Genomic DNA, 262,749 nt, shown 5'->3' with positions numbered 1-262,749 from the left:
CCAGTGCCGGGGAGGGTCAAAGCTTAGACTGAATTTTTTTTCCATCGGAATGATAATTCTCCTGTGAAAGTAATCTATATTGTTGAAGGGGGGATATGAACATGTATATATATATTTTTTACAGTGGTTCTCTAAAGTATTTTTCACAATATCTTTAACAATCAGCACTTAAGAAGCAGTGATATTCCGTCAAGTGGAAATGTCGGCTATGGAGCTTTGGATGGTAGTTTACGTCATGGCATGTTCTCAGAGGTTCACCTTCTAGGAGTAGTCTGTGGGCAAGAGTTGTGGGAGACAGAGGGATTGCAAACCTGGCACACAGCAGGGCGCAGGAGGCACACGAGTCAGAAACACAGAAAGATCAGCATCTGAGCTGGGCCAATGGGTTTTCATTTCAAATGGGATACAGTGTTTTTAAAATAAGGAGCTGTAATTTTTTTTTAAAAAGTTTGTGATTTGAATATGATTTCTAATTGTATCAGAAGTTAATGTTTTAAAGCTATAACGAAGTTTAAAATTTCTACTTTTTTCCATTTATTTTAACTGTTCTGTTATCTATGAAATGGCTGTATGTGGGTTGCCATATGAGAGGCCCTGGGTTCGCGTCCCAGGGCCTCCTTGTGAAGGCAGGCTCGCCCGCACACCGTGGAGTGCCACCCGGGCCGTGGAGAGCCGACTCAGCAAGCTGACGCAACAAAAAGGGAGACGAGCAAAAACACAGAAGAGCGCACAGCGAATGGACACAGAGAGCAGACAGCAAGCAAGCCACGGGGGGGAGGGGAGGGAATAACCAAACCAAAACAAAAGAATAGCTGGTAACACTGATCCGTGACACGGGACCAGGCAGCACTGCCATCTTTGTCGATGATGCCAGTCATATGGGCAAGCTCCATTTGTGCACCTTGACCCACTGTGGGAAAATGCCTGACCCCACGCCTTTAAGTGAAGAACACAGCAATGTTTGTCCAGTGTGGAAGGAAAGTTTTTGAGATTCTCATCTGTGTTTTGCTCTCTCTTTCCCTCCTGTGAGTTGAAGCTCATACCTAAGGCTTTTTGTAATTCCTTCCCTCAGGGATATTTACAAGGCAGAAAGCTGAGTCTCAGGCTCCTGAAATCTCTCCCCCTGTAAAGATTTCTGTATCCCACACATGGCATCACTGAAGAGAACTAAGGCTTGAATCATGAAGAAATAGGCAGTGACCGACTTCTCTAACCATAGGCATTTAATGCCAGTTTCTAGGCACCAGAGAGGTCTGCCATACAAGGAGGCATCAGCTTTTTAAATTCATTTAGCTCTTAGTTATTGAGCACCCACTGTGAACAGACTATATGCCAATTATTAGAGGTAAAGTAATGAACAAACAGACAAGGCTCTTCCCATCACATAATGTTCATTCCCGAGATATTTTGTAATTTCCCACCCATTCAATGAGATAATGACACTCTAAGTGATTAAAATGATTAAAAATGAGAAAACTTTTCTCTTTGAGCATCTGAGTGTGTAGACTGACACCAATCCACAGCACTGAGTCTGGCCGCATCACACAGTTTGTTCCTAACGCAAAGGGGTAGAGTCAAAGCAGCTTCATAAAAAACAAACAAACAAACAAAAAAAACCAGGGCAGGGGGAAGGGATAAAAACCTTTTGAAGAAAGTTCTGAGAGGCAGGGAATATTGCTCAAGTGGTTGGGAGTTTCGGTGCCTCCTGATAAAACAAACAAGAAACAAAACAAATGAAAAACCAACTCAGGGAAGCCTATGTGACTCAGTGGTTGAGCACCAGCTTCCCACATATGAGGTCCCAGGTTCAATGCCCGGCCCCAGTACCTCAAAAAAAAAAAAAAGTTATGAGACACAATAGAGATAAGTGTATTAAATGGGAATTCTGAGATTCGATCGGCTAGTCAATCTCAAACATCCCCTCACTTTTCTGTGTGCTTTCAAATGCTTCACTTACATATTCAAACATGAACTAAGAGTTTCCAACACCCTCTTCCCACTAGCTGGAAATATTTAATCAGGAGGCTGGAGAGGGAAATTAACAGTCCCTTTACAGATCTAAGCAGCAACAGAAGGAACTGACCAAATGGCAGGAAAGTTTTAGAAGAACCGTGATTGTCCTGAGCCGCTTGGCTTCATCTAGAATCTGTTAACTTCCTCCTCAGTACTTGCCTTCCTCACCACACTTCACAAGTCTAAAATCCAGCCATCCTCAAACATGCTAGTATAAAATTTGGATTTCCTCTTTGGAAGGATAAAACAATATTTTCAGAGGGGGTGAGGGGCTGAACAAGGGCTGGGGATAGCTGAGTGGGAAAGCAGCCAGGAGAGTCAGGAAAGACTTTCCCCAAATAAATAGTAACTCTTGAGTCCCTCACTCTGCAGAAATGTCTCCGTCCCAAACTCCATATTCACATCATTGGCCGGGAAATTCTTATACATTACACAGTGATATTCCCTGCACACGTACTAGACAAGCTGAAAACATGAAGCATGTGGAAACCGTTGCTTGTGTTGTCTTATGCATAAAGCCTTTGAGCCCTAAGATATTTCCAGTCCTGAAAGCAAAAGTCAGAAAAATATTATCTATTGAAATAATCCCTGGGCACACATCTTTAGTTCTAAACAAAACCCTCATCTTTATTGATTTCCTTTCATTAAAACTAATTATTTCAGGTTAAGAAGAGGGAAGCCTCTTCTCTCTCTCAATTCTCTAAAACATCATTCCTCCTGAAATTAGGATTTAAATTTCTGAAAGTAATATCATCTGAATTTACGTTAGATGGTATCATTCTTTGGGAAATCCTTGCCTGTCTCTTAGAATTTAAATTGCTTATCCACACAGGCTTAAGGTAGCAGACAAGATTGCTCTTTCTAATTCGCCTCACAGAGAGGAGTTGCAGATGTCATCGCGACAGTTCCATCCAACGTCCAGCTTTAGAGCGCTCACATTCCCCTCCACCTCTGCCCAACTCACACCAGAGACTGTGTAGTTATATATTTTAAAAATAGACTCTTCAAAGGAAAAGCCTGGAAACTTGCTCAAAACAACCAGTAAACTTTTTGCCAAACTTGCTTTTCACAAAAATTGTATCAGCTACTTTTCTGATTTTCCCAAAATTTGGGGATGACAATTTCCAAAAAGGCAGGCATTTTGACCAAGTGTAAGGAGGATTCTGAGAGGTAAAGTGGCAAGGAGATCTGCGTTCAGGACTCATATCGCAGAGTCATGCTTATTTCCTTCACCCATCCTGCCTTTACTGAGTGCTTGCTATGTGCTAAGCATGAAACCAGGCTCCCGGGAAAAATAAATGTTTGGCACGTCCCTGCCCTTGAGGTTTTCATTGTGTAGCAAGGAAGGCTGACTGGCAAACAGATAAAGTGATACATTTTAAAAGAGGTGTTTAGAGAAAGGGCTCTAGGAACTGTAATGAAGGAGAGATAAGTATCTTTTTGGGAATAGCTGTAGGTGGGAATGGGGAAACCTACAGAAACAGTACCATTTCAGCTGAGCTCTCAGGGTGGCAAGGAGGAGTTTACCAGATGAACAAGGAAGAAAGGTATACCTAGTAGTGGGTAAAGCATGTGTAAAAAGAAGGAGAGAAAGAGAGATTTCTCTAGAATGTAGAACAACTGACAGCTTCTTTCCAAATACCACCCCCATACATATTTTGTTTGGCTTACACTTAATTAGGAAATTTCAAATAAAAATCAGAGTTTCCAGATTCTTTGGGAAAAAAACAGATCTGGCAAAACTGTTCCCACAGTCCCACATGGAAAAATTGACAGGAGCCCTGTCAAGGCTGTCCCTTTTAGGAGAACATGCTTTCTCTAGTTTTTCTCCCTATTTATTTCCTACCTACCTGGCTCTTTAGGTGCTTGGGTGCATGACGAGCAGTGACAGAAGATGAGTGGAGAAGGGTCAAAGGCCAGCTAGTTATGAAAAGTAGACTGTGATGCTTACCTGAGAAGTGTATTTTTAGCTCAAAGTTTCTAAATCTCTGCTCTCACAGAAATGGTTGTCCATAAGCTGGATAAAATAATTGTGTATTCCCTTATAAATCTTGTTTTCAAAGTTAAGACTGGTTGTCATTTGTCTATGTGTATTGGTGCACTAGGAAAAAATATTAGTTATTTATAATCACAACTCCCTGCTAAGGAAGCCAGTTTCTACTAAACAGAAAGCCCTCAGGGGAAGCAAAGATGGCTCAGGCGACCGGGCTCCCGCATTCCACATGGGAGGTCACTGGTTTGGATCCCGGTGCCTCCTAAAGAAGACAGAGAGCGGGCACAATGGCCCGGCATGGAGAGCTGACACAACAAGATGACACAACAAGAGATGCGGGGAGAAGAACATACTGAGAGACACAACAAAACAGGGAGCAGAGGCACCTCCCTCCCACATCAGAGGTCCCAGGTTCAGCTCCAGGTGCCTCCTAAAGAAGCAAGGAAGACAGACACAGCAAGTGAAAAACAACAAGGAGGTGGGGAGAAATAAATAGCTAAAATAAATCTTAAAAAAAAAAAAGCCATCAGTTTGACTGAGACTTAATGGTTTTTGGGCTTGCAGACTTTGGAGGAGAAGAATTTGGAGTCTCCAAGAGGGAGAGAGTATAAGAAGAAACATGGGCAGGAGACACCAAGAAAGGAGCCAATAAGTTATGAAATTCAGGCACTGATGGATCAAAGGGCCAATGAGAATCTCTTATTGGCAGGATGACACAATGGATTTATTTATATATATATATATATATATATATATATATATATATATATATATATATTTTATTAAAGAAGTTTTAGGTTACAGAACAGTCAGGCATAATTTGCAGAATTCCCCCACATCACCCCTCCACCAACACCTTACATGGTTGTGGAATATTTGTTACAGATTATGAAAGAACATGGTCAGACTCTTACCACTAACTGGTCCATAGCTTCCATTTGGTTTATTTTTTCCATACACCCCCTATTATTAGCACCATGTATTAGTACTATCCATTTGAACATTTGTACTGTTAACCACAGTCCATCTTGCACCACATGGTTGGCTGTGTCATGCCTTGTACAATCTATCTAAAATGTACACTCAGTGGCTGTCACTTTCATCACTGAGTGGCACAGTGGATTTTAAAAACTAAGATGGGTTATGTATAATTTTAGGTTGTTTCTTGCTCACTGGAAAATATGGCATACCAACACACCACCTACCACGTGCCCTTATTTTCACAAAAGACACTACCAAAATCCTTTACATCACCTTGAGAATGTAAATGCCCAGCAGCTCACAGAAATCTTTAGGAGAGGTTTAGATTTCCATGGTGATGGAAAGTAGATTTCATAGGGCAAAAAAGGCCTGACCAATATTAGATTCTTACCAGAATTTAAAAACAGATGCCATACGATTTAAAACCAAATAATGTGTTAATTTATTCCATGATTAATATTTGGATAATACTTTATTCTTTTTCCATTAAGAGCCACACGATTCCCAGGAGCTCTGACATCGAGCACATTTGGGGACCACCAGGCAGGAGATGTTCTAGACTCTCCAGTTCTCTACTTGGGAAGTGGTTCAGGGACCTCAGCCGAGGCGTTCCAAGAGGAACTCTGCTTGCCTCGTGGCAAGACAGTGCCCTTGTAGGCAGAGACCCCAACAAGGGCTAGGCTGGTCTGCCCGATTGCACCTTATTAATGAGTGCAGCTCCACTTTCACTGAAATTGAAATGTGACGTGTCACCAGCTGGTAAATCAGCTTCGGTCTATAATTCATTTCTCCTCCCAACTCCTGGTCCTTGCACCTGATACATGCAAAGCCCCAAGTTTCCTGTTCCCACTGGTTCCTGTAGTAAACCTTGGGTCTCACTGTGAATCAATTCATAATCCTGCCTTCAGCTGGAATGAAAATGGGTTCCTCTGATTTCCCAGTCTGGGAGCTTTTGCCAAGACAGCAGTGGCCTGCTAATTGGTGGGGTCTCGAGCAAGAGTCTGCTCAGCCTAGTATTTGACCAGTATGACCACTGGGTAGTAGAATATCAATGAAAACAGGCCCCAAAGTCTGCTTTTAGAAATGTTGTATCTCATTTCTAAGTAATTTCCATATATCTGCTGCATCCCTGGATGCAGAATCTCAAACCCCTTTTGGAAAAGTCATAGATAACTAGAAGAGAAAATGTGTGGTAAGAGTAACCAAGTTAAGTATCAAATCAAAGGAACACATATTGAGTGCCAGGTTTAACAGTTATTAGCCGTTACAGAGTTCTTTGCACCTTCCTATGTCTTCTACCTACATTCTTTCACTTGAGCATCATAACACTCCACACAACATATAGGGGATGACAGACTAATAATGTAAACCATAATGTAAAACATAGGATAACTAAAAGTTTAGAAAACTGTATATCCTAAAGTATGGACCACAATGTAAGTGCGGATGTTGCCTTGTTTGAAAGCTATTGTCTCAGAGTCTGTACATCACTTTAAGTAAATATGATATGAATAAGTTATAAGAATATCACTGTGGAAGGGAAAAGGTTCTATGGTGGATGTGTGGGAGTACTGTATATTGTATATATGAATTGCTGTGGTCTAGGGCTCTTGTGAAGAGAAGTTCAATAATTAGGAAAAAAAAGAAAAAGAGAAAGATAGGATGTAGAATTTTTCCAAGTCAACACGTATTCTGTACCTGACCTTTAAACCCATCACCTTATCCCATTTTGCTAGTAAGGGATCCTGACATTATATTGGGCTTCAATTTTCGGGAGGTTTTGGATCACAGAGTGGTTCGGCAGTGGCGGCGGAGGAATACTGGTATAGGACACTATTGACAGGTGATATAGGGTTGACAGGGAGCTATACAGGGCATATGTCCAGGGTGCATGGTATTGTTTGGATATACTCATAGTGGCAACAATTAAAAACTAAAGCTGGGGAGGTACTCAGTTCCTGGCCAGGGGTGCTCAGTCGTGGCCCCTAGGGGAGCAGCGGCAGTCCCCCAGCTGCAACGGTAAGGACCAGGAAGGAATGAGGGTCCAACAGTGAGCCCCTGATACTAATGACTAGGCTTGTGAGACTATATGCCTGAAATAAGAACAAGGCCTAGAGCAGCACTGTGCCTGGGAATTTCCTCCTGACAGCCTTCATGTTACTCAAATGTGGCCAGTCTCGAAGCCAAACTCAGTATGTAAATGCAATGCCTTCCCCCCAGCGTGGGACATGACACCCAGGGATGAGCCTCCCTGGCACCGAGGGATCACTACCAAGTACCAACTGATGATGCAACTGGAAAATGACCTTGAATTGAAGGTTCAATGTGGATCAGCAGAATATCACTGTCTACATATAATAACATGACTTTAAATTGCTGTTTGACCTAATGTAAGGGGGAAATGGAAAGGAGAAATGAGTTTATATGGCTACGAGTCTCTAAAAAAGAGTCTGGAGGCTTTCAGAAGGATTGCCCTTAAGCACAACTGAGCAGAGTCTAAGAGACAGATAAAGTAGATACAACCCCAGGTATTCGTTCCTTTGAGGGCTAAAGAGACCCACGGGTTCTATGGTCATGGCAGATGGGGTTTACTGCCATGGCAGATGGCCCTTCTTTGGAGCCGGTGTTTCTGCGTGATGGAGCTGGACTCAGATGGGATCTCTTTGCACAAGACTTTCATGCTACTTTACTGGAATTGTAGTTGGTGTTGGGGTTTAAGATATATTTAGGGGATTTGAATCTCTGGACTGACAATATGATAGCCAGGCCCTGAGCCCCAACAGACTTCAGCTCCTACAATCTGATTTATTGGACTCACCTCACTCAGCTAAGATGGAGTTGAAGAAGGACAACCACCACACCATGGAGTCTAGAGGGCCTACAACTGAAAGCAAGAGGATTGCATCCAGTATACATGTGGAATCTGAGCCTCCTCTTGACATTGAGGTGCAACGGACATAACCAATCCAAGGTCCACAGAGAAAAGGTGGCATTGGAGTGGGAAAAGTGGACATGGTGGCTGATGGGTATGGGGAATGGCAGGAAGAGATGAGAGGTGGAGGCGCCTTTGGGACTTAGAGTTGCCCTGGATGGTGCTTCAGGGGCAATCACCGGACATTGTAAATCCTCCCAGGGCCCACTGGATGGAATGTGGGAGAGTATGGGCCATGATGTAGACCATTGACCATGGGGTGCAGAGATGCCCAGAGATGTACTTACCAGGTGCAATGGATGAGTCATGATGATGGGAGTGAGGGTTGCTGGGGGGGGAGTGGTGGGGTGGGAGTGGTAGGGTTGAATGGGACCTCATATTTTTTTTTAATGTAATATTTTTACAAAATCAATTAAAAACAAACAAACAAACAAACAAAAATAACACTCCACAATGGGAACAGTGAATATTACAGAAGATCATCAGTATTTGTAAGAGATACAATTTTCCACCAGAAAATGAAGTAAAGTATAACTGAGAAATATAAGGAATCCCTTCAGATTTTAATGTTTCCATAAATTCAAGATTAAGGCCACTTATGAAGGTATTAAAATAAATTCTCCCACTATACCACATTACCTTATTTCTATAGTAATATCACCCCTTTCTGGCCTCCAACTGCAGTGCCAAAAGCTGTGAACTAATCTTCCTACCTAACAAGTTTGGGTTTAAATAAGTGTTGCACAAGGATAGATTAAAAGAGAAAAAATTATATTTTTATTAATAGATGCCAAAAAGACATTTCTAATAACAATTCTAAGTAATATATAAATAGAAGAAAACACTGATAAAGAATATAACATCATCAGTATAAATATTAGGAAAAAATAAACAAAATAATCTTTATATTTTTTATAATAGGAGTGTATATCCAGAAAATCCAAAGGATTACTTTTCTAAAAATCTATTCAAATTTAAAAGCACAATTTCTTTAGATGGCTGAATGGATAAATATGCAAAAATCTACATTTTAAAATACAATATCAATGAAAAATGAAATGAAAAAAATCTCATTTGCTGTTGTAAAAAAAAGTATAAAATACAGTTAAGTAAATTTATCAATGAAAGTAAAGAACCTATATGAACAAAAGTATAAACTCACTGTGGATCATAAAAAAGACTCGGTACTTGGAGGAACATAGCATATTGATGGAGGGAAAAAGAGAAAAAATATAATATAATATAAATATATATAAATAAAAGCATAATATATGGAAACTATATTAAATGACACAAAAATACACATTTTATAGTAGATGTGTTAATTCCCTTTTTTAAAGACAGTTATAAATCATATTTCTTAAATCTAATTATGTAATGTTTTAAAAGAGCACTAAAACAAAATGACAAAAGAATGTTAAAACTAAATAAATGGAAAAAGATGCCCTAGATAAATGTAATAAAAGTATTTTTAAAGGTTGTAGAAATAGAAAATTATAGTATAATACTAAGTAGCCCTTAGTATTCTAAAAATTACAAATCCACCAAGAAGTTTCAGTAGTCACCTACTGTTTTATGTACCTAACAACACGGTTTTGAAATATATAAAGCACAACCTGTTAACAGTTCCAAGGAAGAATTGAGAAAGTCACAGTGGACAAATATCACACAGTTCACAGACCCTAGAAGAGCAAATAGATTTCTTTCTCTCAAGAAAATGTAAAGAAGATTTTAATAGCACAGTTAACGAATTTGATCTAATAGAAAAATATTTAACCCCAAACCCAATAAATAAAGAACGTGCATTGTTTTCAAACACATGAAGCATTCATAAAAATTGACTGTGTATTATGTCACCAAGAAAATATCAATAAATTCCAAAAAGAACTTACAACAGTGGCATAAAATTAGAAGTTAACAACAAAATAAAGACACCCCACCACCACCACCCATAAAAGCAACTTAGAAATTTTAAAGTAAAGTTCTAAGTAATCGCTGGGTTAAAAAGGAAATCAAAAGTAAAATTACAAATGATTTTGAAACAAAAATAATACAGTTCTAAATATTAATACTTACGGGATGTAGCATAAGTGGACCTTAATGGAAAATGTATGTAAGTTCATAAGTTTTAGAAAACAATAAATATTTAAATTGAACTAAGCATTGAGCTCAGGAAATTGAAATAATAAATAAAATAAGTAAAAAAGAAAGAAAGAAATGATGTAGATAAATGCAGAAATTCATCAAAACTAAGTAGAGCTGATCAATAAAACAAAAAGCTGATTCTTTGAGAAAAGCTATAAAACAGACAAGCTTCTGACAAGTCCAGTTATGGGGATGAGAGGGACGGGTAAGAACAAAGGATCATCAGCAGTTGCTATGAGAATTTACAGATGCATCTGTGCTGTCGTATTTACCAATTTCTTACTCTTTGGCTTCTAAGTAGCACAACTCTTTAAATGATTCATCTGTCTTTCCTACCTATTGCCCTGTTTCTGCAGACCTTGCTCGCTAGAGCTGGGACTGCTTGAACCCTGCTTGCTGGGGTTTACCAAGCAGGTGAAGTAGCACCTTTTTCAGGTGAGAGTCAACACCACTGGCGGCTAGGCCAGCACTACCCTGCGGTCCCTTCTGCCAGAATCTCTAGGCCAGAGCGTCCCCGCTCACGGAAGGCTGGGGTCCTATGCAGCATTTGCTCCTCTCCCTCTGTACACGCCTACCACAAAAATTGGATGACCCTGACTTAGAAGGAATCACTACTAGCCCTAAGTGCCAAGCTCAGAACTGCAGAAATTCAGATCCCTGGTTAATTAAACAAAAAAGAAAGAGAGAGAGAGAAACCTAAGAAACACTTAGGAAATGCATGAAAGGAAGGTTAGGTTGTTTGCTTTCTGCTTGTTCACCCCTCGCCCTCCATTACCCAGCCTCCACTGGCCAGCACTGAGATCCAGTGAGCACCTCTGTTAATTAAAATTTAAATCAATGGCTTTCAAACCCTTTCAAACTCTTTTCACATAACATGGCAACCACACATGCACACACACTCATGCAAACATGCACTCACGCACATGTACACACATATCTGAAAAATGTTTCATGAAACTTATGCTTAACAGGTGTAATTCTTTGAAACTTCCTATTATACTTTATCCTATTTCTTTTCCTTTTTCCTTTTGTTTTTCTTTTAAATCCTATTTCCAAGCAACTTAACTGATTTCATGGCTCACTAATAGGCCAAACCTATAGCTTGAAAATCATTGGTTTATTTAAAGGAAAAATAAACCAATATACATAGTTAAGACATTTAACACTATTAGAGAACAGTGAAATGCAAATTTATCTTCAACGAGATATGATCATATACAATATTCTTACCTAGGAATAAAAAGGCATGAACTACTGATACAATAACAAGTAAATCTCAAAAACCTCTTGAGCAAAAAAGTCAGATGCAAAAAAAAAAAGTTTGTCCTCTGTGATTCCATTTAAATCAAGTTCAAGTACAGGCAAAAGTAATCTATGATAATAGAGAACTGAATAGTGGTAGGGGTTGGGGATTGACTGGAAAGAAGCCTGAGAAAACTTTCTGGGTCGAGGAGATGTTCTCTGTCTTGGTCTGGATGATGGTTACAAGAGTGGATACTGTCAAAATGCATCCATCTGTGTGCTGAAGAAGTATGCATCTCACTGTGTATAAATTACACATTAATAAAGTAGCATTAGCATTTAGAAAAATAAGATTAAGTTACCAAAGATGGGGTAGGGCAAGGGAATTCCAGGCAGAAGGCAAAGGCAGAAGAAAGGAAGCATAAGGCAGGAAATAGGGTGACACGCATCTGGAGAGGTAAAGAGGCCTTGAAAGCTGTGCCAAGAAGTTTAGACATTGTTACAAGAGCCGGAGAAATGATGGCAACAACATTGTCAGATTTGCATATCCCATAAATCAATCTGGTATCCATGTGGAAGATGGGAGACCAATGGGGTAGCTACTGCAGTTGTCCAGGTGAGTAATCATGAGGCTTAAAACAGGGATGGTGGCAGTAGGGAGAGAGAGAGGAGCAGAGTTGAAGAACAGAAGTGAGCCGAGGCCAGCAGCACTCGCTGATGGCTTTCAACAGTTGCCTTGAATAAAGAAAAGACTTAACTCCCACTTCCCTACTAGGAAGCAATCATTTTTCAATGCTTTTTCACTTCTCTTTCTTGTTCCACCGCACATGTATTTACATTAAAAGATGTTGAAGGAAGTAACTTTTAGAATAACCACCAACACATTGAAAGGAGGCTGATAATGAGCACCTCAAACTAAAAGTATTAGGGGAGAGCATGGGTCTCAGAATGATTTTGGTCTGAATGCAAGTTTGGAAGTGATTTTCATGCATTTATTTATTATAAATACCTCCTTTCTGAAAGAATTTGGGGTGCCTTACAAAAATTCATAGAGTAACCCAAAATTTAAAAAGAGTAAAGAAAAACAGAAGGGAAAGCAAAGGCAGGAAAAGTGAAAGAACGCCAAGAAAGAGCAAATACCCCAAAATGCATATCCCGTCATCTTGTACATCTGCTTGTCATTGGCCATAGCTTTTGACTCTAGCTCCCTAGCAGTTAATACAGAAAGGAGAATCTAAGGCAATCTATGACTGGTCAAGTTGCTTATTATATACATTAAAGTTGTGTTAAAATTGACATATAAAGTGCCTAACTACTTGAATATATTTTCTTTCTTCTCACCTCTTTCAATTTTCCTAAGACAGGAATGTCTGGGGTACTTGAAAGCCTCTGGCTCTGGACACCCCCCTCTAGTCACGAAAACCTGCCATTGTACCTCTGAAGTAGGTCTCAAGTCTCCCTTCTTGAATCCTTGCCCTAGCCAAGTCCTCCTTAGGCTACCCTAAGAATATTCCAACAACTTTCTATCTCTGCTTGGAGCACACCAGCCCATCTCCAACAATGTTGCCAAATTCCTTCTTAAAAACAAGATTTTCAAAGTCTAATCATATTACTCATTAGTGGAAAGTTTTCTTTGGTTCCCCTGACTTACTTAACTCCTGGATAAAGTCCAACTCTGTGCCATTGCATACAAAGACCTTTAAAACCTAGACTCCTGGTACCTCTGTGGTTGCCTGTCTTCCACATGTCCACTAAAGGGTAGTTAAGAGAGTGGGCTCTAAAATCAGACTGTTCATACTGTGTGACCTCGGGTGGTACTCTTATCCTATGAGGACCTCAGTTTTCTCATCAATAAGTAAAAATAACAGCTCTATCTCATAGAATTATTGCTTAAATCTATGTGCTTAGGTATGAACCTGGAATTTATTAAGACCTCAATAACATTTGAAAATATTATTATTGCCCAACATTCCAGCTATTGTGACCTAAACATTTGTCCCCAGACATGCCAAATCCTTTCAGGTCCCTAGCAGCCTTTGAGCAGGCTGCTTCCACTGCCTGCAGTGCCCTTTTGCTTTTTTCCCAAAGGCATGGTGGTGTGACAGGTGAGTTCCAGGAAGGATGGGCTGTTAACATTAGCTGAAATGAGGAGTAACAGTGAGGAGGCAGAGTCTAAAAAAGTCAAGTCTAAAAAAGCTGGTGAAATTGCAAAGGACTTGTATGCAAAATGAAAGTTTGATATTATCCCATTTGAATGAATGAGTGTGTGAGTGAGTGAATGAATGCATAACTAAATGACCATATCCTTTGTAATTATATGCTTAGAAATCTGTCTTCCACATCCTACTGTTAATATTTCAAAGCTAAGAACTGCATCTAATTCACTTCTGTACCCACATTGCTGCAGGTACTTAACATGTTAGGTGCTGAGGAAATGTCATTTGGACCAAATTGTCAGAACAGAGATGAAGGGTTTACATTCTAAGTGTTCTACTTTCCATCTAGTCCTTGTTTATATTTATTAGTCTTCAAAGCAGGTTATTTTAATGTTCCAAAACAAGAGATTGCAACCCATGTCAATCCAGTAATGTATTATGTTGTGTATTCATTTCCACGGCATCTTTCCCAGAGTGCCTTAAGCATGTGTTCGTGGAGGAGATGGACAGGTTGTGTTTGCTCTTTACTGTAACTAAAGTGACCTATACAATGTGAAGCATAGAGGGGCCAAGCCTAAAGAGGCTCAGTCACCATTTTCATGAAGGGCTTATATGCCATGGGAAGTATGTGACATTATCTCAGTTGAATGAATGAAAGGAGCAAGGGAACTCACATTTCCTGACACCAGCTATGTGCCAGACTGTTACTAGTTACTTTGTGTGAATTATCTTAATCTTCACAAGAGCACCAGGGGTAAATATTATTAGCCCCCATTTCAGAGATGAAGAAACCAAGAAACTCAGAATATAAAAGTGAATTTTCAAAGGTCACCCAGCTAGTTACCATCAGAACTAGGATTTGAACCCCAACCTATCTGGTTCTAAATGTCTAATCTTTCAAAGTCATCTCAGGGCCACCATAATTTTGAAGGACAGAGCATACAACAATTGTAAAACGTATGGTTTCATCAAAAATGCATGTAAGGGGCAGGGAGAACAAAGTGGAGGTTATTGCAATAGTCCAGAAGAACAATGATGCGCTGGGGATGGCGGGTGACCATCTTCTGAATACATTTTGCAGGTAGAGCTGAGAGGATTTGTGAATAAATTGAATATGGATATAAAGAACAAGCAGAATTGGGATGAGTGCCATTTTTTGGCCTCAGCAACCAAAAGGAAGGATTGCATTAATTGAGAGGGGGGAGACTGTGGGAGAAGTATATTTGGAAGAATATCATCTGAGATGTCTTTTAGAATTCAATTGGAAATGTCAATCAGGCGTTTAGACATAGGGTTCTGATATTCCAGAGATTTTTTGTTTAAATATGCACATGTGTGTTGAATGAAGATGTTTCCTTTTATATAAATGGAATCATATTTTCCACACTGTTGAAACATTTAGATTTTCAGATTATATATGCTGTTGAAGAAATGAAGCTATCAATCCATCAAAGTGCATATGCAAAGAAAGGGCGCTGACAAATGTTCAACAATAGTGGTCTCTGGGTGATGAGATAGTGGGTGATTTTTTTATATTCTTCTTGGTTCTTCACTTTACTGTTCAAAATTTTTACAGAAACCATTGGATTTTTTTCTCAAATGTGAGGGTGCTATTTATAAAGGATTTTAGAGAAAATTCATTTTGCATATAATGAATATTGAATGTAAATACATTCCCTGACCCAGAAAGTATAAAACAGAGAAAGCTTAGTACTAGTCCTCAGTTTCATACAAAGAGCTAGAATATGTATCTGCTGACTTAGATTTTAAACATTACAAAATACCTGTTTTCTGCTTATGTCTGGACCTGGTGCCCTTTGTACATTTGTAACACTAATTGACCCCAACCCAGTCTGTAGAGTAGATGTCTATGTATATTACATATGTAAGTTCATACGGGTGTGATCTGTATCAGGACTTGGCAGGTACCTTCAGCACCATGCTCTAAGACTCTTTGCGAAAGAACCCTGCCTTTTAATGAGTTTACCATTAAAAAAAAAAAAAATTGGGACACTGCCTGGTTCCACAGTGTTAAATGAAAATAACGTTCAGAGTTGAGTTAATCTGATTGCATGGGATCTATTTTCCCCCTTGCTGCAAATCAGAACAGTTTTCAACTAACAAGAATGGGTGCCCCACTTGAACGGGCAGCAGGCATCGCTGCTAGTCAGAGCGGCACTTAGCATGGCTTTGCCATCGTTACATCCCCAGGTTCGAGGCAATGAAACTCCAGGAGTGGCAAAGTCAAATCAGTTCAATTGTCTGATTGTTCATACTCATAAAGTGGGTAAGCTGGCGGGGGTCCGGCATAAAACTTGGAGTTCTGCACTGGAGCTCCTTTAAGGTAATTCATTGCCCTCTGCAGTAGCTTAAATCAGAGGGGCCAGCATGGTCACAGTAAATGCAGCTCCCTACACTGCTTAAGAGCAATATCGCAGATAGCCGGCTGCTATGCCAGATGTCAAAGGTGCACTAAAAGCACTTGTTTTTGATCTACCCCATTCGCAAGAAGTACAATGGATGGGCCTTTAAGCACTGCCATAAAAAAAAGATTGTGATTAATGAAGCAGCACAACTTAATAAACCAAGTTGACTCCCGCTTCCTTCTCCTAGGCATTTTCACTGTCCACAAAGCAGTTCTTTTACTTAGCAGCAGGGACATGTAAAATGTTAATCATCAATCTGTGGGCCATTAAAGAAGTTGCTTTCCCTTTCTCAACTTGAAAACCAAGGGGGAAAGATAATAGGTTTGGTTAACAGAGCTGTTCACATAATGGAGATGTGCCCAGTAAAGCTTTGATGGAGTCAGCGTGGGAGCCCTGAGCACTAATCCATCCTGCTCTTGAGACCACAAGTTCAAATCCTAGCTGGGGCTGGGAGGCTCGTGATGGTGGCTGGAGCAAGCGTCTTGATCACGGCCAGGACCAAGGGGAGGTTGCTGTACCTGAGCGAGGCCAAAAATAAGGTGAGAAGGTTACAGACAAATTCTGTGTCAGCAGAGAAGAGCCGGGGCTGCTGGCCTCCTTCCTCACAAAAGCACCAAAATGTCCTTCCCAGGAAAGCCAGTGGCCATGAGGGCAGCTCTGAGCAGTAGACTCCTCCCTCACCCAGAAACCAACACACACAGTTTTTAGCTAGTTCTCCAAAGCCAAATGAAATACTTTCTCAAAGGTACCTCAGTCAATGCACAATTCAAAAATCTGCTTGCAACTTAGAAATTGTTTTTGGCAGGGACAAGGGTCAGGAGTCAGAAGCCCGAGGACCAGGCACATGGCCAGCAAATGTTTTATAGAGTCCGTCAGTTAATACCGGCAGGAAAAGAGAAACTATTGGAAGACGGTGTCCGCTTAGGACATTCCCAATGTTCACGGTGAGGAGAAGTGATGCTAAGAAGAACAGGTCACTGTGCTTCTTTTCACCCCATTCGTTAAGCTCATGGTCTTGTGCTGCCTTCGGAAAGAAAGCATACACTGCGCAGCAACCAAAGTATGAGGAGACGCCTCACACGCCTAGAAGTAGAGAGAGTGTGCGTTTGGCGACTCCAGTGAGAGAAGTCCTATCTGGTAAGCTCAAATACCACTTCTCTGCAGAGTCTTTTCCCTTCAGTTACTAATCTACCTGATTTTGCTTTGGTTTCTCTATAAATTAAATGGGGGCAAGGCTACTTTCCATCTTTTAAAATCATGCATTAATAATCTTTGCCATTTCTGTGTTTTTTTGTTTTTTTTGTTTTTTTCCTTCCTCAACATGCTTCTCCTGAGTCTCCAAGTTCAGACCCTAGGATTCATTGAAAATCAGTCTCTTACTAGCCAAAGTAGTCCACTTGGTCTGAGGGAAACCTATGCAACACTCAACTTCTCAGACCTGGACACAGGTGAAAAAAGATTCCAACAACCTTGAAAAATAGACCATGGCAGCTTCAAGAAATTTATAAAATTTCTTGGAGTAAGAGCATGAACTTTTGGAAGATCTATGCTGAGTCAATACAAGTGGGTTTTCTTTCTCTCTCTTCACGTCTTACTTGAATCCACTGGCTGCTTAGAAAGGAACAGAGGTTGGTCAAATGAGCCCAAACACTTTCTTCAAAACCTTTTATTCATCAAGGTGACTATATAGCGATCCCATTCAGCCTCCAATCTTTCCTCCACAGAGAGGTCAGGGTGATTATTGCTAAATTCTAGATACTTTAGTCAAGCCAAACCACTGTTTGTTCCCTGGCATCCCCTCTATTGAAATGCCCTCCCCACCTCACCCCAACTCCCCTCTGTACTGTCTTTTCTCACTTCCCATGACTCAGCTCAGGTTTGAGCTCCTCCAGGAAGCCTCCCCTCACCACATAGCCCAGTCTGCAGAACAAGTGCCCACAGGAGCGCTTCTGCATGTACCTTCCATCACTCAGCACTTACCACCTTATGATAAGTCTGGTTTGCATCTGGGTGTCCCTCAATACACACATAGCAGGCCACCTTATCTCAGTGTACAGTAAAGCCTCTAGTTCCTGGGAGTTCCTGAATTCCTATAGAGGGCAAGCATGAGGAGGGGACAATCTGGTTGAAAGGATAGACTAGGAAATTTTCTTGCTTGTACATTAGGTTCATCCATTTTACATGGGTTTTTTGTTATAGATTAGTAAAATCATTTTCTGAAGATGCACTTGACATAAGATTGAGAAAATTTGCATTAGCCACACCAAAGATAATGATGATGTTGATAATGATATGAATGAATTTGGAAGGAGTTGATGATACAAGCAATCAAAACCCTTCCAAAAAAAAAAACCTTAGTGCCATCTCTACTAGTTGAATTCATTCACTAAATTGTAAGTTCCTTCTAGGCAGGATCTGTATCATACACAGAGGAACATACATACATACACAGAGCTCTAGAAATAGTTTCAATTTTAAATTTTTATAAGTAGAAAAACTTCACTAAAATGTTTTAATTCTCCACCCACTTCCCTTCAAGAAATGACCTAAGATGACTCTTAAATATCATTTTCAGGCTTATGAATCCAAGCTTTAAATTCAGAGTACCTTTTAAAGTCTACTGCTTTGTGGAAAAGGTACATGATTATTAACCTTCTTCATAAAATTTAGTCCAGTCCCATCTCTTGTGTATATCTGAGTTCCCCATCTCCATCTTAGTTCTTACCAGAGTGAAAATGTACAGTGATCATGCCCACTCAGTGTAGGAAATGAATTAACATTCTCCACAGGACCCTCATTTGTAGAGTATATTAATAGGCTCCTTATGTAAATTTTTACTCTTACCCACTTATTTGCCTGCTAGCTGGTCATATGCAATTTAGGAAGGAGGGCAAGAAACGTCTGATTTCACATGTTGTTGCCTAAAGGGATGATGGGAGAGCAAGGGGGAAGGGGTCAAGCAGTGAGAAGAGAGTTAAAATGGACATATTTATAGCTGTCACCAAAATAACAGTGCTCAGTAAAGCCAACTTGCATTTCTTTTTGTCCAATACGCTTTGCCATTATGAAAGAACTATGGAAAAATGAAGGAAAATATGACAAGATTTTGAAGATGTCTGGGGCAAGAAGATATGGAGTGTTACTCAAACCTGTACCATGTCCTAAATAAAGGGAATTTTTTGTTAAGTATTTCTGTACAAAGGAAAAAAAAAAACTCTCCAAAGCCATACCAAAGAACATTCCACTGTCCAGACCCACACTCAGTTAAATGAGGAATTGGACCAGAATAGATAATCCCTAAATCCTTCTGACAGTGATTGCTAGCCCTTCATCCAAACCCTTTTTCTCTTTTTCTTGGATACAAGAATGTGTTCAAGAAAAACACTAGTCTACATTTCCTCACCTCCTTCGCAGATGAGTTTGGCCTTGAGATTGAACGGTATGTGAAGATTCAATGGTATGTCAAGTAAGTGACGTGTGCCACTTTTAGGGCTGGCCCATAGAACCTCCCAGGTGTTCTTTTCCATGTTCTTTTCCCCTTCTGGTGACTGAGGTGTGGAATCCCCTAGGAAACCTTGACATCCACTTGACAAAGATGGCAGAACCGCTGTCTGGGACCACTGCTGTGTGCCAGAAAGACCGTGTGGCTCAGAGAACCCCACCATTGGTCATGCACTGCCCTGAACTATTAAGTAAGAGATCAGCATCTATTGTGTGGTCATCACATTTATTTTTAAAGGTTTTGTATTGTATTGCAACTTTCTGTAAGACTGTGTTTCTTCTTTTTTTTTAAATTCGCCCCCCCCCCCCACCCGTTGTCTGTTCTCCGTGTCTATTTGCTGCGTGTTCTTTGTCCGCATCTGTTGTAGTCAGTGGCATGGAAATCTGTGTTTCTTTTTGTTGCGTCATCTTGCTGTGTTGGCTCTCCGTGTGTGCAGCACCATTCCTGGGCAGGCTGCACTTTCTTTCATGCTGGGTGGCTCTCTTTATGGGGCGCATTCCTTGCACATGGGGCTCCCCTACACGGGGACACCCCTGCGTGGCAGGGCACTCCTTGCGCGCATCAGCACTGCACATGGGCCAGCTCCACACGGGTCAAGGAGGCCCAGGGTTTGAACCGCTGACCTCCCATGTGGTAGACGGACGCCCTAACCTCTGGGCCAAGTCCGCTTCCCTGGTCATCACATTTTGGTGACTATTTGTTATTACCCTACCCTAACTAATAAAAGATCATTTCAATTTAGGTATTGGAGGAAGGATCTATGTCATTAACTATTGGTCTTTCATATGAAAAGGGAAGCAACTCCAGCTCCACCAGTCTTGGGTTGGAGATCCTTTTGGTGATAAAACAAAATTAGGTATTGGAGGAAGGATCTATGTCATTAACTATTGGTCTTTCATATGAAAAGGGAAGCAATTCCAGCTCCACCAGTCTTGGGTTGGAGATCCTTTTGGTGATGAAACAAAAATCTTAGTAATTGGTAATAAATTCCCAGCATACCTATTGTGTGACCAACACTGTTATAAGTGTTTACATGCATTAGCTCTAATTTTCACAACAATCCTGCTTGGGAGACATCATTTTACAGAGGTGAAATTTTTCTATAACACTCAGGTCCAAGAAATGGCACATTACCTTATTTCTCTGAATCAAGACTCAGGTCCTCTAAAATGATAAAAGAATCAATGTCAATCATGTTTTGGGGTTCTAAATCATGTGACAACAAAGGTAGCAGACTGGGGCCCAGAAAGCAGGAATGCGTTTATAATCCTCAGTCCCTCAGGCCCATGCTCCAGACCTATGTGGTCCATCCACAGACAGGTGGCTCTGGTTGCTCCATGGCTACAGTGGAGCTAAATTGCTCCTGTGACTCCCTAGGCTACAAGTTTTGGTTCAGTCCTCCTGCTGTCCATAAACTAGCCCTTCACAAGCCCCATCACCTCTTCCCAAAACATCCTCAGCTCCCTGTCCTCAAGATTCTCCCTTCATTTTCCCAGGATAAGCTTCCTTTGCCTCATCAGCTCCCATTCCCAATCCCACCCATTTTCCAGAAGTCTGGGTGGGAGGTTGTCCTATGGGTACCTTGCAACTTCGGCAGTAAGCCAGGAATGTTCTGAGGCAAGGCCATCCACACACCTTCTTGGGATGGAGAATAGCAAGAAGAAACACAAAATAGTGTCTTAATAGATTATTCTGCCATGTCCAGATAACAAACTGAAGTTCTGAGAGGATAAACAAGTTGCCTAAGGTCATACACTGTTAGCAGCAGGGTTTCAATTCAAACCCATACCATCTAGTTTCAAGGCCTAGAGAATTTTTTACTATGCTATGCCGCCCCTTCTGGGAAAATTCAAAATACATCACAGGCCTATGAGGCTTTTTATTAATACAAAATTCTAAATCATTCTAAATGAAATGAAATATTAGAAACATCCGTTGAAATCCAAGATTTGCACAGTCTTTTCACTTGGAATTTTACATGGTTATCCCAAGCTTGCTATTCAAATATCTATTTTCCTCTTACACGAACATACATATACACATGTGCACACACAAACAAGCAAAAAGAGTTGTTAAAGTTATTAATTTGTACTATCACCTTGCAACTAGAGTTCTAAAGTCACCTAATGAATTATCCACATTGAAAAGCATAGACAATTTAATCTCATTTGACCCATTTTAATGATGGCATTATAAAGAGTTCCAAGTTAAAATTTAGTCATATAAACATCTGAATATTTTTTAAGAAAATAAAAGTTTTAATTAAGCAAGAGAACATTATTTGCTTTAATACACAGATTTGGTTATTGTTAGGTTAGATGATGGTGAGTTGGGGGGTCTGAGTTCTAGTCCCTACTCTGCCAATGAATAAATTAACTTTGAGCGAAGCACAATCTCTTTGGACCATCGACCCTCTTCTACCTTTTTAGCAATAACATTTTCTAATTCTAAATTTCTGGAAAATTATGTACCTCACTTATAATATCAATGATTGTTCTTGGTGCATATTTGAGAACCAGAGTAGTGTAATGACATGTCAACATGTAACAGAAAAAAAGGGGATCAGAAAAAGGAAAATGAAGGAAGAAAGAAAGATAGGGGTGGGGACAGAAGGAAGGAGGGAAGAAGGAAAACAGAAGAAAAGAAAGAAAGAGGAAGAAAAGAAAATAGGGAGGAGTGGAAGGAGGGAGGGAAGAAGAGAGGAAAAAGGAAGAAAAAGGAAGGAAGAGAGGGAAGGAGGATAAAGAGAAAAGAAACGTTTTCTCCTCATAAACCGTTTTTTTCTTCAAGGCTGATCAGTCACTTGAAATTCTGTTGCATATTTGGAATCTGGAGTGTCGCAGACTTTGGGTATTCCACTCCCACTGGCAGGCCAACCCCTCTGGAGATGACGGGATGCGGGAATTGTCTTAGCCTGACATTACTAAATATCTGATTTGTCTCTCTCTGTTCTGATTCCAGGTACTTCAAGCAACCTTCTGATCATAATCCAGCTTCCAAGGCCTCCTGGAACACAGTGTGATGGTTGGCCTGATAAAGCATCGAAGTTTGCTTAGATTCTGTTTTTCACTATAAATCAATAAACTGGCATATCACTAGATGCTGTCAAAGAGTACATATTGTTGTGTTGACCAACAACTATCTAATCATCTGGGAAGACAGAAAGGCAAGGGGAGCAGAAAAAGTCGCAGGCAGACATAGTGCCAGACTCAAAAGAACCCATTCTCCACCGTGCGCTATTAATGCTATCGATGAGCTCACAGGGTCTAAAAATGGCCACTAACTGTGCCTCTTGGAGGAAAAATTTCCTGGACCCGACAGTCTCAGAGAGTATACAAGGCCCCAGTTTGGATGTTCTCTCTAGTGGCCAAAGCTAGGTCCTGATGTTCAATTCTGACTGTGTTTCCAACCATCACAGGGATTCCTGACTATGTTGCTGATCAGCATTACGTAGCCGTTTGTGTCCTGATTTGCTCTATCTTCAAACCCCAGTTCTCCCCCAGGGAGCCAACTCTAGGCAAGTTACCTAACTTATAAGCAGCATTTTCGAATCCTTATAATGGGACTAGCTCATCAGATTAAAGGAAATGATGTTTAGTGCGCACTTACTACAAGACCTAGAACATAATAGTGCTCAACATGTGTTATCCTATAATTTAGAAAAGGTTAGTAATAATATAATTATTATAGTTGGCTGATGCTGGGTCAGTATATTGTAAATTCCTTATTTTTCTTGGAGATACTTGAAAGCAGAAATGGGCTTTTTCGAATAACTCTAACCCTAGTGCCAGTGCATGACCCATAGTCAGGCTCAATAAATATTTCTCAAACAGGGTATTCAGTGATTACAAAGATGAAGGAGTGAACTATGAACCACCATCACACCTCCCCTCCCACCCATCCCTTAAGTTATCCCAAGGAGCTCTTTACCGACCAGCAGCCTTGCCATCCCATGTTTGTTTTCATCTGCAGTATACATGTGATCTTCCAGAAAACACCACTCTCTTCACCCTCAATAAAATAATTCACCAATCCTGTCACCATCCCATACAGGTACAAGGGCATGATGGCCTTCTTTTTCTTTTCTTTGTTTTACCAGACCTCTGCTCCCCAAGCTTCTAGCTACAAAATTTCAAGGGCAAGTAGGGAATTCCAAAACATGGCAACACAGCAAGGATTTCTTTTGATTACCAAAACATCCTGAAGCTCCACGATCTCTTACTTGGTGACCAATAGGATACAGAACAAAAGATTCATTAGAAACTCAAGTGCAACCATTTGACGTCAATGATGAATTCCCAAAAGCTTCCAGCAAAAGGCAATTGTTATGTCTATGTTTGGACACTCATTAGCAAAAGGGTTTCTACTCTAATATTTATGAGGACTTTGTGGCTAATTTGGCATAGGGAATTTCTAAAGACTCACCATGAAAAAAAATCAACAGAAGAAGAGAACTCTAAATGAAGTAAGTTGCTAAAGATTTTGGCAAGCTATATGCCAGAAATTCCTTATTACTAACAGTACTATATTGTCAAACTTTAAATTACCATTAATTCAAATTTTTATGAAACATCAATATTTATAAACATCAAGATTCTAAACCTACTCCCTTTTCATCACTAACGATGGCTTTACTTCTCCTGGAAGGCTTTATTTGAGCAGAAGCCAGCAAAAGAAATTTTCTGGGTAAACCTAAATCCATCAAAAAGCAAAATAAATAGGAGACGCTGTGAAATGGTGAATTTTCTGATTCTAAAGGATTTAATTAAGCTTCAAAATGAAAAGGGAGCAATGAGCTTTTCCCTTTGGAAAAAGAAATAGCAGAAATCACCCTTTTGTGTTTATACGAAAACAGGTCCGCTGAGTACCCTCTGTAAACATTAAATAATGATCATAAAATACCAAAAATGAAAACCCCTTATTATTTATTGAAGTGGATCCCGTGTTTACAAGAAGAGTTTTAAATGAAATTCTCAAAGGACTCTATAAATGCTCTCTCATTATCGCTCACCTTCATTTGAAGAGGTAAGTGTCCTCACCTTCATGCTGAGTTAGGGTTAACAAAAAGGTAGAACGAATTATATAAAGTTGCATCAAAAGTCTAAGAAAACTAAAGAAAGGCTAATGTTTGTTTCAAAATTAAGCAACCTATCTAATTATTTTTGTGAGGGTTTTTCACAAATTTACAACATTTTATCTGTACATCATGATCCAGAAAGAAAAGTCACAAAATAACAACTGTGCTAAATAAAAAATCAGTGTGGCTCCCAGATCATTTTCTATTCTGTGTACCCACCCATGTGGCTGGAGATTGAAATGCTATTTAAGTCTCGATTTCCTTCAGAAGCAAACCTCTGTGGAATAAAATGTTGTTAAGGGGGAAAAAAATCTTTCCGTCATTTGACTTTAACTTATGATAAATTAGCTTCAACTAGTTTCTTAGAAAATTGCCCAAGAAATGACTACAGAAAATTAAATACCAAGACTTCAAAGAGGCAAACACACAGCTTTCCAATTCCGACCTCAGAGAATAATCCTCCCTTTCTCATGCTTTGGAGAGATGTGAGTAAAGAAATCGTACTAGGGCATGGTAATGAACCATCTTTCAAATGACTTTTCTATCAATCTTCTTTTCAAAGGGTAATAAAGTGATGATTATTTCTAGGCAGTTTCTGGGAAGTTATCATCTCATTTCAATAGTCACCAGTGAAGAAGGACTGTACTCTGGCATTATCGCTGATGATGATAAGGGCAAGAACTGGTCGAGAATTCAATAGACAAGGTATAGGTTGTTAAAAGCTATTTCCGAGGAAATTAAATAGGAGAGAGATCAAAAGAATTGTGTTGGGTCTTAAGGAATTGGTAATCATTTTCTTCTAGATTAAAAATGCAAATCTGATTTATTACTTAGTGAATGAGAACCACTATCATTTGAAGGTTATATTATTTTTGAGTTTATGATGTGTCATTGCTTTGTGTTAGATGCTGGTGATATTGAGACAACAAGACACAATGGGCATCTATGCCATCATTTCTAGGCCATCTCCTCTAAAACTACAACAGTAACAAACAACAATAACAACAAACTTTTTTTTTTTTTTAAAGCATTGAATAAATGGGTTGTTGGAAAGTCTTAGTTACACAATACTTATTTTGCAATGCCACAGATAATTACAACAGGGCAAGAACACCCAGAGCTGTAAGAAGCTTTAAGACAGATGGGGCAAAATTCACTCCAGAAACACACAGATTGGTGAAGAGAAACTCCTGTGTGCAGTACGCCTTCAGGACATAGGTCCTGGAATCGGATTGTCTCTCTGATGCCCAGGATCACCTCCCGTTTGTGATATGGGCTTGGTGTCCATATAAGAATTTTGGTCTGTTTTTCCTCAGTGGTTCCTAAAACCAGCGCTATCCATGGCCTCTTATTTGGCCCAGTTCTCATATCCCAGTCAAAACTTACTGTCCACTGGTAGAAAGGGTGATGGGATACACCCCTAGATTTAGCATTTGTTCACAAGTTAAGTTTTTTTAGCACTAACTAGAAATCCAAACTTTGAATAAAAACAAATATAAAAAGAAACATGAGACATTAAGCTTTTTGAGGGCAAAAAAATGCTATTTTCTCCACTTACACCTGGCTAACACAATACAGAAATGGCAGTTAATGTTAATAAAACTGAATGAAAGAATGAATGAATTTCCCCCATCCTTTTGTATGCATGAGTCCTCAAAGTCAAGACTGTCACATAGATATTTGCACGGAAGCAATCCTGCAGTGACCTTCACCCACCAGTTAATCTTGTTTTTAAAATGTTATTCTGTTGATTTTTCTTAAAATAATAACAACAAACACAACACAGTAGTTTGAAATCAAAATGTATTTCCTTTCAAGTTCCATTCCAGGTAACAAATATTTGACCAATGAATTAACGCCTCTTTCCATAGCTGAATACAGCACTGAAGTGAATACCAGTAGATTCCTTATTATTCACAGAAGGATAAAGCAGTTAAGCCCCTAAACAAGCATTAACGCTTTATTCTCATTGCCAATCAAGAAGTCACCCAAATTTCCTGCCCTCGCCCACCTCCAAGAGGAAAGTAAAAGGGGCATAAATTAGTCCTTGTGCAACTCAAACTTACAAGAATCAGTCACAATCATTGGCATAATAAATCCTTGACTTTCCATCCCCTTTTGTCTGGGCAACATTTTCCCTGAAGTATAATCAAGAACGCAGAGTTGTCTATTTAAAAAAACAGGCTCAGAAGCAAGTCAGCTAATGAAAGGGCTAAAGATAAAAAGGTAAGCTGAGTATTTCCAAACCCAAGAGGTTTGTTGCTGGCAGATGGGAACACTTTATAATAAAGAAAGGAGATGCTACCCTTGCTTATTTGGAGGTAGGGCAATCTGGCCCAGTGCGAAAGCCTTCCCTGGATCTCCTGTTCTCAGGCTGTGCTTAAAAATATAAACAGTGTTGTAACCATTGAAGCATCACAGGAATGAAACAAATACCTTTGAGACACGTTTTCAGTCGGAAACCACATCATTCCCCACAGGTCCTGACAGAGTAATTTAGCCTAAAATATTATGGACACAGCTTTAGAAAAGGGAATGTTATTTATTTTAGAGGTCAGCTTAATCAATTCTCTAACTGCTAGTACCCCTAAGCTTAAGGGAAGGGAAAATATCTCTTAATAATTTCCAGTCTTATATGTACTGTTCTCTTGTTGGAAAAAAGAGAGAAAGAAAAAAGAGGCAAGGTATTTGTTGTAGATTTCCTTTCTTTCAAAGATGATGTGCATCCTATGATTTCCTGACAATACCTCAAACCCACCGAGATTTCACCAGGACACTAAGTTTTTACTGGTCAGTTTGTGCAGGAGTATGCTATGTCTAGGCGAATACACCTTGTGCCATTTTCCCACCGTGTTATAGCTATTCAAAGGTCTATGCTACTGGAGAGACAAGGAAGTCAAATAACTTTTTAATGTACATATCTATAAATATATATATCTAAATAAAATACGTGGGAGCGGGGATGAATAGCATTGGGGGTAGGATCTGCACAGAGTGAGAAAATAAATTAGTTAAATTCCTCTCACCAGTTCTTTTTTTCCCCCCTAAATGTTTGCATTTATTATAAAGAAGTGTAGAGACCACAGACTTCCTCAGAAACACATCAACAGGTACGAAGCTAAGACTCCTCTGGTGGAGCAGTGACACAGGGATGTGGACGCCGAGGTATTCATGCCTGGAGCTGCCTCCCGAGGGCACTGCCCACCTTCGCTCCAAGCAGCCCCTTGGCCCAGGTGTCCCACTACCCGGATGGACTGCAGACTGGGGTTCAAGGAGCTGGATAATGTGTGTGTGTTGGGGGTGTCAGCAGAAGCAGGAGCCACGAGGCGACAGATTTCCCTCTCCTGTGAGTCAACTTCCCCTCAGGACGCAGAGGTTTCAGCCTCACAGCAAATATCACACACCTTTGGAAACAGAACATGGGGGAGGGGAGGGTAATATCTGGACTAAAAGTAAAACAGCAGTGCAGGAAGGAGACCAGAGTCTGTTGGTGGACAGAGGCCACCCCGCCCACCCATGCAGGAGTTTGGGTCAGTAAGGGCAGGAAAGCTTTCCCAAGGACGGCCAGAACCATGGGTGGACATGGCCCTCCGGGGGGCCCCAGGGGGGATGCAGGGCACAGGGAGGGTCCAGGCAGACAGCATCAGGTGCTGAAACTGGCCCAGGGTGGGCGGGGCTCTGCCAGAGGTGTTTTGATATCAAGAAGCTGTCCAACCCCCTGGTATGGCACAGGCACAGGCTCCATGTGATATCTACCCAAAGACTTGAAACCCAACTTAGCCAGATCCTAAACTTCACCCACTGGCCTGCATCTTGGCTCTGGCACTGAGAAAGGCACCACACACCCTGGAGCCAAGCCCTGGCTTCAAGCAGTGGCTGGCCACTCTGCCAAATCCAGGATCCATGTATCTTTCCCTCAAAATGTTGAGCATTCCCAATGAGACCAGCCCCACTGGATCTCCCTACATGGTTCTAGAAAAGAACCCCCCTTCAATTCTATGGGTTTTGCTTGAGATTTCAGGAAGCAGAATTTTAAATGCATAAGGGGGAAAAAGTTTAGTCCCAGTCCATTCTGGCAAGGATTGTTCCCAAACTCAGCGGCACTGAAGGAAGCCATGTGTAGAGAAGACAGAACTCACACACGGCACTCACAGGGCAGGAAAGAACTGTGCCCACCTATCCACTCATACACACGACACAAGTACAGCAGCAGCCAGACTGTGCAGGGGGCTGCCTTTGGGGGATCCACGTAGGCTGGGTTATAAGGGTGCTGGCTGGTGGGGTAGGGCATGCTGCATCTCCACACAAAGTCTCCTGGTGGGCAGGCGGGCCCAAGGGCTGGGCTGGGTAGTGCAGTGGGTACATGTCGGGTAAGATGCTACCAGCATCCCAGGCTGGGGAGCATGGGGTGGGAGCCCTGGTATGTCAGTCCAGGGTAGCTGGCTGGCACGTTTGGAGCCTGTGGGTCCGGGCTGTGCACCACGTGATAGTGTCACAAGCAGATGGGGGTCAGAGGCACATCTCACACAATCAGCAGCAGGAACAAGCGAAGCAGGTGATGATGGTGACAAAGAGAGCACAGACATGGTCAGGTCGATGGCCCTAGTCACCCTGAACCCTGACATGAGTCCACTGTCCAGAAGGACAGAGATCTCAGTCCCGAGTCCAGCAGCTCGATGTCAATGGCCACACTGGCCCCAGGCACAACAGTTTTCCTCTTTCCACCCAAACTGCTTTAGCACATCAGAGCAGCAGTACTGGTACCACAGTGTAAAACTGGAAAAGGGACGTGTTCACAGGCAGCCACACACATCTTGCCGTGGGCACCCCAAGGCAGCGGGAGCAGCAGCAGCTGCAACAGAATCCATGGCGCAGGGGCTGGCGCAGCCACAGCTGGGCAGCCTTTCACCAGTTCTTTAGTATCCAAGGGTTCCAAGTGACCAGCTGAAGTCACTAGGTATGGAGGAGCAATATTCCCAGCTGACTTGTCCAAGCGTCTTCATGTAGGACCCAGCAAAGAACCCTGCACAGAGGCCAGGATCTAGAAGAACCCAGCATCATCCACCGAGGCCTTCAGGAAGTGGTGGCAAGAGGTCCAGAAGGTACAGCCCAAGGAGACCACAGGAGGACGGCTCTCCTGCAGAGGCTCCGAGGCAATCAGTGCTGAGCTACCAGACTGCTCAGGGGAGAGAGGTCAATGGCCATCATCTTCTTACAGTCTGGTCAGGTCTTCTGGGGAATTATTCTTCCTTTCCCTTGCTGAAGGTCCTTCGGCTGGCTCTAATTTTGTCTCAAGTCCAAGCGGCGAATTTATCCTTCCAGGGGTATAGTCATTTCTTTTTAAATCTGCAAAGACAATTCAGATGGTTATAGAGGGTGCTCAAGAGTATACAGCTTACACAGGTAGATCAGGCTTGGTCAAGTGCCAGGAGAGAACTCATCTTCCTCGAGCCACAGACTTATGGAACTCAGACACTTGACCGTGTTCAAACCAAGTCCTCTCTCACAAATACCCACGAGTGACTCTCATTCTCTAACACTGTTGATTCAATACACAGTGCCCTTTAAGGCATGACCTGGCCAGAGCTAAGTGACGTCAAATTGCAAACAGGGCATTTTCACTTCTGAATGACAGGCAGGGCCAGGGATGGAGGCCAAAATGATAGACTTTAGATTTCAGTGGTCAGTTTTCTGCAAAAGCTCTATACCTCAAGTGTGATGGTTAGATTCATGTGTCAACTCAGCCAGGTAATTGTGCCCAGTTGTTTGGTCAAGTAAGCACTGGACTAACTGTAATACAAGAGCATTTATGGACTTTAGTCATCAGTGACTTCACTGCATAGATGGCTGGCTACATCTACATCAACCAGGGAGACTGCCATCAGCAATGAGTGACCCTTTTATCCAATCAGTTGAATGCCTTAAAAGGGGTAGTGATTTCAACATTCAGAGAGAACTTTCCAGCAGTCTTTGACAGCCACTGTCTCCCAGGAACTCATCAAGGACTTTCATTGGACTTCCATCCAAGCCCCTGGTTGCAGCCTGCCTGCTGAACCTGGACTTGTGCATTCCCATGGCCACATGAGAGAAGAGACTCTTATAAAATCTCACACTACACATACCTCCTATTGATTCTGTTTCCCGAGAGAACCCTGACTAATGCATCAAGTTCGATGACACCCACCTATAAAATCTTCATCCAATTTTTGGATCCTATTCTTCCTAAAACCTCCTTTTGTCATTTGAAGAAGGAAATCATCAAAGGAAACTGAAAGTAGGGGTAGCCTTTGGGGAGACAAGGATTGGCGGGGAGCAAGCTTTACATTTGTATGTATCAGTTTGTGCTGTGCTGATTAAATTTTCTAACCTTAAATGTGTATTCCTTGTATTATTGTTTTAATGTTAAATGGGAACTGGATTTTCTGGGCAGAAACCTAACACATTTTTACATTTTAGTAATAGCCCACATATATTGATTGCTCATTATGTGGTTTACATATATTACTTCGTTCAATCCTCACACCAACTTTATGCGATAGGTGCTATTATTGCCCCCAGTTTACAGATGAGGAAACCAGGCCCAAGATCACATCTAGTAAATAGCAGAACTGGGATATGACATCTACTCAACCTCAACCTGTCTGGCTCTAAATCCCAAGTTCTTATTCACTCTCCAAAGCTGACTCTTTTTTTCAAAAGAAGAAAGAAAAGAAAACAGGTAAGTTAACACATAATCAAATGAAAAAAAAAACAAACACCCCAATCCTGTTTTCCAAGCTAAACTCTAATGTCTGAGAAATGAGGTTGTTTGTTTTAACTTAAAGGTGCTAAGATTTTGAAAAGAAACATGTCTTATGTGTAGAAATGGAGGAATTATTGAATTACTGACTCAAAACCCTCCAGCGTCGGTAAAAAACATTATTTCAACTTTAATCATATAAAACAGCTAACCTAGCACAAGGACTGGAAGCAGTGAGTTATGCCTCAAGTGTCCCTTTCTCCTGGCTGATCAGATGCAGCCCCTCTGCCTCTCTGAAGGAGAGCCGCCCTTCCCAGGCACAAACAGTCAGACCTGGGAAGGGGCCAGCACCTGGGACATTGAGCTGCTGGGTCCCACTCCAGCCTGGAGGCCTTTGCATGGCTCAGGACATTTGTCAGCTCCCACCGAGCTGTCAGCCAGAGGCCTGATACCACTCAACTCTGCCCTATTCCCTTCCCAGGCTCCTCCCAATGTACTGTGACAGGTCCCTTTGCCCAGCTCTGGTGTGTGGCTTGCTCAGAGCAAGTCCTGGGGTAGCTATAAGCAGAGAGCAACAGTGCTCCTTTCCAACGCACATGCTCACCACCGCATCGTCCCGCCCCAGCTTTCTATTTCCCCCTGGAAATAGAGGCCTGCCCCCAACCCCAGCCTTTTTCTATGTCTTGCCCACAAGCGCGCCTCCTTCCTCTAACCGCAACGAGATAGAAATTGCCCTGCTTTGTCATAAATTTACACTTGCTCCAACCCAGGTTACAAAAGATGATTATCTTTTTACTAATTACAAATTCAGGGTATGATATCTACTCTAAGACAGGAAGGGTCACTCAGCTTAAACTGGGCAAGAGTCCATTTTAAGGGCAAGTCTGGCATAAGCTAAGAAAAACAGTGAGCGAGCTGAGGCAGACATAAAGCCTCCCTTCTGAAACAAAAGAAAAGGATGCAACCAGGGATCACAGGGCTGGGAATGCCAACTAGGGGGTGGGGAACAGACCTTGGACTGCTTGCTTTTCTGGTAGGAATACTTTCTCTGCTGACTGAACTGGTTTCCAAGAAAGTATGCCATATATCAAAGCAGGAAAACATAGTAACGATGCTGTTCAAGTGGCAGGTTTTGTACTGAAAACAGACTACTTGAATGACAGCTGCTGCTTCCCTCTGTCACCCATCCTCCCAGCGTCCAATGGGTAAGTAAGAATATAGTAGAAACACTGTGGGCACCACTTTGCAGTCATCAGCTAGGGGTGGGCAGGATGCAAAGGGGAGGGGCAGAGGCTGCCTCAGTCCAATTTTACCCCATTTAAGTCAGTAGAACTTTTCTCTTGGAGTGGCTGTGACAAGTATCGGACCCAACGTTGTTTTATCACATTTTGGCAGAACCTGAAGTAAATCCCTGTCCTTTTAATCTCTTTACAGACTTCAAAATTTTGCAGTCAGAAAGTCAGGCCTCAACTGCAAATGAGATAAAAATGTGATTAAGACTTTCTTTTCCATCCCACGTTAAGCATGTTGTTCTGAGAGATTTACTTTGAGAAAAATAGACTTTTGGGGGCATACCCGGGAGTTTGAGCTTCCGGCAGCAGGAGTTGCAGCGATGTTTTGCAATGAAGTTTCTAATTGCATCTTCCCCTAAATTGGCTGGTCCAAACACCATTCCTCTTGATCTAGAGGAAATATCAGAATATCAATTAGATCACAGCTAAGAAAAAGGAGCTCAACTAGGATTCCCTGAGATAACGAACAGTATCCCATAGTAACCCAGTAAACTTGAAGGAGCCAACAAAGAACAGAGCACTTGGGGGAAGCAACAATGGTAGATTTGAGAATTTAAAATTCAAATGCACTTAAATCTTTGTGCCCAACTCCAAGACCTACTGTGAAACTCATTTCAACGCTAATCTGATAAAAGAGAGAACTTTCTATGTACCATATTTAAAAAAAAATACAGTGAGATCCTTTTTAATGCATATGGGGTGAGAGAATGACATTCACTACCAAATGTTCTACTAGAATACCCAAAAGATAAGGTTTAAAGTAAATTGGCCACTGGGTCATACCTTCTAAAAAGACTCATGTGCATTGTTTCAAACCCAAGTGCGTTTCTAAAAATAACCAGTGTCCTCAAAAACAAACGTCTGACAAAACCTTAGATCCAGTGTTCAAGACTCTTCCAATAGCTGCCTTCCACCATGCATCTGCTATAGCAGTGCTCTCTCATGGAACGTGCTTGTGGAAGTCAACCACATATGCTAAATGTAGGTGACAAAATTGCAAATTAAATCAATACATATTAGGCACATTTTGGATACTGTCTAATTATAATAGTATCTTAGCGCATTCTAGGGTTGATGTTCATTCATTATCATATCATGCACAGCCATTATTCTTCAGACTTCGACACTCTCCACACCATGGAAGAAAGCACACCAGAAACACTTCCAAAGAAACTTTATGAAAGCTAATATTTAATTTTAATGACATGCAGAGTGGAAACAGCACATTTTAAAATCTGAACTCAATTACGGCTCTTAAATACCAAGTCTAAAGAAAAAAGAAAAGCAAACTATCACAAAAGGAAACAATAAACTTTGCTTCTAAGGAATGCGGTTTTTCAAAAGGGACGTGGTGTAAAAATGGACTTTTTTCCATCCGAGTATTGAAACATTTATCTCAATTTCCACTTCCTTTTGGCAGAATAACAGTAGCTGCTCTGAAGATGTGCCAAGCTCAGAATGAGGGCTGATGTCAGTTTGCTCTCAGATTGCCTCTTTGCTCCGAGGCGAGTAGGTGGAGAAAATCCCTTGGGAAGACAAAGTGAACAGACACCCAGGATTAACTTTCCTGGTCTCTCAATCGCTCTTACAAAGTACAGCTCTGGTGGTATTTACTCGGCTGCATAAGCTGGCTCTTGTTAATTTTTCCTGTCTTTCAGTCCATCTGGTAAGAAACCACTGCAATAAGGTAAAAATTGAAGGTGGCAAAAAAGTAGAAGCACTCCGTATTTAAGACCAGGACACTATGATGCTGATAAAGTACAAAATGAAGGTGTTATTTTAGTGACCAAAATTGAAGAATTCCTTTTTGTAGTATGCCCAGTACGACCCTGTTGGACCATTTCACTCTTTTGCATTCCACGCCTGCCATTTCTTTTCTCCAAGTAAAGCATGAAAACCCCAACTTAGAGCGGTAACTGATTTTCAAGAGAAAAGCTGAAAGCTAAATCAGTTCCCTCTGTGAGCATTGGGAAATTTAAGGAAAAGGAACCAAGTTACTCTAAAGTGTCTATATATGACCCTTTTCTGTGCAGGGAGAGTTGAAGGAGGGCTGGAGACATACTCATTTGCATTTATGCCCTACAGCATGCTTAGAACCTTGTAGTCTCATAACCAAGTTTAGAAAAATACAATTAGCTGCTTTCCAGATTTTTCACAACACAGGAAAAGCAGGTGGTAGTCTGGTTCCACATGCAAGGAAACGCTAATTAGTGCTATCTATACATAGATTTACTAAAGAAGGTCTCATCATCGTTTCACACTTGTCAAATGCCCAAAATGATCAAGGCAGTGAGCTAAAAGATTCAATCCCAAACAACCAAACCAAAGCTCAGGGACCTGGGGAACCAAGTCAAGTGGCCAGATAGGATTCGGGGGAGAAGGCCCAATGACTTTGTCTTCACAAGCAAAAGGTTAAAGAAAATTAAGAGACAATAGGCATTAGACACAATATTAGAAATTACACCACAAAAGCTCATTCTCTTGTAATAAAGAATGCTTTCTCTTTCATTGACCTCTTCTCCTCATAGGCAAGTTATAAACTTCACTGAGCCTCAGTTTTCGCATTTGTGAACTGGGACTGAAAATGCTTACTTCCAATGTCGCTGTTAAAATTAAATCCACAACATCTGTAAAAACATGTGTTTAAATTGGTGCTTCCCACATGTTAACTCACACCAAATCACCGGAAAAGACTGTCTAAATTCAGATTCTCTTTCAGTAGGTCCAGGGAGGGTCTTGGGATTCTGCAATTCTAACTATCTCCCAGGCGATGCCAAAGCTGCTGTTCCATGGGCCACACTTTGGACGGCTAGAGCCTAACACACAGAAGGCCTTGTTCAACTGAAAAGAGATCATTCCTCACCACTGTGAGTATATAATACCTCCTGCCTCCACCGTGAAGAGTAATAGCACCCAAAATTGGGAGGCCTTACAAAATCCAGGCAAGCCACAATGATGCCATCCTATCAGTCTCCAGAACACCTACTTCAAACCTTCAAAAATAAAATTTGCCATGAGACAGAGGTTCCCAAACCTGGTTGCCCATTAAAATCACATGGGGAACTTTTTAAAAAAAATATTCTTCAGGGACCTAGCCTCAGATTCTGGTTTGATGCCAATCCTGAGAATCTTTTTTAAAAAGTTTCCCCTGGTTGCCTTAATAGAAATTGAGACCCAAGGCACTATAGATGGCAATTAAATACTCAATTGTCAAGTGAAAAAATATAATCTTCTTAGAATTCTAAAAGATGGGAAGATTCAGGTCATGTTACACGACATCTGCCAAGGTCAGAGTTTAATAAATGATAGCCACAGTATACACGAACTTGGTTCATTATATATGCAAAAAATTTTTTTACTATAAAATTATAAAGGAAATACTGGTAGCACAGTTTCCTATTACAAACCCTTGGGCACACAGGACTATTGCAGAAATAATACTTTTAGCTAAAAACACTTTAACTCTGCTAAGGTGAAAAATAATAAAACTTTTATGTGTACCCTCAGGGTTGCAACATTGACTCCATAATGAAATATCATAGGAATCGGATGCATTATGAGCAAAACAGATGACTTTTATGTTCTGTAGCTCATCTAGTCCAATTAAATAGCAAATACACTTTTAGATGGACCCTCTGCATAGACGCCTACAGATGGGACCATATTTAGATTAAATATCTCAATGAAAACAGAGAATTAAAGCAGTGAATACTTACCATGAGTCCTGTGGGGGGGGGGGGTGTAAAAATTTCAAATTTTATTGCATTGGATTTGCCCATTGGTTTGTATACTTTTTTCTATAGCCCATGGGCTAAGCATAAACACTTAAGGACAACTAAGAAGTAAAAATCTTGTATGATAGCAGTTCTCAGGGTGTGATCTCCAGACCTGGAGCATCACCATCACGGAAACTTGTCAGAAGTGCAGATTATCGAGCACCGCTCCAAACCTACTGAAGCAGAAAATGGGGGGCGAGGGGGGCAGGGAAACCCAGCCATCTGTGTTTCAACAAGCCCTTCTGGTCCTGCTAACCTGTGTGCTCATGTTTGAGAACTATTATTTTCTGCCATGTTGATCAGTCCTTAATCAACACCATCAGGCTCTCTGCTCCACCTTTAACAGAAGAACACAAGTTCAGATTCTCTCCTGCCAAGTCTTCCCAATGGACTGGTTATGAGATAAAATGCTCATGAGATTTCAAAAAACATGCAGATCACTTATCCATCTATAGAATTTAAACTTCAGCCCGGAATTAAGTCAGATAATCTGAGGCTTCTTATTTAAGCCACATGTTTTTGGCCCTATGTAAATCTGCTCTTGCTGAAGAGCACGCTTCATGTCCTCAGCTTTCGCTATGTAGGCATGGGATGCGGTGATGCCACTGTGAGGACCACAAAGGAAATTGTGCTTCTCCCAAGACACTAAATGTTTTCATGTCTTGAAGACTGCAGATGCTGCATTTACCCATGTTTCTCTTTTGTTTGGGCCACGAGAAAACTAAGAGGCAAATCTGCAACAAAATTCTGGCAAACGCATTGGACATGACCAATGCGATAAATGAAATTTTCTAAATGACAGCATCATAAATCCACTTACTGTTTGTCTTCAGGTTTTATAACAGATGGATCTGTCAAATTTTCTCCAACACCTCAAAAGAAGAAACAAAATTTATTTAGCAAATGGGGATTTCATTTTCTCAGAAATTCATGAAAACAATAATCAAATTTTTATTTCTTTTTTTAAGCTTACACTCACTCTGTAGTAAATTAAATATCATATGGATGAAATGCACTATAAAAATCTCCCAGGAGCATTTGAAAATTTTAGTTAATGCACCATTTCCCACCATCCTCTCTATTCTGCTATAATAAACTTCTAGGCCACAGATGAGTGTGTAACTGGAGGATGCACAATTACTGATGGAGGCCTTGTCACTCATTTACCACTTGTATACACAAGACACTTTCATTTTTTCTTTCATTCTCAGCAATCATTAAAGAAATGCATTCTTATCCTCTTGTCCTCATTTTACTGATGAGTACTTTGATGTTCAAGGAGATGAAGCAATTTGTCAGAGGTTGCATGGTTCATAAATACCACAACAGGATTAAAACTCAGGTCTGACTGAGCCAAAGCTGTGTTGCTCCCAGTATTTTGCAGTCTCCTTAGATGAGCTCCATCAGGGCTTAGAAAGGCACGAGGTGCTGTGAGGTTTTATTTTATTTATTTATTTATTTAAAGATTTATTTATTTTATTTATTTCTCTGCCCTTCCCCCCCACCCCAGTTGTCTGTTCTCTGTGTCTATTTGCTGCGTCTTCTTCTTTGTCCACTTCTGTTGTTGTCAGTGGCACGGGAATCTATGTTTCTTTTTGTTGCGTCACCTTGTTGTGTCAGCTCCCCGTGTATGCGGCACCATTCCTGGGCAGGCTGCACTTTCTTTCGCTCTGGGCGGCTTTCCTTATGGGGCGCACTCCTTGCGCATGGGGCTCCCCTATGCAGGGGACACCCCTGCCTGGTACTGCACTCCTTGCGCGCATCAGCACTGCGCATGGGCCAGCTGCACACGGGTCAGGGAGGCCTGGGGTTTGAACTGTGGATCTCCCATGTGGTAGACGGACACCCTAACCACTGGGCCAAGTCTGCTTCCCTGTGAGGTTTTAAAGGTACACCCTTTGCTGCATCAGACACAAACATCAAATTATATATAGATAGCATTTATAAGAGGAGAATTAAAAAAACAGAAATAAACAAAACCCCACCAAATTCTTGATCTGGGTGCTGGTTACAAAAATGCATAATTTAAAGACATTAATACAGGATTATTAAGTTAATATAGGATTACATAGGAACCAATGATACTGAAATATAGTTATCAAAATATTAAATTGTTGTATTGCAAATATGTGCTTCTTTATTAAACACATTGAATAACAGGATCTGGCAAAGGTCAAATAACTACAACTTTCGAGAAGGGATAAATATAAACAGTACTTTGAGATATCTACCACAACCATAATGTGCTATATTAATATTTGTAACTTCTACTGCTACTAGTCACAGGTACTGCTAGTACCATGATGGCTTGTTGTCTACATTCATAATTGAAGGAAATGATTAATCTCCAGTTATAGGTTAATGAAAATAAAGATGTCATTTCTTTTCCTGTCCAAGTCCATAGACCTTCTGAATTCTATTCAGGAACGCCTTATGAATCCTTGGCTTAGAGTTTCTCTTTGTAACTGATTTTGAATTGGGAAAGGACAAGGAAGGGCTGAAGCATAGTAGTGGAGGAAGAGGACACAAAATTTGCTTTGCTCCGCCCTTATTCCTTCTAAAGAAAAAGTTACAGGAAGACACAGGGCCCTTTATGCTTTTGTCTTTATACATATAAGAAGGAACAGCCTAGAGAGACCCTGCTTTTCCAACCATGGAGTAAATAAACAGAACAACAAGGAGAAAGCTATTCCGAGTATCATCAATAGAGAGACGAAAGCCCACAAATCCTTAATGTGCTTCAGCTCAGACCCAACTCTTAAGCCTGAAGTTTCCAGCAAAATCGAAAGCTTTAGGCTGATGTCTGAGTAAACTGTAAATTTAAGCTGGGAAGAAGCACAGTTTCTTAAGAGGGACTATTGAAAGGGAAAAAGTTTGGGAGGGGAAAAAGAGGTCTGTCAAAATCACATCAGCTATCTTCTACTTAGATACCTCAGTGTTGTGGAACCTCAGTTTCCTCATGTAAGAGTGTGGATAATAATAGGCCTCATCTCATAGTATTACTGAGAGGATTAAATGAAGTATTGTATACAAAATGCTTAGCAAAGCGTCTGACCCTTGCGAAGCTAAAATGGTAAATGTTATTATTATCACCAATCTATCAGGAATCTCTTCGGAAGTAAAACTGTACTTTCCCACCATTGGTAAAAATTACATTTCTGGTTATCTCATTTCCCTCAAGTCCTATGTTTCCTAATGAACAGAACCCCATATGGGAATGAGAGTTAAACAGTAACCACAAACTGTTATAGAGTGCTGCGAACAGTATCCCCAACCCTAATCTGGCCATTCAAAGATTAACATATTTTGGGACCCTCAAATGGCAGACAGACAATCCAACAAAAGAAAAATACAGCAGCCCAAAGAATTAGCAGGGCCCTCAGCTTCACGCAGTCATGCCACCCGCCTCTGCCCCCCATCACCCAGCTGCACAGGAATCACCCAGATGGCAAATTTCCACATCAGGGCCCATTCTACCCACATATTCTCCTAGATATTTGGAACATATGGAAGAATATCCAGCATTTTAACATCTAAAAGTCCCAACAATATCTCTGCACAGACTTTAACAGAGTAAATACCTATGCACAGGTGACGTATATCATGCCCTTGCGAGAAACTTGGAGTCTTGGGTTCTGATTCCAACGACTTGGGCTATATCAATGAACTTCTACTTCCGTGGAAAGAAATGACCTCCTCTGTAGCAGCAGGATTGATGATGAGGATGTGGCTGCTAAAGCTGACATTATGGAAACTACTTTGTTGAATAAAAAATTAATATTTCTCAAACTTCTTTGAAAAATATAATGAGCTAAAAAAAATGTTATGATTACTGCCATTTTGAAATGCAATTGTTTTTAATTCCCATTGCTGGGAATGAAATGTTGGATTTCAACGGCAATGATGATGTTTCAGGCCCTCATGTGTAGGATCTTTAAATGGAAAGAGATTTAAAGTTACAGTATAATTACATGTGATTGGAAATTGGTCAAGCCTGGCCTGATATTCACTGGCACTCTTTTGGAAGAAAGTTTGGAGGAGAAGGAAAAAAAAAAAAAGAAGGAATCAACTGCCTGAGTGTGTGCCTCTTCTTTCCATCAAAGCAGGAAGGAGCCACAGAAAGCTCACCAGGGCCTCACGATTCAGGGGCAGAAGCTGGGGTCCCCCTGCAGTAGCCCCTGGGCCACATGGCTAAGGGGAGAATCCCCACAACTAAAGATCAACCTGTGTTTTGAAGATCCTCACAGAGATTAATAATAACAGTAATGAAAACTTAATTAATACACAGTTAAGGGCTTAACTGCATATCATGAACTTGTCTCATTTCAGCCCCTTAATACTCCTATGAGGTAAGTGTTTAATATAATTTTCCCATTTACAAATGAGGGAAGAGGGACCAATGGTGGTGGCCCAGTCACACAGCTAAGTCGTGGAACCAGGAGTCAGTCCCCAGGGCACTGGCTCCTAACTGCTACTTCTTAGCCTGTCAATCTCCACTCCCCACCTGCCAGCAATGCACATCCTCTCCCCAAGGACTAGAAATGTAAATACATTACAAACAACACAACACCAAACCAAAAACCATTCAGAGATTTAAAAAATACTAATTACATCTTTCCCCTTTTCCGTTTCCTACCTGGTATGAACAAAACAAGATAATGCACATAAACCTTTAGCCAAATGCCGGGCACAAAATAAGCACTCAGTGAATGTTAACTATTGTTAGTAGTAATAGTAGCATTATAACAGTTTAAAATCACTATTACAGGATTCAAATTTCCCATATATTCAAGCTAACCAATACTCTCTGATAAGTATCTCAATTTCTTCAAGTCCATTCTATAATGTCCTCTCTTCCCTTCTTTGAAGGTCAATGTGTTGACAAAGTCTATTTGGAGTGGCCTATTTCTGCAATTGACATAATTGCCCAGTAAAAGAATAAAACTAATTCTCTTTCTCTCCCAAGACTATCTAGGCAGATTTGTTCTGTTTAATGTCACTTTGGATTACTAAGAGACATAAAAAGCCCCAAACATAAACATCATTAAACAAAAACCTATTCAAGTGGAATACAAAACACACTAAAGAGTCATCATTACTTCCTTAAAGTTTTTCTTTGTTGGGTTTTTTTTTTCTGTTTTTGCTTTTTAAACAACTCCACCCAAAACTCAAAGCACTAACACTGAAGTACTGATGAAAACAATCAGCCTCTCCCCAACTTGAGCTACAAAAACAGATGCCTGGGCATCAGTGCTCTGGGTTTCCATGGATCAAGTACTTGCTGATTTAAAAGCTGAATAAATCTTGGGTTTTTGTGGGTTTTTTCCCTAACTTTGTTTATATTGCTCCCTAAAACACTGTGTTTGAGAGTTAGAATTATAAATCAGCCTTGTGAACAACAGCCATCTGAAATGACAAAAAGTACTTTTACATAGTTTCTTAAAAGTGCGTAAGTGCGTGTACATCCTTAAGCTCACGGCACCCATTTCCTTCAAAATGACTTTGCTGTCTCACTGTGCCTTGTTAACAACTTCCCCGGGATTGCCTGCTTCTCTCCGCTGTCCCCAGCCTCCAAACCTTACTTTTAGCATAGGATCCCAGGACTGGATTGTTGGGACAGTCAGAAAGAACGAGAAAGAGGCCTGAGCTGTTTACCTGAGCCACAGCATGCAGATGTCCTAGAGGTACGAAACTTTTCAAGAAAGAGGAGACAGCATGGCAAAGAGCAAAGAACATGGATGGTCAAACCAGCTTAAGCCTGCATTCTGGCTGCCCCTTAAGTAGCTGTGCAACCTTGGGCAAGTTATTTAAACTTCCTGGGCCTAAATTCCCCATAATATCTACCTTGAGGTGCCGCTTCTGGGATTAAATGAGATAACTTATATGAAAGTTCCTGGGCTAAATCCCTTATTTAAAACCAAAGCCCCAGTCAGTGAGCCCAAGGACTAAACTTTGACCTTAATACATATTTCGTTCTGTCCCTGCAAGGAAAGCCTGCTAGAGAGACTCTGTTTTGTGCCGCAGGATTATAAATCACATGGCAGTGTTGATAGCGGAGAGATGCAATGATCAAAGGCTTCCATTAAATAAGAGTGCACTGCGCTGCCTCTCCCAGACTGAGTGTGTACTTTCATGAACTGTCATATCAAGGAACACAGCAGAAAGAGCAAGCTAAATTATAAATTGCTAAAGCAACGAGCTCAAAATCTGGAAAAATGTCCAGAATTTAAACTTTCTTCGGTGTGTAAACTCATGCCTAAATTTTATTTTTTGAACATAAGAGCAAGATAAAGACACCAAACTGGAAAATTTGGTACAAAAATCATTCCCCATTTAATCCCAAGTTTTAGATGACTTTAAATATTAAAGTCATTTTCCAATATTTTTTTCCCTTGATCTAAATAGAAAACAATGTAGTGGGTGCCCATGATCATCACTATACAATGTCTCTGAAATAAACAACCCTACCTTGCTTCAAAGCTAGATAGAGCAATGCCAAACATTATCCGGATTCTTGCGAGATCCCTCAGGACATCTGTCTACTCTCACTTAGGACAGTTTCAAAAATAATGAATACGTTAAAAAACCTGTTAAGGGCAGCGTCCGCCTACCACATGGGAGGGTCCACAGTTCAAACCCTGAGCCTCCTTGACCCATGTGGAGCTGGCCCATGCGCAGTGCTGATGCGCGCAAGGAGTGCCGCGCCACGCAGGGGTGTCCCCCGCGTAGGGGAGCCCCACGCGCAAGGAGTGCGCCCAGTAAGGAGAGCCACCCAGTGTGAAAGAAAGTGCAGCCTGCCCAGGAATGGCGCTGCACACACAGAGAGCTGACACAACAAGATGACGCAACCGAAAGAAACACAGATTCCCGTGCCAATGGCAACAACCGAAGCAGCCAAAGAAGATGCAGCAAATAGACACAGAGAACAGACAACCGGGGTGGGGAGGGTGGGGGAGGGAAATAAATAAATTTAATTTAATTAAATTTAAAAATTAAAAAAAAAAACAAAACAAAAACCTGTTAACACCTTTCAGTTATTTTAATGGAAAATATTAATAATAATTAGCACACACTGTCAAGGACTGTCTCCACTGAAAGGCCTTAACCATGGCACTGAGCAAAGAAAGCACCACCAGTGTTTTGTGGAGCTAAATGTATATGACAAGGGCATGGAGAAAGTGATCCCTGCTCAGTGCTTCCTAAACTCTGCCTTGGCAGGCTGTCTCAAGCCCTAACCATCAGTCACCTTGCAAATCTAAAACCAGCAGCTCTCCCCGGGTATACTCATAGGTCCAGTGTGAGAAAGCCAACATCAGCTCCTCCAAGGTATTGCCAGGAACAATCTCATCACCATTGTTATTGTTGTATTTCCGGAAGTCCCCAGTCATATACTTCTCAATGGTCAACCACTGGTTGGCCGAATGGCAATAGATTAAGAAAACTTCTAAGAACCTGTGAGAGAAAAAGAAGTCATTGATCCTCTCCAGGCAGCAAAAGTGGAATGTCCATTACTGGTCAGCCAGGAACAGGTAAGCTCACCTAACTCTGATGCAGCCTTAAAACACATGCCCTTGCCCTTTCTATGGAAGAAATGGAAGGCAAAGAATGGGAGTTTTGTTTTTTTTCACCGTGCTTAAACTCCCACCTCACCCCCTTTCCAGCTCTTTTAGGAGTACTGGACCCAACTTTGCCATGCTCTATAAAGTTCCTTGTAAATGGAATGATAAAGCTTTACTGCCAATTTCTCAGCACCAAATTATCATCTGTCTTGAAAAATGAAAACAGACATACAGAAACAGTCAAGTGAAAGTAACAATAATTCATCCTTATAAAGGTCTTAATTTCCATAAGACATTGGGGGAAAGAAACTATGCTTAAAATAGCAATGTTTTCCTCCCATAATATTCCATATACACCCAAGATCTGCTTGTTTGGCATAATTGAGATGCTAATCTCAACCTTTCTCTGAGTTTCTCTTTTCATTCAATGAATTAAGCCAAGGTATTCCTGGGACATCTAATTCTCTTTTTCACCAGTCTCCATGACTATAAAGAATTAAAATGTTATAGAGAACTTCCTCAGACGTCTGGACATTTCCCACTACTAATGGAGCTCAGAAAAGCTTGATGGAAATTCCTTCTTAAAATGCAGGGCCAAGATTTCCTCACCTTGGTGTGTAGGGTATTGTCTGTGGTTTCACTTGGTTGAAGGTATAGATCAGTTTCTGAGCAGCTCTTTGTTGCTGAATTTCCTACAAAATAGGAAGCATTGATAAAAATATTGGCTTACTGTCACACTTGCTAATTAATGATCACAGAATTATCAGAGGCTTCCCAAATGACATTTTTAGCCATATTCAGCTCCCATTACTCTCTACTATTAAAATCAAAGCCCTGCAAAACAAGAAGCCAGCACCTCCAAAAATGATAGGTTGGTTGCCCTTTGGGTTGGAGATAGTGGCCTGAGATCAGGAAGTAGCCATCTCTCCTTTTGTTCCCAGCCTCTGAGTTTCAGGCTTACCCTGAGACAAAGATGGAGCACAGTTCTCTCCTGGAATATTTTATGCCATGTCTGTACGACCTCAGGAAGAAAGGACTTCACAATGAAAACATGACCTGGCTTGAGAACATCATCCTCAGACCAGGTGCTGATGACTTTCATGGCTTTGCGGAGGCCACCGTCCATCTCCTCTCGAGACAACACTTGGATCATTGCCGCTCGTCCACGCTGGGACCAAGAGGACATGCTTTTGTCAAGGTTCAAAGGGGAACTCTCCTCCAGCCTGTAGACACTTACTTCTTCTCCTGCTGCAGAAAGAGGTGAAGGTCAAGAGTTAAATGAGATCATGGCGTCTGTGACATAGAGGGCATCCTAATATCACATGAGAATCAGTTCAGTTGCCCAAATGATCAGAAGAGAAAGGGAATTCTACCTTGGCAGGAATGAGAGCAGAATAAGGATATGGAACTGGTGGCAAAGCATCAGAGGATATACAAAAATTAAGTTGTTCTTATCGTTGTCGAAGACAAAAATCGAAGTGTGGAAGACAGTCCCTCTTTTGTGAAAGGGAAATATTTCTAACAATACAGTTTATCATCATTTCCTTAACAATCCTTTTAGACACATTTTTTCTAATTGTCCTCATGGCAGTTTGAGATTATTTCATGAGTCCCAAAGAGAAAAAATCATGTTTTTAAATAAAATCTACTCCTGTGGGTGTGATACACTTTGATTGCATTAAATTCAGTTGAGAGGCCTTTGATTAGATTACCTGATACAATTGCTTTAGGGCTTTTGACTGGACTACATCAGTGAGGTGTGACTCAGATTGAATCTCTGCCGCTTGCTGGGTCTCACATAAACAGGAACAAAGAGAGACAGACAGACAGACACAGGAAAATGAAGCTGCCATGTCTGATCCTGCCGTGTAAGAGAGAGGACTAGAGGATCACATAAGCACAAAGTCCCAAGAGGCTGGGCCCACAGAGCAGCTCAAGAGGAGACCTCCCCTGAGGGAAAGGCTGAAATCTCCGCAGAAATTGGCAGCCATCTTGCTTCAACACATGGCAGTTCACTTTGGGAGAAAGTACTTTTTGTGATGCCTCAGTTTGGACTTTTCTGTGCTTTTTACATGAAAAATATTTTTTTCACCCTCTTGGGGGTGATATCACCCTCACTGAGAATGTATGGTTTAAACCAGACAGCAGAATAGGGGCTTAGAGTCAGACAATATGAAGGCCACATCCCAGGGCTTCTGCCTTTGTGCATTTGAACAAGTAACTTAAAGCCCCCATTTCTTCATTAATAAAATGGAGGTGAAAATGACATTTACTTCATTGGGTTTTTGTGAAAGTTAAATATGTTAATATGACCAAAGTAAACTAGAACCTAGATGCAAACTCAAACCCCCTTAAAGTATTTTAGACACAAAACGCTCTTTGACTCCTATATAGCTTCCACTTTTAGGCTGGTGAACAGGGAGCAAGTCTTATTCTGCCTAGATTCCATGTAATACAGTGTTTAATGCTTCATAACAGAAGTAACAGATTCTATACACAGCTTCTGTCAAGCCTGTGTTTAATTTTCTCCTTATGCATCTGCTTCTTTTTTGCAAACACTACTCTGGTTTACCAAAAAAAAAAAGAATCCATTCACTCACTTTTGCACTTAACTCCTTACCAAAAAAACAGAAAATGTCCAGTTAATGCTTAGCAGCATAGTTTCTATTATTTCTTCTTGGTGCCCAGATAAATACCACAAAATTTCTAAATACCCTAATGGATTTGGAGCAGGCTCACTGATTACCAAGCCAGCCATTGAGCAAAATGGAAGAAGGAATCTGCATTAATGACCAAAAACCAGCCTGGTCTGTCCTCATATAAATGATATGAGGAGACTGAAGAAGCTGAGGAGAGGGTGAGGACATTGTTACAGTGTCAGTCATCTCATCCCTTACCCTGCCAGACAGAGACTCTGGTGACCTTAGCTCATGTGAGCTTGTTTTTCTTTACTATCCCAATCTTTAAAAAACAATTGCTTTCTGAGTTAAGAGTGATTAGTGGACACAAAACAAAACAAATAAAAAGCAATATACAATGCCTTTTTCTTCAGATGCCTATTGGCTTTCACCAAGTTGACATTTCTCTCTTTCTTCTGTATTTATTATGCAAGGTCCGTTTGTTCTTTTCTTTCCTATTTACTTCCAGCCTTGAATCAGTGAATGCCAGGTACAACACCATTGCCTTCTTCTCAAATCAATATATTCCCCATTCCCTTGGTATTAGATTTTGACCATAGATGCTGACCACAGCAGTTAACATTTTAAGAAATTAATCTCATTGAATTATAACAGTCAGCAAAACTAATATTTCAAATAAAATAATGTAAAGTGGTTTCTCCTTTGACTTGCTTAGATGTTATATCTCTGCCCCATCATAGCCTCAAGAAGGTAGAAATGGCACTCACCAAACAACTGGATTGGTGTAAATGGTATGGTCTGAGAAAGCCTCATTAAATTGTTCCTTTCAATGGCTGCAAACAAAACCAGATTTATTATTTTAAGTATGCATCAGTGGGTTGAAATTACAGAACTCCTCTCCCACATCAATAAATTCAGACAACGCTAAAATTGTAATTTCAAAGACTCCATATTTTTGCCTTTATCAAAAATATTATCCATGAAACAGTTTTAAAATTAACTATTCCTAAAATATGGCAAAATGTTAAAATTGGTGGATCTGGCTTTCTGAGGGGTGGGAGTAGAAGAGGGGTATATTGGAATTCTCTATATGAGGTTTGTATTATTTTTGTACAGTCCCATAAGTTTGAAAATATTTCAAAATAAGCAGTTAATACTGTATGATTGCACTACTATGAATCAAATATATTGTGCAACATATTGAATGATTCAAAAATAAAATTTATATGTATCTGGTACATTTAATTGAGAAATGTACGTTTTTATTCAACTGTATTTTCTTTTTATTTTTAAATTCTTGTTTATATTATCCATTATTCAATGCACAAAACAAAATTTTTTAAAAATTAAAAAATTTACACCTTGCTTTTTATATACTTTAACAAGCTTGCAAACAATAATAGTATACTATATGAATATAGTACAAATATGCAATAATAAATGGATTTTCAAATTTTAAAAAAAGCATGCTTAAAAAAAGCAAACAAACTCTGCCTTAAACAGAGAGGGTATCACAGTGTTAGACACAGATTATATGAAATTATATGACATTGACTGAAGTAGGGCTATCAACTCCGCTGTCCTAATACCAAATCACATACTAAATCCATATATACACAGAACTTGCTTTCATCTATAATCTTCTTTCTCTGGTTTCCCTTTTCCATGGCAAAGCTAACGCACAGTGGACTGTGGGGACATCTACTGTTGACTTTGCACAGTTCACCTTTTCCCAGCAAAAGCTGAAGACCAGTTTTAATTAGGAGCAAGATATCTGCGTTTTCCTGTTAAGTGCCATATTGTAACAGATCAGAGCCCGTATGAGTTTACAGCATTCCTCACCAGGGACTCTCTTAGGTTGACAGATGAAGTCAAAATAATAGATTAGTGTGGAGCTGAAAGACCAGTTACAAAAGGCTGAGGTGTGGAGCAGGGAATCCACTGAAGCACTATTCACTACAGCGGGGAATTCAGCATAAGGCAATCTATTACTGGGCCCTGACCAAATGACCCTAATATAATAATAATGGTAATTCTAATATCCATAAGCTCTTACACATGTTCCAAGCTTTAATTGTATGAAAGGCTTGTCCATGTATTATCTCCTCCAAAGCTGAGAGGAATGACTCCCAAGAGACGACCCAATGGCATGAGTCTAGTTGGTTGTTATATTACTTTGTATTTCTAAGTGTTTTCCTCTGAATTTTCAACTAGTCCTTTGGCAGACTGTTCTTTAGGAAAGGCAAGCACAATTGCTCCCACTTCGAAAGAAAGGCACTGAAGCACTGTGAAGTGGTGTTGTTTGAAAGAGTCAAGACCCTTGACATCTTTGTTTAATAACATCTTTGTAAGGCATCTTTGTTGGACTCATTCTGTGGAGCTGGCATTTATTCAGTGATCACGTTTCCTGAGGGCCTGCTGACAGCATAAACCCTCCCTCAAAGCCTTGTTTTCAGGCCTGCCTCTTCTCCAACCCAAAATACCGAGATCTCTGGCTTTGCATGTGCAAAGAAGTTTCAGATCTCAAGGTCATCTTTCCTCTTCACAATTTAAACCTTGCCAATATTAACAAACATTTGTTAAAAATCCAAACTCTCTTAAATCATAACAACTTGTTTACCCAAGCCAACGGCAAGGTAAGAAATCTGAAAGCTCTTCTCATCAGGGTGAACAATGACTCTTCAAGTTGGGAGCCATATCAAGGTAACGGGATTCATCAATGCTTCTGTTTCCAAATGCAGATTCACAGATGTTTAGCTCAGTTGGCATGCCTATGTGCACATGCATCCTACCTGAATAATGATGGTGAGGCTCTTGAGGACTTTTTAAGGAGGTTGAGATTTCTGAAATTATAAAGAAGATTGGCATTTTAATTACTTGACTAGAGATAAATACATGCTTATGAATATATTGCCTTCAAAGTGATACTGAACAGGTTAATCAGAATGGTTTTTCAATATTGGAAAAAGATTGCCTAATATCCTTTAACCACATTATTGTGCCTGGTATTCTGACAGCTTCCAATCATCAATGTAATATCTCCAAACATATTTATATAGGGAATTGAAGAAAGACAGGTAATATTAGCCTCAGAGATGTATTTCCTCTGAACCAATTACACCTCTGGGTTACAGAAGGCTCTCAGCTGCCCATCACACTTCACAATATCCCAGGGCACAATTCTCTGAGCTCCCAACCAAGATACAGTGCCCATATAAAGACATTATTAATACCAAATTATTAGCAGACTACTTCACTGACCTAAAATAACAACAATATGATGAAAACACATTACACATTAAGAGGGATACTGCAGGAACAAAGAAAGGAAGGGCAAGTATGACACCAAGGGATTTGTTTGGTTACAGAGGACAGTGTGTTGCGAACACTGCCTCCAAATTTAACTGGTTCTCTTCTTTCTGCTCAAGTGCTAAATTACAAGGGTCCAAAGAAACCCATTGCAACAGTCTCGCTATTTCATAAAAGTAAAATTAAAATGGAGAATTTCAGTCTCATGGTGGCACTTGCTTTTTAGCTGGTAGAATGAACAGCATAATGAGCCCATTTTCACAGACCTCTTAGGCTTCTAGTTGCTGGATAAAGAAAGAAACAAGAATCCCTCCGTTGGGGGTGCCTGGTAAAAAGTAAAATTAGCAGCAAAGATTGTTTCTTTCTGAAATCATTCAATTAAAAAAAAACAAAAACAATGCCCACTATGGGTCATGCTAGGTATGAAAGAATGAGGGATATGAATAAGACATGGTTCTTACCCTAGAGAGGAGAAAATATACTCTTATAGTTTACAATAAACAATAATCACAATAGTCACAATAATAATCATAATATTATCTTAAGTTTTTAGATGCTGCCTTTCAAAAATTCAAAAGGTCATACAATAATCACAATACAGTTTGCTAAGTAATACAGTAGAGGTGTATCCAAAAGTTTATGGCACACATTAATTCCACCTCGAAGATAAGGCCTTCATAGATGAAGAGTGTGGAATACTTAAAGGGTAAGGGCATCTGAGATTGATAAAGCTGAGTGTCAATTCTACCTTCATCACTTAAGGAGCTGTGAGGCCCCCCTGTTCACATTCACTCAACAAATATGTATTGAGCATCTACTATGTGCCAGACATTGGTCTATGCTCGAGGGGAAAAGAATTATAAAAACAGATAACTTCTCTGCCTATATTCTTGTACAGGGAAACAGAAAATAAAGATTAAACAAGTAAATATATAGTATAAAGAACAGTGTGTGTGTGTGTATATATGTATATATATATATATCAGGTTAAGAGGGACTGGGGAAGACAGGGAGGTTGCCATTTTATATAGGCCAGTTGGGTTAGGCCTCTCTGATAAAGTGAAATTAAAGAAAATAGGGTAAACCACATGGATGAATGAAGAGTATTCCAAAAGAATACTTTTCCAAATCACTGAGGCAGGACAATGCTTGACATGTTTAAGCAGGACAGTGTGGCAAACGTGGAGTGGGCAGAGAGGAAATACGGCTGGAATGTTGGGGGAAGCATATCAGTAGGGTGAGAAAGAAAGCCTTTTGAGCAGGGGCATGATTCAATTTGACTTACAGTTTAGAAGGATTATTTTGACTGCTCTCTGGAAACAGACTGTTAGAGAGCAATAGATTGGAAGCTTTGTTACAGTCCTGGGGAGAAATGTTGGTGGCTTTAATCACAGTGGGAATGGTTGAGGTGGCAAGTGATCAGATTCTTGATATATTTTGAAGGACTTACTAGGACTTACTGATAAATTGGTTGTGGGGATGTGAGAAAAGAAAATCAAGTATGATCTGGATGATCCTGGATAGGAGTCTGGAAATTTGGACTGGGGCCTTTCAAGCGCATTGAGAAAATCTCAGGGGGTTGAGTTTCTCCTGCGAGTAATTGGGAGCCATTGAACATTTCTATGTCAATGATGATTTATCATTCAGGAAGATAATTCCAAAAGGAACATGGGAAAATGTTAAGAGATAGAAACCAACCAGGATGATATCACAAAATCAAGGACAAAGAGAGTATACACTTTTTTCTTAGGAAAATAAATGTTGGAGAATTTAAGGCAGGAGCAGTGGTATGAAGCAAAACAGTTTTCAGAGATACCTGGGGATAAATGGAGTTAGAAAGTAAGGTTGAAAGCTGAGGGGTGGGGTGGACGCGAGATTGCAAATGACTAAGATTTCCAGCTTGGGTGAAGAAAGAGTTGGCTATCAGAGGGACCAAGAGTGAGTCAACAAAATAGGACAAGCACAAAAGAGCTTAAGGGAAACTTTTAAAGGAGAGATTGTCCAGAAGGATAAAATGATCAGCCTCAAATGCCACAAGTTAGATGGGACTGAATAGTTGGAGTGGAGCTTCAGTAGAGTCCTGGGGACAGAAACCATGGATGGTGGGCTGAAGAGCAAATGTTAGTACTGTTTTATTTCATTTGAAGGTGAGGGATAGGAGTGTCAGAAGCTAGACAAGATCAAGAAAAAGGTGATTTTTGCCTTGGGTATGACGTAAATATGTTTGTGAGTACAGGAGAAGGACTCAATGTGAGGGAGGTACTGACCCAATACAGTTAGAGGGAACAAGATCCTAGCAGAGGAAGGTGTCCAGCCTGCATCAGAAGGGTCAGGGATATGGAAAGGAGTTTGTAAACCATGGTGAAGTAGCTAATGAAAATGGCTTTGCCAGGGAGCTGTCTCGCACGGCTCAGGCACCTCCTAAGCCATTTTGGCATGGAGTCCTACTGAAAAACTCTACAGGTAAAGGAATGCACAAACAATCTCATAAATGGTTCTTAATGAACAATATCTACAAGAGTGGCAATAAGAGTTGTTGAACAGTCAAAATGAGCTCAGTGGTTATGGCATCACTCACAGGAAAAACTAGAGAATCACAGTAAAAAAAATTAATTTTGAAAATTTTAAACTGGGTATCAGTTTCCTCATTTATCTGGAGAAAGACATTCAATTTTCTACTTCTCTATTGAACTTCTACTTTGTATAGTAGACAAAAAAAACATAAATAGAATTTTAAAAACCACAAAAATCTCAGGACAGGGAACCTTACCACTAATAAGATGCAAAAATAAAAGGTTTTAATGTGAAAAAACTTACTGTCAACTCCATTTGAACTGCTCAACCTGTTTGAAAAAAAGTTGTTTAGATAATGCTTTAACTCTCCCAATGTTCAAAGAATGTGAAACAGTAACAACAAAAGAAAATGACCAGTTACACTTGACCAATATCCTCATCAATAGAGAAATAGTTTATAGTTCTACAATTATTTTCATAGAAAAATGAGCACTAGGTATGCATGTAAGTCAGTTACTGGATTCCCTAAGCTAACTAAAAGCAATTGTTTGTTTGTTTGTTTGTTTGTTAATTGGCTATCACACAACATAGACAAGATTTAACTGTGTTTATGTTGCTCTGGATCAATTAAAGCAAAGGGTTCCTGAACTATGCAAAGCAGATGCCTACAAATGAATCTGTGAATGTCTCTGGACAAGCCTACAAATCAGTTTCATTAGCCCACGTGGCCCCTGAATGTTCAAAAGCTGAAATTAGCTCTCTTTAAATTGTTATTTGCCCTGCTCAAGCGCACAACTGGCCACGGGCAAGTCTGAATAAATGCAAGCAAAGAATATCGCCAGTATTTCAGGTCCTTAGGGAAGAAAGTACAATCACAATTATTGTTTAATTTCATGCTGCAATAACCCACTACTCCACATGAACACAAACTACTGAACCTTTTGGTGAAGAAAGTGACGTGCTCACATGGGTCTGGAGGCAGGTTGCACAGAGGCGCAGTGATGGGAGCCCTAGAGAAAAGCCTACCTCAAATGAGCTAAATGCAAGCTGAAAGGCCCCTGCTACCTGCTTGGGGTCACCTGGCCCTTCTGTAGAATAAGAAGCTTTTGAATTCTCTCTCCTACAGAGGGACAGCTAATTTGATGATGTAAATGGGAAAAATATAGAAAACACTACACATAAAACAATAATTCTTGCTCGCTTGATTTTCAAATTTATTCTCAGATTAAATAAAATTCCAAGAGCTGCTCAAGTCCATGAGCATGTGAGTTCTCTCTCTGTCTCAATCATTCTCAGAGGTATTGTTTTGACAAACAATTAGGATGCTACTGAAAAATCAAAGGCAAAAATTTTAAAAGATCAATCCCATAAACTAAACGGAAAAGCTTGGGAAAAAAGAATTACTTTTAAAACTAAAGAATAAACATACCAATTCTTCAATCTACCTACATCTTTTTCTTTAAGCAAGACAGATTTATTTCTACTCTTTAATATAAATACACAATCCTATCTATAAAGAAAATATAGTAATCATTACTCTGTTGGTGATTTTTGACATTGAAAAGGCAAATGTTTAAGTTGTTGTAGGAGTAAACGTCTCATTGTATTTTCAAAAGGCACAGAGGTGAAATCTTGTACTCAGAAACAGGGAAATATGGAGAATAAATTATTTTCATTCTAGTTAACAAAAGACAAATATTGTCATTTGACAGTACTCTTCTCCTTCTAACCTCTGCTCCCAATCAAGTTAAAGCACAGAAGATAGAGACACGTAAAGAGAGACATTTAGGAATACTCACAGAAAGTTCCTGTTGAGGTTAGTGCATCCGGAATTCCACAGAGAGTTTTTGCTAAGATCCTGAGCAGAAGGGAAAGATCATTACATGTGCACTCAACAAACTCTCATCCCAGCCTCCAGCAATACATCTGCAAAGCACGCTTGGTAGAGGATAGGTTTCTTTTTTCTTTTCTCTAGCTCAGTATTTCTTCTTTTATTAACATATGAAACCCAAGGTAGAAAGGTACATAGTGATAGCACAATTGAAGCATAATTCAAAATGCTGATGGACTTAGAATGAAAATACTTTTACGGGGATAGCTAAGAAAATGTAACAGATAAAAGTTTTTACAGAAATGGGATGAAAGTGCAAAATCCATTAATGACAAGAAAAAAGAGGTGAAGGTCACAGTTGCTAGGCAACATCTCTCATTTCATCCCATGTCCTACCATCAATAAATTATTGTTTCAGTTGATGATTGTAATTTAAGTGGTGATAAACTCTCTACTATCCTAGCTATTTAAAAAAAAAATGCTACCATGCATTTATTTTGTTCTTTTTCTTATTCAGATTTAACAGCCATATCCCAGACATTACTCCAAGACATTCACAGTTTTTTCTGTTCACCACTATCAATAATCAGTGCAAGGGTGTTGTTAGCCCCATTTTAGAGATATGACCTGTGAATCTCCTTGGTTAAATGATGCATATAGTCTTGTAATGAAGTGGCATCCTTGGTTAATTGATGTACATAGTTCTGTAATGAAGTGACAGAGTCAGGATTTGAATACAGGCTCCTGTCCCTAATTACCCTCAAGTAGCCTTATATTTTATGTTCAAAGCCTTTCATGGATTAGATTCCCACAAGAACATCTGAGGTTGTTAGTATATGTATAGTTTTCAAATTCATACAGATTATGTTCAAACGAAGAGGAAAATCAGTTTTCTTGGGTTACTCTAACTAGATCATGCTCCCCACATGAAGGATGGCACTAAAACCAACCAGATATCTGTAGACGGTAAGAAAACAAAGTGCAAAATCAGAGACTCTCAGAGAGGAGAAACGACGAGGGCCCTTTAACCTGTGAAGCCTGAATCTCCTCCATCACTGAGACAAAGGGGTTAACTCAGCCTATGTTTGATTAACTACAGGACTAAGGAGCTTACTACCTCTGGAAATAACCAATTCTATCCTGAGGAAGCACCAGTTATAAAAGTTCCTCTCCAAATTGGGCTGAAATCTGTCTCCCAGTAGTTTCTGTAACTTGATTCTAGATCTATTTAAAAAAAAAAAAGCTAAAATAAAATAAAAATAAAGTGGGGTATTAAAAAATGAAAAATACCATAAAATTTTTTTTTGACTTTTTGCCTTTCATCACTGTCAAAGGTCTTGCCCTGATGTACAGTGGCATGGTAATCTCTTCCATTTCTTCCTCGGTGTTTACATCCTTATTTTTTATTATTATTATGTCTTCGAAAAAGTTTTAGGTCACAGTAAAGTCAATATTGAATATAGGGGACTCCTATATACCCAACATCAAAATCTTTTCCCCCTTCCCAGCACTGATCTTTTTACATGTGGATGTTACATTTGCTACAACGATGTACAGATATTGAAACATAGCTACTAACCATGGTTCCATTATGGTTTACATTCTAAACTGTACACTTTTATAAATTTTTGGTTATATTATGGTTTACATTTTAGACTATACATTTTTATAAATTTTTGGTGAAATAGGCCTGTATCCATCACTGTAGATCTATTTTTAAATTCTATTGACAATATCTTGTTTTTCTTCAAACCGAAAACTTCGATATATTCCAAAATAGTTTCAAAAATCTTTCTTTCTTCTTCATGTTAAACACCTGCAGGATAAATTATTGTTTGGCTAGGTAGATTTCATAAAGTAGAATAATAAGGAAAAAATTAAATGGGGGAGTTGAAAAATTAGAGCAAAGATCCAATTGATTGCTTCAAAACAAAATTTTAATTTAATGCTGATAAAGAGTAGAAGCCAAATAAGGGACATAAAGGTAAAACAGACACAGTCAAGAGTTAGAGAAGAGTTGCGTACCTGAGTGCTATCACAAAAATGATTGAAATGTTTTTACCTCTTGAGAATGCTTTAGATGATCATTGGCTTGAGCAGTGTGTCGTGTGATTTCTTTAGTTTTCATTTTCTGATAGATGTAAGGTTCTAGACCTTGTAAAAAGGAAGAGAAATTAAAGAATACGTGAAAATGTTTTACATTCAAATCATAGGTCCCAAGTAGAAAAATCTGAACAAAGTACATTCACCTAAACTTGGATGTAGTTTCCTCTTTATGTTTTGTTTTATTTTTTTTTAGGAGGTACCAGAGATTGAACCCAGGAGCTCATACATGAGAAGCAGGTTCTCAAACACTGAGCTACATCCATTCCCCATCCTCCTTATGTTTTTACCAAGTTTTATCAAATTTCTTTTATTCTTTTATTTCTCTACTGGTTGAAAGTTACATATTCTATTTCTATTCTTCACAGTTATAACAAACATATTTCTCTATCAAATTCAAGAATTAAATTATCCATAATCTCTCCTCCAATAAAACAAGACCTTTAGTATTTTACTTTTTACATTTACCTTCCTCTCCACCCCTTCTCCCAAGCTTTATTGAAGTGCATGAAATTCTAATTCAAAATTATTAGGGATCCTTCCTTAACAACTGCATTACGCATCACAGAAGGTGGGAGGGAGGGAGGAAAGGAGAGAGAGAGGAAAGGAGAGAGGAAGAGAAGGAGGCCATCAAATAAGTTTAATTTTTAGCCTCTTCTTTAAAAGGTTAATTATTGAGCGGCAGACTTGGCCCAGTGGTTAGGGCGTCCATCTACCACATGGGAGGTCCGCGGTTCAAACCCAGGGCCTCCTTGACCTGTGTGGAGCTGGCACTTGTGCAGTGCTGATGCGCGCAAGTAGTGCTGAGCCATGCAGGGGTGTCCCCGCATAGGGAAGCCCCACGCGCAAGGAGTGTGCCCTATTAGGAGAGCCGCCCAGCACGAAAGAAAGTGCAGCTTGCCCAGGAAAGACGCTGCACACACGGAGAGATGACACAACAAGATGACGCAACAAAGAGAAACACAGATTCCCATGCCGCTCACAACAACAGAAGCAGACAAACAAGTCGCAGCAAACAGACACAGAGAGCAGACAACCAGGGTGGGGGAGGGAAGGGGAGAGAAATAAATTTTAAAAAATAATACCTTATAAAATAAATAAATAAAAGGCTAATTATTATTATTTTTTAAACAAGTTTCTTTTTTAAGATTTATTTACTTCTCCCCCCTTCCCCTCCCCACCCCCAGTTGTCTGCTCTCTGTGTCCATTCACTGTGTGTTCTTCTGTGACGGCTTCTATCCTTATCAGCGGCACCAGAATCCGTGTTTCTTTTTGTTGTGTCATCTTGTTGCGTCAGCTCTCCGTTTGTGTGGCACCATTCCTAGGCAGGCTGCCCTTTCTTTCGCGCTGGGCGGCTCTCCTTATGGGGTGCACTCCTTGCGTTTGGGGCTCCCCTACACGGGGGACACCCCTGCGTGGCACGGCACTCCTTACGCATATCAGCACTGCACGTGGGCCAGCTCCACACGGGTCAAGGAGGCCCGGGGTTTGAACTGCGGACCTCCCATGTGGTAGGCAGATGCCCTATCCATTGGGCCAAGTCCACTTCCTGCTAATTATTATTAATTTTTATACTTGGTACTGACAGAATTCCTGGCATATAAAAGATGCCCAATAATTCCTTAATAAATGGCTGGATGGACTATTTCTGAGAATAATGCTTATTAAGAGTCACTGACTGAATGTAGGAGGTAACAGTTGCATTTTTTTCCTTTGGTAAGTGCTTGAAAATATATATAAGAAGTGCACAAAGCCTATTAGAAAATAAAAAAATTTTATATATGCTATTATTTATAATATTGGAATATCATAAAATTATGATAAATATGAAGTATTATAATTCAAATAAAATACCTGTAGATACCTGTAGGAAAAGCTAAAAATATACTAAGCCTTTTTATAAAACCATATTTTTGTGTACAAAGAGAACAGAGCATTTGCCTCCCCCCAACTTTTATTTTTTAATTCTTTTTCAATTAATATTTTACTTGGATGCATTTCAATTCTCAACTCAGGGCATGTTTCAAGGAAGATATTGGGCCTTATCACTTCCTCAGACTAGCAAGGCCTTTGGGGTCAGCCTGTAACTTAGGTCATCTGTCCCCTTCTGATTGTTTGATTTAATGAGATTCTTTATCAAAACTCTCCTGTCACCCTCACCTTTCACTACTTGAACATCACTGGAAAGAAATAATGTAAATAAGAACCATATGCAATAAACTAAATAGGGATTATGTTATTTATAAAAAATAAAAATACATGATATATAGTATATAGTATCTATAAGTAAAACGAATAAATCTATAATTAATCCCAAACCATTTCTTCAAGCACAGGATTTAAATATTCAAAATTATGATCTCTAGGAGACTGTGTGATGTGGGGCAAGACAAGCTCTTGAGCCATATGTATAAATTGGTGGGTGCTGAATTACTTAATTTCTAATATCTCTTTCAGCTCCAAATCTACTTGATTCTCAGTGACTTAAGTGAAAATTAAGCATTTTAAAAATATAAATCAGGGTATCTCAACCTCTGTATTGGCATTTTTAGCCGAATAATTCTTTTTTTGGGGGGGGGGAGGTGCTGTCCTATGCTTCATAGGATGTTTGGTAGCATACCTGGCCTCTACCCATTAGATGCCAATAGTAATGTCCCCCAGCTTGTAACAACCAAAATAGTGCCAAATGTTGCAGGGCAGAGGGGAGCAAAAGTACCCCTGGTTGAGAAACAATGATATAAACATACATCATGAAAAAACAAGCAGGGTTTTAAAAAGACATAACACACATTCTCTACTGGGACAGTACGAATCCCCTGAGTACAGACTGTGACTAGTGAAGGAGGTTGGACCATTGATGGGCCCTTGATATTGACGGCAGTACTTACGAACCTCTTCTTTTGAAATTGAAACTTAGCCTAGTATTACAGATTGCCTAAGAGTTACCTCCTGAAAGCCCCCCTGTTGCTCAAATGTGACCTCTTTCTAAGCCAAACTTAGCATTACCTCTCTCCTCTCCCCCCGCCCCCATCATGGGACTTGACTCCTGGGGATGACCCTCTCTGGCCCCAAGGGATTACTACCAAGCACCAGATAACAATGCAACTAGAAAAAGACCTTGACCAAAAGGAGGAAAGTGTAATGACAAATGAATTTATATGGCTAAGAGACTTCAAAGTGAGTCAGGAGTTCATTCCAGAGGTTATGCCTATGCATGTCTCAGCAGGATCTCATTGACTGCCACAGTAAATATTGCCTCAAATAGTGGGACTCCTGAGGGCTCTGGAGACATCCAGACACTACAGGCAGGGCTCACAGTTCAGGAGTTTGGTGCCCTGCCAGTGGGCTCTACTTTGGACTCTATGCTCCCCAGTACAACAGAGTTGGACTCAGCCGTGGTTTCCCTACATATGGCTCCTCTGCCCCTTTTATTTTCACTGATAGTTACTACTTGAGTAGACAGGTTTATGTCCGAGATACTTAAATCTTTGGGCTGTCCATGTGCCAGAAGGGCCCAAAATCTTAACAGAGTTGTAACACCTACTCTAAAGTTCACTGGACTCGCCCAGGACAACTAACAAGGAAATGATGATGGAAAATGACCATCCCAAGGAAAAGAGTAAGTCATGCAACTGCAAGCAAGGTAGTCCCATCCATCTGCCCCATAGGATCTTAGCCTCTCTCAATTAGGGATGGAGTGGGCATTACCAGCCCAGAATCCTAAGGACTGGGAAATGAATGATGGACTAGAATAGATTTACTGTCATTCTACTACAGACTTACTGTTATTCTAGCAATGGAAGAACTTTTATCATTGATGTGGAGGCAGTAGTCACAAGAGGTTCTGAGGGGAGGGAGGGGGAAAACAGGTGCAATATGGACATTTTTGGGACATTGGAATTGTCCTAAATGACATTACAATGACAGATATAGGTCATTATATATTTGTTATAACTTAAAACATTGTGCAGGTGAGAGTTTAAACTATAATGTAACTTATAAACCACACTTAGAGGCAATGCTCCAACATGTCTTGATCAATTGTAACAAATGTACCACACTAATGAAGGATGTTGTGAATATGGGATAGTGGGAAGGGGTAGGAAGTAGGGAATATGGGAATCCCCTACATTTTTTATGTAACATTTATGTAATCTAAATATCTTTTAAAAATTAAATTAAAAATAAAAAGGCGTAACAACATAAATTTCAATACAATGTCTATTTGTATCTTAAGTTTAGTACTTCAAATCATTTTAAATCTTTATGAATCCTTAATCAAATAGTCCCCTCAGTTTAAAAATCAATAAAGGTCCCCTACAATCTAATGCAAGAAGTTCAAAGTTCACATCATTGCTTTCAATACTATTCGCAATGTGCCCTCACCTCACTTGTCTGGGATTATTTCAAATTCTACACCAAGTCATAATCTTTGTTCCTGTGGTCAATACATCATCTCTCCTCTATGAACACCATTCTTATTAAGCTTAAGTTATATTGCCCAAAAAATAAGCACTGTGTGTAGACCACACTAAATAACCAACTATACCTCTGTGCATCAAGTTCTGAGTAGCATTCAGAGGAATCTTAAGAATTTATCAAATTAGGCACATCCCTACTTTCCCTGTCTCCCATCAATAAGACCAAATGAATGCTCTCTGGGAAAAACATTCTGAGTCAGGCTCAACAGCTCTGATATAAGAGACTTTCTAAATCTTAATTTTTTCTCTCTGGATCCCTATAACTACACAATTAAACAAACGAAAATTTTGTTCTTTTCGTAAAATTTAAAAACATGAAAATTAAAGAATACCAGGGACCATCAGTGGTCAAAAGATGAAATATTGAGAAAACTGTAAAAGGGAACTATTCTTGGAATCCAAGACATAGACTGTTACTTACTTATCTGACTAAATTTGGACACTGTGAGCCAGTTTTTGCTGCACTCCTCTTCTCCAGAGATGTTATTTTCTCCTGCCTCTGAATTTAATTGGTCGCTTTGAGAGCATGTGTTGACTGTTATGACCTGGAGAGAAAGACACACATTGGAACACAGTGACCATAATCTGAAAACCTTTTGAATAACGTTGGTGGAAGCACCAAGGCAAAGAGCAGTGGGAAGCTCTGAAAAAACTCCCATCTCTCTGGCTGTCAGGAGGCAGGCATCAATATGATTTCTCTTTACAGTCATGATTGAGAACCACTGTGTGGGGTTCAGGGGGTTCTCAAACTTGCATGCCTATCAGCATTACCCAACCCCAAGATTATTGATTCAGTAGGTCGGGGCGGGGGGGCAGGTGCTATATTTCTAAGTTTCCTGGCGAATGCTCATGCTGCTGAGAAGGGACCACAATGAGAACCATCAGAATAGGGAGGAAAAAACAAGGTTTGCAGCCAAAAGAACCTGTAATGGAATTCTAGTTCTGTCACTTAGAAGCTACCTGAACCTTGGCAAGTTGCTTAATGTCTCTGAGCTTCATTCCGTTCAACTTAAAATAATAAAGACGCAAAAATAATGGCTGTCTTATGTCCTTCTCAGGGACAGAGAGCAAATGGGCAAAGTGCTTGGTAAAATACAAAGCATGGGAAACGGACTTTGGCCCAGTGGTTAGGGCGTCCGTCTACCACATGGGAGGCCCGCGGTTCAAGCCCCGGGCCTCCTTGACCCATGTGGGAGCTGGCCCATGCGCAGTGCTGATGCGCACAAGGAGTGCCCTGCCACGCAGGGGTGTCCCCCGCGTAGGGGAGCCCCACGCGCAAGGAGTGCACCCATAAGGAGAGCCGCCCAGCACGAAGGAGGGAGCAGCCTGCCCAGGAATGGCGCCGCCCACGCTTCCCGTGCTGCTGACGACAACAGCAGCGGACAAAGAAACAAGACGCAGCAAAAAAAAGACACAGAAAACAGACAACCAGGGGAGGGGAGGGGAATTAAATAAATAAAAATAAATCTTTAAAAAAAAAAAAAGAAAATACAAAGCAATACGTAAGTGTAGGTTATTAGTACCTGAGTTCGGTTGCAATTTCTAGTTGAACTCCAGCCATTTGAGCTATTAAAAAAAATTTATTTAATTTCATATTGCATGGTATTCCAGCAGTGCAAGGAATTTCCCCTGAAAGAAGAGTCTTTCTTACAGAGAAAAATCTCTCCTCCAAAAGGTGATTTTACATCACTGTCTCAATACTTACCTCTGTTTCCACTTATTATAAAAAGAGCTGAAGTGATTTTTAAAGATGCACCCAAAGATGCACATGAAGATATAAAGGTAGAATAGAAAAATGAAGCAGGGAGTTAAGACCATGAAAAGTGAAATCCTGTAGCATTACTAATTCAGATTTAAGGCTTCCCAAAAATAAATAAAGGAATTCACAGAATGAAAATATAACATATTAGAATTTGTAGTATACAGCTGAAACCATGCTTAGAAAATTTTATGGCACTAAATACAAGCTGGGCCCTGAGCCTCAGAAGAGTTGCAGCTCCTAGTCTCCAGTTTGTTGGTCTTGCACAGGTCAGCTAACAGGGAGGTGAAGATGGTCAATCACCAAACCAGGGAACCTAGAGTGCCTACAACTCGAAGCAGAAGAATCACATTCATCAACCATGTGGGATCTAAGCCCCCTCTCAATATAGAGGTGGAATGGACATCGCCATCCCAGGGTCCACAGGATGGAGAAGTAAAATATGGATTAGAGTGGACTTACTGCTATTCTACTATAGAACTACTGTGACTAGTAATAGAAGAAACTGTAGCATTGATCTGGAAAAAATGGTCACGGTAGTTGTTGAGGACAGGGCGAGGGAAGAAGAGGTGAGATGTGGGAGCATTTTTGGGACTTGGAGTTGTCCTAAATGATATTGCAGGGACAGATGCTGGACATTATATATCCTGCCATAACCCACTGAATATACTGAGGGAGAGTGTAAACTACAATGTAAACTATAATCCATGCGGTGCAGCAGTGTTCCAAAATGAATTCACAAAATGCAATGAATGTGCCACAATGATGAAGGAGGTTGTTGATGTGGAAGGAGTGGGGGCGGGGTATGTGGGTATGCGGGAATGTCTTATATTTTTTAATGTAACATTTTTTGTGATCTATGTATCTTTAAAAAAAAAAGGACAATTTAATAAAATAAAGTAAAAAAAAGAATAGAAGAAAGCATCAAATCAATGACTGAAGATTCCATTTTAAAAAATTAGAAAAAGACAAGCAAATTAAACTCAAAGAACCAGAACAAGGAATATGCAAAGAGCAGAAATCAAAGAAATAGAAAACAGAGAAAAAAGATCAATGAAACCAAGTGCTGTTTTTTTGAAAAGATGAATAAAACATAAACCTCTAGCCAGAATGATCAGGAAACAAAAAGAGAAAATATAAATTTAAAATATTAGAATGATAGAGGTAATGTCTCTCTACAGATTCCACAAACAATAAAAGGAACAATAAGAGAATATTAGTATGAACAACTTTATGACAATAACTTTAACAACTTAGATGGAATAGGAAAATTCCTTAGAAGACACAAAACTCACTAAAAAAAAATCAGACAACCTGAAGAGCTCTATGTCTATTGGAGAAACTGAATTTTAGTTAAAAGCTTTCCCACAAAGATGGTTTCACTGGTTAATTATATTGGCTATTTAAGATACAACTCTACACAAAACCATCCAGAAAACTGAAGAGGAAGGAGCACTTCCCAACTTAGTCCATAAGGCCAATATCATCCTATACCAAAAACAGATAAAGATAAGAAGAAATAACTAATGACCTATATCTTTCAAGAATATAGAGGGGAAAAGGAAGTATACAGGAACTCTGTACTCTGCGCAATTTTTCTATAAACCTACATCTGCTCTAAAAATAACGTTTCTCATTTTTCAAAACAGAATACAAATGCAAAACCTCTTAACAAAATTTTAGCAAAGCAAATACAACTATATATTATAAAAGATAATAAATCATGACCAAGTAGGGTTCATGCCAAAAAGGTTGATTTAACATTTTAAACACTAATTGCAACATTCTAAAATTAATTAATGTAACTATTCATATTGATACAATAAAAAGGAAAAGCCATAATCATTTAAGTAGATGCAGAAAAAGCATTTGACAAATGCCAACGTCCATTACTAAAATTTTTCAGAAAACTAGGAAGAGAGGAGAAGTTCTTCGACCTGATAAGGAGCATCTACATAAAATTCTACAGTTAACATCAAACTTAATGGTAGAAGACAATGTTTTTCCCCTATGGACAGAAACAAGGACAGCATGCTTGCTTTCACTATTTCTACTGAAAGTCTTACTAGAGGATCTAGCCAGTGTAATCAGGCAAGAAAAGAAATAAAACATAACCAGACTGGAAAGAAAGACACATCAAGATCATAAAGGAAAAAGTAAAACTATCTTTATTTGTATATAACATGTGATCATTTGTATTAAAAAATCTAAGGAACTACATAAAACCCACTCAAACAAGTGAGTTTAGCAAGTTTGTAGATGTTAGGTCAATATAAAAATATATTCCTACATACTGCTAACAAATAATCAGAAATTAAAAATTTTAAGGGAAGTGGATCTGGCTCAAGTGATAGAGCTTTTACCTACCATATGGGAGGACCTGGATTCAATCCCTGGGACCTCCTGCTGAAAAAGAAGAGAAAGCATGCCTGCATGGCAAGCCAGTACCCACACAAGTGCCTGCATGGTGAGCCAGTGCCCCACACAAGTGAGTCATGCAGTAAGGTGATAACACATCAAAAGAGAGATAAGAGGAGAGTCAGTGTGAAGCCAGCAGAAACCAGGGACTGAGGTGGCACAATTGACAGGGAACCTCTCTCCCCAGCAGAGATCTCCAGGATCAAATCCTGGTGAATCCTAGAGGAGAGAAAATAAGAAGAGAAGACAACACAGACGCAAAAAGAGCAGGGTGGGAGAAGGGGAAGTGGAGAAAATAAATAAATAAATCTTTAAAAAATAGCATTTACACTAACATCAAAAGTATGAAATATTTAGGAATATATCTGATGAAAAATTTTAAGACTTGTACATTGAAAACTGCAACATATTGCTGAGGGAAATTAAAGAAGACCTAATAGATAGATATATCATTTTTTTGGACCAGAAGACTTGCTATTGTTAAAATATTAGTTCCCCCCAAATTGAAATGTAGATTCATAGCAATTTTGATACATAGTCCCAATAGGCTTTTCTGTAGAAATTGACAAGCTGGTTCTAAATTTATATGGAAATTCAAAGGACCTAATGTAGCCACAAAAACTGGAAAAGAATAAAGTTGGCAGACCTACAATACATGACATCAATACTTATTATAAAATTATGTAAAGTATTCAATATAGTGTGGTATTGGCATATAGACATATAAACAAGTGGAATAGACTCAAGAGCCAGAAATAGATCCACACATATATTGATCTGCTTTATACAGTCAATTAATTTTCAACAAAGTTGCCAAGACAATTCAATAGGGAAAAGATTATCTTTTTATCAAGTGATGGTAAAATAATTTGGTATCCATGTGTAAAAACAACAAAAAAGGAAAAGGAAGAAAGGAAGGGAGGGAAGGAATGAGAGAGAGAAGGAGGGACGGAGGAAAAAATATCAACACTTACCTATCACCATACAAAAAAATTAACTCAAAATGGCTTCTAGACTTAAATATAAGAACTAAAACTATAATACTCCTGGAAGAACATAGGGAAAAATCTTTGTGATCTTGGGTTTGGCAAAACTTTGTTAAATATGATGCCAAAAGCATAAATTATAAAAGAAAAAATCAAATATTGAACATCATCGAAATAAAATTTATGCTCTTCAAAGAACATTTACAAAAATGAAAAGACAAGCCATAGGCTCAGAAAATATTTGCAAAACATGTACCCAAGAAAGGACTTGTCTACAAAATATAAAGATCTCTTATAAATTAATAAGACAAGCAACCCAGTTTTTTAAAATGGGCAAAAGATTTGAACAAACATGTTACCTAATACGATATATGGTGGCAATATGAAAAAATGTTTAACAGCATTAGTCACTACAGAAATGCCAATTAAAACCACCATGAAATACCACTAGACACCCACTAGAATGCTTAAAATGTAAAAGATTGAGCATACTAAGGACTGATGAGGATGTGGAACAAATGGAACTCTTATACACTGCTGGTGGGAATGCAAGAAAGCCCCTTTGAAAAATATTTTAGTACTTTCATCAATAGTTAAACATATGCACTTACCATGCAACCCTGACATGGCATTCCTTGGTATTTACCAAGAGAAATGGGAAACACAAGTCCATGCAAAGACTTGTACACAAATGTTCACAGCAGCTTTGTTCAGAATAACCAAAAACTGGCAACAATCCAAATGTACTTCAACATGTGAGTAGATAAATAGTGATCTATCCACTCTGAAGAGTTTCAAATGTATATCTTCACTCCTTCCAGGACAATGCTATTTCATGTACATGCACTTTATTTAAAAAGAGAGAGGGGGAAAAAAGAGAAAACAAGCCAAGATAGGCCACTACCTCGATTGTGAAAAATCTGAAAGACAGATTATGGGTATACTTACTGGCACCTGTAGTCTTTGTGTTTTCTTTTTCTTCGACAATTTCTTGTCCTTGGTTAGCAATTTTGCTCTGACCCATGGTGACTGCTCTATCTCTGAGGACGGTGAAAGCTCTGTAAGGCAAATGGTTTAAGAGACAGAAAGTTTAAGACTGTATGGGAGAATGATTTTGTTTTATAGAAAAAATTGAGAGAATGGGAAGAATGGGAATGCAGTCAAAAGTCACAGATTTTTTAAAAGCTGGTAGCAATACAAAAGATTTAACAGAAATGGTTTTAAATCCAAAAAATTTACTTCTTACTTTTAATCTTACAGGTCTTCATCAATTTCTCCTCTTTATGGAATCTAAAACTATGACTTCTAACAAACGGCTTGGTTCTGTGCAGAGGATTGATCCAGAAGGATGTGTTTGGCTGGAGCCCCGGTTCCTCCTCTGAGCAATCACTACTCTGGGCTGATCTTGTTGAGTTATTGGATAGGGATCTGGCCCGGATCTGCATCTGGCATTGTCCACTCTGGGTGGAGTCACTGTTACAAGTGGAGGGTAAGCAGGTTTGCCATTTTTTCTTGATGCTAAACACGCCAGTTTCATCATCTTCGGAAAATGCCCAGTTCACGTATCCACCACCAGTTCTCATGCTCTCGGTTTGAGAAGGAAGGGAGGTCACTTTCATGGGGGCAGGTGTGGAACTCAAAGTGGATTGGAATTGCTCCCCCTTGTCTTGTTTGGCTGGTATTTGAGTAAAGGGCCTGTACTGCTCCCTGTGGTTGGCTACTGATGCCAGGTCTGAGACAATTGGTGTCTGCCAAGTCAGATGAATGGGGACCTCACTCTGGGTAGCCTGTTCAGTTGCCAGGGCATCTGCCCCTGCTTCCACAAAGGGTCTGGAGCAAGACAAAGCAGTTTCTGCTGTATAAGGAACTTGCTTTGGACAAGAAGGAACTGGGAAGAATTGGCCATACTTTGAGTGTGCTTGCCTGTTAGGGGACATCCTAGAAGCAACTATACCATTTTTTGTTTCTTGCTTTTTCTGGCCATTTCTTACTTTGGGAGCCTCTCTCTGACTATCTTCAATCTCAAGAAGTGGCCTCTTCTGCCCTCTTGGGGGATGCTGGCCTCTGGCCAAGGTCTGCAGCAAAGAAGGGGGCATGCTATAGTACTGGTATGTCTTCTCCTCAGAGATCTCCATGCTTCCCAGAACCTCTGCACAGATGATATTGCTCCAGCTGTGAGGAAGTTTTCTGCAAACAGAATGCTTTCTATTGGCCAGGAGAGCCTCCTCCTCTTGCAAGGTGTCAACAGCTGAAAGGACCTTTAAAGTATCCACAGTCAGGGCAGAGAGGTCCTGCAAGTGTCCCACCTGGCTGTCCAAAGACAGTAAGGAGTTCTTTATAAAAGATACCTTTTCATTCATTTCTTTCAGTTGGAAGTATATCTCTGAGACTCTGGAGATGAGCGAAGAGAAAAAAACAATAAATATATTAAGTTAGTGGAAATTTGCCTTGTTTTCTTCCCATCTTACTTCCATCCTCAGGTGACTCCTCAGCACAAAGCTAGGACTGTTTCCAGCCTTCTTCACTCTCTGATATATATTTTAATCTCAGGTGATCCTGTCCACCCCTATAATGTCCACTATCAATGAGGAAAAAAATTATAAATCTACATTTATAGCCTAATTTTTTCTAATATTTCAGAACCACAAGTCCAACTTTCTGGTAGTTATCTCTTTAGTCATCTGATCAATCATCCTATTTTTGTTTATAAACATATTCCTTCATTTAGATGACAAACATTCAAATACCACCTATTGGAAAGTATTATGCTGTTTTGGTGAGAAAAGAGATCCTGAGAAAAAACTAGGATGATAGGAAAAGAATCGATAATCAAATGTGTAATTAGAAAAAAAAAAGAAAAATCTTTCCAGAAATTAAACAACATAAAACAAAACAAACAACACCAAATATACAGTTCAAGTAGGCTCCCCAGGTTCCAAATAAAATCCATTTTAAGATACACATAGAGTTCCAGGAAGATGGTATTGAGGTAGGTCAGTAGGGCTCAACCCACTTACAAAAGCCAGTGAAGAAAGGGCAGAATCTGACTGAAGCAGCTGCATTGGGGATTTGCAGACCAGGGAAAACCACACATCGTCCTGGAAGGGAGTGGGACAGAGACATGAAGAAGCTGAAACGAAAACTGTAAATTACTCACTCACATGGCAAGGAGTGATAGCATTGGTAAAGCCTATCACTGAGAAAGAAGCAGGTGTTTTCCTCTCTGGGAAGAGGGAAGGTGTGGAAGAGGTCTGGTTGTGGTTTATGCTCAGCAAGAATAAACATCAGGTCCAGCTTTGAACTGTGGATCTAACTGGCACAGAAATACCAACCAAAAGAAGTTGCAGACACCCCCGTGGAAAGGTTTGCCAAAGAGTGCCATCTGTTTACAGATCTGGAAAGTGGAGGAGAAAAAAGGCTTTCTGAAGAATCTCTCGTCCCTATCCCAGGTTGCCTTGGATCTGGTCTGTGCACCATTAGTAGGTCCTTCACTCTATTTTGATAACTTAAACAGGACAACTTTATAGATTTAGAGTAAGTCCAAAAGTCAAAGAAGAGCTGTGAAACAAAATCACTCAACAGTATAATCCTAGGCAAGAGAGAGAAACTGACCATCAGTGTAAACTCACCAACATAATCAGAGATACCTAGACATCAGCAAAAAATTACAAGTCATACTAAGAAATAGGAAGAGATGGCTCAGCCAAAAGAACAAATTAAAAATCCTGATGAGACACAGGATTTAAAACAACTAGTCAATGATATTCATAAAACATCCTAAATCAATTCAAGGAGCTGAAGGAAAATATGTATAAAAAGATAAAGGATATTAACATTGGGTGAGACAAAGAAGAATTTGAAAGCATGCAAGGAAAAGTAATGGATCTTATGAGAAAGAAGGACACATGGATAAAATTTTTAAAATCATTAGAGGCATACAACAGCAGATTTGAAATGTCAGAAGAACAGACAGGCAAATTAGATGACAGAACATCTGAACTTGAAGGAGAGAAGAACAGACAGAAAAAAGAATGGAAAAAAATTGGACAGGGACTAAGGAATTGAGTGTCAGTGTGAAATGCACAAGCATATGCATTATCAGTGCCCCAGAAAGAGAAGAGAAGGGAAAAGGGGCAGAAAGAAAATTTGAAAATATAATGGCTGAAAATTCCCCAACCCTAAAAAAGATATAAATATTAATATACAAGAAGGACAATGTACAACAAACAGAATAAACCAAGTAGATCTACTCTGAAACAGACACTATGTCTCAAATGTCAGAGATAAAGAGAGAATTATGAAAGCAGCAAGAGAAAAGCAATTCATCACAAACAAGAAACACTCAATAAGACGAAGTGCAGATTTCTCATCAGAAACCATGGAGGTGTGAAGGCAATGGCATAATATATTTAAGATACTGAAAGAAAAAACAAAACAAAATACCAGCCAATAATTCTCTATCCAACAAAACTGTCCTTCAAAAATGAAGGTGGGATTAACGTTTCACAGATAAACAGAAACTGAGAGAGTTCATCACCAAGAGACCAGCTTTATAAGAAATAGTAAAGGGATTGCTGCAGCCTGAAAAGAAAGGACAGAGAGAGAGAAAGACTTGGAGAAGAGTGTAGAAATGCATATTATTAGTTAGGGTAACTAAAAGGGTAAAAAGACAGACTATAGTAAGACATAACTTATGAAAACCAAAGGACAAGATGGTCAAAGTAAGTAGTGCCTTTAGAGCAATAACACTGAATTGCAGAAAAAGAGAACACAACATATCAAAACCTATAGGATGCAGGGAAGGCAGTGTTGAGAGGGAAATTTATAGTCCTAAATGCTTACATTAAAAATCAGTAATGTTTCTATACACTAAAAATGAGAAATCTGAGAAGGAAATCAGGAAACAAATTCCATTCACAACAGGAACTGAAAGAATAAAATATCTAGGAATAAATTTAGCCAGGGATGTAAAGGATCTGTGCTCAGAAAACTATAAAACATTGCCAAAAGAAATTAAAGAAGACCTAAATAAATGGAAGGACATTCCATGTTCATGATTTGGAAGACTAAATATCATTAAGATGTCATGGAGTGCTGGCCTGTGTGGAGTACTGCCCCACATAGGAGTGCTGCTCCATGCAGGGGTGCTGGCCCATGCAGAGAGCTGGGGCAGCAAGATGATGCAAGAAAAAGAGACACAGCAGATCAGGGAGTTGAGGTGGTACAGAGAATGATTGCCTGTCTCCCACTCTGGAAGGTCCCAGCATTGGTTCCAGGAGCCACCTAATGAGAACATAAGAAGACACAGAAGAACACACAGCAAATGGACACAGAGAGCAAACAACAGGGGGGTGGGGTGGAAATAAATAAACAAATCTTTTTTTAAAAAAAAAAAAAAGGTAAATAAGAGAGGGTTTTTCAAGCCTTTATAGATTCCATCCCTAAGGTCCTGGAAGCAGTCTGCAACTCATTACTGGGTCCAGAGCTTAGTTTTGATCAACTAACAGGGACAATCCTAAAGACCCAGCTTGAGCCTAAATTGAAGAACAGCAGTAACACAGAGACCGCCACCACTAAAACCCTATGAAAGAGAAAGAAATTGAACATTTGGGTAAACCCTCCATCCTAATCAGATGCCTAGGTGTCAGCAAAAAATTACAAGCCATACTAAGAAAATGGAAGACCTGGCCAAAGAAAAGGAATATATCAAAGCCCCAGAAGAGAAACAGGATTTAGACAGCTAATTAATTAAATGCACATAAATTTACAAAACCAAATTAGTGAGTTGAAAGAAAACATGGCTTAAAAAAATAAAGGACATCAGGAAGACATTGAGTTAGCACAAAGAAGAATATGAAATCCTGAATAGAAAAGTAACAGAATACATGGGAATGAAAGACACAATAGGTGAGATCAAAGACACATTAGAGGCATACGACAGCAGACTTGAAATGAAAGAAGAAAGAATAGGTGATACTGAACAGCTGAAATTGAAGAGAGAAAAGAATGGAAAACTTGACCAGGGCTCAGGAAGTTGAATAAAAACATGAAATGCAGCAACATGCGTATCATGGGAGTTCTAGGAGAAGAGAAGGGAAAATGGGCAGAAAGAGTATTTGAGGAAATAATAGCTGAAAATTTCTCAATTCTCATGAAAGGAATAAGCTTACCTATCCAAAAAGCACAGCATACCCCAATCAGAAAAAATCCAAACAGACCTACTCCAAGACACATACTACTCAGAATGCCAAACATCAAAAATAAAGAGAAAATTCTGAGAGCAGCAAGAGAGGCAGACCATCACATACAAGGGATGCCCTGTAAGACATAGTGCAGATTCCTCATCAGAAACCATGGCAGCAAAAAGACAGTAATATAATACAATTAAGATACTGAAAGAGAAAAACTGCCAGCCAAGAATTCTTTTTCCAGCAAAATATCCTTCACATACGAAGGTGAGTATAAAATATTCACAAATAAACAGAAACTAAGACAGTTCATAAAAAAGAATCCACTTTGCAGGAAATATTAAAGGAAGCTTCAGAGCCTGAAAAAAGAAACAGGAGAGAAAGGACTTGAGGAGAGTATAGAAAGAAAGAATAGTAGAAAGGATAACCAAAAGAGTTAAATGAGAGAAGAAAATAAGGTATGACCAAAGAATAAAACAGTGGAAGTAAATAATGCATTTACAATAACACCATTGAATGTGAATGGATTAAACTCTCCAATCAAAAGATATGGGCTGACATAATGAATTTTAAAAACTTGAGCCATCCATATGCTGCTTACAAGAGACTCACCTTAGATGCAGGCATTCAAACCAGCTGAAAGTAAAAGATTAGAAAAAGATACTCCACACAAATAGTAACCAAAAGAAAGCAGGGGTAGCTATACTAATATTGGAAAAAAATTTTTAATGCAAAAAAGTTATGAGATACAGAGGCTCTCATATACTAAGAAAAAGGACAACCCACCAAGAAGATATAACAGCCATAAATATCTATGCATCTAACCAGGGTGCCCCAGAATATATCAGACAAACTTTGGCAAAACTGAAGAGAGAAACAGGTATCTCTATAATCATCGTTGGAGATTTCAACACACCACTCACATCATTAGGGAAAAAAACTAGGCAGAAGATCCACAAGGAAATGGAAAACTTGAACAATATGATTGTGATGGTTAGGCTATTGTGTCAACTCAGCTAGGTAATTGTATCCAGCTGTTTGGTCAAGCAAGCACTGGGCTAATTGTAATACAAGGGCATTTATGGACTTTAGTCACCATTGATTTTACTGCAGTGGTAAATCATAGATAGCTAGTTACAATTACATCAGTCAGGAAGATTGCCATCAGCAAGAGTGATGCTTAACCCAATCGGTTGAATGCCCTAAAAGGGGAAGAGATTTCAGCATTGGGAGAGAATTTCCTAGCTCATCTTTGGACAGCCAACATCTTCCAGAACTTGTCAAGAACCTTCACTGGACTTTCATTGCAGCCCCTGGTTGCAACCTGCCTGTGGAACCTGGACTTGAGCATCCCCACGGCTGCATGAGAGACTCTTATAGCATTGCATATATTGACAGATATCTCTTGTTAATACTGTTTCCCTAGAGAACCCTGACTAATAAAATGATAAACAAGTTAGACCTAACAGACATATACAGAACACTGCATCCAAACTTAGTGGGTTATACATTCTTCTCAAGTGCCCATGGATCTTTCTCCTGGATATACCACATGTTAGGTCACAATGCAATTCTCAATAAATATAAAAAGATTGAAATTATCTTCGCAGATCATAAAGGAATGAAAATGGAAATTGTAATAGGAAAGATGTAAATTTGCAAATGTGTGAATGTATGGAAGCTAAATAACATACTCATAAACATCTGTGGGTCAAAAAAAATTGCAAGTGAAATATATTGTGCCATATGAAAATAAGAAAACAACTTATCAAAACTTATGGGATACAGCAAAGATGGTCTTGAAAGAGAAATGTACCAGCCCTAAACGTCTATATTAAAAAAGAAGAAAGAGCTAAAATCAAAGATCTAACTGAAAAACTGAAGAAACTAGAAAAAGACCACCATACTAATCCCAAAGCAAGCAGAAAGAAAAAAATAATTAAGATTAGAGGAGAAATAAATGAAATTGAGAACATAAAAATAGAGGAAATCACAAAACCAAATGCTGTTTCTTTGAGAAGATCAATACAATTGGAAAACCCCTAGCTAGAAAAACAAAGAAAAAGAGAAGGTGCAATAAATACAATCAGAAATGAAAGGGGGGAAGTTATGACTCACCCCAAAGAAATAAAAAAAGATCATGAGAGGATATTATGAGAAACTGTATGTCAACAAACTAGACAACCTAGATGAAATGTACAAATTCTTAGAAATGCACAACCAATCTACACTGACACTACAAGAAATACAAGAACTTAGCTAACCAATCTCATTTAAAGAGATTGAATCAGTCATCAAAAATCTCCCAACAAAAAAAAGTCCAGGACCAGATGACTTCACAGATGAATTCTACCAAGCACTTTGAAAAGAATTAACATCAATCCTGTTTAAAATCATCCAAAAAACTGAAGAGGAGGGAAAACTACCAACATATTTTATGATGACAACATCATCCTAATACTAAAGCCAGATAAAGACCCTACAAGAAAAGAAAATTACAGACCAATCTCTCTAATGAACATAGATGCAAAAATTCTCAACAAAATACTTGTAAATACAATCCAACAGCACATCAAAAGACATATCACTACCAAGCAGGATTTATTCCTGGTATGCAAGGCTGGTTCAACATAAGAAAATCAATCAACCTAATTCACTACATTAACAAATTGAAGGGAAAAAAAAATATGATCATCTCAATCGACACAGAACAGCTGTCGACAAAATCCAGCATCTTTCTTGATAAAAAAAAACTTCAAAAGATAGAACTAGAAGGAAAATTCCTCAATATGATAAAAGGTATATATGAAAAACCCACAGCCAACATTGTACTCAATGGGGAAAGGTTGAAACCTTTCCCTCTAAGATCAGGAACAAGCCAAGGATGCCCACTGTCAACATTGTTTTTCAACATTGTACTAGAAGTTCTAGCAAGAGCAATTAGACAAGGAAAAAAAAAAAGAAAGGCATCCAAATAGAAAAAGAGGAAGTAAAACTCCCACTATTTGCTGATGACATGATCTTATACTTAGAAAATTCTGAAATTTTATGACACAGCTACTTGAGATATTAAGTGAGTTCAGTAAAGTTGCAGGATACAAGAACAACATGGAAAAATCAGCAATGTTTTTGTACACTAGTATTGAACAACCTAAGGAGGAAATAAGGGGAAAATTCATTTACAAAAGCAACAAAAAGATTCAAATATCTAGGAATCAATTTAGTTAAAAAAGTATAGGACCTATATGCAGGAAACTACAAAACAATGCTAAAAGAAATCAATGAGGGAAGTGGATATGGCTGAAGGGGTTGATTGACTGCTTCCCACATAGGAGGTCCTGGCCTTGGCTTCTGGAGCATCCTTAAAAAAAAAAAATCAAACAAATGAAAGAACCAACTCAGGGGGCACTGAAGTGGCTTGGTGGTTGAGAGCTGGCTTCCCACGCACAAGGTCCTGAGTAAATCCTCAACCGAAGGGGAGGGGAGGGGAGGGGAAGGGGGAGGGGGTGGGGAAGGGGAGGGAACGGAAGGGAAGGGAAGGGAATCAGTGAAGACCTAAACAAATGGAAAGACATTCCATGTTCATAGAATGAAGACTAAATATCATGAAGATGTCAATCCTACCTAAACGGATTTATAAATTCAAATGCAAACCAATCAAAATTCCAAAAGCCTACTTCACAGAAATAGAAAATTCCCTTCCATATGAATTTGGAAGGGAAAGTACATCTGAATAGCTCAAAGCATTCTAAAAAAAAAATTGTGACATGGGAGGAATTTCACTGCCTGACCTTGAAACATATTACAGGGAAGTGGACATGACTCAACTGATAAAGTGTCCACCTACCATATGGAGGGTCCAGGGTTTGATCCCCAGGGCCTCCTGACCCATGTGGTAAGCTGGCCCATGTGCAGTGCTGCTGTGTGCAAGGAGTGCTGTGCCATGCAGGGGCACCCCCACATAGGGGTGTCCCATGCTAAAGGTGTGCATGCCGCAAGGAGAGCCGCCCCACGTGAAAAACGCGCAGCTCACTCAGGAGTAGTGCAGCACACATGGAGAGCTAACACAGCAAGATGATGCAACAAAAAGGAGACGCAGATTCCCAGTGCCACCTGATAGTGCAAGCAGACATAGAAGAACACACAGTGAATGGACACAGAGAGCAGACAATGGTGGGCAGGGAAGGTGAGAGAAATAAATAAAATAAATCTTTAAAAAAAAAGAAAGAAACATATTACAAAGGTACAGTGGTCAAAACAGCACAGTACAGGAAGCAGATGTGGCTCAAGTTACTGGGCTCCCATCTACCACACGGGAGGTCCGTGCTTTGGTTCCTGGTGTCTCCTAAAGAAGATAGTGAGCTGGCATGATGGGCAGGCATGGGAAACTGACACAACAAGGTGATGCAACATGAGACACAAGAAGTAAAACATAATGAGAAACACAACAAAGCAGGGAGCAGAGGTTCCCAGTGCCTTCTAAAGAGGATAGTGAGCTGGCATGATGGGCAAGCACAGTGAGCTGATGCAACAAGATGACTCAACAAGAGACACAAGAGGAAAGACACAATGAGAAACACAACAAAGCAGAGAACAGAAGTGGCTTAAATGATTAGGTGCCTCCCTCCCACATCGGAGGTCCCAGGTCCAATGCCCAGTGCTTCCTAAAGAAATGAAGAAGATGAACAGACCCAGCAAGTGCAAACAATGAGGGGATAGGGAGAGATAAATAAAATAAATCTTTCAAAACAACAACAACAACAAAAAACCCCAGCATGGCACTGGCATAAAGATAGACACATCAGGGAAACGGACTTTGGCCCAGTGGTTAGGGCGTCCGTCTACCATATGGGAGGTCCGCGGTTCAAACCCTGGGCCTCCTTGACCCGTGTGGAGCTGGCCCATGCGCAGTGCTGATGCGCGCAAGGAGTGCCGTGCCACGCAAGAGTGTCCCCCGCGTGGGGAGCCCCACGCGCAAGGAGTGCGCCCGTGAGGAGAGCTGCCCAGCGCGAAAGAAAGTGCAGCCTGCCCAGGAATGGCGCCGCCCACACTTCCCGTGCCGCTGACGACAACAGAAGCGGACAAAGAAACAAGACGCAGCAAAAAGACACCGAAAACAGACAACCAGGGGAGGGGGGGAAATTAAATAAATAAATAAATCTTTAAAAAAAAAAAAAAAAAGATAGACACATCATTCAATGGGATAGAATTGAGAGTCCAGAAAAAACCCTCACCTCCACAGCCAACTGGGTTTTAACAAACACACCAAGTCCATGTTAACAGGACAAAACAGTCTCTTCAACAAATGGTGCTGGGACAACTGGATATCCATTACCAAAAGAATGAAAGAGGACCCCTATCTCATTCCCTCTACAAGAATCAACTCAAAATGGATCAAAGACCTAAATATAAAAGCCAGGACATAAAACTACTAGAAGAAAATGTAGGGAAACATCTTAAAGATTTTGTGGTAGGTGGTGGTTTCTTAGACTTTATACCCAAAGCACAGGCAACAAAAGAAAATATAGATAAATGGAACTTTCTCAAAATTAGACACTTTTGCACCTCACAGGACTTTGCCAAAAGGCTGAAAAGGCAGCCAATTCAATGGGAGAAAATATTTGGAAACCACATACCTGTAAGGGTTTAATACCCATGCCATATAAAGAGATGTTACAACTCAACAATAAAAAGATTAACAATCTGATTTTTAAAATGGGCAAAAGACTTGAATAAACATTTGTCAAAAAAAGAAACACAAACAACAACAAAAAAAAACACATGAAAAAACGTTCAACATCACTAATGAGTAGGGAAACGCATATCAAAACTACAATGAGGTATCTTTTCACACCTATTAGAATGGCCACTATTAAAAAGTCAGAAAACTACAAGTGTTGGAGAAGATGTGGAGAGATAGGAACACTTATTCAGGGTTGGTGGAAATGTAGAATGGTACAGTCACTGTGGAGGACTGTTTGGCAGTTTGTAAAGAAATTGAATATAGATTTACCACATGACCTGATAATAACACTACTGGGTATATACCCAGAAGAACAGAGAGCAGGGCCATGAATAGACATCTGAACACCAGTGTTCATAATGGCATTATTCAGGATTGCCAAAAGTTGGAAACAACCCAGGTGTCCATCAACAGAAGAATGGATAAACAATCTGTGGTATATTCACAGAATGGAATATTATTCAGCGATAAGAAGAAATAAAGTCATAAAGCATATCACAACATGGATGAACCTGGAGGATATTATGTTGAATGAAGGAAGCCAACACAAAAGGACAAATAGTGTATGACTGTGCTACTATGAACTAAATATATTGTGTGACATATCGTACAATTCCATTTACATAAAATGTAACTATAAATCAATTTATAAAGATGAAATTAGATTAGTGGTTACATAGGGTTGGGCAGGGCATGCTAAGGGGTGTGGAGTTTTTCTTTTTGGGTAATGAAATTATTCTAAAAATTTTTATGGTAATGAATGCACAATATTGTGATTATACTAAAAGCCATTGATTATAAACTTTGGATAGATTGTGTGGTATGTGAATATATCTCAATAAAACTGCTAAATAAATAAATTATTGTGCAAGAATAACCAGACACAGCAGCTGTGTACAGCAGGGGAAACACAACTAGATTGAGAGGTGTAGAATTTTCTTGTTTGTCCATTTTTTGTTTATTGTTATTTTTATCGAAATAATGAAAATGTTCTAATAATGATTGATGAATGCACAACTATGTGATTATACGAAATACTGTTGACTGTACACTTTAGATAAATTGTATGCTTTATTAATATGTACCAATAAAATTTGATTTGTTTTTTAAAAAATGGGAAAAAGACATAAATAGACATTTTTTCAAAGAGGAAATATGTGTGACAAAAAAGCACATTAAAAGACGTTCAACATCACTAGCTATTAGAGAAATGCAAATCAAAACCACAATAAGATATCCTGTCACACCTATTAGAATGGCCACTATTTAAAAAAAAAAACAAAAAAAACCCAGAAGACTGCAAATGCTGGAGAAGGTGTGGAGAAATAAGAATGTTTATTCACTATTGGTGGGAGTATAGAATGGTGCAGCAACTGTGGAAGACTGGCAGTTCCTCATGAAGTTAAATACAGAGCTGCCACATGATCTGGCAATTCCATTCCCAGGAATATACTCAGAAGAACTGAAGGTAGGCTGTGAATAGACATTTGCATACTGATGTTCATAGCAGCATTATTCACAACTGCCAAAAGATCGAAACAATCCAGGTGTCCATCAACAGATGAATGGATAAACAAATTGTGGTATAGTCATATACTAGAATATTATTCAGTTGTAAGAAGAAATGAAGTCATGATGTACATGGCAACATGGATGAACTTGGAGGATATTAGGTTGAGTGAAGGAAGCCAGGCACAGAAGGTCAAATATTGTATGATCTCACTAATATTGACTAAATATAATGAGCAAAGTCACAGAGTTAATAGCTAGAAGATTGTTTGCCAAAGATAGAATGAGGATAAAGAATAGAGAACAGTGGCTTACTTTGTTCAGAATTGGTAATAATGTTCTTTGTGAATGCTTGGAATTAGATAGAGGTGATGATAGCACTTGAGAGTGAATGTGATTAGCAGTGCCAATATGAGGGTGTGATTGTGGTTGAAAGGGAGAGTTCGGGGTTGTGTATGTCTCTGAAAGGCTAAGGGATAAACAGGACTGTATAGTATGGGGAACCCTGTTGCAGACATGCAGAGTGTGATTAGTGGTACAAATTCGATGAAGCAGAACAGGTGTACGTTATTGTTACAAGACATTAATAATAATGTGGTGTCTGAAAAATGCACCTAAAGGGGAGCAGATGTGGCTCAAGCAGTTGAGCGCCTGTTTCCCATATGGCAGGTACCAGGTTCTGTTCCTGGTGCCTCCTAGAAAAAACAAAAACAAACAATAAGCAAAACAAAAGAAAAAAAGCAACTCAGGAGAGCCCCTATGGCTCAGTGGTTGAGTGCCAGCTTCCCACATACAAAGTCCGGGGTTTAATCCCCAGCCCCCAGTACTTACAAAAAAAAGAAATGCACCGAAAGCAACTATATATTATAGTGAATAATAATATATTTTTTCATCAATTAAAAAAAAGACAAAATTATCATAAGTGACAGAAATCAGCACAAAATGCTGCATATTGTTTGACTCCATTTATATAATATGCAAATATTAATAAATTTATAGAGATGGAATTAGAGTAGTGAATATGTATGGCAGGGGATGGATAGAGGGATTGAAAGCTAACAGCTAAAGGGTTTTTTTTTCTTTTTGGAGTAATAAAAACACTCCATATTGACTGTGGTGATGAATGCACTGTGATTATACCAAAAATCTACTGGACGTACACTTTGGATGGATTGTATGGTAAATGAACAAATCACAATAAAATTGCTTAAAAAACTAAAAAGAAAATATTTGAATCAGACAATAAAGAAGTTTCTTGATGAAAAAAGAGGGCCATATATTCAGAAAAAGCCTGAGGTAAATTGTTAAAAATTATTTTGCACACCTTAACCCAAGATTTTGATGTCAAGTTGTTGATTCATGTGAAAGTACAAGACATCTTCAGCTAGGCAAGTGCTACACCAATTTACCATTCACTAACCTTTCCTGAATTAAGTACTTAGAGATGTCCTTATGCCTTAAGACATGAGTCAAAATCAATAACTCAAGAATGGGAGCATCAGAGTGTAAACAGACCAAGTAATCATCTAAGACAACTAAACACAGAATGTTACCCATTAAGAACTAATTGGGGGAAGTGGACTTGGCTCAATGGATAGGGCGCCCGTCTACCACATGGGAGGTCCGCGGTTCAAACCCAGGACCTCCTTGACTCGTGTGGAGCTGGCCCACGCAAAGTGCTGATGCGCACAAGGAGTGCCCTGCCATGCAGGGTTGTCCCAAGCGTGGGGGAGCCCCACGTGCAAGGAGTGCACTCCATAAGAAGAGCCACCCAGCGCGAAAAAAGTGCAGCCTGCCCAGGATTGGCACTGCACACAGAGAAATGATGCAGCAAGATGATGCAACAAAAAGAGACACAGATTCCTGGGCTGCTGACAAGAATGGAAGTGGACACAGAAGAACACACAGTGAATGGACACAGAGAGCAGACACCTGGGGGGGGAGTAAATAAATAAATAAATTTTTTAAAAAAAGAACTAATTGGTTGCAAGATCCAAAAGCAACCTGAAAAAGAAATAATAAATTTCCATATTACTTTAAGAATGAGAAGAGAAGTTAAAAAGGTAAATTTTTGTTTATATTATGTTACTAGAATAACAATGTTTTAAAAAAAAACACGGGAAGCAGACTTGGCGCAGTGGTTCTACCACATGGGAGGTCCGCGGTTCAAACCCTGGGCCTCCTTGACCCGTGTGGAGCTGGCCCATGCGCAATGCTGATGCGCGCAAGGAGTGCTGTGCCACACAGGGGTGCCCCTGCGTGGGGGAGCCCCACACGCAGGAAGTGTACCATGTAGGGAGAGCTGCCTAGCATGAAAGAAAGTGCAGCCTGCCCAGGAATGGCACCACACACACAGAGAGCTGATACAAGATGACACAACAAAAAGAAACACAGATTCTCATGCTGCTGACAACAACAGAAATGGACAAAGAAGAGGTAGCAAATAGACACAGAGAACAGACAACTGGGGGGGGGAGGGGGAGAGAAATAAATAAATAAATCTTTAAACAACACCACCACATAGGACTGTACAACACAGATAGTGAACCCCATTGAAACCCTATTGAATATAGTTATAATATAATTATAATAATACTGTTTCATCAATTTGAACAAAGTTACCACACTAACACAAAGTGTTAATAATAGGGAAAATTGTGTGTTCAAGGGGATGGAGGGTTCATGGGAACTCTGTATTTTCTGCACAATTTATCTGTAAAACCACAACTTCTCTAATAAAAAAAAATTTTTTAAAGAATGACAGGACAGTTGTCAGGGAGAGGAATAAATCAGAAGACAATATCCTAAAAAGTAATTGCATGGGGAAGCAGATGTGGCTCAAGCAGCTGGGCTCCCACCTACCACATGGAAGGTCCCAGGTTCAGTTCCTGGAGCCTCCTAAAGAAGACGAGCAGGACAGCAAGCTGCCGTGACATGCTGGTGCAGCAAGCTGATGCAGGGAGATGATACAAGAAGAGACACAGTGAGGAAAGATAATGAGAGACACAAGAAACAGGAAGCAGAGGTGGCTCAAGAGATTAGATGCCTTCTTTCCACACAGGAGGCCCTGGGTTTGGTTCCCAGTGCCTCCTAAAAAGAAGATGAGCAGACAGCAAGCACAAACAACAAGGAGGGGAGAAATAAAAGTAAATAAATAAATCTTTAAAAAATAAAAAAAAAATAGATAAAAGTAATCGCAGGGAGCAGGTGTCACTCAGTTGGTTGAGCACCTGCTTCCCATGTACAAGGTCCTGGGTTCAATCCCCAGTGCCTCCTAAAAAAAAAAAAAGTAATTGCTTTTATGGAGAACAAAGTTTCTCTCTAAAATCAGATCCCTTTCTCACATACACAACAAATTTCGAATGGATAAGAGATTTATATGTAAAAAAAAAGTGAAACCAAAACATACCAATCTACAAGAACTAGAACATGAGTAAATTCCTCCATAACCTGGAAAGTAAGAGAAACCTGCCTATGTCTGATTCAAAGCCCAGCAGGAATCAGGAGAAATACTGAGAACTTTCACTGTTAAAAAATGTAAGGTTAGAGAACCAGCAAGAAGGCAGCAGAGTAATTAGCTCCTAGAGTCAGCTCCTGTTACAGAGCAGTTAGCAAACACCCAGAGCTCTCTGGAGCTAGCCGAAGCACCTGTTTGGGGACTCCAGGAGGCCAGAAGAGCATCCTGCAATGTCCTTGAAGGAACGGAAGGAGGAGACTGCCTGTCTGCAGAGAAGACTCATAAGTAGAGCGCTCCACGCCACAGAGGCCAGTGCCCATCCTCCACTGGAGGCACAAGCTGCCTCGGGAGCTGTCCCGCAGCTGGAATTGAAAGCTCCACTTCCCCAAAATGGGGGAGGAAGAAATAGTTGGGCACCAATTTCCGCTATGATGAGGAAATTCAGTGGGTTACAGTATGATCCTGAGAACAGCTAAGGTTTGAGCCTGTCCAGGTCAGAAAGAGGCTGGAAGCTGCCATCTTAACAACGCGCCTGGCATGAAGGGAAGCGGGGCGGACTGAGAATCCCAGTGCTGGTGGGGACCGGCTTCTTCCCATCCAGAACAGAGTGCATCTCTAGCCTAGGCCCTAGAGCCAATTCCAGCAGGGAGGAAGCTGCAGGGACCTGCACCAGCCTCTCCAGGAAGTTACTGGCCAAGTCGTGGAGGCTGGTGATTATCCTACTCTGGCAGCACAAGCCACCCCAGGAACTATTCTGTGGCTGGAATTGGAAGCGCCATTTCCCAGAAACGGGTGGAGGAGATGACTGGCTGCCGATTTTGGCTACTGATTGGTAAACTTGGCTGGCTAAGAGATAACCCTGGGAACAGGGGGATGTGAGAAAGCCCAAGTCAGAATGAGGCCAGTAGCCACCATTCTGACTCTATCCCCAGCCTGAGGGGAAGCCAAGCTGACTGAAACTCTCAGCGTTGGCAGGAATCCGTTTCTTTCACACAGATCAGCCTGCAGTCCTAGCCTAGGCTTCAGCTCTGCTTCTGGCAGGGAGAAGGCTGAGGAGCCCTGCACCAGCATATCCAGGTAACTGAGGGTAACTTTGGCTGGCACAGACTGAAAATCAGAAGTCTACCAGGGCAACTGCGGTCATCTTGGACCCACACTGCGCAGATTGCTGCCCACCTGCAATTCCATCCCCGGCCAGGCAGGAGAGAAAGGTTAGTCTCTCTGGGCAACTGCAGTCTGGACCTGCACTTGGATTATTCCACGCAGCAGCTATGACTCTGTCCCTACCCCTGGCAAAGAAGAAAATCAGAAGTAGCTTCATTGGTCCCTGGTGCAATAAGGGCAGCTTGAGCCTCCACAGCTTACAGCACCAACTACATGCTTGGCTCCTACTGCACAACCAGGAAGGGAGAAAGGATAGGAAATCCTAAACTAAACAGAAAAACTGCACCCAGAAAAAATACACTAGTAAGCCAGATGCGAAGACACCAACAAAAAATTACAATCCACTCCAAGAAACAGGAAGCTGTGGCCCAGTTAAAGGAACAAGATAAGCCTCCAGATAACATAAAGGAGTTGAGACAACTAATCATAAATGTTCAAACAAATCTCCTTCATAAATTCAATGAGATGGCTAAAGAGATTAAGGATATTAAGAAGACACTGGATGAGCACAAAGAAGAATTTGAAAGCATACATAGAAAAATAGCAGATCTTATGGGAATGAAAGGCACAATCAATGAAATTTAAAAAACATTGGAATCATACAATAGCTGATTTGAGGAGGCAGAGGAAAGGATTGGTGACCTTGAAAAAATGGTCTTTGAAAGTGAATATACAAAAGAACAGACGAAGAAAAGAATGGAAAATTGAACAAGGTCTCAGGGAACTAAATGACAGCAAAAGGCATGCAAACATACATGTCATGGGTGTCCCAGAAGGAGAAGAGAAGGGAAAAGGGGCAGAGGAATATTTTAAGAAATAATGGTAGAAAATTTTCCAACCCTACTGAAGGTCATAGATATCCCTGTCCAAGAAGCACAATGTACTCCCATTTGTAAAAATCTGAATGGACCAACTCCAAGACACATACTGATCAAAATGTCCAATGCCAAAGACAAAGAGAGAATTCTGAGAGCAGCAAAAAAAGAGCAATGCATAACATATAAGGGATATCCAATAAGATTAAGTGCTCAATTCTCACCAGAAACCATGGAGGCAAGAAGACAGTGGTCTGATATATTTAAGGTACTACAAGAGAAAAACTTCCACCCAAGAATCCTATATCTAGCAAGACTGTCTTTCAAAAATGAGGCCAAAATTAGAATATTCACAGATAAACAGAAACTCAGAGAATTTCTAAGCAAGAGACCAGATTTTTAGGAAATACTAAAGGTTGTGCTAGAGCCTGAAAAGAAAAGACAGGAGAGGGGAGTCTGGAAGAGAGTCTAGAAATGAAGAGTATATCAGTAAAAGTAACTAAAAGTGTCAAAAGAATGGTGAAAATGAAATATGACAGATAAAACTCAAATAGTCAGGAATAAACTTAACCAATGATGTAAAGCACTTATATTCAGAAAACTGCAACTCAATGTTCAATCAAGAAAGCCCTAAATAACTGGAGGAACATTCAATGCTCATGGATTGGAAGACTAAACATCATTAAGATGTCAATTCTACTCAAATTGATATACAGATTTAATGCAATCCCAATAAAAATTCCACCAGCATTAAAGAAAAAATTGAAAACATGATCATTTTTATTTGGAAGGGTAAGGAGTCCTGAATAGCCAGAAACATCATAAAAAGGAAAAGTGAACCCTCATCTCCAGACTTTAAATCATAATACCTACCTATAGAGGTAAAAACCACATGGTACTGGCCTAAAGACAGACACAATAAACCAATGGAACCAAATTTATGGTTCAGAAAACAGACCCTCACAGGTATGGTCAAGTGATTTTTGACTAGCCTGTCAAACCCACACAGCTGGGGCAGAACACTCCATTCAACAAAAGGTGCCAAAAGAATTGGATATCCTTAGCTAAAAGAAGGAAAGAGGACCCCTATCTTATCCAAAAATTAACTTAAAATGGATCAAAAAACTAAAAATAAAAGCAAGAACCATAAAACTTTGAGAAGAAATTATTGGAAAATACCTTCAAGACCTGTAGGTGGTGGATTCTTAAAGGAGATAAGAGGTGGACTGAGTGGACTACTGATGTTTAATGTATGTAGAAGTTTTAATTAGCTTAACTGTAAAAGTGTGAAAATGTATAGAGTGGATGGTAACACACAGTGAGTAACAGCTAGTTTATAAATGGGGATGTGACTGAAAATGGTAGTCTAGGTATGTAAATCTCAATTGACAGAATGCTAGAGAATAATCTAGGAACTGAATAGCCCAGTAAACCAAGAGGTGGATGAGAATTGTGGTTAATGGTACAGATGCAAGAGTGTCCTTTGTTAGCTAGAGTGGATGTATGTCACCACTGCAGGGTGTTGGGAATGTGGAGAAGCATGGGAAAAATACAGCTGGAGTGACCTATGGACTGTTGTTAGAAGTAATAATATAATATTCTTGCATCCATGCGAAAGATATACTGTGATGATACTGAGGCAGTATGGAAAATGTCAACCAAATGTACACTATGGACATGGTAACAATCACATATTATTTTAGCTGTAGCAAAGGACACATCACATTGTGGTATGTTGATGGAGGGGTGTTGTTTGGGAATTCTGAACATGTGCATGATTGTTTTATAAGTTTACAACTTCTGTCACAAAAAATATATTTAAAAAAAATAATAGGGTGGGTTGCAGGAAAAACACACCAAACGTAAGAAAAGGACTAATATTACTAGAAAGATTTTGACCATATTCTTTCATAATTTGTGACAAACGTCTCATGACAATGCAAGGTGTTGGTGGAGGGTTGATGTGTGGGACCCCTGTATGATGTTATGCATGTTTGCTTTGTAAGTTCACAACTTTTACTATATACTTAATTGTTCATGTATGTTCATATATAAATGATATAAAGAAAGCAATTGGATTGGTTAGGGGAAAAATAATTTGTTTAGTAGTAGTATTTTGACAATGCTCTTTAATCATTAGTTAAAAAGGTTTAACAACAATGCAAGTTATTGGTGGTAGAGTGAGTTATGAGAGTCCTGTATGATGTTATATGTTTGTTTTGTAAGTTCACAACTATTATTATACACTTACTGTTTTTGTATGTATATGTATGAGGGACATATTTCAATAAATTTAAAAATATATATCTAAGTTTTGGGGGACTTCCACTTCCAGAAAGATGGAAAGTAGAAGCACTTTTCCTTATTCCTGCCACTAAGTACAATGAATAACCCTGAACATTATCTAGAAAACAAACATAAGATGGCTCTGAGAGGTGGAGAAAAGAAGGCAAAAAGCTAGGGACCTCAGGACCTGAGGAAGGACAAGGCAGCGAGCTCCCTGGTTTTCTTCTTCTCCCACATCCCAGGCTTGGTGCTGGAGAAGCCAGCAATTCAGAAATGCCAACAGGCACAGAGAGACAGAGTGGGGTGAAAGCCTGGTCTTTCTAGCCAAAAGACCAGGAAAGGGGCAGCCTAGCTGACAAAGAAGTTTTAGAAAATGACCGCCCTCTCCAAAGAAACTTAGACAACACTGCGGCTGCAGCCCGACCAGCAAATAGGAGACTAGACTTTCATCCTCTCCAGCCTGTAACCAAGCAGCATAAACCAGGAAGCCAGAGGAGCAGTTCTCAAACAGTGCTGAGCAATAAGCTCTTCAGAAATTTTCCAAATCACCCCATTCATCAACGTAGATTGCAGGTCTAGAGCGAAGTTTATCAATTTCATTTAGAGAAAGAGAGAGAGAAAGAGAAGAAAATGTTGGTTAATAGTTACATGTATATATCATTACAAATATCTCTGTATGGGGATGGATTATCTACGCTTAAGAATCAATTGAATAAGTTGCAAATATACCAAATTCTACTCTAGAAAAAGAAATTTGAACACAAAGATTTTAAACGAGTCAAACTGGAAAATTATTATTCTAACAAATAAGGTGAGGCATTGGTATCCTTCATAAATTGAAAGTTTATACAAATTCTTGAGGAAAAAAATGCAAAGACTCCAAAGGACTCCAATGGCGAATTCACAAACGATAAAGTACAAAAGATCAGGAAACAAGGTAAAATATTCAACCTCATTAGGTAATCAGAGAAATGATAATGAAGATAACAATGAGTTCTTCTACAATATAACATTTTTTACCTGGCAAATTTTTAAAAGGTCAAAAACAACTAGATGATGGCAAGAATGCAATACTGGGACATTTAATAAGGAACCTTACATAAGGAAACTTATTCCTTATGTAACATAATTTCACTATGCTGAAACAAAGATATTCCTTACACTATGGGGTAGATAATTATGCAGTCATTTAAAATCACATACTGTTGATAGTAATTTTCTTTGCCTATTTTGGTAGGAGGAGGGGTGTGGAGGTCTTTTATGTTGCACATTGTTCCTTCTTAAATTTGGCATAAAAATATTGTAAATAGAGAAAGAATAAAGGTTAAAATATGTGTACGCATAATATTTATCTCAAGAAATAAGTTTGATGTGTAAGGAGAAAGTATATATATATATAATTGTATAATTTGAACTAAAAATACAAAGAGGACCATAGAGAAAAAAGTCAGAATTTTCAGTGTGATATGGCTTATGACATTGGGTGGTTTTTCTTTCTTTCCTTCCTCTGCTTCATGCTTTTATTTGATGGTGGCAGGGGAATACATTATAATTTTTCAGTTATGAAATCTTTGATAAGTAGGGATAAAAATGGGAAAAGGGGGGTGGTGGGAATCTAACCAAAGCTTTCATGGTTAATGTGCCTATTTGCAGAAATAAAGAATGATCCCTGGGAGCTGACGTGGCTCAGCAGTTTGAACACTGGCTTCCCACATACAAGTGCCAGGTTCAAGTCCCAGCCCCAGTACCTAAAAAAAAAAAGACTGATCCCCCGTCTTACTTAGGACCGGGAGGAAGCAGTGGTTAAACATAGGGTGCTGGGTACTCATCTGCATCAAACTTCCCAAAATAATGTTAGACTTTTCCCTCACTAGAACACATCTCAAGTCACATGGATTGTGAGATCTTCCATTTCTTCTTTCTGGGAGCTTTCTGGGTAGGAATTAAAGAATAAAGATGATGGCATTTTTAATTTTCATTCTATTCTATGTGAGTGAGGCCCTCTCTTTCTTGCTTCTGCTATAGACTTCAACTTCTGTAACTCAAGAGAGGCTTCAGAAATACTTCCTGATCCTCCGGAACCTGCAAAACCAGAAGTGGCAAGTTTGATGGAAGAAAGAGCACAAAATGTATGTGTATTCCCTTCCAAATATGCTTAATTAGAGCCTCTCCACCTGGTGTACTGTTTCATCTAACTCAAAAGCAGTACGGTCTGAACAGTAAATGGAGACTCATTAACTTCCATTAGCAGCAGACACGTCGAATGGATACAAAAAAGCAACTCTTCACAGCAACAGGTAACACATGATAACAGAAGCCTGTTAGACAAATAGCCTGGCTGTCTTCAAATTGGGTCCTCTTGCTTTTATAGGCACTTATTATCTAAAGCTCAATGTCCTGCGAAGCATGTTTTAATTATATTCCTAGACCACAAACCATGTTAATTTAATCCAGCCCTTCAGTCTTTCTGACATGTAAAATAACTTCTTATCATTTTAGTTTCCTCTGAGGAAGGTATGAGAGTAGATGGAAGACAAGCGCAGATATTGTATACTCATCATCACCACCACCACCATCAGCAGCAGCAGCACAATATTCACTGAGCATTTACTATGTGCCAGGCATTTTACAAAGGCTCCACATGTATTATTTAATTTAATCCATGTAACAGCCCTACAGGGTAGGTGTGTTTGCTTTTTAGCAGCTAAAACATATACTATGCCATGGGTTGGTTCAACAGGAGTTGACTGGCTCATGGGTTCATTGCAAGAGGCTTGCTTGTCCCCAGGTCAGTGTGTCTCCTGGCTGGCTGGCCATCTGTGGAGTCCCTTTACTTTTCTGTCACATGACAATGCATGTGGTGGCGTCTTCCCCTTTATCTTCCAGGTTCTATTGATTTCTAGCTTCTGGCTGCTCCCTGGGGCTTCTCTCTCTGTGCCCAATTTCCTTTACTTACAAGGACTTCAGGCATATTGGTTTAAGACCCCTCATGCAATCTGGACACACCTTAACTAATAACCTCTTTCAAGGCCTTATCTACAAATGGGTTCATACTCACAGGACCAGGGGTTAGGATCTGGACATGCCTTTTGTGGGGGCATGACTCAGTCCCCAAGAATAGGCATTGGTATTATCGCTTTCACAAAAAAGAGGTGCAGTTACGTGGCCTGAGTCACGTGGCTGGTGGGTGATGGAGTCAGGCTAGAAACCCAGCCAGCCTGACTCCTTGTTTGATGGCATGAACCACTGTGCTCTAGTACCTTTTCTCATCTGAGGTCTAGGGCAGGCTTCTCTGGAGGGTCTTAGAGTCTCATGAAGTAGTAAATGAATTACAACAACGTTTCCCATGCTGAGAGGAATTCAAAGATGCTCCTCAAAAAGAGAGCATGATGATGGAAACCACTAAAACTATAACTCTTTATTGTCAGATCACATTGCACAATGTGGTAGCTTGAGTCTTGCGGACCCAGAAAATTATGTTCTTTAAATTGGCCCTTTCCTGTCAGTGTGAGACCCTTTGATTGGACTGGATTCAGTTGAGGGCCATTTTTGGACTATTTCAGTGGGGCATAACCCAGAGGGCTAGCTAGAGTCCTTTAATAACAGGAGAAAAGAGGCAGCAGACACAGAGAAAAACTCCTGGAAGCTGAGAAAGAAAGCCACAGATGGAGCAGCCAGAAACTGAAAGCAATGGAGCCTGGAGGAGAAGGCAGAGGTGGGCAGATGCCACCACTGTGCCCTGCCATGTGCCTGGTCGCCCAGAGCTGCAGCTCAGGAGAAAGCATCTCCTGATGAAGCCTTGATTTGGATATTTTTCTTGGCCTCAAAACTGTAAGCTTTGAAGCTAATAAATCCCCACTGTAAAACCCAGCCCATTTCTGCTATATTGCCTTGGCAGCCTTTAGCAATGAAAGCACACATTATGTTAAAGTGTTTTTAGACAATGCAGCATTTTCCAAATATGACTTACCCAAACATGCCTAATATGGAGGGCTGTCTGATAACATCTTGCACCACTGAACAGAGATAGGGAAATGCTGCTTACACTACTAGAGTCAAAAAGAAGCCAGCAATCAAAACAGGGAGAGTTGGACCTAACAAATTATATTCAGTGGGAAAAGATATAAAAAGCCTTAAATGTTCCTTTCTTTTTCCTCTTTCTTCATTTCCTTAATTCTATCAGGTGATCTCTTCTTTAGAAGTAGGCAAATACACAGTATCTTTTTAACTTCCTTTCCCTCTCTCTTTAAAACATTTGTTACCTGAAAAAAGTACCCTTCCCTCCCTCCCATACTCATTTACCAGCTCCCTGGAAATAATTTCACTAAGGATAATAATATAAAGAGGAGTACCGGAAAGGCAGCTCCGTCAAAGAGGAAAGTTGATTGATTATGTTTTGAAGTTAAATTCTAAATTCCAAAGCAAATTCTAAATACCTTGAAAGTATTCAGATTATTTTTTCAGAAGCTAGTAACAAACAACCACAACCAATCTCCACCAGCTTGGGCATTCCCTACAGCCCCCTGAGAAGTGCCTCTACAAGGTTATCTGCAAGTCTTCTCTATCTATTTTCTAATCCTTCCCTACTTAAATCCCAAAGGAAAAATCCAAGAGAAATACGATACATAATGATTAATTGTTGTTAGCCTTTTTTTTCTTTTTATCATTGAAATACTTGTTTGTAAATCCCTGGTTCTTAGTTTTTCACTCCCTATTACCCTGGTTCAGGATGCATCTTCTCCTAGTTTTTCCTATTCTCCTCCCATCTATTCTCTTCAGTCTTCCCCCGAGTTCCTTTTCCTCTGCCCAGTATATATGTTTGTACCTCCCTGAGTTCTATCCTCAGCCCACAGAGTTTCCTCACTCAGCTTGCTTCCTGGGCATAATCACTGCCTCTGTCATAGTTTTAATTTCTCACAAAAGGCAGATGACTCCTAAATCTCTTTGTCCAGTTTCCCCCTAGATCTTGAGTTTGTATACGAAAAGCCTCCCAGACATCTCTGGATAAATGTGCCACAAGAATCTGAAGCCAAGATCCATTTCTGTCCCCACATTTTTTCCTCCATGAACATCCTCTAGCTCAGCAGTGCCGCCTTTTACCCAGTTACCCCTGCTACAGATGTGAGAGCCATCCTGAACTCCATCTCCTCCCTCAGCTCCACATCCAGTCATTGATACAACTCTCAAATCTCCCACCCTAAATAATCTGTGCTTCATGCCCTCCTATCCATCCCACCACCACTGGCATTGGCAAGGCTTTGGGACTTCTCCATCTTCTGTATCACTCTCTACAGAGGTCACCCGGGTTCCAATTCTGACCTCTCAAATCCACACTGTAACAGAGGTCCAAGGTAAATCTGTCCATACTGGCCACCTGAAATCCTGCCTTTGTTTATTGTTTAAATTAAGGTGTCTTCCATAAACTTATTCTGGTTCATAATCTGGATACTATCTTGTCCCAATCTTGTCTATTTATTCCACTTTTCTTAAGGTTTGGAAGGGAACTATCATTTAAAAAGAAATTATAGGGTAGCAGATTTGGCTCAACTGATAGAGCGTCCACCTACCACATGGGAGGTCCAGGGTTCAAACCCAGGGCTTCCTGACCCATGTGGTGAGCTGGCCCATGTGCAGTGCTGATGTGTGCAAGGAGTGCGGTGCCATGCAGGGGTGTCCCCTGCACAGGGGAGCCCCATGCGCAAGGAGTACACCCCGTATGGAGAGCCACCCTGCGCAAAAAAAGTGCAGCCTGCCCAAGAATGGCGCCAAGAATGGAGAGCTGACGCAGCAAGACGACGCAACAAAAAGAGACACAGATTCCTGGTGCTGCTGACAAGAATACAAGCGGACACAGAAGATCACACAGCAAATGGACACAAAAAGCAGACAACTAAGGGCACAGGGGGAGGAGAGAGAAATAAATAAATAATAAATCTTTAAAAACAGGAAAAGAAATTATACTCCCAATTTGTGGAGTCTATGTTTACGTAATCGTACGCTATCTACGGCCTTTGTCTCAAGACCAGCTGTGTCCCCACCGCCATCTACATGCTCTTGTTCCCTGGCCATATTCTCTCCCGTTCCACTGTAGGCAGGAGGCGTGGGCCCTACATCAAGGACTTCGCTTCTTCGCTTCAGTGAACAGCCTCCTCCCTCCTGCGCTATCTGCGGTTCCTTCCTAGCTGGCCGAGCATTTCCAGGACCATAGGAACTTGCTTTATTATCGCCACGTGAAACAACACAAAAGAACTTTCTTGTCTCCATATCCTCCTTGCTTCCCTTCACAGGAAAACTTCTAAGAAAAAAAAAAGCCACCTGTAACTGCCGTCTCCACTCTTCCTCCTCACCTCTCTTCACCTACTTCAGTGAGGCCGCACCAACTTCGCTGCAGGAAAATGCTGGCCGAGGTGACCTCCGTGAGCCACCTCCCGCGGTCACGCTGCACTCTAACCCCCGCGGGCAGGGCCCTGCCTGCTGCTCCTGGGCACACCACGCTGCTCTGGGCATCCGCATGTGCTGTTCCTTCTGCCAGGCGTGCTCTCCACCAGATGCCCCTGCTGTCTCCCTCCCCTCAGTCAGGGCTCTGCTCACCTGGTCACCTCCTCAAACTCCCCAGAGCAGCCTTCTGACCTTCCAGAACCAGCCCCCAACTGTGCCAGATCACCCGCCACCATCACTGCCGATTCCCGTAAACTGTTTTCTTCACGACACTTTAACTGCCTGATATTGAATTAGGTACTTCTTTTATGTGTTTATCTTTTTTATATATATAAGAAGGTACCAGGAATTGAACCCAGGACCTCAAACATGGAAAGCAGGGCTTCAACCACTGAGCTGCATCCACCCCCGACCTGCTTCTTTTTTGTCCTCCACCCTTCACAGGTACACACACTCACACAGGTATGCACACCTGTGCACACGCACACACGCAAACATAAGTCCAATGAAGGCAGGGGCTCTTGTCTCTTATTCAGCACTTATCCCCAGCGACTAGAAGAGTGCCTGGAACATAACAGATGTTGGACAATCATGCACCGATTGAGTGAATATTTTATGTTTCTGAATGCTTCAAACTTTAGAGAACCCAATTCTCTGGGATTTGAAAGTAGATCTTTCTGCTCTCTTAGACATTCTAGTAAAATCAGGATTCAGTAGCAGTTTGGGGATGGAAACATATAAATACATGTATTTTTTTACCTTTCTGATGTCACTCGTATTTGTTCTTCACAGCTACAATTCAGACTTTCCATCTTCTCATGGAAGTATTTTTCCACACAGTGTTCTTCAAAATCATGAAGCTTTTTCAAATCCTCCTTACTCAGATAGAGTTCTGTCGATAAGGACAGTACATAAAAATAATCATTTTCACCCTTGACAGGAAGCTAATCAAAGGTACAAGTGGCTTTTCTTCCACTTTTGTTGAAAATGATTAACTGTAGTTTGATCAAAGCTCCTTTCCTAATATTGATGGCGAAGCAGTAGGTGGGAAGCAAGGAGAAATGCCAGTCTGGGTCTTTTCTACTTGGTCTATAGAAAACTTGGGAATTAGAAAAAATACTCATGTGGAACAGACACCTTATCTTCAATATTCTCATAAGTTATCATGTTTTTACATATTTACAAAAATTCACTGTAATCAAAAGTAAATGGGAAATAATCCAACGGCCTTATTTTTCCCTGCCAGCTGTTTTAGCTATCCAAATAACAAATAAGAAATCCATAAATTACAATCAAGGTTAGAAGAAGACAGAGCCTATTGAAATTAACCCAGCAAGTATAAGAAAGTGTTATCTTTTTACACTGAGTTCATATATAATAAACTCTTCTCTTGAAAAACAGAGGTATTATTACTGGACAATGACCAATCAAGGCTGTGCACCTTCCCTGACACAATTATAATTAGCTCATTAAAAGAAAATCATTTTATGATATTATGAAGCTAATGCAATTCTACATCAAACTTCAGCATTTGCATTGTGCTTTGGCTCTCACTTTGACCTAACAGAATAATACATTATCTTTTGAAAAATCTCTAATGCTTGGAAAATACAAAAGTGAAATAGTGTTACTAAAAGGGCAAAATTGGAACGTTCTCTTCTTCGACCATTTTGCTTAAATTAAAAAAAAAAATTCCTCATGATTTCTTTTTTTTTTTTAAGGAGGTACCAGGGATTGAACCCAGGATCTCACACATGGGAAGAAGGTGCTGAACCACTGAGCTACATCTGCTCCCTCACCCCAGGATTTCTTAAGAATACAAATGTTCCATTATTTTGTAATAAAATGAAAGGCAAAAAAATAATTTTAAATTAAAAAATATTACCTAAGAGAAAATAATAGCCAGCAATAAAAATGTGTTCAGTGTTTTCTGATTTACATGGTGTGGAAGAATCTTTCAGACATTTAAAAAAATCCAGCTTCCCCTGCCTCCCCCCGCCCCCACCCATTCTAAATATCTGTTTACATTAAAGTATCTCATATGAGCAAGAAACTTCACAATTGTCATGATTTGAATTATCTGTGGGTCCCTAAGAGCAAACACTGAAAGAGCAATTCCAGCAATTGTGCAGCTCACAGTGTGGGGAGCTTTCTTGTTACTGTCCACCCAGGGGCACTGCTGCTCTGTGTGAGCATGTTTTTATTCTCAGTACAGATGATTGGAAGCAATGTCACAAAAATTCAAGAACATGACCTCGGGGTGAACTCACTTCTATCAGAAAGTTTATGTGTGTTTCATTCCAGAGACATCTTCTCAGCCCAGATCAAGGAGAGCCCAGGAAAGATTCTTTGGTATGGCACTAGGAAATCTTGCCAAACCCTAGTTAATTCCAGAATCTCTCAAGCAGGACATACTCTCCTATAGGTTGCATTGGTTCTGCATCCAATGCCTGGGATGGCTCTCTAATAGAAACCTAAAATTTATAGCACAATTTTAAGCCTTAAGTTTAACTTCATTTGGGCTTCAGCTTCCTTAAAAGGGTTGAAACTCTTGGGGGGAAAAATGGAAAAGACCACTAAATCTTAAAACTGACTCAAAAGGAGAAAATTGCTTCACAGAGCCACTTAAAAATAACATGAGCAAAAGCATATCACCCTCTCAAACCTATAAAAACACACTGCAGGAACCCCACCCCCACCCCAGATATACAAATAGCTCACAATCTCTTATTTGAAACCCTCGAAAACCATAGAATTCAGGTTTTTTCTTTTCTAATTTTAAAAAGGTAATACACTGCATATTCCATAAATGAAGTAAAATCCCTAGCTGAGGCTAGGGCAGTACCCTGTAATGAAACACATTGCTATTTCTGCAGCAAAATCAATGGCTATGCACACTACATAGGACAAAGAGGACAAATGACCTCACCATCAGCTCCTGGCAAGCTCTATTGCCCAAATGAGTCTTCCTCAAACTTACCAAGAAAAACAGCTTTCGGTTTGCAGAAGTAATTTAGGTTTAGGAAATGAGATTAAGGAATGTAGATTTATGCTATCTAATTCTTCTATATCTAGGAGCTATCTAGAAATGGGCCTGGTACCAACTGTGGAATTGCTTGATAGGAACTACAGAAAATCTGCAAAACCACAATATCCAATGTTTCCATATAATATAGTATGATATTCATATCAGTCGTGATTTCACTAAACAAGAACTAGAAAAACCTGAAAATATGTAGACTTGGACTTTGGAGGAAAAACAACAACTGAGAATTCATATTCTGTGTCCTGAGCTGAAGTTCTTGAAAATACATTTCAGAATCATCTCTGTACTCAGTAGATTAGAGAACCAGAGAACTGTGACTCTGGTTAAAAAATTGGATAAAACCTTGCTTATCTATTTCCCTTAAACCCCATGACTATCTCTGATTTTATTTGAATTCAGTCTTCAACAACAGGAAAATGAGAATGGGTTGCTGAGACCACTCAAGGAATTATTCTGATAATTTCCCAAGTAGGCAGAAAACATAGATTTCCCAGGTGACATAAGGCCTTTACACATTCAAGCAGACACTGCTTTCTTTCAAAGAATCAGTTAATCTTGGCAAAAGGTGCCAAGACCACATAATGAGACCAATGTGCTTACTAGACCCAAGGCACCGGCTGATAATCTCTTGTCAAATAACTCCCTGGGCCGTCCCTCCTGTGCCATTAATTTTTTTTTTTTTCTTTTCTCTTTACTTTTTTTAATGTTATATTAAAAAATATGAGATCCCCATACACCCCCCAACCCCCTCACCCCACTTGTCCCATAACAACAACCTCCTCCATCATCATGGGACATTCATCGAGTGCCATTAATTTTAATCACAATGCCCTAGTGTGTCTTTACCTTGGCTCTCTACTTCTTCCTCCCTTCCTCTTGCCCACCAATGAAGACTTACTTAATCCAACATCACCCTCCTCTTGGTCATTTGGAGCCGGATGATGGCAAAGGCAGCGAATGAGGAGGCCAACGTGACTGAGCAGGATTAAAGGTGGGGGCAGCCATGGCTTCTTGTGGTAGGTCATGATGTAGCGATAGCGATTGTACTTCCACAGCTTATTTGAGATGGATTTCATATCTACGTAAACATTGCTGTAAGTTGTAGTAAGAGAGGGACAACGTTATAACATGGAGTCCTGAAACATAACAGTTAGAGTCTTCCTTTGTTTTCCAACTTCTCTGATTGGTTTACGTGACATTACCAGCAGTTAGCCAATGAAAATAGCAGCTGCTGGGTTTGTAGTTTACGATTCTTTTTCCACCAAACAAAATACAGTAATCACCTTGTACAAAAATATGCTGATCAGAATAATGAGCAAAAGGCAAAAATAACAATCTGAAAGAAAAATGATAGCATTTTATTTGTAAATGCAATGAATTTAAACTACTGTCTGGAACTTAGCATTATTCTTGGTTCTCTATCTCTTCCTCACATAGAAGCTCTTTTTCAGTTCATAATTCATCCTTCATGGTAAACAGCCTTAGTGTCCCTCTATAAAATCAACCTTATGAAGATATCTTCCTAATGTCAAATATGAGAATTGTTAGATTAGTCCTATCAAAACACTCAAAATGAAGAGGTATCAATGAAAAAGAGACAAGGAAGAAAAAATCAATTCATCCTAAAATAAATCAATAAGCAGAACTTCTATATAAAAGCTAGATACTTTATTTAAATTAACTTAACAATAAAAGTAACCCTTTATTGGCAGTCCACTTTGGATTTTTACTTTAACTATGTCAATTATCATGTATAGATCATAAACATTGCTATTATGGGACTTGTTATATAAGTTATAGTGGATCATACAATTATCCTTTAACAATCAATCATCCTTAACTTCTTTTTTTTTATTTTTCAGAATCAGAATGGATTTTATATATTTTTGTCTTTTTATTTTTTGAAGATAGATCACAAAAAAAGTTACATTAAAAAATATAGGGAAACGGACTTGGCCCAGTGGTTAGGGCGTCCGTCTACCACATGGGAGGTCCGCGGTTCAAACCCCGGGCCTCCTTGGCCCGTATGGAGCTGGCCCATGCGCAGTGCTGATGTGCGCAAGGAGTGCTGTGCCACGTAGGGGTGTCCCCCGTGTAGGGGAGCCCCACGCGCAAGGAGTGTGCCCGGGAGGAGAGGCGCCCAGCGCGAAAAAAAAGTGCAGCCTGCCCAAGAATGGCGCCACCCACACTTCCCGTGCCGCTGACAACAACAGAAGCGGACAAAGAAACAAGACGCAGCAAATAGACACCAAGAACAGACAACCGGGGGAGGGGGAGAATTAAATAAATAAATAAATCTTTAAAAAAAAAAAAAAAGAAGCAAATTTCTTAAAAAAAAAAAAAATATATATATATATATATATATATATATATATATAAGAGGTTCCCATATACCCCACACCTCAACCCCCCACTGCTCCCACATCAACTTCTTACATCATTGTGGCACATTCATTGCATTTGGTGAATACATTTTGGAGTCCTGCTGCACTGCATGGATTACAGTATACATTGTGGTTTACACTCTTTCCCAATACTTTCGGTGGGTTATGGCAGGATATATAATGTCCAATATCTGTCCCTGCAATATCATTTAGGACAACTCCAAGTCCCAAAAATGCCCCCACATCAATCTCTTCTTCCCTCTCCCTGCCCTCAGCAACTACTGTGGCCACTTTCTCCACATCAATGCTACAGTTTCTTCCATTACTAGTCACAACAGTTCTATAGTAGAACATCCTTAATTCTTAACTTTAAGTATATAACATGATATGGGAGAGGGCACAATGGAATGTGCGCCTTAAAATTTTTCTTAGGTTAATATTAAATTTACTTTCTTTAGAGAAATACGGCTAAGGAGACTTAGCTAAGGAAATACAGGCACCCTTACATTTAAGAAATGATAAAGAGAAGGAGCCAGAATTATCCTGGAAGAAGTCATCTAAGGATAAGAGAAGGGGGGAGCTTCACAGTGTAGACAATCAAAATCTAGGTGACTGGGCTCTCCCAGGAATTATCAAAGTGTACGCTGAACCAGCAGGGTCAGCACCACCTGATGACTTGTTAGAAATGAAAATTCTTGGGTCCCCTTACAGACCTACCAAATTAGAAACTCTAGGGGTGGGCATTACAGCAATCTCTGTTTTATCAAGCCCTCCACGTGATTCTCCTGCACCAAATAGTTGCAAACCACTTGATTATAAATTGTTGTCACTCTAAGTGTGACTACAGGAAATTCACCAGCAGGTGGCGATCTTCACTGAATAGTTCAGGTTGTTTTCTGTTACTGGTTATAGAATTCTGTCTGTGAAGAGTCCCTGGCCAAGTAGTCAGATCTGGTGTGCCTCAGCTTATTTGGTCCTTAATGTGCTCATCTCGAATGTGAGAAGACTGGACTATGTGAGGATTTCTCAGGCTCTCTTTCACCTGACTTTTTGTGAGAAACAAAAATCTCACAACTTCACTTAATATTATTTGAAATAACAAAACACAGTGAAAACAACTAAGCACCAAGAAAATTTATAAATTTATAAAATAGTAGCTAAGCAAGATAACAAGAATCATATAATCCTGTAACAAATAGGAAGGTATGCCTTCCCTGCATATATACAAAAATACAACCGGTATTTTTTTTTAAGAATTCAGATTTCTTTTGCCTTCCTCCAATCCCTAACTTCCCTACTTTCTTAGATTACATCGGTGATTTTCCCTTTTCTTATCTTTCTATCTCTTCTGGGATAATCAATGAGTAAAATGCCTAGCACAGTGACTAGCATATAAGAGGCATTTAGAAACTACTAGTTTTCTCCTATGATTTCACTTGATTTCTTTCATCCATTACAAAAACATATACCAGACACTCTTTTCAGTGGTTGGGACAAATTCATGAAGAAAACTGATTTTAAAAAAATATTCATCCTTCAGAGAGCTAATATTCCAGTAGAGGAGCCAGGAAAATAAAGTAAGTAAATAAATTATAAGCTCTATTTGTATATATAATGTAAGTGAGTATAAAGAAAGAAAAGTAAGCATATCAGGCATGCCAAGAGGGTGACAGAAAGCAGCAGGCTGTACTTTTAGCTATAATCCTTAGGTTGGGGCTAATTAAAAAGGGGTCATTTTGAGCAAAGACTTGAAGGGGTTGAGAATGAGCGATACCGATATCTAGAGGAAGAAGATTCCAGGCAGAAGGTACAGCACATGCAAACATGCCTGAGGTGAGGGGAAGGGTGGTATGCTGCATGATGTAAGAAGTAACAGGGAACAAAGTCATGTAGGCCCCTACAGGTTATTGTAGGAACTTCGGCTTTTACCCAGAAGGAAATGGGGAGCCATTGAAGGCCCTGGAGCAGAGGAGTGACATCATCTCACATGTTAGTCCTTCGAGCCACTGTGTTGTGAACAGGAACACAGGGGCCAAAGATAGAAGCAGGGGAATAAGTTAGGAGGCTCTTGGTGGCAGTGGGTGATGAGAAGTGGTTGCACTGATGATCTATTTTGAAGGGAAAGACGATGGAAATTCCTGGCAGTTTAAAGGTAGAGCTCTAAGAGGCATCAAGAACTATTCAATAGGGTTTTGTTTGATTTTTGTTTCTTGGGAGTTTTGGGGTTTTGTTGAGAAGTGAAAATGCTCTAATATTGACTGAAGTGGTGAATGCACAAGTCTGTGATTATACCTAATGTACATCATGCACTTTAGATGGAATGTATGGCTTATGAACATGTTTCAATACAATTGGTTATAATATAAAAAAAAGAATGACTTAAAGGTTTTTGGTTTGAATAACTGGAAAGATGGAGTTGCCACAGAAACTCGAGCTCCTCTTCATAAATTTGGGATATTCTAAAGTAGACAAAGTATAGGTTGGGAAAGAGGATACCACAAATTCCATTTTGGATATTTTTAATTTTAGAAATTGATCACACATCTGTCTGGAGATGCAAGGCGGCTGGTAGAGTTACAAGACTGGAGTTTAAGAGGGGGATACAGGCTAGAGATATAAACTGGGATTTATCAGCATATGTAGGAAACTGAATGAGATCACAAAAAAAGGAGGAAATAGAAGAGCAAAGTCTGAGTGCAGGGACATTCCAATGTTGGTTAGGGAGAAGAAGATGATCCAGAAAAGGAGACTGAGAAGAAGTGAAAAGTGAGATAGAAGAAAATAGAGAGTGAGATAAACTGGGAGCCTAGTGAAGAAAAGGTATCAAGAATTCATCAGCTAGCGTTCAACACCTCAACATTATCCTCCCATGATTCTAATTTATTGCTTAATTACAACTCACACTTTCATTCTGCCTTTATTATACTTTTTCTTCATTCATTGTTTTTTTTCTCTTCACATTCTCTGCTTCCTTCTTACTTTAAAATATTAGTAGTTTCATGCCCATATTTTAAAACTGTAGTAATAAACCCTGATCACATAAAAACAAAAGGTTTCTCAAAATACTTGGGAACCTACTTAAAATACCTCTTCCCCGCCCAAATTTTGATTTAAATAAAATAATTGTATTGAAAATGCAATGACTTACTTGAAAAAGGCAATCAGCAGGTTCACCATGATGATATATTGCACAAAGAGGTAAACAGCTTGGAGGAACGGAGTAAGAAAAGAGCCAGGAGGGCAAGATGGCTGGCTTGAACAAACTACAAATAAAGAATTCATAGAATTACAGTCCTGTGACTGTAGACAAACATAGCACATTAACTTTGTATAACACAATAAGTATTTGGAAGTTGATATGCTTCTGCCACCACATCCATCCACCACCCTCAGAACTCTGCTCCGGCGAACCGCGCTGCAGGAACCATGTTCCTGACCAAGTTCCTATGTTGCAGGGGGATTCCTAGAAATTGGAAAGCACCAGTGGCTGTGGGCCGCATCTTCCCATGCTGAGCAGAACATGATCTGTCACCTAGAGACGGAAGAGGAGACCCGCTACTGGCTGAGCATGCCCTACCTCACCGGAGGCAGCAGTATGGCCAAGCCATGGCCCACGGGGCCATCAAGGCAGCCAACACTTCCAAGTTTCCCCCACATGGATTTGCTGTAGACCAACCCAACCAACTCAAAGTCACCAAGAAACGGTCCTAGCCCGGAGCCACCACCCTCGTTTTTACAGATGCACAGAGCTGCACTCTCTTCACCCGGTCCTGGAAATGAAGAACTACTGGCTCTAGGAAAATGTGAGCCTTTGGAAGGTGGTCCCAAATAGAATACCTGGGGTCTTAAACTCCCTAATACTTCAAAGTCTGTGGTATTGTGTTTCTTCTTTAGTCTGATAGGAAAATATCAGGAATTTTCTGAGTCACAGATGATAGAAAACACTTGGAGGAAAGCTGCAATAAAGCTATAAACTATGCATAGTTTGGGGTTTATGCTTATAACATGAGGTTCTATCATGTAACATTAGATACTGGCAACACTAAATGGAAATAAGAACTTTTTTCAATAGCATTTTTTAAGCATAGTATTTGACTACAAGTGAACAATTAAATGGTAAAAGGTATCAGAAAAAAAACAAGACAAAAAAATAAATATTTGACATTTCTGATATTCAGATTTCTTTTTACTTTGAGTATCCACAAAGGTTCAATTTCTGCATTATGGCAAAATTTCATACACACCATCTATATCTGCAGCATAGACTTCTCCATACATCATCCAGTATGGCTCAAATACAATATCTCGAGCTAGACGCCAAGACGGAGGCTCCTTTGGAGAAAGGATGGCTTTGCGTGCCACTCCGAAGCTCAGCAGGACAATGGCCATCATGATCACAATGTAGAACATGTTTCCTGTCTGCAAGAGAGCACAGTACAACCCAAATTTTACCCCAGAGCTACAATCAAAAACAAATGAAACACTAGCTGCTAAAACAGTTATACCTGCCTGCCATTGACCAAAATGCCCTTGTCCACAGAAAGCCCTTATTTCCTTTGACCAGCTATTCTGTTTTCTCTGCACAGTAGGCATTTCACATCATTCTGGTATATGGGACAACATATAACACTAAGAGGAGAAAATCTGTGATTCTTTCATTAAGAAGGAATGAAATGTGAACAGCTTTTGATTAGCTAATATCCAACTTCTCAGCAAATAGACCAGAAGTTAGGAAAGAAAAACAAAACAAAACGGGGTGTTCAAATTACTCAAATGACTCCCCATTCCCAGGATTAGTTTCAGGAATTAAACAGAGTCTGAGAAATTGATCTGGCTAGTTTCACATTCACCTACCAAATGTACATAAAAATCAACTCATTAGTTCACTGTGGCAGAGACAATTAGAACTTACCCTAAATGTCAGGAATATTCCATGAGCTCTTCTACATTTCTAGCCCCACCCCCTTTTAGGCTGGGACCAGTGGGCTGTGGAGTAACTGTGATTTCTGGCACTTCCTGTCCAGGGCAGTTAAACACCATTAGAACTTCTCCAGCTCCCTGACTCCTTGCCATGGGAGACCCTGGAAGCCACATGTTGACATGGCCATGCCACAAGATGGAGGGTTCTGCATCCGCCTGAGCACTCATCAAACTTTATATGAGGGAGAAAATAAACTTGTTGTACTGAAGTCACTGCGATCTATCAGTTACCTCAACACAGCCTATCTAAAATGCATCAATGTCACAAAGACCAGAGAAAATGTTTCGGGATTAAGAGAAAAGTATAAAGTAAGAAAATCGACCTTTGAGGTCTAGAGGATCTCTTGTTTCTATCCTTCTTCTTTTTTGTTTGTTTTTTGCAATTTAAAAAAAAAATATGTATTTTTTTCTAATATTGTCTTTTTTTTTTTAAGATAAATAGTTCACACAAAACATTACATTAAAAAACATAAGAGGTTCCTTTTCCTTTTCGTCAGCACAACCTTCCATTCCCCAGAGCTCGCCTCTTCCCTGCCAGCGAGTGGTCCAGAAGGAGACGCCGAGGGTGATCTTGAGATATAGTTCTTCCTGGAGTCTGGAAGGAGGGATCCCAGCACACAGAGCTCAGATGACAGAATGGACTCAGGCGGCCTAGAGTTGAATCCTGGCTCACCCACCTGTATTCTTGGAGAATTTACTTACTCTCCATTTCCTTGTATATAAATGTGAATAATAATAGTACCTATCTCATAGAGTCGTTAGGAAGATTAAACAAGTTAATATATGCTAAGTACTTTGGAGGCTGTGTGGATCTTAATAAGCACTACTTGAGAGTTTGGGGGTTGGGAGGGTGGGAAGCAAGAGATAAAGGAATAAGGCAATATTTCATCAAAAAATATTATTGATGTGACCTCACACAAATCTGACCCTGGTAATTACTGTACTGGGAGACAGATTTTTAAAAATAGTCTTTCTAGTCTTGGTTTTGATTTTTTTAGGAGATCCTGGGGATTGAACCTGTGACCCTGTGTATATGGGAAGCAGGCGCTCACCCACTGAGCTACAAACACTCCTGAGACATATTTTTTTAACTCCTCATTATCTGGCTTTAACCAAAAGACTAAGATGAGTATCATGATGAACTATTCAATATGCTACCAAGGACATATGTTAAATATTAATTTGCAGTTATAAGGAAAGCACTGATGGAATGATCTTGCTCTCTGTGCTTCCATACATAATTCCAAAAGTTAAACAATTGGATGTTAATGATAAAATTAGGTAGAATTAATGAGAAGGATGCCAGGAATATAAAACCACACTTACCATTTTTGCAATCATGGTCAGATACGGACCCGCATGTTGATTCACCGCAAAGAAATCTAGGAGCCGTGAGAACCAGAATATGATGTCTATGCAGTAGATTAATCTTCCCACCGTATGAAAAGGAGGGTCACCCCACCGAAGGCCAAAGCCAACTGAAAACAGGCCAATAGCTACCGTTTCCATTAGGTTCCAGTACTCACTAATCCATACCTTCACCTTTTGAGTAAACTTCCCAGGTTCTGAAATACAGATCTAAAATAAGGAAGAAAGAGAAGAACTTGAATGGTGGGATAAAACTCCATCAATATTCTTTTTTTCAAAACATCAATCCCTCGTTTAAAGAATAATTTAAATCCTGCCACACCTCAGATCACACTGGGATTTTAGAGGTTTGAGTTATCCTCAAGTAACGATTTCTTTAAATATTTCTATAAATATATTTTAATGCCACTGGTAATTCTAGCCAGTCACTTGAAAACCCAACCAGAATTTAAAATTAATAAAAGCAGTTTTCCTAGTTTTCATTAATCCTAAACTAAATGGGGAAACATCAAGACATTTTAAAACTCTCAATACTGCAAGCAACCTGTACAGTTATAATTCCACTTCATTAGGCATAGTAGCGTGCAAAGAACGCTGGATTGAAATCAAGGAATCCTTTCACCTAATGCTTTTATTTAGTGAGTTATTAGCAAACTACAAAGGGCACTATATTGGAACTCACTGTTATAAGCAATTACCTCTGCAATAGAATATCAGACAAACTGAAATGTAAAATAGTAAACCTATTTCACTGAATTGTATCATTGATGTGGAGACAGTGGCCACAGGCGTTGCTGAGGGCAGAAAAAAGGAAGAAGTGTGATGTGGGGGCATTTTTGGGACTTGCAGTTGTCCTGAATGATATTGCAGGGACAGATGCAGGGCATTATATATCCTGCCATAACCCAATGAATAGGCTGGGAAAGAGTGTAAACTACAATGTTAACGTAATCTATGCGGTGTAGCAGCGCTCCAAAATGTATTCATCAAATGCAATGAGTATGCCACACTGATGAAAGAGGTTTTAAAGTGGGGGGAATGTTGGGGAGAGTGGGATATGTGGGAACCTCTTATATTTTTTAATGTAACATTTTGAGTTATCTATGTTTCTTTAAAAAAAAAAAACAATAATAAAAAATAAGTTAAAAAAAAGTATGGGGGGAAGTTCCCATACATCCCACCCCTCCCACTCCCAAACTTTTATCCATTTAACAACATCTTTCATTAGTATGGTACACTTGTTAAAGGTAGTAATTTTTTAACAATGCATTTCCACAGTTTGGAACAATTGTTTCACATCAGTGCAAGGTGTCAGTGATGGGGTGATGTATGGGAGCCCTGTGTGATGATATGCATGTTTGTTTTGTAAATCCACAACCTGTACTATACACTTATTGTTTTTGTATACTGACATATGCATAATACACTTCCGTTTAAAAAGTTTAAAAAAATCGTAGAAATAAAATAACATTTCTCTCCTGAATTGTTTTCTATAAATTCCACAATAGTAAATAGTAGGCAATATAGGTATAGTTCCCAAAAATAGATTTACTCAGCAAATAATGTTGGCCATATTAGCTCTAAGACAAAATGAATGTATGTGAATGCACAGACATAGAAACCCATACACAATGACATCTAGAGCAGGCCTAATCCTAACCATATGTGATTGCAGTTGCAACTGCCTAGGAATGTTAACTATTAAAAAAAAAAGTCACTCATTGCAAACTAGAAATGAGAATTTTGTTTGGTTTATTTCTTGAACGTGCCCTAAAGGGATTTTCAGCCTCAATTTTCAAAAGATGTTTAGTAAATGAAATTAGTTGCATATCTAACAACGAGAAGGTATCCCTAGATCTGAGCACTAAATCCTATCACTCCAGGACTGATAAACACACTAAGGCGTTTTCTTGGAAGATAACTGCTTCCAAAGAACAGCAATCAGCAGGAAGGGCCTGGTAAGGACAAAAAGTGGAGAGGAGGGCTTTTCCCTCAACCACCATCTCATAGCACATGGATCGGGACAAGCGCTTCCAGTTTCATCTGCACCCTTGATGTGCCCGTTTTGAACTCCAGAACCAGAACACCTCTAGCAGAGGTGCGTAGGGCCAAGGGAGAGGATCAACTCACCTCCCTGACTTTCTCGATGGCGTTGGTGAAGATGTAAAGGATAACAAGCCACTCTTGCACGCTGGGTTGGGGCTGCATCTCCACCAACACAGTGTAAGTGAATAGCATGAGGAATGCCAAATATGCCATCTGTGAAGGGAACACACACATTCGCTGGATGTAAGCAAGAGTAAAGGTGGACGATGTCAAGCAGACATAGGCCCAGCCCAGCAGAAGCAAACCTATTCCAACAGGATAACATGAAAGCATAACTGGGACCACCCTCTAATTACCAACGATGTAATAGCACAGAAAGCACAAGAACCCATGGTTTTCTAGTCTAGATTTTAGTGGCAGGAATGAAGACCCATGTTCTCAGAGGCGTGGAAGGGGCGTGGTCTCATCACGTTAACTCCTGACCACAATTTCCAGAATTTTGCACCTTCTGACATGGACAGCACCAGGGTAACTGCAAGCCAACAGGGAAACATGTGCCTTCCTCTCCATTTTAAACGTAGAAAATGTGAGTGGTATGCTGACGAGAGGTGTCAGTAGGTGCAGATTTTCAAACACAATAAATTACTACTTCTGGGAGTTTTCTTTTATATTGATTTGTTTTGCCCAACTGTGAGTCTCATGTAATGAAGGACTATTTGTTGATGTTATCATATTCAGCACTCAGCACTCTGCCTGACAGATGGTAGACCTTCAATAAATGTATGTTTAGCTATGCACTGTGTACGTTATTCCTGGATTTCCAATCTCAAAAAGAATTAAAACACTGTAGACACACACATATACAAGGTGATTAATAGCTTTGCAATCTTGTCTTATTTTCTTACTGTCTTAAGACTTATTCCCACACGCAGCAAATAGACACAGAGAACAGACAACTGGGGTGGGGAAAGGGAGAGAAATAAATAAATCTTTAAAAAAAAAAAAGACTTACTCCCAGAACTACAATAGCTGGGCCCTCACATTTAAAATTGTGACTCATATGACTAAGCTGCCCAATGTGATCATCAACAATGCATGAGACTGTGCATTCCTTTAAATACCTTCAGCAAGAACACATAGTGCTCACTGATTGGCACTTGTGTTAAAAATCACAGGTTGGTAGAGGGAAAATGTGGGTGTGTATGTTCATTCTCTATTATTTTAACTTTGATCCCTATTTCTTGTATCTTCTATAACTCTGCTTGTTAGTTCTGTAGAGATGACATATAGAGTGGCTTAAACCACTTCTGATTACATAATAGTGATGTTATATACATTAGGTGGTATTTTAGGCAATCAGAATGGGTATTTCTGTCTAACATTAAGGAGCTAAAATAAAGAAGCATCTAAGAGAGTGAAGGTAAATTTCATCAATTCTTTACTGCTACTGGCCTATGTCTCAGACTCCATTTTTTTTTTTTTTGAGGTACCAGGGTGGGGGATTGATCCCAGGACTTCATATGTGGGAAGCTGACACTCAAACACTGAGCCACATCAGCTCTCCTGATTTGGTCATTTTGTTTGTTTGCTTGTTGTTGTTTTTTTGTTTGTTTGTTGTTAGGAGGCACCAGGAACCGAACCCAGGATTTCCCATGTAGGAAGCAGGTGCTCAACCACTTGAGCCACATCCGCTCCACAGTCTTAATACTTTTGATGACTCCTTAAGGGCATAATTTAATCAAATCTGTTCTATCAAGCAGTCGATTTCTACATGCTTCTCATTGCCTTCAGGGTAGTCATACAACTAACTGACTCTTTAATTTGCACTCTGAGGTACATTTTAGGACTTTCATCAATTTGTCTAGTACTTCTTTCATTTCTTGTGCATTGCTATTCCATGCCTTATAATAGAATTATTTACAAGCATAAATATGCTTCCCTACCAGCCTGCAAGCTGCTTGAGGCACCTCTGCTTCCCACTCACTTCCAGTGCCCAGTCCTATGTCTTAAAAGATAGCAACAGCTCTCAGTAACAACTAATCCAATAATCTGGACTTTATGTTACCTTCAGCCATAAGATTTTCTTTCTAATGTATACAATGTATGACTGTATGGATGTGAAAGATTTTATAAACAAAACTACAAACTCATTCAATAAATAGATGTTCAGCTTGAGAAACCAACAACTTGTGAACAGGCTAGATTCCTAAAAGGCTATTTTAAGACCATTTGATCACTAGACCAAAGTGATGTTATATAAGGTTACAAGCAGCCACTGTGGCCATTATTTTTTTAAACTTACAGGAAATCAGTTTTAAACTTTATTAGATATCAGGTTTTCTTTCTCCTCTTTTTCAAAAAAATTTATTTCTCTCCTTTTCTCCCCACCCCCTGTTGTTTCCTCTCTGAGTCCATTCACTGTGTGTTCTTTTGTGTCTGCCTGCCTTCTTGTCAGCGGCACCCACCGGGAATCTGTGTCTCTTTTTGTTGCATCATCTTACTGCGTCAGCTCTCTGTGTGTGTGGCACCACTCCTGGGCAGGCTGCACTTTTTTCTGCCGGGGCAGCTCTCTGCTTGGGGTGCACTCCTTGCACGTGGGGCTTCCCTATGCAGGGGACACCCCTGTGTGGCAGAGCACTCCTTGTGCGCATCAGCACTGCGCATGGGCCAGCTCACCACATGGAACCCTGGACCTCCTACGTGGTAGGCAGATGCTCTATCAGTTGAGCCAAATCTACTTCCCATCTAGGCAAAATGAAGCTTCACTTAAAACACTGTAAATTTTCGTGATATTGCTTCTAACTCTCTTTGTTTCTTTACAATTCTTTAAAAAATTAGTCCTTAAAAAGTTTACATCTTTTTCTTTTTCCTTCTTAACATTTTTAACAAGACACTGCTTTAATAAAGCACATGTGCCATAGTCTAGCACTGTAATAGCTAAGACAAAACTGCCTACGTTCATTGCTAATGCCATCTGCTATGGTGGGCAGATCTGGCTGGCTGTTCTATTGCTTAGCTTTGCTCCTATCTCTGAAAGTTCCTAAGCTGGAATTTCTAAGGAAAGAAACACTTAAATACTCTTTTCCCAGTAATGTGACTATGGTTCAAATTCTTTCAGAGCTATTATCAGAGTCTCTGACTTATTTTGCTGGATAGTCACAAACGTGGTAAAATCTTGTCATTTGAAGGCTGATTTGAATTTTGGAAACAAAGAAATGTCATTTAGAGTTATGCACTTATTCAATAAGTATATGAAATAAATAAGCATATGGTTGGCCAAGTAAATATTTTAAAAGATAACACTTTTTTAAAAATATCCTTTTACAGTTACACTTCAAATGTTTTAGAAATACCAAATCTTGGCCATGAGCCATCTGAGTGTAGGTAAGCATTAGAAAAATAAATTTGAATGTAGATAAGCATTAGAAAAATTAATGATTATTATATAAATGTGAAAAGCACTCAATACAATTAAAGCAATAGTTCATGCTTTATCTGTATCTCTACTACCGATAACAAATTTAGTATTTGTTCACATAACTCAACTTCTAAAAGTTGCACACTTGCATTTTTTGTCTACATAGCATATTTTCTTGCAAAGGAAAAAAAAGATTCAACTTCTCATTTTCCTGCCCAAGATGAGGAAAGAATCTACCCACAACCACCTAATTCTACCAACACTGTTGCGAATTCTACTGTTTCACAAGGCTTCAAATGCTCAGCCCCAGATATGCTAACTCTAACACTCCAAGAAAGAATAGTGCTAGCTTTTCATTCCCAAGGCAAGAGAGCTCCTTTCTTACCTTGCCTCACTTTTCTCCAATCCCCTTTCCTATCCTCTTTGTCATTCTCTTGACGTTTTGTCTTTTTTTCCTGTATCTACATTTTTGCCACAAATTGGCAAATCAGGCATATCATTATCAACCTTATCATTAGCCATTAACCCTCAATAGTATTTCATATAATTGTTGTAAAGACACCAACCGTATGAAACCAGAACTTGACAATAGGAGTGTTGTAGAACTCATAGACTTTCCTGGTCCATGGAAGGCTTTGGGGCCCACTCTTTAAATCAAAGTGCTGATTTTCATCTAGTTTCTCATCAGTGCCCCTTTCCAGATCATAGTCTCTCTGCAAAATAAACATATAAGAAATCACTAGTCAGGGGCTTCACCAAACTACTGACATACGCAAATATCAGAAAATATAAAAAATTATATATTAGAAATTAGTTGAGCACCCATCAGTTCCATTATAATCTTAACCTTGAAAGGAGAGAAAACTTCCTATGTATCACGTAACTCTTTGGACAGGAAAGGAGCACAGGGTACTTCTAAATTGCAAGTTGAGTTTCTAATATTCAAGCCTAAACAAACAAAGAGTAATTTCAAGGATTTTAAGATGGCCCTTATTCCAGTTCTATTTAACCTCCTTTATTCGCACTTTTTGAGCCTAGCAATATTCATAAAATCCCTGTGAAATCAATAACTGATGACATAATTTTTCTGTAATTCAGAAGAAAATGGTCGTGCATCAATGATGCCTCTTTGCAGAGTCATAGGAAAGTCTGGCACATCATTAAGGTCAGGATTTCAGCCTTCGATAGCTTCTCCACTGATTTATAGCAGAGGTTCTTTACCTGGAGTCCATGTTCCCCATGAGCTTCAAGAGGTCCTTAGACCTTGTGATGGCTAATTTTATGAGTGAACATGGCTACGTCATGGTATCCACTGTTTTTTTCAAACACTAGCCTAGATGTTACTGTGAAGGTACTTCATAGATAAGATCAGCACCCAAAATAAGTTGACTTGGAGAAGGTGATTACCATCAGGACTGTGGGAGGGCCTCGTCCAATCAGTTAAAGGCCTTCAGAGTGAAAAACTGAGGTTTCTGCTAAGAAATTCTGCCTCAAGACTACCACAGCAACTCATCTGACTTTCCAGCCAGAGCTATAAATTGTGGACTTATGACCTCCCACAATTGCATGAGTCAATTCATTAAAAAGAAATCCCTTTATAAAAGAAAAAAAGATAAAAATAAATGAATCCCTTTCTTTCTAGAGAACGTTGACTGATGCAAACCCCCTGCAAGTATATGTAGGTTTTTGTATACACAGGCTTTTTTATAGAGGAAGGATCAAGTCTTTCATCTGCTTCTCAACATGGACACTCACTGAGAAGAGCTTTCAGAAAGCAAATGGAGGGAACGGAAGGGAAGGGAAGGGAAGAGAGGGGAAGGAAATAAGGGATTATAGCCAAAGTGAAAACTGAGGAGTGGTAAGAGGAAGCAAGTCATTTCACCCTACTTTTATAGATTCCTGGGTGGTTTTAATTTTTTAAAGGAAAATGCAATAATTTTGAATTTTTTAAAAAAAGTAATAAATGAAAAGAATGTTATCAGCTATTCCTCTGACTAGTACTTTTCTTCAACCTATCTATAAAGATGGCACTCTAACATCAAACCTGCAAGGTTAACAAAATTTTTCAAACCATGGAATGACTCAAACTTTGCTTGAATTTCCATATAATTGCAGATAAACCTGATTTTTGCAGCCTCGGGCATCTAGAATGGTTATCTACAGTGTCTGTTTAGTCATTCACTTCATGTGGGAAGCAGGACTGGGGTTTTGACTTGGAGGTATAGGAACTGACCCACCTCCTAACAGGTTTAGTCAGTTTAGAGTTAAAATTGCTTAGAACCAATCAGAAAAGTCATCCTTTACTGAGATTTTAATGACATCAATACCACTTTAGAAAGACCTCAAAAAGTAATGTATGGTAATGACCTTGTTACTAAATAACTTCTAATTAATTTCCCTAGGAGTGTTTCATTATATCTTAATTACCCTGGACAGTTTGGTATGGATTACAAAGGGCTAACTGAGCCTTTCTCTGAGTTGAATTAAAAGACACCATCTGCCATGATGAAGACAATGTGATAATATAAATTCAGAATCAGGACTTTTCCCCCTTAGTTACATATTTTTGTGTGCATGTATACATGTCTGTGTGTTTAAAGATAGATAAATTATAGGGATTAGATAGATGGAAAAATGGATGGGTGAATAGATAGATGATAGATTGTAGACAAACACCTTTCTTTGTTGTCCAATTCAATAAGCAAACTAAAGTAAATGTGAACAACTAAACAAGCATAGTGCCAAACGGAATGTCTCACACATAAGGATTGCATCCTATTTCTACAGAGGTTAGTCAAACACTACATTTCTTATGTTTCCTCAAAAAAAATTTGAAATGTCCTATACTTAGCATCCTTATCATCTAACAGTACAACCACGAGTGTGACAACCTGACTAGTCCAGCTTTGCAAGGGATAACTTCTCAAACATTGTTCAAACGTTGGGCTGTACCTACCATTTTGGGTTCTAAGAAAAGGAAAGAAGGGAAAAAGGGAGGGAAGGAAGGAGGAAGGATAAAAGGAAAGAAGGAAGGCAGGAGAGAGGAAAAGAAATAAGGAGTGAGGAACACATACACACAGGAGTGATCATCAAAATAATGAACGGGAAGCGGACTTGGCCCAATGGATAGGGTGTCCACCTACCACATGGGAGGTCCATGGTTCAAACCCTGGGCCTCCTTGACCCTTGTGGAGCTGGCCCACGTGCAGTGCTGATGCGCACAAGGAGTGCCCTGCCACGCAGGGGTGTCCCCCACGTAGGGGAGCCCCACGCGCAAGGAGTGCACCCCATAAGGAGAGCCACCCAGTGCGAAAGAAAGTGCAGCCTGCCCAAGAATGGTGGCACACACATGGAGAGCTGACACAGCAAGATGGTGCAACTAAGGAAACACAGATTCCTGGTGCCACTGATCAGGATAGAAGCAGTCACAGAAGAACACACAGCGAATGGACACAGAGAGCAGACAATGGGGGGACAGGGAGGAGAAGGGAGAGAAATAAATAAATAAATAAATCTTTTAAAAAAAATAACGAACAAATGATCTGGCAGAAGCATTAACCAATTAGAATGGATGCTCAACCAACCACAACAAATGCAAGTCAGAAATAAACTAATTCTAATTCATTTTAATTTAATATTTACTGAACATGTTTTTAAATATTTTAATAAATACCTCATAAATACGAAAGCACATCAGAGAAGATGCTAGAGGAAAATGCCTCATTGAAGTATTAAGTACCATAGAAAGATGTTTATTATACCTCGAAGTAAATGAAAAATTGATAAGCAATGATCCAAGTAGAAATAGAAAAAGCAAATAATATATTCACAGCATTTTGGAAACTCTCCAGTGAAGATGGGCTAAAAGACAAGGAGCTCAAGTTACCTATGAAAGTGTATATGTCTGTGAACTCAAGTAAAACTATTCGTAGCCACTGGATAGACAAAGTGAAAAGATTTGTAGAGTGTAACGGTGAATATCAACACAAATCCTAAACATGGGGCTTTATAAATAATTACATTAAGGCCATGGGGCATTCCTCACTGGCATTTTAGGGAAGTAGTCATTCTATTTACTCTATTAGTCACAAAGGAAAATAAAAAGTTAAACAGCAGTCAAGATACAATAACATCGTTGACTTGGATCTTAAAAGTAGAAATGGGATGTTTTGCTTAATCATATATGGTGGTTAATTACTTGGTCATAGCATAATATGATTAAAACTGTGCAGAAGTGAACTAACTGCTTGACTGATGATTCAGGAGGCATTTTAGAATAATAAAGAACCTCAGGACCATCGGTCATCAGTAGACATTGTCATATAAATAGCATGTGTGTGTGCATATGTGGGAGTGTGTGAAATCAATAACATGAAAACTCAGTTCATTATGATATTATACTAACCACACAAGCACTTTCTTTCGTACTGCTGGGAGTCTGGTCATCATAATACCACGTAAATTGAAAGTCCTGGGACTGGGGAATGTGTGACATCTCAGCTTTGCTTTTAAATTCCAGTGTCAAAATGGTAGGTGGTAAAAGAATACTTATTATGACCTTTAAAAGAAAACAAGGAAAAAGGAATAATGACAGGACAGTTACATAAAGCACAGTATTATTCAAATAATAAAATTAAGAAGTTATGGGTATATAAAATGTCAGATACATGCTCAATTCAATTTATATCCCAATACTAATCATAATTTTGGAGTTAGCAGTTCCAGTTCTAGAAGTATCTCTCCTCATATATAGATAGGGACGCTCACTGCAATGTTATTTGTAGTTGTAAAAAACCATGTTGGTCTAAATGTCCATTGATAAAGGGACAGCAAGTATGGGATAACTTTACAGCAGAGTTCTATGCTGCCATGAAAAAGATAACAGTAAAATATAGATGGTGAAAAGACATCCAAAGTACGATGTTAAGAGAAATAAAGCAAGTTACAAAATGATATGTATAGCGTGATCCAATTTTTGTAAAAAAAAAAGTTAAAAAATTAAAATGGATATACACATATATATACATGCATTTAAAAAGTTTTTAAAAATGTATACGCCACTGTTATTATTTACTCTGAGGGGCACCAAGGAAGAGCAAAAAGAACTACTTTTTCAATATTTCAATAGAGAAATTTTTTTTCAACGAGCATATTGCTTTAACAATTTTTAAAATCTATTAAACAGACAGTATCATATAAAACATATTAAAATGTATTATATTATAAGATGGTAAAAACATAACAAGGGGAGCAAATGTGGCTCAGGCAGTTGGGTGCCCACCTCCCACATGGGAGGTCCCAGGTTCAGTTCTCAGTGTCTCCTAAAGAAGACAAACAAAAAACAAGCAGACAACAAGCATATATCAAGAAAATACCGGAAGCAGACTTGGCTCAGTGGATGGGGTGTCCGCCTACCACATGGGAGGTCCGCGGTTCAAACCCAGGGCGTCCTTGACCCGTGTGGAGCTGGCCCATGCGCAGTGCTGATGCGCACAAGGAGTGCCCTGCCACACAGGGGTGTCCGCACGTGGGGGAGCCCCACACGCAAGGAGTGCACCCCGTGGGGGGAGCTGCCCAGCGCGAAAGAGAGTGCAGCCTGCCCGGAGTGGCGTCGCACACATTGAGAGCTGACGCAAGCTGACACAACAAGATGACATAACAAAGGGAAACACAGATTCCCGTGTCACTAACAACAATGAAGCGGACAAGGAAGAACGCGCAGCGAGTGGACACAGAGAGCGGACAACTGCGGGGGTGGGGGAAGGGGAGAGAAATAAAATAAATGACTCTTTAAAAAAAATAAAAAAATTAAAAAAAATATATAAACACCTTCACATGAGTGTGCCTTTGTTGTGGACAACGCAGGTAAAATTATCCCCTTATTTTAAACAAAAAGGTGTAAGTAGGAGATGAAGTTGTTGACAGGTTCTACTGGGAAGGATCCCAGCTCATCTGTGCGAATCAGAGATATGAATTGGTTTGCCTGAAGACACACTTCTGGAACAAGTGAAAAATGGAACTCAAGTGTATAGACCTTCAGCCTAAACTAACATTTTGCTCCACAGGCAAGCAAATTGACCTTTAACCAAGAGTTTTTCCTCATTTTCAGGCGCCCCATCCACATGTCAGTCAGTAGCATTTGGGTGCAAGTGTGTGAGACAAAGGGCCGCAAGCCTCCAGACACAGCCAGTTTCAAACAGGTAGAATTGCTCCAGTTCTTGAGATCATATGTCAACAGCTTCATGGCCATTCGCTCGTTCTGCTTGAATGCTTTCTCCAGCACATCCAGGGCCAGCTGGCCAAACTGTCTGTAATGACACAGGGATGGATAATAGGAAAAAAACAAATCCAGGAAAGAGTCCCAGAAACATTCTAGAAGATTGGATATGAGGCTCAAAGAAGGCCAATAAATTAGCCTTTTTGAAAGAAAGAGTAAACAGCACCTTAATGACCTCAGTTTACAGAAGCTATTTTAGAAGGACTGCTGCCCAGCTGTTCTTTCTTTATAGAACAGAACTAGAGGGCTTACACTGTTATACAGCATTTGGTTTACAGCAGAAGTACCTAAGCTATTCATGGGAGAAGCCACTCCATAACACACAACAAGATATACATACATATAGATGTGTATATATATATATGTGTGTGTGTGTGTGTGTATATATATATATATATGGCTTTGTTTGGGACTCCCTGTTAAGATCTAAGAAAGAATCTCTTAACAGGAAAATACTTCAAAACTAAACAAGAAGGGGGGAAAAACACTGAACAAACAAGGAAAGTTGCAGCACCACTTTTTTTGAGAATTTTACACAGATGACTTAGCTAGTAAATCAGACCTGGAGTCACCCTGAGTCTTCTTATTCTATTGTTTTTTGAGGCTTTTTCCTCTGAAAAAAGATGTTGTCATTTTCTGTAATTTTTAAATCAAAATTACAAGTTAGTTTCTATTAACTCTATCTTCCCTTCCTCCCTAATGTAACACTTTAGTAATCAAAAAATCAAAAGCATTTCTGACTTTTCTCTCTTCCACCATCACTCTCTTTAATTCCTTAATACAGTGCATTTATTTGTTTTCCCACCAGAGAGATAAAGAGAATAACAGGTTTTAACTGGGAATTAGTATAGAATCTGAGAGTTGGAAGGAGCTTTCAAAATCATTGATTGAACATTTTATAGTAAGGAAACTAAAGCCCAGAAAGATCAGCTGATTGGCCCAACAGATAATCAGTTACACAAGGCCTAAAAATCCAACCTCCTGACTTAAAGATCACTTTTTCCTTTACTCTACAAAGCTCCTTAAAATTCCTCACAACCCTTTTAATAGGGGAGTCCATGAAACGCACAGCAATAAGTCCATTCATCTTAAAAGGTCTATAAGGTGAAGAGACAGACGTATCTAACCATTCTAATAACTTCCAGTATGTATTATGAAGTGAAGAAGAAATCCTACTTGGAGTAATTTTTCAACTCTTCCGAGGCATCGTCCACCATGTTGCTCTCCTTAGCCTCACGGGCCATTGCGCGGTAGAGTATACAAGCAATCACCGCCTTCACTGTGGCCTCCACGCCATGCTGCCAGAAAAACATGGCCATCTTCTGCCTTTTCATGAGCACAGCCCAAACCAGAAGGTCATTGTAGGGATATATAAAGCCAGTAGAATCAGGGTCTTCTGGTATAGTTTGTTCTTCTTTTGACTTCTTCCTTGATTTATGAAGGACTGCAGACTTTTCCTGTTGGAAAGTAAAAGAGGAATGAGTCTCCAAACATTCAGATGTATGGTGCTCTATTTAATGAGAGATTGAATATGCAAATGAACAGTGACCAGGCAATTCTGACCCACTGTCAGCAGTAACCAGATCAGGAAAGTGTGGCCTACTTCCTGTAACAGACTATTATCCAGTAAACATCCCAGGAAGTCAAACCACAATCCCTATAATAACGGACCCAAAATAGCCATGACTAGACAGATAACTGACAACTTCCCAACTTAAGAACAATCAGAGAAAGCCAATATGCTCTCCTATCCAATTAAATAGGATATTCCGCCCTTAGCCCACCTCCTGCTTCCCCATGCCAACAGCCTCCAAACAGGGCATAACCGAAGTCTTCCCTTTTTTCCACTATAAAACTTTCCCACTCCTCTGCCTGCCATTGAGTGTCTGCCAAAATCAAGTGATGGTGGCTGACTGCCTTGCTATAGCAAGTTCTTAATAAATAGCCTTTATATGTTCTCATCTGGGTGTTCTTCATTTATTTACATACTAATGAAACACAGCAGGTATTCTAAAGGTATTTTACCCTAGGCCCAATAAAAATTTTTTTTTAAAGAAATAAAGATATTTTTAAAAGTCTCTGCTAGCAAGGAGACCTTTAACCAAGTATGTATCTCTATTTCAATGCTCATCAAACTGCACTATGATTATTACTCTTGGCAAACTAGGATCATTTCTCAGTCATCACTATATCTTCCCCTACACACATGCATCCTACATTCAGTCAATCACTTAGCAGAATGCTGGGCAAATAATCTATATTCAGTAATTACTCTTTTGAATTAAAGCCCTCATAGCAAAAAATGATTAAGTTTCTTCCATTTCTATAAAGGGAATTTGTGTTCATCAATGACAACCAAGTGTGAGTTTATAAAATAGCTTTTCATTCCAGGAACTATGAAAAGCAAACCTCTTTCAACATAGTAGCCATTTACATGGAATGTCTTGTGCAAAAGCATTTATCCCCAGAAGAAAGTGGGTGTGAAAAGGCCATAGGGAAAGGGGACGTCACAACATTGTTACCACACACACATAAATCCATCAGCAAGATCACACCTGTAACATTAGGCTAAAATTAATTTCAAAAAAGCCTCAAAGAGGAAAAAAGAAGATGCAAAAAACGCAGCCTGAGGCATAAGTGAAGGAGAAGGAGGGACCCACCCCCAATTATTGGAGGGAGGGGATTACGGGTGCAGTGTGGGCTAATGATGGCGTTTTTGGTCCCATGACATGGACTGCCTTTCTGAATCACTGTCTAGACATGGCAGCGGTATGAGCAAGGAAGAGAGGCTGAAGCAGAAGCTCAGGCAACTATTTAGATGCCAGTGCTCTGTCCTGGGTTTTGCTCATTGTAGCTAGAGCACAGCTGTGCTATGCTTTTGACTTGGGCCATAGGGGTATGGTATTTATAAATGGCCCCACTATTTGTATCTCCCTTTCTCCAACTTTAAATGAAGAAACAATCTCAGCCTGCAAAAACAATTTATTTTCAAGTCTAACAACAAGTAAATGGTACCTTGAATTTGTAAGGCTGGGCAGTTCTAAAGAACTGGGAATGCAGTGTGCTTTCCGCAGACTCATTTCTATTTCCTGAGGATCGTCTCCGGTGAAGAGAGGGCTGGGAAAGGCTATGAGCAAAGCTTGTCACTCTCTGGAATGTGTCGTGATTTTATTTTTAAAATAAAATAAAAAGAAGATTATAGTGGTAATAATTAACATTTTATTTTTAGACAATCATGAAAACCAGATATAATGTTGTATTCTAACAAATATCCAATGGCTCTCTCTCTCTCTCTCTCTCTCTCTCTCTCTCTCTCTCTCATCCATGATTAGCCTCCCTGGAAGAAGGCTCATCAAACAAGAGTTTCTCATCATCTCTGCCTTATTAGGCCAACTGCTATTTCCTAACATTATAAGGTGTCTTGCCCTCTATCATCTATCTGCAGACCTTCTCTATGTGGAAATGCCATTAAAATCGGTGGATTTCTATATATGGAACAGTTTCAAAACAGGCAATAAAGACTCATGAATCTGGTAAGTTCCCATCCATAAACAGCTCCAAGTTTAAGGTTACGTTAGAAAGTTACTAGAAGCTCTCCAGGTATTATATAATATCTCCATTGAAATTCTAGTGACTAAGCCCAACAGTAACATCATTTGCTACTATCAGCATGAAGTTTTCATCAATGAGAAACAAAACAAAAAGGAAGCATTCTTAAAGAGTTATGAAATAAAAATATATGATACAAACCATACACCTTGAACTGCTTTATTTATTTTCAGTTTGTGTTTTATGTATAAAAATTAGACATAGAAGTGGTGTGTTCAAGACTTTTTAAAGATAATACCCAAATTATCATTTTATTGTAATCTAGAACTAATAACATCATAACAGTGATAATTATAAGACCTGTTATGACTAACAATTATTCTATACCCTCTATGTACCAGGAATAAGGGTTTTCAGGTATTATTTCATTTCATCCTGACAAATTTTTGAAAAGGATATTATTATTCCCCTTTTATAGATGAGAAAACTGGTAAACGAAGAGGTTGTTTCTTGTTCAAGATTACAGAGCTACTAACTAGCAAAACTAGGATTCAAAACCAGTTTTCTCTCTGACTCTAAACAATATAAACTGTTACAATCCAATTTATTATGAAACACAATACACTGCACTCTAATACTGGGGAAAAAAAAAAACAGAAATGGGTAATTCCTACTGGTGGACCACGTGTAGAATGGGCCCTACGATAACTGCCTGGCCGCAATCCGCTTACCTGCCACTGGATCTCCCAGGAATTGTGTCTTGTTTAAACAAACAACGTGCAGTCTCCTGAAGTTTATCCCTATTATGCCTTTGAAATCTAAATGCAGAGCATTTTCTCTATGAGATTTAGGTTATCTTTTGTTTTGTTTTGTTTTGTCTTGTATTTTCCTAAAACCAAGTTTGGTTTTCAGTTCACTGATTCTTTGTACATAAAGGTGAAAACCAGCGTGGTTTCCTAGAGTCTTTGTGTGATCCGACCCCAAACCACCTTTCCAGCCTCATCCTTCGCAACCCTTTGGGCACTTCTTCTCCAGCACCACAGGCTCCTCGTCACTGTAAAGACTGACTCAGTGTCGATACAGCTGGGCCTTGCACTGCTCCTGCTCTTACCCTTAGCCCCAAATGCCCAAACCACCCTTTCAAACTTCCCTTCCTTTATCCCTCAAGGTTCATAGCCATTTTAAGAAACAGCTCACGTTACCTCTGCTACTCTACTAGTCAGCAATTCCAACTTCACATTCTAACACTTTCAAAACTATCACGGAAAATAAAATGTGTAATGCATATTTTTAAAATACATTCTGTGTCTATCTTCCAACATAATCTCTACAAATTTATCTCAAGTTTGTCATCTCCAGACTATGGAATATTGTGAGCTTCTAGAGTTAAGTTAATCCTATGAAATATTTGACTCTTTTGTATTAAGAAGGGAGGGAAGGAAAGGAAGACAAACTGGCCACTTCTCTCTCTAACCTTTCTCATTGTTTTGCTTCTATGTCATTCTAGCACATATTACACCTTTATTGATTATGGCTAATTACTCATAAATCTTTTTCCTCTAGAAGTTTCTAAATTCCTGATCTTTATGTCTATCCCAGGCCAGCATATCAGTACTTAGCACAGTATTTCATAGAGAGCAAATATTCAATAAATGTTGATGAACAAAATATCCACTTTAGAAGCAATTTCCATCTGAATTTCCCCAAGCCATTTTCTAAAACTACAACTCCTAATTATCCTTAATTTTATTAGGGAAGCTTTTCAATTATACTACCTTATGTTTTCTGTAGATTTTGTTGTAGAAGGCTCTGAAATTTTTTCTAGTATAGCTGCTGCGATACGCTCCACCAATGAGGTATTCTATTACTAACCCAATGTCAATCAGTGTTATTCTGTCGCCTGAGAGAAGATTATTCTGCAACAAAAAACAGGTAATGAATGACAACTTTCAATTCTCTTTTCTCTCTTTTGCAAGGCCATTAGAGCATAACCAAATCAACTGCAAAGAGGGGGAGGCACATATTTTTTCAATCATCTTTACAAACTGTTTAATGAATATGACCAACCTTGATACAATCTGCTTGTTCAGATGGAAAAATATCTTAGCCTTAACATGATTTTTAGTTTCACAGACACAGATGTGTGTTTATATCTTCTCTCTCTCCATATTTCTCTCTCTTTTTTCTCTCATGCATACACAAATACACACACATACTTTATAACATTTCAATATAATACAAAAGATTGTTTTTAATTGGAAATAGTATAACTACTGCAACAGAAAAAAATCACTTAAGGATATAATTGAGTGTATTTGATCCTAAATTTACATTGGATTTAATCTTTAGCCTCACTCTTCATTGAAATGGCTAGACAACTTTGTGCTATGTTGACTACATCATATGTAAAACAAGACTAAGGGAGGAAGTAGAACAAATAGAAATAAGCAAAATGGAATGGCAGAGCCAAATAAGATATTAAATCTTGAGCCTGTGCCAAGTCAAGTGTCATTGTAGGAAGGCTGACTGTCAGATATCCAAGTATATGTGTTTTAGTCTAAAGGTAAATTATTTTAACCTCCTAAAACTCATTACCTTACTTCCTCTTCATAGCTGTTCAAATCTCAACTACCATTCACAGTAAATTTTTAAAGGCACAGAGAGTGCCAAACATGGCCTCTGAAATGAATGACTGTGAATAATGCTCATAAAGCTTTGAACAAGAAATAAGAAGATATATATAATCACTATATTACAATAATGAGTGATTTTTATTTAGCTTTTTTGCATTCATAATTTACTTTTTTAAAGGATATCAAAAAATAACATCCTTATTTGCTGCTACTTAAAAGCATGTTTAACTTATTTCATACCTTTTACTGCTGTTTATAGTTGAAAAAATCAAAGTTTAAGGAAATAATTTAAAGAAAATCATTTTGATAAAACATAAATCAATGCAAACTGAATTTACATCACCGGGGATATGTTTGCATACTACTAATTTGCCAGCTAAATGTCTTCCTCTGCAGTCCCTTTACTCTGGTTCTCCCACCAAGTCACCATACCCAGACCAACCAAATTCTCGCCATCAAGATACCCAGTTTCAGAAAGATGATCAGTTTATGAACTGTGGTAAAAGAACTTTTAACATGTTCTATGGATGGATTTTAAACTGGCGACAAATGAAAGACACTACCAATTTTCCATAGATGTGAATAAAAGTTCTTGGCAATTAAAAGAGAAGAAATTAGGATGTGAAAATCTGTTTAAGTTGAAAAGTTTGGGTAACTAATGAGGGATTAGAGGATTTTATTTTATATAAGCTCTAACTCAAACTTCAGTGACAATATCATGAACAAAATATGAGCGAGGTTGTAGGGCTGGTGCAGCTCAGTGGTTGAGTGCCTGCTCTGCACATACAAGGTCCCAGGTTCAATCTACAGGACCTCAAATATGCAAGGGTATAGAGCAGTGGGAGACATCCTAGCTTCCTAAAAGAATGCTTAGACTCACAGAAGAAGAGCTAGTTCCCAAAACTCTCGCCAATATTCACAAAGCAATAGCAATGGAAATCACACATTTGTCCTCCAGTAAAGACAGCAGAATCATTTGGTTTGATATCGGCTTGCATTATTATCATCACTAACTTTAATTTTGCATTATATTGAGCTAACTTTCTGATGGGAAGGTTTGCATGTCTCTGACTCATGCTTTTTAAGAAGAAATAATTATAAATAATGTCACTTATTTGGTGGGTCAAATCTTTAAAAACACACAGTGAATTAAGAGAAAAAAATATGTGTGGTTTGGTGATGAAATTGTTCAGAGCTACAAGTAAAGAGAGTAATTAGCAGAAAAATCCCAATCTACATTTTACAAAGCAAACTCTGGTGATAGAACTACCAAAATATCAAGGCAATATGCAAAGAAATTCTTACACCTTTGTAGTCAGGTTACCTGTTTTACATCTCGGACAAGATGATGCAAGAGCATATTAGTAGGTCCATGTCTCTATGATTTAAAAACAAAAGGAAGAATTACTCCCTTAAATTATGTGCTAAGGGACCAAAAAAAAAAAAAAAGTTCAGAACACCCAAGTGACCTATAATACTAAAATATTTTCTTCAGCATATTTAGCAATGAAATTGCTAAATTTCATTTAATTAATTCTGAGGAAGATGTTTTCCAAGAGAAGATGTACTTTGAAATATTTTTCAGTGCAAAAGGTATATTTGCAGATAGTAAAAACTTAACTTTATATGGCAAGAAGAAACTTTTAAAGTAATTTTTAACTATCTTTTATTATATATAATTGTTTTCCCATAATCTATCCTTTTATCCATTTCATCAACAAATATTTATTGAATACATAATATGCTTAATCAGGCTTCTCAGGGATGCAGTAAAGAATGTAAGCTCTTTCTTCTTAGGGTATTTACAACCTAATAGAAGTGAATGGGTACTTACATTAAAAAATAACCAACAACAACAAAAGAAACTCAACAATTTGAAAATTTATGTGCTCAAAAAGAATTCCAAATAATTAGTACTATAGGGAGAGATCACAGTGAACTGGAGTAATCAAGAAGACAGGACTCAAAAAGGACTTTGAAGAAAGGGCAAGATTCAAAGTACAAGGGAGAACATTTCAAAAAGGGTCCATGCCTGGAGGAATTGCTTTCACAATGAGGAAGCCACTTCAGTTTCAACAAAAGGTTTGCATAGGATAGTTGCAGGAACATAATTTTAACAGTTGTCTTAGGTTGAGATGCTTCCAATAACTCAATAAAAGCAATTTGTTCTTATTCACATATTTGATTATGTCTTACTACCATATTTTCTTATATTAGTATATGGTTGTGTTCTATGTAATGACAGAGTAACCTCAATGGGCACATTTTATTAAAATGGGAAACACAGAAATGACCAGATGATCAATTGTAATTGATAAGAATTTTCTCCTTTGGTTGGAAAATCTTCCTATAAATTATCTCTGTGCATGAACATTCAAGGAAGCAGCTAACTCTTAAGGTAATGAATAAATAAGCCCTGAGAGAGTTGTTGATGAAATGTTCCAGTACTCACTGTATTGTAGAGCTCTTCCAGTCGGGGGATGGTAAGAAAGCGATGGAGGTTCACACCATATTCTATTAACAGCTTCACAAAATCCACCCGGTCCATCACTAACGCATCTAGCATTGCTTGTTCCAGCGAGCCAGGCTTCAGAGAGTGGAAATAAGCAAGAGACATAAAGCGAATTCAAAAATTAGACATGACTTAAGAATTAGAGCTGCTTGAACTCACAACTACACAGACGCCATAATTACAAAATACAACCTTACAAAGATAAATGCAGGATCTGAGTGAAGAAAATAAAAAGAAATAGACTCGGAGGCATCAAAGATGTCTTAATAAATCAAGAGAGCCAGCCCATATTCCTGGATGGAAAGACTGATTATTGTAAAGATTTGGATCCTTCCCCCAAATAAATGTACAGGTTTAACACAATTCTAATTTTTAGGAACGCGGGGCGCTTCGCGGCGCGGGTAGAGCGCGGGGCCTCCTGTCGGGGGAAGGGCGCGAGGGGCCCGGGTCGCCGCGCGTGGAGCCCGTGGAGCCGGAGCGCACGGTCCCCGTGCAGCGCCTGCTGGAGGCGGCCCGGAGCGAGAGCGCGAACACGGCGAGGCTCGACGTCACTCCCCTCCGTGCCGAGCTCCCGGGGCAGCACTCAAACCCCCCGCGGAGGCTGAGCCCGCGCGCGCAGCAGGGGGAGCAGCACCCCCACACTGTCCACAGGTCTAGCCGCAGTGAGTGGGAAAACAATCAACGAGTTCATCTGCGCCTGTGCTTAGAACGCTTAAAGGTTCTGATTCCACTAGGACCAGACCGTACCAGGCACACAACACTTGCTCAACAAAGCCAAAGCACACATCGAGAAACCTGAAGAAGCCGAAAGAAGAGCCAGCACCAGCTTGAGAACTGGGAACAAGAGCAGAGACTATAAAGTGGCTATTGGAACAGCTGCAGGGTTCTCGCATACGAATGGACAGCACTGGATCAACTATTTCTTCAGATGGTTCTGATTCAGAGGGAGAGGAAATAGAAGTGGATGTTGAAAGCACAGAGTTCTCCCAAGAAGTGGACAATATCAGTACCACCAGCACCAGTGACACTGAGGACCGCAGCAGCCTGCAGAGTATTGGAAGTGAGGAAAGATACTCTAGTGCCAATGCCAAACTTTCCTTCACTTACCAGAACCCAGCTTGACATAACACTGCAGGGCAAAATATTCACTGGGCCAGTACAATCCAAACAATCTCTTAAATTGGGTTCATTATGCAGTCTCCTCTTTAAAACTAAACGAGGGAAGCAGACTTGGCCCAATGGTTAGGGCGTCCGTCTACCACATGGGAGGTCCGCGGTTCAAACCCCGGGCCTCCTTGACCTGTGTGGAGCTGGCCCGAGTGCCCCACCACACAGGGGTGTCCTCCACGTGGGGGAACCCCACACTCAGGGAGTGCGCCCCGTAAGGAGAGCCGGGCAGCACGAAAGAAAGTGCAGCCTGCCCAGGAATGGTGCCGCACACACGGGGAGCTGACACAACAAGATGACACAACAAAGAAACACAGATTCCTGTGCCGCTGACAACAACAGAAGCGGACAAAGAAGAACACACAGCAAATAGACACAGAGAACAGATAACTGGGGTGGGTGGGAAAGGGAGAGAAATAAAATAAATAAATAAATCTTAAAAAAAAACCTAAACAAAACAGAACTATACTTGAACAAAAGGGTCAGAAGATCTGTATTTAAGCAAATAGTTAGCAAAAAGTGGGGAGAGCCTCCCCAGCAGAACAAATATTCATAATATTCATATTTGAAAAAAATCACAATTTCTAATGGCAGCAGAAAACTTGTGTGAAATTTCCTTGATTTTATTTAGTTGATTGAAAAGAGCACATTGGACATTCCGTCCTCTTTTTCTTTTCTAGTTTGCTCATAGTGCACTGAATAGACACATACAGGGTAGCGTTATGAACCCTTCCTCAGCCTTATGGTCCTAAAAACAAAGAAGATCAAACATATAGTAATGACAAGACAAGATAATCAGGCAATAATGTTGGATAGCTAGAGCTATTATCACTCAGCCTACAGCTTATTATGAAGCCTGTGGATGATCAATTCTTTAAGGAAAAGAAAAAGAAAAAAAATTAAAAGTTCATTTCATGCTCTGCAAAAGGAGACTCCCATGAAGCCTGTTGAAAAGGATCCTCATGCAGCTCAACTTTGTTGGATTCCATGCTAAGCAAGCTACATCCTGCACTGTGAGCTTAGGGCACCACATTGCCAGCTCACTGGCCAGCTGTCCCTAGGTCCCTGGGCAGCATGGGGGCAAGTATGGAGTGGGAAGCCAGAAGGAAAAGCTCCACATGTCTCTATCTGCGTGGGCCAGGAGAATTGTGTACACAAGTAAGCAGGTCAAGGGCTGAGCTGTGGCAGCATTTTTATTGCAGATTTTGATAACTGTTTATATGTGTTGAAAACCAAAATCACATCTTTTTAAAGCTCGTCCATTAAAAACCATAGATGTCTTTCATAGTGTTAAAACACTTGGGGGAAAAAAAAACATTTATTTTGATGCAACATTTGTTAATGATAAAATACCTCACACCTCCCTCTTCATGGTGCACAAAATGAATGAGGTCTGGGCTAGAGAGAAAAAAGGTCAATGCTTATGTTTTTTGTTTTCTTTTAGAATCCTTTACTCTTAACCAGCTTTGATATCTCTAACAGATACAGTATCATAGATAATATAGTTACGCTGGGCACTTGTCTCATTTTAATGTAAGGATTTGCTTCCATTTTCCTACAGGCAGCCTCTCTCCTTCCTCACCATCCCACTGTGCAGGTGCTATTGTTGCTCTTATGAATATTTTCAGAAATGTTATTTTCTTTAAAGTGAAATTGCTAGCCTGCGCTTTGATGTCATGTGTTCACTTTGTCTTTTAACATGCAAGGTTCTTCTCTGGCCCTCTCCTTTACCCCAGGAAGCCTTCTTGGAGACCTTACCCTGGGCTGTTTGAACTTTGTATACTTAAAATAATTTAACTACCCTTAATTACTTAAAAAAAATAAAGGCTTTTGAGTTTCATAACTTATTGCTGATTTTAATGGGTTGTTCATCCTGTTCATTCCTCTAGTTTTATTTTATGTTTTAGATGGGCAGGGCAAGGAAAAAGAAAATAAAGACAACCATATTTAGCAGTGCAAAAAAAAGTAACTTTGTTTTTTTTTAACTTGACATTGTTTTCATTCCAGCTATACCTGGCTTCTGGGTATAAATGGTAAATTGAACATCTACATCTAATTTTACTCCCATCTAAAACTACTCTAAAACTATACTAAAGGGATTTTTTTTTTAAAAGAAAGAAAGAAATACACGAGAGAAAGAAATACAGAGAGAACAAGAGTGGAGATAAGAGTACAACATTTTGTAAGTTCGAAAGTAGATAGTCAAGAAGGTAACTGACTTACAAGTCCCCCAGACCCCAAATACTGGTAGTAGAAGAAGTCAAGAACCAACCAGATCTTTACCACAGAATCTGGCAGCACAGGGTGAAATAAGTGATACGTGTTGAATCCCTAAAGCTGTATATCTTCTTTGGAGAATTGTCTATTCAAATCTTTACCCATTTTTTAATCGGGTTGTTTGTCTTTTTATTGTTGCATTGTAAAAGTCCTTTATATATTCTGGAATTACACTCTTATCTTCTATATGGTTTGAAACTATTTTCTCCCTTTCTGTAGGTTATCTCTTCACTTTCTTGATAATTTCCTCCGATGCACAAAGGATTTTAGTTTTGATGAAATAATTTATTTATTGTTTCTTTTGTTACTTGTGCTTTTGGTATTCCATTGCCGAATCTCAGGTCATAAAGGTTTGCCCCTTGTTATTTTCTAAGAATTTTATAATTTTAACTCTTATATTTAGGTCCTTGGTCCATTATGAGTTGACTTTGACTTTTGTATATAGTTGAGGTCAGGGTCAAACTTCATTTGTGAATATAAAGTTTTCCTAACACAAAAACTTCATTATGTGAATATAAAGTTTTCCTCACACCATTTGTTAAAGAGACTATTCTTTCCCCACAGCATGTACTTAGCACCACTGTCAAAAACCAAATGGCCACAGATGTATGGGTCTATTCTAGACTTTCAACTTTGTTCCATTGATATATTTGCCTATCTTTGTGCCAGTACCACACTATTTTCATTAATGTTGAGGGTTGAATCATATCCTCCAAAAAAGGCATGCCCAGGTTCCACCTCTTGTTCTTGTGAGGGTAAACCATTTGTAAGGGGGAAAAAAAGACTTCAAGAGATTATTAGTTAAGGTGTGCCCAAACCGAGTGAGAGTGGGCCTTAGTCCAAGATGGCTGAAGTCCTTAAAAGCAATGGCAAAAGGGCACAAAAGGAGAAGCCACAGGGAACAGCCAGTAGCTGAAAATCAACGGAATCCAGAAGAGAAAGGAAAAGATGCTACCGTGAGCATTGCCATGTGATGGAAAAGCCAAGAGCCCCCAAAGATTGCCAGCCAACCAAAGACACCAGCCCCGTGAGGAAGCAAGCCTAGTTCTAGCCTCTGAAACCGTGAGCCAGTAAATTCCTGTTGTTAAGTCAATCCATCCTATGGTATTTGTTTTTATTGTTTATCTTTTTTTTTTTTTTAAAGATACATAGATCACACAAAATGTTACATTAAAAAATATAAGAAATTTCCATATATCCCCACCCCACCCCCACTCCTCCCACAATTACTGTCCTTTCGTAATTGGGAAATGTGAATCCTCCAACCCTATTCTTCCTCAAGATTATTTTGGCTATTCAGGACCCTTTGTGATTCTATATAAATCTGAAGATCAGTTTCCCCATTTCTGTGAAAAAAGCTGATAGAATTTAAAATGGATTATATTGAATATTTATATTGCTTTGGGTAATATTGACATAGGAACAATGTTAACTCTTCCAATCCATGAACAGGGATGTCTTGCCACTTATTTAGGACTTCTTTAATTTCTTTCAACAGTGTTTCCTAGTTTTCTGTATACAAGTCTTTTGAATCTTTAGATAAATATATTCCCAAATATCTTACTCTTTTAGATGCTATTGTAAATAGAATTGTTTTCTTAATTTCCTCTGTGGATTGTTCATTGTTAGTGTATAGGAACATAACTGTTTTTTGTGTGTGTCGATCTTGTACCCTGCTGCTTTGCTGTCTTCATTTATTAGCTCTAACAGTTTTCTTGTAGATTCCTTTGGATTTTCTATATGTAAAATCATGCCATCTGCAAATAAAGACAGTTTTACTTCTTCCTTTCCCATTTGGATACCTTCTTTTTCTTGCCTAACTGCTCTGGCAAGAACTTCGAGTATAGAAGATTCTCTTCTGATAATGTGACCAATACAAGAGAAAATACATGAATATGCTGACATGCAGGGACCCCATATATGGTAGCAAGATCTTCCTATTATGAAACTCAACCTTGGCAAGCTCCACTTACAGGCTCAGAATTCTTAATGAGCTTTCTATCTCCTACTCTTAAAAAATAAAGACCAAAACAAAGAGATGGAAAACCGTCAACTGGGAGGAACCAGACAATGCAAGAATCACTCTCTCCTCCAATTTTCTCTTTTGTCCCTCACTAACAAACCAAAATGCACAGAACATTTGTTTCAAATAACCCCATTTTCTCTGTACCTTCCAATGTTGCCCATAAATTAGAATCTGTTTCTTGGCAATGTCAATTCTGTCCCAGGCCATTGCCAGATTTAATTGCTCTGCTGCTGTTAAATTTGTGCCTAGGATAAAAGAAAGAACAATCAGAAAGTACATTCAAAGTACATATTTAAAAACACAAAGTGCCAGTAGGATGTGGAATGAGGAAGTGCGGAGGAATTGTACCCCATCCAGACACTCACCCTTCAACAGAGCTGTGAGGATTGCTAAGTCAAGGTCTTGCTGCTCTTCAGAATCGCCGTCAAATATGGTTATCTACACAGTTGAAAAACAGAAAGCCGTACATTTGGAAGAACTAGCACAGAACGTTTTCAAAAGTTCCCACAGAATTCTCTCTTGAGCTAATGAATTGAGGAAAGCATTCTTCATTAATGTCAAAAACAATATAGAGTTGGGTTTTTCCCTTAGATTTTTCTCACTTATAGAAAAGAAAACTTCTAAAACAGAGTAATGGAGAATTGTGGACACAAGGGAAAAAAACTAAAAAAAGAAAAGGAAATATTTGTAAAAAAAATGCTATTACAATAATGGACCATGCGGTAAGAAGCTAAGTATATTCAATGAACGATCAAGATCAGTAGAATTATATACAATCAATTAAAAAAATAAGTTTTTTGAAAATAAATAGAAATATTACAATTGTTGGAAATTAGCATTTTTTAAGTCGGTTAAGCCACGAACTCATCATACTTACAGAATCCCTGTGCACCATACACTCCATGAGAATTTGAAAAAGGTGCTTGGACTGTTTAAGACTAAAGTTGAAAGTGTTCTGAATCATGCAGAGGATTTCTTCTTTCACCTGAGGTCGTAGCATTCTGGGAGAGAGATAAATGGCAGTGAATTGACACAACCTAGAGAAAAGAGTAGTAGGTCAGCAAGATGAGCACAAGAAAATGTGGCCATACCACCAGACCAAGAGGGCTTCTGTGGACAGCTCTACCAAGAGAGCAAATGAGCAGGACTCAAACTGAAGCAGTGGCACCAGGAGAAGACCTTAATGTCAAAGAAGGATTTGTCCCAATCCTAAAAAGTCTATACTCTGGGGTAGGATCCTCAAGTTGATAGATATTGGTTCTGGGGCCTGTGAATTCTCAGAAATTATGTGTACCATATAGCCAAAGAGATCTGAGGCCCCAAATTGTTTAAGAACCAATCATCCAGGCAATTTTAAGAAGGCGAGAGGTAAGGAAGAATAGGGAAGGGTTAGCGGGCGGAAGTTGGGTTGAGAGGGCAGAAAGGGAAGAGAAATCAAATGGAAACAGTGCCCAGAGAGCAGTAATAACATAAGCAGGGAATAAATAAATATTAGTATATAAGTGGGGCCAATACTTTAGTTCACAGACTCTGTGTTTATTTACACAGCAGAAGTATCCTGCTTTTGAAACTGGGAGAAACACACTGGATATGGGGATGGCTAGGGGGAAAGTACTATCTTATTTGGAAAGGGAAAAGAATTTAAACCTCAAATAAGCACAACATAGGCTATATGGGGCCAGGATATCAATTTCTTCAAATTTGGGAGAAATACATAAAGCCATTCCTGCTACTCTGACTAATGGCAAGTTTATGTGAAGGTGGTCTGAGGCCAAACCTGGTTCCATCACTCACTGCAGAGTTGTTTCAGCCATAAACGTCAATCGCATGAGCATCTCCTCCCTCCCTTACCCTGGGAATGCGTCTTTCCAGAAGCTCTGATAAGTCTCAGTCTTCCCTCGGAAAGGCTGCCATTCAGCTAAGGAAATAGCAACTCTCTTCTTGGGAGGACATTTTGGTATTGATTAACAAATACAAAAGTCACCGAAAAATGAAGTCACAATCTCTGTACTCCAAGGACAGCTGGAACCCATAAGCGCACAGTGGCGAGAACCACACTAGAGGAATAAATAAATAGTCACCATGATTTCAAAAACAGAGAGTCAGAAACTCACCCTTCATCCTCTAAGTGCTTGTGGGTGAAGGCCAGCAGGTCGGCAGCTCTGCCCGTGCCCTCACACACCACCACAGGGTCTTTGTCCTTCACCGTCTCCCACACCGAGAGGATCACATTGGGACCTCCTTCCACCACCAGCCCCACCACGGGCACGCCTTGAATTGTGCCTATTTCAGATGACAAACGATACCAGGCAATTACAAAGAGCCCCGATCTCAGCCAGGCACCCATGTGGATTGCAGATGGAAGTCTTTCATCTATGTTCATTATTTGCATTAGCACCTCTTATTTTACCAGGCTTCCTTAGTCCAACACGAAGAAAGAAGCTTGGGCTTCAAAATAAAAGGAGTGTAAAGATGGTGAGGGCATCTTCAAGCTTTTGGCTGATAAAAAGGTAGCTAAAGGCTTCCAGTTATTTGAAAAATATGAGGGGTCATCAAGAAATGTTAACTTTTTATTATGGATATCTAAAAGTAAAGAGAATGATATAAAGTATCCATCACTCATCTCCAAAAATTCTCAACCTTTTACCAACTCAATAAACTTTTAATTTTGGTGTAGGAACAAGATAGGATGGGCAACCTTCAAAGATTTTATTTTTCATGTTATCCCATTCGTCACTGTTTGAATTTCTTATCATAATTATATATTACTTTTATTAAAGATAAAGAAAAAAGGAAGTTTTAAAAAAAAAGACAGAAATACCAAGGAGTCATTCTTTAAAAAATGATATTAAAAGAAAAAAAAATGATATGATATGTAAGCAAAAGAGGTCACAGAATACTATGTTAGTATGAGTCTAATTATATTTTTTAAACCACAGACATGGACATATATTTTATATGCACATATGCAAATATGCATATGGATAGCATGATATATAAATGACCAGAAAACTCTAAAAGGATATACATCAAACTGTTAGCAGTTGAAAAGGAGGGAAGCAGTTGGGGAAATGTTGAAAAGAGACTATGACTATGGATTTATTTGAATTAACTGTTTTATACCAAACAGGTATTGCTGTATTACTGTTAAATCAATATTTTTTTATTTTTTGTTTTCTTTTTCAAAAGAAAAAAAAAATTGGCCGGCAACACCATTCTTAGACCTTAGCAACGGAGCATTTTCCCCCCCGGGCCCCATGCTTTCTACCGCCCCACCCCGACCCTCCTCTGGCCGTGCCCCTCCCCTCAGGCAGAGGAATCTGCAGGGCCAAGGCCTCTGAGGAGACCGTACCACCTCCCCATTTATTAGAGCATCCGGGACCCCAAGCTTCCAGGGGCCACTTAAGCTTCTGCCCCAGGTAGGTCCTCCCAAAGGCAGGCTCCGCCTGTGTCTACACTTCCGTCAAGGAAGCAGGCAGCTCCGCGGACAGAGGAGGGGTGGATAGAGCTTGGGCCTCCAGGCTGAAGGGTCCGGGTGACCACGTGTGCAGGAGGCCCCTGGCAAGGGTAGGAAAGCAGCAGAGAGCAGCCACAGCCAGGGGCCCCTGCCCCCGCTCAGTACTCCCAATAATCCAAGAACTCTAATTCACGCCTGGCCTTCCAGCCATGTGTGTCAAGGTAAAAAGCCAGGACATGTTTTAAAAGTTCCCTAGCTTGACTTAAAGCTTTTAAATATTTAGATTTACAGTATATGGGTCTCTCCATGTGCTCTTTTACCAGGCCCCATAAATGTTAGGGGTAAACCTGGCAGCAGGTGTCTAGATACTTCATTTAAGTATTTAATTGCTTTTTTACTCTACTTGCTCTTCTTTTCCATAAACTTCACCTCCTTATTATTTTCTCAATATCACTAAAAGTGAACCTAAGATTTATCAACAGAGAAACATAGGGTTCTTCTAATAACATAGTCTTATAAAAGCTAAGTGAAATACAGGAAATGGAATAGTAAGACCAAAAGGTATTAGAAGAAAATGTAGATCAATGTTTCAATTATCTTGAGATAGGAAAATTTTTTCTTTCTCTTATAGTGCTTATAATGGAATATTATGCAGCCATTAAAAATGTGCTAAAGTGTGCTATTGACATGGAAGCATGTCCAGATTTTGATGGGAAGGCTACAAAAGTATCTTGCATGTTACCTGATCCCTGTTATGCTTTCAAAAAATTTAGGGTTTATGTGTGTATGTGCGTGCAGAGAATTTCTGAAAGGACATATGAAAACCTTAAAAATAGTTATTTTTCAATAGTGGGCTATGGAAAATTATCCCTTTCTTCTCTTAAACATTGCTTTTGCTTTATCTGAATATGAGAATATATAATACTTTGATCTTCAGAAAAAGAAATTAATAAAGGCATTTTTTTGTGGAAGAGGGAACTCAACTTCTGTTAGGTTTACTTCTCTTGAAGCAATAACTAACTCCCACAAAAATAAATGTATATATGATTGTTTTCTCTTGCTGATACTGCTAATAAAATTTTTTTAAAGGAAAAAAAACATAAATTTCTCGCTGAGAAATCTCAATAGAGAGCTGCTCTATTCCTTTCTCCCAAGGCTAGCAGGCATGCAACATTACTCCACCAAGTTAAAAGCTACTAGAATAAAGTCTGGAGAAAGGTCACTCCATGCTGTGGAGACTCGGGTTATGAAAAGATACAAAGGAATTTGAACCTAAGCCTCCTATCTTGAAACTGTGTCCTCAGCGGCTTGCAGTAGAAGCACTAACACTGCCACATTTCAAATGGCTTAACCCAGGGATTCCTATAGCACTTTATGAAGTGAGTCTTTTTTAAGTATCCTAAGCCAAGAGCAAGTGTTTGCCAGGGATGCAAGAAGCCTGACTGAAAAAAAAAGAAAATGAAAAAAATCAACATGATAAGTATTTTCATTCTATCAAAATAAAACCCTATTTTCCCACTTTCTGGACAATTATAGTAGAAAGCCTTTCTAAGGCAATAAGTTAGATACACAGGTCATCTTTGGTACATAAGAGTGCTGGATTTATTGGGGTCTTTTCCTTTTCTCTTCTTCCTTCCTTCCTGTAGGTGGCTAATTGTTTGTGCCATTTTCATATTGATTCTCCTTAGAATAATAAATGTTACCCGTCCACTGGAATTGATTCCACATTCTTTCTTCACAGACAGATAAATACTAAGATTCAAGGTCTTTGAAAGTAGACACATTGCCTGCTACTATATGCAAGCTCAGGATTGCTTTCATTCATTCAAAAAGGGAGAGGAGAGGGAAATGGATGTGGCTCAGCCAAATTGGGCTCCCGTCTACCATATAGGAGGTCCAGGGTTCGATGACTAGGGCCTCCTGATGAAGGCAAGCTGGCTCATGCGGTGAGCTGGCCCACTCAGAATGCCAGCCTACAGGGGAATGTGGCCTCATGCAGGAATGCCACCCTGCATTGGAATGCCACCCTGCATGGGAAGCTGCCCCGCGCAGGAGGGCTGACCAACATGGAGAGCTGGCGGAGCAAGATGACGCAACAAAAGATACAGAGGAGACAAAATAAGAAGACATAGCAGAACAGGGAGCCAAGGTGGTACAAGAGAGTAATCGCCTCTCTCCCACTCTGGAAGGTCCCAGGATTGGTTCCCGGAGTCGCCTAATGAAAGAATACAAGCAGACACAAAAGAACACACAGCAAATGGACAAAGAGCAGACAACAGGGGGAACAGGGTGGGGGTGAGGGCAGAAATAAATAAAATAAATCTTTTTTTTAAGGGAGAGGAGAGTGGATGTGGCTCAAGAGGTTAAATGCCTGCTTCCCATGTATAAAGTCCTGGGTTTGATCCCCAGTACCTCCAAAAAACAAAATAAACCAACGATAAAACCACTCTCTTTGGGGAGTGGATATAGCCATGTACTAGGCCCCGGGTTCAATCCCCAGAACCTCCTAAAAAAAAAAAATAGGGTCAGTGGGAAGAAGGCAAAACAAAGCCTTTGCATACATGGAGACCCCGTTAGAGTGCAGTACGGAGCCATGAACAGCTTAGGTGGTGAGCACGGTCAGGGGACGCAAAGGACATTTCGGAACCCCAGCCGGGCCTTCCCTGCAGGGATTCTTCTTTGGGGCTCAGTCCTTGCCACTCCTCTCCTGTGTTGGTCTCCTTTTCCCCAGCCCCCATTCCCCTCCCTGCAGCCATGTCCCCTTTCCCATTTCCGTGACCTAAACGAGCCTTAGAACTTCACTCACATAAGCTCTAAGTGGCTAGCAACAATTCCCAAAGCCACCCCGTGACCAGGAGATGGTCACTGTAACAAAGGAGGAAGAAAGAGAGAAAGGAGTAGACACTTACTGAGGACAGACCATGTGCCCAACACTATCCTAGGCACAGCTAATGTGCTTTACCTCAATTAATTCTCACAACAAAAGTAAGAGGTAGACAGTTCCTTCATTTCAATGATAAGATGTTAGCTGACAGACGTTACCTCTGTCACCAAAGTACGTGACATGGCTTTGACTTGTCTGTCCTCACGATACTCTGCTGCCTCAGAGGAACAAAGCTGAAAGCTAAAAGGACCTTTAGTTGTTTCAGCCAACAGTCAAAAGCTCAAGAGGACTTGTGCCTTCCCAAAGGCATTCCCACTGCCTGGACCGAAAGATGGGAGTATTTTGTGGGAGACTCAATTCAGTGCAAGAGACAGGGGCCTACCTTCTGTTGCCTTGGTCCACAAGGCTCCGTTTCTCCTGAAAGCACCCAGCCCTCACTTTCTCTAAAGAGGATTTCCACGTCTTTGTCCAGGGACACTCGTCGACTCTGTTTCTCCCCTCTCCTCTCCCTCCTTCAGATACTATCAAAATGACCCACTCAACGTACCACTACGAGTAGGACACACATCAATATCTTCAGAGGATCCCTATTTCTAAAAAGCCCTGGCTGGGTTCAAGGACCTCTCCTGCCTGGGCCCACCCACGTAGAAAATGTCATTTGCTGTGGCTTTCAAAGCTCATAGCCCCATTCTTCTCCAGCTAGGCTCCTTACTCCTCTTCAACCATTCTCATCCCCACATGGACATCTCACCTTCTTTCTCCCTCCATCTATTCAATCCTAAGAACTCCCCAAGGCTCAGCTAAAGCCTCCACTCTTTCATGAAACCTCCTCTGACTATACTGTCCCCTACAGATTTTCCTCTCTCCCAAATACCTCCCACAACTCTGCAGCACCTCATATTCTGTCCTCCTGTGGCTGTGGATTCACTTGAGTTCATGTAATTGCTCTGGTTTCTCCAGGACAGGGAAAACTTGTACTGCTCAACTTTGTGCAGATGGCCAATGGGGCATCTTGCTCACAGCAGACCCCCGGCTGGGAAGTGGTGACTGAGCCCCTACGATACTCACGGCTATGTATTTTCTGCAGAGACAGATGCTTTTCCAGGTTCCTCCTGAGCTTCATTTCATTTCCATACTTGCCCACCGTCCCATCGTCAGCCAGGATGAAGTGCGAATGCATGCTGTTGAGTGTGGTGAGCTTGCTGAGGGGGTTGCCCAGCGTCTGGTACAGGCACACGACCTGGGAGATGGCAAAGACAAGGAAAGTCAGAGCTCGAGGTCATTTCCCAGGCTTCACTGATCCAAAGGCCTGTGTTTAGCCTACAGAGCTTCTGTCGAGGAAAAAAAGCACTACTTGCTACTTAGAGCAGTGTTTTCTCAAAGCATATGTAGTGAAGGATCAGAAGGTTTTTTCTTTAATTTCCAAATTTTATGGACCAACATGAGGTCCTACTATGCATAACTAGTAGCTCATGACATGTAGCTCATGCTACAGGAGACTCACCACAAGTGTTCAAACAATGCCCACACATACCACGTTCAGCAAGATAAGCCCTGGTCACAGTGCCACAGCACTGTCAAATTGTCAAAAATGTTTCTAAATATTTTCAACTTCTGGACTTATCTTGCTATAGACTATTAAAAAGGCAGTTCAAAAACTGGTACCAGTACATGAAACACACCATCATTCAGAAAATATTGATTTCTAACAGATGTATTTCAGAGTAAAAAATTGACAGATGATTTTTTTATTATTCCAAATGAAATGGAGAGTAATGAGCAACCAATCAAATGGCATTATTCAATATAAAAATCAAGATCTTTATTAACACTTATTGACTCTCCCTTAAGCTGTTCCAATGCTTGCTTACTTTAGAGAAACAAGCTCAGTATTTGGTGTCAAAGAGCCCAAGTTTAAGTCCAAGCTCTTCTACTTTTACCTTTTGCTCTGGGTAATTCCTGCCTGCTTTTGCAGGAGTATTTTCCTCATGTATAAGTGTGGGTGGTGTAATTCCTACACCAGAGGGCTGCTATGAGACTTAGAAGAAATTATCCACCATGATCAGTTTTAACTCCAGGCATGGAAGAAATTACAGCTTCTATTGTTAAAAAACAAAATGAGGGGAGCCAGTGTAGCTCAGGGGTTGAGTGCCTGCTTCCCACATAAGAGGTCCCAAGTGCCTCCAAAAAAAAAAAATGGATAAGTGGATATGGCTCAATGGATAGAGCTTCTGCCTACCATATATGAGGTCCAGGGTTCGATACCCAGAGCCTCCTGGCCCATGTGGCGAGCTGGCCCATGTGGAGAGCTGTCATGCACAAGGAGTGTGGACCCCATACAGGGGTGCCCCCCACACAAGGACTGCAGCCCCACACAGGAGGGCAGACTGCCCAGGAGTGGTGCAGCCCACACAAGAGCTGACACAGCAAGATGACACAACAAAAGAGAGACACAGAGAAGAGACAACATGAGATGCAGGGAACTTGGGAGCTGAGGAAGAGAATGGTCGCCTCTCTCCCACTCTAGAAGGTCCCAGGATGGGTTCCCAGAGGCGCCTAATGAGAATACAACAGACACAGAAGAACACACAGTGAATGAAATGGACACAGAGAACAGACAACAGGGGTGGGGAGGGGGCGGGGAGGGAAGGGAGGGAGAAAGAAATGAAGTTCTTAGTGTTTAAGGGGACGCTTTGTATAAAAAGCACATACATTTAAACAGTAGTATCACCATCAGCCCTGCAAGATGCTTACTCTTTTTCTTTTTCTTTTTTTTTTGAGGTACTGGGTCCGGGGATTAAAACCTGGACCTCATATGTGGGAAGCTAATGGTCAACCACTGAGCCACTTCAGCTTCCTTGAGTTGGTTTTTCATTTGTTTGCTTGTTGTTTGTTTTTTTTTGTTTTCAGGAGGCATCAGGAACCAAACCCCGGACCTCCCCTGTGGGAAGCAGGTGCTCAACTGCTTGAGCCACGTCTGCTCCCAAGATGCTTACTCTCGAGAGGCCAGTGCGAACTGACAATGACTGCGGGAATACTAGACTGACAACACTCATCTTGGTTTACTCAGGAGAAAACATTCACTGAATAGTCAGTATTGCCACAGCATTATATTAATTTCCTTATCATTTCCTTTCTCTGACCTCATATCTTGAATTAGTGTAAGTTAAGTGTGTTTATATATTAACTCTACTGTACTTCAGACAGATGTAAATGTATGTATATATTGAGTAGTAAAATATGAGTTATATTTGGGAATGTCAATGGAAACTAATTAATAGCAATCCTATTAATGGTTCTTAATATTAATAAGCTTCTGCATAGGGAGACAAATGTTTAGAATCAAAACTAATAATTAAATAATTCTTTTGTGATTAGGATCTAAATATTCAGGTTTAAAACGTGATGCAAACTTTTTAAATGTTTTATGATAGATTATGTTACAACATGTTGGAAGCAAAGCAAGAGCTAAGTAATCAAGAGTCATCAACCAAAAATAACCAAAAAGATATTTTATTAAATATTAGGGATATTTTTTAATGTTTTTATGTTATTACCTATTTTGAGCTAGATAAAAACAACGAAAAAAGAAAGAATGGATGTAAAAAGCACTATAAACTTTATAAACACTAATCTTTAAATGTTGCCTTTATATTTCTTAGCATGACACTGTGGCTAGAAAAAGGAAAATGACTGATAAATTTAGTACATAGAAATAAAAGACTCTATTTATGATCATAAATAATACAAAATACAAACTGGGAGAAATGCAGCACACATGAATAAAAATGCTAGTAGGCTGAATTTTAATATAAAAGGTCTTTCAAAGATAAATATTAACCCTGCTTGAAAATGCACAAAAATCACATGAATAGATATTTAATCTCACTAGTAGTCAAAGAAATATAAAAGAGAACAATTAGACATTATTTCTTACCTGTTATAATGGCAAAAATTGGAAAAGCCAGAATGCCATGTACTGGCAGTGGTACAGGGAAATGGGCACCCTCATAACCTATTGGTAGACTGTAAGCATAAGTCCTCTCTGGAAAGCGACAAATCATGTTTTTAAATACATATTACTGGCCCAAGCATTCTACTTTGAGAACTCTTCTAGTGCAATAAGCAAACTAGTATCAAAAATTTATATATCTTATCACAATATTTATATCACTGTTTGCAAAAGTATATAATACGAAACCACTTAAATGGAAAATAACAGAGGAATAATTAAATCAGCTATGTAGATACAGTAGAATGCTACCAGGCATTAAAAATCAAAACATACTCCTAGCCCCCAAACTGTGACTTCTAAAAACTGTGGTTCTAAAAAGAACCAGCCACTTCTCTTAGGGACAAAAAATATACAAAGAGCCTAGAATATTTTGTTATACTAAAATGCAAAGAAACTATCAAAGGCAACTGGAACTGTGTTAAAAGGACTCAGGGGAAGTGGACGTGGCCCAGCTGGAGTGTCCGCTTACCATATGGAGGGTTCAGAGTTCGATACCCAGGACCCCCTGACCCATGTGGTAAGCTGGCCCACGTGCACTGCTGCCACGCCCAAGGAGTGCCATGCCATGCAGGGGTGCCCCACACTCAAGGAGTGTGCCCCACAAGGAGAGCCGCCCCATGTGAAAAAAGCACAGTCTGCCCAGGAGTGGCACTGCATACACAGAGAGCTGATGCAGCAAGATGACACAACAAAAAAGAGACGCAGTTGCCCTGTGCCGTACAAGCGGACGCAGAAGAATACACAGAGGGCAGACAAGGGGGGGGGGGGGGGGAGTGGGGGAAGGAGGAGAGAAATAAATCTTTAAAAAAAAGGACTCAGGAGGCAACTTAAAAAGGCTCCACTGGCCAAAAATGGGATATTTTGAGCATGATTAATAATAACAACAGTGATGAGTTGAAACATACTAAATATGTATAAATTCATGAGTTTAAAAAGATCCTTATTATCCAGCTTTGGAGAATGCTAGGTAACCAACTCATTATCTTAGAACGTGGCAAATAAAAAGAAATAATTAAGCATTTATTCTGCCTTTCCTACACAACTGTACCACAAGGTAAAATAAGTAGTTGATGAGAAAATCTTTCTCTTTACAGATACTGAAGCTAATAAATGAAGAAAGAATGAAAATTCAGTATTTTGTGGCCATAATGAATTAATGAAGATATTCAATGACTGTTTACATCATATAACTAGAGACAATCAGACATTATTTATGGAAGGACACAACTTCCTCCTATGGCATAAATTTGCACAAAAAGAACCTGAATCTGATCAAACTACTTGACTGAACCACCAATTTACAGGAAATCACAAGGGACAGGAACAGGTTAAACTCCACTACAAGGGGTAAAATGTGCAAAACCCAAATTATGCGGAACTTTTCACTACAAATGAACTAGTGTTTTTGATAAATAAACTGCAAAGGTAAAAAGGGGTGGAGGAGATGAAAGGAAAACCTATAGATTAAAAGTGATTCAAGAGGCACATCAATCAATCACAAGATATAGATCTTATTTCCATACTTAAATAATTAAAAAATTATACAACAATCAAAACTTGGAACATGGACTGATATTTGATGATATTCAGGAATTATTGTTAATTTTTAGGAATGATAATGGCATTGGTATTATGTTTTTTTTAATTGTCCATATCTTTTAGAAATACCTACTATAATATTTATAGATGAACTTATTTGATAACTGGGACTTGCTTCAAGATAATGGAGAAGGGAAGCAAATGTGGTGCAAGCAGTTGGACACCTGCTTGTCACATGAGAGGTCCCAGGTTCATTTCCAGTGCCTCCTAAACAAGATGAGCAAGACAGCGAGTTGACACAACAGGCTGATGCGGCGAGCTGGTACAGCAAGATGATAGAACAAAGAGACACAACAAGGAAACATAATGAAAGATACAACAAGCAGGGAGCAGAGGTGGGTCAAGCCATTGGGTACCTCCCTCCCACATGGAAGGTCCTGGGTTCTGTTCCTAGTGCCTTCTAAAAAGAAGATGAGGACACAACAAACAAAAACAGAGACAGACACCGAGTGCAAACAACAGGTGGGCATGGAGAGAAAAATAAATAAAATAAATCTTAAAAAAATAATGGAAACGAGATTGGTACTGGATGAAGGAGTAGATGAAACAAAATAGGTCATAAGTTGATGACTGTTGGAGCTGCATGATGTGCATCAGAGTTCATTATTCTAATCTCTCTACTCTTAGATATGTTTGCAATTTTCCTAAGTAAAAGTTAAAATAAATCATAAGGCATAATTATATTAATTACATGGAGAAATAACCCTGTTAAGTAGTGAAGCTAAAGAGGCAGCTACATAGCAATGGGTTTCTGTTGTCAATATACAAAGAAAAAACTCTGGAATGATAAACACCTAAGTATTAATAGTAGCTATCATTCTTCTTTATATCTTTTGTAATATTTGATATTTTCATTAAAAAATATACATTAGTTTTAAAAAACAGAAAAATGAATGCATCACTATTCATTTTAGAAAAACCCATTCCCTTTAGAGCAAATAGATAGGACAACAGTGGTTTGGACCTGCTCAGTTGCAGTGGAGGTGATGTAAGGAGTCAGATTCAAGATAAACATTTTTAAAGTGGAGCTAACGTACTAAGCTGATGGATTAGGTTTGAGGTGTGAGACAAGGAGATTATTCTAGAATTATGCCGGGATTTGAGGCTTGTGCTACACCAAGAATGAGCCTGCCATCCTCTAAGAGGTGGTGAGGGTGGTAGTGGGAGTCAGGAGCTCGGCTTTGAATACAGTGCGCTGGAGATGTCTGTTAGGCATCCAGGTGCAGTTGGATACATGGTGATTTCCTTTTATTGTGAAAAGATTGTCTACTTACGTCTTTTCCAATGAGATCTCTCTGGTTCTCAATAACACCCCAAGGAGGGATTCCGACTGTCCAGATTTTTCTCAAAGATTGGGAGGAATGGGCTTTCAGGGCATCACCAACATGCTTGGACACTCCTATGGACAACGAGTTTAAAGGTTAAACTTTAACTCACAAAGCATGCAAAACACAGTGGCTGCCAGAAAGAGAAAAGTAAACAAGTATATGCAAAAGACCACACTTAAAGTCGCTAAACAGTGAAATCAGTTTCTGGTATTTGGGCTTCCTCTGCTCCCTCTGGACACCTCTTTCTCCTGTGTCTATCTACCTCTCTCTGGACCTCTCCCCTTGGGCATTTTCTGGCTAGGACCTAAGCTCTGATCCTGCTCTTGCTTGACCATCATGTCCTACATATCGTCCCTCCTGAGCAAGTCCTGTCCTGACAACATGAATGTTTCCAGGCCTTTTTTCACTCACCTTCTCCACTGCCCCAGCAAAACATCCTGCAGATGTGTCACTTGCTTCACTAAGGCCAGCTAATTTAATAGACTTATCGACACTTGCAGAGCTAATCCATTAATGTTTGCCCTCCTGGGAGTAACAGTCTAACAATAAGTATGGTAGCTAACATATTTTAAGTAGTTTTTTAAGTAAAGAAAAAGGAGGAGGCGGGAGGGAAAGAGGGAGAGAGGGAGGGACTAGAGAAGGCTCTACTTTTAGTAAAGCAGAAATCCCAAAATGTTTCTATGTAGTTTCTTTTTTAAATTTTCTTTTTACTGTAACAGTTGTAGGTTTACTGGAAAATCAGGCAGAAAGTACAAAGTTCCTATATACCACACACGCAGTTTTCCCTATTAACATTTTGCATTAGCGTGTCACCTTTGTTAAAACTGAGTAACTATTACTGTGATATTTTTATTGTTAACTATAGTCTACAGTTTACATCATTGTGTTCTTTTAGATTCACCACCATCCATTACTAAGACTTTTCCATCACATCAAACAGCAACTGTACCAGTTGAGCTTAACTCTCCATTTCCCACTCGTATCTCTCTCCCTGATTACCTGTATTCTAATTCCTGCCTCTTTTAATTTGCATATTCTAATAAGTCCACACATGTGAAATCAAACCATATCTATCCTTCAGGTGCCTTTTCGTAAGACCTAACCATCAGTATGGCACCCCATCTGGCCCCCTTCTCCCTTGCCATCCTTGTCGGCTGCCACATACCACACACTCCCTCAGGGGCCTCATTACTTCTGTCTGCACAAGCCGTATCCTCCAGCTGTGCGTCTGGCCCGGGCTGCACCTCTGCCTGGAATGCCTCTTCCTCTTCTTCCTTCAAAACTAAGGCCAAGTGCCACATCGCCCTGCAAGCCTCCCTTGGTGCCCTCAATTGGAATTGCAGAGCATCTCCCTCTCTCATACTCTCAGAGAACTTTCTTTTTGTACTTGAGCTATATTCACTCCCCAATAAGAGTTGGTTTTTTCATTTGTTTGTTTTGATTTCAGGAGGTACCGGGGACCAAACATGAGAAGCAGGTGCTCAACCACTTAAGCTACTCCACCTAGGGCATTTTCTTGATATCTCCATTCTACCCAGTCAGCATGGATTTCTAGTTAGTGGCTTCCAGTCTGTCCCAGCCTGCCCTGAGCACTGCTCTTAAGCCCAGGGCCCATATAGTACTCATCTTTTTTTCCATCTACAGCACGTATCCAAATGCTAATAGATTCTTAAGGACACTTAAGTAAATTTCAACGATTCCTGCCAAAATACATCAACTGTAGCATCTCTAGAATAGGCAGAGATGTATAAGCAGAGCTCCTCAAATTTGAGTGTGCAGGCAGATCATCTAGGGATGTTGTCGAAACGATCCTGCCGTTCTGGAGGGGGGCCTGAGCTCTATAATCCCATCAAGCTCCAGGTAACGTCACGCTGCTGGTCCAGGGACAGCACGTTGAGGGGCAGGCCCTGGAGGACGGCGGCTGCATGAGGCCAGACCCTGACTGCTGGTGAAATTCTTCCCATTCCCCACTTCTTTTGTTCATGGGAACCATTTCAATCCTCTTCACACCACACCACTGTATTTGTGTCCCTTAGCAATCCCTAACCGAAAGTCAAAAAAAAGCAGTCAGTAAAAAAACATCTAATGCAGCTGGCTCTTCAAGGAAAAAGACTTGCCCAAGTCTAGCTTTTTCTGAACCCTGTAAACCTGCCCAAATCCTCACCCCCTTCTCCTTTTTTTTATTACTGGAAATAAATATACATGGACTTAGAACTCTGCCACTTACAGTTTCTTCCAAGAATGTAAAACAGTAATTATTGCAATAAAATGCAAAAAAAAAAAAAAAAAACAACTAACAGGTTATCCATTAGTGACTGGCCAAATCCCTTGGTTTTATTTTGCTTTGTTTTTCTCAGTGATCTGCTTCCTTCATTCCTCTTGAGTCAGTCTCCCAAGGAATTAGAAGTTAAATGTATGTGTCACTAAGTGCCAGGGCTGATGTGCAGCGCTGGCCTCTAGCTCACAACCAGAAAGGTGAGCTGAGAAACGGACTCATCCTAACCTGTAAGGCGGTCTCCAGGAGGGGCTGCAGGACAGGGATCAGGTGGTATGCCCCCTGACTCACAGTTAGAAAGAGGAAATCAAAGAAAGAGAAAAGGCAACAGATGTGGTTCAGTGACTGAGCGCCTGCTTCCCATGTGTGGGAATGTACGAGGTCCCAGATTCAAATCCCGGTACCTCCTAAAAAGAGAAAGGGAAGGAGGAAAGAAAGGAGGGAGAACTGAATGCGCTTTACCAGTATTAATGCCTTCCGTTATTATCCAGGCTCCAGTTGTCTCCGCAGCTTTGATCAAACCTTGGCTGAATATCTCTTTAAGTTTGGGGGGCATCTTAAAATTCTGGATACCCCCATGGACAGAGATCACCAGCTTTGGCAGTTCCATATTCCACTCTTTCAACATTAAATGTAACAGATGATCCAACTTTGTATCATAAGAAGTTCTAATATACTGGAAGACATGTACAAATACATGAACATAAAATAATGAAAAATACATGCCAGGTATAGAAATAATAAGCACACAGCAGGGCAACGGAAATAGCCAAAACTTGAAAGGAGGTGTTTGAGATCTCTTTAAAAGCTCCTCTTCAGATAATGGAAATATTTACTTTTAAAGGATTCCACACCCCCTTTTAAGTTCCTTCTGGGAATTACAAGTCACTGTAGGAAGGCTTCCTCTGGTTTCCAAGGCTCTCCCACCAATGTTCTCCAGAGAGCCTGAGGTGAGGCAGAAATACTTCAAACAAATGGCAAAAACCACTCCTTCAGCAAACCCATCAAGAGCTTTAAGAGATAGGTGAACTGGGCCAGCTTTATAACTGTTTTTAGTTTATTTGACCAAGTCATGTAGTCATACGATTTAAATTAACATTGAGGTACATGTACATTTCATTTATTGCAAATTTTACATTCTACCTATTTTCGGTATATATAAGTAACCCCCTGAACACATTAATTCTCAGAATAAATACTTTTCATAAAACAGCTATCTTTGACTGGTCAACACAACCAAAAGAAATAAACTACAATAAGGGAAAACCCAAACAGCAGGCAGTCACCAAACTGTTTTGCATTTTGCCTATGATTAGATTGTCTGACTGGCGTTAGTCTTTCCAGCAGATGCACCCACATCCAGACCATTCAAATCATATTGACATGAGTTTGCCTTCCTCAAGCATATGCCACCCAACAGCAAGAATAAGTCAGATTTAGAGCAAGAATAAGGGAAATAAGAAACCACGAGTGTAAAACCACACCAACGGCCCTTGTCAAATGGCTTATGTTGCTCCAAATATTGAGTGGAAGGTAAAGGAGACAGCTGTCAATTAGGCCACCTTGTCTCGGTCTCCACTATTTCAATCACGTGTCCCTCTCTCAACTGTAAGCGCTTATAGTCCTTGAAGACATTTCTCACTCCCTCAGATTTAAGGTTATACAACCATGAGTTAAATTATCAGCACAGGAGTCTTTTCTCCTAAGGCCAAGCAAAGACCATACTCAAGGTTAACGACTTCTCTTCTCTACCTCCGCTATCATGAATTCCTTCAGGCAGGATCCTGTGGCAGAGAGAGAGAGGGCCACATCATCCCCTTTCCAAGAAGGGGAATGCAGCAGGGGGCTGGAGAGCCAGCTCTGGCAAGCTTTCCTACTGCTCAGGGTAAATCCAAAGTGCAATTCTGGGCCTAATTATGAAGAACAGCCTCATCTCTGCTGAGAGATTAAGTAAAATACCGTCAAATGCACAGGATGTAGCAAGGAGTCTAATGCTAAATACAAATGCATGTTAATGAGCAGGGATCTGTCTAACCTAATCCTTTCAGTTCTCCTACATATACGATATCCTGCTGGCCTTTGCACAAGCCATCCCTTACTCTTAGAGTGGCCCTACCCTTCCACCTCACCAGATAGCAAAAACCTCACTCATCTTTCAGATGACAGCTTAACTGCCCCTACTTTCAGATGGCTTCCTGGACAACCTTCCACTCCCCCAAATGAAGGCATAACTTTCTCCGTGCTCTCAAAGTATCCTGTATTCTCTTTCCATCACATCATCACCCTTTTGGGGAACTGTGTATGTCCTAAACCCCCACTCAACTGTAAGCAACATTAACACATGGAATACTTGCTCAGAGCAGAGCCAGGTGTGGGCCCCCAACAAATATTTGTTGAATGAATGAAAAGACAAATGAATAAAGATGATGATGAATAAAGCACATAAGCAAAAGGATTCTATAAGTGGCAGCTCCCCAAAAGGACTGGAGAGGGAACTGCGGACAGTTTTTCTGCCAACGAGAGAAAACATCAACTCACGATGTGAAATGCAGGAGGACTAACAATTGGGACTGCAGCTTATTGTCAAACTGGGTTATCAAGCTTTATTAAGATTGTGCAGTTATGAACTACAGTTTCAAATCCATCCAAGGGATCACTTATACCCTACAGAACTGCTGATTCCAAGTTTTCCCAAGGTGGGCTCCACATGCAGGGAAAGCTGACTCCATCTAATAAAGCAGCAGGCGATTAAAATGCTCAAGAGAAAACTTGAAGAAGAGCTGACTTTTTTTTTTTAATTAATTAATTTAATCCCCCCCCCTCCCCTGGTTGTCTGTTCTCGGTGTCTATTTGCTGCGTCTTGTTTCTTTGTCCGCTTCTGTTGTCGTCAGCGGCACGGGAAGTGTGGGCGGCGCCATTCCTGGGCAGGCTGCTCTTTCTTTTCACGCTGGGCGGCTTTCCTCACGGGCGCACTCCTTGCGCGTGGGGCTCCCCCACGCGGGGGACACCCTTGCGTGGCACGGCACTCCTTGCGCGCATCAGCACTGCGCATGGCCAGCTCCACTCGGGTCAAGGAGGCCCGGGGTTTGAACCGCGGACCTCCCATATGGTAGACGGACGCCCTAACCACTGGGCCAAAGTCCGTTTCCCCCAGAGCTGACTTTTTAATACTATGCAAATCACATGTAAAACTGACATATTATACACAGGTAGGAAACTGGACTGGAAAGCGCAAGTACTATTATTCAGTGCATGTGGAGAAATTCCTCCTTTTCCTTTCTGAGAGCAGACACTCATAAGGACAAGTGTGAACAGCTACAAGTGACTAGTAGTTACTACAGCCATTTTTCAGCTAACACTTCATTTCTTAGTAGTTACTTTTCTGCATTCCTTAAAAAAAGGGCAGCCCTTTAGCAGTTGCCTCACTGGCCATGCTCTCATCTGCAGAGGTTATAAGTTTGCCAAAGAGCTCAGTCAAATAAAGAGCTGGTCTCACAACCCCTGGAAAGCAAACAATCCCCCTCAGACATTGAGGAAAGAGAAGGGTCAGGCCATTTTGCCAAGTGGTCGATAACTTAGATCACCGTTGCAGTAAAACCAAATCATCTATCATCTACATTTGAAGCAACTATTCCATGTGGAGGTTACCCTTTGTTTAAAACCAGCAAAACAATGTGTTGTTAGCAAACCTTCGAATGGTAGGTGTGCTCTCCATCTTGGAAATTAATTGTGCCAAAAGTATCTGTAGGACTTTTTGTTGTGTGCTTTTCAACCGACCATTGTTCATTTCCGTTACTATTGGCAGCTGAGATGGTCCAGGGATAATCTATCCCATGATGGTCTCCAATCAATCGCCCACAGTAACACCTTAAATCCAGGATAAAAACCACACAGTTTCAGAACACAAAATAGACACATTTTTTTTTACATTTTCCTAGAATAACATACAGATGGCACATGTTAACAATTTAAAAGTTTTCACATTAGTCCTTCTGTGAACTAGAACGGATATAATCATTATTGCAAGGCAGTGGGAATGTGGAGAAGCATGGGAAAAATATAATTAATGTAGCCTATGGACTACAGTTAACAGCACTACTGTAATATTCTTACATCAATGCCAAAGAGGTACTGTGATAATAATAGGGGGATATGGAAAAAATATGCCAAATGTACACCATGGACCATAGTGTGTAGTAACAGTCTGATGATATTATCTCATAATTTATAAAAAATGTTCCACAACGCTGTGGTGTGTTGGTGGAGGGGTGTTGTGATTGTTCTGTAAGTTCCCAACTTCTGTAATAAAAATACATTAAAAATTTCTTTTCACATTAAGATTTACATTTAATAGATGAGACAGAAAGGTTATGAGTAGTAATGTTAGCCCAAGATTATGCTACTCATAATGAATTAGGCCACGATATGGAAACAATTCTGACTCAAGAGGCAGAAACTTTAACCAGAGCTAAGAAACCCAATATGAATAACTTGACTGAAGAAAATGGCAAATGAGTTATTAAAGCATGCTTATGTATGATCTTAAATTTTGAAATGACTAAAATATAAAAATTGTAGTGATATGTAAAAATAGAACCATCAATGGAAAAGAGATACGAAAGAGACCTGACCATAAATACAAATTAAAAAATAAATACATGTAATAAGCTTTTAAAGAAAAGATTTTTTAAATGTTCTTGCAAATAATTAGCAATATTTAAAAAATATTTCATATAGATATCTGTAACCTATACCATACAAAAAACTAAACTAGGCAAATTAAAAGGTTAAACCTTTAAAAATTGAAAGTATATAAAAACTAACAGAATATATAATACTTTACTCATTTTGTTTGTGAAAGTATGATGGCCTTCTCATCTTTGATGAATTAGGACCAAACACACAGAAAAATGAAATTTCAATATATAGAACTGTAAAACTTTTTATCAATGTGAAACGATACATCTGTAGATGGAGAAATGATTTTCATCCAATATGCCAGATCATATGCCTATTACAGGCAAATGCTTATTCAATCATATAAGTGATCCAGGATAGAGGAAAAACAAATAATAAATAATTACATAAGAATATGTTTACCCCTGCTAAAATTATAAATTGAGGCAATTTTTTTTTTGAAGTTCCAGGGCCAGGGGTTAAACCCGGGATCTCATATGTGGGAGCCAGAGCTCAATCACTGAGCCACAAGGGTTCCCCTGAGTTGAGTTTTTGTTTGTTTGCTTGGTTTTTGTTTTTAGAAGTCACCAGAACTGAAACTGGGACCTCCCATGTGGGAAGCAGGCGTTTGGTCGGTTGAGCCACATTCACTTCCAATTTTGATGTACACTTACTAATTTTAGTAAAATAATTTAAAACTATTAACATTAAATGTTGAAAAGATCATAGTGAAACAAATACTATATTCATATACCCTTGAAGACACAAACATATATATATATGTATGTATGTATGTATATATACATGTGTATGTATTTTTTAGGAGGTACTGGGGATTAAACTAAGGACCTCATATATGGGAAGCAGGTGCTCAGTCACTGAGCTATATCCACTCCCCAGTGAAAACTGCATTTTTTGTTTGTTTTTAGAAGGCACTGGAGATCAAATCCAGGACTTCATACATGGGAAGCAGGCACTCAATCATTTGAGCTATATCTGCTCCCCTGTTTAATATTTTTGAAAAGTATTATAACAAGTCAAAATATGTATTATAAAGATATCCCTGCCTTCTAATCCAGGATTATCACTCACAAAAATTCTGAGAAATTCCAGAATTCATTTGGAATAAACAGTTTAATAATCACACACACAAAAAAAACTCTATTTGAGGTTGTATTTATTTCAATACTAATCAAACAACAGCAAAAATGGAAACAACTTATTTTCCATTAAGATAATTATTTAATAAAAATGTCGCCTATTAACACAGTGAAATATTATGTACTATTTCAAAGGATTATCAAAACATTAATTCAATGATAATCTTGAATGCTGTAGAAAAATCAAAACTGTTACCATGTAATTGTTACATATAATGTTATTTAAAACAGCAGAAAGCAAAATGGTATATATCCTATGAATATATGTAATTAAAGTATGTTTCTAAAATAAAGGCAAAAGGAGTAATATGTCAAAATGAAAGTGTTTGTTAGGGTAGCAGACTTTCTGATTTTCTCCCCTCTTTCCAGTTGCCTCTAATATTGTAGTTAAAAGGTTTATTAAATAACATGTAACATAATATAAACAAAAAAATGATGACATTTTGTAATCTCTTGTCATTTCAGGAACCAAAGATTTATCACATGAATGAATGTAAATGTTCTGAGATATCCTTAGTGGCCCAGCTGGAGTAAGCCCACTAGGTTATCTCTCCTGACGTTATAACTAAAATCTCATACACAAAATACAAAATACAAAAAAAAAGCAACTACCTGTGGACTCTGAAAAATATACAAAAGTTGAGAATTTGGAAGGCAATCAAAACATGGAGAAGTGACCCATGTACAGGAATGACTTACTTGGGCTATTTTTTTTTTCTTTTTTTTCTTTCACAGCTTCAACTGAAAAGCAGCCTCCACTCATGGAACTGTGCGATAGTGGCAGAGGAGGCTAAAACTCCAATAGAAACCCCACTTTTGGACCAGAAGAATGGGGGGAAAGATCTCTTTGGTGTGAAGTAGGACATGGGGTGGGAGGGAGCAGCTCCCCATTGTTTTTATTTTGTATGTGTCTCCTTGCTTTGTTCCTGAGTGTGGACTGTAGTACGAGAGCTGCATAGCCATGGCTGCATGAACAACCAAAACTCTGAGAGAAACCCCATCTTTTGGAGTTAGGAAAATGAAAAGGGGGCAGATCACATAGCAAGTGGGAATCTCAGAAAGCAGGCTTGAGAAGAGGATTCCTTCATCTGTAGATGAACATACACAAGTCAAGAATTCCCTACTAAGTTGACCATGCATCAGACAGATCCAAAGCAGGATAACAAAGATATTTAAAACTAGAAAAAGATTTAAACTTCTGGCCAAGTCTCAGAATAACCCCCAAGTGGCATATGTGCTGATAATATCCTAAGCAGCATAGCAAAGGCTTTAAAAATTCAACTAAGATTAAAACCATCACCCACAAAAGAAAAAGATGTAATTTGTGTGGTGTGAATCTAATTGGGTTCATTGTTAATTCTTTAAAACAAAAGAGCATTTTAGATAGGAACCAGAGTTTATATGACGTATTATTCAAAATGTCCAGGATACAATCCAAATTATTCAACATATAAAGGGTCAGGAAAATATGACCAATTCCTGAGGAAAAAGAGGATCAACAGAAGCCAATCCTGAGATGACACAGAAGTTGGAATTATATGACAAAGACTTTAAATCACCTATTATAACTACATTCATGTTCTGTAAGATAAAAAATACACTTGAAATTAATAAAAAGAAGCTCTAAGTAGAGTAATAGAAACTATAAAAAAGAGTCAAATGGCAATTTTTTAAAAGTACAGTATTTGAAATTTAAAAATTCACTGGATAGACTCAATAGCAGAAAGATGATAGAGGAATGAATTAGTGAACTTGAAAACAGATCCATAGAAATTACATGATCTGAAGAAGAGAGTAGAAAAAAAAAGATTTTTATAAGTAAACAGTACCTTAAGCAACCTATGGAACAATATCAAAATGTTTGATATTACCCCAGAAAGAAAAGAAAAAGAAAAATATTTGAAGAAATCACAGCCAAAAAATCTCCAAATCTGGTAATACACTTACGAAGCTCAGTGACCCTCAAACAGGGTAGCCTCAAGAAATACCACAATCACAAATAAAGTAATCCAACTGCTGAAAATCATAATGTTAAAAGTCTTGAAAGCAGCTAGAGAAAAAAGACAAATTATACAGAAAGAATGATGATTTTTTATGTCATATATTTTTTTTTACACTTTTTTCATTAAAGTTAATAGACCACAAAGAATGTTACATTAAAAACCAATGATTTTAATGAATGCAGATTTCTCCCCAGAAACCACAGAGGCCAGAAGACAGTGGAACAATGTCTTTAAAGTGTTGGGAGAAAAGAAAACTTTCAAATCAGAATTCTCTATTGTGAAAATATTCTTCAGGAATACACATAGAATATAGACATTCTCAGATAAAGAAAAACTTTGAGAATTCATTATCAGCAGGCCTTCCCTAAAAGAACCCATAATGAAAGTTCTTCTGGCTGAAAGAAAAGACCATCATAAATGGCAACTACTGGAAAAATATAGAAGGCTATTTTCCTTCTGTAAAGTTCTATAATATGAATGACAATCAAAACCAAAAAGTATAACTTTTTTGGTGGGGCTAGCAATATATATCAATGCAATATGTATGAAAGTTACAACATAAAGAGTTAAAGAACCAATGTTTGTGAGGCTTCTACATTTTTACTTGAAATGATGAAATATTATTAGACTGTAAAATTTAGGTATATATATTGTAACCCCTAAAGCAACCTCTAAAAAAAAAAGAAAAAGAAAAATAGCCAATAGATAAATTAAAATGGAATAATACAATATATTCAAATAACACAAAATAAGACAGGAAAAGGGAAATAGACAAATTAAAAAATGGAGAGAACAGACAGTAATATAAAATGGTAGGCTTAATTCCAACCATATCAATATTTACAATGAATGGAAATGATCTAGGGGAACGGATGTAGTTCAAGTGGTTAAGCACATGCTTCCTATGTACAACATCAATCCAAAGACAGAGATAGACAAATTAGATTAAAAAAAAAGCAATACCCAACTATATGTGTCCACAGGAGCTCACTTCAATATAAAGATACATATTGGTTAAAAGTACAAGAATAGAAAAAATACACCATGCAAACAATACTCAAAAGAAAGCTCGAGTAGCTATATTAACGTCAAAGCAGACTTCAGAACAAGGAATGTTAACAGGGATAAAGAGGGGTGTTACATAATGATAAAAAGTTCACCAAGAAGACATCACAATCCTAAGTATGTACACACCTAACAAGAGACCTTCAGAATACACAAAGCAAAAGCTGTAAGAACTGAAAGAGGAAATGGATAAATCCAAAATTATATTTGAAGACTTCAGTATTTCTCTCTCAGTAATTGATAGAACAAGTAGACATAAAATCAAAAAGGATTTAAAGTATAGGCTCCGTTACACACCCTAGAGCAGTGATCTCCAAAGTGAGGATGCTTGGCAATCGACTAGGATAAAACAAGAAAATACGGGAACTCCTAGAATATTATTATGTTAAAAATGAGTAAAATGAGTACAAAATTAAACTTTTGTAGATTGACACAGGTATCCTCACTTGGTCTCCATGCCAGACTTAGAAAGAATTTGACTGTGTTGCCCCCGTGAATTCAAGTGCATTCAACATGTGATTTGTATGTGGCTGTGAAGTGGCCTTAGTGATTACATTATCTTCTCTCAACCTAAGTACTGCTCACAACGAGAGAAAAGGACTTTTTTAGAGAACTTGACAAACTGATTCTAAAATTCATATAGATGTATGAAAGTCCCCAAATGAGTAAAACAATTTTTTAAAGAGAAGAATAAAGTATAGATGACTTGCATTATCAGATATCAAAATATATTATAAAGATTTAATAATGAAAAAGAATGGCATTTAACAGGAGTAGAGAAGTAAATCCATGGTACTGAAAAGAAAGTTCAGGCAAAGAGCCATAGACATATATGTAACAGATGGCACCATAAATAAGGCAGACTGCTCAGTAACTGGTATTGGGACACTAGATTCTAGCTAGATGTAAAAATGACATCTTCTAACAGTTTTTAAATCCCAGTTGGTATAAGAATAGATATTTTTCCAGTACTGTTTGCATTGGTTACTCTGAAGATTGTGAAGTGAGAGGATGCTGACAGGGGGTTCTGTTTGAAAATCACTGTCAAAATTTGTATTGTACCACCTACCAAATTGCCCATGTGGAAGGCATTTACTTCACTTGCTGGTCATAGCTCAAATAAAGGCTGTGAGTACAGGAAACACCTTCATTATCCAAATAGAATGTCAGCTATTAAAATGAAAATTTAATGTTTCATAAGTGTTTGTTGGTAGAAGCTTTTACCAAAAGGCATTAACCATTCACATATCCCAATAATTCAAGTAATCCATTACATACAAATCATCACGCTCCTTCTCCCAAAAGAATCTCACATTTCTTTTTAAAAACTTTCCTTGGAATGGTAAATATCAGGCATCAATAAAGCCCTGTAAAATACTTTCAAGATATGAGGAAACTGCCCTAAAGAAGTTTAAATAGGTTGCCAAAAAGTCAAAGGGAATCCTATTAATCTAGATCTTACCTGATTAAATTTTGGCAGACCTGGCATCCTGCAGCACATCTAAATTGATAAAAATAAAACCTCAGTTAAATTACTGATATATTTGAAAACATATACAATGCATATACAGTAAATATCTGTTATTTTCTATGGGATGGAAATCAGGGTTTGCTGAGTAAAATACATAATTTCCCAAATATTCCCATATGTCATTTATTAAATATAATTATACTGCAGCAACTATGATCTAATTAACAGAACACTGAGTTTGGAACTACAATACTTGGACTTAAATCTCACTGATTTAATGACCCTTCTACAGCCTCAGTTTCCACATCCAGAAATATCTGACTTATAAGATTATTAAAAGGATTATCAGAAATATTTGTACAGTGTCTTATAGTGCCTTGTCCATCACTGTGTGAATAATAATGGTAGCTATTATTAGTAGTAAATTATAATGATAACATGGAATTCTTAAGAATCAAGTAAGGTAACATATATGAGAGTAATTCTATTTACTGTAGTAATGGACGTGGTGGCAATAGCACAGCATTGTGACTGTAATTAACACCACTGAATTGTATATTTGAAAGTGGTTAAAATGGGAAATGCTATGAGTTGCTACAATAAAAAAAAAATTCTTTTTTTGAGGAGGTACCAGGGATTGAACCTGGGACCTCATACACAGGAAGCAGGTGCTCAATCACTGTACTACACCTGCTCCCTAAAAATTTTAAAGCAATTCTAGAACACAAAATACTACCCATAGAAGGGATGGTTGATAACAAATACAATTACTATCCTTATTAATCTGGCATTTTAATAATTCAGAAGGACCTTCAGGATTTGGGGAGTTAGCATTATGGTCATCAATAATCATATATTAGGTATGAAGAAGTTTTAACAGAGAACTCTAGTTAATATAATAGAAGAAAAGGTAGTATTATTAGAATCAGGGTCACTCGAACTTATTCAGCAACTAACATTCAGGTCTTTCACTTCTCCTTCCTGTCCCAGGCTTCTTGGGAATTTCTTTTCTCAGAAGCTTCACTTAAGTTGAAAATGAGAAGGAAAAGGAAATTATAATCAAATTTATCAGACTTGTTTCTAGTTAGAAACTAAAAAAGGAATCAGTAAAAGAGATAAACTTGTATACAATTCAAAATAGTGACCTACCACCTTTTTCTGTGGGGGAAAAAAAAAAGCATGAAAGCTCTAACTTAGAGAATCTTACTCTAAGGACCTCAGGAAAAGCCTGTGTGGAGGAATGGCCACAGTCATCCATTAATTTCTCATAATCCCACAAAAATAGAAATTTCCTTTATGCCCTATAATGTAGTATAGCTTGGACCATTCATGGAATTATGATCATTGATATTCTTCTTCTTGACTCTATGGGCTAATGACCTGCAGCTAATCACTTTTCATGGGTTTCATGGTAGTTGCAAAGATGATTTTCCATTTACAGAAGCAAAAGGGACCACGTGAACTCAATCTGCTTGGCACTGCAGGCACCATCACCTTACAAGATGTCATAAAAGATGAAGGAAAAAAAACAAGGTTATCCTGGCATTCTGTAAACATTTTATAGGCAGGTAAAATGAGAATTTCCAGTTGCAGGGCTTGCAAGTCATAGGTAATTCAACAAGGGTGGAACTAGTAAATGTTTAACAAAGGTAAGGAGCCCTGTATTTTAATCATCCCCAAAGGACTAGAATTTCAAGGACCCCACCATACTCCTCTTCATAATCATCTGGTTTGCAATTTCTAAATTTCCAATAAATATAAGGCCAAATGTCTGAAGGACTCTAAATAGGGTGGCTGCTCTAATTAAAATATTGCCCTTCACTTTTTCTTTCTTTTTACTTTTTTTCCCAGGGCAATGCCACCCAATTTTAATTTCATGGACCTGATTACTCTGGGGAATTTTCCATAGACCTTTCTACCCCTGTCTTTCACTGGGTGCTTTTTTGAACTTTGTTCTATAAGTAGAGCTTCCAACAGGTTGCCAAGAACTCAGACTACTCTAACTTATATTATTCCATTTCACTGCCTATTATCTGCTCAAAAGAATATGGAAAGGAAATGGAATTAAAAGTAACTGTACAATCTGAGCACAGTGCCTCAAAAACATGTTAAATAGCCACTCTTTTCACACTTTAGTTGGGGTAAGAAACATTCACAATAATTGCCAAACCACAAAAGTTGTAAATTATTTATCCAATCCTCGTGGAATGCATGCAACACTAGATATTTTCCACCTATCCAGAGGTACAGGAGCATCAAAGATAAAAGACTGGCATGAAATCCACCATGATGTTAACAGTAACTCCACAGGGGTGATGAAATTATAGTTGCTTTTTTCCTTTGCTATACAGCATTAATTCATTCAACAAATATTTATCAGGAGCCTACTACATCCAGGTACTAGTATAGTCACTGGAGTTGCTGTAAGATACAAAACTGCCCTGTATCAAGGTCTCTGTTTGAACCAAATTTTCTACAATTACCAGGTATTACTTTTATAAATTAAGAGGAAGAAATAAACTTTGACTAAAGAACAAATAAATATTTACTTTATAGATATTACCAAATGTTTCCACAGTCTTCCAAATAGCACTGCTTTTAAAAAATAATAATTAAAAATTATACCTGTGAGGGTCCTTCGAACTGGGTATGATTTTGTTACATTCCCTCTTGTCAAAAACACCTTCAATCCAGGATTTCTGGGACTGAACAGAAAGGGTCATTATTTTGATATCCTCATTAAATGAGAGAGCAGCGTAATTACTGCTTTTTACAAATAGACAAGATAATTTAAATATTGTGGATACTAAATAAAATGCCAAGGCCATCACCAAACAGGCTAAGTATTTACTATTAATAAGCGTTTCTATTATAGATAGTAACATAGGCACAAAGAAGCCAAATGAGAACCCAATAATAGGAAATTAGTTGGATCATAATTAAATGTTAAATTGAGGCGATTCCTCCATGGAATCTACCAAGGAAACTCTACCAAGGAACTAAAGATATAACTGGTGTATTCTGTTAAAAGTTACTTTTATGTCTTGCACTGTAATCCTACTGAGTGAATATCAAAGTCCCCAAACTTCAAAACTCTCATTCACATAATTCCCCTTTGGCTAAAGTTCCATATCAAGCTTGAAAGAGTATCAGAGGAGAGATGAAACTTCAACAAGATTAAGGAAATATTCCATATATTTAGCTTGCCACTGTCAGCTGTTGCTTTATGTTACACAGCCTATCATGTCCCTAAATACAAGTGGCACATGGGTACCCTCTTGGCTTCCTAACAAAATCCTTCCCATACTGAAAAACTCAAGTTACAGCCAAGCTCTTCATAAGCCACGCTAAAAGTCTAGAAGGAGAGGACACTGGATCTAAAAGAATACCCAATCTACTAATGAGCTCTGCCTTCTCCTACTATGAAAAGATTTAAACTCTAACATAAGGATGTAAGTGTGGATATAATTCTTCCTATGAATGTGCATTAAAATAAAGAAAAAAAGGAGATGACTGACAAAGTATAAGGGGTCTTTTTCAAACTCCCAACCTACCACTGATGGATGTGTACTGAGTAAGAAAACATCCTACAAATCCAGCGGTAGAACCTCATTATCACACTGTCCTCAGGTCCCCAGATGATTATAAATGAGGCCACTAAATGAAGTCCTTTACATACTTTATTACAGTTTATATGTTTTTAATGCTTTGCCAATTTAGTGAATGTCTTTTCATATGCAAAATATTTGCTGATCATGCAAAAAGAAGCAAGCAAGTAGAATGATTTAAGATAACTCTGGACTTGATCTGAGAAGTTTTCCTTGTTTATAGAAAAGTTAAATACATAGTAACTAGTGAGTCAGTTTCTTTTTTTCCCTCTTGCTTAACTGGATTTGAATTCTATACACAGTTTTTCTTTTTATTGTCATAACATATCTACAGCTTTATTCTGGAGAATGAGTCACATGCACTTGAGAACATGTATTCTGTCATTGGTGGGTAGAGGGTACAATGTTCTATACGTATCTGTTAGGTCTAGTTGGTTTATAATATTATTCAAGTTCTCTGCTTCTTTATCAATCTTCTGTATAGATGTTCTATCCTATATTGAAAGGGGCATCTTGGTCTCCTATTACTATTGTAGAACTGTCTATTTCTCCCTTCGATTCTGTCAATGTTTGCTTCATGTATTATGGAGCTCTGTTATTAGGTACAGATATGATTACAATTGTATGATTAGAATCTTCTTGCTGGTTGACTCTTTTACCATATTTTTATTTGTCTCTTGTAACAGTTTGTAACTTGAAGTCTATTTTTCTGATATTAGTATTGTTACCCCCACTTTTTTCAGTAACTATTTGCATGGAATATTTTCTCCCATCCTTTCACTTTCAACCTATTTGGGTCTTTGGATCTAGAGTATCTTGAAAAGAACATATAGTTGGATGCTTTTTATCCATTCATTCATTCTCCAAATATTTATTAAGTGCCTAAGTTTTGTAAAGCATTGAGAGTTTTATGTCCTTGAAGAGTTCTTCATCTGAATGTGGAACTATGTGAATTTATTAATTCAGCAGATATTCTAGAAAGGGAATTCTATGGTAAAGACAAGGTCCTTGCTCTCAAAGTCATAGAATAAAAAGGCGGAAACAGATAAGAAATTGATACCATTAAACTTCATGTGTATCAATTAACTACTAAAAACAGGTCAGTAAAGGAAAAGGAAAAACAAAAGCAGGACCAAACAGGGTCCTTAATTAGAAGCCCATATATACAAATTTAGCAAGCTGTGATCTTAAAAGGTTGGCTAGCAGACACTGAAAGGATTATCTGGCAAATTATTTAACTTCGTCATGGCTTTTCTCATCTATAAAAGTGGAAATAATAATGCTCCCTCATGGGGCTGTTGAAAGGATTAGATAAATTAGAGGCTTCGAACTTTCCCTAGGACTTATTAAGGCTTAATGAAGCTTAGGTATTATTAATATCGGTAATATCAAAAGTAAAAGTTAGCTTCTGATTGGTACCCTAGGAACTTAACGCAAGTGTATCTTTTTCCATAGAAAAATGTCTCCTGACCTCCAAATCTCTCTCACAAGACCTCTCACATACGGCAAATGTAATTACATTTTAAAAGTCCACTTTCCACCAGGATTCCAGCTACTAGAGGCGCCGTGCCAGGCATCTTTGTTGCCCCAGGGCCCAACCCAATGATTGTTGAATGAGCAACAAAATGAACAAACTTAAAATAGAACTTCAAAAAGGTGTAAACAGGAAACCTGCGCCATATCACAAGCAGAAAAACTCGCCTCCCGCAACTCCCATCTGTTATCTCAAAACTACGGAAAAATAAAAACAGTCTTAATTTAATTTGCAAGTATTTCAAACAATTCTCAATGTAGAGTATTACCTTTTTTGCCCCCTTCCTCATAATAGCATCCTTCTCAGTACACTCTCCAGCATACATTGGAGAGGTTGCCATGTTCAGTTCCACAAAACTATTTGGAGCCAAATATTCGTTAGTTCTGATTCAATAGCCCAACTCTCTGGGGTAAACCCCCAGTGTGCTGGCTTCTGCCACTCACAGCAGCAGGTTTTGTAGTGGTGTAGTTGATGGTGGCTGGGTTATAGCATTTCTGCACCTATATCATGGCCAGTACCATCTTCATATACTGGTCATTTAGAGTTACTTGTTTGCTTTATAATTATTATCTGGGGGAGGGACAGTCAGAGAGATAGGAAGAGAAATAGTGTTGATTCCAGCCTCAGTGTTGGTTTCAAGTCGTTTGTCTTGCTCTTAAAATATTATTAGATTTTGACATCCAATCCCAGGGCTAAGGTGAGAATGGGAAATTGCAAAACAATGTCCAAATACCAGTTCTCCAACAGTGGCTATATGTAAACTAATCACTTCCATGCCTGAAAACATGTCTGCAAGAGAGATTTCTAGGATTTCCAGATAAGAGATTTTTCTCTCAGGCGTGAAAGACAGTGGTTAAAATGATAAATTTTGCTATATATGATTTATCACAATTAAAAGAAAATCTAAATCATTGTAAATGTGTGCAGGATTTTTTTTTAACGTTCACAACACTGGTTGGAGGTGAAGGGCAACAAAAGTTACAGGTCATTTATTTTCTTAATAAACTTCTTTGCACTTAAAACAAAAAGGTATTAGCAGATGTGGCTCAACCAGTCTAAGGCTCACCTACCACATGGGAGTGCCAGGTTTGGGACCCAGTGCCTCCTAAAGATGAGCAGACACCAAACCCACCACAACGAGCTAGATACATGCACCCACCAGAACAAGCAGGTGCCACAAGCCAGCAGATGCCTCAGCTCTCAGGGAGCAGATGTGGCTCAGGCTGTTGGGCACTGACCTCCCATATGGGAGGTCCCGGGTTCATTTCCCAGTGCCTCCTGGAGAAGGCAGGCAGACAAACAAGAGAACCATTAGGGCAGGGGAGGGTGGGCAGAATAAATACATAAAGTAAATAAATAAATATTTTTTTAAAGTCAAATATTTTCCCTGTAGAACTGACTATTCCCATTTTTATGCCCCCAGTCTATCTCATACACATTAGAGCACATACAATGCTTACTTGCACTCCATTCAACTGTCTTTATTTCTTAACCTTGCTATAATCCATTTGAAAACAGGGTGTTATCTTATTTATCTTGGAATCCACAAAACACAGAGAAGCACCAGAATGGAGCAGCAATATTTTCAGACTCCAACTACATTTGATATTTTCTTCTTATTTTTCCTACTGAGCCCCTCCCTTGGAGCACACACTGTTTCAAAATGAGTGCCAGTTGGACGACCTCCACTGTGCACGACAACCTTTTGACTCAGGGCAACTGACGGGGCATCAGGGAAAAGCCAGCCTTCCCACTTGAAAGAGTCAGCTCGGGGCCTCCTCAGTGTTCGGCTCACAGTCTTCAGGGATATCTCATCTTACCCATTTGATCCAAGAGGAACGGTCTCAGAAAAAAGGCGTCCAACCCCAACATAATGAAAAACCAAGTTATCTGTTCCACCAACACTGCCACAGGGGCCTTGATTGGTTTTCCAGTATATAATCTTTCCAGAAGGGGGCATTCAGCAGTAGTTCATAAAGAGAACACAAAATAACCTTATGCTTTTTTCCTCTTTATGTAGGTAAAAGGTGAACACGACTTTGCTGGTAGTGACATTTTTGCAACATCTCTTAAAATGGATTTGTCAAAACTAAATAACACACAATTCCCTAAAATGCTGCTAGTCCTGTTTAGGTAAGAAATTTTACTGGCATTTTCATCTACTGCTTTGTTGATCAAAAGCATCTAGAACCTCAGGATGATTTTCTAGATTATATAATCTCATGAGTAATATATATATACATGTATACATAAATACATTTAGGAATTCTCCTTAGAGCCTAATAGGAGGAATTAGAGGAATTCAGCACTGAGCATCCAAGTACAGCAAATCATAAAGGTTCGAACTCCCCAGATTGGTTTAAGCTCTCATTGTGTCAGTCTTAAATACAATCTTAAAATAGCAGTGAAAAGATATCCTTCTCTTCAGCTGCCACACATGCCACAGGGTTATCCAGACTCCTGGGAATTCAAACATACAAATAAAAGATTTATAATTTTAAGTCATGTTACATCATTTCAATAAGAAAGGAAATGGAAGATTCCTTTATGAGGGTTCTTTCCAACTGTCCCCTGACAGTAAAATACACACCTTCACCAAACACTGAGCTTATCTGTCCTAAACCACTCTAGTCTAAGATTTTCATTAGATTCACTCAATCTTCTCCAGTCCTCCAAGCAGCAAAATACCCACAAATTTATTATTATTGTTCACAGAGAATCATTATTTAGGGACCCAATGTCTCATTAAATTGACCAAAACATTACTGGGACTACAGTCACGTGATCCACATAGACTAAAATACCTTTTCTTGAGATAATTAGTGCAACCATTCTCTTAAATAATTGACTTCTTTTTTAGGAGGCACTGGGGATTGAACTTGGTATGTCGGATGTGGGAAGCAGGCGTTCAAACACTGAGTTACATCTGCTCCCCTTAAATCTTCTAGGAAACCCACCATCGTCTGGGACAAACAAGCCTTAATTGAGAATTAAAAATTAAAGGTAATTTAATTTGCCATCCACGGCAAGGTTTATACATATAATGGAGATTATGTGCTTTATTTTTTCAGTGCTGCACAACAGAAAGAATCCTGCAATAGGATTGTGCTTCTTGAAATTTGATGGCGATACATACCACGTATTTAACTTACACAAATTCAAAAGGTTTGCTAAGAAACTGTGAGAGAGGGCTAGAAGGTGAAAAAGAGACAGAGAGAAAAACCATTGTTAAAATGTGAGCAAGTTCACATCCAGATGCCCTAGAGCAATGGTTCTCAAACTTTTGGGGCTTAGGACCCCTTTACACTAATAAAAACTACCGAAGGCCCCAAAAAACTTGCTTATGTTAGTTGTAACTACCAAATTTATTGTATTAGAAATTAAAATGGGGGGTTTTAAAAATACTTATTAATTCATTTTAAAACAATAGTAAACTCTTAAAATGCTATCACATTTTTATTTTAAAAACTACATTTTCAAAATGAAAAAGTTTATAAGCAGAGTGGCATTATTTTACTTTACTCCAGAAAAAGCACGTTCTTAATTCCATTTCTATGAGTGTGAAATCATTGTAAATAGGACCTTTTGAAGATGTTATTTTTAACTAAGGTGTGGTCAACTGCATCAGGCCAGGTCTTAATACTATTACTGGAAGCCTTATACAGAGAAAGTCACAAGGAGGAACTGGAAGCTGGAAGACAGCTGGAACATGGAAGAGAAAAGAGAGCACCTCATCATGTGACGAGAGAGCCAAGGAATCCCTAGGATTGCCTGTCTGCCAGAATGCTACTGACCTCCAGAAGAAACAAGCCTCCAAAACCGTGAGATAGTAAATTCCCATGAAATCACTGAGGAGCAGAGAACAGACAAGACATGCGAGCCAAGAACATTTGGAAACATCCAAACTTAGGATGCAGAAGAAAGAGTTCAGGGGAGTGGATGTAGCTCAGGCTGTTGAGTGCCTGCTTCCCATGTACAAGGCTCCAGGTTCAATCCTTGGTACCTCCTAAAAACAAACGATAAAGGAAAGAAGGGAGGAGGGAAGGGTTCAGAGAATAGAAAGCAGAGATTTACTAATCAGGATAGTTACATAACACCTGAAGCAGAGAACGGAGAAAGTCTCTCTTTTTAAAAAAGATGTGTATTTAACATTATGCTACGTGAAAGAAACCAAACACAAAGAACTACATATTTTATGGTTCCATTTATACAAAGTGCAAATATATATCAATTTATAAAGATGAAATTAGATTAGTGGTTTTGGAGGGCTGGGGAAGGATAGAGGGACTAAGAGGTGACTGCTAAGGTGAGTGGAGCTTTTCTTTTTGGAGTAATGAAATTGATCTAAAATTTTTTGTGATGGTGAATGCAAAACATTGTGATTACACTAAAAGCCATTGATTATATACTTTGGAGTGATTGTATGGTATGTGAATATATCTCAATAAAACTGCTTTTTTTAAAAAAAAGGTGTATATTAATACAAATGTAAGCAGTTTCAAAGTGAAAGTGATGAGAAATGTTTAATAATGCAAAGAAAATAAGGAGGATGGCAATTATGTGCATGGTGAATGAGTAGATTGAGAGGGGTCAAGGAAGTAGGCTGCAACACAGAAGAGGCAACTAATGTAAAGCTACTCTTAGGAGTAATAACATTAAAAACAATATCCACTAAATCAACAATATAAAAGCAATAGCTAATATCAATTTAGGCTTTAACATATTGCAAAGGTTGTACAAAATGTTTTATGTGCTTTAGTGAAAGTATTATTCATTACTCTGTGACTGGTAGAATTATTATCCCCTCTGTATAGTGGAGGAGCAGGTTCTACTTAATTCCAGGTCCAGAGCTCTTTTATGATACTCTTTTTTAAAAAATATTTTTTATTGACATATATCATTCATACATGAACATACGTAAACAATAAGCGTATAGTAAAAGTAGTGAACTTACAAAATAAACATGGGGTTCCCATACATCACCCCTCCACCAACACCTTGCATTGCTGTGATACATTTATTACAAACTATGCAAAAGCATCACCAAAATATTTTAGTCTGTATCTTACATTTGGTGTATTTTTCCCCCAACCCACCCTATTTTTTAAATCTATTTTTTATTTATTTTTAAAAGATACTTAGATTACAATGCTACTCCTTATAAGCAAACTTGAGAGAAGGCTTATTTTATGTTGAGAAAGTCAGGACCTTGTTTGTAGATAAAAGAGAAGTCAGTGAAAACAGAAACCGAAGATGCAAGAGAGACTAGAAATAGCTTTAGAGGCTCCAGAGGAAATGGTATGGATAGCCAAGGAATGGATGACAACCTTTGTCTTTTTGGTAATTTTGCCCAAGACCTTCTCTGTGTTCTACCGATTGTCACAGACCACTTAGTTCTGAAGGCTGCCAACCTCAGCATTCCCCATAATAAAGCTCCTTAGCCTCTCAGAGAGAGAAAGGAAGGTAGGAGATAGACATACAGTCATAAATCACCCTTTTTTATTACTAGCACTTTCCAGTAGAAGAACAGCATGATTGCAGTGCATTTTCCAAAGTATGTTCTACAGATTACAAATCATATGAAATGACCAGTCAGAAATAGGTCCACCAAACCCAGGGTAGGTGGGGAACGTCTATGAATACCCCATTGACAACCTGTAGGGAAAACTGCCAAACAATCCATATTCCAGGGATCTCTCCTATAAACTGAGCTTTGAAACACATGTCTCAGAATACGTGGGCCTGAAAAAATCCACGCTGAGGGAATAGAAATTTGGGGTAAAGGATGAGTAAATATAACTGGAGATCACTGGACAACTGGATAAGTCAGGCCAAGGGCAAGAAACAAGAAAGGAAAGAAGGGAGGGCGAGTGGAAGGGCCAGGTAAATGTGCTTTCATTTCTATCAGCAAACGGAGAAAACTTGCTCTCCCTGGGGGCTTGACCCCAGGAGTTCTAAGAGAAATTCCCAGCTGTCAATTTTCATCAGCATTCCTTTACTGGCACCTAGAAAGAGGCACTTCACTTCTATTAAATGTAAAAAAAAAACCCAAAACCCTAATTAAGATCACTTCAAGAAAATCCTTTGCAATTGTGTGCCTAATTGCCACATAACAAGCAAACCAACAGATTATTTTATTGCATTATAATACTGCACTTAGCTCTTCACTCTAAGCCTTCATTCTATCACTCATGCAACATGCTAAGCCAGGCCCTGGCAACTTTTTTTTACTAGGTAATGTTGCAAATGTACAAAAATTGCAAAGTATAACAGATGATACAGAGAAAAGGCAAATCTCCCTCTTACCTCTGTCTCCTAGTCATCTATTTTCCCTCCCCAAAAGCGAACTTGTACTTTGGTTTGCTGTGTATTCTTCCAAAGCTATTCTATGCATATACGAGCAGATGCCAAAAAAAAAACTTTACATAAACATGCTGCTCTGCATCTTGCTTTTTTCATTTATTAATAATTGTTAACATCAAGTTATTTCATTTTTTAGAATTCATTCGTATGAAAGTCACATTATTTAGCTAATCACCTAATGATGTATATTTGTTTCCAATCTTATGCAATATACACAGAGCATAGCTTTCATGTGCATGTATAAATATAGAATAAATACCTAAAAGTGAATTTTTTAGAGCAACTCAATTATTTCCACATTGCCCACCACAAGGTATGAGTTACTAGCAACTTTTAAACAGCAAATATAACACATTTCAATTGCGCTAGGAGCTACGGTACTTGGACCCGGGATTGAAACAGGGACCTCATGTGTAGGAAGCAGACGTTCAACCACTGAGCCACATCAGCTCCCTTGTGTTGGTTTTTTTCATTTGTTTGTTCCCACTTCCCATGTGGGAATCAAGTGCTCAAGTGCTTGAGCCACATCCACTCCCAATACTTTTTTTTTTTTGCAGTTTATTGAGAGGCATTCACACACCATACAATATATCCAAAGTGTACAATCAGTGGCTTTTAGTATAATCACAGTGTTGTGCATTCATCACCACAAAAAATTTTAGAACAATTTCATTACTAAAAAAAAAAAACACTACACACTCCTTAGCAGTCACCTCTCCATCCCTCTATCCTTCCCCTGCCCTACATAACCACTAATCTAATTCTATCTTTATAAATTGATTCATATTTACATTTTACATAAATGGAATCACACAATACATTGTACTTTCTGTCTGGTTTTTTCTACTTAGCATAATGGGTTTTTTTTTTTTTTGCCTGATATTAACATCTTGTAACATTAACGTACATAACATTTGTTCAGTTTCAAAGAAAACCAGTCTCATACATGCATGTTATATAACCTTATTCTTATTTTACATTAGGTTTACTATGTTATATAGTCCTAAATTTAATTTTTTAGCTTTCCTTTCTGACCACAGACTTTCTCTTTCAACCAGTTATACCCATATAATAGCTTTGCTAGTTAAAAACAGTATGTTGTACTTTTACCTTTTCTACTCATTTCCAAAGATTAACACACAACGTCTTTACCAATTCTGTACAGGTTAACCCTCAGCTTTCTATTCATTAATCTCATTCTAATTTTTTTCATTGTTATTAACTCCATGAGCCTACACAATATAATTAGTTCATAATAGCACAATCATATAGTATTTGTCCTTTGTGTCCAGCTTGCATCACTCAACACAATGTCTTCCAGATTCATCCATGTTGTCATATGCTTCACAACTTCATTTCTTCTTACAGCTGCATAATATTCCATTGTGTATACACACCACAGTTTGTTTATCCACTCTTTGGTTAAGGGACACCTGGGTTGTATCTATCTTTGACAATTGTGACTAACACCTCTATGAACATCAGTGTGCAGATGTCTGTCTGTGTCACTGCTCTCAGTTCTTCTGGGTATATACTCAGTAGTGGTATCGTTGGGTTGTGTGGCAAATCTATATTCAATGTCTTTAGGAACTGCCAAATAGTCCTCCACTGTGGCTGTACTATTCTACATTCCCACCCACAGTGAATAGTATTCCTATCTCTCCACATCCTCTCCAACAATTGCAGTTCTCTGTCTTTTTAATAGCAGCCATTCTAGTAGTTGTGAAATGATCTCTCATTGTAGTTTTGATTTGCATTTCACTAATTACTTGTGATGTTGAATATTTTTTCATGTGTTTTTGGATAAATGTCTGTTCGAGTCTTTTGCCCATTTTTTAATTGGGTTATTTGTCTTGTTATTGTTGAGGTATAGCATCTCTATATAACATGAATATTAAGCCCTTACTGGATATATGCTTTCAAAATATTTTCTCCCATACAGTCAACTGCTGTTTCAGCCTTTTGACAAAGTCCTTCGAGAAGCAGAAGTGTTTAAATTTGAGGAGGCACAATTTACTTATATTTTCTTTCGTTGTTTGTGTTTTGGGTGTAAGATTCAAGAAACCACCAACTACCAAAAGATCTTGAAGATGCTTCCCTACATTTTCCTCTAGTAGTTTTAAGGTCCTGGCTTTAATGTCTAGGTCTTTGATCCATTTTAAGTTGATTCTTGTGTAGGGTGTGAGATAGGTGTCCTCTTTCATTCTTTTGGTTGTGGATATACAGTTCTCTCAGCACCATTTGCTGAAGAGACTGTTTTGTCCTATTAACATGGACTTGGTACGACCAGCTGGCCAGAGAAGTAAGGGTTTATTTCTGGACTTTTCAATTCTATTCCACAGACCAATGTGTCTATCTCTATGCCAATACCATGCTGTTTGGCCACTGTAGCTTTGTAATAAGTTTCAAGGGCAGGCAGTGAAAGTCCTCCCAAATCACTCTTCTTTTTTAAAATGCTTTAGGCTGTTCAGGTACCCTTTTCCTTCCAAATAAATTTGGTAGTGGCCTTTTCTATTTCTATAAAGCAGGTTGTTGGAATTTTGATTGGTATTCCATTGAATCTATACATCATCATGGGTAGAATTAATAACTTCACAATGTTTAGTCTTCCAATCCAAGAACACAGATTTCCTCCTCAGCTTGCTCATTACTAGCATACAGAAACACTACTGATTTTTGCATGTTGATCTTGCCTTCTGCTACTTTGCTGAAATCATTCATTAGCTCTAATAGCTTTGTGGTAGATACCTCGATATTTTCAAAATAAGGGATCATGTCATCTGCAAGTAGAGTTTTACTTCCTCTTTTCCAATCTGGACGCTTTTTATTTCTTGTTCTTGCCTAGTTGCTCTAGCCGGAGCTTCTAGCACAATACTGAGTTACAGTGGTGACAGTGGGCATCCTTGTCTTGTTCCTGATCTTAGAGAAAAAGCTTTCAACTTTTCCCCATTAAATACAATGTTGGCTGTGGGTTTTTCATATATGCCTTTTATCATATTGAGAAATTTTCCTGTTTTAAAGTGTTTTTGTCAAGAAAGGATGCTGGCTTTTGTCCAATGCCTTTCGTGCATCACTTGAGATGATCATGTGTTTTTTCTTCCTTCAATTTGTTAAGGTGGTGGATTATGTTAATTGATTTTCTTATGTTGAACCACTCTTGCATAACAGGAATAAATCCCTCTAGGTTGTGGTGCATAATTCTTTTATATGCTGTTAGAGTCTATTTCCAAGTATTTTGTTGAGAATTTTTGCACCTATATTCATTAGAGAGATTGGTCTGTAATTTTCTTTTCTCATAGTATCTTTATTTATCTTTGGTATTAGTGTGATGTTGGTTTCATAAAACGTGTTGGGTAATTTTCCTTCCACTTCAATTTTTTGGAAGAGTTTAAACAGGATTGGTGTTAATGCTTCTCAAAATGTTTTTTTTATCCATCCTGTCAACCTGTATCTCAGGACCTGTGAAGCTATCTGGTCCTGAACTTTTCTTTGTTGGGAGATTTTTGATGATGGAATCAATTTTCTTAAATGTGATTGGCTTATTAAGTTCTTGTATTTCTTATAGCTTCAGTGTAGGTTGTTTGTGCATTTCTAGAAACTTGCTTATTTCATCTAAGTTGTCTTATGTTGTTGGCATATAGTTTCTCATAATATCCTCTTATGGTCCTTTTTATTTCTGTGGGGTCAGTCATAACTTCCCCCCTTTCATTTCTGATTTTATTTATTTATATCTTTGTTAGTACAGCTAAGGTTTTTCAATTCTAATGATCTCAAAGAGCCAGTTTTTGGTTTTGTTGATTTTCTCCATTGTTTTTATATTTATTTATTTTTGTAATTTTAAAAAAAAAATTTATTTCTCTTCCCTTCTCCAACCCCACCCCGCCCTCCGGTTGTCTGCTCTCTGTGTCCATTCGCTGTGTGTTCTTCTGTGTCCACCTGTATTCTTGTCAGCAGCACTGGGAATCTGGGTCTTTTTGTTGCGTCATCTTGCTGCATCAGCTCTCCATGTGTGCGACGCCACTCCTGGGCGGGCTGAACTTTTTTCACGCAGGGTGGCTCTCCTTGAGGGGCACATTCCTTGCATGTGGGGCTCCCCTATGCAGGGGACACCCCTGCATGGCACGGCACTCCTTGCACACATCAGCACTGCACGTGGGCCAGCTCCACACAGGTCAGGAGGCCCTGGGTTTGAACCTTGGACCTCCCATGTGGTAGGCGAATGCCCTATCCATTGGGCCAAATCCATTTCCTTCCATTGCTTTGGGAATGGTTAGCTGCTCTTTTTCTAGTTTTCCCAGTTGTTCAGTTAGATCTTTGATTTAAGCTTTTTCTTCTTTTTTAATACAGGAGTTTATTGCTATAAATTTGTCTCTCACCACTGCTTTCACTGGATCCCCCAAGTAGTAGTTGTTGTTGTTGTGTTAGGTACTGAGGGCCAGCAATTGAACCTGGGACCTCCTATATAGGAAGCCGGCACTCAATCACTGAGCCACATTGGCTTCCCTGAGCTGGTTTTTTCCTTTGTTTTGCTTGTTGTTTGTATTTGTTCTTTTAGGAGGTACCAGGAACTGAACCTGGAACACCACCCCATATGGTAGGCAGGAACTCAACCACTTGAGCCACATTGACTCCCTAACCCATAAGTTTTTGGTAAGTTCTCATTTTCATTCATCTCAATATATTCACTAATTTCACTGGTGTGTTGAAGTCTCCAACTATTATTGTAGAGATGTCTATTTCTCCATTCAGTTTTGCCAGAGTATGCCTCATGTATTTCGGTTCACCCTGATTAGATGCATAGATATTTATGTCTGTTATATCTTCCTTGTGGATTGTCCCTTTTATTAATAATAAATGGCCTTCTGTATCTCTTATAATTTTTTTGCATTATAGTCTGTTTTGTCTGATAATGCTTGTTCTTTTTTGGTTATTGTTTGCGTGCAGTATCTTTTTCCAACCTTTCATTTCAGCTGATTTGTATCCCCAGGTCTAAGGCAAGTCTGTTCTGGGCAGCATATGATGGCTCATTTTTTTTTAAAAATCCATTCTGTCATCTATATCATTTGATAGGGGAGTTTAATCCACTCATATTCAATTATATTACTGTAAATGCATTACTTATTTCCACCATTTTATTCTTTGGCTTTCATATGTCATATCTTATTTTCATCTGTCTTTTTACCCTTTTGGTTATCCTTTCTGCTATTCTTGCCATCTACACTCTCCTCCAAGCCTCTCTCTCTCATCTTTTTCTTTCAGGCTGTAAGGCTCCCTTTAATACTTCCTGCAAAGGTGGATTCTTTTTTACAAACTCTCCTAATTTCTGTTTTATTTCAATTCAATAAAATATTCAATTTCTGTGAATATTTTAAACTCACCTTCATATTTGAAGGACAGGTTTCCTGGCTAAAGAATTCTCAGCTGGCAACTTTTCTTTTTCAGTATCCTAACTATATCATACTTCTGTTTTCCATCTCCATGGTTTCTGATGAGATGTGCAAGTAAGAAACCAGCACATAAACTTTAATTCTTCCCTATCCTTACCTCCCATTCTCCCAAGTACCAAGGACTACTGATTCTCTCTCTTAAATACCTCTTGCCTCTACTCACCTCTCTGCATTTATATTGTCACTATCCTAATTAAAGTCACCATGAATTCTTGCCTGGCTTGCATCTCATGTGGTCTTTCTGCAGCCAGTTTTCCTTTCTTCCACTCTTTCTCTGCAATAAAGCCTATAAGCTTCTTAAAGTGAAAAGATCAAGTTATTCTCACTTAAAACCTTTCCATTGTTCACATTGTCTTCGGAACAATAGTCTTTCACAAGTTTTCCTGCTCAGTGCCTAACTACTTTAGATGTTCATTAATTTGTTAAATGAAAAATCTGGCCACTGCTCCCTCTGCCACTTCATCTCTTGCCTCTTCTGACCTCATTCTCTTCTTTTTTTTTTTTAAGATTTATTTCTTTCCTTCTCTCCCGTTCCCCCCCCCACCCCACCCCGGTTGTCCATTCTCTGTGTCTATTTGCTGCGTCTTCTTTGTCCACTTCTGTTGTTGTCAGGGGCATGGGAATCTGTGTTTCTTTTTGTTGCATCATCTTGCTGCGTCAGCTCTCCATGTGTGCAGTGCCATTCCCGGGCAGGCTGCACTTTCTTTCGCGCTGGGTGGCTCTCCTTATGGGGTGCAATCCTTGCGCATGGGGCTCCCCTACATGGGAACACCCTTGCGTGGTAGGGCACTCCTTGTGCGTGTCAGCACTGTGCATGGGCCAGCTGCACACGAATCAAGGAGGCCTGGGGTTTGAACCACGGACCTCCCATGTGGTAGATGGACGCCCTAACCACTGGGCCAAGTCCGCCGCCTACTCTTTTCTTCTTAAACATGCTGAACAACTTTGAGTTCTCTGAATGCACCTCCAGTGCTTTATACAGGCTGCTCTCTCTGCCTATGCCACTCTCCACCCCACTCCTTTTCCGCCAATTTACACATCATATCTTCTGGCGAGCCTTTCTGGAAACTCTCAAGTTCGAATTAGAAAATCGTTCCATGTTTTCCCTGAAGGTTCTGTGCTTATCCAATAATCTAAAGTCATTAAACTACTTAGACCCATTACACTCTAAGCTACAGAAGGCAGAGAATGGTGTTATTCACTGTAGTATCTCCACTGCCTAGATGAGTGCTGGTCTCATATGAGCATTTTCCCAGTATTTTCTAAAGTATATTCTGCAAAACAAAGGTATTACATGGGAGAAAAGAGAATGTTTTGTGGCTGTATAAGCATGCACAACTATTGTGATTTTCTAGAATGGATAAACTGTCCATTGTCTCCCAAATATATTTGACCAAGGAGCATCTCTGAGAATGTCACAAACTTATTTCTGCAGGAAGCAATTTTTATAGACTCTTTTCCCAAAGATTTCCAAGAGTAATTGATTAAGAATGGGCTGTACTCTGTAAAAGCCTTAAATAGACACTTCTCCCAAGAAGAAATACAAAGGCAAAAAAGCACATGAAAAAATGTTCAAATCACTACCTATTAGGGAACTGCAAATCAAAACAACAATGAGATGTCATCTCACAACTCATATATTAGGCATTATTTTAAAAACAGAAAACAATAATTGCTGGAGAGGATATGGTGAAATAGGAACACTTCTTCAAAGTTGGTGGGAATGGAGAATGGTGCAGCCTCTGTGGAAGACAGTTTGATAGTTCCTCAGGAAGCTAAATATAGAACTGCCTTACAACTAGGCAATCCCTCTACTAGGAATATATCTAGAAGAACTGGAAACAGTGACATGAACAGACATTTGCACACTCATGTTCATTGCGGCATTATTCACAATTGCCAAAAGTTGGAAACACTCCAAGTGTCCATCAACCAATGAATGGATAAACAAAATGTAGTATATACTTATGATGGAATACTATGCTGCTGTAAGAAGAAATGAAATTGGGACACATATGATTACATGGACGAACCTTGAGGACATTATGCTTAGTGAAATAAACCAGACACAAAAGGATAAATATCGTATGGTTTCACACTAATATGAACTAAATACAAAGAATAAACATATGGAGTTAAAACCTAGACTAAAGGTTACTAGGAGATAGGATGATGATTAAGAATGGGTACTGATGCTTAATGGATATAGAATTTTCAATTAGCTTGACTGTAAAAATGTGGCAATGGGTAGAGTTGCTGGTAACACATTATAGTGAATATAACTAGCATGTCTGGTTTATAAATGGTATTGTGGCTGAAAGGGGTAGTCTAGGGATGTAAACACCAGTTGAAAGAAAGCTAGAGAATAATCTAGGGACTGAATAACATAACAAACCCAGAAGTAAATGAGGATTGTGGTTAATATACAAATACAAGAACGTTCTATGAACTAAAACAAATGTGCATCACCATTACAAGGTGGTAAGAATATAGTGATGCTTGAGAAAAATACATTTAATGTAACTTATGGACAATAGTTAACAGCAATATTGTAATATTCTTGTTTCAATGTCAAGGAAGTTACCATATCAATGCTAAGGGTCAATAATAGGGAGTAATAGGATTTTTTCTTTTGGACTAAAGAAAGCATTCAAGAGTTTATGGGGTGATAAATGCACAACTCTGTGATGAAAGTGAAAGCCACTGAGTGTACACTTTGGATAGAATGTATAATGCATGGGACTATATAACACAGAGAACCATGTGGTAGAAGACAGACTGTGGTTAACAGGACAAATATGAGAGTGTTCTCTCAAGAACTACAACAAATGTATGATACTAATACATAGTGTTAATAATAGGGGGTGTCTGGAAAAAATATACCAAGTGTATGCTATGGGCCATAGTTAGTGGTAATAGTCTGATGATGTTCTTCCATAATTTGTAACAAATGCTCCACAACACTGTAAGATGTTGGTGGAGGGGTGAAGTTCGGGAATTCTGCACATTAGGCATGATTGTTCTGTAAGCACCTAACTTTGCTAATAAAATAAATAAATAATCAATAAATACTTCTTTGGTGTGGAGAAAAAAGAATGGACTCTATCTGAATCTTTTATCTTAAGATTTTTATCTGAATCTTTAAAAACTTAATCTGAAATACAAAAATTAAGATTTTCATCTTTAGCTTTAAGATTTTTATTTTATTTTAAGCTAAAAGATTTAGGATAGGGTACAAACAATCTTAATTCAGGAAAAAAAAAATCTCATGCCCAGAATGATTTAATTCCCCTAAAATTCTAAGTGGAAAAATGGTGCTTTTTCATAGAAAGAGAGAGGTCCAGGAAGTTAAGACTCAGAATCTGGTCAATAGGATACCAATTAACAGAGTCTGACAAACACAAAACATTATTTGCTAGGAATAAAAGGTCTTAACTTCTATTTCTTATGGTTATATTTGGGTTCCAAAGCCCCAGTGTTGTTGTTTAGAGACACTACTTTCAACGTAATACTGGAAGAAAAGGAAAGTAGAGCTGCCACTCAATGCCTTTCTCTAAGGCACTGAGGATGCAAACTACAGAACGAGTCTGTATTTTCACTAGGTTTTAATTATTAAGATATTTCTTCTGTATTTCATTTCTTCTAATATTTTAAGAGGAGAATATATTCTATCCAGAAGGAAGAGACCTTGAAATGACCCTAAAAGCAATTATAAAAGAGGGCTTAAACAAGATAAACAAGAAAGCAGCTTTTCTTTTTGCAGGAAAGTGTCATTCGAATGCTCATAACATTCTGTGATTGTATTATGAGGAACATTTTACTTCAGCCACTTCCAGTTGCAAATCCAGCCCACAAAAACTAGCATCATCTGTAGGTCAGAGAACAAAATGGGCAAAACAATGGAATTCCACTATTCTCAAAAGCTCCGTCTCCTCCTGGACCTTACGGCTGCTCTCTTCCTTCCATTAAGCAGAAAGGACAGACCCTAACACAGAGGACTTCACAGAAAAGGTCCAGGAAGGACTGCCTCTGGGTCAAGGGCTCCTCCTTCATCTACCAGCCCTGCTCCTAACACTTCCTATCTGCTGAACTCAAGAGCCAGCCAGCAAGAGAAGAGGATGTGGCTCAAGTGATAGGGCTCCCACCTACCATATGGGAGGACCTGGGTTCGATCCCTGGGGCCTCCTGGTGAAAAAGAAGAGAAGGCATGCCCGCATGGCGAACCAGTGCACACATCAGTGCCCACACTGTGAACCGAGTGCCCACATGGTGAGCCAGTGCCTGCACAAGTGAGTCACATAGCAAGATGATGACATAACAAAAGAGAGACAAGGGGAGAATCAAGATGAAGTGCAGCAGAAACCAGGAACTGCGGTGGTGCACCTGACAGGGAACCTCTGTCCACATCAGAGGTCCCCAGGATCAAATCTCAGTGAATCCTAGAGGGAAAAAAACAAGAAGAGAAGAGAGAAAGAGAAATAGATACAGAAGATCACACAGTAAATGGACACAGGCAGAAAATACAGCAGGGCAGAGAAAGGGGAGAAATAAATGAATAAATCTTTAAAAAAAAAAAGCCAGTCAGCAAGATACAACTTCTGGTTGAGGTGTCTCCCCTTGTAAAAATTGCTTTTCAAGAATATGGTACCCATTTTCAGGGCAGTGGCTGTAAGAAGTAGAATAGACCAAAATATGAGCCCCACTGGCTTGGCTCTGTGACCCTTTCAAAATTTAAGATCTAATCTGTAAAGTCAGATAGCAGTCCCTTATTCCCATCTAATTTGCCCTTAAGGCTGTCCTAAAAACTCTAGCTAATGTTAACAAGATTTCAAATTTTAAGCCCTTGGCTCATCTTCTCCAGTTTAATTCCACAATATCTACCTGGTTGACCTCAGGTCAAAGATTAAAACTGCGGATGTGGAACACTAATCTATGTAGGCCAGATAATACAAAATGCTGGGGTTTTTTTCTGTTTTGTTTTGTTTAAATCACTCTAAAGCAAACACTGATGGTGGTGACAAAGGTTAGAGGGGATTAACCTACCCAGGGCCAGGGATCTGTGAAGTACCACCATTGATTTACATAATAAGCAGGCAAATTTGTCCTGGAGAAAATTTCTCTTTCCTGAGATGACTGTAAAATTCAATTTACAAAATCCTCATGGCCCTTTAAAAGATCAGGGGGGAGAGACCGCCCCCCATTCAAGATGACAGAGTAAAACACTTCAGGGATCCCCTACCATAGAAGCTCCAGAAAACAGTTAAAGGACTGCAGTAACAGGGTAAGAGGCGTGAGCAGAAAGGATTAGGTAGGCCCCTATACTTTGGCCTGAAGCTATTCTCCAAATTCTTTGTATGGATAAACCCTGAAGAAAGCACTACCACAGGTCAATCTGTAAAGACTGATAAGATATCTCCTATTTATCCTTCTTTTACTTATCCTTTATTCTTTTTTGGTTAGAGCCGGGCAATCAAGGCACGCTCTGTTATATAGATAGAACCTTAAAGGAACAGATGCCTCAGTCTAAATTTCAGCAATAACACATTAAAATAGAAAAATGCCCAGTTTTCAACTAAAGGTCACAAAACATACTAAGAAACAGGAGGTGATGTTCCAGACAATGAAGAAAATTAAACATTAGAAACCATTTATGAGAAGGACCAGTCCTGGCACATATTAGACAAAGACTTTTTTAAAATGGTACTAAATATGATTAAAAAGCTAAAGGAAATAATGGACAAAGAGCTAAAGGAAATCAGGAAAACAATAGATGAGCACAAAGAGAAAATCAGTAGAGAAATGGAAAATATGAAAAGGAACCAAATAGAGCTGAAGACACAGTAAAAGAGATTTAAAATTTCCTAGGGATTCAACAGCTGGCAAAAGGAAGAAGCAGTGAACTTGAAGGTAATTAAAATCATCCAGTCTGTTGAGCAGATGGAAGAAAAAAATTAAGAAAAGTGAAGAGCCTGAAGAACTTATGGGATACCATCAAGCATACCAATATATGCATTGTGGGAATCCCATAAGGAAAAGAAAGAGAAAAAGGAGCAGAAAGAATATTCAAAGAAATAATGGCTAAAAACATCCCAAATTTAATGATAGATATGAATATACATATCCAAGATGCTCCAAACAGGATTAATTCAAATAGACAAATACTATTATTATATTATCAAACCTGTTGAATGCCAAAGACAAAAAGAGAATTCTGAAAGCCACAAGAGAAGCAACGTGCCAAATACAAGGGAGCCACAATAAGCTTAAGTGCCAATTTTTGAGAAACCATAAAGTCAAGAAAGCAGTGGTGGGAAACGGACTTTGGCCCAATGGTTAGGGCGTCCGTCTACCACACGGGAGGTCCGCGGTTCAAACCCCGGGCCTCCTTGACCCGTGTGGAGCTGGCCCATGCGCAGTGCTGATGCGCGCAAGGAGTGCCGTGCCATACAGGGGTATCCCCTGCGTAGGGGAGCCCTACGCGCAAGGAGTGCACCCGTAAGGAGAGCCGCCCAACACGAAAGAAAGTGCAGCCTGCCTAGGAATGGCGCCGCCCACACTTCCCGCACCGCTGACAACAGAAGCAGACGAAGAAACAAGACGCAGCAAAAAGACACAGAAAACAGACAACCGGGGGAGGGGAGGGGAATTAAATAAATAAAAATAAATCTTTAAAAAAAAAAGAAAAAAAGAAAGCAGTGGTGGTGCAGATGTGGCTCAAGGAACTGGGCACCCACCTCCCACATAGAAGTTCCTGGGTTCAGTTCCCAGTACCTCCTAAATAAGTCAAGCAAATGCCACAACCTGCAAGATGCTGCAACCAGCATATGCTGCAACCAGTAGACACCGCAACCAGCCAGGAGGCAAAGTGACTCAAGTGGTTGGGCACTCACTTCCCACATGGGAGGTCCTGGGTTCCCAATGCCTCCTAAAGAAGATGAGCAGATAACTGAGCAGACAAACAAGGGAGCCATTGGGGGAGGGAGATGAGAAAAGAAAAAAAAAGTAGCAGGATGACATATTTAAAGTGTTGAAAGCAAAAGAATTGACAACCAAGAATTCCATATCTGGCAAAACTGTCTCTCAGAAATGAGAGAGAGATTAAAACATTCCCAGTGAAACAAAAGTGGAGGGAGTTTATCACCATTAGAATGGCTGTACAAGAGATGCTACAGAGAATACTGCAGGTTGAAAGGAAAGAACAATACACAAAACATGGGAAGCAGATTTGGCTCAACGGACAGAGCATCTGCCTACCACATGGGAGGTCCAGGGTTCAAACCCAGGGCCTCCTGGCCCATATGATGAGCTGGCTCACATGCAGTGCTGATGCCCACAAGAGTGTCCTGCCACGCAGGGGTGTCCCCCACATAGGGGAGCCCCACGCACAAGGAGTGCACCCCATAAGGACAGCCACCCAGCACGAAAAAAATGTAACCTGCCCAGGGTGGCACCGCACACACAGAGAGCTGACACAGCAAGATGACACAACAAAAAGAGACACAGACTCCCAGTGCCTCTGACAAGAACACACGTGGACACCAAACAACACACAGTGAATGGACACAGAGAGCAGACAACTGGGGGGGAGGAGGTGGGGCAGGGAAGTGGAGAGAAATAAAAAAAAATAATAAACCAAACATTGAAGCCTCATGAAAAAATAAAATTCTCTGGTAAGGGTAACAACATGGGAAAATAAAAATACCAGTACTATCATATTTTTGGTTTGTAACTCCACTTTTATTTCCTACAGCATCTAAAAGGCATATACATAAAGTTTATGATAAATCAGTCATTTTTACTCATAGTGTATAAACATGCAATCTGTGACAAGAAATACATAAAGGTGGGGGGGGGGAGGGATATAGGAACATAGTTTGTGCACACCATTGAAGTGAAGTCAGTATCTAAGCAAACAAGAGTATTAACAGATTTAACATATTAAATTTAAGCCTCATGGTAGCTACAAAAAAAATTATCAAAGAATATGCGAACTCAGAGACAAAAGGTTGCCAGGTGCATAGGGAAGGGAGCACAGAGAGTTACTGCATAATGGATGTAGGATTTCTGTTTGGGGAGATGGGAAAGTTTTAGTAATAAAACGAGTTGAGGGTACCATAACACTGTAAATATGAGTAATCCCACTGAATAGTAGGCTTGGAAGAGGTTGAGATGGGAAAGTTTATGTTGTATATATGTTCCTGCAATTAAAAAAAAAAAAGCAACTAAAGAAACATTGACGGTTAAATGCAATACATGATTGTGGACAGGATCTATCAAGGGAGGAGAAAAGGACATTATGAGGACATATGAAAAACTGGAATATAGACTGTAAGCTTTATATCAATGTTAAATTCCTTGAACTCAATAACTGCACTTTGGATGGTTACATAAAGTGAATATCCTTGTTGTTAGGAAATGAACATGGCAGTATTAAGTGCTCAAGAAGAATGATGCATACCATCTTCACTTAAGTAGTCAGGAAATGGATTGATAAATAAGTAGACAAATAGATGGATTGATAGACTGATGAACAGGTAGATGGAATGATATGACAAATGTGGCAAACTGTTAAAATTGGTGGATCTGGTATCTGGAGGAGAGGCACATATTGGAGTTCTCTGAATTGGGTTTGTATTATTTTTGTAACTGTCCTGTAAGTTTGAAAGCATTCCAAAATAAAACGTTTTAAGTAAAAACAACAACAACAACAACATATGTATATAAGAAAATGTCTAAATAATATGGTCCAAATAGGTAACAGTTTGATTACCTCTGAATTGAGGAAGGGGCAGATGAAGGTTGAAAGGGGAACTTTCTGTCTGAATTTCTATTTGCTGAGTTTGAATTATTTATAACAATCAAATATTCAAGTATTGTTAATGGAAATTTTTAAGAAAAAAAATCACCTAGAAGGAAAATTTGTTATAAGAGTATATCAATTCAACATACCTTACATTTACTCTTTCTTAGAAAGCTACTAGAGAATGTGCCTCACCAAAATGATGACAAAACCAAGAACAGACATGAGATACCAGACACTGTATGTACCACAAGAGAGAGCCAAAGTGAATCCCCAAGATGATGGTGAAGAAAGATCTCGAAGTAGCAGCTGGGCATCAAACATCAAAGTCAGAAAGTTATATTAAGCTGATAAAATTGATTAGATTAACTGGTGTACCAAAACATCTTGAGAGATTTAGAAAACTGGCAAATAATTTGTGTTTAAATTAGTGAAAATTCCACAGCAAACTGCAAATACACACCAAAAGTCAACTCTGGGGAAAACAAAAGTAAAAAGGGAATGTAATTATAGTACACTACATAACTCGGCTCTTACTAGGGTTTAGGAAGGCATAGGAAGGGTTTACTATGACCCAATTAATATTAACGTAACCAAAACTATGAGATAATCATATTCAGAGGATGGATGGAAGGAATAGGAAGGAGAGATGTGCGTGGCAGGGACAAAAATGTAAAAGAGAGCTAAATCCTCATAGTCCAAGCTGGAAAGTCAATACATGATAATCATACCTTTACTATGTAAAAGAGAGCTAAATCCTCATAGTCCAAGCTGGAAAGTCAATACATGATAATCATACCTTTACTATGACCCAATTAATATTAACGTAACCAAAACTATGAGATAATCATATTCAGAGGATGGATGGAAGGAATAGGAAGGAGAGATGTGCGTGGCAGGGACAAAAATGTAAAAGAGAGCTAAATCCTCATAGTCCAAGCTGGAAAGTCAATACATGATAATCATACCTGAAAAATCAAGGAGGATTAAGTTAAGGATTATTTGAGACATGAAGAAATATCAACTTGTTTAAAGAGATAACAATCAGGGAATAATAGAGAGTTCTGCTGCTTTTAGTAATACATATTCTTAAGGAATTTTTTTTTTTTTGAGGTACCCAGGAACCGGGGATTGAACCCTGGGCCTCAAGCCAGCACTCAGCCACTGAGCCACATCAGCTTCCCTGAGCTGGTTTGTTCTGTTTTGTTTTTTCATTTGTTTTGCTTGTTGTTTGTTTTTATTTTTTCAGGAGGCACATGGGAACTGAACCCAGGATCTCCCATGTGGGAAGCAGGAGCTCAACTGCTTGAGCCACATGCATTCTTCTTAGGGAACTATTTGACTCTGAGCTATGTATATGTAAAACTTCAATAAAACCAAAAAGTTAGAGAGAAAAAGGAACAAAAAAGAACAGCTGAGATCCACATCACGTAGGCTTCTGATATGAGTTTCAGGTAGAAGAGCCACTTTCAGTTTCAACATTTTAAGATTCTACCACGAGTGTGATGAAAGTCACATATTATTTGGGCACATTCACATATACTGAGAACTCATGATTCTCATGAATTAAAACCCAGAGAGCAATAAAAAAAGAGAAAGAAAAAGAGACAAAGTCCATTTCAGGCACAATAGTTACTGAATGCTTGATAGTCTGGGCATAGAATTCCTGCCCACCCCCACCCCCACCCCCACCCCGGCAAAATCAGCCAGAAGAGAAATGTAAATAAGCAAGATAAGGTCAAATCTTGTGGCAAGTCATCATCATATTTCTGATTATTTCCCCCTCTCTTTGAGGGTGCAATCAGCTCAAATGTTATTCATGCCCTAGTCCATGAAGTCAGGTTTAATACTACTCAGGATTCCTAGTCCTCGACCCTGGCCCACAAAAGGAAGTTCATGATGAACGCCATCCCAAAAGGTTTACAGTCCCTGGTGGGGTACCTAAGAAACAGCCAAATAGATTCTGACTGCCAAATCCAGTGAGAAAACGGATGGCAGCCCACCCAAAATACTTAAAGTTTTGTCAGTTGTGGAAGAATCTAAAGCAGATGAAAAACTAATCATAATTTGTTGACGGGAAAAGCAATGGAAGAACCATTTCCACTTTGGCAGTTAAGGGTGCTCCATCTTCTCGCGTGGAAGAACAAAGGATCACAAACATCTATGTTCTTCGTGTGTTAAGCACTGACATGGGTTCAAATACCAACTCTAGTTTTTTTCTCTCAGCTTCATTTTTCTCATCTGGAAAAATGGGGACGGGCAGATCTGGAGGGGAGAAGGAGGAGTTTGCCTGAGGGTACTTAGACCTTCTAGGGTATTGCTGGGATAAAAGAATGATAGCAAACTTTTACAATCTGCTAACTATGTTATGCATTATTTTAAGTGCATTGCATATAGCATCTCATTTAATCCTCAAATTATAAACGTTGGTATCACATTTTCCAGATGCGAAGCCAAAACACAGAAGTTAAATAACCTGCCCAGGATCCCTGCTACTAAGTGGTGGAGCTGGGATGCTAATTCAGGCAGCCTGGCTCCCGAGAAGGTGTTCTTAACAACCAGAGTATGCTGACAAGAGCTAACGTTTGTCAAACATCCTGTACAATACCTGAAACGCAATGTGCTCAATAAATGGGATTTATTATTCACACACAATGTGTGCAAGTCCAGACAAAACAGGTCAGTGATAATAGTTTTGATTATAAGACTTTGCCCGCTTTATTATAAGAGACCAAGATTCTACTCCTGGCCCTAACTCCCTAAACTCACTTCTTTCCCAAGGCTCCCCTGCGCTCTCCCAGCCGCGGGAGGGAGCGCCCGCCCTCTCCAAGGCCCCCGCGCTTCCTGCTGCGCTCGGCGCTAGCACGACCTGACGGGCTGGGCAGCGCCGAGCAAGGGCAGGAAGAGGAAAGCGTCGGGGTCCCGGTGTGGTTTACCTTGACTTGCACTCTCATCGCGCCTGGATTCCGGCGCACAGCGCACAGGAGCGCGCAGGGACGCAGACTCACAGACTGGGCTCTCCTCTCGCCGCCGGCGAGAACCGCGATGCCCAGAGGCGCGCCGCTGCCTGCGGCTCAGAACTGCTCCTTCTCTCCTCCCTGCGCCCGGCTCTCGCCACCTCCGGTTTCTCCTCTCCCGCCGGGCCGCAGCGGAACCAGCCCACTGCCTCTTCTCCTAGAATGTTTCCCCCCCGCCCTAAGCTCAACTCCTGGCCCCGTTAGGTTTCCGCTGACACCACCTCCGCGCTGGCCCTATTCCAGCTCCTAGAATAGGAGTTAACGGGACCTGCCCAGTAGTAGGGTCCCTATGTTAGCCGAAAGTTCAGATGTGATCGTCGTCTTTGGGTGACGACCCAAGGACTGGAAGGCCGGTGTTCCGTAAATCTTCTATCTATTCTAGATCCTAGTTCGATACTTGAGTGTCTGGCCCCACCCGAAGCCGTCCAGGGCCTCGGGCTCTGAACTGCTGAATCGCCCTAAGCCCTTTCGCCCGCCCTCCGCCGCCTGCGCCGCGAGCTGTCTGAGCTGAGCGTACCTGTAAGCGCTCCACCGCAGGCTGTGCTTTCATTCTGCACTTGCCCGCCCCACTACAAGTTGTCTGAGCCTCTGACCTGCAGAGTCAGAAGATCAGGGCTCCACCTCCACACGCTGCCTTTTACAGCCTTGTGGATTTGTCACAATATACTTCAGCCGCAGTTACCTTCTAGGTAGGCAGGTAATTCCGACCCTACTTAGAATAAAGGAGTGGATTGAATGGAATGTTTACCTTCATCAGAGACATATTTTATGGTATTGGATCTTTATTGTTAATATGGTGGCTTCGGATTTAAGCTAACAGCGCTTTTATTTTACCTATGAGATCATGGGCGTGTCCGATGACCCCTCTGGGCCTCAGTTTACTCATCTATGCAGTAGGAACAAGAAACCCACCTCCCTCATGGGATTATACTGAAGAAAGAAAATCACTTACTTTGCTTTTGGGAAAGGTACTACACAAATGCTTTCATTATTTCTTTTATTTTTCATCAAGGAATCCAGACGAGGCAGTCATGATTAAGATTGTGGCCAGTGATGATGGGTGGATCCTAGTAATGATGCACAGGTGACACAAAGCATAAAGGCAAGGCCATGTTTGCGTTATTATAAGTGTTGTAATTAACAATGCTAGCCATTCATCCCTGGTGATTGACTTAAAATTAGGGGCATCTACTCATTCGGCCCATGCTGAACTTCGGCCCCTGTGAGCTCACATTTGCAGACGGAGTTAATAGTTTCCCCCACACTTCTCAATGTAGTTTTAATGGACCCTTTACTAGAGAAGTTGAACATCTCGTGTGTGGTGGCATTTTGCTATTTGATATTAACACATATAATATCTCCTTTCCTCTCTTTGACCCATCTCTTTCAAAAAGTTAATGACAACAAAAAATAAAAATAATAAAAAAGTTGATCTCTGAACAGTTAACAAGTTCATAAGCTCCTTTGAGGCAAGTAAGTCTCTGTTGATTGGTGTGCTCCATCCATCTTCCCGATTTGGTCTCTCTCAGAGTGAGGGTTCAGGAGTATCCCAAAGGGAGCTCCCCGAAACCTAAACTGGACATTTAGAACTCCAGGTTAAGAATCTTGGTGATCTCTATGGTACATTTACATGCATGTTAGGATGGTCATCTTCTCTTTTCAGATCAAGTATTTGGTACTTGGAGCCTAAAATACTTGGGCAGTTCCAGAGCTTAAGGCTTCTCATTTGTTAATCTACATGCAGCCTTTGGTTTCCAAGCTATATCAGAAATACCCTAGGCATTTGGTAAAACTGCAGATGCCCAGGCTCCACCCTCCCCACCCAGACCCCTTTTATCAGTGTTTCCGGAGTGGGGTCCAGGAATCTGCATCTTTCACGAGTCCCTCAGTCAACTGAAAATTTTGCCTATAAAAGTCTTCCATCCACAAATATGCCTATTTTCATAGGCTAGCCATAAAATTTAAAGTTTAGAATGCTCATTAGTAGTCTAGTATAGCTTCATTCTGGCCAGCAAATATTACCCGAGCTCAGAGTATTTGCCAGGCATTCTATTGGGCACCAGAAATACAAAGATGAATAAGACATTGTCCAGCCTGCAAGGAGCACAATTCGTAGGAGGAGGATGAACAATCAAAAATGCAACAATACCTGGGTCACCAATGGTAATGCTCATCTGTATAAACAGGGCTGTATTTTCTCAGTCACACCCCCCTCATCTCTTTCTTCTTCCCATTCTTTTCTCCCACACAGTCTTCCTTCTCCCATCTCCCTTCCCCACAAGCCTTCCACTTGGCCACAGGGAGAATATCAGCTTTTGATTCTTGATCAAAGATGGTCTTAAGATATCGCTCCAATAATTACAGTAAACCTAATGATTTTTAAATGTTGGATAGCTAATTTTTCAGCTGAGAAAAATATGGGAGTAATTTTTTTTTTTAATGTAGAAAGATCTTAATGAGTCCCAATAATTGGAGGCCCCTGAAGAGTAGTTTCAAGAACATTATTCTCCCGGAGCAAATTCTTTCAAGCTTGGATTTGGTTTTCTTTATTTGCAGGGGGTGGGGTGGGGTGGGGGGTATGAAGGTTGTTTGGGCTTTTGTACAGTAATATTTCCCAGCCTCTCTGGACAGCCCAGGAAAAAATAAGACATAAAAACTTCTATTTCTTTGCAACAAAAGAGGAAAGAGCACCATGGGAAACCTTACCCAACCCATCTCTCCTATGGCATCTTATCATCTCTGGTTCCCGGGCCTTCTTTAGATCTCCTGCACTTTCCTTTCAGAAGCAGAAAGGAAACAAAATAAATGCAGTGTAATTCTGAAAGGAGTAATGGAATTTATGATAGGCCTAGAGGGTGTTAAGGAGTGGGGGAAGTTTAAAGGCATGGCTTGTTATTTTAGAAGTCAGGTAAGGGTGCTTTGCAGGTAATGAGAAATAAAATTCAGCTCTTCCAATCCATTCCTGTGTAACTGTTTCTGTTTTAAAACGTTCTATTGCCACCCAAAAGTTTAAGTTTGAATTGCATCCATTTGTTCTTCTAAAGTTCTGCAGATGAAACTTTCTTTTTAAAGGAAGTGGTATATTTTCTTCTGCTTGCTGAATGTTTTTTCCCTCCGATTTAGTACTTCTACAGGAATATGCTCTAAATCTGTTTCTGTATTTTCTATGAAAACAGATATTTCTCCTGTCGTATAAGCAAAGATTTAAATATTCATGACTGGCAAGGTGGAGAAATAGGAACCCTCAAACATTTTTGGTAGGAGTTTTAAAAGGTTCCCTTTTGAAGGCATTTTAGCAATCTGAATTTATGGCATATCCTTGGCATCACAATTCCAGTCCTAAAACTGGCTGTACTTTGAAATATACAAAAATACGAATATCGTTGTAGCACCCTTTGTAATGAAGAAAGATTGCTAATAATCCAAACAGCCTTCAAGGGACATTAAAGTAAACAAACTGTAGTGTGTCTATACCATGAAACATCATGCAACTTTTAAAAGAATGAGTTAAATCTAAATGTACAGGCATGAAAAAGGAAAATAGCAACAGGTAGTAAAATATGACTCCATTTTTTATGTATGTATGTTGTTGAAATATGCACAGGAAAGGTCTAGAAGAACACACTCAGAACTGTTAACAAAAGAAGACATAATTATCCTAAGAACTAAATTGTCATTTATCTGAAGTTCAAATTTCAGATCTTGGGCACCTTATTACACAAGATTGTTACATAATCTTCAGGTAGCCGTAAGTGCTCTTTTAAAAGTATGCATTAAACACTGAAATGAGCCTAAGCACATTAGAGCTCTGTAACTGCACCTTCACATTCAGCTTTGAATGATCTTTGAAGGGAAGGAAGGGTATTAAAATTGGTTGAGTGCCTCTAACAAAGTGCCAGGCACACTGATAGATACCTTCTTCTTCTGGGTCTTGAAAACAAACAAAGCGTATAAGATAAGTTGCTTAAGGAGTACAAATTCTTCCCACCACAAAGGCACAACACTCGGTAACTTTGCAAGGCCCCACCCATGTAGAGGTGGAGACTTTTGAATCTCAGCTGACCTTGTGACCAGTAGAATGTGGTGGAAGTGACATGGTTTAAATTCCCAAGAAATAGCTAGCCTCAAGTGACCTTGCAGCTTCAGCATTTCCCTTTTTGGAACAGAGCCCTGAAACCATTACTCTGGAAAAAGAAAGACCCTTGGAGAGAGGTGCAAACCCTCCGAACCAACCAGTCGGTTCTCGGAATCAAGAGAACTAATAAACTGGTTGTAAAGTCGCTAAATTTGGAGATTATTTGCTATGCAGTAGTAAATAATGGAAACTGTTTACTTTCTCTCTTTTTTTTTCTTAATTTTTTGTGCAATGTGACTTAGGAAATTCAGAAATTCTTCATAGTATCAACAGTCTCACCACCAGTAAGTTGTGAAGAAGGAAACAATTTGAACACAGGTCTGTAAAGGTTCCTTGTTTTTCTACATACACCTTTCAGGCATAACAGGCATTCAGTAAAGTTTTTCTTGGATGACTTTAATGTAATGTATAAATCAAAACTTGGTTTTTATTATGCACACATATATTTTCCATTCTTTTTTGGAGTATACATATTTGACAGGAAATATATGCCAGTTTTAACCCTTAGGCATTTTTCTTGATTAATTTACCTGAAAGGACATACTATTCAACCTGTTGAATTCTCTCTACAAATTCAACCACAGTGGTTCATCCATAGAACAAGTGCTCTAGTAGCTTAAGGAACTGGGCTTTTTCCATTTCAGGTGCGAAAACTGAGGGGTGGAAAAGGTAAGTGACTTAACTAGAAAGAATCAACTAATTGAACCCCTCACTCCTAATTCGTGTCTCTAGCACTTTTTCTTTTTCAACTTTTTATTTTGAAATCAGTGTAGTCTCACAGGAAGTTGCAAAAAAAAATCTTACGTAGAGTGTGTTGTACTAAAATTTAAATATTTTGAATTTTCCTCCTGAATATCAATGAGTGCATAAAATTATCGATGTGTGCCATGAATAAAGCAGGGAAGAAATGATAATTCTTTAGGTACTCGCTATGAGCTAAGAACTTTGCGAAGAACCTTATATTTTCCATCTTATTTTAAGACATCATTATCCCCCAGTATATAAGAAAGCTGAGTTTCCAAAAAGTCAAGTACTTGTCCCAAAGCACAGAGTTAAGCAGCAGAGCCACAATTCCAAAGTCAGTTTGCCTGACCACACAGCTCCTATCCCAAAAAACCTTTGTTCTTATATCATTTTTAAAATCCTTACTTCAATGAAAGTATTTTTAAGCCCTGGGCAATAAAAACATTTTTTTCTAATCAATTTTCAGTACAATAACATGTCTGCACAGCAAAGGAATGTGCATGTTTACATTTCCTGCTCTGATGAGATCTTTAGATTATATCAGTCTTTAAATAAGTTGCATGTGGTTTACTTCGTGGTGGAAGATTCTAAGCATTTTTTTAGTATCTTTGAAGGGAAAATAATTTTAACATTTTTGAGAAAAGGTTGTTATATGTAAAGAACAAATTCAGAATTGTGATAATTTAACCATAAAATATATTTAGCCATCTTTGATTCTGGTAAAATGGAGACTGTTTCACTGATCTAAGAACAAAATGTTGTCATCAAAGGCCTCATAACCCTGTGACCCAGAAAGGTCATACCTAGAACTCTTGCCAAAAAAAAAAAAAAGCTACATGAAGACAAATTTATAAATAAGCTATTCAGATCAAAATAGTACAACCTGAAAAATTGGAAATCAACATCTATCGTTAGGGGAGTAATTAAATTATTAGATAGGCAATTATGGAGCTGTTTTTAAAATGCTAACAATGAAGATTATGCAAAGTGAAAAAAATGGAGCTAGAACATTGTAATACATAAGCACAATTATGGCAAAAAATTCTGTAGAAAAAAACAGGAGAGACGTATTTCCAGCTTCTTTTCCTTTTCCAAGTATTATATGGCATGATACTATTACTTTTATAATTTTAAAAATTAATAGATATGAAAGTGTCACATATATTGGAATGATTAGAAATAGTCTAAACTCCCTTATTACAATTTTTTAAATCATTTTTTCTTCTTGGTTAATAAAACATGTGTTTCACTCATTTCCCAAACCACTGGAGACAAAAATTTTAATATCAATACTATTATGTTTTTTTATATTTTATGAGTCATTGCATTGAACAGCCTGGTGCTTCTTAAACACATGGTTTAGGATAATTTTGTTTTTGCAATAGCCATTTAGCTGAATGCACAGCAATGAGACCAATTTCTTTTTTGCAAGGAAAAGTGTGTACCACTAGTTTATCTACGCTTATGAAAAGCAAGATAGTGAAGAAAGAAAAACAATTTAAGAATGAAAGTAATTCTATGTGAATTTTCAACATGGAATCTACATATTGACCTTCCCCCAGAGTCATGCAAAGACACAGGTTGTATGCCCATAAGCACATGAAGCCCTATATATCCAAGCAAAGCAAAATGCATGTTCCTCTCTCTAATGTCCTGTCCGCACACATACTTGAAAGTACAAGTGATTAGTTTCATATGTAATGTCTTGAACATGTCCAAAAGCTTTTGTCACTACAAACACATTGAACTAGCTAAGACATTTCTTCCACAGGTCTCAGAATAGAATTCATATTTATTCTATGTACTATGAAATCTGTTTAGAGGTGGAAGAAGGAAAATGTCACTTTAATTTCCTAAATAAATTCAAGTTGCATAGGAGAAAATTACCAACTGATGTGCTAAAAACTGGCCAATCTATGGTGCTTCTCAGACATGGCATCCTTGAGCTCACTATGCTCTAGCCAGCTTCCACTTGAAGAGCCCTTTGCCACTAGTGACCAATCTTTGTTGCCCAGACACCACTTGGAAAGAGAAAATTCTGGAATGCTCTACCTCTCTAACAATCTTCTTTTTTAATTTTCACTCTCACTGACCCATCCTAACTTATTCAAACCTTAATAGGATTGCCTTCTCATCATGTAAGTGTAATAGCAAGAAAGTGCCCATGAACAGTCAAAGTATAGCAATCTCTTCTACTGTGGTGCTCCTTTCAAGTTTCTACTATCCTTCCTTTTATGGACTGAATTGTCTTCCAAAAAGTTATGAGGTCCCTACCCCCCAATACCTCATAATGAAAATAGGGCCATTGCAGAGGGAATCAGTTAAATTGAGTCCTGATCCAATAGGACTGCTGTCCTTGTAAGAAGAGACAGAGGCGGCGGACTTGGCCCAGTGGTTAGGGCGCCTGTCTACCACATGGGAGGTCTACGGTGCAAACCCAGGCCTCCTTGACCCGTGTGGAGCTGGCCCACGCGCAGTGCTGATGCACGCAAGGAGTGCCCTGCCACGCAGGGGTGTCCCCCATGCAGGGGAGCCCCACACGCAAAGGAGTGCACCCACTAAGGAGAGCCACCCAGCGCGAAAGAAAGTGCAGCCTGCCCGGGAATGGTGCCGCACACACGGAGAGCTGACACAACAAGATGACACAAGATGACACAACAAGATGACGCAGCAAAAAGAAACAGATTCCTGTGCCGCTGACAACAGAAGCAGACGAAGAAGATGCAGCAAATAGACACAGAGAACAGACAACCGCGGGGGAGGAGGGGAGCGGGGAGGGGGGCATAAATAAATAAATAAATAAATAAATCTTTAAAAAAAAAAAAAAGAAGAGACAGAGACAGACACAGGGAGACAATGGCCATGTGATGACAAAGGGGGCAAGCCAAGGAATGCTAAGGACAGCCAGCAAACCACCAGAAAGTAAGAAGAGGCAAGGATAGGTTCTCCCCTACACATTTCAGAGGAAGCATACCCCACCTTGATTTTGGATTTGTAGCCTCCAAAACTGTGAGGCAATATATTTCTGCTGGTTTGTGATACTTTGTTACAGCAGCCCTAGGAAACTAAGACACCTTCCTACTAATTAGATTCTTGGAAATTCTTTTAAATCTCATCTTATAACTAAGTCCCATCATTTAACCCAAAAGAGAACCAGTCTCTGCCTCTCACAAAAGCATAAATTTGTTTAGCCAATCAATTTTATTGATTACATATTAATAAAGCATACAATTCATCCAAAGTGTACTATCAGTGGTATTTGGTATGATCACAAAGTTGTGCATTCATCACTTCAATCATTATTAGAGCATTTTCATTGTTTCAAAAATAATAAAAATAATAATGGAATAGACAAACAAACAAGAAAATTCTTCACCTCTCCACCTCTCTATGTTCCTTTGCTGTACATAGCTGCTATTTCCGGCTATTCTTGCACAACTATTTATTTATTTATTCAGCAGTTTTACTGAGATATGTTCATATACTACAAAAACTATTAAAAGTGTATAATCAATGGCTTTTAGTAGAATCACAATGTTGTGCATTCATTATCACAAAAATTTTAGAACCATTTCCTTATTCCAAAAAGAAAAACTCCACACCACTTAGCATGCCTTCCCCAGTCCTACAGAACTACTAATCTAATTTCATCTTTATAAATTAATTTATATTTACATTTTATATAAATGGAATCATACAACATGTCACTAAATATATTTAGTTCATAGTAACACAATCATACAGTATTTGTCCATTTGAGTCTGGCTTGCCTTACTCAACATAATGTCCTCCAGGTTCATCCATGTTGTCATATGGTTTATGACTTCATTTCTTCTTACAACTGCATAATATTCCATTGTCTAAATATACCACCATTTCTTTATCCATTCATCAGCTGCTGGACACCTGGGTTGTTTCCAACTTTTGGCAATCATGAATAATGCCACTATGAACATCCGTGTGCAGGTGTCTGTTTGTGTCACTGCTCTCAGTTCTCCTGGGTATATACCCAGTAGTGTTATTGCAGGGTCACATGGTAAATCTATATTCAACTTCTTTAGGAACTGCCAAATAGTCCTCCACAGTGGCTGTACCATTCTGCATTCCCATCAGCAGGGAATAAGTGTTCCTATCTCTCCACATCCTCTCCAACATTTGTAGTTCTCTGTCTTTTAATAGTGGCCATGCTAATAGGTGTGAAATGATAACGCATTGTAGTTTTGCTTTGCATTTCCCTAATCCTGAGTGACAATGAACATTTTTTTCACATGTTTTTTGTCTTTTGTATTTCTTCTCTGGACAAATGTCTGTTCAAGTCTTTTGCCCATTTTTTAATTGGATTGTTTGTGTTTTTAATGTTGAATTGTAACATCTCTTTATATAACATGGATATTAAACCCTTATCAGGCATGTGATTTCCAAATATTTTCTCCCATTGAGTTGGCTGCCTTCTCACCCTTTTGACAAAGTCCTGGGAGGTGCAAAAATGTTTAATTTTGAGGAGGTCCCATTTATCTATTTTTTCTTTTGTTGCCTGTGATTTGGGTATAAGGTCCAAGAAACCAACACCTACCACAAGGTCTTTAAGATATTTCCCTACATTCTCTTCTAGTGGTATTATGGTCCTGGTTTTCATGTCTAGGTCTTTGATCCATTTTGAGTTGATTCTTGTGTAGGGAGTGAGATAGGGATCCTCTTTCATTCTTTTGGTTGTGGATATCCAGTTCTCCCAGCACCATTTGTTGAAGAGACTGTTTTGTCCTGTTAACATGGACTTGGTCAGTTTGTCAAAAATCAGTTGGCATTAGAGGTGAGGGTTTATTTCTGGGACTCTCAATTCTGTTCCACTGATTGATGTTCCTGTCTTTATGTCAGTACCATGCTGTTTTGACCACTGTAACTTTCTAATATGTTTCAAGGTCAAGCAGTGAAATTCTTTCCATGTTGTTCTTCTGTAGAATGCTTTTGGTTATTCAGGTGCACATTCCCTTCATTGCCTTTTCTATTTCTGTAAAGCAAGCTGTTGGAATTTTTATTGGTATTGCATTGAATCTATAAATTAGCTGAGGTAGGATTGACATCTTCACAATATTTATTCTTCCAATCCATGAACACAGAAGATCCTTCCATTTGTTCAGGTCTTCAACGATATCTTTAGCATTATTTTTGTAGTTTTCTGTGTATAGGTCCTATACTTCTTTGATTAAATTGATTCCTAAGTATTTGAGTCTTTTTGTTGCTACCGTAAGTGGAATTTTTTTTCCTGATTTACTCCTCAGATAGTGTACAAAAACATTACTGATTTTTGTATGTTGGTCTTGTATTCTGCCACTTTGCTGAACTCATTTATTAGCTCAAGTAGCTTTGTTGTAGACATTTCAGAATTTTTAAAATATAAATATTTCATCCACAAATAGTGAAAGTTTTGCTTCCTCTGTTCCTATTTGGATGCCTTTTATTTCTTTTTCTTGCCTAATTGCTCTAGCTAGAACTTCTAGTACAATGTTGGAAAACAGTGGTGACATTGGACATCCTTGTCTTGTTCCCGATCTTAGAGAGAAAGCTTTCGACCTTCCCCCACTGAGTACGACGTTTGCCATGGGTTTTTCATGCACAAGCATGAATAGTAATAGCACCCTCTTTCACTCACAAGAGGGCCCGTTTTTATACAGTCACCCTAGCTTTCACACCCCCACAGCCCTTCTACAACCACATTCACCCAACAAGATTCCTCACAATCACTTTGGTATCTCTGAAAACTAAACATTTCCCTGTGTGCAATCACAAAAGGGATATTAATTTAAAAGCTATCATCAATTTTTGTTTTGTTGTGACTAGATTGTATGCTCTGTGAAGAAAGGAACTACTTCGTTCTTGTTTTTTGTGTCATTTGGAATTTACATGGTTTAGCCACACAAGAAACATTTCCCTTTTTTTTTTTTTAATTTTTCTCCCCTTCCCCTCCATTCCCCTCCCCCAGTTGTCTGCTCTCTGTGTCCATTTTTGCTGTGTGTTCTTCTGTGTCTGCTTGTATTCTTGTCAGCGGCACCGGGAATCTATGTCTCTTTTCGTAGCATCATCTTGTTGTGTCAGCTCTCTGTGTGTGCAGAGGCACACCCCAGCAGGCTAAACTTGCTTTCGCATGGAACCACTCTCCTTACAGGGCACACTCCTTGCACGTGGGGCTCCCCTACGCAGAGGATACCCTGCGTGGCACGGCACTCCTTGCACACATCAGCACTGTGCATGGGCCAGTTCAACACATGGGTCAGGAGGCCCTGGGTTTGAACCCTGGACCTCCCATGTGGTAGGCAGACACTGTATCCATTGAACCAAGTCTGCTTTCCAAGAAATGTTTATTCAACCAAATGTGTGAGGGTTTGAACCAAAAAAAAAAAATCAAGTCCTTAGAGCTACTCTATTCCTGTGGGTGTAAACCCATTGTAGTTGGGGTCTTTTTTTTATTAGATTGCTTCAGTAGAGCATGACCCAGGATGGGTGTTAATCTTCTTACTAGAGTCCTTTATGAATGGATGAATATAAAGAGAAACCAACGGACGCACAGAGAAAAAGCCATAGGAGCAGAGAGAGAAAGCCACAAGAGGAAGAAGTTGAAATCAACAGCACCTCCCAGGAGAGAGAAAGCCAGAAACTGAAGCAACGAAACCTAGAGGAGCAGGGAGTGACCAGCAGATGCCTCCATGTGCCATGCTTCAAGGAGAAAACATCACCTGGCAGCACCTTGATTTGGACACTTTCACAGCCTCAGAACTGAAAGCTTGCAACCAAATAATTCCCCATTGTAAAAGCATACCTATTTCTGGTATATTGCTTTTGGCAGCTTTTAGCAAACAAAAAAAAAATGGAATTAAATTGGTTTAATGACCTTATTATCTCATTGTCTTTGATAAAAGTGTCATACTTGCTCCAAAGCATCCTCTCTTACTTTAAAACTTATCAAGGAATAGATGCAAATCACTAAGCATTTATATTTTACTGGCTCAGGATTTCTCATTTTTTTAAAAAAGCACAAAGAATAAGCAAAATGGAAGCATTTTAGCTTTTATGTCATTAGTATGCTTAGGCCAGTATGATTGTATCTACAGGGAGAAACAGGAAATATTTCACATTTATTAGTATCACATTTCCCTAAAATATTTTACAAAGTTCTAATAGCATAGTGGAAATCAAAATCCACAAAAGGAGAGAATAATTGCAAATAATGCAACTCATCTTTGAGATAAGCAGAGATTAGAAGGCAAGAACTCTTTTATGGACTGTTAACTATATCTACTGGACAAGCATAGTATTTATAGACTTCAAATCCCATCTCGGATAGCATAGAGAAGACCCAACAAGACCAAACACTGCTGTTTGAGGCTCTCTGAAGAAATAGAAATGTACCTGTGATCATGATCATGGGACCAAATTCAGGAGCAGGAAAAATGTGTTCCAGGAATATATTTCACAGTGACCCTTTTTTCTCCCCTTACTGGGGCTAGACCTTGCTTATATCAGATTTAGTTCAAGAACTGGGAGAACTGGATGTTTGTCAATCAATATTCTGTTAACAGAAGTGCAATGTTTTCAGTATAATTTCTTTCTGAATGGTGATGGAATCCTAGGGTTTAAAAGATGTGTAGCCCAGAACTCTTTTATTGACTTGGGCAGTACTCTACATGAAGGTGTTAATTGTGACTTCACATCCCATTGGGGAAACCAAGGGAAGGGCTGCATGTCCTCCTTCTTCATGCAGATACCTCCCCTTTGTTAAGTTCTAAATCTTCAGCCAAATGAGCCAGGCCCTCTTAGCAGGTGTGCATGTGTAAGTATGACAATTGGGCTGCTGGACCTAGAAACCACCTCACTTTGGCCTCAAAGGAGCACACAGCTCCATCCTCCTCCTCTAGATAGTTCCAGTGTCAACTTTCTGGTTGTGATATTGAATTAGAGTTATGTAAGATGTTACCATTGGGAGAAGCTACTTTTGCCACTTCCTGTGAGTCTATAATTTTTTCAAAAGAAAAAGAAAAATTCAGGAAGCAGATGTAGCTCAAGTGATAAGGCCTCTGCCTACCATATGGGAGGACCCAGGTTCAGTCCCTGGGACCGTCTGGTGAAAAAGAAGAAGAGAAACCGTGCCTGCACAGAGAACTCATATGGCCAGCCAAGTGCCCATGCAAGTGCCCGCATGGTGAGCCAGTGCCCACAAGGTGAGCCGAGTGCCCATGAGAGTGCCCGCATGGTGAGCCAGTGCCCACAAGGTGAGCCGAGTGCCCATGAGAGTGCCCGCATGGTGAGCCAGTGCCCACAAGGTGAGCCGAGTGCCCATGAGAGTGCCCGCATGGTGAGCCAGTGCCCACAAGGTGAGCCGAGTGCCCATGAGAGTGCCCGCATGGTGAGCCAGTGCCCACAAGGTGAGCCGAGTGCCCATGAGAGTGCCCGCATGGTGAGCCAGTGCCCACAAGGTGAGCCGAGTGCCCATGAGAGTGCCCGCATGGTGAGCCAGTGCCCACAAGGTGAGCCGAGTGCCCATGAGAGTGCCCGCATGGTGAGCCAGTGCCCACAAGGTGAGCCGAGTGCCCATGAGAGTGCCCGCATGGTGAGCCAGTGCCCACAAGGTGAGCCGAGTGCCCATGAGAGTGCCCGCATGGTGAGCCAGTGCCCACAAGGTGAGCCGAGTGCCCATGAGAGTGCCCGCATGGTGAGCCAGTGCCCACAAGGTGAGCCGAGTGCCCATGAGAGTGCCCGCATGGTGAGCCAGTGCCCACAAGGTGAGCCGAGTGCCCATGAGAGTGCCCACATGGTAAGCCAGTGCCTGTGCATCAAGTTACACAGCAAGATGATGATGCAACAAATGAGAGACAAAGGGAGTCAAGGAAAAGCACAGCAGAGACTAGGAACTGAGGTGCAATTGACAGGGAACCTCTCTCCACATCAGAGGTCCCCTGGATCAAATCTCAGTGAATCCAATAGGAGAAAGATGAGAAGAGATGACAAAAAGAGAAATAGATACAGAAGATCACACAGCAAATGGACACAGACAGCAAAAACAGCAGGGCAGGGGCATGGAGGTGGGAAAAGGGAAGGAAAAAAATGTTTAAAAAAAAAAATCTCAGTTCCAAAATTCCCTGTAGTACAGTCTTGTCTCACAAACAGACTGGTCTCTCCAGCCAACTGAATTTCCACTATGAATCTTGCTTGTCCCAGGCCACTCCACTTAGTATACATATATATTTACATTTGCATTCTATGTATTTATTTGTGTTCTTCATATATTGTGACTTTTGAGTCAGTAAAACACATAGTCATACATTACACTATCTTATTTACTACCTGTTTTACATGTATATCTATCTTTGTATCCCTAACAAGACTAAGTTCTTTATATCTTTTTTTTTTAAGATTTATTTATCTTCCCTTCCCCCCCACCCCAGTTGTCTGTTCTCTGTGTCTATTTGCTGCATCGTCTTTGTCCGCTTCTGTTGTTGTCAGAGGCATGGGAATCTGTGTCTTTTTGTTACGTCATCTTGTGGTGTCAGCTCTCCGTGTGTGCGGTGCCATCCTTGGGCAGGCTGCACTTTCTTTCACGCTGGGTGGCTCTCCTTACAGGGTGCACTCCTTGCGCGTGGGGCTCCCCTGCGTGAAGGACACCCCTGCGTGGCAGGGCACTCCTTGCACGCATCAGCACTGCTCATGGGCCAGCTCCACACGGGTCAAGGAGGCCCGGGGTTTGAACTGCGGATCTCCCATGTGGTAGACGGACGCCCTAACCACTGGGCCAAGTCCGCTGCCCTCTTTATATCTTCATACTCTCTTCCTTGTTACTCAATGGGACCAAGCACCGGTATCTCCATGGTAGGTACTCAATAAATACTCCTTAAACATGCGTGAAAAATACTTGGCCAAGTTTTTTTTTTTAACGTAATATAATTTGGGGCCCAGAAAACATTTACTAGCTCAAGATCAGAGTTTGAAGGCTATAGAAGCCTGTAAATGTCTCTCCTTTAATCCCAGTTGTCATCATAAACAGGCCCTTATCAACTAAGAAGCACAAAGGTTAGTCACTGGTGTGTTGTTTTAACACTTGCCATAAAATATCATCTGGAATTCATTGAGGGAAATGTTGAAAAAGCACTTTGCTAACTCAGCAATACACCCTTCCCGCAGGTTATCTTGTCTGAATCAAAGGGTGAGCAATTGATTTCAACTGAAAGCTCAGGTACCAAAAAGGTAAATTTCAGGGAAAACGGACTTTGGCCCAGTGGTTAGGGCGTCCGTCTACCATATGGGAGGTCCGCAGTTCAAACCCCGGGCCTCCTTGACCCATGTGAAGCTGGCCATGCGCAGCGCTCATGCGCGCAAGGAGTGCCATGCCACGCAAGGGTGTCCCCCGCGTGGGGGAGCCCCACGCGCAAGGAGTGCGCCCGTGAGGAGAGCCGCCCAGCGTGAAAAGAAAGAGCAGCCTGCCCAGGAATGGCGCCGCCCACACTTCCCGTGCCGCTGACGACAACAGAAGCGGACAAAGAAACAAGACGCAGCAAATAGACACCAAGAACAGACAACCAGGGGAGGGGGGGAAATTAAATAAATAAATAAATCTTTAAAAAAAAAAAAAAGGTAAATTTCAAACTTTATGAAAAATGTTGACCTTCAAACTTCATATGAATGGTATCTCCACACTGAGAAATTAGAAGCATATCTACTGATTTAATAGAACATATTCTTAGATAAAGTACTTGTTTATTTAAACTGCTATTTACAGGTGAAAATATGTTGTTTATAGCCTAGAAATATGGGCTGTTTTAAAATTTTTATGAAATTTTGCTCTGTGATAGAGAACAATGTCTAAAATAAAATATTTAGTGAAATAAGCATAGTGTGGAAAACATACATGGTATTCTACCATTTATGCCTTTAAAAAGGAGAAGGGAATATACACACGTATGTATATTGTTGAGTGTGTGATTTTATATGCATAGAATCTCTCTGGACGGACATGCAACAAGAAAGTGACAGCGGCAACATCTAGGAAAGAAAATGTGAGGACTGGCAGGCAGAGTGGGAGGAAAACTGACTTTTACTATATAAAATGCTTTCATTGTTCAAATATTTTACCACATTCATGTATTATCTTCAGAAATATTGTGTTTTTTCTTTTTATTATAAAATAAAAAACAGATACAGAAAGATCACCAAAAATAAATTAATCTCTTAATGAATTATTATAAGATGAATGGACTAGTCATTCCATACCAGGTCAAGACATAGAACTTTGCTGGCCATCCAGAAACTTCTCCCATATGCATCATCTCAAAAGCAGCTCTCCGTCCATTAAGAAATCACTCTCCTGAGTATTACAATAATCATTTCCTTTCACTCTCCTGACTTCTATAACTTCCTTACATTTTTATATGATTTTATCAACCAAGTATACATCCCTAGCTGCTGAACTAAGTCTGGCCCAATTTTAAAAGCTGTACTTTTATGTCTTTTTTTAATGTACAGTTTCCCCCTCTCTTTCTTTCCTTATAATTTTTTTTTCTATTGACTAATACAGCCATTTGGCCTAGAGTTTCCCATAGTCTGGATTTTGCAGATTGCAAACTCACGTACAGTTCAACATGTTCCTCTGACCTCTCCTCCTGAAATCTGACAGCTGAATCCAGATTTGGATTTAGTTCTTTTGGGAAAATCTAGGTGGTGGTATGTTTTTTTTTTTTTTTAATGTGTTATTGTGAACTCCACAGATTTAAGCAAAGCATCCTCCAAGATGGCCCCCACTGATCCGCACCTTCTGGTATTACCCCCTTGTAGACCCTCCCACACTGCACCAGGGCTGGTCAGTGAGAACAATAGAAGACATCACAAGTGCGATTAGATTAAAAAACTGCACTTACATCTTGGGTGCTCTGTCCATGGCCTTGTCTTGCTCTCTGTCTCTCTCAGATCATTCACTCTGGGGGAGTCGTATTGTAATTGTAAGCAGTTCTGGGCAGAGGCCCACATGGTGAGGGACTGAAGCCTTCTGCCAAGAGCCACATGAGTGAGCCTGGAAGTGTATCTTTCAGACCAATTCAGATGAATTGAGACTCAGCCAACAGCTTGACCATAATCTCCTCAGAACCTTGAGGCAGAACCAGCCAGCTAAACTACTCCAAGATTCCTCTCAGGAACTGTGTGATATAATAAATGTCTGGGACTTCAGGCTAAGTTTTGGGATAATTTGTAACATAGCAAGATAACTAATACACAATCCATTACAATTCTTATCATTATTGAAACTCAATTTGCCCCATCTTTGGCCAGTGGGAGCTTCTTTAAATTATCTCCAGAGTTCTTTTAAGGTAGTCCTAGCAGTCTTTGATCGTTTCCTTCCTAGCTAATATGTCAAGATATTCCAGGGTTTTCTTGTACATTTACTGCTCCAAATGTGGAATCAGCTACTTCCCCAAGAAGTCCTGGTTTATTTTATTGAGAATCGTCTTCAAAAAGACACGATCTGAGCGCCACAGGCTTACTGATTCTAGGCTGGTCATTATTTCTAGACATTTTCAGTAGAGAAATTTTTAAAATATCTTTTGAGTTCATACTTAAATTTACAATTCAAACTCAGGACCAAAGATTTTTATTTAATTTCTTTTATATAAAATTTGTATTCAATTCAATGACACCAAGACTCCTGGTTCTCAAGGACAGAGGAGTTGACAGAATTAAATATCCATGAAATATTCATTTGCTTTATCCCACATAAATACACAACTGTCTCAGAATTACAATTCTAATACTATAGCCACCAGTTAAAAATTTTTTATGAAAACATTTTGCGTATGTATCTTAATTCTTCACATTTTTTATAGTTGTTCCATGAGTGCATTGTCAGATCACATAGCCCTACATAATATATGCTCTCCCTTTTAATACTCGTTTTGTACCCATTCTACAAGTATACAGTATATTTAGTGGCCACCATCAGTACTTATACTGCTAGTCTCTCTTGAGTCTTTTTGGTTGTTGAAGTAGTTCTTTAGCAGATTACTCAGGAAAAGGTCATGGACTCAATATCCTCTGAGTTCTTCTATGTCAATGACAGTTTGTGCCATTTATACTTGATAGTTAATTTTGTTGAATATAAAATTATCAGCTCACATTTTTTCCTTGAGTATCTGAAATATGCTACTCCATTCTCTTCAGTTGCTGTTAAAATGTCTGATGATAACACAATTTTCTTCCTCTTGTACATCACATGCTATTTTTTCCCTGGATGACCAAAGCATTTTTTCTTTTTATTTAAAGTCCAGCAATTTTACCAGAATACGTCTTTTTCATAGTAATTTTAAGTCAATGTTCTCAGTTACTCACTGTGTTCTTTTTTTTTTAAGATTTATTTTTTATTTATTTCTCTGCGCCTCCCCCACCCCACCCCACCCATGTCTGCTCTGTGTGTCCATTTGCTGTGTGTTTTTCTTTGTACGCTTGCATTCTTGTCTTGCGGCACCAGGAATCTGTGTCTTTTTTTGTTGCTTCATCTTGCTGCATCAGCTCTCCATGTGTGCGGCACCACTCCTGGGAAGGCTGTGATTTTTTCACATGGGGTGGCTCTCCTTGAAGGGAGCACTCCTTGCACGTGGGGCTTTCCTACGTGGGGGACACCCCTGCGTGGCATGGCACTCCTTGCGCACATCAGCACTGCGCGTGGGCCAGCTCCACACGGGTCAGGAAGCCCTGGGTTTGAACCCTGGACCACCTATGTGATAGGTGGACCCTCTCTCAGTTGAGCCAAATCCGCTTCCCGCATTGTGTTCTTTCAATACATATTTCAAAACCTTTTATTTCAGGTAAAAAAAAATCAATTATACTTTTTTTTAGTATTTGTTCTATTCCCTTGCTTAGATTTTTTTCCTTCAGGAACTTCTATTATCCATTTGTTAAATCATCTTTGCCTATCTTTAATATTTATGTTTTCTATCAATTACTTTTTAATTCCCTTTTTCTTCTTGTTTTTCTATTTTTTCCTCCTATTATATTTTTAAAGCATTATTTACTGTGTTTATTCACTGTTTTAGATCTTCTAGTTTACTCTTCACTTTTTACAATTTTTTTGTTTTACTCTAATTCTTTTTACTTTTTTTTTTTTTTTTGCTTTATTCTAATTCTTTCTTGATGTCAGTCATCTTATTTCTGGATATACATATTCTGATTTATGTTGCTTTTCAACCTAACTATTTTGAAATAGTTACTTTCTTTTTTCTTTTAAGGAGGAACCAGAGATTGAACCTGGGACCTTGTACATGGAAGCAGATGCTCAACCACTGAGCTATACCCACTCCGGATGAAGCAGTCATATTTTCAATCTATTTTTTATCTTATTTTTCTGACATGTTTTCCTTGTTGGTCAGGAAATGTTGTTTTGATCTTTATTCCATTTTTTTTCTCATGCAGGAGTAATTTTGTGTGGAATTTAACATCAGTACCTTTTTGTCACTCGTTTTTATGTAAAATTAATTTCCTTGAAATTTTAGAAAAATACAGTGACATGTCTTCTGAAATTTCCTGGTTCTGTTCCTATCCCCACTTTTATCTGGACATTTCTTTCCTCTTTCTCTGTTTTCACCTCTTGCTCAATTTTTATTTCCTTCTCAGAAGTTTTTCTCCAGAGTAGGCCCTGTTCTGGAAAGAAGCCCTGGAAGGTTGGCATGAAGGGTTCATAAGGGCTGGTCCGTACTGGCCCCTTCACAATTTACCACAAGGCTCCTTGCACTCTCTCATAGTGGAGTAGGCAAAAGCTCTCCCATTTTTAGCTGCTCTTCTCAAAGTAGCCCACCACATTCTTCACTGAACACTTGTTGACTCCTTCGAGTCTCTCCTGTTCTCAGTCCATTTGACACCCCATTGCTTCTCTTTGCTATCTTCCACACAGATAATAATAAATATGCATTCTGTAGTTGCTGGTGATCTTCCCTCCTCATTTGTATTTGGGGTTGTATAGAGCTAACTTGTAACTTAGTTTTGCTGTAAATGTTGTTCATGGGATTTTAGCTTTGCCTTGTAGTTTACATTTGGAGTGTAGGGAGGATCAAGAAACTGCAGCCTCTGCCATACCTCCAGAATCAGGAGTACTTAATAATAATAAAGTATGAGGCACTCAGTATAAAGTAATTCAGTGTTATGATTTAAGTTCATTTTCTTGGTTTTAAAAAAAGTGATTCAGGAAGTAGATGTAGCTCAAGTGATTGAATATCTGCTTTCCCATGTACAAGGTCATGGATTTGATCCCCACTACCTCTTAAAAGTGAACAAAGAAATGAAAAGACCAACTCTCATTGGGAAGCAGATGTAGTTCAAGTGGTTGAGTGCCTGCTTCCCATGTCCTGTATTAAATCCCAAGTACCTCCTAAAAAAAATCATTCAAAAAACATTTCATTAAAAATTAATGATGGCGGCAGACTTGGCCCAGTGGTTAGGGCATCCGTCTACCACATGGGAGGTCCACGGTTCAAACTCCGGGCCTCCTTGACCCGTGTGGAGCTGGCCCATGCGCAGTGCTGATGCGCGCAAGGAGTGCCCTGCCACACAGGGGTGTCCCCCATGTAGGGGAGCCCCATGCTCAAGGAGTGCACCCCGTAAGGAGAGCCGCCCAGCGCAAAAGAAGTGCAGCCTGCCCAGGAATGGCGCTGCACATACAGAGAGCTGATGCAACAAGATGACGCAACAAAAAGAAACACAGATTCCTGTGCTGCTGACAACAACAGAAGCGGACAAAGAAGAAGACACAGCAAACAGACACAGAGAACAGACAACTGGGGTCAGGGGGAGGGGAGAGAAATAAATAAATAAATAAATCTTTTTTTAAAAAATTAATGAGAAAAACACAAGCATTCCCACAGGAAAAAATAGACAAAACATTTACAAACAGATAATTTATAAAAGAAACTCAGAATGTCACCAAGCACTAGAAAATATTTTGAAATTAATTAACACACAGGGTAACACCAATTAAAACAACTCTGTAATATCTATTTAGCCCTGTGACAAAAATCAGGAAGGTATGTAACACCAAGGGTTGGTAAGGATGTAGGTTATAGGAACATTCATATGTTACTTTAGGGGTGGGGAGGGTATGTGCGTGCAGACTGGTGCCGTCATTTTGTAGCGCGATCTAGTTCTTTTTAGTCAAATTAAATAGGTGCATACCCTGTGTGTTTGTTGGCACCTATACCCCAGAAAAACGTGTTCTCAATCTTAATCCATTCCTGTGCGTGTGAACCCATTGTCAATAGGGCCTTTTGACGAGGTTACTTCAGTTAAAGTATGATCCAACTAAATCAGTATGGGTCTTAGTCCTATGACTGCAGTCCTTTATAAGCAGAATGAAATCCAGACACATAGAGAGAGCATGGGAGCAGTCAGAAGTGGAAAGTTAATGGAAGAGAAAAGAAAAACCAGGAGAAGCCTCCACGTGCATTGCCATGTGACAGAAAAGCTAAGGAGCAAGGATTTCTGGCAACCTGCCCCAGAATGCCACAGGCTCTGGGAGAGAGCCTTGATTTGACCTCTTCTAGCCTCAAAACCATGAGCCATTAAATTCCAGCTGTTTAAGTCAACCCATTGCATGGTACTTTTTTTAATCAGCCAGGAAACCAGAACACCCTGTAATCCAGCAAAGTCATTCCTGGATATATATCTCAAATAAATTCCCACACTAGATGTAGGAAAGAACAATATGAGAATGCTCATCATAGTTTACAGTGAGAAGGAATCAGAGGTAATATTGATTTCCATCACTGGAGGTGTAAACAGGTAAAATGTGGTGAATTCACACCATGAAGAATTATGTAGCAGTTAGAAACAGTAGATATACAGCATAGCAATATGTTTAGATCTTTAAAATCTTAATGCTTAGTGAAAAAAGTGAGAAACCGATTGTTTGCCAAAGGGCTGCCAATGCAAAGTACTAGAAATGGGTTGACTTTTATAAAGGGGATGTATTTGGGTAAAAGCTTACAGTTCTGAGACTGGGAAAAGTTCAAATTAAGGCATCAGTGGAGATGCTTTCTCACCAAAGTCAGCTATCACATGATGAAGCAAGATGGCTACCAATCTTTGCCAAGGTCTCTACCTTCCGCTCCAGAATCTGTCATCTCCCAGAGCTCAGCTGAGGGAAACCAGACATAGGGCTTGTCTCTTTTTGGGCCTCCTCTTTCAGTCTCAGCTGCTCAGCTTTCTTTCCGAGTTCAGAGGCAAGCTATCAGCCACATGGCTTATCCTCTCCCTGAGCCTCAGCTCTTTGAGCCTCTCAGGGGCTTCTCCCCTTGCGACTCAACTGTGGGTGAAACGAGTTTCTCTCACATGGCAGAATCGATATGGCAACTCCCTTTTCCTGTGTCTCCATTTTCATCAGATCCATCAAGAAGGTGGAGACTCAACCTAAGTCATGCCTCACTGTCATAGTCCAATTGAAAGGGTCTCACAGTCACAGTAATGGATTAGTTCACAAACATACTCTTTCTTTTTTTGGGATTCATAAAACAATTTCAAATTGCCACACAGATCCATAACACATCACCACATATATAATTTTAAATAACTAGCTTAAAAATATTCATTTTTTAAAACCACATACCTATGTGTATGTGTGTGTATATACACATACACACACATTAACCACATTAGAATGGTTCCAGTGGGAGTGAACAGAATGACAGTAGGGAATAGGGACAAAAAAATATATATTATTATACAATACATAGTTGAACAAACAAATAGATATATAAATAAAAACAAGAGCTGGAACATGTCCAGATCAATGAGTATAATGTACCCTGTAGGAGTTTGGCATTGTTTATGAATTCCAAAAATAGCTATTGGATTATGTTTGTAAACTGGTCTGTCCGAGGTATCATTTTAATTTATTGAATTATGATTAGGACTTTGGGCCACATCAGTAGTGCATTGAGTCCCAACCCTTTGGTGGGGGGGGATTCACAGACAAACAACATGAGAAAAGACAGATTTGGGAGTTTTGATCTGGAGCCAGGAAGTAAGCACACAAGAGGAACACAGCAGCTAAGCCCAGAGAGAATCGAGACCCAGGAAGAGAGACAGAGCTGGTAGCCTTATAGTCTACAGCTAGCCTTGTGGAGAGAGGCAAAGCCTAGAGAGCCTCATAGTCTACAGGTGACCTTGTGGAGAAAACAGAGGAGCTAAACCCAGAGAGAAATGAGCCCTGGGAAGAGAGGAACGCAGGAAGCCTGAACCCTGGCAGACACCAGCAGCCATCTTGCTCCAACATGTGGCAAGAGACTTTGGTGAGGGAAGTAACTTATGCTTTATGGCCTGGTAAATGTAAGCTCCTACCCCAAATAAATACCCTTTTAAAAAACCAGCTGATTTCTGGTATTTTGCATCAGCACCCCTTTGACCAACTAACACAGAATTTGATACCAGAGACTGAGGCCATACTCTTGCAATTACCAAAACGCTGGAATGGTTTTATAAATGGGTAAGGGGTATCTTTTGGAGGAATTGTGAGATTCTTGATGGAAAAGGCCTTGCTTGTTTTGAACAAACTCTTAGTAATATGGACACTAAAGAGACTTTCATGATGTCTTAGAAATAAATGATGAAATTATTATTGGAAACTGGAAGAAAGGCTATCTGTGTTTTAAAGTTGTAGAGAACTCCAAGATTAACTCCTCATGTTTTATGGAACACAGAACTTGAAAATGGCAAGTCTGGGCATTTAGATGAAGAACTTTCCACAGTAAACTCAGAGAATGCAGCTTGGCTTCTCCATGCTGCTAATAGCAAAATGCTAGATCAGAGAGATAAGCTGAGGACTAAACTGTTGGGCAAAAAAGAAAACAGAAACTGATTCTGGAAATTCCAAGCCTCTGGAAATCAAGCTCTCAGATGAAAGTGCTCCAATGGAGGACTTATCTAAACTTGGAACTTGTAAATCAGGATTGAAGATGCAGTTATCTCAGAAAGACTTCTGGAAAGTTTTACTGTCTGATGGCTTGGACCCCTGCTTCTTGCATGATAAACCAACAAGCTTTTTGAGATAACTGTATGAACAAAACCACTGTCAGCTTAGACTAAAGAGGACATAGAAAAGAGAGATTAGAGGAGAAACAGTTTTAAGAGGAAAATCATGGAAGCGGAGATCTAGAATTAAGACATCACCTTGGGCCAAAAGAGGAACCCCACACTTATGTACAGAGAGGATGAGTTTGCCCCAGCAGTTGAAGAGGGTGGTTGTTCCCATCTGATGTACAGGGAGAGTTTTGCTGCCCCAGGGTACAGAGAGAGTGGAGCACATTCCTCAAGGATAAGGGCGGTTAAAGTCAGCATTCCCATAGGTCTGAGAAAGGTGCACCTGTCCCCATGGATTAGGGAAGGCCAGGTGGTCAACTCATTGCTCTAAGAGGGTTGAGCCTGTATGCCAAAGGTTAGGGGGAATGCTCTCTTCATGTCACTATACTTAGGGGGGTTAATCACCCCAACACTCTTGGAGGGTGAGATCTGGAGCTTGGTTGCCACACAGATGCTTAATGAGGATGGAACCAAGAAAATAGCCATTGGGCAAGCCTATGGAAAGGGTAGGTTCCCAGGAAGAAGAAACCATCATCTTAAGAATGACTTTCAGACTTTGACATCTAATGAAATAAGTCCTACAGGTTTACTGAACTGTAGAGGACCCATGACTCATGTTTCCCTCCCAATTTCTCCTTATGATAATGAAAATGTTTATCCTTTGTCTGTTCATTTGAAGCAGATAGATGGTTTTTTAAGTTTCAGAGGTCTACAGCAGACAGGATTTTGTCCCAAGAAAAACTGTATTTCTTTAAACTGATTATGATATGATTTTATACTTAGTATTGTTACTGATTTAAGTTTTTTTAATATTGTAATGTCTTTTTGGAATTCAGAGGGTGGAGTATAGCAGTTTGGCATTGTTTATGAATTCTAAAAATAGTTAATGGATTATGTTTGTAAACTGCTCTGATGACCTAAATTAAGTAGATTAACTCACTTCTCTGTATCTGAGTTTCTCTTTTCAAAAAATTAAAAATTAATTTCAATGTTTTCTCTCCAAACCTGACCAAAACATATTCATTATTTCCCTTATCCTACTAGCATCTCCTCTATTTTCCTTTCTCTGACTTCCTATTATAGCAGCATTTCCAACCTTATAAATTTTTCACTCATCTGACTGTCATTTATTAGTTCAAAGAATATTTGTCTACTCAAATATTAAGGATATATGGATTATTGTTCTGAGTTATCCAAAATATTATTATCCTAAGAAGGGTATTATTATCCTAAAAAGGATACAGGAGAAATGTCTTATGATCCCTTTTCCAGGAATCTATAATCTAGTGGTGGATGCAAAGCATTAAAGCAGTCCAACACAGCATCGACTTAGAGGCTAAAAGGGAGAGACAGCATTTAGTGTGAGGGAATTCATAGAAGTCAGCAGTGCAGATTGGTGAGATAGGGGAAATCTGGTGGAAAGGTCATAGCTGAGTTGGACTTTATATTACAAGTGGTACAGATTAGAAAGGAAAAGATCTTCCAGGACAGCACATTTTTTTTTTAAAGGTGCAGAGTTAAGACTGAATAAAGCAAAATCAGAAAATGTAAAACCCAGACTGGTAGAAATCAGGGTGAGGGAACAAGAGAGGTAGATTCAATCATCAGGGAACCAATTATAGGGGGTTGAAGGCCTCACCAAGGACTATTGATTTTATCCTGTAGGCAACAGGAAACTTCTGGAGGTTTCTGAGCCAGGAACTAAATAGATTTTCTGTTATATCTCACATCATATCTCCCACCAAATTCTTCCCAAGATCACAGCCCTCTTGTTTTCCAGTTCCTTAAGTCTGGCCCACTGAAATCCCACTACAATCCCTTCATCTTTGCTGGCTTCCCACTTCCAAATTTTTCTCCTCACAGACAAGGCATCGTCTACCTCTTCCGTCTCAGAACCTGGCATTACCCCATCATAGTCTGGTTTGGGTCTGTTCCACAGCATCCTGTGCTCACTTCTACCATATTAATTGATTTGCTAGTTCATTCATTAAATGCTTAGTGATCCTCTACTGCATACAAGACGCTTTACTAGGGGCTGAGGCGATGGTAAGCAAAAACAGAATCAAACCCTGCTTTCATGAAGCCTAGAGGCAGAGAGAGAAGTTATCCTATTTCGTGATCTTATTTCTCACAGCAGAATTTACTGCACTGTATTTCAGCTGTTGGGTTTTAAAAGATCTGCCCAATAGACTGTGAGCTCATAGCGTCTGGCACATTGTTAGTCCTTAATAAATGTCTGCTGATTGAGTGAGTGATAGATGGGAGAATCCTACTCATAAAATCATAAAAATTATCATCAGTCCTGGATTAATAATTGTAATTTCCTCCCTTCTCTGAACTGCTGATCACATAAACATGTAAACTCCAGGTCACAGGTCAGCAAACTCTGTATAGTGCTAGATAATAAATAGTTTAAGTTTTATAGTTGTCTGTTGCAACAACTTAAATCTGCCAATATAGAACACAAAAAACAATAAGTAAAAATATGTGTGTGGCTATGTTCCAATAAAATTTTATTTACAAAATCATGCCATGGGTTGTATTTGGCCTCCAAGCCCTAGTTTGCCAGTGCCTGTGCTAGGTGATGGCCACATCCATCAGTTTTTCAGGACTGTCTTCATGCCTGGTCCATACTCTATTCTTAAGGCTACACCCAGCACCTGAGTTTACATTTAAATTGCTGCCTGACATTTTCTTTGGAGCTCTATTGTTAGGGATTGAATCATATCCCCCACAAAAGACATATTCAAGTCTTAAACTGCATTCCTATGGGTTTGAACCCATTTGTAAATAGGACCTTTGAATATGTTATTATTAAAGGCTCATTTGTGAATAGGATCTTAGATGAGGTCAAATTGAATCAGGGTGGACCTTTATCCATATAGCTGGAGGCCTTATAAGAGGAAGAAATCTAGACAGGGACAAAGATAACTGAGCAGGAGGAGAAGCCAGAGATGGAAGGAGATTGCCATGTAATGGTGGCAGAGAAGTAGGCCAAAGAACCCCAAGAGCCACAATAAGATAGCACCAGAATGCTACAGACCCTGGGAGAAAGCATGGTCTGTGGAGACCTTCAGACTTCTAGCCTCCAAAACTGTGAGACAATAATCCCTGCTGTTTAAGTCAACCAGTGTTTAGTATATGTCATAGCGGACCTGGCAAACTAAGACACAAGAGGCCTGTTTTGCTCGTTGGTTGGCTTTTTGGCAAGTTACTTAGCTTCTTTGAACCTCTATTTCCTCAATGAAATGGAGATTAAAAATAAAAAAAAAAACAACCCTATGAAGATTGATATATGTTGAGAAATGAAACTTACTACCCAGGAGGTAGTCAACAAATATCTGCCCTTTGCCCAGCCATGTCTCTTTCCTCCTCTTAATAAAATGAGCAAATATTGTATTAAAGGTCCTCCATGTCCAAAGCACAGAATCAGTTACTTTCAAAACAACTATAAATCCTTTCTGATATTTCTCTAGACCATTGGTTTTTAAATTTGGTTACACTGCAACTTACCTGATGCTTGGGTCTCAATACTAGATTTTTTTAAAAAGTGATTTTTTAAAAATGTTTTATTGTGGTAACATATATACCACATAAAATTTCACACTTAATTATTTTCAAATATATAATTCAGTTGTATTAATTTCATTCACGATGTTGTGCTACTATCGCTACCATCTATTACCAAAATGAACATAAGGTACTCTAATTTAATTGCTAAAAGAATGATCTAGTCTGGTTCTAGACTAGGACTCAAGCTTCAATCAATTAATAGAGTCCTCTCCTTCCATCTTTCCATCTACCTCCTTTGTAACAGTCGATGCCTATAGGTACATGTTTTAGAGAGTTGACTGGGTTCTTATATATGTTACATACTTACATCTGAATATATATATATATATATACTTTTTCCCCCCTTTTTTAAAGAGGTACCAGGGATTGAACCTGGGACCTCATACATGGGAAGCAGGTGCTCAACTACTGAGCTACACCCGCTCCCCTGAATATATTTATGTTAGGGAGAGTAGAAAAGAAGCAAAAGAAACAATTATTTTCTTTTGTGTTTTACATTTGTTGCTTGCCTACCAGGCAGTCTTTTCCCTTTTTTATGGCAATAGCCTTAATTTTTATTTTGGGATCTACCCCTTCCCACCCTCAGTCCACTTGACCTGCTTGAGGCTTTACCCTAGCCCTGAAAACTCATGAAACCAGCACAGTAACTCCTCTGGCCACAGTTGGTGTTGATCCGTTCAGAGACTCACGATGTAGTTTACCAGGACAGCTGAGGCAAAGACACTTGCTCTTTTTTGCTGTATATGCATCTGAAAGAAAATGGTTTCTGGATATACTGGCAGCTATTTTACATCCCCAGTGAAAGCCTGTCTGAGAAGAAAATAAGAGAGAGAAAGAGAGTAAAGAAACAGGGAGCGATCAAGGGCATTTTAAGCCAGTGTCTAATTGTTTCTCAAGCCAGATCCACTACTAGACTGTTAAATTCCACTTTTTTCTTAAACTTTTTATTTTGAAATAATTTCAAACTTACAGGACAATTGCAAAATGAATACAAAGCCCATACAGAGAATTCCAAAATACAGTCACCTCCAGCTACCAAGATCTACCAATTTTAACACTTTGCCACATTTTCTGAATCATTCTATCTATCCCTCTATCCTTCGGTCAATTTATCTATTTCTAAATGTTTGAGAATATATCATCCTCCTTGAACATGTAATACATCCATGTACATTTCCTAAGAACACGATATTCACGTAGGTAGTCACCTTAAGTACAGTTATCAAGTTCAAGAAATTTAACATTGAAATAAAGCTTATAGTCTATATTTCAATTTTTTCATATCCCCAATAATGTTCTATTAAGTCTTTTCTCCTCCAATATTAGATATAGTCCAGGATTATGTATTGCATTTCATTGTCATTGTCTCTTTAGTTGCTCTTTTTTAAAAAATAGTGGAAACATATATACAACATAAATGTTCCCATCTCAACCACTCCCACTTGCTTCTGCTAGTTTTAGCGAGATATTCTGTCATTGGCAACCAAGAGAATTCCAAACTGATACGGCCTCCTCCCTTCTCCCTGAGAAACAGTTCTAACCACCTATATACACAGAGTTTATGTGCCAGAGTCAAGTCCCAATCATTCGTTCAACAAATATGTATTGAATAGCTATTGTATGCTATGCTTGGTCTAGGAGCAGAGATTACAACAGGTTGCCATGATTAAGAACTTCACAAATGTTTGCAGAAAGAATCCCCAGCAACAAAGCCATGTTTCTATTGTGGGTGAAGGTCTGTGCTGGGTAATGCGGACAGAAAATAGGACAGGGTCTGTGTTCTCCAGGATTTGCCTTCAAATTGGGAAGACAGCATGCACATAAAAAGATAAGCAACAATGTAAACTATGATCCATGTGGTATGGCATTGCTCCAGGGTGTATTCGCCAAATGCAATGAATATGCCTCACTGATGAAAGGGGATGTTGATGGGGGGGGGGGGCGGTATATGGGAACCTCTTTATTTTTTAACATAACGTTTTGTGTGATCTATTTTTTTAAGACAATAATATAAATAAATAAATAATTATACCGAAAAAAAATAAGATAAGCAACAAACTGAGCTGCTAGATAAACGAACTCCTAAAGATGGACATCAAACAAAAAGAAGCTGAGGCAGAAAATCTTAACTGAGCACTGGTTCCATAAACTTTCCACTTCCCTCAGAACCAAAATGAACTTGAAAAGTGAGGCAAAGTGTTACCAAAAGTGAGAAAGAAGAGGTAATAGCAAGGCAAGGGGGATTAGAGGCTGTGAAATTTCTTCTAAATCATTTTCCTTCTTTTAAAAAAATTATTTGTGGGTTTTTTTTTACTTACAATTAACCATGACGATTTTTAAAAATATTATAGAAATCTATTCATTCATTCAACACTATTTATTGTGTGCGTATTTTGTGTCAGGCAAAATTATATGCTCTGAGGTTTTAGCAATAAATAAAAGGAAATCCCCTCCCCATTACATTATAGTGTATATAAGGTAGAAAGTGAATTTTCTCATTCAACCCCAAAAAATAGGCACTGTATATGGTTTGGTGAATAGCCCTGTAGACACAGAAATATAGATACTGCCATTTATTTGTTTTTACAAAAAAAAAAAAAATAGGAAGATAGTATCATTATTTTTTAAACATATCTTTTTTTTTTAACTTAGCAATGTAACTTTTTCTGGTCTCTTGTTAATACATATAGATTTATCTCATTCTATTTTATGAGTTATATAGTGATTCATTGTATTTAACTGCTACCCTATTCATTAAACATTTAGTGGTTTCCAGGTTTTCACTGGGATGAGCAATGTTAGCATATATATATATATGCTATCCCTGTACTTTTCTAAACATCCAGAAGAAAAGTTTTAAGTTCTCCACAATGGAACAATTTAATTCTTACTGAGAAAGATGAGATTTAAATTCCCTCCACGTAAAGACCCAATCTCCTACTTCCTTTCTGATCCATCACTGCTTAGTAATTAAAGAGATTTTTACACATGGCAAAAAATATGTTATCTTCTAAAACCCAACAGAAGTGAAGATTTTTAAAAAAGAGAGAGAGAGCAATAACCAATAGCTATTTCCAAAATGCTTTCTATGTGTCCAGGACCAGTGTAGTCTTCAAAGAAGAGAAATTTACATTTTTCTGGAAATAAAGGTTCACCACAATTGGCATAAGCAAGAAAAAAGTCACTATTTTTCTCATGAAAGTCCTTCTATTTTACCCAAATATCATGTTTCTTCTCAAGAGAGAAAATAATTGAAATATTGATATAGATTTTGTTATAAAACGATTGTGACTATTTCAAAGAGATTTTAAGAAACAAGGAAAAATTGCCCAGCTGAAAAGAAACACACAGCAGCGTTTCTATTAGAACCAGAACTATATGACATTTTAAATCTGCCACCAGATGTTTTATCAAATTTCTAGCTCAGTCTATTTCAATAACCAAAATTATTTACGTTTTTTCATTCACATAAAATTGTCTCAAAAAAAAAAAAAATTGTCTCCAGTTCATTTACTGAATAGCCCAACATTACTTCAATGAATAAGGGCATTTTAATAACAGTTCAGTTAACTAAACAAGCTGTTCAGTTAATAAAATGATTATTTCAAGAAGAAACTGAAGCAATTTTGTTTGGCATGCATGCTTAATTGGGCGTTTTAATTTCTTGGTTTCAGCCTGTGATCACTTAAAAACAACTATCAAACAAATTTAAACAGCGATTTATAATTGCGAGATTATGCTTTCTGCATTTTATGGCATACACAACCCAGGATAAGAGAAAATGAACATAAGGGCATTGAAACGGTTCATTCACTTACCCTCTTCATGATCACAGCCAGCATAAACTTCATTCAGCCTTCGGCCATGGAATTTTATCCTCAAGTTTCCACACACCACACAATCAGATAAACCTCAGCCATGGAAGCAACTAATGGAAAGAGTGCTGAAAAAGGAATTGCTGAACAAATTTCTGTATGCTTAACCTAGAAGGGAGAAATTGCAATGTGAACTGAGTAAAAAGTTTTTAACTGTATTTAAACCTGAGGAGATGATTTCACTTTTAGCAAGAACTCTAACTAAGAAAGATTGCATGATAGGGAAATGATTAACACTCCTGTCCTCATTTGTTTGAGCTCTCCAGCTGCAGATCAGGGCATGAGGGAACTTTATCTATCCTGGACATGTGTGTGGGCATGTGTGCTAGGAATACACTGTCATCATAGCTGACATTTAGCACGCTGAATTCAACTTCAAAGTTATGTTATTCTAAACAAAAATGAATTAGAAGCCCTGCAGATTTTGTTAGTGGGTATCACTACTGAACTATCGATATAAAAAGTTTTACTTTTACTTTTCATTTCTGTGCCTCGCATTAAAATATGAATTATTATTCAAATAGCTCCTTTTTCTTAAAATACCTAAGTTATATAAGTCATTCGCAGCAGGTCTGTGTTCCCGCAGCCTCGTTTCTCTTCCCAACCGTGCTGATGTTTAAAATCTTCAGTGCCCTTTTGAACTGCCAATTCACACTCTTCTGGAAACCAGGGCACTGAAATGGGGAAGAACAAATTAGTAGTTCTGCAGAACTTTGAGATTTAGAAAGTCATAAAGGATTAGTCTGTTTTCTTTAAATGATTACTATGAATCAGCTAGTAGGTGAGCAGCCCTTCATAAATGCTTCTAGAAGACTAACTAAACCTTACCCAGACATGAAAAATAACTTGCAGAGATTTATTGAGTTAAACTTCTGTGCAGTATCTTGTGAACAGGAAGCTGAGACAAAGTGTAAGGGCAAGCCTTCTTTGAGGCACACCATGGAGCTCCACTCCACCAAGAGGGCAAAGTAGATTGTGCATCTCATGTCAAGTAGCCCCCTAGAGTTAAAACTGGGCCTCAAATGTAGCCACATATAAAGAACATAAGAGCTAGTTGTCGGTTGTATTTATTATCCTATAAACTTCACTCTCCTGATAGGCTTTAGGTTGCTGATTTAGAAGTAGGTTAATGACTCACAGTTCTTATCGTCCTTCCGGGGGTATTTTCCACGAATTGCTAAGTTAGTTTTAGGAAATCAAATATATCTTCTCTCTTTCCCGCCTCCCCCAGCAAATCGAGTTCATCCTATCTCAACGCCATAAAACTATACTAAATAAATTGGACTAGTTTCTCCCTCCACTGCCATGTATTACTTTCGTCTCTAAAATACAACAAATGCTGAGTGAGTTTCAGATGTTCTGAGCAGTACCTAAAAAAGTGGACATTTTACAGTCTTATCACCACAACCGCGTTTCCTTTCGTTAAGCTACAACAAATAGCAAGGAGGTTGGAGAAAAATACCACACACACACAGCTTTAAACGACCCTCAATAGTTTATTATCACAACAGCACTGAATAACTTTTTGCCATTATTAGTCAGTTGTCCACAAGGATGGTGTCCACAAGCAAAGGAAAACAGCTGAAAAATAAACTCTCTCGCGCTCGCCTTAGGCATTGGGGGCCGGGAGCCCTCGCGGACCTGCACCCTCAGCTCCCGCTGGCCGAGCTGCTGCAACCCAAGCTCCAGAACCGGCAGAGGGCGGGCTCGCGGGGGTCACGGGTGAGCACCAAGGTCACGAAATGGATTCGAGGGAACCGGAAACCCAGAAAACGGAAAGGAAGGAAGAACGAAGAAGCGTTTGAAAAGCTGCTTCCAGCCCATCTGGCCTTGCTTTTGCAGCAGAAGACCCTGCACCCCCGAACTCTGCAAAGCCCGCAGAAGACGTCCGCCTGGAGCAGCAGAAGGCAGAGGTTCACCAGGGGTGGTGTGAACTCATCGTGAAGCACGAACAAACAGAAGCATACAAAAGTGTGGAGCGGTTCCTTCAGGAAGCTCCGGCCATTGGCACATACCTGTACCAGGTGAGTGAGGTCGCCAGGCAGCAGCAGCTCGCCCGCGCCGGCTTTGAGCTGACCCAGGGAACAATGGCTGGAGCCTCGGCCCAGGTGGTGACCTAGATGTTATTCTGAAGAGGAAAGATCACATGAAGACTCTTTTTCATACATCCATTCCCAGCCCGGAGGACCCAGGATTGCACTGGCCCTCGACATCAAAGCAAGAATTAGGTGTCTACTAAAGCCATTGACTGACAGGAACCCACAGGTGACTATGGCAACTGTCTGGAGAGGATGGAGCATTCATTCTCCTATATCCTCCTTTCCTTCCCAGAAAGACTCCATCAGCTTTACTTTCATGGTCACATAGGAAGTCCAAGTATTCCATAAAAAACTACCACTCAAATTCCTTCAACAGGAGAGAAAGCATTTATATTCTCCCAACATATACTTTAAAAGGAATAGTACATGTGAAGAGCCTAATTGTCATCATTTATTGAGCGTCTATTAAGTGCTGGGTGCTTGTTGTACATTCAGTACCTTATTTAAACCCCAGGACAACACTATAAGGTAGATACTATAATTATTTCCATTAACAGACCAAGTCTTCTTCAGCTCAAAGTAGTGCAACTTGTAAGAAGTATTCCAGAACTGTCAAAATTTCATTACAACGCCTTATCTAAAAATTCAGTTTATTCTCATTTTGTATTTTCATTTCTGAACCACTGGACTTGCTCCCTACCTGGTTACCCATCCTTCAGAGTCTACTTCCAATTAATTTGCCACACAAACACAGCCAATCCAGTATAAGATGAGCAGCCTAGATGCCTCACCACTGCCAGGGACTGCAATAAATGACAATAAACATTTTTATGGCCTAATAGAAGTGGAATTGTGAGCAACTTGCTATTCATGCTTCTTTCATATTTTTCAGTCACATTTTCAGGACTTTTTTTTCATGAAAAAAATTTATTGAAGTTCATGCCTCATACATGAATGTAAACAAACAATGAGTGTATAGTAAAAGTTGTGAACTTACAAAATAAACATGCATGACATCATACAGAGCTCCCATACATCACACCACCACCACTACCTGGAATTGTCATGAAACACATGTAACAAATTATGAAAGATCATCTTCAAAGTATTACTACTAACTATAGCCCATATCTTACATTTGGTATCTTTTCCCCAACCCACCCAATTGGTTTTTTGTTCATAAATCATGCAGTTTAACTAAAGTGTATAATCAATGGCATATGGTATAATCACTGGCATATGTGCATTCATCACTTCAATCAATATTAGAGCATTTTCATTACTCCAAAAGAAAAATGTAACAAAAAATAACAAAAAAACAAACCACTATCACACCTATATGTTAGTGCTATTAATTACAAATCCTATGGTGTGCTTTCACCATTTCTATTCATTCCAAACATTTACAAACAACTTTTTTGCAAATTCTGCACAAATTAAATCTGAGCTTTCCCTTCTCTAACCATATTCTGTTCTCTTACATTTATATAAGACTTATATTCTAGCCATTAATTTCATGAGTCTGCTTATGATATTTAGTTCATAATAGCAAAATCATACAATATTCTTTTATGCCTAGCTTGCTTCACTCAACATAATGTCCTCCAGGTTCATCCATGTTGTCATATGCTTCGGTTCTTCTTACAGTTGAATAATATTCCATCATGAATATATACCACATTTTGTTTATCCATTCATTAGGTGGTGGACATCTGGGTTGTTTCCATCTTTTGGGAATTGTGAATAATGCCATATGAGCATCAGTGTGCAGATGTCTTTTCATGTCACTGCTCTCAGTTCTTCTGACTATATATCTAGTAGTGGTATTAACAGGTGACATAGCAGATCTATATCCAACTTCATTAAGAACCACCAAAAAGGGAAACGGACTTGGCCCAATGGTTAGGGCGTCCGTCTACCACATGGGAGGTCCGCGGTTCAAACCCCGGGCTTCCTTGACCCGTGTGGAGCTGGCCCATGTGCAGTGCTGATGCGCGCAAGGTGTGCCGTGCTGCGTAGGGGAGCCCCACACGCAAGGAGTGCGCCCCGTAAGGAGAGCCGCCCAGCACAAGAGAAAGTGCAGCCTGCCCAGGAATGGTGCCGCCCACGCTTCCCGTGCCGCAAAGAAACAAGATGCAGCAAATAGACACAGAGAAGAGACAACCGGGGGAGGGGGAGAAATTAAATAAAAATAAATAAATCTTTAAAAAAAAAAAGAACCACCAAAGACAATCTAAGCCCCCTAAGCCCCCTCTTGGTATAGATGTGGAGTGGACACAACCATTCCAAGGTCCACAGGATGGAGGAATAGAGTATGGATTAGAGTGGACTTACTGATATTCTATTCATGAACTATTGTTATTAGTAATTGAAGAAAATGTGGCATTGGTGTGGAGATTTTCTCCACACCAATGGCCATGGTGGCTGCTGGGGGTAGGGAGTGGGAGGAAGAGATGAGGTGTGCGGGCGTTTTCAGGACTTGGAGTTGTCCTGGGTGGTGCTGCAAGGACAGTTTCTGGACATTGTACCATGGCCCACTGGGTGAAATGTGGGAGAGTGTGGGCTATGATGTGGACCATTGACCGTGAGGTGCAGTGGTGCTCAGAGATGTATTCACCAAATGCAATGAATGTCTCATGATGATGAAGGAGACTTGTTATGGGGGAGGAGTGGGATGAGGGGGTTGGGGGGTTTATGGGGACCTCATATTTTTTTAATGTAATATTAAAAAATAAATAAAGACCAAAAAATAAAAATAAAAAGAACCACCAAAGAGACTTCCACAGTGGCTATGCCATTCTACATTCCCACCAGCAGGAAATAAGTCTTCCTATCTCTCCACATCCTTTCCAACATTTGTAGTTTCCTGTTTTGTTATAGTGGCCATTCTAGTAGATGTGAAATGATATCTCAGTGTAGCTTTCATTTGCATTTCCCTAATAGCCAGTGATGTTGAACTTTGTTTCATAAGTTTTTTCACCATTTGTATTTCTTTTTTAGGAAAATGCCTATTCAGGTCTTTTATCCATTTTTTAATCAGGTCATTGGTCTTTTTATTGTTGAGCTGTAAGTTCTCTTTGCATAGCATGGATATTAGACACTGTTAGACGTGTGATTTCCAAATATTTTCTCCCAATGAGTAGGCTGCCTTTTTACCCTCTTTCACAAAGTCCTGTGAGGTACCAAGTATTTAATTTTAAGAAGGTCCCATTTATCTATTTTTTTATTTTATTGCTTGTAGTTTGGGTATAAGGTTTAAGAAACTACCACAAGATCTTAAAAATGTTTCCCTAAATTTTCTTCTAGTAGTATTATGGGCCTGGCTTTTATATTTAGGTCTTTGATCCATTTTGAGTTGATTCTTGCATAGAAAGGGAGATACAGATCCTCTTTCATTCTTTTGGTTATAGATATCCAGTTGTCCCAGCACCATTTGTTGAAGAGACTGTTTTGTCCTGTTAAAATGGACTTGAAAGGTTTGTTTTTGAGAGGATTTATTTTAGGACTCTCAATTCTATTTGACTGATCAATGTGTCTATCTTTATGCCAGTACCATGCTGTTTTTTGACCACTGTAGCTTCAAGGTCAGGAAGTGTGAGTCCTCTGAATACAATCTTCTTTAGGATGTTTTTGGATATTCAGGACCCCTTCCAAATAAATTTTGTAGTTGACTTTTCTATGTTTGTTAAGTAGGCTGTTGGAATTTTGATACATATTGCATTGAATCTATAAATCAATATGGATAGAATTGTCATCTTCACAATGTTTTGTCTTCCAGTCCATGAACACAGAATGTCCTTCCTTTTGTTTAGGTCTTCTTTGATTTCTTTTAGCAGTGTTGTATAGCTTTCTGAATACAGATCCTTTACATTCCTGCTTAAATTAATTCCTAAATATTTGAGTCTTTTTTTTTTTTTGCTATTGTAAATGGAATTTTTTTTCCTGATTTCCTCCTTAGCTTGCTCATTACTAGTGTATAGAAACACTTGATTTCTGTGTGTTGATCTTCTATCCTGCCACTTTGCTGAACTCATTTATTAGCTCTAATAGCTTTGTTGTAGACATTTAAAAATTTTCTAAATATAGATCATTTTACCCACACACAGTGAGAGTTTTACTTCCTCTGTTTCTATTTGGATGCCTTTATTTCTTTTTCTTGCCTAATTGCTCTAGCCAGAACTTATAGCACAATGCTGAAAAATAGTGGTGACAGTAGACATCCTTGTCTCATTCCTCATCTTAGAGGGAAAGCTTTCAACCTCTCCCCATTGAGTATGATGTTGGCTGTGGATATTTATATATATACTTTATTATGGTGAGGAACTTCCCTTCTGTACCTATCTTTATAAATGCTTTTATCAAGAAAGGATGCTGGATTTTGTCAAATGACTTTTCTGAATCAATTGAGATGATCATGTGTTTTTTTCCCTTAGATTTGTTAATGTGGTATATTAAGTTTATTGATTTTTTTTTATGTTGAACCATCCTTGCATACCAGTAATAAAATCCACTTGATTGTGGTGTATAATTTTTTTAATATGCTGTTGGAAAAAATATATATGTTGTTGGATTTGATGTGCAAGTATTTTGTTGAGAATTTTTGCATCTATGTTCATTAGAGAGATTGGTCTATAATTTTTGTTTCTTGTAGTATCTTTATCTCACTTTGGTATTAGAGTGATGCTGTCTTTATAAAATGTGTTGGGTAATTTTCCCTCCTCTCCAATTTTTTGGAAGAGTTTAAACAGGATTGATATTAATCTTCTCAAAGTGATAGTTAGAATTCACCTGTGAAACTATCTGGTCCTGGACTTATCTTTTGTTGGAAGATTTTTTTTAAAAAAGAAAATAGACTTTATTCCTCAGAAATTAAAAATATAAGTATTAAACTGAGATGAGGTTATCAACATCATATTAATTTTCTCCATTTGCTTCTATTCATCTGTCTTGGCCAAATCATTTTTCCTTCCCTAGATTGTTGCATGCCACACTTGAGACTAAGAAGAATTTCTGAATACCACATCTATGGACCTGAACATTGATCTGCAGCTACCTATATGTTGTAACTCTAGGTGCCTCTTATAGTTGTGTCTTTTTCAGCCATCTTTTTTTGGGAAAACATTTAGCATTACGATCTTCATATTTCTTTAAAACTCAGGCTTTGTTGCACCTAGAGCTTTACTGGAGTCACGGACTCAGCATGAAGCCGCTGGTAGTTCCCTCCATGCTCACGTGACTCACTGAAGGCCTTTTATTAGTTTGGGAACACATCAGGTGTCCCTGGGCTGCCCCGCCTCACGGCTGATGGGCCCATGCACACCTTCCTTTCTCAGCTGCCTGGAGCAAAAGCAGTTGGAAGATTTTTGATGACTGAATCTATCTCTTATGATTGGTTTGTTGAGTTCCTGTATTTCTTGTAGAGTCAATATAGGTTGTATATGCATTTCTAGGAATTTGTCCATTTCACCTAGGTTGTCAAATTTTTTAGCATACAGTTTCTCATAATATCCTCTTTTGATCCTTTTTATTTCTGTGGGGTCAGTCATAATGTACCCCCTCTTGTTTCTGAATTTATTTATTTGCATCTTCTCTCTTTTCTACTTTATTAGTCTAGCTGAGAGTTTGTCAATTTTATTCATCTCAGTAAACCAGCTTTTGGTTTTGTTGATTTTCTCTATTTTTGTTGTTCATCTATATCTGCTCTAATCTTTGTTATTTCCTTCTTTCTGTTTGCTTTGGGATTGGTTTGCTGTTCTTTTTCTAATTTCTCCATGTGTTCAGTTAGGCCTTTGGTTTTAGCTTTTTCTTCTATTTTAATATAGGCATTTAGGGCTATAAATTTCCCTCTCACCATTGCCTTTGCTGTAACCCATAAGTTTTGTATTAGTCAGCCAAAGGGGTACTGATGCAAGATACCAGAAATTGGTTGACTTTTATAAAGGGTGTTTATTTGGGATAGAAACTTACAGTTACCAGGCCATAAGCATAAGTTACCTCCCTCATGAAAGTCTGTTGCCACGTGTTGGGGTAAGGTGGCTGCCAGTGGCTGCCAAGAGTTCAGGCTTCTTGAGTTCCTGTCTTCCTGGGGCTCCATTTCTCTCTGGACTCAGCTACTGTGCTCTCTCCACAAGGCCAGCTGTAGACTAACAGGCAAATGACTCTCTCTCTCCCCAGGGCTTCTGCCATATCTAAAGAGCCATCTCTATTCCTTTGTGTTCTCCTGTGTGTTCACTTCTGGGTTCCTGCTCAAAATATTAACTCTCTTCTCTATCATGTGGTTTTCTCTGTGAGTCCCCTCCCACCAACCAGGTGTGGACTCAAAATCCTGCTGACATGGCCCAGTCAAAGCCCTAATCATAATTTAATCACACCCAGAGGAACAGATCAGTTTAAAAACATAATCCAATATCTATTTTTGGAATTCATAAATAATGCCAAACTGCTACAAGTTTGTTCTCATTTTAATTTATCTCAAAATTTCTCTTGCAATTTTTTTTGACACACTGATTGTTTAGGAGTGTGTTGTTTAGCCTCCATTTATTTATGAATTTTCTCCTTTCTGCCTATTAATGATTTCCAGCTTCATTCCATTGTGATCAGAGAAGGTGATTTGTATAATTTCAATCTTCTTAAGTTTATTGAGTACTGTTTTGTGGCCCAACAAATGGTCTGTCCTGGAGAAAGATCCATGAACACTCGAAAAGAATGCATAATCTGCCAATACGGGATGCAGTGTTCTGTATATATCTGTCAGGTCCAGCTTGTTTATCATACTGTTCAAGCTCTCTGTTTCCTTGTTTATCTTCAGTCTAATTGTTCTATCTATTGATGTAAATGGCATGTTGAAGTCTCCAAATCTTGTTGTAGAGACACCTATTTCTCCTTTCAGTTTTACCAAAGTTTGCCTCATGTATTTTGGGGCACCTTGGTTAGGTGCACAGATATTTATAACTGTTATTCCTTCTTGGTGGATTGTCCCTTTCATCAATATATAATGGCTTTCTGCATCTCTTATTACTTTTTTTGCATTTAAAGTCTGTTTTGTGTGACACCAGTAGAGCTACCCCTGCTCTCTTTTAGTTACTGTTTGCATGAAATATCTTTGTCCTACCTTTTACTTTCAGTCTATTTGCATCCTTGGATCTAAGGTGAGTCTCCTGCAGACAGCACATGGATGGCTCATGTTTTCTTATCCATGTCAGCCTTTGTCTTTTGATTGGGGAGTTTAATCCATTAACATTCAATGTTATTACTGTAAAGGCATCACTTACTTCAACCATTTTATCCCTTGGCTTTCATATATCATATCTTATTTTTGTTTGTCTTTTTATGCTTTTGGTTACCCTTTCTGATAGTCTTCACTTTTTCACTCTCCTCTAGGTCTCTCTCTCACTCTTGTCTTTTCATTCTGGCTGCAGAAACTCCCTTCAGTGATTCCTGCAGAGCTAGATTCTTGTTTATGTACCCTAATTTCTGTTAATCCATGAATATTTTAAACTTATATTTGTTTTTTTTTAAGATTTTTTTTTCCTCTCCCCTTCCTGCCCCTACCCCCCCACCCCCCCCGCCCAGTTGTCTGCTCTCTGTCCATTCGCTGTATGTTCTTCTGTGACCACTTCTATCGTTATCAGCAGCACTGGGAATCTGTGTTTCTTTTTGTTGTGTCATCTTGTTGTGTCAGCTCTCTGTGTGTGCTGTGCCATTCTTGGGCAGGCTGCACTTTCTTTTGCGCTGGACAGCTCTCTTTACGGGGCATACTCCTTGTACGTGGGGCTCCCCTAGGTGGGGAACACCCTTGCGTGGCACGGCACTCCTTGCGCACGTCAGCACTGTGCATGGGTCAGCTCCACATGGGTCAAGGAGGCCCAGGGTTTGAACCACGGACCTCCCGTGTGGTAGGCAGACACCCTATCCATTGGGCTAAGTCCGCTTCCCTTAAACTTACATTTGAAGGACAGTTTTGCCAAATAAAGAACTCTTGACTAGCAGTTTTTCTTTCTCAGTACCTTAATTGTATCATACCACTACCTTCTCACCTCCATAGTTTATGAAGAGAAAGCTGCACTAAGTCATACTGGTCATCTCTTGTATGTGATGTTTTGCTTCTCCCTTGCTGCTTTAAGAATTTTTGCTTTATTTTAGGCATTTGACATTCTGCATATTATATGTGTTGAGGGAGGTCTATTTGGGTTTCTTCTAATTGGAATATTCTAATTGGAATTCTAATTGGAATATGCTGTGCTTCCTGGACATGTATATTCATGATTTTCATGAGAGTTCAGAAATTCTAGGCTATTTTTCCCACAAGTACTCTTTCTGCTCCTTTTCTCTTCTCTTCTCCTCCTGGAACTCCCATAACATGTATGTTGGTGAACATAATGCTATTAGTCAACTCCTTAAGCCTATGCTCAGTTTTTTCCATTATTTTCTCTCTCTGTTCGATTTCAGCTGTTCTGTCCTCTATGACATTGATTCTTTCTTCCATGTTTTCAAATCTGCTGTTGTATTTTTAATCTCACTTATTGTGTTTTTCATTTCCATTAACTGTTATTTTTCTATCCAAGATTTCAAATTTTTCTTTGTGCTCTTTGTGTCTTCTTTTTTCATTTGTTTGTTTTGTCTTGTTTATTATTTCCCAGTGTCTTCTTAATATCTTTTATTTCTTTAGTCATGTTGTCCTTCAATTCCATAATTTAATTTAGGAGATTTGGATGAACTTGATTAGTTTCAAGTCCTGCATCTCATCTGGAGCTTTGATTTGTTCCTTTGCCTGAGTCATAGCTTCTGTTTTCTTACTATGGCTTGTAATTTTTTGCTGATGTCTAGGTATCTGATTATGATGCTAAGTTTACTCTGATGTTAAGTTTCTCTCTCTTGCCTAGGGATTTACTGTTAAGCAGCTGTGTACTATTACTGTTCTTTGATTCTTTGTTCAACTTGTTCTAGATATTGAGGGTTGCCTCTCTTTAATTGCTCAAACCAGGGTTAAGGACCCAGTAATGGGGTGCAGGCCAGTTTTCAAGGGCCTTGGAGAGTAGTAAAGGTACCTAATTGCCTCTATTGTTTTTTATTATTACATGTCCCTTATTTTCATGTACTTTTCTGATTTGCCAGCAGATGGTGCTCTTTGGCAGACCTCTGAGCTCAAAGCCCAGATGCAAGAGTATTGCAAGATGCAGGCAGTGCATAAGCAATGTCTTCACAGCAGGCCAAGCCTAGCAAACAAACTTTCTCAGAAGCTGTTTTCCTACCTTAGCCAGCTGTACCCACCCTCCCTCTGAGTCCTCAAAAACCAGCCCAGGGCAGTAAGGAGGGTGTTTGAGAAGGCAAATTATCTTTTGCTCCCTGCTGGCTCTTAGGGAAAATAATGTCATGGCCCCACCCATTCTGGAAGTGTGACCCCCTCCAACAAAAAGACTTTAACTTCATTGACCAAAATCTGAATTTGCTGTAGACTGTCCCTCCCTCTCCCCTCTCCTGGGAAAAGGACCCCTACAATCCCTACAGTCCATAGCCACCTGCCAGGGGCTGGTGGACCCCCTGCTGTTTGCTCCAAGGATGGGGGATGGGTGCTAGCAGCTGTTGCTGCAGCTTTACTCACAGGATTTTTCAAGTCAGCTGAGACTCCTTTCCTTCACCCCTCTCTCTTCTGGGTAGTGCTTAGCCTTCTTCTGGCATCTTTAGCCCTAGAATAGCCCACCAGAGTGTCTTTGCCTGTCCTCTAGCTGATTTTCTGGGAGAAAATCCCTCTGTCTCTCTTGTCCTCCATCTTCCCAGAAGTTCCTCCCCTCTCTCCGGACTTTTTTAAAAGGAATGTTTGTTTAATCTTCCAAAGCCATTCAACAAAACATTGTCAAATATTTACCTTGAGCAAATAAAATCTATTATGTACTGATGGAATGTAATACATGCATGGCATTTCCTACTGCACAGGCAGCTCCTGAAGCATTGTTTTGATTTGACATCGCCAAGTAACATTTAACCCAATGAAACTATAATACCTGATCACTCTATAGTCATTTACAAACAGGGCTGTTTTTTAGCAGAACTATCAGTACCTTATAACTATAAAGTTACAGTTCTAATACTGTTCATAAATATGATCTAAAAAGAAAATGTATCATGTTCACATTTAGAGACTATCAATTAAAATAATAAAAAGATTCATAGCAAAATTGTACATTGGTCAGAGGGAATATAGCATAGATGAAAATGCTAAAAAGATTTTATTTTAAAAGATTTTATTTAAAATTGGAGGAGGATATCTTGAGTTTGACTTTTGCCTAGAGATTTGCAAATCCTAGAACCATGCATATTATCAATATAATATGTTGATGGGAAAAATTAATATAAATCATATCTATATGACTTTTCAGTTGTCAACAAGTACATACTCTCAGAGAATTACCTGATCAAGTTATTTTGTCCCTTTCTGAAAGTGGGGCATATCTGTGGGTGTCCAAGCTTCTGGTTCTGTTTCCTGACCACCTGCTTTCCATATATAAGCCTTTGGTTTTCATCATTGAAAAATAATTATTGAAACACACCAACAGCTTGATTTGCCTTTTGCTAAGACCCATCTTCTTTACTTCTCCTAACCTCTATGGTATGTGACTGTATTGATCAGCCAAAAGGGGTGCTGATGGAAAATATCAGAAATCTGCCATGTATAAAAGGGTATTTATTTGGGGTAGGAGCTTACAGATACCAGGCCATAAAGCATAAGTCACTTCCTCACCGAAGTCTATTTTCATTTGTTGGAGCAAGATGGCTGCTGACGTCTGTGATGGTTTAGGCTTCCCGGGTTCTCTGGGCTCAGCTCCTCTGTTTTCTCCACAAGGTCAACTGTAGACCATGAGGCTCTCTAGACTTTGCTTCTCTCCATAAAGTTAGCTGTAAACTATCAGGTAAATGGTTCTGTCTCTCTCCCTGAGGTTTCTGCTGGTGTAAGGAGCCATCTCTACTCTTCTGTGTTCTTCTCCTGGCTCAGGTCCTCTCCTCCCAGGGCTTGCTTTTTACTTTGCATGCTTACTTCCTGGGACTCCAGCTTAAGACTTCAGCATCAAACTCCAACATCAAAACTCCAATATCAGAAACTCTGTCCTTTGCCATGTCTTTTATCTTAGTGCCTTAGTGGGTGGGGACTCAATGCCCTAATGATGTGGCCCAATCAAAGCCCTAATCATAATGTAATCATGCCCAGGTACAGTCCAGATTACAAACATAATGCAACATCTATTTTGGAATTCATAACCATGTCACACTGGTACAGTGGTGGATTAGAAACTCTAGAGATCTTTCAACCTGCCTGCTTCTCTTCTGGTTTTTATTCTTTCTATAGCTTTAATGAGGATGTGGTCCTACATATGGGGTCATAGTCTTCTTTTTGCCTTCTCCCTCAACATCTCAACCACTCCCATTCCTTCAATGGGCTCCTCCAGGCAAATGACACCAAAATCTATTTCTTTATTCCCAGGTCTTCTCTAGCCTGAGATTCCTGACTGCCTGCTGAGCATTCCCAACTACCATCAAAGTCTAATTCAACAATTATAAACTAGCTTTATCCTCAGTCTCACCAAATTACCTTCCCATTATGACATCTCCATATCTAGCAATTGTTCATTTATGCTGTTGTTACCAAGTTTGGAAATATAGGGAAGTGGATTTGGCCCAATGGATAGGGCCTCCACCTACCACATGGGAGGTCCAAGGTTCAAACCCAGGGCCTCCTGACCCATGTGATGAGCTGGCCCATGCACAGTTCTGATGCACAAGGAGTGCTGTGCTGTGCAGAAGTGTCCCCCATGTAGGGGAGACCCACGTGCAAGGAGGGCACTCCATAAGGAGAGCCTCCCAGCATGAAACAAGTGCAGCCTGCCCAGGAACGGTGCCGCACACACGGAGAGCTGACACAGCAAGATAATGCAACAAAATGAGACACAGATTCCGAGTGCCACTGACAAGAATACAGGTGGACACAGAGGAGCACACAGCAAGTGGACACAGAGAGAAAGCAGACAACTGGGGGGGAGGAGGAAGGTGGGGAAAAAGTTTGGAAATACAGTGTCATATTTTATTCAACTTTCTCTGTCTCATGGTCCCTCCCCACTCATTTTATATGTAATTAGTGCCCATGGTTTGTGGATTTTTTCCCTTTATCTAAAGCCCTTGCCTCCATCCTTTCTTTTAATTATATTTTTATTACTACTATCATTTTCCCACTTCTGTCATTCACCTCAAGCTTCTGGATTATTATAATCTCTTCCTAGTAGGTGTTCCTCAACTTCTGTTTTGTTTTTGTTTTTTTTTTTAGATACTGGGTCTGCAGATTGTATCTGGGACTTCATATGTGGGAAGCCTGCACTCAACCATTGAGCCACATTGGCTCTCCTGAGTTGGTTCCCTCATCTGTTTGCTTGTTGTTTGTTCCCTTGTCTCTTGGAGGCACCAGGAACCCAACTGGGACCTTCCCATGTGGAAAGCAGGCACTCAGCTGCTTGAGCCACATTTACCCTGCTCCCTTATGCTTTGAATCAAATTATTCCTGAGTTGCTATGACAAATACTATACAATGAGTTAGCTTAAACAATGGGAATTCAGAGGCCAGAAGTCCAAACCTCGAAGCACTGGCTAGAAGGCTTGCTTCCTCTGGGGATTAGTCGCATTCTGCCTGTCCAGCAACTCTTGGATTCCTTGGCTCCCCAATTACTGGGAATGTCCTCTCCTTTCTATTTTGAATTGCCACTAACTTCTAGCTTTTGGCTCCTACCCATGGCTTTCTCTCTGGATGTCTGAATTTCCTCTGCTTACAAAGGACTCCAGTAATCCAGATTAAGGCCCAATTTCAGTCAGTTGGGCCACACCTTAAATAAAATAACATCTTCAGGAGATCCTATTTAGAATTAGCTCACACCCACAGGAATACAAAGCAAAACCAAAAATATGTCTAAACTGGGTTATATAATTCATCTACCACAGTAATTTTCTCAGTGAGATCTTCCTTAGCTGTGCTATCTAAAATTGCAAATTTCTCGCCTTAGTCACCAGCTCCTCCCATCCCCTTCCTTGCTTTTTTCTTGGTAGCATTTAATCATACATAGTGTCTTAGTTTGCCAGAGGGCTGCTGATGCAAAATACCAGAAATGGGTTGGCTTTTATAGTGGGGATTTTATTTAGGGTAAAAGCTTACTGTTCTGAGGCCATGAAATGGCATCAGCAGAGATGCTTTCTCACCAAAGTCTGCTACTGGTGACCCTAAGGTCACAAGGCAAAACAAGATGGCCACCAATCTCTGCCATGATACCTGCCTTTCCCTCCAGAAATCTACCATCTCCCAGAGCTCAGCTGTGGACAACCAGGTGTAGTGATTTTCTCTTTCCAGCCCTCCTCTCTTAGTCTTGTCTGCTCTGCTTTCTTCTCAAGTTCAGCTGTGGGCTATCAGGCATATGGCTCATCTTTCCGACCTTAAGCTGTTCCATGGGAAGAACCTTTTTGGGGGTCTTTGTGCTTCAGCTGTGGCTGCTAGGGACCCTCAAGTCCTCTCTCCCATGGAAGAATAAAAAATGGCAGCTTGGGAACGGATGTGACTCAAACAGTTAGCTCCCACTTCCTACATGGGAGGTCCCAGGTTCAGTTCCTGGTACCTCCTGAAAAAATAAAAATGAACAATGCAAAATAAATGAAAAAAAATCAACTCAGGGAAGCTAATGTGGCTCAGTGGCCACATATGAGGTCCCAGATTCAATTCTGGTCAGTACCTTTAAAAAAAAGGCAGCTTCCTTTTTCTCTCTCTGTGTGTGGTCTCTCTCTCTCTGTGCCTCTATCTACATAAAGCTTAGAAAGAGATCAGAGACTCACCCTGAGTCTCACTGGCAGCCCAATCAAAACTGATCTAATCAGGTGATCTAATCAAGTTCCATTCACAGAATCTAATATAATCAAAGGGTCTCACATTCACAATAATGGATTAATTAAGGAAAATAATCGCTTTTTGGAATTCACAAAATTCAAACTTTCACACCTAGTGTATCATATATTTTCCTTAAAGCCTGTAAGTTCCATGACGGCATAGAAGTTTTTCTGCTTCATTTAATTACTCATATTTTTATTCATTTTGCTGATACCTCAATACCTACAAAATAGTTACATAATGGATATTTGTTGATTGAGTGAGGAATGAATGAGTGAATGAACATAGGTAAATATTATAACTGTGTTAAATATGAGGAAAAACTCTATCCTCATAACACGTTTAACACAGTTCTTGAATTAAAGAACCATAATTCTTTTATTCAAACTCAACTGTCCATCAGTGGTAAAATGGATAAATATATTGTGGCAAATTCATACAGTAGAATACAGTAGAATTTTGGTGTGCATGTGTGTTTAAAATCAGGCAAAAGCTAATCTAAGGTGTTAGAAGTTAGAACTTCAGTTACCTTTGGTGATGGGATGGAATAAGTGGCTGAGAACACAAAGTAGGCATCCACAGAACTGGTTATGACCTATATCTTGATCTGGATGTGCTAACAGAGGTATGTTTATTTTGTAAGTATTCATTGAGCTTTGCATTCATGATTTGTGCACCTTCTATTATATGTTATATTTCAATTAAAGTGTTTCATTAAAAAAGAGAAAATGGTCTTTAGGCTAGGAAGCACTGAACACAATTGAAGGCAGAGAAATTAAGTGAAGTTTTATGTAATGAATGCCTAGACCACTAGTCATCTCTTAACGTGACTCCCAAAATGCTGTCAATCATGGTTTTATCTCCATACAGGAGATGAGAAGAGTCTTCTCTGGCAAATCTGAATAGCTTGGGGAAAAGACCTAAAGTTATGATATTAGGAATTCCCCAACATAAGGCCTAGTCAGATCATTCAACAATGAAGATCCTAGTTGACAAGCCTCATCTGTACACAGACTGCACAACTAGCTTTTTAGTCTGACAATCTTAAATCTGAGCAAATAGCCAAGAACTATCACATATTTAAGAAAACATTAAATTTGGAGTAAAGAAAAGCAGAGCAGGGAGAAAATTTCTCAAAAAGAATCATCCTTATCCTTAGAGAGATAAGAACACATTGATCCATAGAACAAGCATAAGATTGTTATTTTAAAAGGAAATATTTGGAAAACATACAAAGCTTTTGAAAACAAAAGTGATAGAAGAAATATTTTAAAAACCCAATAGAGGGAAGGAGATTAGTCTTGACTAATAGAGCATCTGCCTACCACATGGGAGGTCCATAGTTCAAACCCAGGGCATCCTGACATATGTGGTGAGCTGGCCCACGCACAGTGCTGATGCGCATAAGGAGTGCTGTGCCATGCAGGGGTGTCCCCTGTGTAAGGCAGCACCATGTGCAAGGAGTGTGCCCCATAAGGAGAGCCGCCCTGCACAAAAAAAGTGCAGCTTGTCCAGGAGTGGTGCTGCACACACAAAGAGCTGATGCAGCAAGATGACGGCAATGAAAAGAGACACACATTCCTGGTGCTGCTGACAAGAATACAAGTGGACAAGAGGAACACACAGCTAGTGGACACAGAGAGCAGACAACTGGGGGAGGGGGCGGGTAAGGGGAGAGAAATGAATAAAAAATAAATCTTTTTTTAAAAAAAACAATAGAAGGGTTAGAGAGTAAAGTTGAAAGAATCTCCCAGCGAGTAGAACAATAACAAAACAAAACAAAAAAGTGATGTGAAAAATAGGAAAGACAAGCTAAGAAAATTGGGACCTGTCCAATAGTTTAATGGCACAAAGAAGAGAAAAGACAGAGTGGAAGATACTATTTAAAAAAAAAACAAAAACAGATTCAGAGACATTTCCCAGAATACAGGAACTTAAATTCCCAGAATGAATGTGCCTATTGAGCATCCAACACAGTGGATGAAATCAATTCATTGTGAAATTTAGAACATCGGCAATGAGTAAGATGGCAATAAATAAAAGATCCTATGAAATTTCAAGAGAAAAATATGCAAAAAAGATCTAGGCTCAGAAGAGCACTAGCTTTCTCAACAGCAGAATTGGAAGCTAGAAGACTAATTAGAAGGCATCAATCTTCCAAGGCATCAAACCAAGAAGTAACAATAAAAGCATGTTATTTAGGGATATGAGGATATAAACCAAATCAATCAGCTAAAAGAATTAAAAGAGGTTGCCTCTGGAGAAAGCAAAATGGGTGGGGGATGTTGGTAACGAGTCTTGTAAAAGTATTTACCTTTTAAAAAAACATGTACATTTTGGTAGACTGAATCATGCACTTCAAAAAAACATGTTCTTTATCTTAATCTGCATTCTTTTGAGTGTGAACCCACTTGTAAATAGGACCCTTTAAAGATGTATTGTCAGTTAACCTGTGACCAAATTGAATCAGGGTGGCTCTTAATCCATATTACTGGAGGACTTATAAAGAGAAGTCAGGAATTAGAGAAAAACAACGGAAAAGACCATGAACATGGCCAAGTGATGGAGGACTGCCATCACCAGGACACTGCTAAATCTGGGAGAAAGTATGTCATTACTGACATCTTGATTTTGGACTTCTAGCCTTCAAGCTCTGAGCCAAAAATTCTTGTTGTTTAAGCCAACTCATTATGTGGTGTTTGTCATAACAGCTATGGCAAAGTAAGACACATATTCTGACAAAAAATTAAAACTTAAAAAACAAACTCAACAGATAAAATTTTTCAAGTTTACAGTTATTGAAAATCATATTTGTAGAATTTGAAAGATTAATTTGAAGAAATAGTTTACAAGGTAAAGAAAAAGAAATGAAGATCATGAAGGAAAAGTTAAGTGATTTGGAAGACAAAACTGAGAACTTGCATGCAATTAAAAGTTATTCTAGGAGGTGAAAAGGGAACAGATGAAGATGTAAAAATCAATTTAAAAAAATAAACACATTTTCATGAGTTGAAAAACTAGAGTTGGAGACCTAAAAAGGTCGTTGAACCCCAGGCAAGATAAATGAAAAAGTCTGTTCATTTATTCAGTACATATTTATCAACTGCTTCTTATGTATCAGGTGATTCTTCAAGGCTTTGGAAAGACAGGTGAACAAAATTGAAAAGGTCTATATCTGATAGAATTGCAATTAACTATAAATAACAGAAATTTCAACAAAGTCTTAAGTAAGTAAGGAGCTTATCTGACCCATATAAGAAGTAGCATCTAGAAGCATCTAGAAGTATAGAGGAGCAGGTGTAACTCATTGGTTGAGTACCTGCTTTGCATGTAGGAGATCCTAGGTTCAATCCCTGGTACCTCAAAAAAAAAAAAAAAAAAAGAGTATGGATGTTGGGTTCCAGGGCTGGAGCAACTGTTTAAGTATATAGTCAAGGAATTGTGTCACCTTTAGCATGTGATTATTACCTTCATGGCTACTGCACAATCATACAAAATGTACACAATTATATTAATAAATTCCCAAAGGATGAAATTTAAAAGCAATCCCTAATAAAACATCTTCTTGAGTTTTCCAGATATAAAATTTTAATAATCTGCATAGGGATAATTTTGTCTTTTCTTCCCAAAATTTCAATGGATTGTTTTCATTTTTTAAGCTTTAGTTAGAACCTCTAGAAAATTTTTGAAATAAAAAGTGATAATGATGAGCAGATGTAGCTTGGGCAGTTGAGTACCCACTTCCCACATGGGAGGTTCAAGGTTTGGCCCCCAGTGCCTCTTTTTAAAAAAAAGTAAAACAAAAAAATCAACTCAGGGGAGCTGATGTGGCTCAGTGGTTGAGTGCTGGCTTCCTACATACAAGGTCCAGGGTTCAATCCCTGGCTCCCAGGACCTCAAAAAGAAGAAAAAAAGTGATAATGTACACCTCTGCATTGTTCTTAGACTAGAAATTGAATCAGCAACTTACTATTTATTTCATTTTCTTATTGTATTTGTAAAAACACCAAAACAATGTTGAATAATAGTGATGGCACACTATCTTTCTATGTTGTTCTTGATTTTACTAGAACATATTTCAGCATTTTACTATTTAGTATAGTTATGATTCTAAAACACTTTTATTTGTGTTTTACTTAGAATAATGTCTAAAAGGTCCTGAGAGGAAAAAGTGAGCCTTAGTATTTTATACCCAACCAATCTTTGCTCAAGTGTAAAAGCAACAGGCAGACAATGTCTACCATGCAAATACTGAAGGACTGTAATACTTATGCACTCTTCTTGAAAAAACTAGGCAGTAATGAATTCTAGACAGTCAAAAATGAAAGGAGGACTATACCACCTAAACAGTGAAACCTAATGTAAATTATGAAATATAGTCAGTAGTAGAATTATAATATTCTTTCATTAATTATAACAAATGTACCATATTAATGAACATTAATAATGGGGGGGTACATATGTGAACTCTGTATTTTCTGCATGGTCTTTCTGTAAACCTATAACTTCTCTAGTAAAAGAAAGAAGGAAGGAAGGAGGGTGGGAGGGAGGAAGGGAGGGAGGAAGGAAGGAGGGAAGGAAGGAAGGAGAGAAGGAAGGGAGGAAGGAAGGAAGGAAAGAAGGAACGAATGAACGAAGGGAGGGAGGAAGAAAGGAAGGAAGGGAGGGAGGGAGGAAGGGCTGCTGGGAAAGTACCAAAGCATATAATGGAACAATATCTACAAAGTTCTGAGGGAACTATTGTATAACTCAGGAATTTTATACCACCAGGATGTAATAGAAGTATAAAGTTAGGACATAGGCATTCCCAAGCAAGCAAAACAATGCATATAACAAAAAACTTTTTAAAAAAACTACTCGAAAAAAAAATACTTGACACTGAAATCAGCCAATCAAGAAATTTTTTTTTTATAAAGCCCCAGAATGGGGAAGCAGATGTGGCTCAACTGATAGATCGTCCACCTACCATGCGGAGGGTCCAGGGTTCGATCCCCAGGGCCTCCTGACTTGTGTGGTAAGCTGGCCCATGTGCAGTGCTGCTGCACACAAGGAGTGCCATGCCACGCAGGGGTGCCCCCACGTAGGGGTGCCCCACATACAAGGAGAGCTGCCCTGCATGAAAAAAAAAACGCAGCCTGCCCAGGAGTGGCACCGCACACCTGGAAAGCTGATGCAGCAAGAGAACGCAACAAAAAAGAGATGCAGTTTTCCAGTGCCACCAGATAATGTAAGTGGACTCAGAAGAACACACAGCGGATGGACACAGAGAAAGCAGACAACGGGGTGGGGGAAGGGGAGAGAAATAAATAAAATAAATCTTTTTTAAAAAAAAACCCTAGAATGGAAGAGATATGGAAAAATTTGGTGACAAGCATTTAAACCATTTAAATGTAGAGCTAAGACTAAATAACAATGGGAATTATGATTATGAAAAGAATATAAATATTTTAAACCTTGATAAAATAAAAATATTTTTAACAAAACTAAAAATTAGAAAGGAAGTAGAAAAAGTATAAAAATATTAAATTTCTTGTCTCTTACTAAAGGAAACCAATCAATATGATCTAAAATTGAAGCATCTAGGTCATGTAGTGTTCTTCATGATATTTCCTTTTTAATTTTCAAATAATCTTTTATTAACTAAAATATCTACTGGTGAAGAAATATCTAAAGTTTAGCAATTTCTTCCATTTTACTTCAATTTCCTTTCTTCTAGTATATTCAAGCAAAATTATATGTAATACCTTTTATTATAAATGACAGGAGAATGATGCCATTTATACAACTATTTCTATCCACTTTACCTCCTTCCATTTATAAATGACCATCCATCTATCCACCTATCCATCAAGAGGTGCTGGACATGATGTACACCTAGTATTATCAAACATTATTTCTGAACAGTAGTAAGTAATATTTTTTATATTTATCTCTATTGCTTGAAATTTTTTTATTTTTTAAAAAATATTTTCTCACGTTTTATTGGACAATACAAATTTGATTAAAATTCACTAAGAAACAACTTTTTGTATTTAGATCAACATCCTTTCTGCCTACCAAAAAAAAAAAGAAAAATATATATATAGTCCCACTCAGCATGAAAGTGAAGAATGTGTACATTGCTTAAATTTTTATAATGGTTATGCTTCTTTTTAATAAAGTCAAAAACATAGTTTAAAATATTTGGGGATTTCAAGTTCACAAGAAGTTCACAAGCAAGAATATGGTAGGAAAAAATAAATATATGTTAGCAATGCCCATGTATTACTTTAAGTAATGAAATAATGATGAATAAGACAAGTCAAAATATGGGGTTGGGGAAATGAGATCTTAATTTTTTTCTACATATTTTTGTGTCTTGATAAATGTCCAGAAAGGGCAGTTATTACTTCCATCATGAGAAAAAGAGTATGATTTATTTTTTCAAAAGAAATGGATAAATACAAAGTTATGTACAGATAGAGAGGTATGTCTGGAGTTTACCAACTTTGCCTGTTAAACATTACAGCTACTTGTTTAACAATGGAACACAGTGATCAAATGATGCTTATAAAGCTTAGGATTGAATTGCTATTAGACACTGTTGAGTACACCCACATTTTTGCACCTGCAGTTTTACAAGCTGAAGTTAGAAAGGCTATCATATTAATACAAATAAAAATACTGTCTGTACATTTTAATAAGCATCACAGAATTATGTAATAATGCCCTTTGTAATTCTGACAATTACCACCTTTCATCTAAAGAGCAAGTTAATTTATTTTAAAGAGTTCATTAAAAACATTGAGTTATTTATATAGAGAGCAATATTATTTTAAAAATTCCAAGTGTTCAAAAGAGGCATTAAGCCTAAGAAGTATCCAAATGAAGTATTTAGGGATAATTATGACTACATCACTCAATCTTGGACTAAAAAATAAAACAAGTCAACAATAAACAGAATTAGCTTATTATATGGACAAGAAATAACATTTGTATCTAGTAAACTAAGACTAGTAAATCAGAGTTGAATATAAATTATCATTTTTACATATTATTTTTATACATTGTTGGATTTCATTTGTCAACCTTCTGTACGGGATTTTTGTGTTTATGTTCATGAGGAACATTGTTCTGTAGTTTTGTAGGGCTTTTTGCAATGGTTTTGTGTTTTGGGTATCAGGATAATGTTAGCCACATAAAATGTGGAAATGGTTTGGAAAAAGTTCCCTCTTGTGTTCTTTTTCTGATAGAGAATACCCTATGTAGGGACACCTCACGGGTGAGCCCAAGACCTGTGCCAGTTCATCTACAGAATTATGGGATTCCCTTTTCCACTTCTCTGCTCTCCAGAATTCTCCCCTCACTCCCTTGCTCAAAATAGCTTCCTTTCCCAATGTTCTGGCCAAAAGGACAAGTTTCTTTCAGAGATTTTGCGGCTTGTACTGTCTGCTGCAGTTCTGCTGGATGCTCCCTCTTGGTTCAAAGCTGAGACAGATAGAAGTAACTAAAAACAAAACACTCATCACCATATGAGCTGCTTTGTCAAGTTTGACTTCTATCCCCATTCTCCATGCTTACATTTACTTTTTTGGAGCCCTCAGATAGTTGCTTTCTGTATTTTAGCTAGAACTTTTCATTGTAATTAAGGTGAGAGATAGGGTACAGTGGGCTCACTCCCTTTTGATCAGCTCTGAAAGGCCTAACTTTTTTGCTCATTTATTTTTAAGCATTTCTCTATATCATTAAACTCTTTAAAATACCATTTTGTGATTTCATTCTAATCCATCACACAAACATTTTAATTATCCATCCACTCCCTTGAAAGCTACTTTTTGTTTCTAATGTTTTAATATTATAAATAACATTGTGAGGTATAACTTTTCATCTAGTTGTCTGATTATTTCTCTTTTTTTAACAACAATTTTGTTGATATATGTTAATAAAACATACAATTCATCCAAAGTGTATAATCAGTGGTATTCAGGATAATCACATAGTTGTGCATTCATCACTTCAATCATTATTAGAGCATTTTCATTAGTTCCGTAATAATAATAATAATAGTACCCAAAAAACAGACAAATAAACAAGAAAACTCTTCACCTCTCAATCGTTATGCTTCCCCTGCTGTACATAGCTGCTATTTCTGGATATTCTTGCACAATTATTTATTCAGCAGTTTCACCGAGATATATTTATATGCCCTACTATCTATCTAAAGTGAATAATCAATGACCTTAGTATAATCACAATTTTGTGCATCCATCATTACAAGAAATTTTAGAATTATTTCCAGATAATTCTAAAAAGAAAAATTTAGAATTGAGTTATTTATATAGAGTAATATAAAAGAAATATTCCATACCACTTAGCATGCCTTCCCAAGCCCTACATAATCACTAATCAAGTTTCATCTCTATAAATTGATTTATTCTTACATTTTATAAAAGTGGAATCATACAATATGTAACACAATATATTTAGTTCATAATAATCCAATCATACATATTTGTCCTTTTGTGTCTGTCTAACTTCACTCTACATAATGTCTTCTAGGTTCATCCATGTTTTCATATCTTCTTAGCACTGTATAATATTCAGTCATGTGAATAATACCACAGTTTGTTTACCCATTCATCAGTTGATGGACACCAGGGTTATTTACAACTTTTGGCAATCATGAATACTGCCACTGTGAACATAGGTGTGTAGATGTCTGTTTGTGTCACTGCTCTCAGTTCTCCTGGGTATATACCCAGTAGTGGTATCACAGGGTCACATACCGAATCTACACTCAGCTTCTTTAGAAACTGCCAAACAGTTCTCCATAGTGGCTGTACCATTTTACATTCCCACTAACAGGGAATAAGTGTTCCTATCTCTTCACATCCTCTCCAACACTTACTGTTCTCTGTCTTTTAATAGTAGCCATCCTAGTAGGTGTGAAATGATATCTCATTATAGTTTTGATTGTATTTCCCTAATCCTGAGTGATGTTGAACATTTTTTCATGTGGTTTTTTTTTTTTTTTTTTTTTTTTTTGCATTTCTTCTTTGAACACATGTCTGTTCAAGTCTTTTGCCCATTTTTAAAATTGGGTCGTTTATCTTTCAGCTGCTGAGTTGTAACATCTCTTTTCATATCATGGATATTATACGCTTATTGGGCATATGATTTCCAAATATTTTCTCCCATTGAGTCGGCTGCCTTTTCACCCTTTTGACAAAGTCCTGTGATGTGCAAAAGTGTTAATTTTGGAGGAGCTTCCATTTATCTATGCTTTTCTTTGTTGTATATGCTTTGGATGTTAAGGTCAAGGAAATCACCACCTACCAGAAGGTCTTTAAGATGTTTCCCAACATTTTCTTCTAGTAGTTTAATGGTCCTGGCTTTTATACCTAGATTTTTGATCCATTTTGAGTTGATTCTTGTATAAGGAGATAGGGGTCCTCTTTCAAATTTTGGTTATAGAAATCCAGATAGCCCAGCACCATTTGTTGAAGAGACTGTTCTGTCTCATTAATATGGACTTGGTAGGTTTGTCAAAAACCCAGCTCAATGTCTCAGACTCTGTACATCACTTTAAGTAAATATGATATGAATAGGGCGTAAGAGTATCACTGTGGAAGGGAAAAGGTTTTCTGGTGGATATGTGGGAGTGCTGTATATTATATATATACATTGCTGTGGTCTAGGACTCCTGTGAAGAAAAGCTGAATAATTAGGGGGGGGGGGGGGGGGAAAGAAAAAAATAGGATGTGGAATTTTTTCAAGTCAACATTCTTTATCTAAGTTCTTTATCTAACTTTATCCAAGTTCTTTATCTATCCTTTAAACTCATCGCTATATGCCATTCCCTAGTAAGGGACCATGACATTATATTGGGCTTCAAATTTCGGGGAGTTCTGGATCACAGAGTGTTTCAACAATGGCAATGGAGGGATACTGGTATGGGATACCAATGACAGATGATATATGACTGACAGGGAGCTGTACAGAACATATGTCCAGGGTGCATGGTAATGTTTGGATATACTCATAGTGGCAACAATTAAAAACCACAGTAGGGGGGGTACTGGGTTCCCGGCCAGTGGTGCTCTGTCGTGGTCCCTAGGGGAGCAGCGACAGTCTCCCAGGTACAGTGGTGGGGACCGGGAGGGAGTGAGGGTTCAACAGTGAGCCCCTGATACTAATGACTATGCTTGTGAGCTGATAAACCCAAAATAATAACAAGGCCTAGAGCAACTTTGTGCCTGGGAATTTCCTTCTGTCAGCCTTCATGTTACTCAAATGTGGCCAGTCTCGAAGCCAAACTCAGCATGTAAATGCAATGCCTTACCCCCAGCGTGGGACATGACACCCGGGGATGAGCCTCCCTGGCAACGAGGGACCACTATCAACTACCAACTGATGATGCAACTGGAAAATGACCTTATACGGAAGGTTCAATGCGGATCAGCAGAATATCCATGTCTACATAAAATACCATGACTTTAAAATGCTGTTTGACCTAAAGTAAGGGGGAAATGGAAAGGAGAAATGAGTTTATATGGCTACGAGTTTCTAAAAAAGAGTCTGGAGGCTGGCAGAAGGTTTGCCCTCATGCACAACTGAGCAGAGTCAGAGAGACAGATAAAGCAGATACAACCCCCAGATATTGGTTCCTTTGAGGGCTAAAGAGACCCATGGGAGTTATGGTCATGGCTGATGGGGTTAACTACCAGGGCAGATGGCCCCTCTTTGGAAATGGTGTTTATGTGTGATGAATCTGGACTCAGATGGGATCTCCCTTCATAAGACTTTCATGCTAATGTGCTGGAGGTGCAGTTAATGTTGGGGTTTAAGATATATTTAGGGGATTTGAATCTCTGGACTGACAATGTGATAGCCAGATCCTGAGCCTCAACAGACTCCAGCACCTACAATCTGATTTATTGGACTTACCACACTCAGCTAAGATGGAGGTGAAGAAGGACAACCACCACACCATGGAGCCTAGAGTGATTACAACTGAAAATGGGAGGATTGCATCCAGCATCCAGGTGGAATCTGAGCCTCCTCTTGACATAAAGGTGCAATGGACACAACCAATCCAGTGTCCACATAGAAGAGGTGGCATTGGATTGGGAAAAGTGGACATAATGGACAAAGGGTATGGGGAAAGGCAGGAAGAGATGAGAGGTGGAGGCATCTTCGGGACATGGAGCTGCCCTGGATGGTGCTTCAGAGGTAATCACCGGACATTGTAAATCCTCACAGGGCCTACATGATGGAATAGAGGAGAGTATGGGACATGATGTGAACCAATGTATATGAGGTGCAGAGGTGCCCAAAGATGTACTTACCAAATCCAATGGATGTGTCATGATGATGGGAACGAGTGTTGTTGGGGGGGGGAGAGGGGGGGTGGGGGGGTGGGGTTGAATGGGACCTCACATATATATTTTTAATGTAATATTATTACAAAGTCAATAAAAAATAAAAAAATTAAAAAAAAAAAAAAAAAAAACCCAGCTCATCATAAAGGTGAAGATTTACTTCTGGACTCTCAATTTTATGCCACTGATCAATATGTCTATCTTTATGCCAAGCTGTTTTGACCACTGTAGCTTTGTAATATATTTTAAGGTCAAGAAGTGAAATTCCTCCTATGTCATTCTTTTTTAGAATGCTTTTGGCTATTTGGATGCACTATCCCTTCCAAATGAATTTGGTAGTTGCCTTTTTTATTTCTGTAAAGCAGGTTGTTGAAATTTTGATTGAATCTATAAATCAGTTTGGGTAGGATTGACCTCTTCATGATATGTAGTCTTCCAGTCCAAGAACATGGAATGTCTTTCCATTTGTTTAGGTATTCATTGATTACTTTTTGCATTGTTTTGTAGTTTTCTGCCTATATGTCCTGTACTTCTTTGGTTAAATTGATTCCTAGGTATTTGATTCTTTCTGTTGCTATTTAAAATGGAATTTTTATCCTGATTTACTCCTCAGACTCTTCAATACTAGTATAAAAAACATTACTGATTTTTGCATGTTGCTCTTGTATCCTGTCACTTGGCTGAACTCATTTATTAGTTCAAATAGCTTTGTTGTAGACATTTCAGAATTTTGTAAATATAGGATCATGTCATCTTCAAATAGTGAGGGTTTTACTTCCTCTTTTCCTATTTGGGGGCCTTTATTTATTTATTTATTTATTTATTTATTTATTTATTTATTGTCTAATTGCTCGTTAGAACTTCTAGCACAATGTTCACAATGTTGAATAACAACTGTGACAGTGGGCATCCTTGTCTTTTTCCTGATAGAGTACAGTGTTGGTTGTGGGTTTTTCATATATACCTTTTATCATATTGAGGAATTTTCCTCCTATTTCTATCTTCTGAATTTTTTTTATCAAGATAGATGCTGGATTTTGTCGACAACTGTTCTGTGTCGATTGAGATGATCATATGTCTTTTTTCCTTCAATTTGTTAATGTGGTGAATTAGGCTGATTGATTTTCTTATGTTGAACCAGTCTTGCATACCAGGAATAAATTCCACTTGGTAGTGATGTATGTCTTTTGATATGTTGTTGGATTGTATTTGCAAGTATTTTGTTGAGAATTTTTGCATCTACGTTCGTTAGATTGGTCTGCAATTTTCTTTTCTTGTAGGGTCATTATCTGGCCTTGGTATTAGGGTAATGTTGCCATCACAATATACGTTGGGTAATTTTCCCTCCTCTTCAATTTTTTGGAAGAGTTTAAACAGGATTGTTGTTAATTCTTCTTGAAATTCTTAGTAGAATTCAGCTGTGAAGCCATCTGGTCCTGGACTTTTCTTTGTTGGAAGATTTTTTATGATGAATTCAAGTTCTTTAAATATGATTTGCTAGTTAAGCTCTTGTATTTCTTGTTGTGTCAGTGTAGACTGTTTGTGCATGTCTAGGAATTTGTCCATTGCATCTAGGTTGTCTAGTTTGTTGGCATACAGTTTCTCATAATACCCTTTTATGATCCTTTTTATTTCTGTGGAGTCAGTTGTAACTTCCTCCCTTTTATTTTATTTTATTTTTTTACATTAAATGCATTTAATGGCATGAAGTTAAGCAACAAGGAAGTTCAGGAAGGAATGACAGAGGAAAATCTCAGGGTTTTCAGAGGCAGCTAACTTCCTTACCTTTTGGAAAGAAGCTTTGGCTTTTAAGTATCCAGAGAGAAGTCGCTCTCTGGTCTGAGACCGTAATAGGTTCTTTTTTTTGTGTGTCTTTATTTTTTTAATATTACATTCAAAAAATATTAGGTCCCCATATACCCTCCACCCCCTTCAGCCCACTCCTCCCCCCATAGCAACAATCTCCTCCATCACCATGAGACATTTATTGGATTTGGTGAATACATGTCAAAGCATCGCCGCACCTCATGGTCAATGGTCCACATCATAGTCCACACTCTCCCACATTCCATCCAGTGGGCCATGGAAGGACATACAATGTCTGGTAACTGTCCCTGCAGCATCACCCAGGACAGCTCTGAGTCCCAAAAATGCCTCCACATCTCATCTCTTCCTCCCATTTCCCACACCCAACAGTCACCGTGGCCACTTTCTCCACACCAATGCCAAATTTTCTATGATTACTAATCACAATAGTTCATGAATAGAATTCTATTCTTCCATCCTGTGGACCTTGGAATGGTTGTGTCCACTCCATATCCATATCAAGAGGGGGCTTAGATTCCACATGGATGCTGGATGCAATCCTCCTGCTGTCAGTTGTAGGCACTCTTGGCTCCATGGTGTGGTGGTTGACCTTCTTCAACTCCATGTTAGCTGAGTGGGGTAAGTCCAACAAACCAGAGTGTAGGAGCTGAAGTCTGTTGAGGCTCAGGGCCTGGCTATCATCTGGTCAGTCCAGATTCAGGTCCCCTGGGTATATATTAAACCCCAGCACCAACTACAGTTCTGGTAAAAGTAACAGGAGAGGCTTGTGAAAAAAGATCACATCTGAGTCCAGCTCTATCACACAGAAACACAAATTCCAAAGAAGAGCCAACTGACATAGCACTGAACTCCATCTGCCATGACCATAGAACCTGTGGGTCTCTGTAGCCCTCAGAAGAACCAATACCCGGGGTTGTATCTACTTTATCTGTCTCTGGGACTCTGCTGAGGTGTGCATAAGGGCAACCCCTCTGATAACCTCCCAGCTCTTTTTGGAGACTCATAGCCATATGAACTCATTTGTCCTTTCCATTCCCCCCTTTTATTCAGGTCAAAAAGCATTTTTCACTCCTGGTATTATACGTAGACTGAGATATTCTGCTGGTCCGAGTTGACCCTTTTATTCAAGGTCATTTTCTATTTACATCATCAGCTGGTACTTGGTAGTAATCCCTCGGCACAAGGGAGGCTCATCCCCAGGAGTCATGTCCCACACTGGGGGGAAGGCAACACATTTACATGCTGAGTTTGGCTTTGAGACTGGCCACGTTTGAGCAAGACAGAGGCTCTCAGGAGGTAACTCTTAGGTACCCTGCAACTCTAGGCCTTGTTCTTATTTCAGGTGTACAGGCTCACAAGCATAGTCATTAGTGTCAAGGGCTCATTGTTGGACCTTCATTCTTTTTTGGTCATTGCCGTTGCACTTAGGGGATTGTTGCTGTTCCTTTAGGGACTGTGATAGAGCTCCCCTGGCTAGGAACTCAGCACTCCCTCAATTGCTGTTTTTAATTGTATCCACTATGAAAATGTCCAAACATTTTTATGTACCCTGGATATATGCCCTGTAGAACTCCCTGCCAACCATGTGTTCCCTGTCAATAACATCCCACACCAGTATTCCTCCACTGCCATCCCCCTTTTATTTCTGATTGTATTTATTTGCATGTTCTCTCTTTTTTCTTTGTTACTCTAGCTAGGGGTTTGTCAATTTTATTGATCTTCTCAAAGAACCAGCTTTTGGTTTTGAAGATTTTCTTTATTGGTTTTTTTGTTCTCAAATTCATTTAATTCTGCTTTAATCTTTATTATTTATTTCCTTCTACTTGCATTGGGATAGGTTTGCTGTTCTTTTTCCAGTTTCTCTAGTTGTTCAGGTAATTATTTGAGTTCAGCTCTTTCTTCTTTTTAAATATAGGTATTTAGGGCTATAAATTTCCCTCTCAAGACTGCCTTTGCTGTGTCCCATAAGTTTTGATAAGTTGTGTTCTTATTTTCATTTTTCTCATTATATGTACTGATTTTATTTGCAATTTCTTCTTTGACCCACTGATTATTTAGGAATGTGTTGTTTAGCCTCAAACATTTGAAAATTTACCTATTTCCTGTCTATTATGAATTTCCAGTTTCTTTCCATTATGATCTGAGAAGGTGCTTTGTATAATTTCAATCTTTTTATATTTATTAAGAGATGCATTGTGACCTAATATGTGACCTAATATCCTGGAGAAAGATCCATGGGCACTTGGAAAGAATGAGTAATCCACTGAGTTTAGATGCATCTTTCTGTATATGTCTGTTAGATCTAACTCATTTATCATATTGTTCATGTTCTCTGTTTCCTTGTTGATCTTCTGTCTAGTTGTTCTAATCATGTGAGCGGTGTCTTGATGTCTCCAATGGTTATTGTAGAGATGTCTATTTCTCCCTTAAGTTTTGCCAGTTTTTCTCATATATTTTGGGACACTCTGGGTAAGTACATTAATCTTTATGACTGTTTTATCTTACTGGTGGATTGTCCCTTTTATTAATATACAATGGCTTTCTGTAGCTCTTATAACTTTTTTGCTTTAAAGTCTGTTTGGTCCAGTATCAGTATAGCTATCCCTGTTCTTTTTGGTTACTATTTGCATACACTATTTTTTTCTGACATTTCACTTGTAGTTAGTTTGTATCCCTGGGTATAAGGTGAGTAGGCAGCATATGGATGTCTTGTGCTTTTTTCATCTATTCTGTCAGCCTATCTCATTTGATATGGGCATTTAATGCATTCACATTCACTGATATTACCGTAAATGCATTATTTTTTTAAAAGATTTATTTTATTTATTTCTCTCCCCTTCCCGCCCCCCCCCCGAAGTTGTTTGTTCTCTGTGTCCATTTGTTGCATGTTCTTATTTGTCCGCTTCTGTTGTTGTCAGTGGCACGGGAATCTGTGTTTCTTTTTGTTGCATCAGCTATCCATGTGTGTGGCACCATTCTTGGGCAGGCTGCACTTTCTTTCACACTGGGCGGCTGCCCTTACAGGGCACCTTCCCTGTACAGCACGGCACTCTTTGCACGCATCAGCACTGCGTGTGGGCCAGCCCTACATGGGTCAAGGAGGACCAGGGTTTGAACTGCGAACCTTCCATGTGGTAGACGGATGCCCTAACCACTGGGCCAAGTCTGCTTCCCTGTAAATGCATTATTTACTTCCACCATTTTATCCTTTGGTTTTTGTATGTCATATCATATTTTCATCTGTCTTTTTAATCTTTTGGTTATCCATTCTGCTATTCTTTCTTCTCTACTCTCCTTCAAGCCTCTCTCCTATCTTTTTCTTTCAGGTTCTAAGCCTTCCTTTAATATTTCCTGCAAAAGTGGATCCTTTTTTATGAACTGTCTTAGTTTCTGTTTGTTTGTGAATATTTTATACTTACCTTCATATTTGAAGGAAAATTTTGCTGAATAAAGAATTCTCAGCTGACAGTTTTTCTCTCTCAGTATCCTAATTTTATCATACCATTGTCTTCTGGCCTCTATGGTTTCTGACAAGGAATCCAGGCTAAGTCTTAGTGGGCATCCCTTGTGTGTGATGGTTTGCTTCTTCCTTGCTGCTCTCAGAATTTCTCTTTTTCTTTGATATTTGACATTCTGAGTAGTATGTGTCTTGGAGTAGGTCTACTCAGATTTATTCTGATTGGGGTATGCTGAGCTTCTTGGACATGTAAGTTCATTTCTTTCATAAGAGTTGGGAAATTTTCAGCTGTGATTTACTCAAATACTCTTTCTGCCCCTTTTCCCTTCTCTTCTCTTTCTGGAACTCCCATGACACATTTGTTGTTGCATTTCATGTTGTCATTCAACTCCTTGAGCCCCTACTCAACATTTTCCATTCTTTTCTCTCTGTTCTTTTCTGTCTTCAATATCGTTTATTCTTTCTTTAAGTTTTTAAAAAAATTTTATTTTTTTAATTTATATCTCCCCCACCCCCACCCCCAGTTGTCTGCTCTCTGTGTCCATTTGCTGTGCATTTCTTCTGTGTCCACTTGTATTTTTGTCAGCAGCACTGGGAATCTGTGTCTCTTTTTGTTGTATCACTTTGCTGTGTGGTGCCACTCCTGGGCAGGCTGCACTTTTATCATGTGGGGCAGCTCTCCTTACGGGGCACACTCTTTGCATGTAGGCTCCCCTATGCAGGAGACACCCCTGCATGGCATGGCATTCCTTGTACACATCAGCTCTGCGTGTGGGCCAGCTCACCACATGGATCAGGAGGCCCTGGGTTTGAACCCTGAACCTTCCATGTGGTAGGCAGATGCTCTATCAGTTGAGCCAAATCCGCTTCCCTCTAGTGTGTTTTTTATCTCACCTATTGTGTCTTTCATTCTCATGTGCTCTGTTACTTTTCTGTTCAGGATTTCTATTTATTTTTTGTACTTGCTCAATGTCTTCTTGATGTTGTTTATCTCTTTAGCCATGTTGTCTTTCAACTTATTAATTTGACTTTGGAAATTTGTGTGCATTTCACACATAATTAGGTCTCTTAAATCCTGTGTCTCTTCTGGGGCTTTTATATATTCCTTTTCTTGGGCCATGTCTTCCATTTTCTTAGTGTGGTTCATCATTTTTTGCTGAATGTCTAGGCATCTGATTAGGATGGTGAGTTTACACTCAATTTCTCATTTTCTTTCTCTTTTAGTAAGAATTTAGTGGCAGGAGGCTATGTGTTACTGCTGCTCTTTGATATTTGGTTTGACCTGGATCATTAGGATTGTCCCGGTTAGTTGCTCAAGACTGGACTCTGGACACAGTAAGGGGTTGCAGACCCTCTTCCTAAGGCCTTGGGTAGGGAGTCTATAAAGGCCAAGAAAAGCCTCTCATTTATTTATTTATTTATTTTTAAAAGATTTCTTTTTTATTTATTTCTCTCCCCTTCTCCCTTCACCCCCCCCCCCCAGTAGTCTGCTCTCTGTGTCCATTCACTGTGTGTTCTTCTGTGACCACTTCTGTCCTTATCAGTGGCACCGGGAATCTGTTTCTTTTAGTTGCATCATCTTGTTCTGTCAGCTCTCCATGTGTGTGGCACCTTTCTTGGGCAAGCTGCACTTTTGTGCTGGGCAGCTCTCCTTACAGGGCGCACTCCTTGCGCGTGGAGCTCCCCTATGCGGAGGACACCCCTGCGTGGCAGGGCACTCCTTGAGCGTACCAGCACTGCGCATGGGCCAGCTCCACATGGGTCAAGGAGGCCCGGGGTTTGTACAGCAGACCTCCCATGTGGTAGACGGATGCCCTATCCATTAGGCCAAGTGTGCTTCCCTCATTTATTTTTAATTTTCTCACATGCACTTCTTTGCCTGAAGGCTAAAAACCTCATAATTCAAACACCCTCAGAGACAGTTCTCCAGCCTTCTCTGGCAGGTACCTCTCTTTTCACAATTTGGAAATAATTCCACCTCCCTCTGCATCCTCAACCATCAGTCCTGGTTAGCAGAGAGGGAGCTTGGGAGGGTCATATCTCTTTAGCCCCTTGCCAGTTACCAAGGCAAACAATGGCACAGCCCCACACAGCCTGGAGGGACACAGCAGACCAAATTTGTGGGTCTGAGCTGAGTAAGCCTTAGGTTGTGTCCCTCTCCCTCTCCTTTCCTGGGTTGGTGGATCCCTGGAGTCCACTTTGTATGTAGCCAGCTCAGAGGCTTAAGAATTCTAAAATGTCTGCAATGTGCAGGAGGGTCCGGCTGTCGCAGCCCCTGGTTTCAACTCATTTTTGCCATCATCGCTATTCCCCTCCTTTGTCCCTCTCTCTTCTGGGCAGTGCCCAACCTTCACCTGGTATTCTAAACCCTAGAAGATCTTTTTCCAGGCCATTTCAGCCTGTTCTGTAGCTATTTTTCTGGCAGAGAAGAGAGTCCCATGTCTTTCTAGTCCACCATCTTCCTGGCTGATTATCTCTTTAGTGATACATTTTAGAAACTGAATTATTAGTTCAGATTTCGGTAAGAGTCTTGAAGCTGTTGCCAAATTGCTATCCAGAAAGTCTGTTCACTTTCCAGAAAGGCTTTACTGAAAATAAAACATTATCTCTAACTTTTGCCAAATACAGGAAAATAGCATCTTATTTAAAATTTGGAATCACTAGTGAGTAGAAATGTTTATTTTTTATGCTCCTGTATATTTTTTCTTTTGTGAACTAGTTTCCCATGTCCATTACCAATTTACAATTTATTAGGTAAGAATCTAATAAATTTGTATGAAACTAAAATAGTTTTTAAATAAATTTGTGTGAAGCTATATGTCTGCCTATTTGTGAGAAAAAAAATAGCAGAAGGAAACTAATGAATTGGTTACTTACAGCATAGTTGGAAGAAAAGTAGAAAAATGGGGAAAAAGGAAATAGACTAAGGGTGAGAGGGTTTGGACACATCTTGGATTAGATATTTTCATATAGTTCCGACTTATGTTTTACATATTTGCAAAACTACAGAAACAGAGTTTGGTTTTAAAAGTGGAATAGAAACATAAATGAATCCATTTGTATTAAAAATGAACAACATGGGAAACAGATGTGGCTCAATCGATTGAGCTGTCACCTACTACATGTTCATACAGTTCTCTCACTTTATGAGAGGTCCCAGGTTCAATTCCCAGTACCTCCTGGAGAAGATATATATAGCAGTTTGATATTATTGATGAATTCAAAAACAAAATATTGGATTATGTTTGTAAACTGGTCTTTCCCTCTGGGTGTAAGAGATTATATTGGATACTTGTGTCAGTAGGGCTTTGAAAATCAGCCCTTTGGTGGGTGGAGACTCACAGATAAAAGGCATGGCAAAGGACAGAGTTGAGGGCTTTTGATGTTGGAGGGTTGCTGCTGAAGCCTTAAGCTGGAGCCCCAGGAAGTAAACACACAGAGGAAAAAGAAGCAAGCTCCAGGAAGGGAGGAACCCAGGAAACCTGAACCCTCACAGATGTTGGCAGCCATCTTGCTCCAACAAGTGAAAAGACTTTGGTGAGGGAAGTAACTTATGCTTTATGGCCTGGTATCTGTAAGCTCCTACCCTAAATAAATACCCTTTATAAAAACCAGCCAATTTCTGGTATTTTGCATCAGCATCCTTTTGGCTGACTAATACAGAATTTGGTACAGAGAAGTGGGGAAGTGCTTTTGCAATAACCAAAATGCTGGAATGGTTTTATAAATGGGTAAGAGGTCGTGTGGAGCTGGCCATGCGCAGTTCTGATGCGCGCAAGGAGTGCCGTGCCATGCAAGGGTGTCCCCCGCGTGGGGGAGCCCCACGCACAAGGAGTGCGCCCGTAAAGAGAGCCGCCCAGCGTGAAAAAGAAAGTGCAGCCTGCCCAGGAATGGCACCGCCCACACTTCTCATGCCACTGATGACAACAGAAGCGGATAAAGAAACAAGACGCAGCAAATAGACACCAAGAACAGACAACCAGGGGAGGGGGGGGAATTAAATAAATAAATCTTTAAAAATAAAAAAAAATTTTAAAAAATAAAAAAATAAATGGGTAAGAGGTGTTTTTTAGAGGAATTGTGAGATGCTTGATGGAAAAGGCCTAGATCTCTTTGAAGAGACTGTTGATAGCAGTATGGATTCTAAAGAGACTTTTTGTGATGCCTTAGAAATAAATGATGAAACTATTAAAAACTGGAGAAAAGGTGATCCATGTTTTAAAGTTGCAGAGAACTTAGCAAGATTAACTCCTGGTGTTTTATGGAAGGCAGAATTTGAAAATGGTGAGCCTGGGCATGGAGCTGAAGAAATTTCCAAAGTAAATCTGGAGAATGTTGTTTGGCTTCTGCATGCAGCTTACTAAAAAATGCTAGATGAGAGATATGCTGAGGACTGAACTTTCAGGTACAAAGAAAACAGAAACTGATCCTGGAAATTCCAAGCCTCTAGAAATCAAGCTCCCAGATGATAGTGCCCCATTGGAGAACTTAACTAAACTTGGAACTTGTCAATCAGGATTGAAGATGCAGTAATCTTATGGCTTGGACCCTGTTTCTTGAATGCTAAACCAAGAAGATTTTTGAGAGAACTGTATGAACAAAACCACTGTCAGCTTGGACTAAAAGGGACATGGAAAGGAGAAATTGAAGGGGAAATGACTTCAAAAGGAAAACCATGGAAGCTGATATCTGGAATTAGGACATTACCTTGGGCCAAGAAAGAAACCCCATCCATGTGTACAGAGGGTTGAGTTTGCACCAGCAGCTGAAGAGGGTAGATGTTCCTGTTCAATGTTCTGGGAGAGTTTTGCCACCCCAGGGTACAGAGAAAGTGGAGCACATTCCTCAAGGATTAGGGCAGTTAAGGTCAACACTCCACAGGTCTGAGACCTGTCCCCCAAAGGTCAGGGAAGTTCAGGTAGTCAGCTCATTGCTCTCAGAGGGTTAAGCCTGCATGCCAAAGGTTAGGGGGAATGTTGTCTTCACATCACTGTCCTAGAGGGGTTAAGACTCTAACTCAAAGATTGGGTAAGGTGTGGCAATCACCCCAACACTCTTGGAGGGTGAGGTCTGGAGCTTGGTCTATACCCAAATGCTTGATGAGGATGGAACCAAGAAAATGGCCATTGGGCAAGTGGGTAGAAAGGGTGGGTCCCCATAGGGCCCCAAGGAGAAGAAACCATCAGCTTAAGAATGACTCTCAGACTGAAATCAAATAATCAAATGGAGGCTCACCTGCAGGTTTACTGAAAAGTAGAGGACTCATGACTCATGTTTCCCTCCCAGTTTCTCCTTATAGTAATGAAAATGTTTATCCTTTGCCTGTTCATTTGTGTACTGGAAGTAGATGAATTGTTTTGTAAGTTTCAGAGGTCTATAGCAGATAGAACTTTGCCCCAGCACAAACTGCATTTCTTTAAATTGTTTGTGATATGATTTAGTACTTGCATTGTAACTGATTTAAGGTTTTTTTTAATATTGTAATGCCTTTTTGGAATTCAGAGGGTAGAGTGTAGCAGCTTGATATTATTGATGAATTCCAAAAAGAAATAATGGATTATGTTTGTAAACTGGTCTTTCCCTTTGGGCATAGGAGATTGTATTGATTACTTAATCAAGTAAAACTCTTGGGAAGAGGACTTGGCCCAGTGGTTAGGGCGTCTGTCTACCACATGGGAGGTCCACGGTTCAAACCCCAGGCCTCCTTGACCCATGTGCAGCTGGCACACGCACAGTGCTGATGCACGCGAGGAGTGCTATGCCATGCAGGGGTGTCCCCCGCGTAGGGGAGCCCCACGTCCAAGGAGTGTGCCCTGTAAGGAAAGCCGCCGAGCGCAAAAGAAAGTGCAGCCTGCCCAAGAACGGTGCCTCACACACGGAGAGCTGACATGACAAGATGATGCTACAAAAAAAAGAAACACAGATTCCCATGCCGCTAACAACAACAAAAGCAGACAAAGAACACGCAGCAAATAGACACAGAGAACAGACAACTGGGGGGGGATAAATAAATAAATAAATAAATAAATATATATATATATCTTTAAAAAAAAATTCTTATATCAGTAGGGTGTTGAGTACCCACAGATAAAAGGCATGGCAAAGGACAGAGTTGAGGGCTTTCAATGTGGGAGTTTTGATGCTGGAGCTTTGATGTTGGAGTTTGAAGCTGAAGCCATAAGCTGGAGCCTCAGGAAGTAAGCACACAGAGGAAAGAGAAGTAAGACGCAGGAAGGAAGGAACCCAGGAAACACTGAACCCTCGCAGACTTCAGCAGCCATCTTGCTCCAACAAGTGAAAATAGACTTTGGAGAGGGAAGTAACTTATGCTTTATGGCCTGGTATCTGTAAGCTCCTACCCCAAATAAATACCCTTCATAAAAACCAACCAATTTCTGGTATTTTGCGTCAACACCCCTTTGGCTGACTAATACAATAGGTAAGACAGTGAGCAGGTGCAACAGGCAGGCACAGTAAGCTGATGCAGCAAGATGACACAACAAAGGAGACACAAAGAGGAAAAACAATAAGAGATACAACAAAAGGAGGGTGCTAAGGTGGCTCAAGCAATTGAGCACCTCTCTCCCACATGGGAAGGTTCCAGGTTCAGTTCCCAGTGCCTCCTAAAGAGAAGATGAGCAGACACAGAGTACACAGCTAATGGACACAGAGATCAGACAGCAAGTACAAACAATGGGGAGGTGGGGATAATTAAATAAAATAAATCTTAAAAAAAAAGAACAACATAACTACTCTGAAAAGAGGGATGAAGAAAAAAGAAGCAAGTAAGTTTGGATAACTGAAGGCTAAAGACAAAAAGAACTCTACACATATACTTTTCTCTAGTCAGTAAGTCTTTTTACAGAAGTATAGATTAGCCATTTTAAAACTATGCTGTGTATATTCTAGGATTGAGCAAATAAATATATTGTGGATAAAAAAGCACAGGTTTCTCACTGTTGCAGAAAAGAGTTACAAATAAGGAAAAAGGGAAAGTTAGATCAAACCCTGTGCTGTTGGGTTGAAATTGGAAGTATCAGTATGAAATGTTTTGTTTTCTAAAAAATATATACAGATAGATGTAGAGATAGATATAGGTGTTAAAAGAATATATAATTCTCCCCACCTCCCCTGCTCGGATAAAATATATCCCCCTCCTTCCTCCTAATGTCTGCCTCTCTCTGAGACCTCTTTTCCCTTGGCCTCAGGGGGATATGGAAAGAGCCTTGTCACTCCCCTCATATCACCAGACCTTTGTCCCAGCCTCTGATGACTTTTTATCCTCCCACCTGCCTCTTCTTTTGCTCTTACAAACTGGCGTAGGGGTCGTGCTGGGTGATGATGGTGCTGCAAAGTCAATTAAGTTGCCTCTGATTCCTCTTATTAAACCTGGAGTAGGACTCCAAACAGCGAGCCGTGACCTGCAGAACAGTTTTTCCTGGCGGGGCAGTGGGGTTTGTGAAGGAAGCTATGGCTACAGATTCCCCTAGAAGACCCAGTCATTGTCCTGGGGGAGTTGTGGTTCGCCCTCAGGCTGCCACAAGCAGTCCTACGTGGGAAGAGAGCCCCAGGCTAACAGTGGGACACCTCTAACAGAAGAAAAAGAGAAAATAGTCTAGTCAGATTTGAAAATGCTGATTTAAATGATACATCAAGAAATCTGGAATTTCATGAAATACAAAGCATTGAGAGTGAGCTACCTTTCCTGATGATGATTGGCTACAGTGATGGACCACAGGTTTGGAGCATCCGTACCTGTGGGGAAGCCCAGGAGCTTTTCTCTGTTCCATGTGGCCCAGGTAGAGCTGCTAGACTCTTGCCTGCTCCACTTTTTGGTGCTGAAAAGTGTGAGCACCTTTTGCTGAAGTAGGGCCTCTCCTTGGTGTTTGTAAGAGCATTGGATCTTCTGGAAATGGTGAAGGCTCTTAAAAGGAAAAAAAGAAAAAGAAAAGAGGAAAAAAAGGATGGGTTCTAAAATCGACTGAGGTGATGACAGTACAACTCTGTGAAGAAAAAGAAAACCACTGAGTGCCCACTTTGAGTGGATTGTACAGAACATGGGGATGGACTGTGGTTAACAGGACAAATATGAGAATGTTCTCTCAGGAACAACTAAAATATGTATAATAATAATACAGAGTTAATAATTGGGTGGGGTGGGAGAAAATAAGCCAAATGTAAGATATAGGCTATAGTTAGTAGTAATATTTGACAATGCTTTTTCATAGTTTGCAGCAAACGTTTCACAACAATGCAAGGTATTGGTGGTAGGGAGATGTATGGGAGGCGTGTATGAGGATATGCATGTTTGTTTTGTAAGTTCATAACTATTACTACACACCTGTTTATGAATGTTCATGTGTGAGTAATATACTTCAGTAGAATTTTATTATCAAAAAAAAAAGGAAAATAATAGCCTGATGTGGGGGTAAGACTCCTTATCTTACTATTAAAGACAACAGGAGACTTTTGAACAGGCTGAACTTCTCAGCTCAACCATCTGCCCATAGCAGGTGCTCAATAACTGTCATGAAGAATGCTGACAGAGTGCAAATAGGTGCCAGCATTTCTCTCATTTCCTTGTCGGGTGTGGCAGGTCCTTACCAGCTGTTTCACATGTACTAGTGGAAAATGAAAATTTCCTAAATGATGAAGTTTGGGATGAAAATAGCTCCTAAGAAAACACATCTATGTTATACAACCCTAAAGTCAAAAAAAAAAAGCGAGGGAGGTATAGAGTTCTGTCAGTGAGGAGGACCTAGGGGCAATGACACCCCAGTATCAATGAGCACCTTGTGTCCACATCTTCATTTCTAAATATAATTCTCCAATAAAGGATTCAGGGCTCTTTGGAGAAATGATCCCAGGATTGGGACAGAAAACATACAAGAGGAACATTGGTGACAAAATATCTAATGCTGTAACATCCTGTGCCAGAAGGTAAAGAAGTGCTAAAAATGATGACATCTGAATTGGTTTTCTATTTTTTTTTTTGCATGACAAAGAATCTTTACTTTTAAATGATTACCAGTACATTAAGCAATAACATATAATAAGTCTTGAATTCTATCTAGTAATTTTTATTAAAAGAAACTAAAAGCGGCTCAGTTATTCTAGTATTCATTGTTCAAACTCTTAGCCAGAAAGGACTTCTTTAAGGTTGGCTGTTGCTTCACACACGTTACAAATGACTATTTACTACTTTTTCATAGATAAAGCCCCTGACCTTTAAGAAAGCCTTAGGGAAACAAAACATTTAACCCCTTTCTTTCTTTAAATGTGGTTTTTGGTACTAGATCTAAGAAAGAAAAAGTCAGTATTGACACATCTGTAGCTTGAGCTAAATGACAAAGGAAATCAGACAACATATACCCATTAAATTTATAAGAAACAGGAGGTAAAAACATGAAATTCTTTGGATAAGCTCTAAGTCTATACAAAGAACCTAGGTCTGCTACTCTCTAAAAAGTGAAAGGACCTACTACATAATATACAGAAATAAGTTAATGCCTTTCCCCAAGAATATAGCTCTAGCTTTGCTAAAGCTTCACATTCCATGTGAAGGCATCTAAATTGCCCACCCATGGAACAGACACTCCTTCTCCCCTATCCATTTATGCGGTAGTTTTCATGGATTTCTGGTCGGATGTCACAGACAAAGGCCAAGAGATTATCCAGAACTTCATCCCTGTCCTGCTGGAAGTAGTTCTGGAGGACGGTCATCTTCTCCTGGGTCTCCTCCACTTCAGTGCTACAACTGCCGTGGGATCCCAGAGCCGCAGCTTCCTTGGCCTTGAACTCCTTCTCCCTCTGCAGGCGGTACTGTTCAGTTTCAGCCTGAGCTGCTTCTTTGGCCTGCTTCAGCCTCTGGTTCTTTCGCTTGCGAGCCTCGGACACCTACTCAGCAGCGCGCTTCTCTGCCTGCAGGAGCTGCTGGATTCCCTGTGACTGAGAAGCCATGGCAGCAGGGACTCTCCAGGCCCAGGCCAGTGGCCTAAAAGGGCTCGCAAGGCCCCCCGGGTCAGCTGACCCAGCCGCCCAAGCTGAATTGGTTTTCTATTGTTGCATAATAAATTACCACAAAATTAGTGACTTTAAAAAAACATACCCATTTATTAGATCTTGGCTCTGTATGGTGTGGCTGGGTTCTTGGCTCAGAGTATCACAAAGCTAAAAGTAAGGTGTTGGCAAAGCTATGTTCCTTTCTAGAGGGTCTGGGGAAGAATCTATTTGCAAACTTATTCAGGATCCTGGCTGAATTTAGATGATCCCTGAGGGTGTAGGACTGAAGTCACTATTTTCTTGCTAGCTGGCTGCCAGGAGTCACTCTCAGCTCCTAGAAACTGCTCTCAGGTTCTTGCCACATGATTCCCTCCATCTACAAAGTCAATGGGAGAGTTTTTCTCATGTTGAATCCCTCTCACATTTTCATTTCTCTGACTTCCTCTGTCTCTAACCTCTGCATCCAAATTAAAAGGGCTCATATAACTAGGTCAGAACTACTTGGATAATCGACTTAAGGGCAACAGGTTTAGAATCTTAATTACATCTACAAAATCCTTCATAGTAGCACCTAATTAGTGGCTTGATTTAATAACTATATGTTACAAGAGGGGCTAGGAATCTTGCAGATCCTTTAAGAATTCTACCTACCACAGGGTCAGATAAAAAGAACACAAGAGTTGACCAAGATAGTGGTGTAAGACACTCCAGGGGTTCCATTCCCCCACAGAGTATTTGAACAACTAGCAAAAACTGGCAGAGCTATCTTCTTCAAAATCCTGGAAAACAGGTAAAGAGTTGCAGTAAATGGGCAAGTGCTGTATCAAGAAAACAGCTTTAAAAACAGTAGGAGAAGTTCATGGTGCCCTTACTGACCCCTCACCTACACCCACCCAAGAGAATGTTGAGCCAGCCTACAATCCCATTGCAGGTCACTGACCCTGTTCCAGAAGAAACAGAATAAGCCCTATGGTCATACTGGAGTGCCTGAATGTTGCTGCCAATCAACCGGGTGTGAGTTTGAAAGATGGAACTAGGAAAAACATGTCAGGCTCACCCTCCCAGAACTTGCTCTGCAGACAGAAGCAGATTGTGGACAACTAAAGCAGAGTAAGAAACAATTAAGTCAGAGTGGGCTGGGGCAAAGGATTACTGGCTTTAAGACATAAAATAGAGCATTTGGAAGGAGGGGAAAATCTATTTCCTAGGGATTAGAGAGGTCATTTGGATTCTTGTGAATGGGGGAATTCCTAAGGCCTTGAGAAAGTACAAGCCCAGAACAAGATGCAGTCTTGGAAAAGGTGGAGAGGAGCCCACACTTAGGCCTCAAACTGATCTTGATAGGAGGGCTAAACTCTAAAGGAGAGAACAAGTCAACACGAAACAAATTGGGAAAGACTGTGAAGGTATTTTTTGTGCTGATTTGTTTGTCTTTGTTAGTTTCTGGCATTTAAAGAGATCTCTGTTATGCCACTAGCTGGATATAAACTTAAGGAAAAGACAGTGCAGGGACTGAATCCCAGAGTTAACACATTAAAATGTTAAAATGTACAGTGTGCAAGAAAAGACAAAGAAATAAATGATGACCCGCTTACAGGAACAAGATAAAAATTCAGAAACCATCAATGAAGAATACCAGATATTGGGCATACTAAAGACTTTCTAAAAAATGATCATTGTTATGCTTAAAAGAAAAGGAAAAAAAAAAACAGAGAGAGAACTAAAGGATAGCAGCAAATGAAGAATTAACAATATTAGAATTTCAATAAAGAGATAAAAGTTTTAAAAGGAACTTAATTGAAAGAATGGAATTGAAGCCCACAAATACTGATTTAAAATTCCCTATACAGTTTCAACAGTAGAATGGAGCTGGCAGAAGGAAGAATCAATTAACACAAAGACAAGACAATTGAAATGATTCAGACTGAGGAGAAGAAAAAAAAGAATAAAAAAAAAAAGCGAACAGAGCCTAAAGACCTGTAAGACACCATCAAGCATACCAATATGCACATTATGGGAGTCCCAGAAGAAGAAATAGGGAAAGGGGAAGAAAGAATAATAAATAATAGGGAAGCAACTGTGGCTCAAGCAATTGAGCTACCGGTTACCATATGGGGGACCCAGGTTCAATCCTCTGGACCTCCTGGGAAAAAATAAAAATAAAAAAGGGTCCCAGACCTATACAGAGAGGCACAATGTGGCAAAGCAATGTACCAAAAAGACAACAAAAAAAAACAGATTAAAAAAAAAGAAATAATGGCAGAAAATTTTCCAAACTTAGCAAAAAACATGAATATACACATTGAAGAAGGCCAACAACCTGTTATTTTCAAGGGAGACCCAACAAGATTAAGTGCTGATTTCTCAACAGAAGCCATGGAGGCAAGAAGGCAGTGATACAAAATACTTAAAGCGCTAAAGGAAAACAATTGCCAACTCAGGATTTTTTTTCCTCTGAATTTTCTATTTATTTTCTACTCAAGAAAACATTGGATGACAATCAAATACTACCCACACTGGTTTCTCCCTATAGGGGAGTATTTACACACCCACCATCTCAAGATGGACAGACAAAATCAAGTACTGCTTCTCTCCCTTGAGGTAACCCTTTGCTATTTGTCTCCTAAAATGAGTGATCCAGATGATCTCTAAATTACAATGAGCAGTTGGGTTCCTGTACTCTCCAGCATAGACATTACAGTGGGCAAACATTCTTAAGATGTTGACAAGATGTCAGGCCTGAAGAGCTCTTCAAGTTTTTCTTCCCTACACCTGTAACTTACATTGCATTTTCTCCTGATAATAGAAAGTCCAGGCCTTCAGAGCCAAGACTCCCCAGTGACAGTTTATCAAATTTGAGTCTTTACAGGTGAA

At 39.3% G+C, this 262,749-nt stretch overlaps 1 protein-coding gene and 2 pseudogenes across 3 annotated transcripts; 1 reads left to right on the top strand and 2 right to left on the bottom strand.

The window, feature by feature from the left end:
* Window positions 1-26,253: 26,253 nt before the first annotated feature.
* On the bottom strand, window positions 26,254-186,434 carry TRPM6 (transient receptor potential cation channel subfamily M member 6). Of its 3 annotated transcripts, none has more exons than XM_058301661.1 (39): window positions 186,377-186,434; window positions 159,716-159,795; window positions 157,082-157,120; window positions 150,404-150,581; window positions 147,177-147,390; window positions 144,386-144,510; window positions 138,566-138,737; window positions 133,271-133,439; window positions 132,034-132,157; window positions 131,522-131,594; window positions 131,301-131,401; window positions 125,627-125,761; window positions 124,499-124,552; window positions 122,317-122,457; window positions 120,008-120,142; window positions 118,169-118,449; window positions 116,795-117,023; window positions 115,121-115,273; window positions 111,282-111,428; window positions 107,382-107,510; window positions 105,210-105,461; window positions 103,148-103,322; window positions 102,052-102,166; window positions 97,418-97,611; window positions 94,233-94,365; window positions 67,120-68,264; window positions 66,822-66,931; window positions 61,132-61,255; window positions 56,189-56,280; window positions 54,095-54,153; window positions 52,599-52,624; window positions 49,265-49,315; window positions 47,240-47,305; window positions 44,795-45,081; window positions 44,443-44,525; window positions 43,521-43,726; window positions 37,095-37,146; window positions 32,782-32,888; window positions 26,254-29,813 (listed from the first exon to the last, which is right to left on the bottom strand). In XM_058301661.1, exons 1-39 carry the CDS (start codon window positions 186,407-186,409, stop codon window positions 29,680-29,682), a joined length of 6,123 nt encoding a protein of 2,040 aa, XP_058157644.1. In that variant the 5' UTR covers window positions 186,410-186,434; the 3' UTR covers window positions 26,254-29,679. The 3 variants fall into 3 exon arrangements, with proteins under 3 accessions (XP_058157644.1, XP_058157646.1, XP_058157647.1); XM_058301663.2 differs by lacking the exon at window positions 186,377-186,434 and adding an exon at window positions 185,779-186,333; XM_058301664.2 differs by lacking the exons at window positions 26,254-29,813; window positions 32,782-32,888 and adding an exon at window positions 33,888-34,024.
* On the top strand, window positions 126,031-126,853 carry LOC139439434 (max-interacting protein 1 pseudogene; annotated as a pseudogene).
* Window positions 186,435-259,462: 73,028 nt separating the features above from the next.
* On the bottom strand, window positions 259,463-259,833 carry LOC101415431 (V-type proton ATPase subunit G 1 pseudogene; annotated as a pseudogene).
* Window positions 259,834-262,749: the final 2,916 nt, after the last annotated feature.

The sequence above is a fragment of the Dasypus novemcinctus genome, chromosome 8, assembly GCF_030445035.2.
Source record: "Dasypus novemcinctus isolate mDasNov1 chromosome 8, mDasNov1.1.hap2, whole genome shotgun sequence".
NCBI lineage: Eukaryota > Metazoa > Chordata > Mammalia > Cingulata > Dasypodidae > Dasypus > Dasypus novemcinctus.
The sequence above is the reverse complement of the archived record's forward strand: the minus strand, read 5'-3'. Positions and strand labels throughout refer to the sequence as shown.

Excerpts from the sequence above, each read along its gene's own strand:
- TRPM6 (XM_058301661.1), bottom strand. The coding sequence starts at position 186,409 with ATGAAAGCACAGCCTGCGGTGGAGCGCTTACAG. Across the intron at positions 105,462-107,381 it reads CCATCGAGAAAGTCAGGGAG|ATCTGTATTTCAGAACCTGG; the intron begins GTGAGTTGATCC and ends TCCTTATTTTAG. Across the intron at positions 54,154-56,188 it reads ATCTAAAGCATTCTCAAGAG|GATCTTAGCAAAAACTCTCT; the intron begins GTAAAAACATTT and ends CCTTCTGCTCAG.